The sequence below is a fragment of the Alternaria arbusti genome (assembly GCF_024043155.1).
Source record: "Alternaria arbusti strain BMP 1465 chromosome Unknown scaffold_27, whole genome shotgun sequence".
NCBI lineage: Eukaryota > Fungi > Ascomycota > Dothideomycetes > Pleosporales > Pleosporaceae > Alternaria > Alternaria arbusti.
In genome coordinates, this window is record NW_026249967.1 from 1 (window position 1) to 258,372 (window position 258,372).

The window sequence follows — 258,372 nt, forward strand, 5'->3', positions numbered from 1 at the left end:
ACCAACACCCCCCCCCACCCACCCCCCCCCACACCCCCCCCCCCCCCCCCGAACACCCTACCACGCCTCAGCACACCAGATATGGATAGCCTATAGCCTAGAGCACTTTCGCCGGGTCTTTGCGCAACAGTGCTGATCTTCTTCGTCACCGACGGCATAGCCGGCGTAGTCTCACTAATCGTCGTGTCAGGGAGCTGTTTCCACATATAAGGAAGGAAAGATGTAGTGAGTCTCTTCCCGTCCAACGCTCGACCACGAAAGAACCATTCCTTTCGAACTATCCAACCACCGAAGAGCTGTTCCCGGATATGACGAAAAAGATATATGGCAAAGAAGGCTGGACACTACTGCTGCTATCGCTGGCCGTTCTCCGCTCCTCCGCCATGTCGGATTGCTCGTCTCGTAACTTCTCCAGCGTCTTCACAGGTGGCTGACAAGTGGACTTTGTCCTGTTCCATCGAGTTGTGCAACCTTTTGGTGACATTCAGCCTTGGCTAACCATGCCATATGTACACTGCTCTGGCCCTCGATGTGGGCTGATTGAAGGGGAAGTAGATAGTATCCATTTCTGGGCTACCAGAGTCACCAAATACCAGGCCCCGGGCGTCTGCTGGCTTGGGAAGTGAGTGACTGCGTTGGGTCGGCTGACCAACGAGTGACAGCGAGGCATTGGTTGAAGTTGGGCAAAGATTCACCGCCCGAACATACCCATGGACATATCCCCATTGAGCGGACTTCTTTGGAGTCAGGCTTCAGCTTCGATTCAGTATCAGAGGCTTACGGCGCACCGAATCCTGTCCCATATCGGCAAGTATATGGCCCCGAGTACAAGGCCGTCTTTCAGTTGCTGTGCTCAATTGCTATTGCGTCGACTTGTGTAGCGAGGAGTTCTGTTGCTGGATCGAACTCCTTCCTCACACCACCTATTATCATCGAGCCAATGTGCCATCCTACGCGTGCGGCGCATGCCTTGCCACTTAGCACACAACTCGGCACGACTTACATTCTTATCCCAAACCCCCTAACTGCTACTTCACTATCAAGGGGTCATTGAAGTGACCTCAGTCAACAGCTACAAGTCTTCATCACACTCACCCGACGTGGCTTGCTAATGCGACCCTCTGGCTACCGATATTTGTAACAGCCCAAGAACGCGGCACGCCCCTAATATTCCAGCAATCTCAGCGGTAGAAGAGAAGTTACTGGACTAAGCCTGCGCGGCCGTAGGGAAGCTGTCACGATGTAGCAAGACCGACCCAAAAGAGACGGGGGCGAACGCCCAACTCGTCAAGCTCACCGGATCTTGCACCACTCAGTCCTAAACAAACACCTTTGCTACTAGTATTGCCGCCCGCGCGACAGGTAAGGCATTAAGAGGGAAGGTCGAGACAGTTACTAGAAAGAACAGATAGCGCAACCCGGCCGGCGGCTTCAACCAGAAGGACTGCAAGACCCCCGGCGACTAGCGCATAGCAGTCACGGGTTTCCGCTACCTCTACACTTCACAGGTAGATCTTAATTACTAGACCTAGAACAACGCCAGTAGTCTGTATAAAAACGACAGCCTAAACATCAGCAAGGCTAGCTTTAATAACAAGAGAAATAAGATAGGAAATTTCGATCACGTCCGTCGATGGATGAACGAGATGCTTCTAGGTAGGTTTAACCAAGCGCCTGCTAGGCTACCTGCTGGCTTACTAAAAAAAAATGGTAATTATACAGAGAGGTTTCACATCCACAATATACAACAAGTGATTCCACGAGGGCATAGAACTAAAGAGCGACGGGGCGATAAGATACACAAAGAGCATCGACTCAGGTCCATTACGGTGATCGATCCCGGTTAGTGACATCCACCGCATTTCACTTTGTTAAGCAGTACACAGGATTTAACGAAAGGTGCATTTCTGCAACTTTGATGGTGTTCGTGGCGGCGGTGTGTTAAGCACGAGATGCAAATCTGGCGATAGCTGCAATCTATAGGAGCTTCAATAGTAGTACATGAATCGCTTTACCTTATCTCACGTACCAAAAGCAGTCAAACTGAGTATTTCAAACTCTAAGTTCTGTCGACTAAGCTGTCTTGCCGCATGCGCATGTTTACTGTGAGCGAGAACAATGTGTTCTTCGCACCCACAACAAGAAGCGCAGCGGATCGTACAACAGGGAATTCGATTGCCCACATAAACTAACGTCGTTTCTCTCACCATCTGCCTTTATCGACCCTAGAGGCGGTCTCTCGCGTGCCGGATACACCTCCCATATATATATATATATATCGAAGTACTCATCTTACCTCCAACCTCTACCATCCCATCGAATCACCTTCTCATGCCCGTACTGTCCGTGTCACAACCATCTGGTCTTAATCAACCACACCTTCGGCGAGGACTGCCACCTCTCTATCCCCATAAAGCTTTGTCAACTACTGAGCACATTTTGCTTCCCTTCATAAATCAATTCACACAAGCTTATCTTATTGTAGCGCATATTTCCAGCGGCCATCGCTCACCTCGACTTTGCTTTCGGCAGGTGCGTGACCACGCAAAACGTAAGGACGCATTCACCTCACCCTATCTGGGTGGCTAACGTGTACATTCAGCGTTTGAAATTGCCCAACTTGCCCCATCTCTATCGTCCATACTTGTCGCGGCGTGACAAATCGGGTATAATGGGTGATGATCACATGAAAACATGGAGCGTCCAAGTCGACCATGCGAGTCGGGACGCACGCGGCACACTCTCCCAACTAAAAGTGCAAGATGCGAACCATAGAAGCTGCCGAGGATATGTTGCAAATACTCTTATTTTACGACCTTTTTGATACTGGTAGAGGGCTATACCAGACTTGGACACCTTTTTGACGATACCCACTTGCTTATATATTCATCTTAATGCGAACCATACACGACCTCAGCCATTCGAAAGCATACCCACCAGACGTTATCAGTCAAACGTCTTCTATCGTGACGGGGCGTCAACTGAAGCAACCGCAAGAGCATACGTTGTCGGCTCGTTTGCAAGAAGTGCGCTTCGACCAAGGACAAGCACCAGACGCCCAGCAAATCATCAGCACACTTCACAGAATCGGACCACCGGAAACAAAGCCAGCGTAGGACCCTCAGGCACTGGGCCAGCCATGCAGACTGGTATTATGAGGCAAGGGCCTGGTCAAGGAAACCAAGACTCGAAAAAATACGCCAATCCCGCCACCGCCGCTCGACTCATGGCGACCAGAGTCGAACCAACACCGCTATCCCAAGCCGGTATATCGCCCAAATGTTCCGCGAGAGTAGCATTGATAGCGGAGAAGAGAAGATGAAGAAGAGCTTCGAAGTCATCCACGAATGGCTTGATGGCATGGGCTTGGGGGGCGCAAATGAAGCGCCTTTACATCCCCCCGATAGTCTATTCGATGGTTGGTGATTATACGGAGACGTCTGATATCAGAACTGAGGACCGCCTTAAGGTGAGGTCAACAGGATGCAGACCCGTCCGGCACGGGGTTAGCATGTGTTTAGGCTGGTGAAGATGCCCGAGAATCATCAGACAGGGAAGATTGGGCGAGGACTCGTGCAGTTCTCGATAGACATCGTGGTGTAGCACGTATAGCACAAATGCTCCAAAATTTCTAGACAAATTAGGGTATCTTAGTGCACCAAAAGTAGTTCAACAAATCTTTCCAAAATCCTCCGACTAAGTTATCATGCCTCACATCCACAATGGGCTAACAGCAAGGAGGCCCTTAGCCACTCCGAGTATACGTGCGTCCTAGTCATGGGACACGATAGTGCGGCTGCGGTTTTGTGATGCAATCAGCTCATATCAACAACATGAGATTGCTGAGGTTTCCACGAGCCAGTCCCAGAGCGAAGCCTTCCAGATGTCGACTGCCAGGCACCTTCAAGCATTCATCTCTTGGTAATTCCCAAAGATACAGCACCTCGTCTACATTCGCGCTCCCGTCATGCTGGAGTGAACGCAATTATCAGTAGAGGGCCAGCAGCCAAGAAACACAGACTGCGGAACATGAGAAAGCACCTGATCGATCTGGCCATGCTGGCGGACGTCAACGCTCCAGTCTGCTTGAAGTAGACAGAAAGATCAAGACGAGCACAAAGGTCGGCCAACGTGCAAGTCGACGCCGGTGACAGGAGCCTCGGCCTCGACGTGCTGGTGAATGTGAGTGGAGAGAAGAGACGGTAGGCTAAGATTTGCCTTGACGGCAACTCTAGACCTTCAAAGCCCGGGAACAGTACTTCGAATAGCTCATACTAATCGGCGTACTAAAATCCGGCACCACATCCTGAGCCCCATCTCCAATTCTTATTCCTCTTTCTTCACCAGCTTGCCTGAGCTCTGGTGAACACCGCCAGGAGGTTGTTGCGACCACAAGTCGACATGGCATCACATTTCACAGTCGGTCCACCATGGGTAGCGGGTGCGAAAGACTGCGGCCGTGTCCGCTAGCCGGGGTCGAGATGTCGGATGGTTGTGGGGTAGAGAGGATCTCTTGAGCGGGGGAATTGGCGCAAAAGGGCGCTAACCCGAAGGTTGGGGCGCTGACACCCTTCTTAATTCAACGACAATGTTGCACTCCAACTCGGACGGCCCTTTTGCCCTAGGCCTTTTCTACACGATTGAACTGCGTTGAGACGACATGCTCAGCTGACCTGGACGTCACCCGACCTTCACCCGGAACGCGACAGCCAGCACCACGCCCAACCACCCACCCTTGTGTTCCCACTTCGCTGTCCTTAGGGTGGTTCTCGTCGACACCACAACCGCCTCCTCCATGATGACTTGCCTTCGCCCTTACTTCAGCCAGAGCTCGGGCAATCCTTCTACCATGTACGCCTGCCCACCCGTATGATGTAGCCGCCGAGGCCCCGCGCGCGCCAACCCTGGAGCGCGTCGCGCCTCAAGCAGCCCCCGCCAGCCTTACGATACATTCACACACGCCGAAGAGACAGCCACAGCGCAATCGCTCTACCCTACACGCATTACATCACTATATAATGCGGGCGACATCGCGATATCCCGGACGCACGAATGGGTATGGGCTCATCGCCCTATCCCCAAAGCTACTTCTGTCGCGACTGACACGACACCGTAGGACGTACCGCGGGTCCTTGGCAAGGCAGTGACGACGAGCATTGCCAACATATCGCCGATGCCGCATTCGACCTCAAGACTGCCCGCTAGACGCCCTCGCTACACATCAACGCCCACACCGATACGACACTCCACCGATACCCCGCCCGCCTCAGCGCTGCTCAAGCGACGACAACTTGACGCTCCCACGTTATTGCAGCCAAACTGCTCGCCCTCAGCCGATTCTGCCTGTCCAGTCCCTGGGCACCCTCGCTCCGTACAAGATGGGACCATCAACACGTAGCCAGAGGCGAGATAGACGGAATCACGAGCATGTGTTGAACGTCATTGCCGGACTCTCTCATCGATGAGCTATACGTACGATCGTGCCTGATCTGCAGTCGCTACCTAGCATTCAAACTCCTTATACGGTCATCCTGCGTATTCCTCTTCGAACAAGAACATTTACAACTGGCGCTTGGAGGGTTTCGCTGCTTCTGTTACGGCATATCTCAAACCCCATCGTGAAAGAATAGCGTTGCGACCGCTCTTGGGGACGATAAGCCTCTGCGTCCTCCATTTGTCAAGAAAGCGCCGAGGATAGTACTGATCAGGAATGCCGTCATGGCTAGTGTTGTAATGAGGGTTCAAGAATCAATCATTGTGCGCAGACGTTCTTCCGGGGTTTTGCAACAAATCAGCATAAATATAGCCAGATACAAGTCTATCCGTGAGCGGGACAAGCACATTCGTGCTTCGATCCGATCTATAGCCATGGAGAATGTATCGAAGACAACACCACATCTCGCGGAACGAAGCACACAGGGATTACCCACCACTGGCTTTTACCAGTCCGGGTGCGTATTATTGGCGAGAACTTTATCTCCGCGCACGTGGGTGCGTTGCTTGTTTTGGTCTTGACAGCGTCCCCAAGAACATCAATCACGGGAAGGATCCGGTACTAGGTTTCGCACGAAATGGAAATCGGCGTGGCCAGCCGCGTCTTGTGTAACTTCGTTGTGTCTGTGCCGCATGAGCCCGGGACGGCACAACTCGCGCGAGCACCAATGGTCGCCGCATCGCACTCAGGTCTTTGCGAACAACGAGCGAAGGAATACTAACAATGCAGTCCGGTAGACTAGAGTTTTCATGAGTACAGGCAAGTTCAAAGGTACGAACGATGGTGCAAAGGTCCGGTATTTTGACGCTGTGCTTCTTATGACCGAGACGGGAGCGAATCCTTCATGTCTCGGCTAGCAGATTGGGCCAAAGGTCGATTGAAGAAGTTCCAGAACACGGACAGCACTGAGCGTGGCCATACGTTACCCAAAATATGGGTGTCTCTAAGCACGATCGCTGGTTCGATTTGAATGAGTGCCGAACGTGCAGCGATATCTGGATAAGAAGTCGGCTTCCGTGCTCTCTCTTCGGGCACCACATCAAGAATCTGTTCACGGCTGTTCTCTCCTCAAAATCGAGCATTCACCCTGTTCGCCGATCGCACGCGCCCAGTATCCCAATTCGAAGACATTCTACCAACTCACCGTCATGTCGGGCGTCGGCAACGTCAACAACTCACGCCACGAAGAAGTCTATGAGCTGCAACCTCTCTTCAAGCTTGGTGATCCTGACCGGCTATTCGACAGCCCGATTGCCGAACGTATCAGCACGCTCTTCACGATGCATGCTTCCAGCAATGGTCAGTGACGGTCTTGGTGCCACAGCTGTCATGGCGAAACTGACGTTGGACCAGAGACTGAGGGAGACCCATACGATGACCTACTGCTTGCGGGCAAGGCAAAGCACCCATCGTCGAACCCGCGTGAGAAGGAATGTGAGAACGCGCCTTCTGCGGTCGACGCCCCGAAGATAGCGCCGGTGGAAGGTACGATATATCAGCACTTTCGCATACGTTTGCTTACATCTGAACTCCCAGCCGCCAGTCCGCCCGACCATGCAGAGGTACCAGTCCCTTCTGAGCGGGCCGGATGTCTTGACAAAGAGGTGGACGTGGCTCTAGCGAAAGCTAAAGCCGAGGTCGTCATCAGGATGTTCTGCAGCGTGGTTATCAGTCAGGGTCTCGCTACGATTGTCGCAATGGTCATGGCTGCCGTGGCGATCGGACAGGCCCTGCTTGTCATGTTCTTCTCGCTCATTGTCATGATGTGGTTCATGAGGTGCATCATCAAAGACCTGTAGGTAGTGGATTACGGCTGGCGTTGGAATCGGGATGGTATGCTGCGCTCCGGAGCTTTCTCTTCTCTGCGTACGGTTTGGGGTGATAAATGGGCTAGCATCCAGCTCTTTCTCAAACATTTGATGCCGGAATACGGCTTGACTCTTTTGACTTCGTTCCAGCGCATGAGAACTGGCATCGTTGAGTCCATCGTCTTCCGTGCCGTTTACTTTCCTATCGCCGTGGATGAAGTGTCGACTTTGTCCGGGCAGAATGTGGGCAAAAGATTAATACAACTATACTTCTATCGCCCTTCGAAGTTTGAGACGGAGAGACGACCTTGGTGCAGTATTGTCACCCATCGTTGAGGTGAAGCGCGAAGAGTCTAGCGCAGAAGTCAGCTGCGTTGCCCGCGCCCAACAAGGATGCGATGCCTCTTGTTCGTGGGCGACCGCGCCGCCATTGGTAGATCAGGTGTTCTTCTATGTGCCGACAGAGTACGGCGTATGGAGAGATGCAGAAGCACCTGGCAGATGCGCTGAGCCTCGATTGCGGGGACCCTGCCAAGCTGTCGTCATCACGTGCCGACTAATCAGCTCCCACCCGGGCAAGATCGCAGGCCACCGCGCCCTCGAGTGCGAACACAGCGTATGCCCATATGCGCATCCGGTACGCGTACCGCCAGAATGAACTCGCGCTCTACACTTACATTACTGTGTCTTTCTTGACTCAAACAACGCGTTGCGATGCGCCATTGGTGATGCGACGTCACTAGCCATGTGCGGCGCGTATCGCAACACCAAATCGCGACACCCAGCAGTATCGATGGCGCCATAACCTCTGGCCGTGTTCCCAAATAGCACAGATGGCATTTGAAGTACTGAGGCGCGTATGAAGGCGCATTAGTTCCTATAAGGAGGGCATTGCGATCCGAGAGCTCGTGCTGCGATCCCTATTCATCGCCTAACACCGGTACAAACTGCCCAGGCTCTATCAATCTGGATTGGCTTCATACCGACTCTTGGTATGTAGAAGCGTACCAGGCTGCGACTGCCTTTCATCGTCCGCCAACACACCCTTTACCGCATACGCATACGCACAAGTCTTCGATCCCACCCCGCATCAACACTCCTTCCATGCGCAAGAGATTAGACAATCCGACGGAGTAAGGTAGAGGAAAACACGGCTACTAGCATTGCATAGTCGCGCAAAACCATGCCATCAGGTAAGGTGTAGGCGTTAGCGGCCGAGACTGATGCTCCCGTCCTCTAGCACATCGCCCGTCACGAATCTTCGTCTGAGCCTCCTCGCAGTCGATCCCGGCCAGTCATGCGACTATCTGTAGCATCTGTCTCAGCTCGCAATGCGCCCACGATGACCCTCTTCAAACTCTGTCCCCTCGACGACGTCCGAATAAGCGAAGCCGCTCTTTGCTATGCCGGCGGGTTGCTGATACACGAGGAGGATGACACATACATACACCCGGTTGCATGGTGTTGACCCCGCTGAGGTCATGGGCCTGTAAGCTAGATCGTGGGTTGTGTCAGGTAGCGAGGAGAGGCGGAGAGGAATGCGTACAGCCCGATGATCCCTCGACAAGCTCAGATGTGGCCTGTATTCCGCACCGGTCTCAAGATTGCAGTACCAGTGCCGCGCCTCAGCAGGCAACAATATGAAGGTCAAATAGTGTGGAAAGAAGCCGACGTGGTGCCTCATTGTCAAATCGTATCGATCCGAGCTGCCTGTTGCACCAGCCTCGGCTTCTTCTTCTCGCATTGCTAGCCTAATTTGCATGCCGAATGGCCCAGTGTACTTCTCTTCCCCCGAGCCTTTTCTCGAAGCTGAAGATAGGCGACAGAAGAGAGTTATGTGATAGAAAGGCTAGACTACACGTCTGGGTTGGAAGTGAGGTTCAAGACCATTGGGCTTTCCATCTCCCATGAGGGATGAGGGCTTTGTGTATCACCCTTGGAAAATAAAAGGATGCATCGCAATTGAAACATGGTCCTTGGCTTACTCCCGTTCTTACCGCAGCAAGTTCGGTTGAAGACGAGCCCAGTATGGAGAAAGCAGTACACTGGCTATAGCTGAATCTCATCCATGACAAATCGCAAGACAGGAGCCATTCATCCGTTCGGGGAAGAGAGATGATAAGACGCTGACGGAATCTTTGCTATGCTAGTTAAGTTTCTTCGCAGTAACTAGGAAAGTACTGGACACGAACACATGTATAAAAGGAAATACGACCTCCTTCGTCTCGCTAACAGAGTCCGGGTAGAAGAACATGGTACGTATCCTAGGTGTCTCGTTGCCTGAAGGCCGAACGGATAATGTCCAAGCGAGCAATGTGCATCTCGAACTCGTCGCCACTCTTCCTCCTCAGCTCTTCGATGGTGGTTCTGACCTCGAGCACACTCCTGATGGAAGCCATATCGGGGTCCTTGCGACCATGCATTCTGTCCAGGATCGCCATGATGTCGTTGTTGGCGTCGGCATAGGCTCGGAGTGCGTTCAGGTTTGCCTGCACCGTATCGGTAGTAGCGTCCGATAAGATGAGCTCGAATTCCTCGTCCTCTTCCTCCCTTAGCGACTCTCGACGATGACGCTCGGCGACAGCTAGCTCACGACGGGCTAGCGCCATGCTAGACTTGAGCTTCTCCACGTCTCTGATGACGGCTTGTACCCTCCTCATGATCATGTTGGCAATCAGGATCATGACGAACGCTCCCAGAAGCAACACGCGAGCATCTGTGTCCGAACCCGAGATGTAGTGGGCATCCAAGTAGCCGAGACTGTGAAGGAAGATCTTGGAGGTACAGACAATGACAGTCGTGAGGTTTATGAACAACAGGATATCGAGCCAGATAGGTAGGGGCGAACGACGGTTGTCCATTGCGCCTGATCTTGGAAGTCAGCGGGGAAGCACAGGGAAGAAGGGTACGTGATTCCGTATAATGTACTCACGTAAGGGTCACAGTGCAGGTCCGATTGATGTTTAGCGATTTCGAAATCTTGCCACTGCTCTCGTCCGCTGGGTAGAGATAATGTTCTGGGGATTGCGTAGAATATGCCACGATGAGAACATCCGGGAGGAAACACGCGATATTTATCATGCCGTCTGGGTCGGCCTTGGGTCTGTAATCTGGTCAGAATATTGATGAGGGTTGAGGCAATGATTCAAGGTCTTTGGATTCGCTCGCAGTGCGCTGTGGTTGGCATAAATTGCCTCGGCATGAGTAGACAATGAGAATAATGGTACTGCTCTCGATGCTTGCGGACCATTAGCCAATAGGGGAAGCGATACATCCGGTGCGATGCGAGCACTTGCTTGATCTCACAACTGCGCTGGCGCTGAACCGAAGTGGTGAGAGTAAGGGCGTTGAATCAGTGTTTCACATTTGCCTCGCAGCGACACAAATTCGAAATGACGATAAGAGTTCAGGGAAGTCCAAAGGAAACATAAGCTGGAGCCAATGTCTCTGTTCATGCGACCCTCACACGTTCTCGGCCTCTCGAGCATCTTTGTGGACGACTGACGAGGTGGACAAATTTCATCGACGAACACCCATGCAGATGAGTGTATGGTACCTCCATCATGATATCGAGCTTCTATCACGAAGATTCGGCGGGTCAATATCTCATCTCGATCGACCTGAACATGGTGGCATCGCCGGGCGAAACGGGACGCGTTGGGCGTGAGGCTTGCTGGCAAGCTGCAAAACAGTGCCATGCGACACCACAACCACGACGGGAAGATGTCAGCCTCGTGAAAGCACAAGTACTTCTAGATGATCAATGCGACAAAGAATTCAAGTTATGACGAAGGTTGGATCGCTTTGCGGCTGTGGACAGGTGTGCGCAGCCATAGGACTTTGGGTGGGCGTCCCGCAGCCAGAAACGCCGCAGCTCACCAAGACCTCTGCGCGCAGATAGGGCCCCAGATCCAAACGACGCCAGCCCTTTGCGTTCTGGATGAGGGTGCAGATCCATACAAAAGTCGTCATTCTCTGGCCTGCCGGAATAAAATCAGTGCTGCTTTCGCGTGTCGTCGTTGAAAGAAGGTGCTGCGCATGCCTACCATATGACGCAGGCTGGGCTAGCGCACACAGGCATATTCTCCGGTCCAACCACGATCTCTCTCGGCCACACCAGCGGCGTAGCGCCCACGCTACCCCGCCATCATGACACGCGACGGTATGGCCCTTGCTCTGACTCGCTACCGCCATTCTCCTTGTACCTGATCGTCGTACTGACGTCGTGTAGGTGACAACTCCACCGCGCCCACGCGCCGCTTGTCCCGCTACTCAGCCGCTCGTGGCATGAACTTCTATGAGCCGCGCACTTATCGCACTCGCGCGAAGCTTCCAATTCCGGCGGGTCACACCAAAGAAACCTACGAAGTCGACTACCTCACCCACAAGAGACACCCGGGAAACTCCGATGAACCGGAGTATCGGGTGCGATGGGCGGGGGTGGACGAAAACGGCAAGAAGTGGCCGTCGAGCTGGCAGATTGCGAGCGTGATAGGGGACGTCTCGATCGGGCAGTATGAGGCTAGCCACGCGCAGCCTGGGCATGAGGAGATGGACGTCGATACTGCAGCTGAGGCCTCCCCGAGCCTGGTCGCTCTACCATCAACACCGTCTGCGCACTGGCGCTTCCAGCCACGTTAGCTGTGCAGGCAAAGAAGAAGAAAAATGCAAAGCACAAAGAGAAGCAGAAAGTGATGAAGAGGGCGGTGCAAGACGATAACGGCATGTGGTCGGTTCTGGGAGAGGGTCAAGACAAACAGAAGAAGGGCAAGGGCAAAGAAAAGAAGAAAGCTAAGAGGAGCGCAGGGCCGCGTTACAACGTCTTTGATCATGTTAGGAGGAAGGACAGACTCGGGATCGGAAAGGACAGATTCAAGGTGGGGGGTTACGCAGCGCAGACTCGCCGGCTATCCTGGCATTCCCGACCTTGCCATGCCTGATGTTCTTGGACTTTCCAGTCTCAGGCTCCCTGAGACGCAGGCTCATGGTCGTATCGATATCGAGGCCGCGCCCGGTGCGCAGATTGATCATACTAGAAGACGGACGGAAGACAAAGACACGAATAATGACTACCACGATGACACCCATCCATATCCATGTATATTTAATTAGTTAATGACAACCTTGCTTGACATCATCTGTCAATCATTCATCTTCGCCGTGGTGCATCTGCGATGTGATGACCCGTTTTTGTCCTTGATGACGAGGACGAAACTTCCTGAGTCAGATATAGGCAACAGATAGTAGTAGAAGTACTCATCATAGCATTATCTCAATCCAATACTTCGTGGTCGGTTCGTGTCATGTCTGCCTTTCTACACATGAGTTCTTGGTTCCGGGACGGGATGTATGCGTCAACTTCAAGTATTTTTCCGGCTGGATTCCAAGGGAGGAAGGCTTTTAAAAAATTAGGGATGGCGCTCTGCCCGGGTAAACTCAGTGGTGGCAGTGAAAAGTTCATTGCCCGTCTGGTGTGTTGAAGGTTGGAGGGAAGGAGCGCGGCAGCACGCCACATGTGGTGCAGTCCTGCTACCACCCATCAGGCTGATTCCGTCTTAACACGAACAAATCCAAGCTTTGTGAACATGGTCTTTACACCATCGCGATGTGCCGCACTCCATGCATCGCCGGCACAAGTGCAAAAACTCATACATGCGACGTGGTGCTTCTCCTATCGCCAGACGCCGGACAAGATTCATGCCAAGAGCTCAATCCTGATCAGAGATGTAGGGAGTGCAACATTACTTCGACGAAACAGCTCCTCCTGATCGGAGATCGTTGATTGAGAAGGCATGGCGGCTGAGGGAAAAGTCAGACCCCGTGGTTGATGGATTGTGAAGTTTTCGGGCTGACTCGCGCTCCGCCAATAGCGCTCAAGAGAGCGCCGCGGGAGTGGTCATGTCGCGATAGCTCCGTGTTGGGATCGCCAGCCGCGTCAAAACTCGTAACATTGAACAACACGCGCATCTTCTTCCCTTACGCAAGATCTTGCAGCTCAAAGACAGTTCATCAGTATAGGTGCGACGCGATGACAACATTTACACATCTATATGGGCCCGGCCTCCTCATCTAGAAGAGACCAGCTGGGCATGAAGGCGCGCGCCGCTCGGTGAGGGCAGGAGACGACTGCGCATCAAATCCGCTCAACGTGCGCGCCTTAGCAGCTGAGTATCGCAATGGCTTTTACCCATCTATCCCGCAGAGGGCTCATCGCGATGGCAAGCCCGCGTCTGCCAATATGAACACTTCTCCTCTACCAATGTGACTTGATGCCTGCATGAAGTCACTCTTACAATGCGTGCATCATCAGCAAAACGAAGCATGTGGATGTTGGACTTCCATTCGTTCGTGTATCCTACTGAATATGGCTATCCTTTGGACCAATGCCGACAACGTCACAAGGACAATGTGCAACCCACGCCTTCAAAAGCCATACGTCTCACATCAGGCAATATCTCTTCCAGGGAGATACATCACCAGCTCAAGCGACCAAACTAGCGAGATCACAATTGGCTGGAAGATACACCTACCTTCCCCATGGACCGAGGTAACACCCAAAGCTTGACTGGCGCTGACAAGGCATGCAGCACTGGGACATCTCGCTACACCTACCCAGGACCAACGCACGACGGACAAGATTCGGTGAGCTGTTCATTACTGGTGTCTATCCTTGCATCCCTAAAACCATCGCGCGCATCAAAGTCATCAACTTCTCGCTACCGCTTGAAACCGCCATCACCAACTCGACAACGCTGATCGCAGGAGATACAGCCAGCTGGAAGTGGTGTCGAGTAGTGATGGGTCGTGCGAGAAGAACAAGAAAACATCAAGCCTTTTGGCCACGCCAGACTCCGACATTGCCTCACGACAGAACTCAAGACCAAGCAACACCAGACCCATAAGACTACATCCTCGACACCATAGCCATGCTCCTGATGGAGGTTAGCATGTCTTCTTCGCGCTCCGTGCAACAAAGGCCGGATAGTCCACTCACTACTCGTCCTCCGGTATGTGGATGACTTCGACCGGACCGTCGGACACCCACTTCCACTCGTTGTTCCTGCACTCTTCGAGCGTCTTGCCGAGATAGTAGACACCAACCCTGTCTGGCTTCCAGAGGTCATTTAGATCGTACCACCTCGACGGCGACATTTCGTTCTCTTCTTCGTCGTCCTTCAAGTCCAGCGGAATAGCGTAGATGCCACTAATAAAGCCGTTGTCTTCAACCTGCCCTACGGCGGCGTATGGTGTTTGATAAGTATTGATGCCGCCGTCCTTGTGTTCCTCGGCGTTAATGATTCCGATGTGTACCAACTTCGATTTGAACAGATTTGGGGATTGCGCCTTCCCGGCTGCGTTCGGATTAGCTTCGAACTGCCAGATCTGCGATGGTCTCATAGGTCCAAATGATCCTCCAGACTGTGTTGGTCCGTGGACATTGCGACTGAGGTCTGGCTCTCCGAGATGATGTTTGGCGTGTATGAACGGGGTGGAGACCGCGTTGGAGTAATGATTAGCCTCGCTCATAGCTGGTGGGGCGTAATGAGCGGTGAGCTCAGCTGGAAGAAGCTCTAGATAGAGACGGACGTTCTTGTCGCAGCCCATGCGGTAGGTGTGTAGGCTGGATAGCTGCAGTTCAAACTGCCGCATCTGAGACACTGTCGACTCCTGGCTGAAGTTCAGGCGAAGCACTTTGTCCAGATCGGTCACTTCGCCCAACTGAGGCACCGGTAGTTCCGCGTATGCATCCCGTCTCTTCATGTATTCATCCAAGATGTCGCCAAACTTCTGTTTATCCTCCACCTGAGTTGAGAGCACGTGAAGTCAGTAAGCTTTTCAAAAGCAGCGCACACTCCGTAATTCTTACCTCGATCCCGAAGTACTCGCGAACCTGTTGCTTGAAGGGGAGTGCGCGCTTGTCGTTGCTAACTCGCCACCTCGAGAAAGCCGCATATTCTTGGGCTCCAACGTGATGTGCGTTCTTGTTCATATCAGCCATCCTACCGAAACCTAGCGTAGGCAGGTGTGGACGTGCCTTCTTGTTCGTCGACATTCGATGTTGGTTAAGAAGGCGGGCGGGGAGTGAGAAAGGTACTGCTCGTCGGAGAAGACGGGAGGATGCCATGAGCGCGAAGATTGTTGGGGTGAGTTGAGGCTTAATACCTAGGTAGGTGAGGTATGTGGGCACTAGTGGAGGCAGGCAGGTGCCCAGGGTAAGAGGGGTTTTGACAGGCGGGAGGTGAGACTAGCGAAGGGTCTAGCGCATTGACTGTGATGGCAAAGGTCACGCCCGAATCATCAACGTCGCAATATTATTGTTAAAATGTCGGTAGTGAAGTCGTTCCGCACGGATGTTGATCAATTGGGATGCCATTTTGGACAAACTGATCTGCCTAGGCTTCGGCGGAGGAATTCATTGTGCTATGCACAGCAGTTGCAACACCAAACATAGTTTCGGTGCGACTTCGTCAAAGCAGCGAACAATTGTGGAAGCAAATTCACCAGACTATGGAATCTACAACCCTCAATTTAGATGATTGCGCACTCTCTCGTAGTGGCAAGACGGTGGCAAACGCCGCGACAACCGGCAGATTTCTCTACCACACATGAGCAAAGTCGACACCAGTCTGCATGTGTCCTTCAATAAATACCAAACATGTCTAGAAACTAGGCAAACGAAGCGCCGGAGCAAAAGCAATTTCGCTATAGTAGCCTCACAAATATGTTCAACAAAGCGGTGCCAAACAGACCACGAACAAAGATACCTTTCAACAACGAGAATTTGTCAACATGTCAAACTCAAGCAGATTCAATCGACGCCCAAAGAATGCTTTCAGATCTGACGAGGGCAATCATGCTGAGCGCAGGCGGGTCTAGCACTGGCACAAGGAATGCTTCTAGACAAGACGCGTAGCAAGCATGTCAATTCGACGCAGTTCCAAAGTCGCATATCGACAGCGCAAGTTGCTTCTCGCCAGAGCTCATCAAAGAGCCAGTGGCCGGTGTAGCAAGCGATATCAGGTATTTGGGTGACAACAAAGTACCTGTAGCAGAGAGTTGGGTTGTATACGCATCTGGAACGATTCACGATAACTCTACTACCAATGGCGCTCATGCAAAGATTGAATCCTGTATCACTCCATCGAAGATACTGCGCATCATTCCTGCTTCCCTATCGACCACGTCACTCATTGCCTGCTATCAGATCCAAGTCTACACTTCCAACACCCCCAATCGTTGCTCTATCTCCTGATTGCCCTTTGTCCTCGCTGCATCCTAAACCTATTGTACCTTTCATACACCCTACTGGCAGAGCAGTATGTCCAGTTTGTGAACGTATCGCCTCGGTACATTTGGATCAATCTTTTCCGGGCAATAATACTACAAATGGCCGCATACCATGCAAGTGCAGAGCAAGTATTGGTATTGATGCTGTGCGGGATCTGCCATCATGGACGGCGAAAGTCAAGCTCGATTCGATTCCACACGATCCAGAAGACAATGCCGGAAGATTCGCGCGAGACGCACATACGCTTCTTTCAGTTGGGAGAGCCATCCAGACGCTCGCAAAAGAGAAGGGCCATCTAGATCTATCGCCATCTACCACTCATCTCAACGCCGAATGGGCCAAAAGCGACCCGAATTCCAGCGTTGGAAGACAGTGGTACCCATACATTGACGACGTAGCTAGAGCGCTTCGATGGCAAACGTATGGACTACTCCGTCCGAGGTTTGTGAGTCTCAGGTCCAATGTCAAATTCAAGAAAGATGTGCCAAAGATGAATGCGACGATGCAAGCGCTACGGGGGGTGATCAATTCGCTGCGAAAGCTGTTACCAAGGGAGATCCGCCTTCAAGGTGTGGCTCATTGGCGTGAGGTGCGAGCATCGCCTCCGGAGATTGCCCTCGAACTTGTTGCTCAAACTGTACATGCCGAAACCGTACATGCCGAAACCCGTCCTAATCTAGAGACACCGGAAGGATGCAAGGCATTTCGTGAGTTCACCATAGCACCCTTCGAAGAACACTGGCTAACAACGAATCTAGTTGGGTCGTTGAAGAAGACTGTGCAAGACCTTGGCCTAGAAAAGAGAGTCCTTCCCCGATGTTCTTATGTGGTCTTTCCATCCAAGGTCGCCCAGCCTAAGCGAGAACTGCATTGGGTCACCGTCCGCTCCACGTTCATGGGGTGGAATCATAAAGGCCAACAAACTTTGTTGAAAGAACGCCGAGATGGCCTCGCAAAGTCATTCGCTCACCTACCTGCTATGCAGCGCGCCAAACAAGAGCTCATCAACGACTCCAACGAGCAGGACATTCCGCAGGGTACGAGCTCACCCCGCCGAAAAGGTCTCCCATACCTAAGTCCTGGAATTGCATTCAATAACAATATCAACCCTCGACTGCCTTGCCAGATATGCGGGTACTTCCATGACTTTCATCGCTCGCATAAGGTTGGAGAGACGAAAAGGATGGACGAGGGCCTTTGGAAGAAGGAAAGGGCGATCTTCTCGTGCGCCGAGCTGGGTGTGGCTGCAATCATGCATTGCGTTGACGATTTCGACCGAAGGCGCGAAGGTTCGTAAACATGCTGCAGCCATGGGAGACAGGCTCTGGCTGTACGGAGAGGGGAGGACTTCGGAGTCGGTAGGAGATGGTATGGTTTCTCGCTCATCGTCGGGTTGGGTGCACTGGTGGATGCTTCTTTTGTGGCTTCTTGTTCAACGTCGTTCGTATGTAGTTTTGGTGTCGCTCGCCTCGTCTTTTCTCAAGCTTGGCCCCAATGGGTGTCGCATCTTTTGCAAGTTAATGTACACATTATCTTAGTATTTACCTGCGTATATCCACATGTGTACATGGAGCGAAATGCGACGCAGGTTCTGGCGACACCCATTGCTGTTTTGCATGAATGCCATGTAGCTCATCGCTCATAGGTCATTGTGGTACTGCGTAATAAGCAGGCTGGAGGACAAGGAAGATAGGATGTGACGATTGAAGAGATGAGACGGGGGATGTACTTAGGTATTCATGTGCCGTTCACTGCTACCACCTCACGTCTCATGATGTATAATCTCCAAAGTTCGTTGCGTCCGCCTTAATCTCCATAGCATAGTCGCACTTTTCGTGGTTGATTTCGATGCGGCACATCATGGGCAACTGGCATTGTGGAGATGACAGTATCATGCAAAAACACCGATCATGATACAGCCACTTCGGAGGAAGATCTCGACAGCCAAAGCCTGTGGCGATGGCTATGCGGGCGAAGTCGGGTTTCGCGCTGACGCGGGTCATCGACGACTGATGTCTGGCCGAGAAGGTATGATCGACTTCGGCACATCAAAGCAGTTTCGGTGTCGGTCGGAGGTGCACGACGAGTCGCTGAGGGCGGGGCTTCTTAGCCAGGGAAGTGCTGGAAGTTGCGAAGGAGAAGGCGAGGTGGTGACGCGACGTTTGATGAGGCTTGGGCTCGGGGCTTTCTCGGCTGCGCTAGCACCCGAAAAGGAAGACTTCCGCGGCGAACTCCTGAGGGCTTCATCCTACCACAACACTTGTTCGGTCAATGTCTTCGCTTCAACAAAGTCTTGTCAAAATATATTGTCGTCCGCTCTTGAGACTGAAGGCGTACGGTGTACGAATTCTTACCATAGTTTACGGAGGTTGTCGTCCTATCATCACCAATGCATGCTTGATCGAGTAGTTCATCTGACAATATCTGCATTGATACAGCGCTCGATGGGGGTATTTATCGCTACCGAACCTCCTACAAAACGCCCGACTCCTAGCCAAGAGAGCCGATGTTATGATAGTCCACCAATGCGATCGGTGAAAGCATGATCGCGTCTCTTTTTAAGCCCTACTAAACCGCTGAGTATTCCGCGACCTTTTCTTCGCTTGGTATCCACAAAGCGAGCTCTCTGTCCGAACGACTCAAGGAGTCGTACTCGCCGGTGTGGACTTTATCGTAGTCTTCAAAGTCGACAATGTAACTAAGATGCAAACGTTAGATATCAGGCAATTACCGGCGAAAGAGTTACGTACCACCTGGACTCATCCTTATCCCACATGATGTTGCGCAAAGCACGATCCCTAGGAACGACTCCAAGCTTCACCACGGCGCTACACCGCGAGGTTAGTGAAGTGCCTGAGATATCAAGGAATATGTCACTTACAGCCATGCTGCCCTGAAAGCCTCGCGGATCAAATCGCGCTCATCGCGCGCTGCTTTGCAGAACGAGTCCATGCTCAAAGGTTTTCCGGGCAGCTTGGTCATAAGCAGAAAGACACAATAGCCTCCTGCAATGGCCTTTCGATGCAGACCACGTTGTAATGAATCTGCCGCTACACCGATGAGACAAGGCGCATGTGGACACCCCTTTGCCCCTAAGGCAATGAGGGCTTCCATCTCGTTTGTGGTTGCACAATTCCAGTACGTAGTTGTGGGCTTGGTGGAAAGTTCAAGATGATGCTCCTGAACTTTAAGCATCTTGCGGTCGGCCTTGGGATGAGATTGTAGGTATTCCAGATCATCGTCGACCAGTGCCTGATACTCTTGTATTGCCATTCGATTGGCGCTGATTCTGCGACTATTAATTCGAAATCTAAGCGACGAGTATAGAAGACCTACTGAAACTTGATCTTGACTATGCACTCGCCAATGTCTTTCCATGGCTTATCGAGGCAAACACATGTGTAGAACTGACGCGCTTCACAGGGACTAAAGTCCTCCTGGAACTCGAGTAGCGATAGTGGTTTCAAGATCTTCCATCGCGTCCCATCGGCAAGGCGGAAGATCCTATCGACGAAGGGATTGTTGCGCAACGACAAGGACAGTCTAGACGGCTTTTGGGGCTTTGCGGGAATGTCAACCCAGTCCTCGGAATCTTCAGCAGACGAAACGCTGTCGCGCGAACTCGCATGGCGATCTTCAGCGGACGAGACGCTGTCGCACGAAATAGCATCGCGATCTTCAGCAGACGAACTGCTGTCGCGCGAGCTTGCATCATGATCGGTGGATGTAGGAGACATTGTTGCAGCAAAATCGAGTTGAGTTGAGGCGCACCGCGTGTAGTTATGCGAGGGCGTTGGCGTTGATTGATACCAAACAGTGCCCAGGTGGGGTCGGTCATACGAGCCAGCCATGTGCGGGCTAGCGCACACTAACTCTTAGGCTAGTCCAACCCGTTCACTCCGTTGGACCAGAGTACAACGATGCGGATCGACGCCTCAAAAGACTAACACTTTGAAACCTCAATATCACGTATTCATACAAATGCACACAAGGTCTGCGACAATCCGTCCTTCATTCATATGTGTGTCATGAAGGCTAAACAGCCTTGATCATAACAAAGTTTAAGGACACTCAATGTGATCATCTAGAAGCTACAGAAGTTCAACACCAACTCCGTGTCTTGCCAAAAGTGGCCCGTCACACTCGATGGTATCCAACAGACGTCTTCCACCCCTTCCATTCCATGCATACATGGCCGGCCTTTGCACATACTCTTGTGGTCTTCCCAGTCGTTTTCCTTCTCCGCATCGTTATCCTCACCCCCGTCTTCGCCGCACTCCTCTCACTTTCAACCCATTGAAGACTAGACATAGTTCGGGTTCTGCTTTGCTTTTCTTTCCGACTGCTGGCGGCCACGCAGTGGCAGTGTGCTCAAAGGCGAATTTCCGACAGGAGCGCCCAATTCCTCAAAGTTCTCGTTGGAGCTGACGGCGCTGACAGGCTGAAGGCCTCTTGAGACGCTCATGCTATTAGAAGTGGGTACTGCGGAGATGGCGTTTTGATGAGAATTCTTCGTTGCTTCACCGCTCCGTTCGTCCTTAACACCGGAACCCTTCAATTTCCTGGCTGCCGGTTTTTTCCTTCCGTGTTTCGGTAACAGATCTTGGCGCAGGAATGAAGCCCCAGCCCATGGCGTTGCATTTGAACCCTGTGTTTTCCGGTGTCCAGGGATAAGGGCCTTGGGGGCTTTTTTGCTTGAGCGTCGTTTGGAGAACCATTTATGGGGGTCTGGAATGTCGTCTTGATTCAGTTTCCAGGTTCTCTCGTTCTCCCCAGCAACTAGATGTAGCAAATGGAGTAAACCGAAGGATGTGCCGAAGGTCTGCGTGTCGTTCTTTCCAAGCGCCGATGTGGCCAGGGTGGAATCCGTATCATAAAATATGTCGGAATAGTACAGAGCCATTTGGCTTGAGTCGACGACAGACCAGTCCATCTTGAGAGATACTGTTTGTTTGTATGTGGATATAAACCCGTACTTGACGTTGAATTCTTGCATGTATCTAGATGGCTGCCCTTCAATTGAACATTAGTACAACTTAGATCACTTTGGATTTCCACAGCTTACCTAGGAAGTTCCGTAACCCCTTGGGGCTGTATGACCAAGGCTCGTCGATCATGCTTGCGATATCGCAGGCGGTGCACGATTTGAACTCGCCCACGATGCGAACTCTCTTTCTGCCTTTGAGATCGGCAACCTCGATGACGAGGTCCGGTTCAGAGCCTTTAGGGCGTAAGTCCGCATTGGAACCTTTTGCGCTCGAGTATTGGAAGTTGGTCGGAAGCAATGGCGTGGCCATACCGTGTGCTCGGTTTTGGAGTTCATGTAAAGTTTCATGAACAGGCGAAACAAGATTATCCTTTACTCGTCCGTCCAGATCGATTTGAGCACCCACTTTAAGCGATTCTGGCTGTGCAGAGTGGCGTTTCTTGTTCGGGCCCGCGGAATATGCATCGAACACGGGCGTTATGAGTTTTTCGAATGCTGCCAATTCGGGCTTGATATCCCATTTCTCCAAAAGACCTATGTGGTTATAGCGCATTGCGGTCGTTGTTGTGCCTTCGGAGACATCATCTGCTGTATTGAGGGCTGGAAGACAGGCACTGACAGTTTCCCACAGTGTCAAGTTTGACGTCGAAGAAAGCATATCGGAGGCCATCCTTATAGGTACGGTGAGTTTGGGAAGGATCCAGAAGCTGCAGAGCAGTGATAAGTGTTGAAGTATCGCGACCTGCGACCAAATTGTGCTGGGTGGGAGTGAGCGGCCAGCGATTGCCTCCGAGGGCACACTCAAGACCCACTCGCCCCGTTGTCTGCCTATTCCCACTCTTACGCTCACGAGTTATTGCATTATTGTCCGTGCGTACTTTCTCCCTTCGAATCGAACGTGGCCATCATACGTGAAATAGAAAGCTTGAACGTTGATCTTGGGCTTCGCGACAAACACTATCACTTGCGCGTTAACAGTGTGTTGGACCAGCAAGACTACGTATACCCTCTCAATATGACTTATCGCGATCCCCAGAATTTCAGCTCCATCGGCGTCTAGTTTCATGCTACGAAGATCGGCTGTTTGCGATTAATCGCTGCACGCGAGCGTGCAGTTCATATGTCGGGCGGTATTGACAGTATCACAACTGTGTGGAGTACCAAAAGCCCGTCGCTCTAGGTCATCTAAACACCCCTCTTCACCTTACGCTCTCCCTTTCGCCCTGCGAGTCCGGCCCACGTTCACTTTTCTCTCGGCCTTTCCACCCGGGGCGACAGCAGGGGTATCTCTGCTTGGCGCGTTCACTTCCACAACAAAATGGCGTTCCAGCAATCTCTTTCGTTGTCCTTTCTCTTGCGGTTAGAATCAAGAGTATCGTTGCTTGATATACCCCATCCATCAACATGGCGCTGGTACGTTGACCCCTCGTTCGCCATTAGTCCACTCAATGCTAACGGGTTATGTAGAGCAAGTACGGGTTCAGAATCCGAAAACCGGTATGGAGACAGCTCCATCAGCTTCAAGTATGTTCTGATCGACGACATAGTCCTTGTTGCCGAACGCGAAAGCTGCGGCTGGTTCTGCAAAGGCGAGTAAGGAGAAGAGCACACCCGGTGCGCGATCCGGTCACGGGGCGCCACGCAGTCGAAGAGGCCAGATCAAGAATCGTCCACTGCCCAAGAAAGTGAGTACCATGCGTCAAGGACATGAGCAGTGCCGGTAACATGGAGCTGATGTAAATGTAGTCAGCGCCGTCCGTGGTGTCGAAGGGAAAGAAGACCGCTGGCTTCCGGATTAATGGCCAGCTTCGTATAGAGCCGACCTCTCTGAAATCGCGAGTAACTCTCGATAATCTTGCTAAGGGTACGCAAGCCGCGCCCATCTGCATCGACGACGACGGTGATGATGACATCGGGATCGCCCAACATCAAAAGAGCTCGGTTTCGGTCAACAACGACGCAAAGAGTCAACAGAGTCTCGTAAGAGCGTTCACGCCTCTCTCGATAGACGAACAAGATCGCGAAATCGACATTGCGTCTCCTCCCAAACCTACACCCGCAGGTGTCCAGCTAAACAAAGACGTGCCTTCCGACTCTTCGCGCAGCAGCAGCCCCGTTAAGATCACCAGCGACAATAATAAGCAAGCCTCAGAGACAGAGCCTTCTTCCCCAATCAATAAGTATAAGTCTCCGCGGAAGAGATGCTTAGTCAAACCAGGGCGCTACAGGGCTTTTCGCACGGGTCTGTACACGTTGTTCGCAATAACAAAGCCGAAAGCGCGACAGATACCGTTCGACAAAGTCCTCAGAGTCATCAACAACAACCTTTCAGTCAAGAAGCAGTTCTCTCCTCTGGAAGCAAAGCAGGTCCTCAAATATATGAGGGAGAAATTGTTCGACTCGCTGTGCGCCGATCGGGTAGTGGACGTGAACCTGAAGGAGATCAAGTTATATGCGTAAAGGAGGTGAAAAGATTGTCGTAGCAGGGGCGTTGGCTCTATCTTTGAAGCTTTGTATAAGACAAGTTGAGAGCGGGTTCATTTGGAGTGGATTGGATGGTTGGGGCGACTCAGAAATAGTGTTTAATGTACCATTGCGCGATGGCATAACCACGGCGAAACTTGATGCGAATGCGCCATAGCGATGATTGTTGCGTCCGGGTTATCTTGAAAGAGACTACCGTTCTCTTGCGCTGATGTGGAGCCACGGTCCGACCTGAACAGCTCATCTTGTGAAGACTTTCTCACACCGCGTGAAGTCCAGCCATGTTCTCGTGGTCCAGCACACAGCTTGCCCTCAGTCACACTCCACCCCTTCCCGTATGTATGGCGACGCTGTGTACGTTGGAATATGCGTCGTCTCGTTCGTCGGGTATCCGTTGAGGTGTGGGTGGTTATGACATGGGCGCGGTATCGGTGGCTGATCGAGCTCAGCTGCGTCGCGATCTAAGAAAGCGTAACCCTGTCGTTGTCAGCGTGGCGAAGTGGGAGATTCAGACAGTGACCTGCCTCGTGCCGTCGGAATGGGATATGAATTGACTTCCGATGGCTACTCGAACAGGCGCCATGGGAGGTGATACTGAAAATGCGCGTCCATTATGATGCATATAGACCACGCAAAATCATCCATGTTCAGCCTACGACGGCGTTCCACCAAGGTGCGATGTAGCCCAGCGTTCCAGACTTCTCAGGACTCAGGACCAACTCTGCGGTCCCACATCCCTTGAAAGGTCCAGTAGCTTCTCCTCATCTTCCTCAGCCGACAGATCATGTAGTCGGGCTTGTTCCGGATGCGCGTGCGGACATGCGCTACGGTATGTCGGGCTTGAGGTCAAAGTCGTGAATTCCGGTGGCTGGCGCCGGGTTCGTCTTGGACAATATCGATGCGAAGATATCTAGTAGGAGGGAGGCGAAGATTACATCAATATCCAGATTGCTGCCCTGGTTGTGGTCAGTGATAATGCATTGACGGTATCTTGTACGTTCTTACACTGGTGGTGGTCGTGTCGATGATGCTCACGAGGGTGCCGGCACGGCTGCACAGAACGACGACCGTATCATACCAGTTTCGGCCTGGGCAATGCACCTGTTGGATTAATCGCGACGAGTTGAGGGTTTCGCAAGGCGGCAATGTTGCGAATTGATGAGATAACGACTTTATGATGCATCGGATGGGACTGCACAGGTGCCCAAGTGGTGAGCAAGGAGCAAGTGACGTCGCGCGATTGGCCCCGCTTATCGCTTATCGCGCTGTCACGTGGATCCTGTGCCGACTTCCAGCAACGATCATGGCTGACTTTCAAGCGATCTTATCCGGGCAGAAGCTGTGCCTTCTAGTTTTGAAGTACATCAATGCACGATTTGGCGTACTAACATGAGATCTCCCCACATAATGTCTCCTGAAAGCTGTGCAGTGGTCCCCGCTCATGCGAGATAAAGACGACCGCATCGTGCGTGGTGATATGGATTTAGAGCTGTAGAAATAGGGCAGCTCTAACACACAGAAGTAACAACATGCAGCAAGGTATGAGCATATTAAAATATGTAGATGCATCCTGAACTAAAGTTCTACGCCATCGATGGCATCTTGACCGCTGAGCCATTTGAGGTGTGATCGATGCTGGAAAGAATACAAAAGAGTACAGCGCCCAGAACTGACTTTTGGCAGTATATAATCACAGCATGATGTCTCTAAGAAGTGCTCGTAATGTGTCCACGTAACTTGTCCAATCAAACTCGTCATGCTTTGACGAACAAGACGAAGTATGAGCATACGTTCGATTTAAAGGAAGTAAATACAGCCTAATCACGTCTGGTATAACGCATGAGGTTTACGCATATCTGGCTAGACGATCATTACAGTGAATGAGAGCTTGGTCGATGATAGAGTTGCAGTAATGAGTCGAGAGTTCCGCGGGAGTCGTCAAGCTGCATTGGAGTTTCGGATGGGTGGCTCGTTAATATGAAGTAGACGCCGTAGCAATTGCTAATTGATGTTCGAATGGCGACACTCCCCATAGTGTGATCTTCTTCGGTAGATTCAGACTGAACGTGAACATGGTTGACGGCTATCGCGCAGCAGGCATGCAGCTGTTGAATGATGGAGAACCTGATGTTGCATGCATATTCGGTAAGTTGTCGTTCACGACGAAAGCGCAATACTTGCTGCAAAGCCATAAAGACGACAAAGTAGAGTAAGAAGGCCTGCTCAAACTACCTCGTGCGTGCCGAGTCTCACCACTTCCTGACCTTCCGTCTACGCCTACGTGATGAGCCCGAGGTCGCGTTGTAGATGATTTCCAGGAGCCTGTGGCCGAGCTGAGCGTGGCGCAATGCACCCCTATACCGGAGGGCCTCGTCCACGTTTCGGAAAGCGGTGGCCGGGCTTTGGCGTGATATGCCTAGGAGCGGAAGGGTAATCCAACCTGCATTCGACCTCCGAGCGATGGCCAGCACCATGCGACAGCCCAAGTCGCAGCTACAACCGCAAGTCCTCCAAGATTCCTCTGATGTTTGTCCTTGCACCCGTCACATTCGAGCGTCGCAATCAATATCGCAACCTGTCTAGCTTTGCGTCATCACGAAGACAAGCCTGGTTATTCGCAGAGGGTGGAGACATGGTGGTGTCCGTGGTTCGCGGTCGCATCGCCTTCGATAGCGTTCCATGCGAAAGAGAGAGGATGAGGAGAGCTGAGAGCTGCGCCAAACAGCATGGTCAGTATATGACTTCGGAGAGAGACGGCGGGGTAACTTACCAGCCAAGCAAGGTGCCATCTCCTTGAGTCAGGCCTTTCCCGAGGCGTTGCGCATCCTGTGTCCGCACTCCGGCAAAGTCCGCTTTATGCTGTTAGAATACGACCGTGTCATCTTTCGTGGTATGGTGTGGTATCTTCAGTCGGAATGCCGAGACGTAGTGACAAATGCGACCTGTGCTTTAGGACTGCTCATGCTTTTGTAAACTCGTTCGCGTTTCGGGGAGTAGATGCGGAGCGTGGGCTTGAGGTGGACTGGCCGGTTGACGTCGATGCTCAATGAGAGGCGTGGGTGTCGCAGGAGAGTGGAAATCCAGCGGAGAGCCCCGGGTTACATTTGGAAGTCAGCGCTCCTTCGTATAGCAGCTTCCGTTTGTCGACAAGGCGTTGTGCAGTTGGCGAACGCAGCCTGTGGTGGGCCAAATGCGCTTTTGTCGCTCTGGTTTATCGGGACCGAGTGCTGAACATGTGAAGACCTGGCGATGAGGTCGAAAAGCCAGTTCTCATCACAGGTAGCCTGGAGTAGATTCTACTATAGCCCCGGTCGGAGTCCTCGCTGACGCTGCCATTCTAGTATCTGGGATCATTATGAGTCTAGCTCCGGTGCCGCCGGATCCAGCGCAGCGCGATCTCCTGCGCAAATTGTTGTGCGCGGAATTGTGGATGTATGGTTCGCTCGGTTGCAGCGGGCGCACAGGAGCAGGATGCCCGCTGCCTTGAGCTGATTCAGCGCTGTGGGATCGTGATGCGCGCAAAGAACTGTGCTAAGATGTGCGTTGGTGACAGTGATAATAGAACAATGCGGGAACACAGATCAGAGTCCGATGGGCGCGATTCAAGTGATGTGGTTGGAGAAGTTGTGGTGAGCATCTCCAGGTCGAATCTCCGGGGATGACGTCGGGCCACCGCGGGCTTGGCATCTCCTTATTGGCTGTGCGGATCTTAGCACGAGAACACCACTTCCGTCTCGTCTTCTCCAGCGAGCCTCTCCATCGTGCATCATCTGCACTCATTTCGTAGATGCACTGCAACAGCCAGTGAGAGATCTCATTTTTGGGTATCGAGCGCTGTCGTAATTCAGTCGCTAACGTTCCTGCGCCCCTTCTAGGTATCGCGGACCTACATTCCACATCGGCCAGTCTAATCAGCCTCGGGATTCAGGAGATGAGGGAACGCTCTACGGCGGCGACGATTGATCCTTCTACATCGAACACCAATGCTGCTGGTTGTTAAACTGATAGGTTAGTTCCGGGATAGCTCATCTTCCGCTTGGCTATCAGCCGTCCTCTGGATGAAGATGCTTACCTGTACTGCGCACACTATACACATCCACCCGACGATCGATATGGAGTATCCGCATTGTGATATCGGCACATCATGTACAAGGTCGCTGGCTAGTAAGTCCCATATCACAGGCCTCCACGGATCACAGTCAAGACTACGCTGCAGTGGCTGAATGTATCAGCAGATCTGTTATGCTCGTACAACCCGATGAAGTGACTGGACTTACTCGGACTAGCCGACGAATGTGTTTACAAAATCTATGAATCAACTCATTTCGCGCCCTGGCCGCAATTCACTTCCTCGCGTCTGAAGCCTGGTGCTACGCACGCTGCTGCGGAGCTCTGCGGACTGTTTGCAGCGGATTTGTGGACATGATAATAGCTCCGATGAAGCATTCTATCCTAGTTTCGACCTCGTCGTACGTCAAGACGAATTATAATGGACACTCTTGAACTTCGGTCGCGGGGCTGGCTCACTTCGTCTCATATTCTCCTTCTAATCTTCGTGTTTTTGAGGCGGGGACACGGGCGCATTGACTTCTCTTTATATCCTTGATAACTATTCGCCCAAACTTCCAGTCGACTGCGACATGAGTGATCTATCCGCTGACGGGTTTGGTATACATACTTCACATGTGCTTGAACCGGGGGCTTGATGCATCTGCTAAAGGGTTGATGATAACCTACAGCAGTGAAAGATTGAAACCACGCTTGGTACGGAGGGGCTCGGCAGATATCCGACAACCCCTTTCTTTATTACTCTGTCAACACCAAAGATACTGCTCGAGCGGTCTTTTCCCAGCACGCGCTTATCATACAAGCTACACTGACGTCACTCTGCACATACGCACTGCAGTACGCCGACTACTCTGAGCAATGCCTGTCGTATCGGGAAGTGAAAGATTACTACTGCTGGAGATGCATGAGGTCAGGCGCGGAAGCGTACATAGCAATGAGGCCTTCTACCTAGATCTTGGAAGCCCTAATCGTTCGATCTCCGGCAGTCAAATCAGCAGTCCCGGTCGACGCTACTCATTTGATTGGTCACAAAGCGTGAGCATCGGTATGCTCTTTCCAATGCCATCTTCACACCAGACTAACGCGACAAAAGGGCGACTCATGGATACGGCCTTTCGCGACAAGGAAATCGATCTCGAGAGCTTCAGCCGCCTGGTCGTGGAAGTTAAGCAATCCTCGAAAGTCATGTCATCGAGAGACGACGTCAGTCGTAACGGGCCAGAAGTCCAAGTCCCCTGCACCCCATCATCCTTCGTTCAAGTTCTCTGCACCCCAGACCTGGCAACCACCTGCTCTTCCAAATCTCTGGGCGGAAAGGTGCAAGTACACTGTACACCTTCATTCGTGAACTATTGTATGAGTAGAACTACACGAGGTGTCGCGAAGTCTTCGACATCGGAACAGTATGTATCAACATGTTTTGGTGGAAATATCACAACTCACACGGTCAGTACACCCAATAGTTACTATGAGTGGGACTACGTCGGCACCAATGAAAAGCAATACGCAACATTTTCCCTTGTCGATGGTCCAAGGGGTAAGTCTTTCATCGACACCACTACGAACGTGCCGTTCCTAACAGTTTAATAGTAGTCGACGCCCCGTCCGAAGCCCTGGCAATGGGTGAGCAGCTATTCTCGCTCGATGCAGTCCACTGCGATGGGGTACCAACATCCACCGGTTTCGTATCACCCCTCCCAAAGGAAAACCACGAGGAAGTCGATGAATTCCACGACGACACGCTTTCGGACGAAGACTTACTGGGTCTTTAATACTTCACTGTGTGTCTCGTTCCACATACTACGGGCAGGAAGCATCCCCACTCAATCGCATATCAAGGCAGTTGCTTGAGCTGCCGACTCGCATCCTGATTCGCACTTTCGTCGTTGCACAATGTAGACAGTACTTGCTTTTGCCCACGAATGGGGCAGTTTGTCGATCGCAATGCTGCTGCTGGCGTCCTGGTGTTAGTTGGAAACGAGGCAACATCAATGTAGTGCTTCCACAAAAAGTTCAAGAAATCCGGATAGAATATGTCCCACGGGTATGCAGTCATCAATATTAGTGGTTGTGAAGTACGGGAAGCCAACAGCATATGGGCCACATAACTTCGCTGACTCCACAGCGTTGAACGGAAGATAGTCTGTAGATGTGGTGGCACACGCTTTACATGCGCATGCCCATCCCCATATCGGTTATTACCTGGTGTTCGATCAACTACATAATACATATCATAAAGAGCAATCACCAAATTAGCATGTATACACGAACAAAGGGCACATTTCATCGTTGATTGATGGCGCAACGGCATTCCTATAGATTCTTCACTTCGGAAGAAGAACGATCGCTGGCAAACTCTTCTCGAGTAGCATCAATATCAACACCACGCAACATGGTCAATGCAATCCTTATGGCGAAGATCAAGAAAGAAACATCGGGCAGGAAATTCATATAGGCCCTTCGGGCCTGCTATCTAAGTGATGCGTGGGTGGATACAATTTAGTGTGTGCTAGAGCTCAGAACAGCCATTTCCATGGGTAACACCGGTGTGATGCCCTGAGTTGCGCGTCATGTCTCCTCCGTTGGTGGGATGTGTGCCGTGGTGGTGCTGCTGGACAGCACGACGTGTGTAGAGAGGGTTTTGTTCGATTCGAGTTTGCATGCGGCGCATTTGCATGGAAATCGTGGCATGGGAATTCTCAGCGGGTGACGTTCTGCGGCTGTAGGCTCGCTGAGACGCGATTTGGACAGACTATCATCTCCATTCTCTAAGGCCGCCAGGTCCCGGTATCAATCAGACCTGGGCGCGACAAATTGGTCGATATTGCACGCGTCGCATGGGCATTCAAACTCTGGCAAGGGGTAGTCTTCCGGGGGACTTTTCGGTAGACAAACGTCGTCATCGTCTAAGGATGGTCCGCGGTATGTTGGCATGTTGGCAATTACGCCTTGGATTGAATCGTCCATCCCCCGGAAATCCCAAACCTTTTGAATCCAAATGTTGCGACGTCCTTCGGAAACGTTCATCCTTTTGATAGTATCTTCGTAAGATTTGACGCTTTTCTTTATGCCCTCAACGCTTCTCAAGGAGGTACTGTCATCCCAAGGTGCATCTAGAGCATTCACTCCAGACCCCAAGTCCTGTTTGAGTTTCGATAACAAAGCCTTCTCTGCTGCAATCTCTTCGTGACATTTCCGGATCTTCGAAGCCAAAAAATGGTACTGGTGGTTGCGTCTATCGCGGGCGGCGTAGAGGGAATTAATAAAATCATCTTCGACTGTTAGGTAATCTCTCAATTCATTGTCGTGAGCAGTCTCGAGCCCTTTATATAGTTGTTTGGACACAGTGTCAGATTTGCTGGGTGGAGATTTGGAATGTTTTTTTGGATCCATCAAGTTGTTATTGTTGTTGTATGCGTTGATAGGGAATGTTGACTTGCTAGTTGAAGGAAACGAAAAAGTACTGCTACGCTTTATACCGTTTCTAATACGGGAAGTGCGTTGTGAAGTGGTCGGACGGAATTACACATTGGACGAGATTGTATGATCACATTTGCGATGTACATTAACACTACGTTGTTTCTCAATCGACACTCACTTCCGGCCTCGGGGCAAGACGTTACGTTGTTGCTGTATGTCGGATCCAGTGACTCATCCAGATACCACGTTCCAGATGTCGAGGGTAAGGCGTTGTGGGCGGAGAAGTATGGCATAAACTGCCTTCGACTTAAGCGCTCGCAATGACTCTAGTTCTCTTAGAGTTCTTCGGGGCTGGTCGCTTAAGTGTTATGGAGTCACGCTGCTGACCCTTGCGCTCGTTGTCGGGTCCCAGATATCTTCTCTAGGAAAAGGAAAACTTTAGTTGTCATCCTTCACGTTTACATTGATGTTGTCTTGGTCTGAGTTCATGCAAGTGGTAGAGTATCTAGCAACAGGGTTAAAGCCATATAAAAGTAAGCATTGATTGTTGTGGGCTATCTAGAGAGTGATGTAGCCGACTTCGAGAGCTGTACAATTTCTTGCGTGTTGCTACCCCAACCGCAAGCAAAGGAGAGAGGCGCGTAAGACACAGCGCAAAGCCGTCTATGTACATTTGGCCACCTCCTTAGCGTCATCGTAAGTACAAGAGTTGTTGTCCTTCGTGCACTGTCCAAGAAGAGAGCGATGTTAGTCCATATGTAACTTCAAGTGATACTGTGGGTATGGAGTACTACCTACCCTGTAATTCGCGGCTACATTCGTCGAGCATTTGACCAACCGAGTCTTCCCGCTGACAGTGTATTTGCACTCGTTTGTAGCTTTGGTGCATTTCTAGGAAGAAGCAGAGCAGTTAGTAGTGAGGCAGATGTGAGGTTACTTTGATGCAGGGCGTGAACGTCTACTTACCCCGGGGTGCTCGAAACGAGCCATGAGGTTGTCTCTAGCCTGATAGCTGGCTAGCTGAGACTCAATCGGGGTGGCTACAACGCCCATTGCGACAAAGATGAAAGCGGTAGCTGCAGTGATCTTCATAGTAAAAGTCTTTCGCGAATCAGGTTGCAAAAGAGAGCGGGATGTGGTAGAAGAGATGGTCAAGCTTATGTGGAAGACGGTGCTGTCGATGGAATGGCCTCAGGTCTGTAGGATTGGAGACCTACCTTTTATAGGGAACGGTATGCTCATCAGTGCATAGGGTGTACGCCTTGGAAAGCTTTAGTGATCCTGTCCTTCCAGACGCTCGTATCCCCTATCGGAAGAAGAAACTTTGTCTGGGGACGTTGCAGCGCATCTTGGACCCGTCAGAGTGGTGGCAGGTGAGCCTGTGCCGCATGCATGCAGAGAATGGGGAGAAAACTCTGTCTCTGAGTTTGCATTATCAACTATCTGCCTAGGTAGATACCAATCATCAAGCGCCGCGTGACATCTTCGGCTACTTGGCGGGTCCCGAGGTCGTTCTGGTATGTGGCGTAGCTACTGTCCCTTGGACCTGGCGTTAGCTGTGCCCCATGCGCATGGAAGAGAGACTCGGTGCAGGATGCGATTGAGATCAAGCTTGCAGTATCGTTTTACTTCCAGCTTTTCAATTTCAACTTAGGGATGGCCCCTTACTGCATTAACCATCAAGACCCCTAACCACACTAGTGGGGTACATTCATAGCCTTTGACGAAGTTGGTCGAGGCGAGATGGGCATAGAGACAAAACACACTTTGGGAACATCATGCATTGCATTACGACACAGGCTGGAGAACCAACCCAGTCTGGCGCTATTGTATACTATGGGGTTACGTAACTAAGCACAGTAGATGTGGATCCTGATGTAGATCAGGCCCACCGCTCTGATATGCTCGCAGGATACCGGCGTTGCGTTCTTTGACGTTATTGATCATGCGCTCGATGGCATCAGTAGCGTGCTCTTCCAGGCGCTCCTCATGGGCGGCGTGTGCCTCATCCCGAATCTCATGCAGACGCTTCAGCCAGTACATCCATCGCCACGGCGTAAACCCAATTGGCGAACGCATTCCTAGCTCAGATTCAACAAATTTTTGACCACCCTGACTGAGCGTGCCTGGGCAGTCGTTCCAGAAAGCGTCGGATAACTGGATGAGGCAGTAGTTGGCCTCTTTGATCCATGCGCAAGCAGCTGGCAGCAAATCCGCAACTGTAAGGCTGCGGATGTCACGAGATAGATCTTCCTCGTCTGGCGTCTCCGGGCTGCAAAGGGCTCGTGTTTCCTCAAATGTGGAGCGAAACAAGACGAGAGCGATCTGACAGATCTTGTGGTTGGCCACGCGGGTTGACGCCAGCTTGGCTAAGAAGGAGGCCAAGTTGAGGCGATGAACACCGGACATTGGCGCGCAATTGTTGATCCAGAAATCCGTCATGTCCGTGGCCAGGAAGGGAAGGTCATTCCACAGCGTGCCTTGCACTGTTCGTGCGATATCGATGCCGTAGTTTCCTGACACAGGCCTAGTTAGGGGGCCAAGTCCCTGGATGCGGACGATATCCAGGACCAGGCGGTCTTGGTCAGCGCTTTCATGAGACGCCAGCCGACCAAGCTGATAGTAGATGTGCCAAATAGAATGCAGGTAGCCTTCAAGAGAATCGACTCCGTCGCCAACAGCACAATACCGGTCACTGATGATCCAGGTTCGGTTGGTAAAGGCTCCGAGGCGAAGCTGCTCGATCTCCCCGCGGGCGATGCATTCACGGACGTTCTGCCGGTCGTGAGTGCTGTCGTCTAACTTTGTGATGTCCGATGGGCCCTTGGGAAACGGGCTTAGCAGTGCATCGCGGAAGGATTCCATTCTCAGAGGGCTGTAGCGTGACTGGATACGCCGAATAGATGCAGTAGAGAGTTTGAAAGGATAAGCGAAGAAGAAGGCAGGCAGACATGTAGTCCACGTCGATTTTTGTACTGTCGTCCACTCATGTAGAGCTAGGTCTAGCAGGGTTATAGCCAATCAAAGGGTTGTGATGAAGAAGTGGGTTGTGGCAAAGAAGGCTCCACACGTCTATCGACACAGCCAGCGGCCTCTCACAAACCTTGAAAGAGGCGTGTTAGTGGGTCGTTTCCATGCTCTTGGTAGGCTATACCAGAACAATGAACATCAAGTAGATGTGAGGAAAGTATGCAGAGTACGTGGGCATCTGGTAGCCAGCGGCCTGCATTGAGCACAGGTAGAACAGCTAGCACGAATGTCTACTTAGTAGTGCTGACGTGTTAAGTCGCAAGAGTCATTTGTGAACCCTCTCATGAAGGTAAGGCTACGGCACAGTTGTAGACGCGCAGGGTTCGTGGAGTGAGCTACCCAATGTGACCTTGGAAGTCGCGAGTTGGAGCCGGAATGGCGCCGAAGCTAGCTCAAGCTAGAATGTCCCCTCTTCGTGTGGCAGTGCGCAGCCTCTAAATCGACAATAATTAGTGGGGTAGCTGTAGGAGCGACGATTTTGTTGCAGGGGTTGTGGAATTAAGGTTTCTTGCACAATGAGGCTGGGGCGTGGGCCGCCAACCAAGCGGGGATCGTCCAGCGTGGCGCCTTCCGCAGACGCCGGCACGGCACGGCACGCCAGGGCACAGTCACGCGGCAGGCTCTGTCGCGGTAGCACTGGCACCCTCCCCAAAAGTGCGAGTAACTAGGCTTGTTGGTCAAGCGCCGCTGTTCTGCAGCTCGCTTGCGCGCGGACTACAAATCCTGCCTGGGTGAGGATGCGCAGGTGGTGACGACGCACGCCCGCCAGCCGATTCAGGCGTTGTCCTATAAGAAATTGAGTTTCGCCCGAGAGCCCAAACAAAGCAACCCCATTTTGGTGTGGCGGGAGAGTTTCTGCGGCACAAGGCAATCCAGTGCCCACCGAGCTTCCCTGTTCATACCCCACCTCCACCCATATGCAGCTTGTATTCTCCGTGGCCTTCACGGTTGACTGTGTAGCGCGGGGCTCTTCGACGTCGCCTGCGGGCGGGGTCATGCGGATGATGGATCGTTCGAAGGGTAGCTATCGATGAGCGTGTTCACGGGGGACGATGCACGACCTCGGAGGCGGTACGAGCAAGTGAGAATGGAGTGGATGCTGAGACGATGTTAATGAAGAATGTGCCTAGAGAGAACGAGACGACATACCATGCCATGAAACCGACACAGCGGCATGCAGCGCTCGAGTGTTGTCTGGGCAAGCCATCTGATCCAGAACGCTTTCCACGGCATGCAGAAGACACAGTCTGATCGCTCTCCAACTATCAACCGGGGTCGTCAAGCTCAGCCTGTTCAGCGCAGTGACAAAATGTGTGTATGCCTCTGACCCTGAACATGATCAGGCCGCGTGGTGAGACGCGCCGACTTGCATTGTAAGTCTCATGATACGCGATGCCGTCATTGGGCGCGTTGAACGTCTGCAGTTGCTTTTGGAGGGCTCCTTCAGACTGCGTCAGAGTCCTGCTTGCCGAGGCAGCTCGTGGCCGATGTCGTATTCGCGATACGACGTCGTTCGGCGTGGGGTGACTGTCGGGTGCATGGGTAGTGTCATTATGGCGTCTGAGTCGGTGGCCGGGTCGCAAGCCCGCTCGAAGGCTTGTATATGTCGGCGTTGCTCGGGGATTGATTGAAGCTTTGATCGTTAGCAGATGGTGGGTGAGTTCGCACGTTAGTTGTTGTCACGTATCAGCGGGTCGATGGGCCTCTTCGGAGACGTGCGGGCAAGAAACGATATCATCAGATTTGGCATCAAGAATGGTTGCACGACAAAGAGCAGCATGCTTCAGATGCGACGACATTGCGAATGCAAAAGGCTTATCTGAGGTATTACCGTATTTTACATGATGGCGCGCGGCTACCTTGCGGCGGCAGCGTCGGAGCTTCGGTGAGCCGATACCCGATCCAGTCTCCATGCGGACTAGCACACGGACTCGATCTCGTCAGTCTGTACGCACCAGCCGCGACCTCAGCCACCCTCTACAATCGCATTCTAGTTTGACCCAGGTTCTCTTCTCGGCCGATGACATACCGAATGTCGCTATGCACAACCCAGCCCTTGCCAAACTTGCCCAAGGCTTCGACCTTCTCGTCTGCCCACCATCTCGGTTCTGGGAACATTCTCCCCCACAATTTGATCAGCCAGTAATAATCAGGCAATATCCACCAGGGGTAGTCACATTGCCGGCCCAGCGCGTGCAGAAATTGTAACGGAACACCTGGTGTAGTCTTCTTCATCGCTTTGATGCTTGGAGTCTCGGGATAGTATCGGTCTACGCAGGCAGGCGGGATGCGCGACGGAGCATACGGCTGCAGGTACATTCGCAAGGTCCAGGGGCATGCCTCCTGCAGTGCCGCAAGAGTAGTGTCTTGTGACCCCGCTGTCTTTCCCAAGGCAGCGCTCCAGGCTCTGGAGGCGTCGTTGGTCAACGCCTGCAGCAGAGTCCTCTTTCCGACACAGGTATCCGCCAACAGCGCTCTTGCTTTTTTATATGTCGGGTCTCGCGCAAGGACAGAGTGCAGCGTACCGCCTGCCTGCCCATATTTTTCCCTTCTTGATTTGGGGTCCTCCCAATACGACTCGAAGCGCTCGAAAGCCTCTCGCATGAGCTCCCATACCCGCTGACCTGTCTCTGCGTCTGGCAGTCCGCGTGCCTGCCACATCCGCTCGTTCCACGATCGGTTCGCTTCTCGCCAGTACTTGCGTACCTGCACCAGCGGAGGAACCCATCGGTCGTCAAGAGGCTCCGGCATGCTCAGCAGAGTGTAGGCGTTCTTTGCGATGGGTGCTATCGCGGGCTGTGCAGCAGTCAAGCAAGAGTAAAGACCCCAGCCGATGCAGCCGATGCAGCCGACGACGCCGACCACAGCTGCTGCTGCTGCCACCTTCCGCCCGTGGCGTTTGACCACATTTCTTATCCGCCTTCCCAGCTTATGTCTGCGCCGCTCCTCCGAAGGCCTCGCGCCCGATACACTGCGTGTGGCTTCGTGAATATCTCGAGAGGGTAAGCTTGGCTCGCTTCTCGTGCGGCGGCGGTATTTGGAGGATGGCCGAGCAGCTGGAGCATTTGCGCGGTGTACGATGCTGTCCAAGCAGAAGCGCTCCACTGGAATGGAGAAGTCAGTACTCGTTTGATCCGAGATTAGACGGGGGTATGGAGCCAGACGCACCATTGCTGAGCCTCATGAATCGTCGCGTTTCGCTCATCACCTTGCCAGCCTCATCTCGCGTGACGACTGTCACCCAGGCTCTACTCGACGTTTGATGCGCCATTTCAAAAGATTGCTCGATAGATGTCTTCCGACTCGACAAGTTCAGAAGCTCGCTCCTCACGCCAATGTAACAACGGTCGATGGTTGCCAAAGTTCGCGTGGGGTTGAGAGAGCAAACAAACCTCGGAACGTTACACAAAGAAAAACTGTATGCCGACACCCCAAAACTCAAAGCTCTTTAATCTTCCTCCTTCCCTTTGTTCCATCACGTTTCGACCTTCCTCGATCTCGACTGCCCGAACAAGTGCAGCCGCGCCAATCAAGTACAGCCAACGCGTCGCACGAAACATCGATCATGGACACAGGTCTACGCCCACGCGAGAGTCACACGTAAATAGAGACGACTACGACTCGGGAATGGGGGCTAATAGATACACAGGGCGAGGGGCAAGACGCCAAACTTTTCGCGACGTCGCTCGACCGGATGGTGCAGCAGGGTCCTCGTCTTGCTCATCTGCCTCTTGGGCGTGGTCCTTGCGGTCCTTGCACAGCCCATCTGGTCAATAGGCAAGCCGTCTTGTACTTGCCCTCTCATCGCATGCCCCGACGTATCTCTCCCTAGCGATGAATGCACCGATCCTGCGAGTTTCACAATGCTCAATATACGGAGCAGCCACATCCCGCCTCTGACAGTCCGACTGTCCATTGAGCTGCGCTCAGATGGTCCAGCCTTTGGTGCCAAAGCTATCGACAGGCGTCTTGGGCTTATCAACTCCCGCGCTTTGTCACTACACGACCTGACTCTCCACCACACCGCACAGTTTCATCGCCTCCAGACTACAACCGCTGCTGCTATGTCTGATACTTGCTCCAGGATTTGCCGCCCATACCGCTCATGGAAGATCTGGAAGAACCACAACATGTCCACATTCCTATCACCTGACATGCATAACGCCCACCAAGACCAGGCCGTGTTGGATCATCTCCACAACACCGTCCGCGACGCTGCACGGATCTATCACGATAATGTCGCCTCTAGTCTCGCTTCCGGTATTCGCCCTCTCAACGATTCACTCGGCAACGCAATATTCGACGCGTACGAGGCTTGGACAAAACCACTGCCGTCGGAAGTGTGCCACGAGATCTTTGCAGCATCCTGTGATGCTACCGACTACTACAAGAAGAAACCTCAGATAACTTGGATGAATCAGTTATTTGTAGCTCTGAAGGGAGAGCAAGACGTACTGAGCATGTCGAAGCACGATCTAGATCATTACTTGGCAGCGGTCAACCCCCAGGCATGGACCAACACACTTCCGGCGCACACCAAAGATATGGATGCAGAGGACAAGAAGCAATGGATATGGAAGGTCGGCAAGCAGGTTCGTCAAGGCGTCAGCATTGGGTCTGCCGACATGAAGCCCCATATCGATACTGGCAACGACGTTCTGCCATGAGGCCTGATACACGTGCCCATCCGACCGACTTGAGACCCTTTCAAGTTTCCGGGTCTAGTGTGTTCTCGGTTCTTGCTTGTCGAGGGATGGGTGCATCGCGACATGTCACTTGCCATAGGCAAGGTCTTTTTCATGTCGTCGAGCATTACTGTACGCATCTCAATGTTGACCCACAATGGAAATTGATGTCCGATATATCTCATCGTTGCCGAACACATGTCGCAGTCGTCCAGCACCACGGTCTTCGGCACGATCCTGTTTCCAGCATGTGACAGGCCCTTCGATGTGACGTAAACAAAGGACAGCAAACCCGCTTGAGCAAGCGCAAGCTCGACATATAACCAAGCTCGACATATAACCAAGCTCGATGCCTTCCCCATTACACTTCGGCGTTTCCTGATATTGAACAATCGCCACGTACCCGAAAATGGAAGCGTACATGGCATGGACGTCCGACAACTTACGACGAGAAATCAACAGGCGCAAGCTGAAGCCTACACCAATGCCCTCCAAGAAGGTCGATCGAGCGATTCTTTTGGCCGCCCACGATGAGCGAAAAGCCCAGATGGGGGCGAGTGGGTTGGTTGGAGCGGAAGAGAAGGAAGATGATGCGGACGAAGATGACGATGAATTTGTCGATGCAAATGAAGATGCTGAAACGGATCCTCAAAGCGAGGATGAAGTGGATGCTGCAACACACCCAGCTGAAGGCGGAGAAGTAAGCAATGACGACATAGAGCAAGACGCTGCTTCAACGTCATCCCCGCAGCCAAGTTATGGCGAAAAGCGTAAGCAACCACAGACAGGATTGGAAGACCGCACCACCAAACGTCAGCACTACAACGACCCGCCTGCAAATGTACTACTCAATTCAGCCTCACCGTCTCCACCAACATCATCACCGCCATCACCGTCTCCACCACAATCATCACCACCATCACCGTCTCGCCAGCAGCAAGACGCCGTCGTCGCGCTAGACCAAGAGAACTGGACCGCTCGCGCCGAACGTGCCTTGGGCCCTGTTGACCGCTCTCTCACCAACCTCAATGCCTGGATGAACGATGTCGTTGGCCTAGGCAACCCTGCACCTAAGGACCCGACCCCAGGCCAGATTGTTAGTGAGGTGGCTCAAGATTTTGGACGCTGGGTGGGGCGGTGGGGTCGTGGGATGGATGCGAGAATAAGGCTGGTGGGTAGAGAGGTCGAGGACATGGCTAATCACCAGGATGAGGAAGTTGAAGGAGATGGAGGGGCTGGCAATGGCAATGAGCTATGAGGCTGGGCGGAAGACGGAGGGATACTCTTGGGACAATGGTATGTATGAGAACTATGCTACCATGGTCCATCGCTAATGTTCCGCGGGCGTACGTTTGCATACAAGATTGACATCAAGTCCAGTTTTCGATCTTTCATACCATCTACTGCGCTATCCAATACATATACCCAAGGTCGCCTCCATCCTTCGAGCAATACATCATTTCCCGCCCTATCACAGACGCTCAATTCCACTTCACACCAGCGACCGCATCTTCTCACTCTAACCTCCCCATTCCCGTCTCTTCCACCACCATTGCGACATCAAGTGAAGATGAATTCATCCTCAATGTTCTTCTCTTTACCTTTCTCCTTCTGTATCTGCTCACGCTTCCGATGCTTCGGTTTATCCGCCCCAGCCACCATCTCTAGCGCCTTCTCCAACACCTCAACCCGGAGCAGCAACTTACGTATGTCCTCAGCGTTCTGAAGACCCGATCGACGCACACTTTCCATTTGCGCACCGAGGGTAGGGTCGTTGGGAAGAAGAGGAACTGGTGCTCCATCGAGGACCCGGAGTTCGGGCTGAATGTAGCGCGTACGGGGGGACTTGCGGGTAGGGGTAGCGGCGGGAAGTGGACGGGCTGGGGGCGAGGTGCCGGCTCTTTCGATTGATGGGATCGGATGCGACGAAGATTCTCCCATCTCCGGGCTCCGTACTCGACTAACAGTCTTGGTGGCTGGCTTCTTGGCGGCGGACTGCTTGCCGGGTCTCGTCGTCGGAGTTGGAGGTCGGGAGGATGAAGCAACTACTGGGATATCCTTCTTACCGTCGTTGGAAGGCGGAGGGAAAGATTTCTGGAGTGCGTTGCTGATGGCTTGGTTTGTCGGCTTCTTGCCTTTGGTCGAGGAAGATGCGACGGTGGTGGGCTTCGCAACCTTTGAAGGCGTGGTAGCAAGGGCGTCTCGGATTGCGTTTGGTTTAGCGGCATTAGCAGTGTCATCAACAACAGCTTTGAGTCGGTCGGAGACGGTGCCATATCGGGACGGGGTCGGACTTGGGAACTGGACTCGTTTGCGCGATGGAGGCTGAGGTGTGACCTCGTCTTCATCTCCAGAATCAAGTACAACGGGGCGCTTGGAGGCGAAGCGTCTAGTACTGACAGATTCGTTGGGCTTGACGGTGTCCTTCTCTGGCTTTGGCGTAGAACGCTTCATGATTCCCTTGGGCTTTGGCGTATCGACGGCTTCGAAGGCTAGTTCATCGTCGCTGCTGGTGTTGCTGATGATGGAGATACTTGTTGATGGTTTGCGTTTCTGCTCGGTTGTCGTCTTCTTTTTATTGCCGGGAGAAGACGGCATGAAGCTGGATAAGCTTGATGCTGCGAGGGGCTTCTTGGAACTTGGTGGTGTTGGCTTTCTGGTCGGGGTCTTGTAGTCGTTCTTTTGGTCGACATGCTTTGCGCAACGGTTTGGGGTAGTGTCCATCGCCTTTGACAAGCCGGTATCGTCTATGCCAACAACCCGTGTCGCATGGTTTCCGCATGGTGTTCCGTTCTTGCAAGTTCCACGGCAATGGTAAGTAGCCATGAGGGTCGCTCAGAGGAGGTGAACGTTGCAGTTCAATGAGGAGACGTCGAAATTTATGTGGGCTGGAGCGGGCCTGTTTATATAGTACTTGATAAGCATTACAGTATGCGAACATATGCCTGCGACGCTGCTCATCAGATGTGTGCACGGAGGGACCACGAGGAGATAGGCACGACAGGACTGTGTGCAACACCGACTTCTCATGGATATGTCTCGCTTCATGGTCGCACTCATGCATCTCGGTCTGAACGCATTGAGGGGCAATGATGCACTGAAGTTTGTACCAGGTCTACCAACATTACCCGCAATGCATGAGCTACTCACATGATGTCAAGAACTCGTAGGGGCTGAATGGCGTTCCGTCGTACGGCGAAAAGAATACTTGACATTTTATACACTACTCGTAGCTATGATAAGGACTTGCTACAGCTCTCGCTCAATCTATCACGTGTCAAGAGTGCCCTCAAGGCTCAGCTCCCCCATCAAATTGTCGCTGTTCCACTCCCTCCCCGCTTGCAAATTCTCTATCGCTCTCTTCAACAATACCAGATCACTTCGCCCATGAAGCATGGATAGATACTTCCGCATACCCTCGAGACCTTTGAAAAGACGTGCAGAGTCTTCTTCGTGAACCTTCTCTGCTGCTGTCCGCACAGCGTTCTGAGCTTGCAACGTGAAGAGATCAGTAGCAAGGTCTAGTGCGGAAGGAAGATCTTGCCTAAGGGCGCTTGTACGAAGCGCAGATGGAAGGGTATGCCCTAGCGCATCGATAGGTAGTGCGAGTGAAGTATTGTCCGCAGGGCAAGTAGGGGCATGATTTGTGAGGAGCTGGATATACTCGGCTTGCGACTCGACGAGTTCAAGATCCCACTCGATGGCTATATCGATCCGCTTGGGCATGAATTGCAACCGCGTTTCTCTCAAAGCATTGCGGCGTCTTTCACAGTGAAGCTCATGTGCCAGGTGCCGTCGATCAGATTCGGCAAAGAGAGCGTCAGCTTCCGCCATTACCCCGGAGATTGCTTCCCACGGGCGAAGCCATGAGCCATCATCTTCACAGAAATGCTCCTCTGGCGCTACATCAACTAAGGAGATCCTGTTGCGACCACGTTGGACTGCTGCGTTGACCAGATACTTCGTGTAGACGGCCCGTTCGTGGGCTAGCTGGGCTTCTAGGTCTCCGATGATGTGAAGTTCAATCTGGCTCTCAACACGACGAGCATCTTCGATCTGGACGAGTAGGAAATCGATCTCTTCGGCGCCACTCTGACTAGACTCGGGGCGGGTGAAAGCTACTTGCTGCCCGAGAAGCTCAAACCGCTCGAGCACAGCCATATGATGTTGTTCCATCATTCGGACAACTTCTGGTGAGAGAGACTGAGCACCAGTCGACTGAGCAAGCTGATCTTTTGGCGCATCCAAAGTCATAACATTCGATTCCTCAACAAGGCTGTCGCCCCTGGCCAACTGACTGTGAATCTGCTCCACCATTGTTAAGATCTTGTCGGATACCTCACTTCGAGCCAGTCCTGATGCTTGCTCAGTGGCATCTTCCGAGGTTGGTATCCAATGAGTTTCGAGTCTCTCCACTGTCTTTTCGATCGTGCTAAGGGTCTGGTAGAGGGTGCGTTCATCTGCCGGCGGATCTCCAAGAGCCGAGCCAGGGTTTAGCTGGCCGTAGATACCCTGTATCATGGTCATTATGGTACTTGGATTGACCCCTAGACTAGATACGGTGGGCAGAGATCTGTCGTGGATGTCTTGTAGTTGTTGTGTCGAGGTTTCCTGGCCTTTCTGAACCAGCCTCAGTTCTTGTGCCAACATGGATGAGTTGGACAAAAGGCCGGCTTGAATTTGGCTTCCTTGATGCTGAATGGTTGCCTCGACTCTTTGCAGCTCACCCCGTAGTCCTTTTAGGCGAGATCTTACATCCATGAACTGAACGTTCTGACGCTTTTGGTTCTTTAGTAACCGTGATTGGATATGGCCATTTGCCGCCTTGATGGAAGTGTTGAGTTTTATGGTCTGCGCCATGCGTATGTCTGATTGATTCTGGGACTGGGTCGAGATGTGTGCATGCAGACTGGTGAAGATCTGGTTAGCTGGCACAACTTGATCACGTAACCATGCACAGCTCTCGCGGACCTGCGTGCTGATCTGGGATTGGAAGTCGCGTATCTGGCCATGGATCTCCGTGGTTGCCGTTTCGACTTTAGTCTCCAATTTTGATGCAGCGCGCGTGACTGAGTCGTCTGTCTTTTGGAACAGCCAGCCACCGGTAGACTGAAGCTGCATCTGCAAATTACTAACATGGCTGTGAATGTCTTCGACAGCTTCCAAGCTGGTCATCCGGCGTTTCTTTCTCGGTTCCACCTCTTGAGTGTCATGTCTTGCTCGTCTCAGGCCTATAGGTGATACCGTTGGCTCTCGGGTGATAACGTTGACATCTTCAGCTTCTTGCCGACTGGGTTGGCCAGTAACATTAACGTCGCATGATTGCATAGGGTCAGCTCTGTCGACTGACTGCGCCTTTGTTCGTCGAGTATTGTAGTCGTCAATTCCAATGGGAGGATCAGCATCGGATGTCTGTGAAAGCCTAGACAGCATCGAATCGCAGTGTTCTTCGGTAATCGGATGGTCGGTCGACTTGGCGCTACCTTTCGGTGATCTGACCCGCTCCTCCATGGAAGACCAGGTAGACGAAGAACGGGCGAATTTTGGCTGCTTCGTAACGTGGGAAGGATCTGACGTCGCCTGGATCGGAATTGACTTCTTTTGCGCGTCTCTTCCATGCGGTAAGTCATCGTCTATTGTTGGAAACGCACCAGGAACGGGTAGAGATGCGGTGACCGACGAATGTGGACCCTTTTGGTTGACCATTTCTGGACATTCGGGGCATTTCGATCCGGCCCGCTCTGGGTTGATAGTGACAGTGGCGGACGATGGCTTGGTCATCGAACATCTCGAAGTGCTGGCTTGTGTGGGTGTGTTCCGCCTTTGGGTTATACGAGAGCTCGATTGGCGTTGTTCTTGCTGAGCAATCTTGTACGGATGAACTGTTTCGTTGGACCGCGCGTTGATCTCAGGAGCAGTAGCAATACATGATGTTGGCGTGCGAACAGAGGGGCGAAGTATACTCTTGGGCAGACATGATGATCCAGCCACTACGGTATGAATGTCTTCGAGAGCCGATCGTGTTTGGGGTGATTGACGCTTGGTGTTTTCTTTGTCGTTATCATGCTGCCGAACTTTGATCCCTGATATAATCCGATGAAGTTCGGGCCACGGTCGAAGATCGTCCACAGTGTTCATGAGCTGGCGAATGTAGTTTGAGTCGGATTTATAGATCTGGTCCAGCGTTTGGTTCTTGTAGGGACCGAATGGGATAACGCAGTCCTTAGGACGTAATTGTCGTGTGCTCTCCATCGCTGGTCAGGAGAAGTGAACCTTGTACGCGAATGCGCAAAGCGCGTACATCTAGAAGATTTGTAGGACTTGAAAAGGGCTGTACAAACCCGCGTCATCCTCGCAGGAAACGAATGTATCTGATATGAGTCGAGGCCCAAGCGCGCTCTGTCTCACCACAGCACACAACCTTCACAGATGCACGCATATCGCCACGTGACTCGTCTTTCTTCCGTTGCGTGAACAGATCCATCGCAGCCGATATATGCGCAATGTCTCGGATTTGCTGCGCAGCGACGCAAATTTCCTGATCATCCGCTTCCTGTTGACGGTATGACAAAGATCATGGTTCGCAAGACGGTCCGGCAGACCATGTCCCAGCTTTGATCACGCACCCCATCACAAACCTCGTCCACAAAAGCGTTTCCACGGATTCCAGGCCGCAGCAAAATCGGCTTTATGTCTTGCGCCAGCTGTTCCACGATATGGCTCTTCAGGAGTTGCGTCCATGGAGTGCCTTCCTCCGTCGCCAAAGCCCGTCCAGCTCTTCTTGCATCCGGGGTTGCCCATCTTTGTGAAGCCTTCACCACCGTATCTCAACATCCTCTTTCTGCTTCCATAATCATTGAATCCGCGAATAGTATTGCTGCCTCAATCATCCGGCGCTTTTCACGACTGCGATAGGCTACACACACACGACATCCACGATGACTGAATGCCCCCATGGAATAATGGAAGGAGTGGGAAAGAATTCGACAGGCTGCAACCCGCATACCTCGAACAACTTGGAAGCGGACCCGACTATGGGTCCACCCTTTGACATCATCACTCCAAAGGATAGGGCCGAAATTCACAGCTTTATGAATGAACATGGGGTTCTGGACACCTTCTCGCAACTAGTGGAACTAGCTTCTGGCGGATCATCGTCCACGGGCGACCAGTCCTTCCTTTCCGATCTTGACAGAACTGGATACTCCACGAACGCGGATACAAGCATAGTCGGCTGTGGTGGCCCAATCATACCACCATTCGAACATTGCCAATCAGGAGACGACGTGCAAAACACGCTATCTATCGATCAACAAGTATACCCGAATGACCTCATGGAGCTAAATCTCAGCTCCACGGTCGAAGACTTGAGCATGGCTATTTGCCGAAGAATGCCGTCTGTTAGCCCGGGTGTGGACGACCACGCCACGTCATTTCTACTCGACAATACCCCAAGTGGTGTTAAAATCAGAGTTGAACAATTCTTCGAAATGTTCGCTGTGGATGTAAGTTCGCATCTCTTGCAGTGATTGATACCCGCTGATCCACATAGGACGTACTCAATCTTAAACATCTCAACTCGAACGACGAGTGGGACCCGCACACGGTGCAGATCGTGACAGCCTTGATGCCATTTGTGCTTCCATCGTGCGACCAAGGACCAAAGCGAAAGCGTGGCAGCAATGATGACGTTACGTCCCGACCTTCGAAGAAGAGAGACAAGAAGTCAATTGAATGGTGGAGAAGGTGGTCGAGGCTGACGCGCGAAGACATCGCACTCGACTCCGAGCAAGTGACTGTCGTGAACATGGGTCTAGGCGTCCTGCGAGACACCGGCGCTCTGGGTAAGCGAAACAAAGGTACTACCTTTATGGACGTCTACGCCGCGCATGTGGGCAATATGCTCGCTACAGAGCGTGTTACTGCGCTGACCAGCGTCCAATATGTGGTATACGCCATCTTCTTCCACATAGCCTCTACAATGGATCCTGCCAACTGGGTAGCGAAGGGCAACGCTGGCCAAGTGAGGGGGAAGTTCTGTCCGTCTGCGGTGCGACGCCTGTTCTCACATTGTGGCGGTTATGTGCCCGGTGGTATGACGCCGAATGTTTTCGCAGAGAAGTTACGCGGCTGGCAAGATCATGGGAGAAAGTACGAGTTCATCGGTGTGCACCTTGGCCTTGGAAGCATTGTGCATCTGGGATCGGTATTACACCATACGCAGCTCAAGACGATGACGAAGGGTGGCGAGCAAGCAGTCGATGGTATCAAATCGAGCGAGGTGGCCTTCCGTCATCTGCGGAAACTGGGATTACCGGAACTAGCGAAGCAGTCAGGTGCCGATGCGCTGATGCATGATCTCCTCTGGGAGATCTTTGGGAGCTTCCTCGACTTCCCGAAGCGGGTGGGTGATTCGCAGTTTCCTGCATTCGTCGAACACGCCCCCGCGCAGCTAAGTGCAAGCATCATCAGTGACAGCGGCAGCGATGATGGCCAATGTGATTGAGGGTCGGCGATCAGAGCGCGCGGAGAGAATTCCTGGGTGATGGTATAAGGACATAAGGGATATGTCTACGAGGGAGCGAAAAGACGGAGGGGCGAGACGACCATCGGCAGTATTGGAGTACTCACGATACCAAGTCGTGGCACCTAGATGCGAAGATATCTTTCCTCCCCAAAACCCTGAGACATTGTTTCGGTACTATGGAGATTGTTCTCGATGTCCTCGAAACGTTCACTTGTGTGTCCGAGCAAGCATTGTAAACGCAAGCAAACTTCTCTTTGTTCACGACCCCATATTTATCGCCTGGAAGTCGCATTCTTCAAGCCATACTTCCGATACTTCTTTCAATTCCCCTGGAAAATGACAACTCGTCCATTACAGAAGCCAGCCAATAGGTTTAGCAAATATCTGTCTAGCATGTTGGCATCCGTACTTGAACATGTCGGGACCAAGGCCGCCATAGGCTCGGCCGTAGCTATAGCTGGAGGTTGGTGGGCGTATACGTCATCTGGCCGTCTTCGGGGATTCCTACGGGCCCTCTTACGAACGCGCTACGCCAAACTCGCAGTTATCGTGGTGATTGTTCTGGTCGTGTTATGCTGCTCGGCTGATCCAATCTCGGACCGCACCACGTCGCCGTCTCAGCCAAGCGCTCCATTCGATCTGGATGATTGGTATCCCCGGTACAGACCTTTTTGGATACCAGAGAAGTATTCCGACGAACCCGACAAAACCGACGAAGCCAATGCAATCAACGCAACTGATGCAAACGTCAGCCCCAACGAGACCGACGACACTGAAAGGGCATAAATTGCGTGAACGTAGCTTCCAACAAAAAAGGCAAGGTGCGAGAGAGAAGTTAACATGATGCGCGCATGGTAGGCGGTTGCGCGAACTTACTCAGGCAGTAAGGACATGAAGAGCAGAGAGGGAGCCACTGAAACTCGTACGTAGTATAGCAGGTAGCAAAAATGCAGTTCAAATTCGTTTTTGCTCGGGTAATGTCGTGTACACTGCTCGAAAGAAGTTATATGCGAAACGCAATCGTTGACGAAGACTCATTCCTGCTTCCACGTAAATTCATGGGCTATGAACACAATCAGCGGTAAAGCCTCTGGAATCTCGGCATCTATCGCCATGTCTGTCATCATAGAGACGAGCCTGGGCGCACGTGTCTGTATCGTGGCGTCGTTCGCTGCCACCGTGGTGGCGAATATCGTCACGAACGGACTGCTATTTCTGCCGTACGGAGGAGGGGTGGCGGTATGAATGTTTACTCTGACAGGCGATTCCGTATGCGATCATTGGGTACTTCGGTCGTGATTTGAGGGATGTGTGTCGAGAGCAAAATTGAATTAAGCTGAGCTCGACGCTAAGCTAAAGCTGTCTGGTTCGGGGATAGCGCAGGGGCTGCCCCTCGATATCACGTGTTCCGGCGATTCTCGAGGTCCCCAGGTTTGTCCTCACCAACCTTATTACCACGCCCATCAATCGTTCTCCGACCAGCCCCTTCCTATCGACAACATCGCTGGCTTGAGTTCGCCATCAGCGATGACTCAAGTTCTTATGAAGTCTTCCATGTTTGACGTGGCAAAGGAGAGCGAGGTGGTTGTCTACTCTCGATGAGTGTCGCGTTCATCCAGGTCGGCAACCTCTACGCCGCGTAAGTCCTGCCTCATAGGGGCACCGCGACCCTCGGCATCCAGATTTGCTCGCTGCGCAATGAATGGTTTGAGAACATTACGGATTCGACGAAAATAAACTTTTTCAGTCTTCCGGGATGGCGCGCCCGGACGCCGTTGGTATCGCGATCCGCACGTATGGACCAACAGCTCCGCGGGAGACCTTGATGGTGCTACACCCGCGAATTGCAACGCCGTCTTGTGGTGCAGACCGCGCCAATGACCGATATATCTAGGCACAATGTCAGTTGAACTGAGGCTTATCGCTCCAATCAAACTTCATCGTATTACAATACGAACATCGCGACTTCCGAATACATGCGCCACCATCGAGCCTGTCAAAAACTGACAACTGCCTAAGATGTTTTTTCAGCTGACCTTTCTACTGCTCGAATCTCACTCTCAGTCTCTGCCTGTCCACGTCAAACCGTGTCTTCCACCGTAACCGCTACCATATTCTCCTACTCCAAGTGGCATCGGCGGCAAAGAGCCTCCCATGCCGAGCCAGCCTACCGAACCTTCTTGGAACCACATGAACTGCCTTGCCAACCTTTTTCCATAAGTCCCCTTCTCCTCGTCCGTCATCGCATCCGCAGCGTCATGCAGTCGTCCGAACAACTCTTCGATATACGCTGCGCGAGCAACTTCCGACATACCAGACATCCCTTCGCTACGCTCTCGTACAAAGATGACACCGAATCTTGCCAGCTCACCGCGCAACCTGGTAATCCAAGCCTCACGGTCAGAGGGCTTCATATCCGCTGGTATGGGCACGCCACGGAGGTACCAGTGAGGACAATTGAACGATGCACCATTACGGCCGAAGAAGTAGCCAAGAACAAGGACTAGGCCGAAGAGTAGGGTGTTTTGGATGCCAAGGTAGAGACCGACAGTAGTCGCCAGAAGACTGAACAGGCCAAAGAGAGTGTTGGGGTGCATGAGCCACCACAGGGCATCGATAAGGCAGAGATAATCCATGGCTGAAGTCAAGTCTGAATGGATGACCAAGGACGCGGGACGGTGGCTTCGAGGTATAGGAAGCAAGCTTCTGCAACCGGAGGTGTAAAATTCCGTTCAGAGATCGTTCGCAAGGTAGCAGGGTAAACGCCGTCCTAGTTCAAGAGAAACAACGATGCTTTATGTTCTTGTAGGTTGTGTAGAAAGCGCCCACGATGGAAGTGATCAGGCTCTCGGACGACGCTTACAGCAACGAAAGACTCGCATCCGGCAAAATCGACGAGGCCGCGAGTCTTTCTGTTTCACATTTGCGTCGCAGCGAGGCAAATTTTCTAATGTCACGCGTGCCCCTCAGACGACGCTCGTGTTTTTATTCAGAGTGATAATATGTAATGCGAAACTACACGATACTTGAAGCTTTGTTTGACAGACCAAGCTCCTGCTTTCTATCAGCGTGACTATATATTCCCGGGTCGAGGCACCCACGTCGCACTAATCCCATATTCAATTCGTGATCATCAACTATACCACATCCATCACATTAGTCTGAAACAAGGATACCATCTCTTTCATTGCGCGCATCGCCTCTACCAAAAATATGGCATCATCAGGTTCCAAATCTTTTCAGGACCTCCAAAACAAATTCCTGGAAAGCGAAGCCAGACGTCCCGCGAACGACACCCTTCATTATTACCGACAACAAAACCAAGACATCACCACACGCCTGAGCCAGGCTCTCGATAAGTTGAGCGAGTACGACGAGCGCATTAAGGAGGCCCAAGCCAAAGAGCTCGAGCTTATCGATGCCAACGGACGCATCCAGTTGCTGGAAGAAAACTTCAAAGAGGTCATTCGTCACATCGATCCGATGGTCAAGTGGGAGTCGATGAATAAGGCTGTGCAAGACTTTGTAACTGGAGTTCTTCACGACAACCCGTCAGCCGACGAGGCACACGCAGCAGCGAGTCGTCGTGATCCGGATCTGGGACAATTCGTCCGCGTCATGTTGACCAAGATTTCGGAATACGAGCATCTTCTTGAACAACAAAATGTCGAGATCGCGAACTTGAAGCTCCAACACGGTCGGGTCAGACCCAGGACCACGGAAATCATCGAAACCAGGGACTACAAAGACGCCTTTGATCGGATGCACAACATGGGCTTTGTGATGCAGTCTGTATTTGAGTACGCCTACAAGGGCTTCCACCACCGAGAAAACGTCAGTCCCGAGGAAGAAAACTACATGAAATATCTCTGCACACTGTACGCGCGTATCGCACAGGTCATAGAGTTGGGCTGGAAAGATGACAAAAAGAGGAATCTGGGAGAACGCCCTTTGCGATCCGACTTCCACACCAACCATGTTGAGTTCAACGGGGAGGACGGTATGTATTTGACGACAGTGATCGAGGTAGCGCAGGAGGTGAAGCACGATGAAAGATGCGTGGACACTTGGAAGAACCCGCATGGGATCACGGCAGGTCTGGAGGAATTGATGAAGGTCGCGCAGCTGTAGGGCGACTTGAAGGAGGAGAAGACGAGGTCGTGCATGTGAGATGACCGCGGGATTGAGTCGTTGGGGGAACCGTTCGTAGTTGATCTGGAGGCCGTAGTTGAATGAGAAGAGCACCTGTGCTACTCCCATGCTCCAACCGAAAGTTGCTTCAACGCAAGGTACCAGTTGTCCGCTTGCGTCTTGGACATTGCCGTTATGTAGACCCTGTGAACTGAGTCTTTGGCCGGCGATTTATGTCGTAAGGCCACAACGCAATCCGACTGCCATGAGACGAGCATGTCTTTTAACAATAGCTGTGAGGGTATGGTCTTCCCTCGTCCGCTATCATCTTCCACTCGCAAGACCAGTCGCTGGTGTGATGCATCCAGTGAGGCGAGCACTTGAATCGATAGAGCGCGATCGACGACCGGTGACGTCGAAGCATACAAGCGATGATGAGATGGCAATGCCGATAGTATCGGAAGAAGAGTCTTTGGGTCGGTATGACGTTCCATTAGGTCAACTGGGCGCGGCAACTCTGCGCAGGCCTGCCAGATTATCGATTGACTGCGAGCTATAGGTAGCCAGTCTGGTGGATCGTCTAATATCTGCCTGTGCGAAGAGGGTTTCAATGTGATGGTAGGATCGATTGCTTGAACAGCTAATGGTGGTATGGCTTCCTTCAAGTGCTTTAGAAATCCAGCGGTTGTTTGCGCGGTCATAATCACGACACCATGGCAGCGATAAATGGGTGGTATACAGATTTTATATGAAGTGTGAACTGTGTAGATAGCTCAACAGTGGGCAGATCGCGGAAACAAGCGTAACAGTGTCGCTCTCCAACGTTGGGATGATTGTGAGGCCGAGCACTTGAGGTAGTTGCGCGGTGTGAGGACGCTAAGCCGATAGTGGCTAGACAGAGACCAGCGCCGGCTGTGAGCGTCATCTCAAGCGACGCGTAACAAAGGCACTTTCAATTGAATGCAAGACCGACTACTTACAACGAGGAAACAGCTATTAAATCGCTCTCATTCCTGACCATGATCATAGTATTCCCAAGTGCTTTCCGACATGGCCCTCTCCCGAGCCGACGCATTCAGAGTCGCCAGGAGGGCCACGCAACTAACGTGCGACGCGATTGAAGATGAGCTCTGCCGACGCGACGTACTTGATAAAGATTTGCAAGATCAGCTGGAGGGTCTCGAAAGGCGCAAAAAAGAGTTGGAACGCAGGGTTGAAGAGTGCAATGCACATATTATGTTACTGGAAGAGGACAACCGACAGCTAGGGCATGAGCTCGGCGAACTACCCATCCAACTCGACGCAGCCAGGAAAGACGCCACTAGCGAGATGAATGAGTCGTTGAAGAAAGCCCGTCAGGCACTCTTCCGTCACATCAATCCGGTCCTGCTTTACTGCCGCGTGCGGCCCAAGTTGCCCGCCCAAGGATCTGCCAACAAAGCACCGTCGCGGCCCATCTCGAAATGGAAGTGGAACGATTTCTCTATCATCAACGGAGCGGACGAAGCCTACAATTTCTGGCGTGTCTTTGGTCCCCATTGCCCTACCGCCAACGTCTTCGATGAACTCGAACCGATGATCCAGACCGCTTTACACGGACAGCACATCATGCTCATCACTTATGGCGAAACGCAATCGGGCAAAACCCACACTACCATAGAGCCCAACGCAGCTGATCCCTCACTCCTCGATCGCTTTGCTGCTCTCGCTTTCCCCCAATTCCAGATCCACGTCTCCTTCGTGGAGGTGTGCTGCAACACGCCCCATGATCTACTGAGACGTGAGGAAGGTAAGCTTGTAGTAGGCAACAGCGAGTCTTCGCGGGCCGATGTGTTTCTGTATTCCAACACGGGCCTCTACTTCCGCTACCAAGGAAAAGGCGGCGGATACATGACACCCACGGTGTGCGACTCGGCCGAAGAACTCAAGAAGCTACGAAGTGAATCTATCCGGCGCCGCGCCAAACATCATGACAAACCTACGTCTTCTCGTGGCCCTTCCTGGCTCGAGCTTCGGGTACACCATCGCAACGACGGCACGCTTAGGGGCATCCTTACCATCGTCGACCTCATGGGCGCGGAAGACTCTGCCAACCAGCTGGGTAGACACAAGAAAGAAGCAGAGACAGGTCGAACGGTCAACTACAAGGTGTCGGAGTATCTCAAGAGTCTGCGTGACCAGCACCGAGTTACCCGACCTTCCACACAACCTGACCGTACCCCCACACGCAGAAGCAACGCTCATCGTGAGCATCCCGACAACTTCATGCGCATTCTGATCCCCAGTTTCGAGGGTCAAATACTCGACTCGTCAGACCTGCCGCGCGTTGCTGTCCTGGCGCACATATACGAAGCTGCAGAACATGAGAAGCAAAACCAGACCACCATGGACGTGATGGAGGAATGGCGGACCAACCTGTTGGATGAAAGGAGGAGAAGTGGAACGCAAGAAGCATGCAACGAATGCGAAGCAAAGGATAGAGAGAATACGCTTCTGAAGCAACAGATGTATGAGTCGGAAGTCGAGAGAGAATCTTGCAGCGAGCTAGAGGATGTGCCGCGCGATGTGAAGGAAGAGAAGTCTTTGAGGGAACGCTTCGCCGAGCAGGGGAAATAGATTGGAGTCCATCGCCGCCTTTTCTGCATGTATGACAAAATGAGACCCTATGTCGTGTTCATACTTCTTTGCAGCCTTCTGGTGTTGTAGTACTCTTGAAGTTCTCGACAGGAGGCCATTCCTCGGATCATGTGATTCGATCGATGTCGATGATTCACTCGCTCAATGTGCACCAACAAGTCAAAATGTCCACCACCAAACTTCCTATGCTTGAAGACTTCTTTTGTATGTAAACAGTGATGAGAGCCCGGCAAGCACAGTGGAAAATGGCGGCACCTACAAAAGCTGACGTAATGCTTCCAGCCAGAACTCAAGACAACATCTCTCGAATACACACAACCAACTTGATCGTACCAAGGACCAGGAAAGCACGATGAACCAAACAAACTATACATCCCTAGGGAGCCAGGTGCTCCACGAGGCTCACGAGCAGAGCACGCAGTTCGCACTCATTGACTTGCTTCTTTTGGTCAACATGCTATCTTGTACTTTACACCACACATCACGAACCCTGTCTTACTTCAGGATATCCCTACATGAATATCTCATACAAACTGCTAGAGGCCTGAATGACTGGATCGATAAAAAGACAGGGCTAGACAAACCAGCGGAGGGTTATAAGGACTACTCGGGGATCGAAGGGTTGGCGCTTGACATCTGCAAGGGCATGGAAGTTGTGGCGCACATGAGCCATCTATGTTTTGTTGTTGCCAGTATCGCCTTGGGGTTTGGCATCGACGTCGACCGCGGTACTGTACGCATGTGTATACTGTGTAGCTGCATGGCTATTATGGTCTACGCAATGGTCGAAGCATCCGTGTTGCGTCGTCTTAATCTCCCGGAAGAGATACGCCTTGAAGGAAGTAGGATCGAGCGCTCCATGCTTTTGCCAGCGCTTCGGCTAGACGAGCATCCAACCCGTTCAAAGGATGATACTTCTTCCACCACGATCTCCAAATCACAAGACGAGACGAAAGACAAGACGGAAGCGCAATGGATACCTGTAGAAGCGGAATTCGGCACGGCTTGGGGTGGACGTCCTAGAGGATCGCAATGATTCAGAATCGGGCGTTACGTCAAGGAAAGTGCTGAAGTTTCTCTGATGCTCGTGTAGCTGATCATGGGTCAGAGCGTTGACGGAGAAACCGCGTAGTAGATCTACGCTATCTTACTCATCGGCAGCTCTTCATGATCTGTTACCGAGTTCGTCCGCTGTGGAGGCCATACACGACGATTGTCGTTCCGAATTTCCGGAGGGGCGTTATTACCCGTATCCAACTTTTGTTCAGCATTCTTAATTAGTTTAGCGTCAAATTAAATTACCTACTGCAATAGCTTTCCTTGATCGTAATCGTATGCCACGTGAGTTCTGGTCGTAATTGATCCGTCAGATATTGACGACCTCGGGATGTTGAAGGTTTGTCCAGCTTTCCTGGGTTCAGTCATGTGCACCACACCATGCCCATGGTGGTGATAGGAGTCTCGCAGTCGGCATTAGTAGGTATGCCAGTGAATTTCCAGGCAGCAGTGTGCTGGAACAATGTGGGCCGTGGTCGCTTCCTTTGTCGCAGTACCTAGGTACCTGGCGCGCGCAAGTCGCGTAAAAGTCTTGGCACGATCAGTCAAGCTTGTGCAACCTGAACCCCACCCTTCACTCCCACCACGGTCGCATTGTGCAATCTCTACTGTCACAACTCTTTCGAAAACACTCACGATGCCCCCAAAGAAGAACGCTGGGCTTCAACGGCACACTGCCGACATTGATGTCACCGCCGTCCCGGCGCGAAGGCAGCGCGGGCGACCACGAAAGATCATGGAGGATGCGCCCATGGCTTCGCCCAGCCCTCATCTACCCAAGCGACGTGGGCGTCCGCCCAACGTCAGGTCAGTAGAGCAATCGCCTGCTGCAGTCCCTGCAGTCCCGGAGAAGCGTGATCGACCCCAGGAGAAGGCCCAAGACGACTCGTCAATCATCTTGTTAGGCTACTCCAGGCCACCGCATCCGCAGATGCAACCGACAGAGAGCGCCCCAGAGAAACAAAGTAGAGGTTTACCAGTCATTCCAGCCCCCGCGGTTCCCAAGAAGCGAGGCCGACCGCCGAAAGTTGCGCCAGAATCGGAAGCTCCACCAGCTGATTCGACTCCCCTGATACCGCGAAAACAAGGTCGTCCGCGGAAAGCCATCACCGAGAAGGAAGCCACTGCTCCAGCCATTGCAATCGCGACGATACCAAAGAAGCGCGGCCGCCCTCCGAATGTCGCCCAGGCTGAAGTATCTGGAATTACTGCGGCCGTCCCAGTATCCACGGGCGCAAAAAAGAGAGGCCGGCCTCAGAAGCTCGTCCCGGCAGGTGAGCAACTTCCGCCAGTTGCGCTAGCTCGGAAGCGCGGGCGGCCGCCCAAGGTACCGATGCAAACTGAGCAGCCGGTCGATCCGATACGGGATTTAGATCCGGTAGCAGGGAAGCCTACTGATAGGAGTGCAGTATCTTCCATGATCATTGTCGATCCGTTCTCTATCAGCGAGGATGGGCGACCTGCGAAGCGCAGGAGAATGCATCATGGGCAGAGAGCACGCGCTGTCGAGTCTGTTCCCGAAGACGAGCGGCCAAGCTGGGGTACCAGATTTGTTGATGAACTTGGAGAGCATGCTAAGATGAGCGATCAGCGCGGTTCGCCGTCACGGAAGGAGATCGATACGGGAGGCGATGACGTGCAGGCGGATGTGGAGGTCGATGAAGATCTCGTAATGGGCGAAGATCCAGTCGTGAATATTCCCGGGGGCATTCGTGCGGGGTTTGAGGACAGCGAGGACGAGACGTATCATACTCCAAAGTCGAGTGGAGTGAACACTCGACACTACCATGAAGACTCCGTCGTCAGCTTCTTCGATCCGGACGTTGTAAATGATGGAAGCTCACAGGCCGTGATCTATGAGGATGTTGATATGGGCGCCATCGATGTTGCCGAGCAGGACGTCGATGGGATGCGACTCGCAGAAGAGGCGGGGAAGTTGTCGCAAGAAGAGGTCGTTAACCCGAGAGGCGCCCGTCGCGACGATTGGCCAAACAAAAATGAATGCGAGAAGCGTCCCATTTCCACCCCGCAAAGATCCCGCGAAATTTCAGAGACTCAGGAAGAACAGATATCGCCTAGAAGCATCCACCAGCTTGCGGAGGTCAGCCAAACTGTGCCAGATACAGCGCGAACAGCGCAAACCGCCACGACCAGCGTCCAAGCAAATTCAATGCCCTCACAAACCTTGCTAAACGACATCGACCGCCAGACTGCCTTTTTGTCAGTCCCAACGGCACCACTCCATCCAGTATACTTAAGATCTCCGCAGTACCTCCAGATCGCCGTACCAGACATCGATGCCGCAGCTCATCGGGGGACGCTAATCGGGCCTTTGGTTGTTCAGCACGACGAGTCTCGATATCGCATTACAGTGCATGTAGTGCGAGAGAAGAGACCTGATATCGCGTAGTCGTGGCATGGTAGAAGGGGTGCTTGTGGTTCAGAGAGGGGGACAATGGTGCGAGTGAATATGACGGGCTAGTTGCGGGACTGGCGTTGAGGGTTTCGGGTCGCGGAGGAGGAGTGGATCCTTAGTATCGAAGACGAAGTCGAAAGGGTTGGGGAAAGGTCAATCGGGATATCGTATTCGGCCGCTGGAAGTGGTATATCGTATGTCGTACGCTCTTCGTTTAGAATAGAGAGACCCATAAAACACGAGATAATGGGTGCGTCCAATGTCCTCTCTTATTGCATATGTGAAGGATGAAGTGACAGTGGGTGAAGAGAACTCGTCTTTGGGTACCTTTAGAAAGGAGCGAGATATCCTGAAAACCGGAGGTTTCCACCAAAGAACTCCTGCACTCACTCGCCATTGCACCGAAGTATGAGACAGAAGACTATGGGATCAGAAGAGGAACATCCAGCCAGCGGCGGTATCCCGCGACCAGATACATTCCGGCGTGCCAACTCCTGTCTCCACGTTGCGCCTCGCCGCCATGTGCCTACACACTCCAATCTCGATGGGCCTCAGTATCAGAGCAACTGCATCATGATGCTCGGCGTATCGATCGCGCGTTGTCGGTCGCGTTCGTGGTCCTCGGCCGTGGGCTCGAGCTGCGCTGCATGCAAGTATTGGAAGAGCGTGCTGATAGAACTGTCAGCATGGATCGTCTGATAATGCGCGAGAATTTACTCACGGAATTGGGGGAACCTCGAATATTGCTAGGATCTTTCGAGCCAAAGATTCATGCTGAAGTCTGAACAGCGGGAGGTGCACGCGCCCAAGGATGGTGTATTGTGCGGCTGTCTCCAGTTGTGCCAACACCACCAGATCATGCAATGTTCAGATTCTGCGCGACTGGAGTTGATCGCTCCTATGTCTTCTATCTCGTCGCACCCGTGGTGTGTTACTAGCACATCTCCTTGCTGTATGCACCTCTCTTCATCGGCGCATCTCCCTGTCCAAGTCAACAAGTGTCTTGTGCCATCCAAGAGCTCTTGCGCCCCATCTCATATGACTTCGCTCGCGATTCCAGGCAGTCCGACGACTTCAAACATGCTGGCTGTTGTGTTCCACCACCAGCTACATTCAAAGAAGTATGTCCTAGGGCATTGCGGCCGAAAGCAGATGTTCACGCGGTAACATTGCGCTATAGCTCTGGCCCATACGTGCGTTCATGCGGTAGCCCAATGCGTCTGAGGGGTATGGAACTCTCGCAAGGTGTATCGGTGTGTGGCGCTCGCGCGGGGCTTCGTTACGAAGGGGCCGGAGGGCATGGCGTCGGGTCTTGACAGTGTTATTGCGACAGGCTCGTGGTGGACGGGGATGCTCTCATCGAGTCACAGCATGCGGTATCGCGAGTGGTCTCCGAGTGAGTGAGGATGTTGTATGAGGGGTGCTGAGTTCGACGATGCGAAGGATGCCTCGAATGGGGGCTTGCATGCTGTCATTCCCAACATCGCTTGTGGTGGCTACTGACCCGTCATGCGGATTGCGGACGTCATGTAGACATTAACCGGGCAAGACGTAAGGTGTTTGGAATAAAAGGCCAGTTCTGTTGTGTCAGGGAAGACTCGTTGGCGTGGCTGGAGTAGTTGACGATGACGATGACGATGACGATGATGCCGTCTGAGGGACGCTAGATTTGGGGATCCTTGGCGCGGGAACTGTCATGTCTGGTGACGCCGGTGGTGACAGCGAACGCCATGCAAATATCACCCGGGCGGAATTGGTGTACATGATACACGGGAGAGTTTGAACTGTCTAGAAGCCACTCCAAATGGCGTAATATTCCGTCGCAGATCGCCCTGATGTTCCCCCAATATGGTGTCTTCTGACTGTGAGAGAAGAACAAGGGAATTGCGACGATGTGACGGCGATGTCAGATATCGGATGTGAAAACTTGCATGATGGTATGAACGAGCGCTAAATTTGGGGCGGCCGGAAGCCATCTGATTGTGGTAGTGCGTATGTTCATGCCCTAGTCAGCATGATGGCGCATCTGATGTTCATTCCCAGCTTAGCCCTTCTACACAAAGCAGCCTTCCTCTGCACACGATCTAATGTAGCCACTTGACCCAACCCAATCTCCAGATCCTCCTGTGCTCGTCTGTCCATGCCCACGTTCATGCGAAAGTCCGATTGGGTGGAATGCCCGACGATCGTTTCACACCAGGAGCTGCCGCCCGTGACGGCCCTCTCCCACATCCGGTCGTACCACATCCGCGTTCCGTTGTATATAAGAATGTGTTCTTCGTCGCAGCCTCATCGTTTATATCATTGGGGCTGTTGGCCATATACGTGGACAAAGAGTACGTGTACGGAAGCGTTCGGTGAATATCGCGCGGTATCGACTGCGTTTGAGTGGGGAGGAGAAGACCGCAGGATCTATATGGTCACTTCTATTGCGCATTAGCTCGTGGAATGGTAAGAGGGGATGAAAGGAGTGTACCGGCCACTTGGCCTCACATCTTCGCTTCTCCGCCGTAAATCTCGGCTTGACCATGGCTGGCTTGGGTGAAATCTCGCTGCTGTAGTGTTGGTGGACAGACGTGCTCCTAATTGCCCGATGTGAATGAGATGGTCCAGCGGAGTCGGTTTGCTTTTAAGTGTCTGGCACCAAGACTGCATGTGATTGTGGCGGTTCATCCTCATGATGTGATATCGGATGCAGTTGTCGCGGTGACCAGCGTGGTGCGAGGCCGGCAGGAGGCCTGCTGTGTGTTCGACGACTGAGAGAAGAGGTCGGGCTGGCAAGGTGAGTTGCACAGCGCCTCCTCATTTCCCCTTTCCACTATGCCATCCAGAGGTAGGTCCGCCATCGGCATAACCTGATCAGGTGAAGAAGTCGCGCTTAAGGTGGGTCGCGGCGTTGGCTTGTGTATCTTCAGCCGGTGTCGATGTCGTGGGCGAGGAGGTGATCCGGTCTTGATTTTACACCTGCTCCTAGGCAGGACCGATTGGAAGAAGCGTACTGGAGCAACGAAGGCATCTGAATGGGCGGGACCTTCGTCTTTTCATCGCGGTGGTGATTCTTCGCTGGCCGGATTTGCCAAGGTCAAGAGGATGAGGTCAGCCATAATGAGGGCTACAGAAGATAGCGATCAAAAGCCTGGTGCCCTGCGCGGATGCAATGGCTGCTGGGGAAGGGGAATGGTAGAGATACTATGGTGTATCGGTGGATGGACAGAACACAGGCGGCGTTGTTATCGCCGGGCGTGTGGGCCATCTTAACTCCGGGCGCGCTCACCCATCAGCCAGCGCTGGCTCGGTACGCCATCCACGACCTCGCGCGAATCCAGCTGCGCATCGCTTTTGCGGTGTCGCAATAGCTGAGTTGGCATCGCATTGGAGCTGCCATCACGTGCAGCCACCTCTTGCAAGACGCCGCCCAGAATGCGGCTCCGGGTGTTGAGGCCCGCGATGTGCTGTGCGACCTTCCGTATTGGCCGTATAGTTTCGTTAAGGGTCGCCCTTTGACAGCAGACACGCAGACTCTCAACCACGCCGCTGTGGAGCCCCGACGCTCTCCATGCACGCCACGACTGCCCATTCCTGATATCCAGACTCCTGCACTCTGCGCATATGTGCTGCTTCGGTCGCAAGCGCTCTGCGACCACCAAAGACAGACCACGGTACCAAACATGCGCTTCGTCGGCCTTCTCCCTGACTGACAGCTCCAGGACCGCGTCGTCCACCGCAGACTGCAATGTACGCCTCGATACCCCGAAATCAGGCCAGCCCAATCCCTCCTTCTCGACCGGATCACACCTCACCGACACGCCGGAGCAAATTATAGAACGGGTGGGCGGCCGGCTCGTCATCCCATACCCCGAACAGGACGGCTGGCACGAAGGGCTGAATTGGCGCGACAAACGAGACACTGAGGATCTGGTGACTCCCGACTACCAGAGGGACCTGGGGGCGGACTGGGACAAGGAGTATGAGGCCCTGGCGGGATGCAGAGAGCCGGAACGGCAGCCATCAGGCGGCAAGAAGACGGCGCCGACGGACAGCCTTGCGACGCTCAACTCGCCCAGTCGCGCTAAGGGAGTCAGAGTGTCCGGCTAGAGGCAACAGTGAGATCTCTCGTCCCCTCTTGACCTGGCATCCAAGTTGACCATCTCTTTCCAGCCAGCGCACCAGCTCGCGCCCTCCGCCTTCGGCGCATCGACCGCACACTTTAGTCATGACTCGAGCATGACCACATCAACACCAGCTCAACACAGAACGGGCTGAGGTATGATACGCAGGGGGGGGAGAGGACGTCGCGCGGCATACGCTCGATCAGGGCATTGCTCAATGCGAATTTTTCCCCCGTAGAGTACTGCAGTAGAGGGGCGGCGGATATATAGACGTGGCAGCGATATTGCAAAGTTTAGAGGGATCAGGGCAGTAATGGGCACACGGGTATATCTCGGGGCTATCGAAATCTGTTCTTCACGCGGCGCTTCGTCACCACAACGGGCTACAGTGCAATGCAGAGCATCCTGAATAGGTACGCGGACCGGTCCGAGGTTGCAGGACTCCTCTCGCTCGCGCAGGCTGCAGTAGTGTAACTGGTGGCATCTTGTGTTGCTCGTCGTCCAATCCTCGCTCGTGATGTCAGCATTTTGGGTGGGTGCGGCCACGCTAGATCCACGTGGCTTCCAAGGTTGGATCTTCAAGCCTCACGTCATCACCCAACTACACCTCATCACAGCTTTATTGAGTCTCCTGTCTTCTGCGTATCGTGCCACACTCAATATTACAGCACACTTCGGTAACACGGGTAGCTGGCCTTTTAGATGTTTGTGTCGAGGTGGTGGAATCGGGTGCCATGCCACCAGCCACTGCCTACAAATGGCTACAGAAGTTATCCGAGCAGATTTACCTGGGCAGAAACGTCACGAGTACCAAGCTGAGAGGATATGAGCTCATCACCGGCACGAAGAGGTCTGTTTAGCGAGCTTTGGTACATACTGATCGCCGTCGGCCGGCAGTTTGGCTGGCTGGCTGGCTGAGTAGGTGCATACGTTCCATCGGCCATCGAAACTCTCGAAACTACAGGAATGCTACACACTCCCGACCCTTGAGGCTCGCTCATCCGCTAGATCGTGTGCCTTTTCTCGTCAGCCAGAAGCTTCACAACAACCGTATACCGCGACGACGAGATACACGGGCCTCTCGTTTGGACGTCCGATCCATCTTGCCTCAAGGATCTCAAGACTCCCATATTATTCGCATCTCTCTCACTGCTTGCCATCAGCGGATTGTATAAGATCTAGTCAGTTTCATTCGGAACGCGATCCAATACAGTTGCCCTTTGCATATCAGATCAGACCCTGGTTCCCGAGAAGATACGTTTGAACATTTTAAAACCCGCTAGCTTGCCGTGTGTCTTCTTGTTGATAACATCATGGGCTCTGCTCCGCTTACTGCCGCCCTCTTCCAAGGATGCTTCTCCTTTCCGACCGCATCTTTCAGGGCGATGAGCTGAGTAAGAGCATCGAGCTCGGAACGATGGAGATTTTCCCAAACACCGCGAGAGAGGCCTCGGCAGGCCGTGTCATGCTCAGTCATTCTTCTCAAGGTTCTATCTTCTCGGCCTGGAACTACGTCTGTCGCTACGCCAGACGTTGAGATCCAGGTCTTCGCACTTCTGCTTTGAGCACCTGTCGAACCTGACGTATGTTACCTGAGTATTACTTCACTCAACTCGCTCGATCCGGTTAATCGTTTGCGCCAACACGAGCCACATTACACGCTCGTCTACAAAATCGCTAGATCACCGAACAAAACTCATACTCCGGCGTCGCATCTCCGTTGTTATCAGATTTGCCAGACGATCAGCACTCATAGAAGATAGCACTGCACTTCCCCGACTTAGTTCCCAAACCGCGACATTCTATCCGCCCGTCGCGCCGACCGATATCCTCGTACGCTCATTCAATCTACCCCACACTTCCGACTCATCCACTCACAGTATTACAGACGAACCGATTGCATCAACAGACAACGGTAACCGTCTCCTCGATCTTATCCCTCCTCATTCGCCATTGTCACCATTTTCTTCGCCATGTCAGCCAACGCCACCCCGAAGCGTGCCGCCAAAACCGCTAAACCCCTCCTACCCGCCCCTTCTTCGCCCCTGAGCCTCGCCGCGTCCCCCTCCTCCAGTCCAACCAAGATGACCTGGGACGCCGCCAACGACCGCAAGCTCTTCCTCCTCATCTTCGGCCGTACCGTCACCCCCGCCGAATACCCGCAGCTATCCAAGGTCTTCCCCGGCTCCAGCGTCGGTAGTATCAGGAACCGTATCACCGCTCTTCGGGCTGAGGCGCGCAAGATGCAGGAAGGCTTGGGTTATGAGGTAGGCGCCGGCGCGGCGGCCAAGAAGGTCGCTGCTGCTACCCCCAAGAAGCGAGGTGCTGTGGTCGTCAAAAGGGAGGCGGATGATATGGATATGGATGAGGAAGACGAGGATGAGGATATCGTGCGTGACCCGAGCAAGAGGGTCAAGGCCGCTGTGCGCAAGCCACAGGCTAAGAAGGACGGTAGCTCTCGGAAGAAGGGTCGTGGAGGCGCCGGTTCTAGTATTCTTGACCATGGATCGTCTGACAGTCAGGATGAGCTTGCCTTGATGGGTGAGGACAAAGTCAAGCGCAGGCCTGTGCCCGCTGGCGTCCCGTACAGGGTGGTCGGAGAGTCAGTCATCAGAGATCCCAGGACTGGCGATGTCATCGTTGATGACGACGATGTCGAGGATGAAGTCTAGCTATGTACTGACGCAGACTAAACATGCGCTCGCGGACATTGATGAGAGGGATGAGGTAGGATACGTGACGGGGTAATGGAATAGATGCTTTGACGCAAGTCACCCCATCGTAGCTTACTATAGCACTGCTTTCCAAATACATCACCTGTTTCATGTGGTATCATCTCTTGAACTATCCGTCTGACATCTGTCAATCTTCTGTGCAGCTCTATCACACGTCTTCACACAAAGAGGTTTTGCAGAATACAACTGCGTCCGGGGGTGTTCAAGACGATAGAAACCATGTACGTATGCTCATGGGCTCATGCATCAGAATGAGAGGTCATGGTATTATCGTGGTCATTTCGTTCATTATCTATCGTTCATCGGAGGGCTGCGCCCGGGGTATCAAGTCCATAGAAGAATATGCCAAGGCCGCTTTCATGGCGAGCCAGTCGCGGGGTGTCTATCGTCTTCGATTCTAGATAACAACCCTTGGAGAGGCTGCGCGCGCGTGGGCAACGGTAAAGGCCCATTCCACGTTCGCTTCTCCGTTTTCTTCACCGTTCTCACCCCTGTTGTCTTCTCCGTCCGCTTCCGGAACCGCTTCCATCTCTTCTTCTCCGGCTGATGCGCGCTTCCTTTTCCTACCGCCACGCTTCCTTTTCTCGCCGCCACGCTTCCTCTTCTTACCGACACTGGTATCACTGCGGTCTTCGCTGTCGATGGAAGGCGATCCTTTGTGGATTGGGGAGTATTCAAGTGGCTCGTCGTCCTCGAAATCGGGTCCGTCGTAAACATCTTGTGTTTCGTCTCCCTCTGCGATGACGTTGCACAATTCTCGGTGAGAAATCTCGATGCTGTACCCGAGGAAATTACCGGTGTTGGGCTGGAGAAAATCGGCCAGTTCGAGCCGGAGCTTAGCGCGAGGATTAACGACACCATGCACATTCTGAAAAACAACCGGATCTTTGGTGGTGTGAGGGTACAGCCGGCCTTTCTTGTTGATGCGGCTCCGATATATCTGGTAGGTAGCCCATCTCTTCTGAGTGCGAAGCCTCTCTCGCGATTCAGGAGTACGATATTCCATGTCAAGGCCTATCATGGTTCTGATCCGACCTTGACTGCCGCCGATGTACTTATCAGCTATCGGGTCGAATTTGGTGGCTCCGTTCTGGCTGTGCCCAATCTCGACGACAAGTGAAGGTTTTCGCCGCTGTCCGGAGACAAAAGCAGCGTCGGGGCGACGTTTGTCTTCGCCAGATGCTTTTCCGGGTAGCTCGCCTTTATATTTGATGCTGCTAATGACTGCTCGTACTGCAGATTTCGTAGGGGCTTTTTCTTCCAACGTGAAAAGCTTCCTCTGGATAGTGGTCATGAAATCACTCTTGACAACCTTGTGGATTGGGCTGACCATCTTGACCTCCAAGCACTCTTTCTTAGCGTCGTAGTGACAACTGAACTTGTCGTTGTTCAAAAAGAGTACATCTTGCAGTGCGAGCCAGACTGCAGGTGTTACGGGGAAGAACTTCTGATTACCCTCTTCACCAATCCACTCGGGGCTGTGAAGATCTTGTAGACGTTTGTAGAGCTCTTGAGCCTCTCTCTTGATCGCGGAGTCGATTGGAGATGACTTGAGCGGAGTAGGCAGCTCAAAAACTGGGACAGAGTGTACCTGAGGGCATAGAGGAGGAGGAGATGAGGGAGAAAACTGATAGAGACACGAGCGCTCGCTGTCGCTAGAGTCGCGCATAGTAGAGTGCATGGTGGGGTAGCGCGCGGAGGAAGTGCGAATTTGCGGTATATAGTCGGTGGTGCGATGCGTACTAGCCGTAATAGTGCATATGTAGTGAAAGGCAGCAATGTTCATGGGTGGCGTTTTGTACTTGAGCGGCTAGCGCGAGCGTGCTTGGCGTAAATAGCCCCACCCAGTATTCACTGAGCGTCGCACCCACTTTGTGCGAAAGAAAAGTTAAAAAGTTACCGTGCGGTCTACATTAGGACGAGAACAACGGTTCGACCAGCTTTTGAGACGATGTAGCCTTGCCAGCTCTGCAGGTTGCGTTCGGCTTTTGAAGTTATTTGAATTTGTGTACTGGCAACCATGAAATCAACAGGATGGCGAGCACCAAAAGATATAGATTGAAGCTTAATCTTACCATTCAGTCGCCACACTTCCTATTCGATCTCCTCAAATGCAGCATAATGTATGGAAGCGTCGCACACTACACCATCGCAGAGATGCGGAAGAAACAATGTTTCCATGAAGAATGTGACATACCTGGGTAGCCTAACACACCATCTTTACACCTGTCCCAAAGAATATTTCGGCAGTGATATTGCTGCAAGATCCCACTCCAAATCGCGCGGAAATAGTACAGATCACAATAAGACGGGAAGAGGGCAAGCCTCTTTGAACAGTGGCGTTATGACAGATAGCATATCAGGAGTTGTTCCAGCTTTCAGGACGGACTCTCGTAGTCACGCATTAAGCCAGAGTACAGCGACAATGACTAGTGCTGCGTGAACCCATGATTTCACCCAACAAACCTGATCACATCGTATAGGGCATCGCAGTAAGAGACTGCAGCGCAAGTATTATGGTATTCATCTGTCGTCTTCAAGCCGCGCGCTTCCATATCGAGAACACAAATCTTTTATTGAACCATGACACCAGCCAGGATTAACATCAGTCTTGCCTACAGAGAGAGTCTTGGACTGTTTAATTCTTCCGCGTGGTATTCTCATCGCATCCAAGTGTACCAACACAGAACGAGAACTCACGCGCAAACAGTGAAGTGGCTACCGCACAGCACATTAAACGCTTTGGGCATACACCCCTCCTACATGACCCTCGTCTTTATAAACGTCACCAAAGGCAGAGCAATCAATTACATTATACATCTGTCGGTATAGAAGCAGGCGTATATCTCTGCCATGTGAAGACGCCCAAGAGAGGAAAGCCAGTAAGAACCTAGGATTAACTGCACGATCAAGATGTCTACAGCATGTGAAAATTGGTATAAGACCGGGTGAACCTCTCCGAACGTTCTCGGTGCCATTTGTCGCTTTTTGGGGTTCCGATGATTAATAGTGACAACAATCTACATCAATCTGACTTAACTTTGGTATCTGACAGTAAGCTATACTCCGGCAATGTCCACGGTACGTTGATAAGGGAAAGTTAGTGGATGAAACAGATCTTAGATGCATTGAGTACGGAGAAACTGCGTTCTGAGAGCGGCCGCAGTCACATTCTTCATTGCTAAGCAAGGGGTATAAACATGACGAAATCGAAACAACAGGCTTGACGTCTAACACGAACGCATCATCTACTCTCCTTCCAGTGGCTCCCTGAGAAGATCTTCCAGTACTTCAATGGAGAGTTTAGCGCTTGGTTTGCCCAGCCACAGCTCCGCTATTCGCATCATATCATCCGCTGTCAAGAGGACTTGATTTGCCTTTCGAGAACATTCCTTCGCCTCCTCTACCTCCCTCGTTGCGGCGCCCATCTTCTCAGCCCACGCTCCATATTGTGTGACACGATGCTCTATCTGCCTGATTTCCGCTTCGCACGCATCTTTCATGGCTTCTAGTTTGGTCACGTCCTGGGTCGCCGAGGCTACTCCTAAGCTGGCGAAGTTGGTGATCGCCGTGATGTCTCCTGCGAGATGCTCATTGTAGTCCTGGGTAGCCTTGAGCTTAGCAGAGAATTCCGTTTTGATTTGTTCCAGGCTATCTTCGCTTGGCAGTGTACTCAGCTGCAGTGCTTTCTGCGCTTCCAAAGCATGACTACGAGCGGTCTCTTGCGCCTGAGCAAGATGGACTGTAGCTTGGAGGTTGTCTTCCTTGGCTGCCTGGATTTCTTTCTTCTTCCTGACAATGATGTGCATGACCGCGCGGAAGTCCGGATCCTGTGCGAGCATTTTGAGTGACATGAGGTCTATACTACGAACCGGGGTGAATGGCTGAATGTTATCGTCGTCCCCAAATGATGGGCCGTCCTCTGTGACACGAGAAGTGTCCAGGTCAGTGATGCTGTTACGCCGGAAGGGACTCTCCTGATCGTTGAGTGTGTCCTGAAGGTCTTCTTCTTGGAGTGTGCTGTCCTGGAATGACAGTGAGTCCCGACGGCCTTCGAAGAGGCTAGTGTCGTCGTCTGGTAATTCCGATGGGCCCCGTCTAGGTCGCTCGACTGATTGCGAACGCGAGTGATCCCGAGGATTAGCTGGTGTCCTTGGTGTCACCGCACGCCGTTTGCGATTCTTCTTCTTGTCAGGTGAGTTAGATGGGCGATTCTGGCGTTTCTCAAGGCGGCGCGCCCGCTCAGAAGACACGTCTGCGGCCAGGGTGGCGTTCAATCGCTTGCCCCTCCACGCGATGATGTCCTGGAAATATCGCCACGACTTGCAGTCCAGACGCTGAGCCTGTGAAGGTGAGAACGCGCCGTCAGTTTATGTGACAGGTCCAAGTGCGGCTCAAATACGTACAGTTTGGCCGAAGTGGGTCGGATTCCTAGGATCGTATCTTCGCTGGACACTGATGATATCTTGACGCCTGACCTTGTCGAACGCCTGGAGCTCAGCGACAACGTCCGAGAGCGGTTGCGCAGCTTTCGAGTACTTGTTCAGATAAACGGCAAGGTTGAACGACGGTACTTGCTGGATCCGGATTTGGTGTCGCTGGAGGACGGTCCACCAGTCTGCGCCCCAGTGTTCGGTGACACCCTTGATATTGTGCCAGACGTCTTGGAAGCTCTTGCAGCCACCTGACTCTCCGAGTGAAGTTTGAACGCGCTTCTCGAAAGCCTCAAGGTCCTCGCAGTAGTAGTCCTGGAATCCCAGCACGAGCGCGGCAACGCAGACAGCCTCTTTGGTCCATACAAGGTCGTCGAGGGTCCGTAGATCAGCCAGCGGCGTGGGCGCGGCGGTTCGGTCGTGCGGGCTCAGCGCACTCTGGGCAAGGCGAAGCTCAAACACACGGCGGGCGTTGCTGGGTGTGTTCGGCATGATAACGCATGTTGTTCGTGTCATGAGATGAGGTCGCGTCGCGGCCGATGGCGACCAATGAGAAATACACGCTAACTGAAAACAGACTAACGCCACGATCAAGAAGAACAACGGAAAGAGCAAGTGATTTTGGCTTTTAGAAGCCTGTAGCTGGGCAGAAACTACAGCAGGAGTCTGTAGCGCTCTTACGAAGAATGTTGAATTCATAGTCAAACCAGTCTGGGGTGCGGGGCGATACACGTTAGTCGCACCGTCCATTTCCTCGCCTCTCCCTAAAATCAAGATACTTCCCACAACTACAGCACATGTACCACTCCCCACCTTTCGGTCGGTGATCCCGCACTTACTACCACGCTCTTCGAAGATCGTATGGTCACAGCCACCTATGCCAACTCTCACACAGGCGCGCCCCAGGCCGCCCTCAACCGCCTCGCAAGCTGAATGTCCTTCTGCTGAATCGTGACACGCTTGGCGTGAATAGCGCAAAGGTTGGCATCGTGGAACAGGCCTACCAGGAAGGCTTCGCTCGCTTCTTGCAATGCCACGATAGCTTGACTCGGCCATCGCAACGGGCCATCGATACGCGAGACGGTCAGGGCAACCTCGCGGACTACCCGCTGGAAGGGCAACTTCAGCAGCAGAAGGTCGGTAGATTTCTGGTATTTTTTGATCTCGCGCAGGGCGACGGTACCGGGCTTGTAGCGTCTCTTTGGTCTGGGAGCGGGTGGAATACCGTGATGATTTCGTGGTTCAACGCGGGCTCCTCGGGCAGGCCCCCGCCTTCCCGTCATTCTAGAGATAAGCGTTTGGCGTATTTGATAGCAAGGTATGGGTGGCAAGAGATGAGAACGGCCTGGGGTGTCTGTATCCGTTATGCCGTGCAAGCAAAAGATCAAGTGCATGGGATCATTCTGCGCGTAAAATACACTTGGTTCGGGGTCCAATTGCTGTTGCGTTCTTTGTGTCTGCATGCGTCCATGGCATAGCTCAAGGCCGGATGTATGCCAGGGATGCGCGGATGCGGAGGCCACTGGTCTTCGTGAAACAGGCTATTGTAACAATGGCGACGGTATTGTGTGAACCTGCCATGTTGAGCCCATCCATGATAGAGGTTGTTGAGCCATGGCCTCAAAAGCGCGCATCGCGAATGAAGGTCGTGGAGGCTGGTAGAAGAGACCCTGTCGTAAGATTAGAGCTCGAGAGTGAGCGTGTCGCATCGGTGCAGTATTTGAGGAGATGTTCTGGCAGCACAGCGCTCCGACGGAGAGGCGCTTGTCTTAATCTTGCGGTCGTGCGCGACGACACAAAGCGAAAACGGGATGGATGTCAAGACGTGGCTGGGCCAGCGAAGTGACGCGCTGAGATGGGAGCTGGACCTCGGGAGTTGCTTCGCGCTAGCTCAAATGCGGCGGCTGCTCGGCCGAGTCGAGGCCCCTCCATCACCTCGCGTGCGCGTTTATTCTCCTGCTTCATTGAACCATCTCATCACGGATTTGACCAGATGGAGCATCTACCAACTAGAGCTCAGGAACGACAGAGACACGTCAAGTGCCGCGTGTCGGGTAAATCTGGGGCGGGTTGGAGAGGTTGCCTGGAGGTATCCGCTCATGCCACGCGCGTTGCGGAAGAATGAACAGGTAGCGCTGGAGGTTCCCACCGAGACTTCCAGCGTCTTGGGATACCTCACATATAACCCTGGAAGTATTAAATGATGCTGCGATAGTCACAGAAAAGTCAGTATGAAAGCCTGATGGTATTTACTGCCTGATCGAGTGTGGAATAGGTGCTGTAAACATTGTGGTATTCTTCAAATACTCTTTTCATTCAAACTAAAACATCAAGATCATGTAGGGTATCATCCAGTCCAACGCCATCCTCACCAGGTCTATCCTTGCGCCATCCGATCCTCAGTCTATCTCTGCCCAACCTTCACTGACCAAGATATCTTTTCGGTTTAACTATAGACCTTCCAAAGCTGTTGACTGGTGCTGGCGAAGGCTGAGCCTGGCTTGGCTGGCGCTTCGGCACCTTCTTGGCTGGAGGAGAGTAGTCAGGGCTGCGCGACCTTCTGTCTACGTCCCGCTGCTGGCTGTCGCCGCTATCGAGAATACTGCGAAGCTTCTTCGCGGAGATATTGATGTTAGGAAACTCGAAGCCTTCGGGAAGATCTTTCATCTCGGAATATGGTACGAAGTCGGCCAACGTTAGCTGGAGGCTGGCTTCACTCGCAGGCTTCTTGCTCTTCAGATCGCGAAAGGTGAACATGTCCATCGTCCACTTCAGCTCGGTGGGGGTGGATAGAGGATCGGCGCGATATACGGCAATTGTGCCTTTGGGTGTGCGATAGTCCATGTATCGCTCTTGAGGGCTCTGGTATTTCAGACCGACAGTTATGACTGTCTTCGTCTTGCGCTCTGTGTCCTGCATCCACGACATCGCCAAAGCTTCCAGATCCTCGTTCTTTTGGCCGTTGGCGACTTCGATGACGATAGGTTGGTGAGAGCGACCGAGGAAACGAAAGCAGGCGTCGGGCTGTCGCTTGCTCTTCAGTGCATCGTCGGTGAGGGTGTTGCCTGTCTTCTTGACGCCTTGATTTAGGAGTGGCGATGCAGTAGTATACGGTCCCACGATAGCTTCCAAGAATTTCTTCATGTCTTCGTCTTCTTCCTCCTCTTTCAATGCGTCAAGTTGACGGTCGAGGGCTTTTGCTATCTCTGCGCAGACTACGTCGTGAACAGTGTTTGGCACCATGTTGCGAAGGACAATCTCGCCTGTCAATCCGTTCCAGTCGTAGGTCAGAGATTCCAGCATCCACTTGCGCAGCTTGTCGTCGAAAGATTCGATGAGAGCAACGAAGTCAGATGGAGCAACGATGGCGCGGTACCACTCGATCTGGCGAAGTGTAGGATCTACTATCCAGCCTTCGTAATGACCGCGGATGAGTGTGTCTATCACTGCGATCTTGGACTCGGTTCTGGCGCTGCAGGCCTGGTCGGAAACCTCGTCGGTCGGTCTGGATCGCTTGCGCGACTTGGGCAGCGGGAGAAGAGGAGAGGTAGAAGAGTCAGTCGCCATGAGTGCGAGTTTGGCGGGGTTGGAGACGGGCATGGAGAGAAGATATGCTCGACAAACGCTGCGAGCGGTGGGAGAGCGGCGGTGAGGCCGTCACAAGATTCTGTCCGGGTGAGACCCGCGGGACGAATGTGTTGGGTTCGTAAGCTTGCGATTGCTGAGTATGGGCTGTATGTAGACGTCAAGCGTCAGTTTGCGCTTAGAAATCGGTATAGCGTGCGGCCGATATTCGATGCGATTGCGACGTTGGTAGTCGGTGCCGCAGTCTGGGGTTAGTGTGGGTAGTAAATACACCAGCGGCGGGAAAGGCCCGTTACCGAATGCGGCTAGTGCGCCAGCTCCGTTCGCGGTGGGCAGGATCATGGATACCAGCCCAACCCGCAACCTCACCGTTTTACCTGGGCAGAGATTGAGTTGAGTAGATAAGAAAAATGACAGGTCTGTCGTGAGATAGTTCTGCATTGCGCACGCGCCGGAATGCGCGAGAATGCGCGATGATGACTCTCAAGATCCCCAAGACGTAACCCTGCCATCTCGGAAAGTCCTGCGCGGCTGCTCAAACGCAAGTAACTAATCCCAGAAACCTAGTCACGACCAGACCCAACTTTGTCATCATCTTCATCCTCCCGCCTGCCGAGCAAACATCTTCGCTCATCCCTATTCAAATAATCACCGACTCAACCCACGCTCCAATGCATCGCGTCGTGCGTACTTTGTCTCGCTCGAGAGTGAACTCAACGCTTCATTGCTGTTGAAGGTGATACTGCATCCACCTTCAGACACTGACGTGATCGCGGTAGTGATTCTGGAGGTATATTCAAATCCCTTACACGTTCCACCGCAAGCCCAGACTATCATGTCTACTTCAGAGCCTCCAAGTCTTGTGACAGCAGGATGAAGCAGCCAACGATGTAGCAGAAGCTGTGGACTGCGTGCAACGAAGCGAACCGTCGGTATGAGTTCAGTAAAGATTTCCGCCCGGGTAACATGGTCTGCATCGAAGATTACCCAACCTCCTCATGTATGCTGTCCGTTGATCCTGCTCATGCGTGCTATTGTGTCTTGTAGTACCGTCATCACTGTGATGCTCATCCACCTACGACGCGCTTGGCTCTCCGCCCCGACGCATCCAGTTCCCAAAACTGCCTCTCCGTAGCTCGACTTTCTCTGGCTCGTGAGCGGCGGAGCATCGTGGAAGATGGCTGTATGGAGGATGACGATTGTCTGCGGCGGGATTTGCGAGCAGCTGCGGCGTGCTTGATAGGCGATGCGGAGGCCGAGTCCCCGCGCTGGGGTGACGTCTCAGGCGGAGTCGGAAAGGATGGCGGACTGCGATAGGAGCGTTTGGGCGGTGGTGAGGGCGATGGAGTAGGTGTAAGTTGTGGGGATAGTCGGCCCCAGGCGAGTTCGGGGGTTTTGGCATACGGCGCCCGTTTGGGTGGTGCCTCGGTGGTGCCGGCCGCCTGCAGCTGGTCTTGTAGCTTCCTCAGTGCCGCCAGCAGGGGTTTCGTGATGTACTGTTCCTCGTAGATTCTAAGCACCGCATCGGGTATGGCCGGCGAGCGCGGCGGCGATGCCAGGTCGTGCTGTAGCGACGTCATGCACAAGCGGTCGGTGGCAAGGTGTTGAAGGGGCGTGTGTCGAAGTCGTCCCATCACTCCCGGGCTGGGGGCTGTTTCCAAGCTTGGCAGCTCTAACCGTATGTGGTAACCCCCGCCCGCATCATTCAACTCCATGCATTCCGAGGTCGCCCCTGACCTCTCCCCTCATCACACCAATGTCTTCGCCAGGGGATACTCTGCCAGACGTAACTTCATGGGAGAACGTGCATCATGGAGTGTCAAATGGTGACTTCGCGCGATTGGTGCCGCATTCTCCAGCGGCACGCAGACTCTTTGGCCAAGTCGTCCGCCTGCTCGAGTCCGATAGCAGCAAGCTGCATCATGTGCGCCAGTACATTCACTACGAAGTCACGCTGTCAAGCGAAAGTACTGCTGAAAGCAGTTTTGCTGCTTCTACCCCGTCACCTCAGCGTGAACCCCTCCAAGAATTTTGCGGTTACTACCGCCTCAACATGTTCATTCCTCCTGCGAGTCAAGGCTTAGGCTGGGTTGTGGGAAGCTCAAGACTGAACAAGCCAGATCACTTTGTAGACTTTCTTCTTGCTCCATTCACCACTGAAAATTCTCTTCATTCACGACACTGCAGATTGCGACGTCAGCTTGAAAGTGGCGTCATGGTTGCCGTGTCTGATGGCAGAAAGGTATTGCAGTGTGTCTCTTCAGGGGCGCGTTTTGCTCATGATGTTTGCAGATCACTGTGGACAGCAGAAGCTTTCAACGCGACGACAAGAAGCCGCAGCACGAACGACATTTTCAAGCTACCCTTCAACATGGCACCAGCATCCGGCTGGGTGATCTTACTTACGTACTCGTCTATACCAACTTGAGCCAGGAGCAGAAACAACGAGAACTCGAAGAAGCCCTAGCACAGGCCAACGCTATGCCTCCGAATTCCGTGATGCTGCTTTCGCCAACACCATCCAAGCCAACTATCGACTACCACGGCTACAGCATCTATGATGCTAATCACCATGGCGCCACGAGTTCTGTATCGTTGGGCTTTGACAAGTCTAACGGCAAGCCAGTCGCAGTCAAGATGGTCAAATGCACCGCCTCACAGTTCGGTGACTTAAGAAGAGAGATTGGCATCTTGAGCCGTATCAGTCATGTATGTCATGCGCTGGATCCGATGAAACGAAACTAAATTTTTGTGTAGGAAAACGTATGCAAGCTTCTTGAGGTCGTAAACTGGGACGCGTCAGCCAATCCTCACGAATGGCGACAGAATGAGTGTCTGACTGTGGGTCTCATTATGTCACCACCGGCATCTTCCTCTGCGCTGCAATTACTCCCAACCTGGAAACGTCTTCCCGAGTCTACCACTTTCCTTCGCGAGTCCATACGCCAAATGGGATCCGGTCTTGCACATATCCACAGCCTCAGTATACTTCATCGGGACATCAAACCAGAAAACATAGGCTATCGCTCCGAAAGCCCAGTGCATGTCATCATCCTCGACTTTGGTTGCAGCGATCTGGGCCCGCACAGCACCCGCCACAATCGAGGCACGATAACGTATCTCGCTCCTGAGGTCATGAGAATAAAGGAAGAAGAGTCTTCGGAGCCCTTCTCGTTCCCATCAGACGTCTGGAGTCTCGGTGTCACTCTGGTCGACTTTCTCATGGGCAAACAAACTCATCGAAAACTAGGCCAGGCGCCAGTCTACAAGTCCTTCAAAGATATCTTGGGCGCAACTGCAGCCAGAGTAGACTACCGAGAATTCTGGGATATTGCGGCTGAACTTTTAGCATGGGAGGCAGAGCTCCGACCGACGGCGGAGCAACTAGCTCAACGGTTTCCCCACGAGAAACAAGATGAATCGGAAGTCTCACGTCAACCATCCCAGAGCGAAGAACCGTTGGCCAAGCGTGGGAAGGTATAGAAGTAGAGAGTTGACCCTCTTTCGTTCACATTGGGAAGTACCTCCTGTCTAATGAGCTGTTTCTGACTTGGGCGTGTTTCAGTCTTCCATATAGCTTGGTCAGAATCGGTGCTCTAAACTACTCTGTCACCCTCCTAGCTGGATGTTCCATGTTGCACTACCAGCTCCGTCATAACACATGTCTGATGCATCGTTAGGCGACGACCGGGGACTCATATGATCCTTGCGGCGGTGACGAACAATGATAGCCGGAAGTACCAGATAGGAAACAGAACTAAAGAACCACAGTACGCCGTAACGGGGAGCAGCTTGATATCTAACCTTCATGGGCCGCACTCATCGCCTGTACCGCTCGCTGTAGCATGAAAGATCCTCTCGCCCGTTAATCCACAGCCAATGCCCGTGTCAGATTCGTTCTCATCTTCGCAGACCGTCATGCACGTGTTCGGGTCGATCAAGCAGAATTCCTCCAGCAAATACAGGGTAGCGTTGACAATAATCTTCGTCTTCTTGCTAATGCTGATGGATGCTTCATCCGAGGCGCGCAAGTTCCCGATATGACATTCGAGAGTCTCCGAACTGACACTACCAGGGGCAGTCTTCTCGATTACTGCAGTGAAGCACTGGACAATATGGATGGCGGCTGCGTGGACTACGCTTGTCTTGTCTGCATTCGGAAGCTCCTTCGCACCAAAGACGGCGTTGATGTGACTCTTCGTGCGCATGCGATCGTGAGGACGCTTCATCGGGCATGCAGGGCCATCGAGCGTCCAGAAGCGCTGTAGAAGATGAGCCACGGCTTCACGGACCGCAGCGATCTTATTCCCAATTGAAAGCTTCTTCGCCTCGACCATGGTGTTGATGTAGACGACCGTTGCATCTTCGGGTGGGATCTTACGATCGGAGGGCCAGTCGTAGAAGAGCTCTACAGTGGAAGGGTGGGAATGCGTATCAGAAGATTCGTTGGGCGACTTGCGCTTTCCGGGAGTGGCTGGAAGTATCTCCATTCTCAAGGATGACGATATCAGATGCTCGAAGTCGGTGTTAGAGCAAATCGAATTGAGAGAGATGGAAGAGATGATGGCAACAGTATACGGGAAGTATATTGCAGGAGTCACGAACACGACTGCAAATGGAAGATATGCCACCTTTATCAAATCTGTGGGAAACCCATCTCGTACGATCGCCTGCACGTCCCTTTCCAACCAACGACAGCGTCAAATCCACCTTACCCATGCCACATCGTCTCGTCACCCGTGTGCCGGATGACAGATATTGGTCGGATTGTCGTATCACACATGCAAGTCGCCGTAGCACTTCTGGATCCGCGAATGGGGATCTCCATCACTCGCCACAGCGGGAGATATGAGATCATATTGCTTGGCGTAGCAAAGCGTCCTGAGGTGCTCACTGCTCGCACGCGCCTGTGTCGCTGCGGGTAGCATAGTCTCAGGTACCGCCCCAACGTGTCGCTTCTACCTATGCACCACACACGACGATCATTGTTCTACACAATCGGCATGGTGGTCACGAACTTCACGCCGCATCATCATGTCCATTTCTTCAGGCGTTGCGCTCATCATGTTGTTTCTAGTGTTATTGCGACGAGCAGGCTTCCTTATTCCCCGGGCTATCACCCCATCATGATTGTGGTCGAAGCTTTGCGCAAGTGCGATTCATGTCTCAATCTCATCTCCACGTACCGGCCACGGATGTTCTTGTCGTGCGCGTTTCTCCGCAGCGCGGAACTTGACACTCATTACATTCGCTCACCATCTATACGTTCACAGTACCTTTGTCAAGCGCATTTTACGACTTGGAATCTGGTTGGACGATTTGTGGATGCAGATAGCATAGAGGTAGTGTGCCACTACCTAGGTACTGTATACCACCTGCAACTCCTTTCAATAACAGCTACAGTTTCCGCGTATCCCATATATTTACAACCACCCACATTCTTTCTCTTGAAAGATGCTCATATTTGCCAATGCGCGTTTCCTTGTTCGGATTCGCGATTAGCTCTAGCCAGTCATGCTGCCAAGGTAGTCTGTGACAAGCGTCGTGATCCGGACTGATGAAGGGTATCTACGGCGATTGCAAAGACAGTGTTCTCGCCCACCCAGCGGAGCTCTTCAAGCGGCGACATTCCTGGTTTGAGGAACTTGGCTGTACAGGAGTGGCATGATATGGAAGTTGTGAATTGCTGGTTGGCCAAAGGTTGGTCTCACCCAGCCAAACATCACGTGTCAATTCTTCCTCCTTATCGATACGTTCTGGTCGAATTGATTCAGCCTAGCACCAACCGGAACTCACCCATGGGTCCACCCAAGAGAGATGGTTTATTCAGACGTTGCGCTACCACGGTAGGACTGGATCACAACGACCCTATGCTTCTGCGACGCGCACACAGCAAAAAGAATCGCGGCTCATGACCAAATCAAAGACATCCTATTTTTTAACGATACTGGATGTGTCACTGCACAAGAACCGCAACGCCGACTATCCTCGTCGACCCACACAGACGAGCCACCTCTTCGATCAACAAATCGCACTTAATACTTGGGGTGCGATAGCCACACCCGCGCATCGAAATGGCGTTCCAGGTCTCACCCTTCCTGCAGGGCCGTCAGCAACCACTCCGTCTTATAAACCCAGTCATGGTCGCACAGGAAGCCGTTGGTCATTTGAAAAGATTATTCCAGAAGATGCGCGGCCGGTCAAACCCGTGTGCCCTCGATCTTCCCGTAGAGATCATCTTGATGGTCGTAGCGTATCTCGATGGATGCTCTCTCGCGTCTCTTTCGTTGACCTGCAAGAGTCTCCATGGTCTCTGGGACCCATACAGTATGCCCCTGATACTACCAGACAAGGAGAAGCTCTTGCTGTGGCTTGAAAGAGATATCCCATACATCTACTACTGTCACCATTGTACGAAGCTGCATCGCTGGCATGGGCGCTGGAGTAGATCTATAGCTCCATTCTACTTGGAGCGTCTACTATGCAAGCAAAATTCGGACAACCACTTCTACATCCCGATTACCTGCCAGATTCCTTACCATCATGCGCGCTTGGTCATGAACCGACATCTCTACGGACGCAATCACGGTTTGCCTCTTCACGTGCTTAACGAACGAGCCCGGTCCTCCCATCACCCAGATGGAGTCATAGACTCGAGGTCCCAGCACGCACGCATCTTCAACCAACAACTCCTGATACTATCGACCATATCCATGACTCATCGCCGAGGTGACCCGTTAGCACTCCGAGACCACATCGACCGCGCTGGACACCTAGTGTGCAAACATCTTACTCTTCGGCAAGGATATCCTGATTCATATCCCACACCACTTCCCCAGCTGGCTAAAGGAACCGGTCCAGACGCGTTTCTGGCCTGCAGCCTTGTAAATGGATCATGTAACTCTTGTCTAACAGACTACACCATTGACATAATCTGGCAAGGTGCAAAGAAAGGGTACAGAATCGAGGTGCTTGTTTATCGCGGGTTGGGTGATTGTCGCACACCGTTCAGCTGGCACTGGCGTACCGCTTCGCGGCTCTTTAGAGATGAACAGCCACGGCTGGCATATTCGTCAGAGTATAGGCTTGGGGGAGTTCGAGAGCAATGGAATAAAGCTGGCTATATGGCGTAGATCACTGGTCGCGCATGACAAAGTACCCATGATGGATATTTTCCTCATTTCTGCGGTACTTCTGGCTGGTGAGCACCTTCGCGCACGTTTCTGTATGTGCTGTGGAAAGAACGAGCAGCTCGCTGATCGCTTCCGTGTGACGATATTATTGGGAGTGCAGGAACGCATGGAACACTTCTTCTCATATTGTTTCGAGCGAACTACACAGTACGAAAAGGCCAATTCTATGCCAACCTTCTGTTCTCTCTTACAATTGCCTTAACTGTCATGAATTGTGAGAAATGAAATGGAAAATTACCCCTTCCGCACTTTCCTGTTGTGCAGTTTCCAATCTCGCGATTTCCCTCCCCTGATTCCAATCGAACCTGCCTACTGACAACGCAGACATGCTTGCCTGCCATTAACCAAATCGTACGACGGCAGAATGGGCAATTGCAGTCTACAGCTGCCACCTCAAAAACATCGCCAGTCCCTTCGCTCGCTGATTTCTTCTTTTCTCTCCAGGACTGACACCACTTCGAAAGAATCTTGCCTGCAATGACTTCTTCCCCAACTTCTACTTCTACTTCGACCGTCCCGGACGCGTCCGTCGCTTTTTGGTTACCGATAGGCTGTGCCCTTGTCGCTACCGCTTTCACCATTTTCTCTTTCTGCCTCCAGCTTTACATTACTTTTGTCAGAAGTAATTCTGTTCCCCCGCAACTTAATCAGACCGTGGCTGCCCTTGAGGCGATACGGGACGATATAGGTTACCTCCGGGCAGTACAGAGCGACGTCGCAGTGTTGAGGATGGCATTGACCGCGCCTGGGCAGCCACTTGCCGAGACACTGCGGACACTTCAAGAGTTGAGGACTGACCTTCTGGCGCTGGCCGAAGATGCTCACGAGATTCGCGAAGTTGTCACGGGATTGATAACGGATCGACAGGAGCCAGTCCTTCCTGTCCTTCTCGAGATCTTGGCTGAACTCCGGAAATCGAAAGGCGACCCGCAGATCCAGAGGGGGCTTCAGGCCTTCTCCTTCCAAGTTTTCTTGGATGCTCAAACCAAAGCCCTGGCCAGAGAACGGATACAGGCAACTCCCAATCCATTCCTTGACTTGGATTGATGACACTACGCACAGGTGGTGGGGGCGGGTTTCCTTTGGGGGGCTCGTTCTCCCCAGCGATATGCTCACACCTTACCGCGGTGCTGGGGTTCAGTACCCTCGTGAGAGGGGAAGCTAGGATGAGCATCATGTATATAATCTTTCAATCATTCCGTTTGCATCCTATGATGAACACTACCATTGCACAAGTGATGTCTTCAATGCCTTGATCATGTGCATGCTGCGAAATCATGTTCATCATGCATGCGACATACGATCAAAGATGCTCCATCTCTAATTTCTGGCGCAACACCAAAGCATCGGATCCAGGGGTCGAAGTGGCCTCTGGCTGACTTCGGCCATCGTCCTGAGTGCGTTCGCTCCCCAAAGGTATTGTGAAGACCATCATCAGCCTGGCATTCGTGGCGCATACTACTGCATACGAGTTGCTGAAGCGTAATGTATTAGCACCTGTGAGGCGATTATGCACCGATGTTATCTTCAGTATAGAACAAGGCTGAAGGCCAGGATCATATCCATGCATAAGAGCCTCGAAAATTACCTGCTTTCACCAGATGGCACATGATGTTGCTATCAGATATAGTTTTATTGCTCTTCCTACATGATTGTGCCTCGCCAGACATATATCCCAAACACGATAGCTCCCTCCAAAGTCGGCTGCATGCTTGTCCGCATGCTTTGAGTATGTGCGATACCGTTTGGTATGCTCGATGGATTGGAGTCGTCAAGGTTGTGTCAGTGGTCGTAATCGTTGTGTATGTGTCGGCGAGGGCGTCTCGCTCATAGCTAAAGGTTCGCGAGGGGTTGGTTGCAGTTCGACCTCTTCGAGAGGCTGTCGGCAGTGCGCACACACGTCCGGCTTGTCTGCGCGCTCAAGCCAACTCCGTAAGCAGTTGTGGCAGCTGAGCTTCCCTGGTCCAGTCAGTCAAGGTGTTGGTGAGTAGACGGATGGGATATATACCGCAGCAACGTAGCCTCTGGTAGTGAATACCATCCGCTTCAAAAGTCTCGACGCTATCGAAACATATGAAGCATTGACGGTCCAATTCCGTGTTTGCAGCGTTTCGCGCCGACTCCGCCATTAGCCGATGCAATGATTTAGGCCGTCGTATAGGCGGTGAGCTGGGTGGTCGACTGGATGGGTAGGGCTGATAACGGTAGACAGCGGAGCGCGGCGTAGGTGTGAAGATGGGTGCCGTCGACTGCCTAGCACTGAGCGTATAGGGTTGTTCGGTTGAAGGAAGAGGTCGATCGCAGGAGGGTTGGCGAGTACGACGCAAGGACTCCCAAGGTTGATGTAGAAGGCGCATCGCGCGCTCTTCACGCCGGGGAGTTATTGGTTGATACTCGCGCGCAAGTGTGAATTCGTCGTCATCAGAGGCTTCGAGTGTTGCGGCCGAACGAGCAGCCCCGGCGGCGGGAGCATTGGCAGTGTGGGCGACGCGACCATCTCGGACCTCCAGAGCAGCTTCATCGGCCCAAACGCCTTCCACAATGCGACCGGCCTCGGCGGTGCGCTCGGCTTGAGTTCGACGGGTAGCTCCAGATTGACGGGCAGTACGAGCTACGACAGCATCTCGAGCCCTACGGAGTCTCTTCAGTCTTTTCCAGTCCTTCTTCAACGCGTTGTTTGCTCCGTCGGCCGGGATCCAGCTGGGCTCGTAGCGCAAACCGGTCTTCGGATCGGTGCCAGCCCACTTGACCTCGTACCACAGTACGCCATCTTCCCGACGCTCCTCTTGAAGGACGCACTCGGCAAGGTGCTCTTCGTCTTCGGATCCTGGCGACGGTTCGGCGTAGTCGGGGCGTGCGGATGTGCGTGTGGAGCGGCGTGGCTGGCCCGAAGCTGGTGTATGTTAGTAAACACGACGGCGCTCCAACGATGAAGACAAGAAATGCGGAAGGGCTAGTAGATGACGGGAGGGGTAGCGGGCTACGTGCAAGGGCGGTCATACCAGGCGGGGTCGCCATAATGCGATGGGGCTGGCGCCGGCGCTACTTTGCTGGTGTGGGTTGGTTCGGAGCTTTGCTAGTCAGGGCGCGTGCCGTCATCGCCAGGGGTTAAGCGAGCTTCGATCCGCGGTACACGTGACTACGCGTTTAGCCAATGAACAGCGCCCATGCACGGCACATGCGATCTTCGATCCATCCCTCGCGAACGTCCAACTAGTCCGTGGCGCAATGAAGTGGATGCCAAAGGTATTCGTAGCGCCAGTGTCGTGAATGGAAGTGTTGACAGATGAAGCCTGTTGACAGCGGAGCGTTCGCGAACGTATGTCGAGTGCCCGTAAGTCTGTGAAGTGGCAAGCGACGTGAATTTGACGCCGAGAGAGCTGGTTCGAAGCGAGACTAGCTAGACTCTGAGTTCTTGCCCGGCTCGATCGATGCCTGCATGTCAACTAGCTATCTGGCGCCCGTCGGAAGTCGTGCGGTACATCGGGGCGGCCATGGAGTCGGCGATGCACTTCGCTCACTATCCGCATTCGAGGAATAAATATACACATATACGTTGGTGGTGCGTGTCGCACACTCTTGCCGGGTCATTGTCATAGGTGGTTGTGTACACGTGACGCGCACTAGCTCGTTTGGCTTCCAGGGTTAGCGCGCAGCGCGTCCTTCCCCTCCACCCCACGTCTCCATTCCAGCCACCGCTCTCTCATCTCAAAACACCATCATCCCGTGATCGCTTGCTACGACATAAATCACAGACACACTTGCTCCTTCGTGCATCAACACCAGAAGATTTGGTCAGGCTTGCGAGAACTACGGGGCGCCTTGCGGAAAGCTGCAGACATCGTCCATCATGGGATTAGCGCCATGTATCGCTCATATCTCTCGCGATCGCGCAAACAAATTGCATTTTGCGACCTTGAGCTCAGAATGCTCGACGTGACTGCTAGACAAGCGCCAGCCAGTCATTGATCTTTTCACTCGCCCAATTGATCTATCCGTCTTCGTTCAACATGGCACCCCCAACCACCCCGTCCTCCCAAAGGTTCAGGCACACGATCGACGAGCTAGTCGAACACAACCTGATCGTCGACTGTGCCGACAAGGCGTTCCCACGAGAGCTGAGTGAGCGTGTGGAGCAAATGCTGAACGCGCCGGTCATGCCTGAACAAGCTCATGCTGCACAGGAGATCGTCTATCAACATCGGGAGGCCCGCTCTATGGACAAGAAGAGTGCTGTTAACATGATGGAACCGCTGCTGCTCTTTCAGGGAGAGCGAACCGGCTATGCACGTGGCATACCCAACATCGATATCAGCCACGACTATACCATGACGACAGACTTTGTTCCAATCCCACCAAGTTCCGATTCAGATGCCCTGAGATATAAACCAGATCTCGCCATTGGGTATTTGAATCCCCGCGACAGCGAGACCGGTGTAGACTCAGGGTTGACGGAAGAGGATAACGAGCTCCTGAAGAAGTGAGTTGACGATCACTCCCCAGATTCCCATGCTGACGTTAGATTGCCAGTTTCAAGCTGAACCCCGAACTATCCTTCCCGTTCCTCACTGCCGAGTGGGAAGCAGTAGACGGACATTCCATCCTTAACGCGATGAAGAAGTCTGCTCTCCACGGCGCGACGATCGTAAATTACCATCGGCAATACTTCGAGTCCGCGTACGGCGATATTGTACCTGCGACTTCGGCCTACACCATGCACATGTCCGTTACATGCGATATGATGCTGCTCCAGCTCTGGCTACATTGGAGCGAAGGGGTGGACAATGGAAAATACTTTATGAAAGAACTGTACTCGTGCAGTTTGTCTATGGAAGAGCAGATCGCGAAGGCTCAAGCGATTCTGAAGAGCCACCTGGACTGGGCGCTTGCGGATCGGCTCCAAGCTATGAAGGACGCACTTCCCCTTTGGCAAAAGGCTCGCGCTATAGAGAAGGCGAGTCACGAATTAAAAGAGGCTAGACGCATGTCAGCACTCGCTATTCGCGGATCGGTTTCTGTCCGTTCTCACACCATCCAAGCCACGGCAAATCCAAAGACGCCTCGTAGGAGTGTGGCAACACCCAAGTCGACCTCAAAGTCAAAGGCCACCAACAGCAACCACACATCAATACCACGAACCCGAAAGAGGCAGAGGGATTCCGCTGAGAGTTACGTTCCGCAAGATCAGATTGACGAGCTCTCACAATCCTAGAGGAGGTTAAAGATCACGGGCGCCACAGCTGCCCTGGAAACGCGGGTGCTAGTGGTAGCACGACCGCCATCAGACGCAAGAGGACAACGACCACAAAACCAGTGGTGGAGGTGATGGGGACGAAGGAGGTCGGGCAAGTTGTAGCGGATGTTGCCCTGCTGCTCATCGTGAGAAGCATAAATGCCGCTCGATCTTGGGATCCTCTTCAGCTCATGCCTTGGAATAGGAGATTGAGGTTCCGGCAATGTGTTATATGGCACCGTTTTTGGTTTGGTCTCCAGATTATGTCAACATAGATACCAGCACACAATGCACCGAGCTTCTCTCCGTTTATTCTCGAGATGCCTAGGCGCAGTCATCACCAATGAATGTGTCGTATGCGCCCTTTCTTGACTAGCATACAGTTATCCAAGTACATCCAAAGCCATTGCGCATATCCTTCCTTGTGTTCTCGCTTTCATAAATGTGTTGGGCTGAACATGTGGTGAGCGAGGATGCAGCTGCCAAAAATGTGTGAGGCTCGGGAGACCGGAGACAGCATGCCACCTGCCCCACTCGTCTCTCCCATCGAACCTCCGCGTCTGCAACGGTTTACTCGGGTAAACTCCGAAAGAGATCTGGCAAGATCCAATGCGACAGATATCTGCACGACTCCCCTCAACCTTCGCCCTCACTGGCGGACTTATTGGGATGACTGCCCTGAACTGGGCGGGGCCGCAGTCGCGGTGCGGGCCGTATGTTGATCTTCAAGCTCAACGGCGCGGATCTAGCTCGGGGTGGTTCGCGCTTGGCCATCATGCGGGGCAACGCAGCTGCTGACACTCGCTCGAAAGCTTGTCATGGACTTTTTCGTCGCGGCATCGACTGGAGGAGTCACCCTACACGCACCGAGCAGTGACATAACCTCTCGACTGACCACATGGACTCTCAACATTGCGACACCTCTGACGTAGTCAGTTCCCCTGTTGGAATCCGCGAGCTGGACAACAACAGCCTATAAACTCTCGATCGATAGACAGCCTTTGACTACTTGTTGTACTGCAGACGCACAGACATGCTCGTACGGCAATCTATCCTCACTACCGACACAGCGAAAATCGGGACGTCGCTTACATCTCGACCAGTACTGCTACACGGCCGAGGCGAACGCTGAAGTCGTCACTTTTGTCACATGCTAGAGGCCGAAATAAGCGGACTGTGTGGCTTCGGAACCTCCGCATATCGAACCCCATTTTTCACACCCTAACGACTACAAAGCGACAAAGACAATCATAAGACGTGCTGAAGTGTGTTTTGGAGCAGACAAGCGGTTGAGACGCAAACATTGCTGCTGGGTTGGGTCGACGTCGTCTCCATGGTTGTGGATCGCAAGACTGCACACTCGAACATGGCAAACGGGCGTCAGATCCTTGCACTGTATACTGGGGATCGCATCGTCGACCGCAACGGTATCTCTCCTGGGATTGGAAAAGTATGGGCCTGCATGACATCGGGGGAGGCCTGTATGCACTTGCCACAGAATGTACCTTCGAGATTGAGTATCGGCTCACCCTCGAGAAGATCAAGGCCGACCACCTGCGCGTTCGCTATCCTGATCCGCTAAGCAAGATGGCCAGAGAAGTGGGAACCCTCAAAGTTCAGGACGACGACAAGCACAAGGTCGAGGCCGCTTTACCCCGGGTAAATATCCACTACTACGGAGCCAACGGGCATTCGCGAGAATTTGATATGGAGAGGGAGGCCACGCGTGGCCTCCAAATAAACAGCCTGATACAGCAGAGATCAGGCATCCGCGTGTACAAGGAGGGTTTCACGACGGGCAAAACCTTCGGTATCCTGACGAACATACACTTCAGCATGAAAGGTGCGTAGTATGCACCAGTGAAGCAGGAGGTCAGAGACAACCCCGACGAAAAGCTCAAGATCAAGGATCTCGGAATTTCCTTGGAGATATCATGGCGGCACGACATGCACAAGTGGGCCGGCATCATTAGCTGGTACGCCGAATGCACCCCGTTCGGCGTCTCAGGCGACAGTGGTGCTCTGGTCTGTGCAGTGGAAGATAGTCAAACGGTGCGCTTGGGCATACACATTGGCCGCTTGATTACCCAGGAGAACCGCAGCATGTTCTTGGGTCTCGGAGCCTGGTTCGTGGAGGGGGAATGTCATCAGCTCAAGTTGCACTTCTGACCAGCTTGCTCGTCGTCAACATCAACTATCATTTCCCAAATTGCACGACGCCCATCATTCCCCAAATTGTGCGACACTTATCATTCCCAAATTGCACGACACCCAAATACCCATTCACAGACTTGGATAAATGATGTAATAGCACCGGCTGAGCGGCAGACGAGAATATCACTAATGTTTCCCGCACTGAGTCTCAACTTCGCGTGACCCTCGTTTGGCCGTCACGCCAATATCATACTAATAAGAATCTAACATCGAACAGATATTTGAACAGGGCTTATGCAAGTCCTGATCTTACCATCACGCAGGCATCAAGCCACGTGGCGAGTCAAGTAAGAGGCTTGCCGCGTGTCTGAGCCTCCTAGTTTACACTAGCGATGAGTGATTTAGCATTACAGGTACTAGCATAGTCTTGAATGCTTCTCCTACTTAAGATCAAGGTGAAAGGGAGCTCCGTACGCGCTCAGGTAGGCAATATACTTCACTGGGCTCGATACAAATGAGACTCCTACACTCCACTTCCTACCCCATCAACTCATAACTCTTATTTCACACCCACAAACCATAACCGGCCCTGGCATTATGGCCAACAACAACTCCCTCGAGAAGCTCATCCACAGCTTCTGCGGAGTGCCGCTGCCGCCACGACTTCCGCCCGCACCAACCAAGCGTATCTCCGACATCGCATGGAGAGGTGACGGAGTGGATCCGGTTTCCTCGGAAGGCGGATGGTCAATGGAAGCGCCGGACCAGATGCAGTCCATGATGATTTGTCGTCGTCGCGCAGAGCTCGAATACCTTCGCCATAGGCACCTGGACTACTTGGACCCCGCCGTCGTGATTGGCCCGAAGTCCAACCAGAAGGACTGTTTTGAGCTAAGGGGGGCAATGAGGCAGGATGTGTCCATCATACATGGCAAGTTAGCTGGCAAGCAGTTATTCCTCCTCCAGACTTTGGAGGCGGAAATTATGCTTTGCAACGTCAAGACGAGCGCTCGCGATCATTACCAGAGAGTCCTTGAACTCAAAATCTTCCCGCTTGTCGTGAAGGCGCTCAGGCTGAGGTCAGGTGTATGAGCCACGCTCGCACTTATATCTTCGGTCGTGAACTTCATCAACGAAGACATCAATTTACGTATTGATGCGGACTTTACGTTCAATCATTCCGTGAAGCATGGGGTAAACAACGGATGAACCTGCCACTTCATTAGCACTGGAGTTTGCCAGGGACTGGGCCAAGGGTGCACTGGAACTACTCTTTCCCCTGAAGAGACACGGTTGGAACGACTGTCTGGTCCACATTCAGTTAATTTTGTCATAGATCTAGCATTGCTTTTGTTTACTCAAGTCTAGGATACATAGCTACGTGTTGTTGTATGATATTACAGCCGCAACTGGTCCTCTAAGTGCCTTCCCTTGATACATATCCGATACACACTGCCTGTCCTTCATTAAACCTGCGACCGATAGCGAGCTAAGGAAATTGAACTAGTCTTCGCTTAGCCCAGAACCCCGCGAGGACGGTATGCAGTATATGATGTTGGCTCTGGGCTGACATCGCGGAAATTTGCGGCAGCCGACGAAGGGCGAAGACGGTGCCCTTCCCTGGAGTCGGAATTCGAGGAAGAGTCGCGAGATGTTTCATCCAGGAAAGGATTTGTCGGGCTGACGGCATGATGACCTCCGGCACTCTTCGATACGGGATGCATTTCCTGGTTGTCTTCCAGATCCGAGTCGTCTCCTAGGCGTTGATGATGAGGTCCAGCGTGGCCAAGCTTACCATTGCAGTCGTCGCAACGACGTTTGCCACAGCAGCAGCAAAGATGACGTGACAGCCACGAACGCGGCATCTTGGCGTCCGGGCCACGGATAAAGCGACCGGGATGGACTATGTTCCACACAAAGATGGCCAACCACATTGGAGCTGACTCCAAGACGTACAGGAGAGGCTCGTTGCTCGGCAGAGGGTTGCTTGCGCCAAGACCGGCGGAGAACTCGGCGAGACGGTAGATGATGCGAATAGTGATAGCCAGCAAGCATGCGTACAGTGCGTACAGCAACCATTTCCAGCCACCAATCTTGTCCGCGGGCAAGCGTCCCACCCTCTCCGCCTGGAGCTGGTCGCGGTGAAACTTGACGACCAACCCCAGAAACAGAACAATGAAGCCTTCCTGCATACCGATACCACCCATGTATATGTTCAAGCCCTTCTTTTGTGCTTCCAGACTTGCACCTGGACCTGCCATTCCACCGCCGATGAGCTGAATGACAAAAGAGACGATGTCGAGGGTGACGAAGATGAGTGCGAGGATGGAGGGGGAGAAGATCCAGACCTTGCGAGTGGGTGAGTAGAAGTGAACGATGCGGGCGAAGACCATATAGGCGAAGGCGTTCACCCAGATAGGCGCTACCAACACCAAGATCTGAGCGACCGTTGCAATGCCAGAGGATTGTTGGTCCTTGGAACCAAGAGCGCGAAACGCATATGCGCCAGTTTCCCAAAGAGCGGCCATGATAATAACCCAGCAGAAGCCATTGCGGTACACTATTGCTTGAACCAGATGTGCGATCGTGAGCATGCCAAACAGCACGGAGAAAGCTACTGCCGCGGCGAAGTTGGGAAAGTATACCCATAACGCATTGCATGCCTCCGCAGGCACGTAGCCATCGAGCCCGGGAGTGGCGTATGAGCTGAAACCAGGCGTGCAGGTCTCAGGTGGAAGGTCGAGTGAGAGTGATGGTATGGAAGGTTCTGCGATCGATATTGTGGAGAGGTCTAACGAGAACGGCGCAATGTCTGGTGCGAAGTCGTCATCGCGACGAGAAGGCGGAGCGGTTGCTGATGGCACGGAACTTATGACATCTCTAGCGGCATTGGCTGGGGAGGGTATTGACGTGGGTGTGGGTGAAGCGATGCAGTGGAAGGGCAGTAGGAAGGCGCTGAGAAGCGCAAGTGTATATCTCATGGTATGAGCAGCACGGGAAGCAGATGTAGATATCTGTGATGTTTTGTGCGGGCAATGAACCCACGGGGCATTTCACCGTTATACATATTGACTAAAGGAAGCTGTTGTTGATACATACGTAGGCAATGCTGCTCTAAGGTCGTGGACAGCGAGGCTGAGGATGGAAGACGTACGCACCTCGCAAGCCTGTCTCGATCGGGCGGCTGAGACATGTACTGTAGATGTTGCTTGCGGATGGGGCGTAAATGGCTTGCATAGCGTGGCTGGCGGCTGTAAGCAGCCACCTCCCCATATTTGACGCTGGAGAGTCGCTTAGCCCCTGGTAGGGATCGCGCGTGCGAGAGATTTTGGGTGATAAGATGCAGCTCGTGCTGGAGAATGAATTGCCGTCGACATGGTGGTACAATGGGTCCGGTGGTGAGAGACGTTGACCGTGCAACCACTCCGAACCGATGTGCGTGTTGACCGCGACACCAGGGTTGCACCCCTTGGAGGAATTCTCCCAACTAACCTGGGAACGAGGCGGAGCGCTACGGTTAATGTGTAGGGCGCCTTACCAGTTGGGCGACGTTCGCAACTCCCGCTCAGTCTTCTGTCCCACGTTTGAACGTGTCCCTCCTTCTGGAAATAGAGCGTCGCAGACGTATCAGCGTGGAAGGTAGGATCTAGAAGCCGTTATGCGGACACCGGTTGCGCGGCCGTTGAACTGGGCATGGCAGGGACAGGAATGCGGCGCGGACAGGGGTGAGCGAGACGGACGCCCAGGTGAAAGCCAGCGCAATTCGAATGAAGAGCGCCGCGAGCCGCGGAGACCGAGCATGAGGGAGAGATGAAGATGAGGGTAGGGCCTGAAGGACGAGACGAGGGGCATCGTCCACGCTAGTCCGGTTCTGGCAAAGTCTGTACCGGAAAAAACCAAGGTGACAGTGGTTGCAGCACACTTCCGAATGCCACCCTCCGACCGGATTACCATGAGATACCCTGGAAATATTTACAGACACCGACTTCAGCCGTAGCGTTGACTGCTGTCAATGTCGCAAATGGTGCCATGATGTTTTGGTCGCGCGGTCGAAATGTGGAAAGAGTCATCTGCGCTCACTGAAGCCATTATGCCTCATTCGAACAGAAGTCGCAGTTTTGATCAAAAGGTGAGCGTTTGTCACAATCACGTGAGTCTACTGGCGGTCCCACTCCTTCATCCATGATTGTGGCTGGGGCGGCGGCCTAGACGACATCAATCTCTACACGACCAACGCTTTAATTCGCAACCACCCATAGCTTCCCCACAATGCCCCTCGGCAGCCTCGATACGGATGCGGTATACATGGCAGCGCAGGTTGTTGAAACACAAGGCCGCTGCCTCATCACTCGACCGGCTACACCGGACTGGGCCGGGTCATACGACTTTGACTTCGTCCTGGATCTTGACGAGAGCCTACGTTTGCTCCTTGATCAAATGGAACATAGAAGAGACCACTACGGCCGTGATGCTATCGAGTCGCATCCTGCCCATACACCGGAGGCGATCTTGGCGAAGCATTGCGGCACCGAACATGGGAAGGCGCATCGCGAGGGCAGAATGACCATGGGCGCTTCTACACCGGAGGAAGACTACATGCGGGATCTTTGGGAAGGCGTACCTACCAGGTACAAACAAAAGATTCCCTTGCCACAGCTCTACCCCGACTACACCAGGAGCGTCGGCGTCGCAGCCACGGTACCATCTTCTCACCAAACCAGCGAATCTACTGTCATCCAAAAGCACTCTCGCGGCTCAAACAGCAGCGACACAGATGATCAAGATGCCGTCTCTTCTCGGCCACAGCGAGGTGACTGGACCGTATTGATCAGGCCGTCCGAAACCTCCAGTCAAGGTACCCTTCTGCACGACTCTACCTGCGTCCCGAGATTCCCCGCGCGTAGGGTTAAAGATCCGTCTCCATGGATGACATCTGGATGAAACGAGCAAAATCAGAGTCGGAGTTTCCAGCGCACACGATATCGATACTTGCCGAGCTTCCGACATCTGTGGCCGATTACGTCAAGAATACCGGAGAACGATGCGCCGAACGGTTCACAAGCATTTGGGCAAAGAGTGGTACGCAGCACTTGGTTCCACAATGCTATTATGCTATTACCTCCCTATATCTCCATTTCCAAGACCAGCATGCGGCGGACGTCAAGTGCCAGGCGCGATCTTTCGATACAGTCGAGATAGGGCATGTCGTTGGGTCTGGCTCACATGTGTGCGAAGAAAGTGAAGTTATCCTCTTTCTACGACACTCTCAGCTAGTAGTTGCGCTTCCTACGCGCTGCTATAATGAGCTGCGTCGCTTCGTAGCCTTGTCACTTGGAAATAATTGGCAGTGGAGATGACGCAAAGATCTCGCCAGTACAACGCATAAGATAGTCATATGCCATGAAGAAAAGAGGTCCAACAAGCTCAAATCCACAGAGCTACTCAAACCATGAGCGTGGCCTACATGTGTCTGCTTCGTGAACTACTGGTGCGTTTTTGGACTACCACATACAATACACCTACTGCCACAAAGGGGGTAATTGAATGTTTCCCTGCTACACGCGTTTGCTCCATCTTGATCTCGATTCCATGGCCAAAAGATGGCCTGACGAAGTCCTCCACCGCCGGCAATCCCCTTTTCCAATTCTGAAACATGAGGTATCGGGGTTTCATGAGACCGAGGAAAAGGAGACCAAGGTCTCTGCGTTGGACATACGAGCTTTTGCGCATACCGTGTTGAGGCAAGCGGACCCGGATTGATGCAGGCGGAGCTTGCGGGTCACACTCCACCATAAGGGCGGGGAGTCCCTATTGATCCCAATGCTATGCGTCAAAACGCATGACGCGCGCTGATGCTAATCTCGCCAGCATTGTCTCCCAGGTGTCGCTATAGCAAGCATGAAGACGTGACTGGATGGACAAGAGTCATTCTCGGGCACCAAGCCTTCTTACATGTTTTCATAAGGTTCTCCATGTTCGATGGTGAGAGCGAGGCTGCGTCATTGTGGCCAATGAATATCAATGGAACAGAATAAGCTCACACACCTTATACGAGGAAAAAGCTGAGCAGGTCTGCAGGCTATATTAAGCTAAAACCTTGCAAAGACGGTGACCTAGCGCTAACGTTTGCTCTAGGCTGTTTAGTTTCCTCCTAGTTTGGCGTGCACACAATGTAGAAGGGATCGCGAGGTTAGCTCTATAGTTAAGGCTGCATAATCTGTTCTCATTTTAGGAACATGAGAAAGCGAGATACTTTTAGCATTAGCTGATATGGTATTGTACCCTGAAACTGTCTCCCCATATACGGGTGGTGATTGCTCCGTCAAGATGCGACCAACTCCCATTCTTGATCCTTTTCAGCTTCTCATGCATGTCCGTCCATACTCGCATTCAAGGACCTGTTCACGGCATCTCTGCTAGCCGCCTTAGCACTGCCACTATGCGCCGATGCCCTCACCGGTTTCCCATCCAACTCCCCAGTGCGTCGCCCGGCATCCGCGGTGTCAAGGGCGCCGAGCCTCCGCGCGTACTTGTTGGCTCCCTCTGCTGTCTTCTTCTACCCACTGGGTCAGTGCATGTAAAAGATTGGGTGGGCCAAGTCCTTACGACGATGGACTCCACCCTGCGTCGGATAGGCAAGCGCTGGTTATGTTCCCCCAACGATTGCTTGCAGTCCATGTGGAAAATGAATTCCTCTGCATCTCGCTGAACGGCCCGCAGTTCTTGCCTGATGCGCAGCGCGCGTTCGTCGAACTCGTGTAAGAAGGCGCGATCGCGCAGGGTCGCGGCCTGCAGTGCCGTTTCTTCAGCTTGACACTTGGCTTCCAGCGTCGCAAAATGGTCCTGGAGCTTGCAGTAAGAGACACTGTGGTCGGGAGCTGTCGCCATATTCTCGCGGCGCACTTGCAGTACGCTCGTGTGTGCAGGTCTGGGGTGTTTGAGGAATGATGTGTCCTGAAGAGAGGGAGAAGAATATGGTCGATGCTGATTGCAATGAGAGCTCAAGAGGATAGAACGATGTAGCTCTTTGATCCCACCGTGCAGATTAGATGCGTGTGAGGTGAGTGAGGATGTGGAATGCCCCGTAACGCTTGTCGTTGTGTAGCAGGTGAAGGTGATGAGTGAGCCGTGACGGTACCATCAACTACGGGTCCACCCCGTGGAAAAAGGATAGACTGCATACTCAAGCATCGGGGTCAGAACAGGCTGGAATAGACGCAGTAGCAGTGGTACTAGGAGAGAAGAGGAGAGTATGTATTCTTCGTAGCTACAACTATCAGAGATATGCGAAAAGAGAACGCAAGATCCCAGAATAAGATTGAGAGTACACAGTTGAGGCATGAGATGATGTGGATAAAGATGTCAAGGTCTGGGTCAGTCGATCATGTCGCCGATATGGAGCTAGTCCTCTTACGGTCCCGAGGTCAAGCTTCAATTGTGCACATGAGGACGTACGCGAGCGCGAATCTGGTCCAACGCGACCCCGCAATGACATCTCGCCACAGCACGTCTGGATTCGAGTGTCAGCCCGATTGCACATTTCCCTTCATCCTCCGCATCGCAACGAAGGAAGAATTGCGTCATCGCGGCTCTCTCCATCAGTCTCGTCGCGTCATGACTATTCGAGCTCGAGCTCGCCCCAAGCGAACCGCTCCAGCTGTCGAGCTCCTCCTCAGGAGCCGGGGTGGCTGAATCATGCGCGCACGAATTCACTCATGCACGCAAAGGTGCTGTCTTCAAGTCCGGTTTTCGAGAGCAATTGCGCTGGTACGGCATCTTCCCCTCCCAGAAGTGGAATGGCAGCTGCTGAATTCCTCACCTAGACGACCTCCACGACCGATGCGATGGCCACAGCCCAGCTGCTTTTGCGGGGAACAGCCCGAAGCAAGGACAACGCGCATGCTTGACGTCCGTAAACTCCCTGCGATACCTCCTCCCCCACCACAGAAGCGGCCCCCTTTCACGACATGCAAGACTTCATGCATGCGCCGAAACGAGAGTGGCCGGAGAAATAGAAATATGAGTCGGATTGGAGTAGTCTTTGGCGGCAGTAGAACCTTCCGACCATGGGTTCAGCCGGGCCTCAAATATCGTGGTGCAGGGGCTCAGCGATGGGATGGGTATGAGCTGCCAGCAGCTCCATGTGGCTTTCTCCTCCTGTCCCGATCAACACTCTTTCCTTACTCATGGAGGCTGGATAGCAGCAATCACGTTCTTGACGACGTCGACATCTTCATGTATCCGGTTTCCATGCTCCTGCTTCCGCAGGTAATATTGCCTTCTACCTTGCTAGCATTGTATCACTGATCCCTCTGTCTGACTTGGATGATGATGAAGGTGGTAATCTCACATCGAATCGTCTTCGGTCGCTCCCGCGCGAATACTACTTGTTGCTTCCCTTGAACCTTGTCATAGTGCCGAATCTCATACGATAAGAATCGAAACACTGGTTGACAGTTCGAGTAGTGGCAATGTCGCACTCGCGCAAGGGCTGTGCGTTGCTGCCTTCAGATGACAGCAGCATCTGTTCGAAGAGAATCTTGCATTTCACCGAAGCCGAGTGTAGTAAGCATATCAAATTGCTTGTCAAGATCTTCTCATCATGGAGTTCAACCCGGTAGGCACCAAGAAGATGCACTCACTATCGGAGGTCGACCAGATGACGCTGACCCAAAGCAGCCTAGCTCGGGTTGCCGTCACTGCCATCCATACATGTCATCGTGGCCGTGAGCTCCTTCCCCCTCATCCAAACACGCGGCCCTTCTCTCGCTTTTCACCCCACATCATCCAATTCGCCAACAATGGGCATTCGTGGCCCACCGTCTCGCGTATAGCATGGGTACCTCGTTAGCAAAGGATGCCCGAGCACTACAACGCCAGATCTCTACCTTGCACGCAGACTCGGAAGCCACGCTGATCACATATTCCAAGCTACTGCACAAGTACCCCGAAGACCGTCGCGCCTTGCTCGGACTGCTCGACGCGACCGCACACAGCATCATCGAGGGGTGGAGGCTACGAGCGCTGGATGACCACACGAATGCACGAGGAGCCTTCAATAGCCTGGAGAAGGGACGCTGGGAAGCGTTCGGCTGGCTTGAACTTGATATCGCCTTCGCATCGGTCTGGATCGACAAACCAACCTTTCTAATTCAGCTGCGAGCGCTGCACGACAAGACCAAGCTCAACTGGAAAACAGCCGTTGGCCTCATCGCAACTGCTAAGGGCAACGCTCGCGACGTCAAACCAAAACACATCAAGCACGTACTAGAAGAAGCGCAAGCAACTGAGAGAAGCGTAACAGTCACGCACAGAAAGACGGCTGTTCACGGTGATCAGAGAGAAGTGTACGGGCCTGCAACTGGCGAATGGGAGGAGCAGGAAAGCAGCGTAGAGCAAGACGAAGACGGAGACGTAACGCTCGTAGAACACGACCTCCCGGCGCAGAAGAGCCCCGATCATCCACCCATCACCCAGTCTGATCCCTCAACCTGGGGCGAGGACGACACGTGCTTAGAGGACGGCATTGTCCCGGTACACGAGACCGGAAGGCAGCATCTTCAACGTCAGCATCTCGACGAGCAGCGTATCGACCCGCAACAACTCAACCAAAGGCGCCTTGCCACGATGGCCACAAGCAATGGCCAAAGCGTACAGCCTGAAGATCGGGTCGCGATCGTGAAGCGGTGGAGGCAGGAACTGGAAGACAGTCGCGCGAAGGCAAGACAGTCTCGGGAAGCCAATGTTGCTGCCGGCGTACATCTCGAGGAAACGACCAACACATCGAATCTGAACGCACGCAAACGAGTCGCGCGTGTCGCCTTTGGTATACCAGATGATGAAGGTCAGGTGGGTGGTGAAGCCGCTGGAAAGGTTTTGGCTGATGCGACGGCCGAGCTGGAACGCACAGCAACGGCGTGGAAGGCCGATCGGGAAGAGACTGCACGGAGGGAGGCAGAGTTTGTCGAGATCACGCGTGTGATCCTAGAAGGGGTATGAGGGCTGGAAGTCGATGGCACAACACTACCACTGCGGCGGCTATGAACATGATCAAAGCGAATCGAGGGGGTATGAATTGGTGCGACCCGCATATGTAGCGTACTCACCGTCACGGAATGAACGTGATTCTATATTTGGTGTAATAATGTAACCTCATGTACCCAGCAAGACTCTGCCTTTGGTGTTTCTCCTCGGCGTCACATCTCCACCCAACTCACCACGGGGACATCTGCTCTGGGCCAGACTACGGGTAGCAACAGCTGTATGACTGATCAACGCGTTTCGATCTCGTCAAAGTGACCCCTTCAACCTCCCCGGGTCTCGGGCCCTTACTATGCTGGCAGTGTACTACCTGCACCCGATACAAGAAACGTGCTGAACGGGATTTCTGCTTACAGCCGACTGAGACACGTCTCAGCGCACCCACGATAACCTGGTTGCCCTCATAACCATGCCTATTCATGCCGTGCAGGAGACGACCGTAGCGTAAGACGCCGCTGGCTTCGCTAAACGGAAAGTATCCTTTGAGCACCATCAATGCTGTGAACATATGTTTCCCTGGTGACATCGATCGATATTGAGGGCGGATGGCTGGGTCGGCGCAATGTCGTTACTTCTGATATGTTCGCATCGGTTCGTCCGCTGAATAGCATATCTGCTGAGAGATGTAGTTAGCGTCGGTGTTTGGGGGTGTCTTCATGGACTGGAAATACGCACCGGAATAAGCTCGCTACTTAAACAGCTCTCGGCAGTCTATCGGCGTGGCTCTCGCGCATCCTTAGCGCAACGAGGCGCACATATCTGCGACTGCTTCAATCGGCACAAAGACGTAGGAGTTGGCTACCGCATCCAGGAACGACCCATCGTGGACAAGATTGGGCGACCGGCGATGCGCTCCACGCGATAGGCACTTCCTTAGCCGTGGTCTGTTGTTGGATATGTCGAGTGGTCGGCATTGGTGCTTGGAGACGTCTGCGCACTCGCTAGCTCATGGTTGTCTTCTGTCGGCGCTGTGCCTTTCGCACCCGTGATTGTCGTGGCGCAGTGTTGTAGAATTCGGATTGCAACACCTGCGAGATCGTATCTGTCCATGCGTGAGTGCGCATCATGTCACAAGGTGGAGGTAATCTGGATCTAGGGAGCGGCCGAGGTAGACAGATTAGGCAGGGACCCTCGACATCGTTGGCGCCCACGTGGCGAGAACGTGGTAGCGCCATTAGATCTTGATAAACAGGTGGTGCCAATGTATACTTTCATCCCAATACTTTGTTGTAGAATGCGATGCGGAATGCGATTACCCCTAGTGACGCTTCTGTCGAAGCCGAGTGGTTTGCACTCATCACCGTAGCCATGACCAGATCATCGCCTGGTCTGCGATCCATGGCGATTCGCATGTGGAATGGAACGCAAGAAGTTGCCCTGCGGCATGTGATCGAGGGAGTCATCAGTATCGACTGAAGAATAGTGAAGGCTTGTGAGATCGGCCATGTCCCCCATACTGCTCACCCTCGACCCGATCAAGTGTCCATCTTGGACATTCTACGTCCGCCATGCGCGCGATCATGTCTATGCTCAGGCCCCGGAAGTTGGCTCTTACTTCCATTATCGGTTTCCAATGCCTTCCGGTCGGCCTCACCGCCATCTTTTCCGAGGATATGACATTGGTGCAGGTGCTGGTCATGTTTTCTCTCGGATCCATTGGAAAAGTCTGCTGCCGTTGCGGCGCATGTCAAAAGTTGCCGTCCTTCCGTTGTCGGGCGATTGATCATCGCCGCTGGTTGAGTCGCACAACAGCGTTGCGGATGGCCAGGATAGACTTCGGCAGATTGTGGCTGCCAGCGATGGCTTCAGGTCGCGATGACTTCAGGCGGCGATCTTTATTTTATTCTGGTTGAATATGGCGAGTCTAGGCTGGCAGCGACGCCTATCGCTTGTGATTGAAGATGCTGTGTCGCGATGAGGTTGACGCGCGGTGGGGTGGCTCGCGCGTCATCGGGCACTGCCCGCTCTCATTGGCTGATCAGCAGGTGGGCGATTTTGCCGACCCCGCGAAACTCGAAGCCGCCACACTCCTTCACCTCACATATGCATCCTCGTTCCATTCATCATTCCCGGCCCATTCATCATTCCCGGCATTTCTCGTAGCACACATGATGTCTGTGCTCCAGTTTCCGGGGCAGGAATCCGTCAACCTATTGCGCATACGTGGCCCGCGCGATGCTCATGTGTGACAAGGACCATTCCACCCACGTCCGTTACCCTGTCTAGTTTCTGCATCCGTCCAGCGTTATGTTGATTCTCTCTGTCATTTCCTATCGGTCGACTGTCGCGGATTCCATGTTTCGAGCCAGTCTCCACGGCCTTCTTGGTGTCCCCAGGAACGGAACACGTTCATGGTACTGGTCGTGTCAATGACGGGTTTCGATACATGCGCCTCAAAATGAGTTTTCCTGCGACATTGATATTCTCTGTATCATTTCCTTATGGTATAGAAAACATTTAATTTTGGTGTCGACTCAGCATATTGCCATGTATCACCGTACTTTAGCCTGTTACTACATTTGACCTCACACTTGCGTTAAACGCAACGAGAAGAAGCCACGTATGAAGCCAATCGGTGGAACATCTGCGTCTGTATTCATTGGTAGACGGCCGCCTCTTTGCTATAATGTCGCGGGTGGAGCTTCGTCGGATGCGGGTCGTTGCGGCGCTAGCGCCAAGGATGTTAGGGCATGATGCAGGTACACAAACAGTTCGAACGCGCACTTGAATCAAAGTGAAAAGTACATGCGAGCCACCCGACACTCGCTTCTTCTCGCGCTTCCAACCGTTCACTGTCATCGTAAAAGACACTAGTCAACGACACGACTAGTTCCTTTCCAACGTCATTAACATGGAGCGACCGCGTCCGCGACAATCACGTCCAGTCAACGATATATCGCCCCAATCCGGCAAACGAGCGGTCAAGTGCGCAGAACATGAGAAGCTTGAGAGACGCATCATGGTGAAATCTGAGCAACTAGAAAGTGCGTCAATATTAACCCACTTTCTCTTCCCCAATGCTGACCTTTGGCCAAGTCAAGATCGAAGACTGTCCCTCATCACCGCCCGTATCTTCCCACGCACACATCGACTCCTCGTCTTCAGAAGCTAATATAAGCTCCCCGTTATATTCAAGAGATCTCAGCACTCGTGCGTCTCTACAATCTTCATTTCGGCCAATCATCCCCACCACCTACACAACATCTCTGAACAAGGGCGATGCGTGCATCCACACTGCCCAAAGTCTTCGAGCTGCCGGATTCATTCACCCCTCATGGCCCGAAGTTCGATCGCGGGCACCCTACGTCCTGCCCAGGGGCTGGTACCGAGCATCAGATGAGAACGGCAATACGTACTTCTACAATGGCTTGGGCGTTGCGACCTGGCTGCGACCGACGGAGGTACCAGGTTTGCTTCCGGTCACTCAAGACATGGTAGACCGATACAATAATCCACGAGCCTGGGCAGAGGCTTCACTGCACACCACCAAGCCGACTGAGACACTGAATACCCCTCCGATCACCCAAAGTCTGGTGAATAAGTACAATAGTCGAGCCGAGACAGAAGAGGCAGAGAGGTTACCGCAGACCCCCGAGCAGGCTGACGTGCCGACTGACCAGCCCGAACCTGAGGAAATCCCACACGCGCAGCAGCCCACACCTTCGGGCTCTCAAGGCGCCGTTCCATACAACGCGAGCTCAATGCCATGGGCACCCCGCCGCCCTTCGCTGCTCCGCTATGAAGCCTCTGCCAGATTTTCAGAAAATGGAACCCGTCATGCGCCACCGGAATTACGTCGCTCAAGATCCCCACGCTCCCCACCGCCAGCCCTTCGTAGACCTCGCTCCGTCGAACGTGGTCGCGGGGGAGTTCGTTTCGCCCTCGATGAAGATGAAACCACCACCACGTCCACTACCATTGCTGCAGAGACGAGGCAAAAGTTCTACAGCAAAGAACCATTCAGCCACCAAAAGGGCAAGGAACACATCCAAACCTGTTATTTCTGGAACCATCCGACCATTCCTCGCTGCACTAACGGCAATCGCTGTCGATTTATGAACGAATGTAGTCATTGCCATAGTACGGCTCACGGGCGCGCTCACTGCGACAGTGATCTTGGTGAAGGTTATCGACGTGGTCCACGCCGAGAGGGGAACGCATACTCACGTCGCTGACATACTTCATGCGACCGCGCATCCAACAAGGGAAAGACAGAGCAGGCGAAGAGGCTTTGTCGCCGAGCGCAAAGGAGGGAGTGTACCGACGTGGATGCGGATGATGGCGGTCAGCGAGAGGATATGGTGGCCATCTTGAGAAGATACGGCGTGTGGCTTTGTAGCGGCGAGCCTGCAAAAAAGCCGAGGATTTAGTTAGCAGTTTGCTCGGTGAAATGACGGATGATCTCAAGGCAGAGCTGATACAACGCATGTTGATCGTCGCTCTAATGTGCTGCGCTCTTGCAGGCCTCCCTTCTTCGCGTATTCTCGTCACGAAAGCTCTCCCGTCACTTCGTGTCCTGATCAACACGTCACTGTGTTGTTCCTTTGGTGGCGCGGCTGAGTTTCGATGACAAAAATCCATGGGGATTGTGGGTACCTGAAGGTTGAACTTTGAAGTTTTCAGGCCTGCCTTCTATCAGGGTTCAATGCAGCGACCTCGGCTGATTAGTAAGGCTCCATCTCGCCTATGGTGTTGTCTTGCAACAGCCCCGGGGCACCTTCCCAAGTCATCAGCAACATTTTGCCACAAATGCTACCACACCGAGCGTTGCATTCAATTTACCCGAGCAGAAACGCGACAGAAGTTGAATAAGCTCTGTACGTGACGAGTGGCATGTTGTTAGTAGATAGCACTGGTCAACCTGGGATGTCATCCTCCCCCCGCGACGCGCTTGCGCTCAAAGCGCCATCACGTGATGATGACGCGCCTTATATGGCACGCCCAACTCTTGTCTTAGAGGTACATGCCAGTTGTCATCATATCGCGTGTCGCATCTCTTCGGTTCTATGCTTCAAAGAGGACAAGACAGCTTCGACTTCTGCATTCGAGATCACTGCAGGTTACGTACCGGCTTGATACGACACTGCTGCGGAAATGCGGAGATGGAGCAGAAGCTATGCTGATCAAATACTGCAACGTGTTGAACTGATCCCGAAATCAGCATGCATGCAACCCTCTTGCTAGTCAGGCTCACCCTTAGTTGCGCTCTAGTTGTTTTGCCCGGGTAAACCTCTTGGATGGCGTTCTGTAGACGTTCTCCGTAAGCGGTTAGACTGTTGAAGGTGACTCGGCAATGTCGCAAGACGCGTCCGACTTTCTCATGCGAGCCTGTACTCACCATATTGCGGACACTCCTCCGCACCGCTACGCATTGCGCCATTGCACCTCAAGCTCCCACGTCACATATCATCAACTTCATCATGTTGCGCCGCTCGCGATTCCTTCATGTAGCGCTGTCGCCGTTGTGGCCACGTCTTCTTCACAAGCATGTCTATCGTCCTCCATGCCATTGCGCGCTCTACTGTATGCCTTAGATGGACCGGTTTCACTTTCTCTGATTAGGAAGTGGCTCATAGCAGAGACACAAAAGGGTAATAGGAAGGGCAGTAGCTTGCAGTCAATATCAAGGCGCTTGTGAAGAAGATCATGAATTGATACGTATTAGCAGAAGCCCAAAACGCTTCTCGCGGAAGGATATCGTAAGCGCAAAGTCGTCTCGCTAGCGAAAGTTGTCGTAATCAGACCGGCCTGAGAAGACACACCCGTCTTCTTCGAGCCGCGTCGAATGAGTAAAAACGTCCCATTCGCTTGTTCCCTGCAATCGCGTTTATAAATAACCCCTTCCAGAACCGCAAGATCAATGGCGACCGAGTCACCGTAACATTGGCTATGGTAGAGCCCTTGACACCACACTGATCTCAACTATATCGTCAGCCCAGAGCAAGCTCATGAGGTATCGCATGTACTTACGACCGTTTCGACCGCTTATAGCTCGAATATATCCACACGAACAAGCTCCAGCATGACTTAATAAGCAATGAGCACTAATAATGCGACGATCAGCCAGTGGCGATGAAACGGCTCCGGAGCTTCTGCGAGCGTGTCTTCAGTCCGTTCCGGAAGACGGCGAGTGTGGTGACAAAGCCGGACCACTGGAGCCTTAGCCATTTCCTGAGTTTGACTAAGGGGGACGAGCTTTTTGATTGCGTAGCGTGGGTAGTCTTTTCATTCATGATAGCGGTGTTGCACCTTTGAGAATTCGTTGTCTTGGGAGTGTTCGATGACAGCGGAGGAAGTGGATAAGTAATTCACCAGGCGTCCCTTGAACGCTGAAAGATAAACCGTCAATGGGTGACCTGGTTGAGATAGAGATTGAGTGCGCGGTGAGGATTGTGAGTAAGTTTGGTATGGAAGTGAGCGCCGGTCGAGCAAGGCAAAAGAGCGCAATTTAAAAACCTATACCGTTGCCTTCCACTAAATCGGGCCCTTGCCGGTTGTGTCAGACAAGTCAGCTGTTCAACTGGCTCGATTATGTGTGCACCTGATCGTCCTGCCTCAAGAGATTCAACACAGTGAAAGATGCATGTCATGTGTCAGGACAAGAGTACATTGTGCATCACCAAGGAGCTTCTCGCTCGTGAGGTCTGGTGAAATGGCGCTACAGGGACACAATGACGAGATAAAAGTCACGATTCAACAGTGTCGCCCAATACCAATTTAGGTTTTTTTGAATTATGAGTTGATGCGATGTTACGAGATTTGAGTGATACCTAGGTAATGTCGGTCATGACGCATCGCTGGTGGTTGCGGCCAGCCCTGTGCGACGTCACAGCGCTACCTATGGCCCACTCTCATTCACGTGATAGCGATGCACCTTCTACGAGACCTGCAGGGCTTGGGGAGATATCGACCGTAGATGCGCGTGTCCAGCCTCAATGCTTCGGATACCTCGCCGCAGAAACCTTACGACTAACAAGCCCTCTGCTCTTACACCAAAAACTCAGATCTCTTATACTGTTGGCGGAAGTTGCTGATAACACTCTTTTCCCGCCCAACGATGTCGAGCTCCCGGCATTGTACCGGCGATCGAGTGCAAAAGATCTCATCGAAGTGCGATTACTTTCGTTCGGGACGATCGCTGGCTGTCTATTACGCTGAGAGCGACATCACCAGCGAGTGTCGAAAGTCCAACACTCACCAGCCACTTGCGGCATTGACCGCGCTTTCGGCCATGTACTAAGAGATTACACCTCTGCGCTTCCAAACGTATTTTAAGTACAGGTTATTGAGATCACAGTTAGATGATCAATCTATATCTCGGCAAGACATTGTAATAATGGTACAAAACGTGTTGCATGCGCTTCTGGCTCTTTTCCATCGAAGTAGGAGGGCTCTTCTAATATTTTGCACATTTGACGTCCTTCCATGTTTATCCGGGCAATTATTGTTATGGTAATTATTTATAGTAGACCTCGGGAGCAAGGGAACGATCTTGGGTTGTCTAACTTGGTCGGCGCAAATAGGACATGAAGGCTGACCTCAGCACGCCTCCATTTTGTGGCGGTGGAGTGTTTCTTTACATCGCCCTACCGTCTGCAGCATGATGAGCTATATCCAGACAATGCTATGAAGTAAATGCAGCCTGCTGAAGCTATTTTGAGAGCCAGCGAGGCGTATTCGACGTCGCGGAAGTGTCGCACTTTCCACGCGTTAAGCCCGCTTCTCCAGAATCCTCCACCCCGTTCAGGGTCGGGCGCCTGAAGCAACCAAGATAGCAGCGAAAGAGAAGAGGAGTAGAGTGGACATACTCAGCTGGAGAAAGTCCCACGTATAGTTTAGCAAGAGGGCGCGAGGACAGCGATCAAGCTTGAGCAATCGCGGCAGGCTAGATAGATCCAGTCGTGAAGGCACTCGATGATGGGCAATGTCGTGTAGAGGCTGAGTGCTGCAAGCGCGCGGTATTGCAAGGACGGAGATATATCGGCTTGAATCTTTGCCGAGATGATTCATGCGATAGCCTAGAACTTCGCGTAGTGCTCACGAGAAAGCCTCTTACGCGCGATATCTACTTTCTCGTCATGTACAACGAGACGCGAACGGTATATGCGGCGCAGGGCGCACCCATGGCCGCAGTATCAAATTCCCAGACGCTCACGTCGATATTGCATTCAGAATCCTCACGACTTGTGTTTTGCTACTCATGCAGACGGGAGCGCAACTGTTCAGCCTCTTGATGAAACGATACGGTAGAGGCGTTTATGACTCAATAATTATTCCCCCCTCAGGTACCAAGCAAGCTAGGCACTCCAATGGGGTACTGACCGAGGTCGTTACAGCGCTGGATTGACGACCGGCAGTAGCTCCGACCCCACGCGCATGAGCGGAGGAGAATCTGTGAGGCTGTAGTACGCCCCGAACGGAAAGGGGGCTATAGTTACTCCATGATATGTCCTTGTGGTCAGCACTATCGCTCCATCTCTCTCGGCTGTTGGGTAGTTGATCTACAGCGCCGATTGTTGACATCAAGAGACGCGCGACGAGTGGTGAGTGAGATGCGCCAGTGGAATTGTACGTGCATTGTCGAACCGTCGTTGCTTGGAGCTGTCGCATCATCCCCTCGATGCGGGGTGGGTCGTGGAGAAAGGGTCGTTATTGCCGATGGAAGTAGCCTGCCCATGACCAGATAATGCTCTTGTTGCAGTGACACGCAAATGCGCCGTTCACGCACCCTCCCGCACATGTAGAGGTTGTGTCCATTGTTGTAGGGGGTCGGAGGCGATCGAGGGTGGCTGATGATAGGTTGTACAGCGTTGAGGAGTCTCTGTGGCGTGACTGGAGCACAACAGGGTGGTTTCCTCCGGTACGAGTTGGTCTCGTTCATGTCTGTAATCGCGTAAGCCAGTGCCACCGGCGACATGCCGCCCTCCCTGGAGACGGACGTGCCAAGTGGGCATCTGGTGATCTCGGCCGCGCAGCCATGGCCGAGTGCGATGTGGACGTGCCGGTTCAGTGGGCGTGGATGGGTTGACCAGCCGATGACGTGAAACGCGATACCGCTGTTGAGGTTCCGGAACGAAGGACCGCTGGTGGCAATGGTAGAGGGCAATGCGGTGCAGAGACACCTGGGCAGCCTTCTAGTGCGGCTCTCGGTCGGCCACGTGGGGGATGGTGGAAAGTCTGCTTGGCACGGCGCACAGACCCCCGCGGCCATCGTCATCATCGCCAACCACCTCGCCCTCCCCATCTCAATTACCACAGAAGATTCTCTCCACCTTCACGCCAAACCCATCTGTTCCTGCAAATGTGGTGGAGTGCGACAGATCTTTCATCTCATATGACCAAGAGCTGACCCTTCGCCACCCTTAGGTGCAGTGCTGTCCTCTTCTTCACAATGGCCATGAACCATCCAGTTATCTGGTCTCGACCCGTGCACCCTCTGATACGCCTTACACACTGAACTACATTCGACACCTCCTCAAAGAACATCGCCTAGTCATTCCACTTTTCATGCAATGCCACGAGCACGCGGCTGGGTTGCAGGCCACAACGCAGTTGATGCGATCGATATGTCACCAAATATTCGGATTGAATCTACAAACTCTTACCATGTTCATTGCATCAGAAGGACAGGTATTTTTGCGCCTCGCTTGTGGATAGAGCAGTGCCTTCACCCCGCTATCTGTCGCTTTTTACTTCCCATGTTACACGACTGATGGCAGGCTGCATGTTTCAATCTCAACCACGCAATGGCATCTTGGCACCGGCGCGCTCATCAAGCAAGCAAATCCGTCATCTCCTCGATCGTTTCTTTCTACCTGCGAGCCCGCCATTCGCACGGCCTATATCGTCTCATATACTGTGTCGCTTTCTCCACACTCTCGGATTACTATTCAACAGCGTTTGTTTGGCTTCCAGACGATTCACGCCCTTCTGGTGAGCCTACGAGAGTTTCAAAGTCATGTCTGGTGCTGTAAACGCATCCGTCAGACACATTAAGCATTGCCCGTTACAATGCGACCAGTCAATGAGAAGTACTAACAACAATCAATGTAGCAGTGCCAGCGCCGACCGCTTCCGCCATCGACATCGATGCGTATCATCGCGCAAGCATCAACAAGCCGCAGCCGACCACCGACAATCGAGTATCGTCTCCTCTCCCGCACGCTCGGTGCCTCTGCAAACCCCTCGCCTCTCTAGCTCCACCGTTTCCATCCCTTGGACTACCGCTACATATCGATAGTACTGCATCTCCACCTTCAGAAACATGCCTGCGTATCCGCGATTGTCACTGGGACCTCCGGCAGATACGGTGTCGATACCGGAAGTCACGGCGCATCCGATCGATTCTCAGACACTTAGCTTTCTCAACATATCGGGTGAGGCACGTAACATAGTCTACGAGCTGCTCTTCGAATTTGAGCAGCCGATAGCACTCTCTGTCCCGCCATCTGCGCATGCATCTCAGAATTCTGTCGCTCCAGTAGCGCTACTTTCGACATGCCGGCAAATATATCATGAAGCTGTCGGCATCTTGTACACCCGCAACCGTTTCCTTGCCGCGACCGCATCGGGTTCCACACGGTTATCTGCCTTGAACCACACAACCAGTTGGATTCTGGGACTGGGATCACAAGCAAGGCATCTTCGCCACCTAACCGTACACGTCGTCCACCGCGGTCGCGACCTGAACGAGCTGCAATCGTTTCATCCGGTTACCACATCAAACGCACGGCTTTTCGAGGTCCTACCCCTGCTGCGCGCGCTCTGGGAACTTCGCTTGGACCGGTGTCACATCAAATAAGCTCTTGCCCACCAGGATTATGCCAATGATCTCGATATAGACCGGTCAGACGCGCTTTGTGCAGCAGACGCCACCTTTGCTGCTGTTGCCTATGGACCAGTCGCTCTGACTACACCACGAAAGCTGCTCGCTAGCGTCCAAATTTCTTCATCCGGCACTTGCCTTCTTCGATTCAAGAGCTCAACAGAAGGGCTCGTGAGCTCCGTCGAGTGTCTTACACCAACAGGTGCATGTGCCATGTCGATCGAATGCCTCCCTGCGGAGCTTCGTCCTCTTCCTCGTCTCGTCAGACACCCAGCAAAGAAGAGCCAGGCGAGTTTGGCGGGTCTTCCCTTCAGCGTACAAGGTAGCATCGTCTCGGCGTACATGGCGATTGCGAAAGAGCCGTCTTCGGCAATTGAAGTAGACCTTGGTATGCGCCAGATACGTGGTCTCGAGTACCTGCACGCCTTGCTTGCTCTGAATCGCTCCTTTCGGCTGAAGGCGCTATCCTCCATCACAATGCTGGCCGAACCAGTAACGGTGCGCTTTCCGATGAATACCACCTCTAAGGATGATTCGGGTTTCTGGGACCTCCTTCGCTATGTACGCGAAGATGCCAGAGGTCCTGATCGCTTCGATCGTTTGCACTGGGCATTGTTGCGTAACAGACATCTGAGCATTTCTGTGACCTTGCAGTCCACCCCTACGACCCTGCGCAACGTCGAAATAGACGTGCATGGCTTACTTCAAATCGAGATGCTTACTTCAAATCGAGATGCGTCGCGAGTGGTCGTGGCCTGTGGACTTTCCTCGTCCAGATATCCCCATATGTGTGCAACTTGTGCATGCACCTGGCAAACACTCCGGCCTCCAGAAACTGCATACACGTCAATTTCTCCTTGGGCAGTTGAATCAGAAAATGCTATTGCTTCTGCGCGACGCCATCCAGGCATCGGCAATTCATCACCGCCACGGGATCAAAGTCAGCAGGAATGGCCACGGATCAACTCCGCCAGCCAATCCCGCAATGTCGGAATACTGCAAGAAGTCTGGAGTGACGGCGCTCGACTGGCTTCTCACGAGAGGCGATCTACTATTCTGAATGGACGGGTTCGGCGAGCCTTTGCGTGTAGACTTTGCTACCTCTGCCGGTGATGTCGGGTTCTCGGTGCCTTACTCGTATCCTGGACTAGCCAATAAGGCGCTGCGCAACCAGGTAGACCGCCACTTGGACGAGGAGTGTAGTCACTTTGCCAGAGATTATCAAGAGGGCGTGCACCCAGGTCTCTACAAGTTGTATCACGCACAGGCTGAATGGGTACGTCTTCACTGTCCTCGAATTGGCCGTGATCAACGTCACCAGTAGCTACACCCTATTGCAGTCGACTTGAACGGGTCTCATTCGTATTACCTTTCCTTCTCTTTCGTCTTCTTTTCCCATCTCTACCTTCTTCTTGACTTTCTTTCCAGTTGGAGGTTGGATTAGCTCAAAAGTCGCAACCGATCAGACTGCATGTATCAACCGGTATGTGTACGCATAGTTTACTTACCATAGACCGATGACACGACGACGACCATCAGACTGCCACCATCATGGCCCGCGCGAGATTTGGAGTCAATTTGAATGCGCAGCGCGAGATGAAACCCGACCTCAGCCTGGGTCGAAAACCATGTTCTGCCTGCCCCAGCTCTGGTACATTGTGAACGCATTTGGTCAAAAGTTCTTTGTTTTCATGACGACAGCCATGTCTTTGGCTGACATCGGGACTTCGCTTGCGCGCATGGGGGTCAAGTGTGAACACACACGCTAGTCATGACCGTCTCACGGTCTAGCGCCACGACCAAGGCAATACCGTGCCGCGGACTTCCCTGGCCTTGATCTGGATGCTTGACAAGTATAAGTATCTATATAGACGCACATAGGGACAGAGTTAGCGTAATTCCTCAAGATCCTGAAGGGCCAACTCCCGCCTGCGTTCACCAGCGATTCTATAGAGCAAGCCTCGACATTGCCAGTCCACTCCATCGCTGACACAGGTACGAAAGATCTCATGGATCTGGCTGGCCATGACCCTTTCGCGCCCGCTACGAGCACCCGTTCCATGCAGACAATGGAGCCAACGAAACCTTCCACCAGTCCACAAACCGACACTGAAGACTTCGATGACATCGCAGCAGCGATCAGTCTGATGATGATGCAGACTGCCGACTCGGCCAAAGACAAGTTCTCCTTGGACAACGATCACTCCGGTACCCTTGAAGCTCCCAAAATTCCCTCCATACGGGTGACAGAACCGAACAAGAATGACATATCGTTGGAGACAAAAGACTTTGGAAGTTTTATCGCAGCTACAACAACAAGGAGAGCGCTCCCAATTCGCATCCCTTCCATATTCACCAGTCATCGCGTTGCTGCTGGCTCTCCCACTCTCAGCTTTGCGCAACAATCCACTGTGGTTGATGAACAGCTGCCACTGGCCTGGCTCCAAGACATGTCCAACGGCCCTGAGTTCGGTGGCGGCGATGTGACCAATTGGGATGACCCCACACCGGAATGCTTTTCCGCACCGCCGTCTTTACTGGAGCGGACTCCAATATTGCCAACGCAAGCGGCTATGAACTCAACTCACGACATATGTCTTCCATTGGACAACGCCACTTCCATAAGCCTGTGGCTCGACGATATCAGCAGTGGGTACACACCTGAGTCCTTGAGTTCTTCTCTACCATCACCGGAGGAGCGCGCAGCCCCATGTTCGAGCCGAGAGTACGACTCGTCAGGGCTATCTCAATTATGCGAATTGCCTACGATTCCACCGAAGAAGCGCAAGCGCTCGTCCTCCGTCTTATCAGATGTCCAGTGCGCACGGCGCCCGTCATGGAACCAACCTTGGCCCTCGTCATCCATCTTACCGGACCATGACGTTCCAGTAAGTCACAGTACGGTCAGCTGGCATCTCTTTCTCCCATTATGGGTCATTGCTAACGCAGCTTGCAGCAGTTCGCCTATCCCGATATGGCAAACGATATGCATGCGATAGAGAGCCTATGGGAGGGCCCAACGTGGGTGGAGCAGGCCGACGACGACAACCACCATGTGAACGAAGCCTCCTTGAACCATGCGACAGGTACGGTGCTGTTCGTACCAGAAAGCCAGCTTCAGCTTGGGAGCGACGGCTGCTACACATCGGCTAAGTGGTTGGTCTAGAAGGGGGGCGAATCAATTGTACAATACCTAGGTAGTCTCCTGTGTTTCTATAGGTATCAATGTCGTTTGATCGTATTCGGAATGGTTGCAACAAATTACGTCAAATTGTGAGTTCCGTACTAATTTACTTGCTCCCCCTTCGATTCTTTGCCACATGCGAGACGGTCATCAGTGAAGCGCCGACAATCTGGGCGACGAAGACTCCGACCGTATCCTTGAATCGGGGTACAATCTCATAGAGACAAATTGGCAGAAGCCGAGAAGTTCCAGCCGGCAGTGAACCTAGAAGCTCTCATCAAAGCGTCAATACGATCGGGGACGGATGCGGGCATTGCTGCGGCACTCCACACCCAGCTCTACTGGATGCACCAACACCGTCCTTCTTTGCAGAAGCCTATCCTCGCAGCCATCGTTTTCACGGGTGGATTTCTGGCTGGCTGACGCGATGGAACTACTATCCACCCCGATAGATGCTCGAACCAGTCAGGAACCGGGCCAGACCAGCATCGTCGTTCTTTGCAGGCTGTCGACGTTGCGAACGATTGCAAAGGGCACGTGGCATGCATTATGCTATACCGTAGTCGCTACGTACTAGTATTTTTAGATTATCTGCTCTTAATGTCTCGCATTGTCGTCGCAGCGACGCAAATTCTGAGTCGCTACAGCCACCTGTACAGTCGTCCCCAATGTCCCCTGGTTCTCACTGAATCGACCCTGGGTATGCGCAGTGCTTGTCAAAGTCACTCTCGATGGGTCGGGGAGATCTGATGTCTTTGCGCAGAGCGTACACGATCGCATAGAACCAGGATGCGCAACAGTAAAGCCCCTCACAGGCGGTTCCAAAGTTGTCGGGCTCATGTTCGGGTCAGGTTTCAGCGCGTGCCAACGCCACATCCGCCATCGTCAACAGAAGACCCAAACTCGTCACATGTTCCTCATTGATCAAAATACAGGCAGTCTGCCAGCCGTACTAGTTCGCTTCGATAGACCATTTCGTTGTTGCTACTGCTCAGGCTTGAGCGCGTGAATCTCGGTGATGTGTTGAACTCTATCATGACGCTCAGCCATGACCGGGATAGCAGCGCGCGACCCGCTTAATTGCCGAAGCGAACCCGGGCACCCGTGCTATTCCAGGCACGACTTAGCGTGCGGTCAGCCGCCAGCTGCATCTACAACGTCATCTCACCATCTTCAGTGAAGCTCACGCCATATCCTTTCCAAGATGTCTTGAACACGCTCAACCTGTGATCAATTCCCGGTTCCCAACAGCGATACTCCAACGATGCGACATTCAGCTCATCTGTCTTCTGATCTGACGAAGCACATACAATAACACGCGCGAGTTTGCAGCGAGGAGACGAGGCTCACATCCATACGACTGGGCAGAACTAGTCCGTGAATACATTCATATCTTAGCTGCGTTACCAAGTATATGCCTTGTTAAGGCTTACAAATTGCTCTTCGCTGTTCATTGTAAGCTGCAGGGCTGTCTAGTCTCTGCCTTGTATCAGGTATCTAGATCTTCCACGGATACACTAGCGTCCACACCGGGCGCCTTGAACACGATGGGAATAGAGTATGGCTCAAGAGTGGTACTACGAAGACTTCGATGTGCAGTTCCATCAATATCTCAAAGAGCGCTTCTGGTTCAGCGCGAGAGGGTCAACCAGGCCCGAAACCAGCCCCTTCACCTTTGGTTTTTCATTCTGGGCATTCCAAAGTGACCTGGAAAGATACCAGAAAGAACTGACCATATGCCACATACAAGACTGATCGTGACTACTTAAGCTTCTACTACTCATCTCGTCACCAAAACCTTTGGCAACATCATGAGCACCACCGCTACCATCACAATGCTGGCGTCTGCGCAACATCACCGTGTAACCACCCCAGATTCCACTTCAACCACTATCAATCGCGCAATCTCAAATTCACAACGTTATCTACGAGCACCTCACAGAGAGAGAACACGCAAAACCGACTTCGTCATCAAAGCCGACAACTCCAGGACGAATTTTCAGACACCGCTACCGCAAAACAAGGGTGCACGCGTCCCGCTGCGCGAGAAGACCAACCTCGCGAATGCGGTGATAGCACCTGCATATCGCCGCGCCGCCACTCCTTTCGTATTCAGTGCCGCCGATCCTTTGTGGGAAGATAACGAGAACTACACGAGAGACTACATGGCGGGTCGTCTTACATCACCGCTGCATCGCATATACGCAACACTACCGTCGACCGTCTCGACTCGCTCCAGGTCATCACGACGGGTGAGTAGGTTAGCACCTTTGTATACCCCAGCTTCCACCCCTCATCGCCGCACAACACGACGTCAGATATCTACGCCAAAGGCACCAGTCGTACCGACATCCATACCGATCCGAACTGCGATGCACAGTCAAGTCAATGCTTCCTCGTTTGACTGCACGACCTCGTTCACACAACCATGCATACTGCCGGCGCAACGCGTTCATCATCCCATCAGCCCCCCGAAGACGGTATCCAATGGTACATCATCCTCTCTTGGCTCATAACGCTACTTCGCCATCAACACATGTTTCGATGTACGAGCCTGCTGGCGATCGCGCGTTCCGCCCACCAATTGTCTCTTCGCCGATCGGATCTGTTCACGAAGCGCCGGCGACGTATGCTCGGGGGTACAACTAGCTCAGCGCAAATCAAGCATAGGAGGACGAGTGTATAGCCGCGTTTCTAGTTCGTAAAGCAGCAGTCGCAAAGCGAAGGGCACAGGAACAGTTGGAGGATCAAAGATGTAATCGTTTTCTTATCGACATAGGTCAATTGCGAGCGCGTATCTGATACCTGCCTGGAGTTCCTTTGCAATGAGACCTTTTATGACGATAGTCGTGCTATAGCACGGTCTTGTACTGAGAGTTGCGATGTACGTTTGCCAAAATCTCGTCATTTTGATATGTTGCCAACTTCATTACACCTAGCCTTTCCACCCGTGTCGATGCTAATCATCTCGCAACAAAGACACTGGGAGGAAGAGCTAACCTCCTTGCCTGGAAAACTAATCAAATTCTCTCAAACTCTGCATGTTCACTAGCCATTCGCATCATATCCACCCATTCCTCTTTCGTCTTGCCCTGAAACCAGCGTTCCTGTGGCAAAAACCTCATTCCGCCATCCATATTTCGTTGAATCTCATCATCCATCTCGTTTTGAAAAGCGGCATCATTGAGTCGCCAACCTGATGTAGCCGGCATATCGTCTTGGAACGGCAAGAATTTCTTGATGTGGTTGTACGCTGCGGGCGAGTCTGGCCCCCACTTTTCGTGCCCACTGTTACCAATATATAGTCGGTTGCACGATGACGGCAATTTTTCGGCTACATCGCTCCACTTATACCCCACGGTAGCGAGATAGATGTACTCAAAGCGAGCATATCGCAATCGCGGCTGTCGGGATAGAAAGGTGATGAGAGACGGTGTGTCCAGGACCAAACTTCGTAGCTTCAAAGTTGTCAAGGCCGGAAAGACTAGCGGTGTGATGTCTGCTGAGTCGGTGGCATTGCCGCTACCAAGGAGCCTTGCGATTTTGTGCTCGCCCACATCCGGTAGTTGGGGATGTGATGTGGTCATGTTGCGGAACTCGAGTGTTTGTAACGTTTCCGATGAGAAACGAATCAAGGTAGCGAGGGATTCAGCTTCGTTGCTGGATGAGTCAAGCATGAAGTCGACACTCTCGGCGTTTAACGAAAGTGCAGTGAGAGAGCTGAACATGTGTTCCAAGGCGGCACTTGTCGTGATTGAAGATGGATCAATCTTGGGGAGAACCAGACTCTGGATGCGACTGTTCGACGCTTGAACGGCGGAGCATAGGAGTTCAAGGTGCTTCCAGGTCGTGCCGCATCCAGAGAACTGCTCGTCCACTTCATCGCTGACTGCGTTAGTTTGGTGTCATGCAAATCATGTGGCCATACTCACTCGCCGCCCTCTTCGAATCCATAATCACCCAAGTCACAATGCCACTCTTGGACTTCGATAGCTTTCAGGCACGGCATATGTGCGAAGAGCTTGACCATTGCTGCTAGAACCGCGTCTGCCCTTACGCGCTGCTCCTCCACCTTGGCGGCCCAGATCGCTTCCGCCTGCTCGATCAATTCGCGCTCTCTATCGGGTCTTGCTAGTCGTTCCGCGGCGAGACGACGAATTCCGGCATACTCACCTTCAGAGTCAGTTTCAAAGTCTTCTTCATCATACATTCGATGAAAGTCCTCCTCGTAATCTTGCTCACGCTCTAGCCAATGGCGATACCTCGACCAGAACCCTGGGAGAACAGTCAGTATCCGTCTGGCTATGGATGAATATCCATCGGCTGAACTTACCATCTACGTAGTATTTGGGACTAAACTTGAGCTTCCGAACATGCCGCGCAATGTCGTGCGCAATGAGCTCATCCACGGTACTTTCCAAAGAAACCAACTCCACCGTGCGTGAACGACCCGGGTACATGACACACTCGTTATTCTCCATCCTGCCAAATCTGCTCTGGGGAGAGCCATCTAGATGAATTGTGGCGAACATCAGCGGCCTCACAATGGTCGCAAAAGCGCGACATGTTTGAGATACTGAGCGCAGGTGGTGCTGGGGCAAATGTGAGAAGATCTCGAGGTAAAGTTCGTCGGGCAGTTCCATGGTGATCTGTGGTACTAGAGACTAGGGAAAGACAAACGAGCGCTATATGTACAAAGAGCGTGCGGTCGGCAGCAGCGCGGGCGTGACTGCGCGATGGTTTCGCGATATTAGCCTGTTCGCGCAAGGCACTAAGCAGCAAGGCAGCAATCTCGAAATGGGACACTTATATTGACGACGCGGCCCGATTTCATGAGTGCGTGTGCAGAGACACGATTATTGGTGGGTGGTGCATCCAGTGTTGGTGATGAGGACTTGGTGCCAGGCACCAGCAGCGCCTAAGATTCGGCGAGAAGGTGCGGGGCGTTGGTGGCGCATTGCGATAGTAGCGGCAATTCATGCGGCAAGTCGAACACGTGCCTGCTGCAACAGGCTGTGACAACGATACAACATCTGGGCAGATAACCCTGATGTATGCAGTGCTGAATAAATTCCTGGGGTGTTTTTCTGTGGTCTTGTAAGCTGCAGAGTAGAAGAAATGTGTTCACACCTCTTCAACTTGCTCCTAACACAGGCTGGTGACGAAATCAAGGTTTGCTGTTATTGCAACTCGCGCACGTCGTCCGTCACAGCACAGCTGTCCTTGACAGCTCGATCACACTCCTGCAGTTACGACCATCTGCATGCAGTGAATCACGACAGATCGCGGAACGATTGCGACGTTCGCATCTCGATGGGTGCAGAGAGTCTGCTGTCAGGATGTTGTTCGCGCGCCTGACCCACACCCCCAAATGACCACAGCCCCTCCAGGAAGCACAGGAGAGTCCATGTACACAAGACTCAAGCAGGGCTGGTACTTCCGCTGCGGTGGGAAGCGTGACCTTCGGAAGAACAATGGCCGGGCTTCAGGGACATGAATCTACGCTTCTGATCCACGTTGCACACGACGCCCTCCCGACTCCAATTCGTTGTGAATGCTGACGGTGTTGCGACCATTTCGTTGTCGCCAGACCCATGATCACGGCGCATGCCATCTTCCGTGGAAGCAATGTGATCGCGACATGCTCTCGCCGCGCCGTCCTGATTGTCTGCAGGTTGAAGGAACGTGTCGAACGTTGGGGTGGTATAGTGCGATCGTCGAGCGTGCCGATGTACGTTTAGGCTTAGGGGGTACTTCATTCGCGGTAGCAGTTTGTCGCCTACACCATGTCAGCAATTTTGCAGCGTCGTTGACGCGAGACATGTACTTACGGGGTGGAGCAGCTTCTTTCGCGTTCAGACTATCCAAGCTTTGCGCAGCGTGTTCGTCGCAAGCGGTCTTTTGCGAGCCGGCCACTCACGCCAGTTCCGAGCTCGAGAACGGCGGGCGAAGTAAGTCATTTTGTTGAGACCACTACAGCCATATTGGCGTGATGATGTCGTCACCCAGAGCAGAAGGTTGGGTGCCAAGGGGGCGTTCGAGAGACGAGAAGCAAGAGTGCCGCCTGAGAGAAATGAGGGAAAGGCTCCGTGTACGCCAACTTGTTTTCCAAGAAGGTGTACGATATAGCAACGCCAATTCCATCCCGGTGTTCAAGAGACGAGTGTTGTTGATGTTGAACATGTTGCCGTGGCTATTGTGTCGGACGCTGCATCCTCGCAGTCAGGCGTTGGAGACCGCGAATATCTCAGAGCCATCAATAGGGTATGGGGTATGGCGTCCATACTGCACTGAAGCGTTGAAGAGAAGCGTGGGCCATGGTCATGGAGACAATATGCTGAGGTGAAGTGTCAAGCGGCGCGACTCAATCTGTCCAATCGGAGCTTGTGGAGATCTCTAGCGCGGCTTTTACTGGATCCAGCCCACCACCCTCTGCTCGAACATCACACGGCCCGCAGGCTACGTGAGTGACATGTCTGCATCTCTCCGGTAAAAGTACATCCATGCGCGCCTCATCTGAATTGCCTAGCAGTTAACACATCGCTGCAGATTCCTCGCGTTAGTCATTCATTCACGTTCCAGCTTCTCTTAGCCGGCCTTGCAGACTTGACGCCATCATTAAGGGGCACTGGCTCCATTTTGTCGACGGTACCTAGGTATTGATCCGCACGGAGACATATGACAGACAAGCCACCTGCTGCGACATGGTGAGTAATGCAACGGGATAACACCAGAAACCGACATGCATGTCATGCAAATCTTCTGGCATGTGAGATGGCCAAAGTGAGAAGAGATTGTACCATGTAATAGACTACCGATGACTACCTTCGACGCGGTCTCATTAGATCCACCAATTCACACGAACGTTCAGCATTATACAAAGTTTCCACCGATACGACAGTCTGCCCCAACATACGAAACGTTACTCCTTCTTAGCCTTCTTCATCACCGGTCCTTGGTTGGCATAGCCCACACGAGGACCACTGTCACGAACCGAACCTCCTGATGCTGATGCCGTCTCCTTCGCCGGCGCGGACGATGTAGCTGTTGTGCTTTTCACCTCCTCTGCCAGCTCCTCGCGCCATCCCTGGAGGAAACCCCGAAGGTTCGCCTCGCCGCTGTTGATCTCGTTGACATGAACGCTCGGAAGCAGTACGTCCGGTACGGTCGCTGTAGTGGCTACCCTGCCTGCGACGATACTGGAGCCATTTCCAGCAGCCTCTGGGTAACGACGTGGGTCGAGAAGTGTTCCTGGCCCTTTCAGAGGCGACTTCGCAGCTCCTCCCTCGTCGGCCACTTCCTTTTCCGGTTCTTCCACCATCTCATCTAGCGCCTGGAGTAGTAGGCCATCGACCTCTTTCTGACCCTCTGCATCGTTCTCTACTACCACTTCCTCGGTGCCTTCTTCCATGACATCTCGCCCGGGTTTCTTTTCACCCGTACCGCCCATCTCATCCTTTCCTCCTCCAGTCCCCTCTCCTTTGGCCACTGTCGTGACGTCTTCTTTGCTCGTACCAACAACTTCACCCTTATCATCTGTGTTGTCCCATCCCATGGCCTTTTTGCCTATCGCCTCATCGAAGCTCTGGTCTCCATCCTCGTCGTCATCTTGTCTCTTCCTCTTTACACCTAGATCGCCTCCAGTTTCGACAGTGTCAATTGGGTCGTCTTCGCCAAGATCAATGTTGAGATCATCTTCCGGCAACACAAGGTTCTGGTGGGGTACTGGGGTTTTGACAAGGAAGGTGGTATGGTCCCAGGTTGTTGCCGAGGAGCTCGACGCCTCCGGTATGTTGAATTGGATCAGCGGGTCCGCCATGGGGTAGAGAAGTGACCCAGACAAATCCAAATATCCGCCTTTGGGCATGGAACGATTGAGCGGCAGCAGTTGTGGGCCCGCTGGGAGATCGGAAGACGTCGCGACTGGTGGTATGGGGTGAGATGCGGTAGTAGCAGGCGCAGGTTGCGGGCTCGGACTCGGTGTGAGTGGTTTGTAGCGGTCTGTGGACAGGTCAGCATGAGCAGTATTTCCGAGCATTGCTGATCCCACACTTACTTCCATTGCTACTACCCTGTGTGGGTGTCTCGTCCGCCATAGTCAGGCGTGTGTTGAGGGTTGACTGGGCGGCGTTGGATTCCAAGGTGCGGTCGGCCGGATTGCAAAGAGAGGGGAAGTGTCAAGGTCTTTGCACGCGCAGCTCAGGAGAATTTCCTGTTTATGTGTCGTGCGCAGTGCGCGTCACTTCGTATGCAGGTAGCCATGCAGCAAACGCTCACCGCGACGCGTCGAGAGAGCGCAAGTCGACATGTCATCTTCACTCTCACTTTCTCTTTCACCTTCATTGCGTCCGCATCCACGCTGTATACAGCAAAGCAAATCTTGTGGAGAGCATTACTCGGGAGCATCCACAAATCTGCAGTCGCTTCTTCCTCTGCGTGCTATCAATGCGGTGAGTGGAGAAGCACGAGTGGTGACCAAGTTGGGGTTAGCGTAAGATCGGTACCCGCTAGCGCGCGGGAAGGGGAGAGATTCACGTGGGTGTCTCTGGAACACGAGAAATCGGCTCATGTGCTGCATTGACGACGTGATTGAGGCGAGGTTTCTTTTCGGCTTCGTGATAAAGCTTCCCTGGTTCTGCTGAAATGGACGTAGTCCAGCGTGCGCCAGTGCGCCCCATCAGGTTGCAGAAGCTGTCAAGCCGATCGGGATGCGGGTATGTCTGCAAAACAAATCTCTTAACACAGCGCATCATGATATAGTGGCTCCTTCTGAAAGCTGCAAATGTGATTTCGGGTTGAGGTCGCCTTCCAATGGTTCAACGCATGAGTGGTCTCATGGAGGCGCGTGAGTGGTGCCTGAGAGCATCAGAAAGGACGAAGCAGGCCCGACGTAGGCATAATAAAAACGGCAATTCGCCCGGTAGGGATTGCAGAGATACTGAGTTCCTGCAGTATGCAGTACCTGGTGATAGTCGGTCCGGAATGTGATGCAGCTGAGAGCGACGTCTGGAAGGAAGAAGCGAAGCACATCTGCTACCACCGATGTCGCGACTACTGTGTATAAATCGTGGAGCCACCCCAAGCTTGCGTGGACGTCGCACGATTGCAGGTAACGGGCGAAGACCTCCGTAGAAATATGGCAGTGACGTCACATACTGTCTCCTGCATCTAGCATCTTCGCGATCGGTGTTTGGCAGCCCTTTCGTGGTGACGAGAATAAAGGGACTTTCTCGGAAGGATTGTTATGGACGGTTAGGCAGACGTGGATAAGTTCGCGAACGAAGATGTAAACAGCGGCCACTTGGGTGGTGGTCGCAGCGCTCTACTTGTTGACTAGCTTATGACAGCCAAGGCCGCTCATCTTGCTATTATATGCATGTTTAGGCGTTTCGACTTCTGTCAAACTACCTTATGTCGGCTAGGGCATGAAGGAGTGCAGGGCGTGGCTGCGTGATGAGCGTGAAGAGCATAGAATGGTGTCAGAGGGAGGAAAGAGGAAAGCAAGGGGAGCAAACAGAAGCAGATTAAAACACACGGGGAAGATACGAAAAGGTGGAAATGAAGACAAAGAAAAGCTAGAGGGTATGAAAGGCACGACAGAGAGCAAGGGAAAAGCAAGAAGAGGTTAGATATAGTGTCTGGCGTTCAGTGCACAACGAGAGTGCGCACGCTGGACAGGCCGCTCGAGAAGAGACAGCCGATCTTAAGATGCTGTTTTTCTGGTTTCGTTTGAAGCGATTTACAGCTGCTGTGAGTTCTGGTGCACTATCGCACTATCTGGCGGGTCCGTTCCAAGCACTAACAGCATGGCGAAGTATCTACACGGGACATGTTGTATCACATCAAATTCGTCCAGGAACACCCCTCCTTGCTTACCATTGCAACCTAGATCTTCTCAAACATGGCAAGATACACTGTACCTTTGGCGATGCCGTACTGACAAACGCCTGTACTATTCCGCCACTAGGATTCAGGATTATGCCTATGCATTGCGATATTGCCCGGAGTTATAAAGGCGCGATGCCTGATCATGTATGTGCCAAAGTGACTTTGTCCGGTGGTTGACGGTTTTCCGCTCGGTTCTTTAGAGCCCAGATCTAAATCGCTTTGTGGGTCAGTCCATGATAAGACCTATGTGGTATGGTGGCAGAATATCTTGTCAGACGAGCAGCGGGACGAGTAGCCTATGCCAAGATGGACGAAAACACGTGCTCCCATAAGGATGCCTGCCGTCAAGGCTTGTGTCTGCAACTAGGCCGTCGCTCAAAGTGGTGCCGGCCTGCGCCGCTTTGTTGTTCTTTAACCACGTTGTTTGTATCCCGGTTACGACTCTCTCTTGATTCCTCCACCAGTGCTTCTTAATATGCTCTGGGTATCATTGGACCAGACCCTGTCGAGTCGTATACGTTGTGGATGCGAGTGAATGGTATGTGACGCGTTGTGTAGGGAGGCCGACAGCGGGATAGTTTCGTGGGGGTGAGGCTCTGCACCGTAACTGTAGTTAGCGGAATGTATTCAAATCTTCCATCCTGTTCGTACGAAGTTCACATTGACTTCCATCGTTAGAACCGATGGGCGGCGTCAAAGCTTGTAGGTCGCAGGCCCTGACTGCCGAAGAGTGAACCCTGGGGTGAGCATTTGTGCTAGGCGCGGGGCGAGGCGCGAATGCGCATGCATTGTTACCACGCGCGAAAAATTGCAGTGGTAGCATCGTTAACACATCGTGTTTGTTGTGTGCACGCTGCGTAAGCCCTGCCCGGGTAAGTTGTTCAGCGCGGCCACAAGCTCGACGGGGGACCTGCCCTCGTGATCTTTCGTGGGGTGCATGACGCTATGCCTGTCATGGACTAGACCACGAGCCAGTCAGCGCCCCACTGGGCACCGAAAGTTAGAAGAAAGCGCCTAACTAAGTCAACAATCCGAAGCTCAAAGAAATGGTCAAAGCCAGGCATATTCGCACGACGTTGACCATTTGGTGGAATTGGGTGATGTTGCGACACCCCAGCAGGGATGTTTCCTCCTCAGCCGAGTTGGCCCCGTCGCTTCTTGTGCCAAGCGCAGCATCGTCGTCGAACATATAGCGTTGGCTTTTACTGGTCAGGCTTGGTAGGGCTTCTTTATGGAGTCTTCACCATCTCGACAAGCCTGGTATTGTCGTTGGAAGTTGGCACTCGGACAGCCAGCGGAAGAGAACGTACGACTGTGTGGTGGGCTGCTATATGACGGCTCTGGAGTGATGCGATCTTGTTCAATACGTCACTCTCCCAGTGGACATACCCCAAAGCATACGGCATAGTGAAGGTCAGCTGTCTGACTTCGTCACATCAGAGGCGTGCGCATCATATCGATCGGCTTCGCGTCTAGTCGACCTTGGACGGAAGTCGCGTTAGCATCGCAGCCGTCAAGACAGACGAGGCGTGCGTGGGTTGGCTCATGCAGAGGATTGGTGCCCAGGTGGAGAGCTGCATGAAGTATGAGGGCTCGCGTTGGCTCCACGTCTCGAGTAAAGCATCTTGCCGTCTGCGTGATTTGGCCATGATAACGGCAGAGGCGGTATGGCTCGAAACGCGTCGGTGATGGCCACGGGGCTGAGTTTCCGTATGAAGTCGGAGCTGCGCGGCACAGACACGTCGTTACGTAATCACTCCGCCACCACGTAAGCAGCCGCCTATGGCTGCCAGTGACAACCATCATCTTCGACCATCACACTTAGTGTCGCATCACAAGCACGTCTTTCGTTGGTACTCACTAGCAATGGCTTAGGCCCGATATCTCTCGCGGTCTCCTCTCTTGACAGGATCGCAGATCAGAGCTGGATTTCTCCCAGCCGTTGTCAAGAACGTTCCTTGGAATACCAGTGATCCTTTGATTATCATATGGTTGCAATTAGCACACTATTCACCCATCATTTCAGGGCAAATATTCAGAGTCGTCGAGCCGTTTCAATGGGTCAGCAATCCTATCGAAAGTAACGCGGTCATGTAATCTAGCTGTGCTGCTTAGGACCCAATCCCGTCAAGCTGAAACGAAGCGACATAGTGCACTTAGCGGCTCTGATATCCTCGATGAATGAACAGCCATCGCTGTAGGGTGGTTGTTTCAATACAATGCCCATGGGGTCGTTCCCACTCGCCTTGCTAGCCTCCTCCTTTACCAACAATGATTCACACTATCCGTAAGTTTCGAATTCATTATGCGAGCGTTCTGTGTCGTAAGGTACACAACAATGCATTGGACCAGGTATAGCATCGACGTTTTCTTCCTCTCTCGTTCTCTCGACAACGAGTTGTCGACCACGAGATCCGCACGACATACGCAACATACAATGGACACAGCAAGTTGCCCACTCGAGAACGGCTCCATAGAGATCGAACACCCTACTGGCCGCTTTGCCGCTCTGGAAAAGCTAATCTTAGAGCGTCAGACCACCATTGCGTCTCTGACAACTGAGGTCCAGACACTCCAGGCCGAGAATCGCCGTCAGCACAAGTTGAAACTAGACGCAACAAAATGGTGCTGCCAGACCTACGATCAGTGGATGGAATCTTTGAAGGAGCTTACTGGCGTGGAATCCAAAGCTAAGGAAGACAAGTCTGTGCTCCGAGAGAAGATATTAGAGCTTAAGGCCAAAAATGCTTATCTCACGACTGAGATCCAGACACTTCAGGCCGAGAATCGCCCTCAGACCGAGTTGAAAATAGACGGAGCACAATGGTGTTGCCGGACCTACGATGAGTGGATAGAATCTTTGAAGGATCTTGATGCCGTGGAATCCGAAGCTGAGGAAGACAAGTCGGTGCTCCAAGAGAAGATATCCGAGCTTGAAGCCAAAAATGCTTCTCTCACGAGTGAAATCCAGACACTCCAGGGTAGTCTTCGCGATATTTGCGGACAGAACTCTTTGTGCACACAAGTTGCAAAGGAACTCGACGATCAGGTTATGCAGCTTGCACGCGCAGAAGCCGAAGCTCATCAAGAATTGTCGGCGCTTCGACTCAAAATATCCGAACTCGAGCAAGTCATCGCAAAGCACGATGAAGACAACACTCTATCCACAGAGCAGGAAGAAAGTGTTAAAGAGTAATCGAATGGAACAGAAGCCTGTTATTAAGTCAAGGCAGATCCACAAAATCTGGAACGCATCGACAATCACACTGATGGCAAATTTGGAATGCTTGATTTCGCCTTGATACGATCTATATTCCAGGGTAAGGGTCTCATGATTGGATGCTACTCTCTTTACGTGTTGATCTTCGGCAACTCTGGTGTTTGAACAGATCGGGCATTTGTATGAATGCTCTTTTTACAATAGTCTGGTGAATACATGCAAGACACTACTTATGCCAAGGAAAAAACTGTGATACATATGGAGATCCTCCCACTGACACCCAATCGATAATACCATTGCGCACCTTCGCGCCCTGAACGCTTTTGACAACATGTCTGAGCAGCATGACAACCAAGGATGCTTGGCTGCAACAATACCACCATCATGACCCGCTGCGCCTTCAACGTGTCATGACGACAGCCGCCACAGGTTTCGTAGTGATAGTAGTCTTCTTTCCTTGAACCACGGGTTTCTTCCCCACTTGCACATCATCTTCCTGCTGCGCACCTGATCGCCTTCCCTCTTTACGCCCGGCAGCATCCGCCTGCATCATGTGTTGCCCATGCAATGCGACTGCATCTCGAACTTTCGCATCAAACTCCTCAGACGCGAAATAGCCTTCACACCTTGCTGCAGTTGCGTATTCGCAGGATGGTGGCTGCCAGGAGATGAGCTGCAACCTGAGCATGTCCAGGTCCTGAATGTCACGTCTCTGCATGTCACACACAGTCAATAGCAGTATATTGACGGCGAGGAGGATGGCGATGCTGATGCGAACATATTGCCATGACAAAACCGAGAACATGATCGTGAAGAAGATGCCGAATGTGCGCCATAGGTTGACGTAGGAGTCGAGAAAAGCGTAGATGTTGTCAAGCATGTTGGGAAGCTCGGCGACGAGACACGAGGCATGATCTGATCCAATACTGAGTCGACGAAGAGGAAGACAGAGCAGCACGGTGTATAGGTCGTAGGAGATGTTTGGAACGCTGGAGACGGACTTCCAGACCGCGCGTAATCCGTGTTCAAGGGGAGGTGGATCGAACAGTGCGGCGAGGGCGATGGGTAAGAAGAGCAGGAGGTATTTGAATCGCCGAAAGTACGAAGAGGGCGTAGTTGCATCGTGGTTGATCCCGTCTGAGCTTGCAGCTACGTGGCTGACTTTGTGCAACTCAATGGTGTTCTCTTTGTCCATCGATTCGCGCGGGGACGTCTCGCCGGAACGCACGGGCCTTTCAGTGAGGCCTCCGGTCGTTGCAACCACTTCTTCATCAGATTTGGTCGGCTTAGTCTTGTCATGGTCCGCAGTGTCGAACTTCAGTGGCATGGCAGGGTTGTAGAGGCGTGGCTGCGGCGTACCGGATGTTGGTGAGACAATTCGTATAGTTGAGACTTTTGACACTGGGTAGTATTAATGTGAGTGGAATCCGTGAAACTGTCGAATCCAAGGCACATACCTTGCGCCTGACCATCGATTGGAGTACCATGACCAAGCTTGCGTATACTTGGGCGAGATGGGCTACTAATCTCATCACATGCTATACAGCTTGACTCGATAGTGTTCTGGGAAGAGAGTTAATTAGACAGCATGTGAAGCTGTCGCAAGTATACTGACCTTGGCTGGTCGTGGAGTTTCAAATGATGACATCGTAGAGAGGGTAATGCGACAACGCGAGATGCGTGGGCTTTGACAGGAGACGGAGAAAGAAAAGCGGATGATCAGTTGTAATGCGATGAGGAGAGAACCCAGGATATAATTTTAATGTGGGATGGGAGGAAGCCAGCGCAGTATGGAGGAAGCGGGTGCTTATGTACCGTATTGTTCGGAGGCCGGCCCAGGCCATTTGTTCTGATTGTTTACTCAGGCGATAAGAAATGAACATGAGACAGCTCGGAAGCCGTTCGCCACATGATGTGACGGCCTGGTTTGGCTGAGACGATGAGCGAACTTTGATTTACATGGAAAGCTACAACCGAAAGTCGTAACGATGAACAACATGTGTGATATGCGTGATCCGCCGGCCCTGATGCATTTCACGACATGTAGGCTGAGTGAGACAGCCACATCTCCACCCTTCACGGACCGTTACTGGGACTGACAAACCTTTGCCGACGCCATGATGAAGTGAATCATGACACGAAGTGTACGCCAGTGAAATCCACGTCGTGATTTCTGAGACGGCCAGCTCTGGAGCTATGAGCTATGAGCGTGTCCTTGAGAGACATGGGCGGGCGTCATGGCGTCCTAGGCCGCTATCGCGCATGCTCCAGCACTGTACCGCGCAGGAACCGCTTGTTCGAGTGTGGCTTCTTCCGAATGCCAGAGGACGGTACGTGCGTGTTCGCGCCGGTGGCCATGACGATGCGCCCGGGTGTCTGGAGTTAGGCGACGGACAAGGCGAGGTGAAGGGACGGGTAGTGGTCGGCTTGCGATGTGTCTGGGTAGCCATGCTGGGCGATGATGACACGGCGGTGGACAGGGATGCGCATAAGAAACGGGCCTAGATGCATGCAGAAACCAGGTGAATCTCGCGGCGCAGCAAAAACGGTGCCTCTACATGGCCACGTTGCTGCGAGCAGTGAAGGTGTAGGAGGAAGGCTCGGCACGTCGGCCACAACAGCTCGCGGCAGGATGAGAAGTGGGTCCAGGCTCCGAGTGCACTAGCGCCCCGTTCGCGTCGAGCCCACCCATCGACTCCATCATCATTTTCCCTGGCCCGGACCACGATACACATACCCGCTGCGAGCAGTCTGCTCCGATTTCACTGCTAATTGCGTTCGCGCACTTTCACGCTCGCGTTGACAGATCTTCTACTTTGGCACTCCTAAAAGCCGCGCATCATCTTCAACTCTACCAAGACATGCAGGGTCACACGCCTCAGGAGAGCTTCAGCCCAACGGTCAATACCCCCGTGTTGCGATTGATCTGCTGTGCTACATGTACGTCCTTTGACACCGTCTGGCGCACACGCAGACTGTATCGCTCTTCGCTTGTCGCGCTCCTTCACTAGAATTGTCCTCATGAGGTAACAAGTCAAGGACATGGAAATGACGGCCTCAGTAGCTGGTGATATCGCCGGTGGCTTCCTGACGTTCGGACTGGATTGCGTGCGTCTATGACCGAGAAGCTACAAGAGGTCCTCCTACTTATCCCCAAGCTCGTTGGTGTTGACCCGCTGTTCAAGCCTCTCGTGATTACCGAGGGACGAAGAGCGTCTCTCTCCTCACTTGTAAAAGGCAGTCATACTGGTTGTTTTATTCGGTCAAGTTCTGTTTTCAGGCATAGTGGTAAATCTGATCGATCGTCGCTCACCCAGCGATATGGCCAGCTAATCGGTCCTGCGACAGTCACGTAAACATACGCCCAAGCGAATCTTACAGCATGCTCTCAATTTTGAAAGCGCCAAAGTGCGTACCTGTTTTCTCGAAAGACGTTAGCTGTGCATTGGCGACATTTTTGCCCTCTATGTTGTCTCGCTGGAATTCGATTGCAGGTGATCACTTGGTCCTATGTCATTTTGTGCCTATCGAACTTCCACCTGCATCATGCGTGTATCTCTCGAACTCCGGGCGTACCATCCACAGATCTGGCAAGATCACAGCAACCGCGCCCAACATCCTCCGCTAGTGCACCTGCGCCTGCACGTCACTACCATCACCGCCGTGGCCGGTCCGGCGTTGACAGCCGGGAGAGGTTGTCGATGCCTTCAATCGATCACTTTACGATGAAGCGAAACGAAACAATCACGAGGCCAAAAACCGCCTAGATGTTCGGCAGACAGGGTGCTTGCGCGTTGCGTGCTTGAGAAACCACTTACCTCAAGGTGGGCTAGCTTTCATCGCGAGATAGTATCCAAAGGTCTGGCAATAAGTTCCATTCGCGAAGACTTCAATTATAGCACGCACTATGGTTGCAGGCGCCGCACTTCAGTTTTCTGAAGTACACTTAGCGATGCCAATAACATGTTACTAACAGGCGCAATGATAAAGCGGGAGTCACAGCGCGACAAAGTATAGAAGCTGCAAGGACAGGGAGGAAACAACGTCCAGCCAACATCGACTTTCCCTCGACCACTTCTCATCCAAGCATCAACATTCCAAACTTCAGCATCTTCGTCACCGTCACCCATAACATCTCCGCATAACACTATACTCCACACACAGCTTCCGCAAAGCCCGTATACCTAAAGCTCTCAGTCATGCACCCGATACTAGCCGCGATCCTAAAGTAGTAGACATTTCACTTCCTCTCAAGGCCGATCTCTAAAAACTCTATAGATCAGTTTTGAGGGTCTTGCTCACGAGTATCTTGACCAGGTCACTGCTATACCTCATTCTCACCTATAGTGCTACATTCTATAGCTCCCTTGCAATCTCCGCCATCACAATTCATTCCTACGAGATATATTACAACATCCAGCGCTAGTGCTGCGAGCCCAACATCACAGTCTTCAACGTCCATAACAAGACATTTCACATTAACAAGTCATTGCCCATAGGTGAGGGCTGCAAACAAGACAACCTCGTCCCCTTGTCATGTACAGTATAACGACGACGCAGTGGTTCCAGATCAATAGCACCAACAGGCTGAATGCTCGCATAAAGGATACACAATGGAATGAACCGCCACGGTAAGTTAGGAGTCGTTTGATATAGGCTACATGTGAAGCAAGCCGCGATAGGGTATGTTTGATGCATAGGAACTCACCACCAATAGAAGTATAACCATAGCTGTCGTCGGGACAGCCTCACCTAGGGAATCAAAGGTAGCATTACAACGGATTGAAGATTACCGGAGCATCAATGCATGTCATTTGGGTATCTCAGGCACCTTCCCCCTGACAGTTCCCACCTGTAAAGAGGCGATAGAAAGTCCTGTCTTATTTCTTCTTGTGAGCTACCATTTCGAGTAAAGTCAACCTGCAAACCATTGCGCTTCTGAAGTTCTTCTTCGAGAACTCAGTTCGGAGTTTGTAGGCACATTGAAGAGCTGCCTGGGCATGAGTATAATAAACAATCGTAGCCATGTTCGATACACGAGCTTGATGTGTGCACGGCTTTCTGGAATAAAGAGTTGTATGCCTTCCTTTAGCTATGTATCCGCCAAAACCGAGCTCGGCGATACGGACTATGCCGTCCCTGTCCATGCGCTTTGGTCTTACTTCATGTGGAGGTCTACTTTTGGGGTACTAACAGAACTTGTCGTCGTGCGGTCGTATTCTAAGCGGCTTTACTGCAATCATACATGCATGTTCTCGACGTCACAAACCGGCATTGCTTCGATCTGGACTTTAAGTACATATCGACAAGAACCTCCACAATTCGATCATGCTGCAGAGTACTCAAAGCGAAATTGTCCATGAACTAGTATCAAGCTCGCAGGCCTTCAAGTTGGGTAAATGAACAAAGGCCTTGCTGTCAACGGTAGATAGCGATACGTGGGGCATGTCGACTGATCATGTGGAAGCAATTGAAGTGGGAGTACCATCGATCGACGACAAATACAATCGGCGTCACCTCTGTACACGTTAGAGAGAAGAAGTCGCAGTCGCATCGCAGAGCTGAAAGATGGCCTTTGGTGGAGCAAGACCATCTCGCCACGAACGGCGTTCTCTCGGCCGAGATCTGCATGACCAACCCCGCGGCCCTGTCGTAGCTGCCATTGGTTCATCGCGAGTCAGCCGCGCACAGGCTCAACGATTCCGTCAATGAGCGCATCGCCGCATGGATGTCTTTTCACCGCAATCAATCTTCGACTTCGAGAAACCGCGCCAGACTTTGTAGCGATAATGCGGTGCCTTGGGGTCATATTTACCTTTTCGTCCCCGCGCTGGTACGATCTTCACCTGCCTCTTTGAGCGTCACCACGGCGCCAACACAACTCCTGGTCAACTTACCCGGGCAGAAAGACGAGTCGCGATTGTCGGAAGCGACAATAGCGTGTCAATGTGCTGGCAGCCATCTGGTGGCCATTCGGCTGCGCTACCAAGAACATCGACTGCCGACGTCTTCTGCAAACTGCTCGCAGGAGCGCAGCCGGGCGGCAAGTCACGCACCGCCATGAATCCCTTACCAATGATGCTGGCGGGGTGCAGCGTCTCCTTCTTCCACGACCACCTCGGCACGCGTTCTGCCATCTTTTACTGGGCTCGCCTCCCATGGCCTTCTTGAACGCACGCCAATTCATATGACTCGGGCTGTGAAACCCGCACAGCACCACATATGTCTGGTCGCTCGCTCGATTCCACGTTTCACTTCCGTGTCTGTGTCTACTGTTTACGGGAGTACAATCCTGCCTCTGCGGATGCGTGTGGATGGAGAATGAGAGGACTACAAGTACTATTTCTAGCACACTTGCTGAACCCCACGTTGCGACTCCATGTTGCGACTCCACATTGCCAGATGCGCCTCGGTCGGAGGGCTTCGGTCGGAGCCAAGAAGGGGACCAAGGGAAGACAGCAGACAAAGACAGCGCCCGCCCCCACTAATGTCGCTGAACAGTACTGTATGTACAAGCAGCAGTGTACGACCACCGCCCCATCCCGACTCTCCCCTGCTGACGATTCATAGCCAAGCCTGAGCCTCACCACCAACCGCACACGCTTCCGAACGGCCGCGCGAAAGCCATATGACTTTCGCACCAACGGCTCCCCCCCACCAATACCACCGGCGCCCAGAAGACCTCCGACAGCGCCGATCCAGGGCACAGCCAACATACCCCACACAAAGTCTGTCGCGCGTCGGCCGTCTTACACTCGGGACGACTGGCTGGCACACCGGACATGGAGATGAACGGTGCGATGTGGTGGCTCAAAGCGGGCGAGGATACCCGCGCCGACGTGTGGTCCTGGAGCGCACCCGGTCATACAATCACGAAGAGGCGAAGTCGGCCAGCGTAGACGCATCCCAAGCTTCCCGAGGAAATCAACCACAACATGTCGAAGCAACGCGTACTGAACGAGTAGCCTGCTTTAGTCCAAATTGAAAGCGCAGTCCCCTGTTCGGCGAGGCCAAAAGAGCAAGGCCAGCATGCACGACTACTTCGTCTCGCACCACCCGACGCCGAGTGGAAGGTCGTCTCTGCTTCTGTGAGAATAGCACACCGGCCACATCAACTTTGACGACTCCTACGACAACCGGTGTAGTATCTTCTTCTGCTTGCTAGAGAAGTAGCGGATCAGCTGCATCAACTGGGATACCTTACAAGAGACATACTGGGCTGGTTTGGGAGTCGGCTTCTCGGTTTGGACTCGCGCAACTTCAACGATCATGTGAATGAGCTCTCGTCGTCGAATCCAAGTGAGTCACGGGCGAACGGCCATCACTGGCAGGCCTGTGTCGACAGGGTCCGTTGTTTAGACATGGAAAGACCAGCGTGCCCATCACGCTCGACCGCACCAACAAGGACGACTTTCGGACCCTCCCGCGAGGGCATCTCAGTTTGCTTCGAACCCAACGCGTCCCTCGCTCCTTGAGTGTATGATCGATGGCATTCGCGCATTCGAATGATCGAACGGCTTCAGCACGAGTGTTCTGCGAACCGGTCCACATGGTTGCGGTCGTGGGTAAGGCACAGCCAAGTGCTGGCTAGCTCTCGTGGGCAAATCATGAAGGCTTTCGGAACTCGTGTCCAGCTTCCTTTGGCGGGATGATCTCGCGTCTTTCGCGCGTAGCATCTTTTAGTCGGCTCTCGTAACGGGTCAAAAACCGCGATATTAAATCGACATGATCGACCACAACTTCACTACGCACGAAGGCGACTGAGTTATCAAAGTGAAACGTTGGGGCGGAGAGCACGGCGCGTTACGAGCTGAGATGCTTCTGTCATGTAGGTGCAAGTGGTGTTGACATCTTCGCTCGTGGCTCACATCGTCTCTTGCGACGCGCCTTGCGCGCGTGATAAGGGCGACTTTCCGGGCTTCTGGATCACCAATAAAGACAAGCAAAGAGCAATCTTTCATTACTTACGTATGTATTGCAGTCATGTCGTAAATGCTGTGACATATGCTCTTCAAGGCGATGCAACAGATTGTGGTAGTGTTGCTAGATACGCTGTCTCTTTCCGTCTTCACCTGGGCAGCCCGAAATTTGAATTAACTTTCGTTGCACCGACCCGCACACTCACCGACTGACGTTATCTTCCGATTCTTTCTGGTACGCGCTCACTATTTACGCTAAGCCTTCCTGGTTGCCAATTATCCTCTGTCACCTCACGCGCTGGTCTCTTCTCACCATCATGCGGCCTCGTCTCGCTGTGCCACCTCACGCGACCTAACCATTGTGAACCGCAATGCAACATGAAGCAAGACTCTGGGACCAGCAATCCCGCACACCAAGGGTCCGTCCGCAACAGGCTAAAAGACCTGATGAAGGGCATCAAGTCGACAGCTTGTCGGCAGATCAGCTTATCCAATCGGGGTCCGGCCTTCCTTGCAACGAGCGGAACTGCAGCCAAAGAACCCGAGCGTGACGTTGGGGTGATTATGGATATGAGTTCAGAGCGGCTGTTGATGGAGGCAATCAACAAGGCGACTGGTGGCTACGATCATGGTGAAGTCTACAAGAACATGACATACGGCTTGAGTGGTGAACGGCGCTACCAGCGTGCTCGCGCTAGTTCAGGCCTCTACAAGATCGAGAGTGACCAAAAAAGGGACTACAAAAGCAGCGGTCAGCTCTCGGTCTGCATCACCCCCCAGCGTAATCGCTACGAGGAGCGCGGTCGTTCCTCCCACTACCAGGACACGATTCAGCGCGACCAGCCTATCAACTTCGATGAAGAGACGAGGAACTTCGACCGCTTGCGCGAATGGCTAGATACTGTTCCGCTGGATCATGTCGCCTTGAGCGCGGACACGGAAGAAGATGGAGAGGATGAGAAGCTGAGCGATGACATCAACAGGCATCTGAACGATCACATCAATCGAGTGACGAGAGACTACAGACCTGGTGAGACTATTGCCCGGATCAAGGATGTCATGGATGGAGGCCACCGATACCATCGCGCTCGCCAAAGCGAAGAGAACAATCGCGCCACGGGCAATGATCAGGCTGCGGTCAACTATTCAGTAAACAGCAACCACCAAGGTCCAAGCGACAGTCATTGCGCATTCCAATATGGCCACGAGCCTTGGGTCAACAGCAGCAGCGATCAGCGTGCAGCCTACGAGCATCAACATCATGAGTTGTACTACCATGCTCGGTAAGCGATACGCACGTGAACACATCATGTCTACGGGTTCGACTACGATAAGAATAAGGAGGGGTATGGGGAAGGCCATCTCGAATGGATGTAGGTCAGTTTTCCAGAAACGTTTCGATAATACAAGACTGACTCCAAACTAGCCTGTTCATTGCCTCCGTCTCGTCTACATCTGTTCTTCCAACCTTTCGTCTCCCGGCTAGACCCCAACATATACGGGACGACGGAACTTTGGCTTCATCGAGAACATGGCAGCGCATATTAGAGGAGACGAAATGCGGGACAAAATTAGGAACGCTTTCTGTTATCTGTTAGAGGAGCTCAAGTCGCACAAAGTATGATAGAGACTTGGAGCAGCGATGAAGTCGCGCTCACCTTGGTGGTTGCTGGAAACGTTGTCAACAGAGACGGAGGTGTCGCAACTGTAAAGGACCCGAAACTTGACAAGGCAGCGCATGCACATCTTGGAGGCGAAGAAGCCTATGATCTCAAAGTAAAGAGTCACTTGATTGGCCACACTCGCCATTCCAGAAGGGAAGTTCTGAGTTCACTGTCCGTGATGTCGCTCTCGCAAAGCGCATTCTTGAGCTTCTTCTCCTGGTTGCCATACTAGGCGTGTCACTGGCAGCATGTCTAGGTGGCTCCAATGGCGCGCTCCGGTAGCCAGACAAACGTGCTCGGTGTAATAGTCCCGGTCAAGTTGATCGCAAAGGCCCAAGACGCATGCATCGATGCAAGTTCCCTGTCCGACAACCCGCTCATCTCACGATGACAGACTCATACCAATCCGCTTAAGGTTCGTAGAACCAGTATAGGGCATCGCGGTCATTGGTGTATGCTTGGGCACGGCCGCATTCGAAGTTCCTCTCGCTCTTCCGGGTCGGGTTGGGTCGTGTGTGAACACTCGGTTGTATAACAGCCAGTCGCTCGGCGTTGTTGGAGTCAACGGGGCTCGATGGTAAACGTGACGTCGGGTCGAAAGTGAGTAGCGGCTGTTGGTCCATGTTCGAGAGCAAGTGGAGTGGTGTTTGGCCCTGAGTTGAAAGTACCTGGAGCCTATGGTGAGTCGGATGGTGGAAGCAGTGGTGGCCCAGTAACCGGATTTCGCGACGAGCCATTGCTCATATCCGGCCGGAAGTGTTGTTGCGCGTGGAAGTTTGGTCGAGGTGAGGAGTCGCGGAGTGTTGGGCGGTTGCGCCCGATCGAGTGAGCCGTTCACGCTAACGACTTAGCGTTCTCAGGTATGCGCGCCCAAGCCCAGGTGAGGGGGTGAGGCCGCGCAGGCCTGAGAACATACATCGCTAGTCCTGACTCCGATGCACTCGTGGACGTCGGCCTCGCTGGAACGTGCAGCACCAGCAGAGACGAAGGCACTGCAGGCATATCTCTGCCCGCTTTGCGGCGACGCATGTAGCAATGGCTATGTTCAATGCGGCGCCCAGTTGCAGAGCTGTCTGAACGCCCACCTACCCGAGCGGGGTGCAGCCTCGCAACCCAGAGGATAACCCCACAAGAGACGGCCCGTGGAGGAGCGGAATTTGAATGCTCATGGTGTATGAGTTCTAGCAAAGGAGGCATTGAGCGCTACTATTGGGGTCTTGCACGCAACGGTGGTGTCTGCGGCAGCTACTTCGAAAGACAGGCTGCCATAAGTACGTTGCCACTTCCACGAAACGGGGCGTGAGGGGAGATTATGTGAATGTCTCCTGCAATCGCATGTGCCAATCAAGCTAGATGCACGTAATGATTGCAATGCCATCGCTCGCTAGAGACAGTCAGGGCTCCGCCAATACCAACTCTGCTTCAAGGATCGGTACTAGCGGCGCATTATGGCTTGTGTAGCTGCTCAGTGAACGATATATGTATAGGTAGGGCTTCCAGTCGCATTGCAATGCAAAGCTAGAGTCTCATCCCCAAAGCTCGGGGATACTGGGTGTGTAGCAGGCCATTGGTATGCAAATTGAGTTGTCGAACTACCTATACCACATGCACAGCACCGACGCACAAAGAACCACAAACTGATAGAGAAAGAAGACCATGAGGGCTGCACAAATGGAAGCCGAGTACGACTGCATCCCTGTCACGATAGTTCGCCTCCAATGAGAATGGAGATAGCCGTGGCAGTCGTCTATGGTTGCAGAAGCTTTCTGCAGCTGTTGTCGCCCTGCGTGAGCAAACAAAGCAGACTGAAAGGCGGCTCCAAACGCCCAAGATCGACCCTGAATACGAGTAAAGAAGGATTTTGACGCGCCACATGAACAGCTCCGAGCGTGTGTAGCTCTGGTAGCGGTAAACGCCTCATCCCGCCCAAGGCAAGGCAGACACCACCTCTAGGACTGCAGGCGCGGTTGAAGCTTTCGGTGCTGTTGAAGGTGGTATTGATAGAGCGGGGCTGTCCTCCAGGTGCAAGGTGATGAACGTTGTGCAGCGAGACAAGAAGTACTTTGACAGTTTGACCTCTGCGTCGACTGTGAAGATGAACACCGCCTGCTTCATCGCAGTCAAGCGTGTGAAAGAATGATGGGTTATGTCCTCCGTGTGCTTGTAATTTTAGCTACGTCTGCCCTTGTACCTAGCGTGTGCTTACATGAGAGGCTAGGATGCCGTCCAAAAATGCCTGGTAGGGCGCTACTGTGTGAACGTCGTTCCCGATCACTATGGTGAGGTGATCTGGCGTGCACTGGAGATTTGTGAGGCGAGCAACAAGATCCCGTCCGTGAGCCTCGGATCCAGTGACCGAGAGGCAGGTGGTCAATCTTCCGTTCGACGCGGCCATGGTAGCGAGCCGGTTTGCGAGAATCTTTGCGTACGTCCCAGCATCAGTTCCTGTCTCCGCTCGTACTACTACCACAATTCCGTCATGAAGATCAATGGCGGTCAAGGTGCTATCTTGGATGTTATGTGTGGTACCAGCCCAGATAGGATCTGGTAGCACCTTTTCCTCGTAGAACGGTCGGGGCGGTGGGAGTGGAGACGACCTTGACATCGCAATTGATGTGATGAAGTGTGCTCGGCAAGCTGTTTCGAATCGACTGGATACGATGGAAGACCTGCCCGCTTCAGTATAGCTCCGTAAGACGTCTTTGAAGTCGACAGAACCGCAGACAGAAACGCAGACAAAACTCACTCGCTAATATGTCCAGATCTAACCGTCTGGATAAGAAATTAGATGTGGACGGAATGGTCACAAAATAGCTGATCCAGAGTAGCCTAAGTCGGTATCAGGTAATAACAGGTGCCGCGCTCCAAGATCATGCGTCACTGAATAGAGTGGCAGCTCGCGATATGAGATTATCGAGGGTTCTTTTGGTCGTGAGTGAACGTTACGTGTCTTCATCCCTACCTCTTATAAGAGTGAAGGATACGGTCACATAGCGACAAGTCTGGGCGGGGTGCTGACGGGGCGAGTCCGAGAGACAAACAATACCAGATGAAGCCAAACGGATCTCCTGCCACACAGTCACGGCACCTACTTCCAATCTCTTTGAATTCATCAATCACTATGGCGGATCAAAAGACTCCACCCAGCTTAGATAATCTCCAGGCAAGAAAGCCTCACCAGCGGTAACAACTAATGGCAGCAGGCCCTTGCGCAAACGATGAAACTGATGACAAGATGAGCTCGCACCGTCTTCGCAAGTTCTGTGGGAGGTAAGGCGGAATCCTAGTAACACGTGTCGCTGGAAGACATGTGCCCGTGCAAACACCGTCTTCTACCGTACCATTGGGCCTTTCCTCAGGACTGTCTATTGTCGAAAGGTGGTGTCATGTATGACACTACCGATCGTATGCTTGCGGATACGTCATCCAGTACACGTGCGTTTGCTCTCTTTCGGGAAAGCCGCAAAATACGTCCCGGGCGCTCTTCATCACAGAGAAGACGCGTACATCTCTGACCATACATCCTATAGCGCAATGTTCAAGATTAGTGACTCAAACTAACAGATGCATTCTCGTATTGGAAGCAGCATTCTCACTATAAGAATTGGCTGTCCGCGAAAAGTCCCGGAGAATACCAGAAAAACTGAAAAGTACCGGAAGGTCGCTACCAGATTTGGGAAACACCAAACTCGCACTATTACGTCTAGGGCTACCTTTCACGACACGATTGCGTCCATATGCTTGCTTACTCGAGGAGCCGAACGCCAATCGTGAACGCGTAGCTTGATCTCGGATGTCTGGGCAGTCGCAGCCATAGAGCGCTGATGAACCTCTACGCCATGTGTGTTAGCAGATTGCAGGGGCGATGAGGCCTGCGGCCTAGACAGGCGCGAACGAAGCTTCTTTCAATGACAGTGTGGCAGCCCAAGCGGAAATGCTGCAGACTTCGCTCGAGATAGCAGTATTGAGCCCGACGCCAACCGGCGGGGACGCTCATGCATCTAAGTACCAGGACGACGCTGGAGGTTCAGCTTGCAGTCGGTACAGGGATTCTACAGCACTGGAGTGCAGGAAAAGCTACGTGGTGGATATGCGATCAATGAGGCGTTGGGCAAGCACAGGGTGGTGGACGTTGCCATGGCGTGGGCGACGGTGGGATGGGTGTCGGTGTTGGCGTGATGTGGGGTAGCTTGGGGCGGCAGGGCGGGCCGATCGGCGGCATCCGAGTCGCGCCTGCCATGTCGAGTACGAAGACGCGTTGGCCTGCCCTCCATGTCCACAACGCCCGACCATGGATTGCCCGCGGTTCATTGCCGGTCGAGATTTATCGAATAACCAGGTCGCCGTTGACAATCTCACACCAAAGGGTCGCTGAGCTCTCACAGGCATCTCAGCGTCTGCAGTGATGTCACATCACCTGACCATCATGCGATAGCCGGTACACCTGAGGTACGCGCACAGCGCTGGCGATACTGAGAAGAACGCAAAGCTAACTGATGGCGCAGTACATTCCTATGGATTGCATGCCGGCACCTCCCTTTGTCTCTAGCCACGACGATCCAGAGTACGATGCGGAGGCCGGCAAAGAGAATGCATCGCCCAGACGACCGCCACGAAAGATGGACGCGAGATGCCGCGCACCCCCACCGAGCAGCGCAACGAGAACGCGGGACTGTGCCAAGCGTGCGACAGGCGGAACCCAGCGAAGCTTGTGTCGTACCCGTTCCACGAGCCCCCATCATTGCCAGCGTCGCTTGCGCCATGCGCACCCGAGTTGATGCGACCCCCGCTGGCGTCCCGGGTTCTCCGCTGTTCACGTAGCGACCTCGATGCTGGTTTCCCTCACGACGCACCTATCTACCCCAACACCCTCACATTCACTAGCAACAGGACAGACGAAGAAAGCAGCACAGAGTAAAGATGTGAAATACTCATGACATTTGTAACATACATTGCCTGGAACTCCATCACCACGCGCGCCTCACTAGCACCCGCCCGTCTATCCCAGTGAGCGCATTTCTCTTGTAATCCCCGCCCATTCCATATCGTCAAGGTCGCTCCCGTCTGCAAACACCCCATGGTCGCTCTCGTCTCTAGATTCGTCATGGTTGCCCTTGTCTTCAGAGTGCTCTGATTCCCATCTCTCTTTCTCCTCCAAGACGGAAAGGGTGCTCGGGCCTTGAAAGGTCGACGTACGAGATTCGCATGGGTCTTGTAAGCAATACGTAGAGTCAGGACTTACCATCGGTTGTTCTCTTGGACAGGCCGCCAATCTGCAGGAGGGCGTCCCTGTGTGTGGCCAGCTTTGCCAACAACTGGGCGCAACGACGCTCCGCGTCTTGCTGTGCGTTTTGTGCCACGAGCCTCTCACGCTTCTCGTCCACCACAGCAGCATCGCTTCTGCTAGCCTTGTCGCTCCATCGCTTGCACTCCTTCTTCCAGTGATCGATCTCGGCATTGGCTTCCTTGGCGGCAATCTTCCAGTACTTCGTTGCGGCGTTGGTGTAGTCCAGCGCGCGGTTCATGACATCAATGACGCCTGGTTCAACCGCAGATATGCTCGAACGCGTTGCTTTTTGGACACTGTCGGAGGTCCTCATGCGCTTGGGGTGAGGGGTCTGCGGCGACGCAGATCGTGGAGCAGGTCGCTTCGTTGAAGGCATGCTAACGAAGGGAGGCGTTCTGAATATTTTGCAATCTGATGGGACCCGAGAAAGTACAGTACAGATGGTTGAGCAGTGGACTGAAAGACCGGGGACGAGCACAACTGTAGCAAACGCCTTGAGGTAGGGGAGGCTCTATCTCTTGCGTCTCGTCAGGGCGCCCTTCTTGTAGCATGTATCGGACACCCACTACAATCGCCCATCGTTTTGAAACCTACTGGGGCGCAATATCTCAGAGTTAACGAGCACGTCCTGTGCTGCGACCACATTTTCCACCATCACCCCAATATACGCGCGACCCGTCGCATGTCTCTGGTGTGATACCGATGCCTCAGCCCCAAATTACTCTGCACATTCAGCCGGACTGGCTATACATCATGTTTGGAGAGGCTACACCATGGGTTGCCGTCGCTGTCGTCATGTCTCGGTTCGCTATTGGCCACGCCCCCAGTCCCAGAAACATGTTTGAGATAGCGCTGAATGGTTCGATTGGAAGAAGACGAAGGATCAAGATCCACGAAACAGTTTGCATGGTACCCATTCGTTGCCATGATGCTTCTCGTGTAGCGGTGGCCTGGTGGCGTTGATGGGCGTGCCTACGCCGATTGTTAGCGGACCTTGTGCTACTGTCCATGCCCCATCCCGTGGTGGAGACAACTTTCCTAGTCGGTCGATTTTACGGTTGGGATGAGCGTCGGTGGGTGCGAGATGCGGGAGATCCCCGTCGCTTCCTCACTTTGGTCACGGCTCAGACGCGCTTTCCGTCTGCGTCAAACGTTGCCTCTCCAACCCACTTCGCCCTTTCCCTTCGCTCCCCAATAATGTACTCGGGCAGGATGATCATGACCTCTTCTCTGGACTACCATGACACTAGTGAACTTAACGCAATCCGCACACTTGCTTCACACGTCTCAGTCCGCTGCCGACATTGGCTTCCAGACTTCCAGCCATCTAGACACAACACACACCTGGGCAGTTCGCGACTACGTCGTGAGACTGCATGCGTGTCACATCGGGACTTTAGCTGCAGTCCCGACAGACCAATGGAATGCTTTACCAGAACGCTGGCCCGCCATACCACCCCGACCCCTTCATCACCTTTCTTACGCGAATGGCGTTTCCGCTTTGCCATGTTCACTCAGGGACAACACCCTTAGTAGCTATCTCCGCGCTTGCCCAGGTGGGCGGGCACCGGTGCATGGACGCGGCTATTTGGCTCACTTTGCATAACCCATCACCTCGAACATGTGCCATTCGGACCCCATCAGTCAATCTCCAGTCGCCTGGTCTATGAGTCCCAGCCCCCACCGTTGCTGTTGTTTACCGCATCACGTACCAGCTCCACCGCTGTTTCTGCGAGCACGCGACATATCACTTCACGCCCGCGGCTCAGAACGCTGTGCAACGTTTCCCTGTAAGCCGCACAGACCCATGCATGGGTTCAGTCGACCCTAGAACTGCCGCCCACTGGCTGTCTTCCCGGGTACCCGAGAGCGGGCTCAAGGTTTGGGCGAGTCACACTCGCCATGATCTCTGCTTTCCAGCCACCCCAGCCCATGCCCCGACTGCCGCACCCCCACCTCCGTCCCTGGAATACCAGACACACAGCCACCACCCCAGAAACCAGCGCCTTGCATATTGAACAAACGACAACTTCAAGCCCAGCGCCCTCGTTAAAATAGTAGTGACACCTACATCCTGATGCAGGTGAAGGTGGCGCAAATCGGATCCGGAAGAGACGGCAACGCTGCTTCCATCACAGTCAATCCTTACAATGTATCAGCACCAGCACCCACTGCGCCCACGCCTATCACCGTGAACGTTCACGTGGCTATGCATGGTAGCTGCATGTCACCCGCAGACGGCAAACCCGAGGCGAATCTTCGGCACGACATGGCTGAACGCGCTGTAGGTCAAAGACAAAGTCACTGCGCAGCTGACCATGGTACCGGAAACCCGTAACAAAGACCACCCTGTCCATTGGGAAAGGGAACGAGGCTATATCCAGTAAGATTGCGGCGGAGAAACGCAATGGAGTCGACAACTCCTTAGACGTTTGGAAAACACACGCAAGCATCGTCATAGTAGACCGTTCTTCTTTGCTTATCTGGCCGTGCGGAAAGTCAGTATTGACGGCCAATATCATTTCCGTCGGCACATCCGCAGTTGCAAACGCCGGCGCAGGAAGCTGTCCGCGTGGTATCGGGCGCTCGCGCAGTGGTGATTTCGAAGAGACGGCACTCCTTGTCTTCTAGACTATGTCTGAAGAGTCGATTGTATTGTTCCAATATCATGGCCTCTGCAACGGCGTGGGCTTGTGCTGTCTTGCGAGCCCCTGGCATCTTCGCGGCGAGCTTATCATCGGTCCTAGGTCATGATAAATGTCACCCCATACGCAGGTACCTCTTGTACCATTGCCGAAACATCTCGTCCATCTTTGATCATCATCCAACCAGCCACTGTTTTCATGCCCTTCGACTAGGCACCGAACATGGACCGAGCCAACAAACTCAAGCGCTCGTCTTACGACTACCCTTCCACCACTCAACACACTTTGCCCCGCGAGGATTTCGTGGACAGTGATCAGCGACGGGCGCAAGACCACGTTGAGAGTTTCGTCCTTCGCGCCGGCAATGGTACGTCTTCCACGACCTTTGGCACTTTCATCTCATCTAATAGCACTTCAGGCTCGGCATCGACAACTCCACCCATACAAGTTCTCGATCGCAGGCCGATAGAACTACCAGACCACGTGGTCGTCGCATGCCCCTGGCGCATCCACCCTTCCGCGCGCGCATTTCCCAACGGTTCAAGCGACAAACAAGAGAAGATCAATCGATACCTCGATGAGCTGGAGGCGGCGGTAGCCGGAATCGACCAAGAGCTAAGGGGCTTTTACAAGGTGCGGTCTGACGGGCAGGTAGCTCCGTGGCGTCTGTCGCATAATGGCGGGTCGAGCTTGAGGTGGGGTTTCCGGACAGAGGAGACGCAGCCCCTCGAAGACCTCACGGCCGTTTCTGGTGGGCTTCAGGTGCTTCTCCGCAACGGAACCGAATACTGGGAGCCTGGCTTTGGGGGCACCATCGAGGCTGGCCACACCGTCTGCCCGATGGGCCCCCTCGGATCGTCGGAACCCGTTGATACTAGTCACCGAGAAACGAGTCCGAGGCACATTCCACCGTTCGCTAATCCCCCGTGGGGGGACAACGTCACCGTCCGCCCCGGCTCCAAACCAAAGCGCTCAGTTAGCGCTCCCTATAGATCGCCATATGGTGAGCTGCCTAATCATTGGGTGGAGGAGCTCAGCCACCCGGCTGGGTCGCATTCCCGCGCTGATGGAGACGAGCCTTTCGGCGAGAAGTCATATGCGCCCGAGAGATTAGTCCACCCCCATGAGAATGACTACGAGCTTGCCCAGTTGAGTCTCAACTCATGCAAGCTTGGTCAGACACGCCACGAAGAAGGTGAGCTTGAACAAAAGTACCGTCGGGAACATCTTCTCACTGGCATAGCTGTGGCCACGGTTGCCCTTCCACCTAGTCCCTCTGACGGCTCCGACGACGTTGGGTATGAGGCAGATGATGAGCCCCTAGCTGGCTTGCCCTTTGACGAGGAGTCTTTCTCGGACCCGGTTGTACCTGGGTTAAATTTGGATTGGGTTTTCCCGATAGAATCCTCCACACGGATCTTTGAAGATCCAGTGAAGCACGATCAAGGCCAATTCGTCGCCCACGTCTACGACGATGCTTCGATAAGCCCCTTCACCTCTGCACCCAGTCTGAGGTACGTGGAGAGGGCCACTGTTGAGGCGTCGACTTTCTCGGACTTCAACCCTTGCAAGAAGGTTAAAGCTTCATCCAACACCATCGCCTTGGACCTTCCTGGAGAGATCCAGGCGACATTCGATGTATTCGGCCGTCAGCCTGTTTGGCCTCGGCTTCCGACGCGCCAAGAAGTCAGCAACGACTATGTCGTGGACGTGTGCGAAGGCGCAGAGCAGACGCGCGAGGGAGCCAACTGTCGGCCGAAAGATGTCTTCTCTGTCATCCCCTTTGTCAAGTCCATCGGCAATGGTTTTGTTAAATCTGTTGTCGCGCGTCTTCATCACCACCCTCGGGGTCGTTCTTTTCGATCAAGGAGAGATGATAGTGCCAACATGAGCGGTTGCTGAGGATTATGACATTTTGAAGACTTGGTGAGTGTATTTAGCACGACATGGGTTCGGTATTCGGTTGGTCTCTGGCATATCCACGGGGATGGTGTTCATGTTGGAATCAAAGTCACTTCTTATTCAGGGCATAGACATTGTTATCATGTAGTGTGTGAGTTGACGCGCCATGTCATTCATTTCCTAGCTTGGGTCATCACCTCAAGCCTTTACATTTCTTACTTTCAGCGTGTCGTCAATGTAAAGTATATTGCCCTCGATTTTGAGCTTGAACTTCGGGTGGTATTTTACGGTTGCCCGCTTCAATATATCCTACTCATAGAGGCGTTGATGTATTTACCTTACGAGTTCCCGCTTCCCGCTTCCTACACACAGTAACGACCGTTTATGATTGAGCAATCAGTACACCGTGGTGTTGCCTATCCAGGCGGGCGCGAGGCGAGGGTCCAAATGCGATAGCTCTCAGTCAAATCCACGTCAGAACCACTCCTGCATTGTTGAGTTTTGTTCGTTAGCTACAACGTCACGTCGCGAGACCACCTTCACTACGGGCGTGCGCCCTCCGTGGTGCGTAGGTTGGACGATTTGCCAGTAGCCTGCCGTGACACCTGGCTCAGCACGTCGCGTTCCATTACTGCCGAAGAATATCCATCTTGCAATTTCTCCCCATGTTCAGATGATGCATGATCATCGACTTGCTCGCGCGATCAAATCAGGGAGTGTGCGTCGTCTTCTCCGTCGATGCAGGGTTTGCAGGCGTGTGCGTAACCAGACTGACGGCGCCATCGCGCGCGGAAACCGCGAGCCGCTCTTAAAGACGCGTCTTCTCAAGACGGGCGCGGGGTTGTGGGTGTGGTGGTGCTGAACTTGTTTGCGGGCGTCGTCGCAGGTCGCGTTATCGCTCTTCGCTTCGTGATGTGACGCACGCGCATGCCGGGTCCTTATCGGAATATCGCTGGCACGTTGACTTGACGGTGTGCGTTGTGGGCTGAGAAAGGGTCGACTATCAGCGCCAGCGTCGAAAATGAGGTAGTGCTGAAGGTGACGTCATTGGTGCCATGATGGGCCCTCGACGGGAGTACTGTCGCGTGTATAGAAATTACAGCGAAGCGGTAGTGACTGCGGCAAATTGCTGATATGTGAGACGAGCAACATCGGCTAGGCAATGGATAAGAAGGGAAGGGGTAGATGTTAAAAGAGGAATCAGAATGGATTGGAAGACCAACCAGTGCAAGAGGGCGAGGCGCCATAGCTGCCAGAAGCTCGGTCCTGACTAACTCACTCTGCCCGCGCGCTTGTGGCGCCGCCAAAACTAGATCCCGCTAGCGCTGCCCACTCCACACATCTACAGCGCTCCCCTGTCAGTGTGGGAGCGCTCGAGTCCAAGGTTTCTGCACCCCACCAGACATCGCTGCCGGCCCTGGAATAAACACGTGCAGGGTAGAATTCCTCATCAGTCTGAAACATGGACTCTATTCTTTCTCGGGTCAGGCTTCACTGCAACAAACGCGCGAACCCCTCCACGCAAATTGATCAATTCCTTCTTCGCTTTTTCTCGCAGAGATATCTCCTTGACCATCTGACCATTGGCTTCTGATGCGACCAGCTTCGCAGTCGTCTGATCCAATCGGCTGATCAATTGCCTACAACATCTCGCCCACCTTTTCTTTGATACTTGTAGTTCTGTGTTTGATGCGTCTTTCTTCTCTGTCATTTCGGACTACCCAAAGTATAGGCAACTATCAACCTTCACCACCCAAGCGGTCAAAAGCTCACGAACCGTTTGTTCTCTCTGCACTATGCACTTCCTGACTCCATTCCTCATCGCCCATGTTATGCCTACTAGAGCCAGCACTGAAAGACGGACTCTTCGCGTATAGCTCGAGACGGCGAGTGACGTTGGCAATATTCTTCTCAAGATCAGTGGTATCCTCCCCGATCCTACGCACCACCGAATCGACCCTACGTTTGAGTGATACCAGTTTCGGGCTGGGCGTCCATGATACCGTACCATCAGGAATTGGATGGGGTCTGATGTGCGACGTTGTCAGAAGATCTTCACAGCTGACGCAATGTTGAGGCTCAGGGTTGTCAATGCGACATTCGTTCCTACGACTAAGGTGACAAACACTGGGCGCAGATGCTGCTGGCCTCGTATCACCGTCCACAGAATCGCTATGCGTGTGATCGTCGCTGTTAGGGGTATTGGCGCGATCCGCACCCTCGACTGAAAGATGGATTGATTGGCAGCGACTCTCGCGTGCCGCTCGCATCATGGCCGTTCCGTACTCGCTTAGTTCGGCCTCGGATAGGTCTTTTGCATGGCGGCACGGGCTACGCGTAGTTGATTGAATGTTGCTTGAGTTGGGGCAGTCCGCCATGGCCACCGTTTGACTTGCAGGAGCTCTAAGTTCACGTCTGCGATCTGCCGAGGCAAGCGAGTGTTGGCGGGCAGTATTCAAGCTAGAAGGTCACGGTGATAGATCGTTGGAGACTGATCAGCTAGCATAATAACATGATTGCCTGGGACAATCATGTGTATGATTGTGAAATTGGCAATCGCACGGTACAGCACGCGACATATCGCGTACATGACCGTATGCGAGCGCGTTGGCAAATGGAGATGAGCAAGATAAGCGTAAAAGACCTAGCAAATGATCGACCTCTCAGAAGAGGTACATGGAGCTATTGTAGGAAGGCAAACAGTATCTGGAGAATCTTATGGCGAAAGACCTGAACAGCCCATGATGCACAGCGTCGACGTTTGCGTCGCGGAATTGCTGGACAAAGGGAATGACAATTCAGCTGAATGCCCAAGGTGTGAGCATCTTGCAGAGTTGGATGCGCGCGAGACGGCAAGAGTGCTGATGGTTACATGTGCTGTGGTGAAGGTGTGGGGTTCTACTCGAGCGGGATGCAGCTCCCACGCTACGCTGTAAAACGATCAAGCGCCCCAGAACCTTCAAACCATCACGACGTGCACGACATGCTGCCTACATCTCCTGCCACCGAATCCTGCGCGACTCCTGCGCCCGTTGCGCCCACGGCCGTAACTTCTTCCCAAATCTCGTTGCTGACTTCGATGTTCACATGAATGTGGAATGGTGTCTGGATCTCGAACACGTCGTCTTCGGCAAAGTAGTGTTTGCGTCAGCACTTGCAACACGTACCAAAGTTTATCTACCAACGGCATCAGCACCGAGCCGTATTTTCTCACGCCGTCCAATACTCATTTTCGGGACATCATTTTCCCTTCACCACACGCACACCATGTGTGGCCATCGATTTTCTGGCACGGTCAGGGAGCGCGTCATTACCACAACGGAGATGTACGACAACAACAGCGACCTTCCCCGTGCCTAACTCCGGAGCCGCAGTCGACTTTCTCACATCTCCTGCAACCTTGCTATCGAGCACAGGTTCACGTCACACGTGGGACCTGCGACAGACGGCCTATTGAGGACTCCAGCCTACCGGCGCAGCTACAACTTCGTCCACCGCAACTTGAGGTGATGTCACCTGCAGCGCATATATTCGATGGGCCTCCACCACAAACTTCTCGTCTCCGTGACGACTTCGCCAATCAGCCACGATGCCGATGCGAGCGAACAGCAGCCTAGCTGGCACCAGGAGACCGACGCCCTCACCTTGGTGGTCGACAGCTATGCTATCAGGGCGTCATCCCACGCCAGCACCGACCGAGCCTGTCTTTCTGCTGGCGAGCGCAGCGCCGGCACAGACTTGGCAACCGTCAAGCTTCCCACAACGCTCGAGGCTGGCAAAGACACAAACGATAAGGTCGGCAGCAGACCTATCTCCTCCTTCGCGACAAACGACCCTGTGACGAATGCACACGCGCAGACCACCGATATGGCGATCCATACAGACCAGTCCGCAGAATACGACATACACATACACAGGAATTATTTGCCAACGGGTCATGCAAATGACCAAATTGCTCTTCGTTTATTGATGAGCAAGTTGGCTGGGACAGGCAAAAAGAGCTAGGTTACTCTACTCTCTGTTCTTTCTGTTGAAGGCCCGACCCGCGCCTTGCCCACCGACTATGCGTCCGAAGTCGATGATATTCTGCGCGTGTCCTCCAACACATGGGTGTCTTTTCCGCTTCCAATGTCCGTCCTTGTTCACCATACTTTCTCCGGCACATACTGGGTATCAGGAACCGCGAGGTGATAGCGGGACCTCCCGCGGCAGGGCGCGCTTTCAAGAACATGAGGGCAGGATGCGTTTGCGGGCTGACAACAGCCGCGTGCCTTTCAAGCTTGCGGTACCCGCCGGTTTGTGGGCGACCCAAGTCGCAAGGCCTCCCATTGCATTCGTCCGGAGTCTAACTAACACTCTTCACAGCATCGCCCTTCACCTCGAACATCCAGACCTGAGCGCCTTCCCCGCCCATCTCCGCGTCCTCACCACATTCAGTTACTCCGCCCTGATCAAGCAGACTTCTTCACCAACACCAACCTCGATGCGCCGCCCAGCATGACAACGCCGCGTTGTACCCTGCGACATCACCCTTACAACGTAGATCATACACAACAAAACAATAGAATCGCAGTACAACTTGGTCAAGCATATGCAAAAAGCCCCTCGTTCCTTGATGAGCAGTTAGACTGCGGCAAGGGAAGTGGAGCTGGGGAGGTAGAGCGTGGGTTTGCGACAGGTACTAGTCCATCTCATCGCACGCAGTGCGGACAACTTGCTGGTTAGTTGGCACCCCGACGCTGGAAATGAAGGCTGAGGGCTCTGCATTCCGCTCACGCTTCACATACGGCACAGGGAAAGACCAAAAGCAACATGGAAGCATATAGGACGAAAGTTGACGGATTCGAGGCTTCGGTACATGAGCTAGGCGTTGTCGTCGAGGGAGATGTCTTGCAGATGGTCGAGCCCCCTAAGAAAACTAACACCAGTCATATGGCGAGAGCCGACAGCAATACCAACTGTTGCGGTAGCGAAACAGCGATCTGCGACGGGGAAGAGAGATCAGGCGGATCAGATTATCAAAGCCGCAGCAAGCCACTCGTGAGTCTGACTATCGCGACAGTGCCTTCCACTTTGACTTACACCTACTCGCAGACTGAACCCAGGCCCATTGAAGGGTTTCACCATGCGTACTAGAGCTCTGGCGACCCGATTGCTTACCGCGACGCGCACTTTCCCGGACGCCTGCTATGTCGCTTGCGATGAGGGAGTCTCCCGCGCATACCACGTTCGAGGCCGCAACCATGAATTACGTCTACCCTCGCCATGCTCCTCGGGATATAACAATCTCTTCCGTAGTTACACCCGCGGTGTCGTCATTGCTGGTAGCGCAGTCACGTCTCGAGGGGGAACCACCCGTCTGGCTCAACTGGGATTTCTGCAAAGACTAAGCGCGAAGACTAGTCAACAGCTGACTCAGCTTCAAACCTGACGTTCCCAATCTCTCTGGTTTAAAGTGTATCTTTGCGCAGGGTAGGGTCATGGATTGGGATAATTGTGAGCGGCTCGTTGGACTCGGCATCGAACTCGCGTTGAGGGAAGTGGCCTCCTACACATTGAAGAACAATTCCGGTGAGAAGAGCTTTGCGGTTGTCTCGGTGCAGACAACGTTCACTCGCTCCGCGTATTCAACCTTGTCTGCTCACGACTCTATCGAAAGAGCTTGGGAACTCCGGAACACGGCTTACTGGCGCTGCTCTATTTGAACATTGTTGACCATGTACACATCTGGAATTGATTATACATTAGCGGGCCTTCATGATCTGCCACCCGGCGCTTGACAGCAGCGATGAAGGTGAAGGTGGGAGCGATTTGGGGCTCATCGTCCTTCCTGACGCGTCGTCTGTCCACACTACCTTTTCCTTGATTGCTGCGACCATCGTCTTCGCCCCGCAAAGACTCCACAGAGACGTCTGGTAAGCGTAACACGCGCAAAGATTGGTGCTTCAACACACAGCCTAGTCAACTCACTCTTACGCCATAAAACTTAATTCCACTTCTAGCAAGAGCGCATACCAAAGCGCCTGGCGACATGTGTGTGCAGAGGGAGTGGATGAAGAAGGTCGATCGACGAGTGCCTGTTCTTGGTATGGTCACCGAGACCAGTGACGAGCGCCATACCGACGAGACTGATGAGAACAGTGGTGAGACGCGTGAGGTCGGTGGAGAATGGAAAGAGAATGACTGGAAGAGCATTGCCGGTACAAACGACTGTCCATGGAACGAGCTGGATTCCTAGACGGGCGTCGGGCTGCTCTCGGTCAACGATGCGCAAGTCCTGAAGACAAGGACCAGCAAGAAGTCTTTGCGATGACGCCGCGCAGTACACGTCATGCATTCAGTAGCCCTTCACGACCTCCATACCTGGGTATCGGATGATGTACGCTCCAGGCTCCTACCGAGTAGGCGTACTTGCGACGCTGGTCCGGACAGCATTTATCGCTGAATCAAACCATGTATCACGCGTCGAGACTTATAATGCTGTCGACTTATAGAACTGACCATTCGATCCACGGCCTTCCCACTGGTTGTCTTCATCTACCTCTCAGGCCGTAGGCCTTCGTCACACTTCCAATCGATCCAGATATCTCTCACATACCACCGAGACTTCCATTATCCGACATGCTAGCAGAGGGCGACCTGCTCTCGTTCTCTGCCCCGCGGTGGCCATGAGAAACAGGTCGCCAGGGTCCGCCCTCGGCGTTTGCAGCTCCACCGTGGTGAGCGGGAGCGTGGGACCAGAGGTGACTGAGGAAGCGCGTCTTGGCGTACAACAAGTCTCCCACTTCTTGCAACCAGTTGTTTGCTCATTCTCATTCTACCGTACACCAACGCCTGCAAGCCCGTAATCCTGCGAACAACGAACGACGAGACCGTCGCGATGAGTTCCGGAAGCGAGGCCACCGTGATAAAATCAGAGAACGAGCCCGCTGCGGTGCAACGCGCAACCCCAGCGAAATAATTTTCGTTGACCCTCAGACACCGCGTTCAAAAGGATTCGATGCAGTACGACCATCCCAGAGACCTACCGACGTGGGTAATGGGCCTCATGGCTATTGTCGAGGTCGAAGAGATCGATCCTCCCAGTCGAACCGGATCCGGAGATAAGGCTGACCCCTCTGCCCGAGTTGAGTTGAGTGACGAGGCTTCAATATGTAGCGATACCGACTCCTGGAATGAGCCAGCCTTTTGCTACGACGAGATGGAATGGAAGCACGAAGAGGAAGCCTCCAGCTACGGCGCTGATATCTGTGACGAAGCCGAGACCATCGTATCCACAGGCGACGAAACGGACTTCAAGGACCGCGTTGCAACGGATATCATAGCAAAAGCTGTGTACGAGGAGAGTGATAGCGATACGGTGAATCGCAGGTAAGTACAGCTGCCGACTCACTGTGTCATTGGCCTGGCTAATGACCCCCTCAAAGACTCGATCTAGATCGCGCAGACGATCTACCACAACGTTTAGGAGCCACAGCTTTAAGGTGGATCCAGGCTGAGGTTCTCGCGTGTCTTCTATCCTCCCGCAAACGCACATGTCCAACGCCGCCTGCCTCAACACCAAAGACCCCCGTGTCGATCAATTTAACGTGGTGGATACAATACTGAGAGTTCAGACTGGCTTTTGAGACCACATACGACTAAGACTGCGCGGAGACCACAGGGAGTATAGAGAATGGCGAGGATATACCATCAAGGAGGCGTTGCTGCTCACCATTCCAGACCATGTTGGTTCCCAGGTGGACTACCAAACCTGCGTTTGCCGTTTGCGTGTTCAGCTCCAGGTTATCATGGGACCAAGAAAGACTCGAGCCAGAGATGATAAAACTGGATAATCGAGAAGACCTCGCTTCGTTCTTCACCCTCAAACCATACTCGATACCAATGAAGAGGAGGAAGAGGTATGCAAGCTCAAGGCGTGGGAGCGTGATACTCTTGGGTTGGAGGAGTGCGAAAAAGTGCAAACCCAAGAGCAAGAAGCTGCTCAGGTAGAAGGTATTGACTTTGTCAAGGCTGGAGGTCTCGGAGTGGTCAAAGCCCAGGGAATCAAGGTTGCCAAAGTCAGTCTTAGCCAAGAGTGATTACGCTCCTAGCACGTATATGTTGTTAACTCGCTTATATGATCTACCAGACTTGATCACAGTCCTCTCTCCATGCTTGTCATGGACCTTGCAACTTTAAAAGAGCGATCTCCGACGTTAGCTACCGTTACAGCAGCACCCACCCAGGCTCTTTTCCCTAGATCAGGAAGCTATACGCGGATCCGAGAACCAATGCAAGAAGCAGCAGGTCACGCCGAAGAACCAACGTACCGAGGACCCAATGACTGCCCGAATACGTCGTACCAGCGACATGACAACCTTGATTACGACACAGTCAACGACGTCTCGCAGTAAGTTCTTTCAAGAGTTCTTAGTAATAATCCGAGTTCTTTCCACGGCTTGCACTACCCCATAGATCTGTCGTGGTCCACACGGGTCCATATGCCGCCTTCAGACAACCGAAGGTCCGCGCCATTGTCACGCAGGTTTTCTTAGACCGTCAGAATCTAGAGAACTCGAAGAAAGATCGCGTAAACATACCCATCTTGCCTAAGCCCTCACTCTCCATCGCAAATGAGAAGCCCGTTTATCTGAATTGGGAGTATTGCAAGGAATGATGGGTGTAATCATCTCGAATGACTTCGCAGCAACGGCGCAGCCCCAGTTGTGTGCTGGAATTCAGGACACTACACCCGCTGGATATTCTACATAAAGAGTCTTGAAGAAACTATGAGCTCTTGTTTTGGAAAGATAAAGAGGCATGTTGTACAGTCCGAAGCCGGTATCTTGCGTGGGCTTTCTTGCTGCCGACAGAACGCAGACACCGAGACAGTAGATTAGGGTCCAACATGTCCGCTGAGTGCTAAACCGATCGCAGTATTGTCTAGCTGTTGTAGCGATCTCGTCAATAATGAACAACCATTGCGGTGTCAAGGCGGCCATAACGTATACGATCGTGTCGAGCTAAGCGACCAATGGCCTGCGAAGATCAGCTGAGCAATATAGTAGAGGCAGCGGCGGAAATACTTACGAGGTATGAACATAATTGTCCTCGCAATCATGGCCTTTCGTCTTGATGGTAATGCTCTCACAACCAGTGCTTTCCTCCTCGTCTCCCCCAATAATAGTGCCGAGCTTCTTCAGCTGGCGCTTGAAGTAGCGCGTCTTCCTGTACCACCAACGCTTCATCTTTCGGGAGTTCTCGGATGGCACTTGGGGGCGAGGGCATGTATCTTGATCTGCAGGGTAATGGTGAACTGCCTCGCGGATCCGGTACGTTCCATGCTGACGTCGTGCGATGTCTTCTGAGCTGTATATCTGTGGTAGGGAAGATGGCTTTCCGTGAAACTAGGATAGCAGCGCTTACGCAAAATGAATGAAATTTCCAAGTGTGGAAGACCTCAGTTAGTAGTCGCTTCCGCAATCACTTTCACCATGAGTACGCACCAAGCGCTAAACGCCGGCGGCTGATGGTGTTGGCTCCAATAGGTCTCACTTCCTGGGGTTCGAAGCGGGTGTGATTAGATTCGCGCTGAGATAATATTCCGCTGAGAAATTTGGTCGAGCTCAATCGTGATGCACGTGGGCACTTGAATGTCGAAGGAGGAGAGATACGGGCGTCGTGAGATGGAAGACATGAACTCTCGATATTCCATCTACCTGCAGGCTAGCGTGAACGTAACAGACCGCGGGACATCTTCTAACATTTGTACGGCTAATGCTGCAACTGCTTCAGATTTGATGCAGACCTCCAAGTCGATATAAAACGTGATGGCGATCCGTTTGTCTCGGCCGACCCGATCGCGGGTGCCAGAGAAGCTTCTGGTATTCGATCTTGGATGGCGAGACTAATTTTGGACTTTTCGTTCCTAATCAGCGATACCGAGCGATTCAGGCCGCTGTCAATGAGGCGCTAATTTCCGCCGCCCCCCCAATCTCACAGGTAGAAGTGAAGGTGAGAGGGACGGTGAGCGTGGAGAATTGTCTGTCACAACGATCTTTTGCCAAATCGTACTGGCCAACATATCGCACTACTCCGACTCCTCCGACTTACCACCACTCTCACCAGTTCCGCGCGACGCGTCGCAGTCCCCTCGGCCTGTCATCCTCATCTCTTTGATCGCCCACCAAAGCGCAGCATTTCCGAGACTCAGAAATCGAAGTCTACAAGGCCCCAACCCAAGCGATCGTTCCACTCATTTAGACCAGGAAAAAGGCCAGGTTCGGGGATGAGCATTGGTCCATTCTGTAAAGGTTGTCGAAATCGCAGGCAAACGACAAGGTCAGAGCGCTGCGGAACGTTGTCGCAGGGGATGTTGTCTATCCCATCTACTGCAACACTGACGCTAACTTGCTCTTTTGCGTGGTCCAGTGTGACCGATTGAAAGCATCAGGGTGAGCGTGGGCACACACCGAGTGCGGAGAAGAGACATTCCAGCATTGGGAGTTCGAAAAGCAGAGGAAAGACTTGTGCAAGCGGCGGTCAAAGAACTGGCGAACTGTGGACGGAGGAATAGTGCATTTAGCAAACGCGTCCTAGTGACCTCGATTAGGTGGCTCGGTTGCGCTGAGTTGGAAGATGTCTTGGTTTCGATATTACAATCGACTGGCGAGTGGGCAAGAGTGACCCGGACCTTGGAAGCGTCCCCTCCTCCTCAACCGCGTGTCCTTTAAATAACACCCTCATAATTTTGCTCGTTGCTAGCCGCAGAGACAAAGTCAAGATGACCAGTCTCCGAGTACTTTTGACAAGAGGTCGCGCAGTCGGGTCTGGCTAACGTCGATAGGCTTCTACGCTCGATTTCAATAGTCTTCCCCCAGTTTGATGATGCAAACGCAATGGCGACTCGTGGACAAAAGTCCGAGACGGTGTGCTAGGTGAGAGAGAGAAAGACTGCGTCGCTACAGGTGATTGTAGATTTCGAGACCCATGTGAATGGCGGTCTGCCGAAGGCAGCTGGAGCGAGAGCATTCGGGATGTCAGTGCGTGGACGGGTGATGCAAGGAAATGCACAGTATAACGATTAGGTGCTTTCTGTTTCTGCTCGGGAAAACAGAGGCGTTGGTGGGTGAAGCCGCCAAGTGCGCAGGACAAGAGCTTCCAAGTCACCTCGCCTTCACCAATGACGGAATTGCTCGTTGATGTAGTATGTCCGGCTGGCACGCGTACCGACATGCCAGTCTGGGCGACGTGGTGCGTCCTGTCCTCTATTGCACGTTTTCAAACTAAGTCACCGCGTTGCGCAGCTCAAGTATAACCAACTCGGTAGGCGCCAGGGACGACAGCGGAGATCGCATAGGTTTGCAGCAGATGTCCATCAGGGGATGTAGCGGAGATGGTAGAGAATGTCGGATCGTTTTTGTCAGGGCAGCATACCCAAGGACATACGTCAGCCAAGTGGAGGATTCCGAGTGATTAGAAGAGAGTTACTGGAACGGGAGCACGACGAGCGCGCGAAACTATAGCAATCAGCCAGTGATTGTGGCCGGTAATGGCGGCGTCAGAGCAATGGAAAAGTATGTGTAGCTGGTACAGCCAGCGCCCTTGACGTCCAAAGCAGCCAGTGAGGAATCTTCGAGCTTATATATCAGACAGCGGCCTGGGTCAAAGGCGACGATGGCTAACCCGAAATTTGACCGTAGTTCGAGGGGCGCATTCGTGATGGCAAAGCTGCCAGAATGCGGCTGCAGTTGGGCAGGATGTGACACCGAGGACCGCGTGTTTGAGGCGGTGGGGCGATAGCTTTCAAAAGGGCATACACTACGTCCGAGGCTGACGCTGACGCTCAGTAGAGTTGGCGCATTCGTCAGCCAGGCTCACGCTGTAGATGTCATGCCCAGATCACGACTGACCTTTGTGGGAGTCCGTGCTCTTGGCGCGTCATTGTGGTGCTGCCGGTGGGCATTCAATGGGCCGTGGCTACTGGATTGAGCGAATCTAGGAAATGCGCGTGTTTTGTCGCGGCAGCGGGTAGGAGGAGAGCTGTGTCGGTGCTCGTGGGCATGGCGAGGGCGGGCAAGTTGGCTGCGGCGTCGGCAGTGTTGTGCTTGGAGTCGGCACGGCATAGCCGCGTCTCACGGGCGGGGCTCGGGCGGGGCTCGGGCGACATCAGACGACAGACCATCCCAACCTCACGATGCACTCCATGAACTTGCGAATTGTGGTGCATCGAGCGTATAACGCCGTTGTGACAAAAAGAAACTACTAGCTATACGTCCTCAACGTACCCACAAAGATCTACATGAAGGTAACCCCACCAATCTCCTCAAACGAGCCTGATTCACGACTCCTCAGATTTCGCATCAGGCTAACTACGATGCGCTTTTCCATCATCAGTCACCCTCTCCGCAATAGAGACTCTAGGACTACCCCAGATGTCTGATGCATCTGAAAACAGTTCTAGCAGCTCAGACAAGAGTCGCTTCGCTGTTTCTTCCATAATAGGACGACGCAACATCATCCGGTCGGTAAGAATGGCCATGCAGTCGTCCAGATCTTCCAGAGTGCCCTTGCTAAAGACAATGTATTGGATCGAGAAAAATCCGTTTTGAGCGGTATCTTGAAGTCTGAAAGCGCGGTGAAACGCGGAAAAGATCGTCATGGCTCCCCAAGTGCCGCAAGCATCTACTACAGGGCCTCGGTGAAGAATTAGGAGGTATCAGCATCTTTTCCATAGCTGATCCAGACAAGGCTTCATGGCGTCTTCAGCTGTCGCTATGTTGACAGGCTCGATCATCTTACCGCCGTTCCTCCACCAGACTTTGCCGGAGCGATTCTCCTAGTTACCGATGATCTCTCCTTCCGCCAGCCCAAACGCGTGGCCGGGACCAGAATCGATGACAACGACCGATTTGGTTTCATCGGACTTGCTTGCTATGCGATGTGTTGCGGAATATCTGATGTAAGCGGGATCGATGCGCGCATTCTCGTTTGTTGCGATCGCGAAGGATGTGCATAGTCCGATGCCGCTTGTCCAAAGATGGTGAGGGAGAGGTTCTGTCCATGCTGGCGTGACATCCCCGAACAACATTCCATTCTTTTTGCCTAGCAACTTTCCAGCGAACTCCCATCTAGTGTTTGTATCGACATTCTCTAGCAGTTGAACTACGGCGCGCCTTGTGTGGTGGCTTTGGATTGGTAGGCGGCGGAGCCGTCGAAACGTCGGAACGTGTCGGAGCAGAGTTGTCGAACAGCAGCCCTGGAAATCGGTGCCACGCGCTCACGTGATGCCCTGTGGCACAGACCCGAGGTCCCGAGGTCAGCATATCTGACGACCAAGGCCAGGTATCGCACGAGTGGGCTGGCGTTTGCTCCATCGTAGGAGCCCGCTGGTCTCTGCGTGAGCCTTGCTTGCTCATGTTGTGTTGCTCGCGATATCGTCTCGCCTTACCGCTTCATAAGCGACCGGTGAAGGGCGAGACATGTCTTTGCTCAGCTTGGATGCGACGTTTCGCCTTTGGTTCTGGCCTCCTCAGACCAACCTCATCCCCTCTGATCCCCACTGTGTAATATACTTGGCATCACACTCATCTCCCCACACTGTTGTCCAAATGGCGACGACAGGGAACTCAGAGCAACTTTCCCTCCACCACAGCCTCTACACCGGTGACACGACTTCGCGTCATCGCGCCTTCGCGCCTTCGTGTGCTTCTTTCAACGCTGCAAGTAGAACAAGAGAACCGCTCCGCATGGATCATCGCCTATATCTTTTCCCTCGAGCAGCACTTCCTGGTGGAAGCGCTTGAACTGGCCGAAAAGTACGACGCGCCGAACGAAATACGCGGAGTCATTGCGTCTCGACGTCCCGGTCCAACCGATTCCTCCGTGCGTATACTCCTTGGCCTGCGTTCGACTCGCCATGGGTGGAGGGCTCACTTTTGGTTGCTGCTCCACGACACGGGTGTGTACTTCCCCGTCAGGCTCTCGGTGCACTTTCCAGTCTCGTCGCAACCCTCTCCAAGGAGTACAGTCTACAGCAGGTCGTCGCCGCCCTCTTCGTGCCTCTTCAGACCGAGCCTTACAGTGGTCCGAAGAACGATGACTCGGCGATTCCATACGAAGGCCAACGGTGGGTGCAAGTAAGCGACCTGCTCGCTACCCAAGTCGCACTGAGTGAAGCTACGGCAACATCAGGGCCATCGACGTATGCAAGCGGGCATGTTCATTCTGATTTCGGTAGTTGGGTTGTCGATCTTGGTAGTGCAGATGTGAGATGGTTGTGCGGAGTTGCAATGTTGTATGATTTGGGAGACCTTTATGCGCTGGTACCTAGGTACCGCCCGTGGGACTCGGATAACGTGACAATGCGACGCTTGTTCGCCCGACCTTTGTATTAACCGTTTGCTATGGAGACAGAGGTGATATTGTCAATGGAACAACAGTGCATGTATGCAATTGCTGTTGAAGCTGGGCGGCAATGAAGCTGACGGCTGAGTGTTGGTGGTCTTGGTGAAGATGGCGATGACGTTGATGACAAAGCGTCGCTAGCGACCGTGTAGGCTTAGCGGCATCCGGCCTCGGCCAGCGTTCGCTCTGCCCCGGTGCCAGCTCTCACTGCCACACGCCCGATGCATCCGCCATAGACCACCATGTCTTCGCAACAGCGCATCGCAGTCATGTCATTCCTCGACCCTATATCGCCGACGTGACATATTCCGTTGCCCTTCACGGCACCACTCGCCGTGCGACTCGCCTTCGTTTACCGGCTCATCACCTTCCTGCATGCGACACCGCCCATATTACACACGGAAGCACGTTGGCAGCCGCACCTTGGACACGTCCAGTATCGCGACGGCCCTGCTCTCGAGCAAAGTAGTGCACACATCTCCCCACATACTGCATATCCCCCAAACATCGCCCATGTCAAGTCGCAACCAATGGGCAGCCGCTGCCGTCGTCTTCACAACAAGACACGACTAGTCGGAAACTAGGAGGACGGATGCATAGCAGGACAGTGGATGATGGGCCCGGTAGGATCTGCTGCGTAGAAGCGCGCTCAACGCAGTCGACGACAGCCTACTTGAATCCGACGGCATGATTCCTGGCCACCACCTCTGCTCGACACCCAACATGGACCCCGTGGCCCATCCTTCACGGTACCTGTCGCGCGCAGATTCGGCAGAACCTTGGACTATCTGACTACCGCGCACGCCCGGTTACTGTCTGGAGCAGCGACTTGCAGACATCTCCACTGAGGACGTTACTTGGGCCATGGAATTTGGCGGAGCTGGTGCTGGGCAAGACAACATGTCTCAGCGTCACCTTCACTGATGAGCATTTCACGCTGAAGCACACCACTGCGTCTTGGTCAAGAGGTTGCGAAAAAAAAATAGTCGTTTCATGCCACCTGCGCAGACTACAACCTCACCCATGATCGCCAAATTCACTCCGCAGCCCCCACTGTCGGCGCGAGCCCATCCCAACGGCCGCCGCCTCGCCGAGGACCACCACCCCGTCATCACCTGCCTCGCCCTCACATTGACCGCGCGAAGCTTGTCGTCAGTTACGAACGCGTGCTTATGTACCATGCTGCAGCAGAACGTTGTCATCCTCACGATGGACCGAGTCCGCACGACGCCATGTTGCCAGATCACATATCGCCCGTTAACGGAACGTCAATCGAGGCTCCAGCCGGTTGCCCTTACGCCATCCCTCCGGCCTCTCCACATTGCGAGGACGCGTTCTACACCTGGCCACACGATATCATACGCGTCGCGATAGGTTTCCATCTCCACGACACACATGGCGATCTCGATAGAAGATGGACTGGGCAACAAGGGTGGAGTACAACAAGATGGGTGTCACGGGGAGTGGCGGTCGCTCCCCGACTGTGGGAGTTTAGGAATTCGACTGGATTGGCACGAGTAGGCTGCAGGTCAACGAAGGGTGAAAAGGCTGACGGCTTCTTACTCAAAGACCGAGTACATGTTGTGCATGGGCAGATCTGCTGCAAGAGTTTGGATAACCCGACGCCTGCTGGCGACTACTCTGAGATGGTTAGGTGTTCATATAGCAGTCCATAATGTTCTATTTGCAATAATAATAGTCTGTCAAGGCAACATACCCCTATTTACCACGCAGTCAAGCACCCTGACCGGAATCTAAAGAATCTATCCTGCCTATCTCCTCCGCGTCAACACGACTATTGGTTGTATGCGTGAACTCCGAACGAAAGAATGGTATTGTTGTTGCTACGAAAGACTGTCTAGTTCCCATCAGTAAATGAGACTTGGCCGATGATCGTCCAAACGGAATGCCAACAAGTCAGCGACTGCTGGTGGGGATGGATCAGGTCCGAGAGGAAAGCAACATTCACAGTGGTAGTCCGTTTCGCTGATCCTGGTTCCCCGTCCATTCACTCGGTTGCGTCCAAAAGCTTGAACCCGTCCACGAGCTACCCTCGTCACACATGTGATACATACCGGATGACCACACGGAGTGTCGAGCAACCCATCGTCTCCATTGCACATGCAGCATTCAGTATGGCTGGACCGGAGGGGGTGAAGCTGCTGAGGGCCTAAAGCGAGGTGCTGGGGACAGTAGACTCGTTGGTCGCTGTCGCGACAGGCATTGAAGCATTGCCAGCAGCAGATGCTCTTGCATGTGCTGAGGACGAGTGGGTCCGTCTCTGGGTCTGTGTCATGTTCGTGGACGCACTGCGAGATGTTATTGGTGCTGTCTTGAGGAGTATCGGAAACGCTCCAAAGCTGTCGCCAGCTTTGCTTCGTAATGATTATGCAGCTCCTGAAGAAATTTACAATCCCCAAAGTAGGCCAGCTCTCGATGGTGAAAATGTAGACGGCCACAAAGCAAAAGAAGAGAATGAGAAGAACGGATGTCTCGACGACAGCATCGTGGTCGCAGGCTTTACGAAACGTTACTGGCCAGAAGTAGGTACCGAGCGCGAGATACATGAGCGATTCGACAGACCAAAATTTGGCGGAGTGATATTGCGTGCGGAATAATGCTCGTTCAAGGCAAGCCAACAAGTCCGCGCCTGCTACTAGCGCCCACCAAATACTGAAGATGATAAAAAGTCCTTGACCAACGCTTGAACGACAGTAGCATCCCTGATGTATTGTCTCCCAATCAGAGGCTCTGGGCGTTCTTACAGAATCTCTGGTAACCAGCATGCCTATGTGTACGGCATCAGTAAGGGATTTTCGTAGGGTAGGACCGATGAACGCGACCGCCCCAGAGTGGTCAAGATAGTATCGTTGGCACTTCCAAAGCCCTTCCGCAACCATGCGCCTTGATTCATGCATGATTGATACGATCAGACGCCAGCCCTTGGATAGGATTCCAACAAGAAAATACACTCCTACCATGATGAAGTAGATAATGAAGTAGGTAGCGATTATAATTCCGCACACAGGCAGGAACATGAACAGCATACTGAAGTTTTTTGTAACGGGAACATCGTATAGTAGCATCAGGAACCCCGTGATCGTGAACAGCAAAAGTCCATAGAGGCCATTAAGGAATTTTCCATCAATCTCTTCATAGTCTTTAGATCTATCGTAATCCTCAGAGCTAGGCATTCGGTCGATGGAGCTTTTAATCAAGCTTACAGTGGCAAATGCGATATCGAAAGGCACCCAGGAGGTAATGTAATGTGACAAGAACTTTGTGTGTATACAGAGTGGCGGATTGTTTGTGTAGATATTTGTAGGTATGCTGAGTACGCGTAGATAATTGTAATGTGTTGTAAGTCTTTGTATGTAGTCGATAGCTGTACTAGAAGGTTTACAGACTATATACAGATAAGCGAGCATAACTTCAAGAGAACGGCATACGGTGTTCTCCGACAGAGATTTCTACTCAGGAGTAAAGACAATGCATTGTGTAAGAATAGAGACCAAGCGATGTCTCGAAAGAAGTCGACGACTTTCACTGGAAAGAGTCACCTTAATTGCGCTCTCAACTCGCTTCCAGCGCGAGCAGACGCTGTAAAATTTATTGCCATGTACACAGACAACCTTGGAACTGAATTAGGTTGGAATGTGGCGAAGACCGTGAGCATGTGCTAACTTTGGTAAGGACGAAGTGTAGTCTTAGTCGAGTTGGACATGTCGAGCATTAGCGTGACTGACATCTTAGAAGAAGATGTCGACGTAGCCCTATCGAGGAGGTGATGCTGTTGCTCGATAACCATGTAGCAGTCAACTTCGCTCGTGCTTCGTCGATGGATGGTCAAGCAAGCGTCGACGCTGGTCGCGCGCGAACTACCCACTGCGTCTGTCTTTTTTTTTCGCCTATAGCTACCTCGACGGTATGCTTGCGCATCAGAAGCTATGCCGGTCGCAAGCAAAGAGGAACTCGAACGGCGGCATTGCAGCGATATTGATAAGCAGCACGGTAAAGAAACTCACCATAAACTCACGAACAGTCGACGTGCAATTGAGGTTTGGCTGCATAAACAAATTTGTTCTTGCTTCGCGTCTCTCAAACTCCTTGCAAGATTAAGCCGGACTATCTAGGTAGGATCACGGACAATGGGACGAGTGGTGTAAGGTCGAATGCGCATTTCGAGATACGTCCGTAGATTTCTTTGACAAACTCGTAGATACATCGACGACAGAGCTACACCTAATACTTATTGAGTTCCTGAGAAACGTTCGGACTTGGTAGAAGATTGACGAACTGGTCCCGTCCAACATTACGCTTTGAGATAGCCCTATGCGCACGTTTGCATCTGGTCTTAAAGACAGGGCACATGCGCTGGTGCACGCGACATATCTATGTGCATCTTGTAGCGTGAGCTTATATATCAATTGCTCCTCTTTCTCTGTCCTTGCTATGTAGGCGGACTTATAATTACGTTTAATTACGATAGCCTGTTGATAGAAGTACGATGCAAAAACTATGGGCAAGGGAACGGCGGGGGCAACATGCAGAGCTTGACGTACTGCTTGGAAACCATGCGCGATTGGTAGACGATGCAACAGATCCTGGGGACAGCATGGAAAGAGGCGCGAACATGGCTCCTTCAAGCTATGCCCTCACTGTTTAGTTGTAGCCTCAAAATGCACAGTTGGCAGTTTGTGGGCGGTAGGCATGTAACGAAAGAACAGATACTATTAGCGTTGGACATCGTTCGGGTTAAAAGGGTGGAGGGTAAGTTCTCTAGCTTCCTCAAATCTTCAGGGGTGAACATACTCACCTATAGCGACATTGAGAGGCAGTAGACTCTGGAGATTACAACCCTTGTGGTAGAATATATGAGGCTTGGACCGCTACTAGCGAACGCGCCAGCGTGCGCATGGGACTGGACTTGCTATCTTGGAGGTTGCGCTGGGAGGGATTGGAAGTCGCACGATATCCAAGTCCTTGAAGGTCACTAGAAACCTAGCGCCCTTCCCACAGGCTAGAGGGATCGTCGGATGTAGCGATGACTCCGAGAGCTAATCGTCTGAGGCGTTTTACCTGGAATGAGCGACCTACCTCCAGTCTAGACTGGGAAGCAAAGGTACCCCGCGCTATGTTTCCACGAGTTTGAGATGGTCTATGCACAGCCACGCTTTCTATCTGCGCATGGCTTAGTTAGGGGCTAACAGACGGGTAGCACAGCAAAGTTAGAGAGGCGGCGGCAGCAGGACCTAGGACCACGTCTGGTAGCGTCGGACTAGACCGAGATGGTTCTAGGCGCAGATAAGCGAGGGCAGGCCCCGGAGGGCTGGGAAGTTCCTGGGCTGAGTGCTAAATTCTTCGCCTCTGCGTCAGGTCGACAAACACAGCGTTGCACCGCGCTTGGATTCCTATTACTCTGTTGTCGGAATGGCTAGTGAGCGTCACACTCTACGCCGACCGCATCGAAGCTCGAGCATAACGTGCCCGGCTATTGCGCCCTATCTGCAACGGGACGTACGCGGTAGGAAAGAGCGGGAGGCCTTATTCCGACGCTAGAAAATCGCAGTGAATGAGGTTGTCGTGTAACAATCTCCGCAAAACAGGGAGTGCCAAGCCCGCCATCATCAGGTAGAGAGTTGCATCTACACGTGCATCGCGGAAATAGACCCCCAGACGCCTGTACTCCACGAAGCGGTAAAGGCATTTACGCAGCAAAGTAGACAAACACGGACATAATGCGCCATTAAGAGTCAAAGGTTTCCCCGAAGCCTGTCTTTGGTACCAGTCCCGAAAGGTGCGGTGATTGACGTGTTCAAGTTGAACTTATTCAGGTATTTAGTCCTGTTTCATGCTAAGAGAGATACTCTTTTTGGCTACTCTAGACTTACTCGCATGCTCTGTAACCATTGTCGCTAGGTATTCCCCTAAACTGTACCCAATACGATCGCGATGCGAAGCCCCGATGCATGTCCTGCCACATGCTTTCTCGCCTTCTTTCTAGTCTTTGCTCTGCTTGTTCCAGAGTGCATCACTTGCTATCAGAAGATGCAGGCCAGGCCGCCTACGCACGACGTAGGCCATAGGCTGTATGTGCAACGCTTCTATTCATCCAGAGATGGTGCTTTGTAGTATTACGCACGTCAGATCTATAAAGAATCGATATCGTTCTTACCGCATGTTAACCCCCTTCATACTAAACGGCATGTCACCCAAATTTCTTTCTGAAGCATGCTGAGATAGCAATCAGTGCAGTCTCGTCCTCACAGCGAAGCATCGGACCTACATCAGCTCTTCAGTGCTCCACAATCAAGACTGTATCTCAGAAAAAAAAACATTCAACGTCGTGTCCCCCGCGCTTCACCCTACCGCCTGGATTGTCAGCGATGCGGTCGTGTTACTAGCGCGGTAGAAACGCCTACAGGAAGAGCTCAAGTGCCGTTGTATCGAGCTTGACATCTCCTCATGCTTACACCCTGGTCACAAGTTTGGCGAAGCAGAGCGCTGTACCACGTGGTTCATCCATAGTCCAGATAGCATCACGTCCTCCGAGATCCTCCCCAGCGCCGCTACCCAACCCACCATCCATCTCTCCATCTACGAGGAAAGTCAAACTTCTCAACAAGAGGAAGGTGTTCTTGAAGTCACTACGGCATTGCAAGCAAACGTGAGCTGGGTGCCTCTGCCCCCGTCACCAGCCCACCCCTTGCACACTTTCCACTACTACAGAGGCTAGTCACCTCGCTCTAGCGTGGGACATCAGTCGTCATTCTAGAACCCTTGTGTCTCTCGTACGGACTTTCAATGCACTCATGAACCTACGCATAGCAGATTCGGCACGGTCATCGCGCACATGATCTACGCGGAGACGGCTTCTATCCAGACAAGTCAAGCCCAAAACGCCACTACTAGAATATCTAGTTCAGCACGTGTCTACCTCATTCAGGGTCAAAAGAGATGGTGACGGTTATGGAGTGGTTCCAAACTCGAAGGACTCGCTAGATTCGAGTATTTCAACCTTCTTGTCTTGTATCTCGTCTTTCCCACGTCACTTTCAAGATCGGTAGCCATGTCACGTAAGAGCGAACTCACTGCTAGCAATGGTTTCAAAAACAAAAAGCCTCGTTCACACCTACCGCATTACTACGGCATAAGCAGAGTGAAGACCAGTGACTGCAGACTGCATGTGCACCTGGGGCTCAAAGCTTGGGCAGAAAGTGCCGCGACATTCCACGGGTCCTGAACCTGTCACCGAGGTATGCATGTTTGGAGCACCTAAATCGTATACAGATCTCATATATAAACCCTGGGAGGACACCTGGGAGGGATAGAAACAGGCCTGCTACTTTGCTGTTGCGCCTCCTTCGCCGTGACTACATCACACACTCCAACGCGTACCACGTTCTTGGCCTCCATGACAACCATATGAGAGGCTACACTCTGATGCGAAGCTAATCACCAAGAACGAACGAATCCCGATTCCATGTTGGCCTTTCACGAAAGCTACCAAATCAAAGACGAAAAGCCAAGTTCGAACATGCTCAGTACTCCGCACACGACGTTCATCTTGCCTACTGAAGCCATTGATGGAAGAGGTAATCATCTCGTCGCGTCTGAGTTCACGTTGACAGGGTGCGTATGGGAGGCGTAGGTATCGTCGCGCGAACTTCTCCATGCTGCCCCGAACGAAGGTATGATACTCAGGCGCCGAAGACAAAGAGGGTTGTACCGATAAGGAGTGCATACATTGCGAGACACGGCAGCAAGAGCACACGTCCTTTGCCAAGCTTTGGCGGCTCTTCGGGCGTGGGTTGTCCGGGTGGAGATGCCTTACGCGGTTATGATTGAATCAGCGCACCTGTCTCGGAAGGGACAGAAGAAGCTCTAGATTTTCGGCGAGCTGCTTGATAAGTGGCAGGAGACTGAGGGTCTTGTTTCCAATGGCGGCTAATGATTAACGTCGACCCCGTGAGAATCTATGAACTCTTCTTCAGCATCTACTTCGCACCGTCTTCCACATCATCATTGGGGGGAGCGTCTTGCTGTTGGCTGCCTCTTGCTCGCCGTGGGCCAGCCCACAAAGTTGATTTGGGCCGAAGAAGTACATCGACGCCCCCACGAATACCGATATATCAATGACAATGCTGACCAAGAGCCACCAGTTCAGTGCAGAATAGTACGTTGCCACCATCATGCAAGCTCATGTAAGTTGAACGTTGCTCCCGATAGCGCTGTAGCGTATTACCAGGGGTCTTGAAAGTAGTCTGGCCGACGAGATAATCGCTCCGCCAGCCACTTGGAAGGAGCTAACCATAGGAACAGACGATGCGTTGCGATGAATCTTGCGAGGAGTAGCGCGATGAATGCGATAATGATCTTAATGATGATACTATGCACCTTGGAGAATCGGAGGTACATGAAGATACCTTTTGTCGAGGTTCAGGCCGGAGTCTGCGTTTAGCGCGGTGGGCTGTGCAGGTGAGGACAATGCAAGCACGATCAAGATGAGAGTTGATTTCGGGGTTGTGGATTGCAAGCGCGCAATGAATTGGAATGGGTTGGCGTGATGGAATAGTTGGAAGACGACCCCAGACTTGATCGATATCGTGAAGATGGTCGGACGGCAGAGCTAGAGATGATGGACTGATGCTGCAAGTGCAGTGTTGGCTGCGAAGAGGCCAGCAAGGGTTACGATAAGAGTGTATGTACTGGCCTAGCGAGCGAATGGTGCGAAGATGTATGAAGAGATCAACAGAAGCTGCTCATGTTCGCGGCGACGGAGGAAAAGACTAGTGTGCAGGCAACCAGCTGTGTACGCATCTTACAACGGAGAGAGCGCGACAAAGAGCGGAAGTCATTAGATCGACGCAAAGACAAACGTGGGAAACGGGTGTGAGCAAGCATAGCGGCATTGTATTAATATTGCCGCCAAGTCCCCCGTTGATGTCGGCTCTTTCGACTTCACCTGTTTCATAACCGGCAAGATCGCTAAATACGATGGTATCACAAGGATCATCAATATCGTCTAGAAGTAGCTCCCTATTCTCGCCCATGGCAACAAAGTCGAAGTAGATAAACCGATGCGAACGTGACGAGCTGGGAAGGTTGCGTGGGGTCGTTCTGCATCGGCGGGCTTTAACGCATCAATGTACGACGTTTATGGCAGCCTCGTGAGTCTCGAGCTTAGTGTGTGATAATGCCTGGTGAAATCTACTTCCCTTCCACTTGTCAAGACGCTTTGCTACCGTTGCTCGACCTTTCTCGAGAGTATAAACTTTAATCTGCTTGATCTTGCTTGGACGTATCTCTATTGATCGTCTAACAACACTATCCTCTGGTGGCTTGTGCTCGAAGAGAAGTTGGGATGTGCAGCCGATTACAGAGGTGTTTAAGGTGAACGGGCTACCTGCAGCGTCGCCCGTTATTACCCGCGTCTTGCCTAGACTAGAGAATTTAAAGGCAAGAAGAACAAGGCAGTGGTACTTGCGCTCTGCTAGCTTCGAAGAGAGATGGAGAACCCGTGGCTCCAGCTCAGCGAAGATGTCGCCCGGTGTGGCGTCGTGGGAGGTTAAGCCGTTGAGTTGAAGGGACTTGTCACCTAGCGTGGCCTTGTGCGTACGGACGTCAGGGACAAAGCGCTTGTGCGGCGTAGGGTTCGTCTGGCGCCAGATGCCCTAATGCGCTACAGAACTTTGGGGTTTCTTCAGCCCATCGTAGCGCGCTTGTATCGTCTTGGCTGTCTCTTTCGGGAGATCGGGTTCCTCGCATCTGTCCTCTGCGCCGAGGTTGTGGTCCAGCGTCGGGGCGTTTGATGCATGGGCCTGGGGCTCTGGACGGAAGGCTTGCTGGCCCTCGCCCGGAGACTGTTGTTCGTGGTCCTGTTGGGTTTTGAACCTATCCCGGAGGCTGTAATTCGTGATGTTGGGGGTTCGTAGGAGACCTCGTTGCGATCGGCTGAGTCGGGAGAACGAAGGTTCCTGGACATCTTCCGAAGGCTGCTGTGCGCGGTCATGTTGGGTCGTCGGGAAACTCGGTGCAGGCGGCTGCGGATGTTGTTCGAAGGCTCGATGCGCGGTCAAGCGCTCTTGGGTTCGGAGGAGGTCATCTATACGCGCAATCTCCTCTGCAATCTGGTTTGGTCAACGGTCGGTGATGGCGGTAGTGGCAAGGCGGGCCAGGACGATAGCAGCCAGCCCCTCGACAGAAGGTAGGCCCTGGGGCGCGTTGCTGTCTTGGTCGGTCATCGCTGCGCAGGCCGAGACATGCAGCAGCACGTACGTTGCCTGCGCCGTTGTCGCGGCGGCCTGGGCTGCTGCATCCGGCCTTGGAGGTGACGAGAAGGCATGTCGAGCATGGCATGTGTGGGTTGAGCTCCATGGTCTCGTGCTGCGCCTGGCCTTCACGCGCGTGTCGCGACCCGTCGACGTCGGGCGATGACGCACCAGTGGAGGCGAGACTGCGCCACGCTGATTTGGTACTAGCGTCAAACCTTCATGCATGCTCGATATATCACCCCTACACTCACTCGTGACGAACCAGTCCATGGGCTACGTATAATCAGCCTATGTCGTCGCTTTCACGCTCTTTAACATTTCACGCAGCTTAAGCTCAGCCTAACATAGTCGTAGATGTCCCGTCCTGTCCACGTACTCGTCCCCCATGTCTCACCCAGCCGCCCGTCTGGTCTCGATCGCGTCTTCAAAGTACGTGAAGAGGTCATCTCTCCACTAAAATTCCCTTCTGGTGCGTTCCCCCTCTCCACTCAGTAGTCTTTCAGTAATTCCCAGAGGCGGCATAACGAACCACAGCGCATCCCTAGTCGTGCTGTTGCCCTGCAAGTCAAGCCACAGAGCTTATAATCTGTAATACGTCTCGACAACATCGCATGCTGCCATCGCCATCCTTTCTTTCCACTCTTCCCAATCTTGTGCCGAGTTCAGTAATCTAAGTGTTAGGCTCAGCAACGGCTCCGTCGGCCTACCGAGTGCGTCCACAAGATCGGGCAGTTCTTCTGTAAAATATTATATATCCACAACATCCTTTTTTTATTAGTGCAAGGTCGCGATAGTCGCTAATTATAGCTCTCGACTCCTTCCTCGTCGTCGGCGTCAATATCTTACGTGCGTATCTATGTGCGACTCTGCAGTTGCGGAGCAATTAGGCCCTCCTTTTCCCCCTTTCCCCTATGCTTTCTACCATCCTCCAATGCTGGGCTTGCGTGATGCATTCTTCGATATCGTCAAGATAGTTTTTCATGTCGCGCAAGATTTGAAGCAAAGATTCGTTCGGCTTGCAGGCTTGTCGTAGACTCACTGCAGTGCTGTCTTCTTCCCCGGGCTTGTGGGAATCGCACATTCGTGGTGTAACGCTGCTCGATGGACACGGTTAGAAGAATGCTGTGATTCAGATGGAACGGGTTGGAGTTTACGACCAGAAGTGAGAGAGCCTTAGAAACATGTCGTTTGCCCGCTGGGGCCATTGTCATGCGGGTACGGACGTGATTGCTGTCGTGCCACCCAGCAACACCGCAATCATGTCACACGGCTATGGATTGCTCACCGTCGATCTCTTCACCTTCCCTCCGCCCAGTTTTACTTCAGGTTACTTCTCCCCACCTTCCACAACACGCACTTGGACATCAGTCTTGCGGTCGCGGTAGCTTTTGACGGTTACAGTTGTATTCATCAAGCTTAGATATCCAAGTCATAATCGCCGCCTGCTACTCATCACACTCTGGCAGGATAACTGTTGGTCACTGCTTCTGCTCGACTTGCTTCCAATAGCGGTGTGGCAGTTCGTGACTAACGCGCTCACCTTCAACGTGCCTGTCCAGGCCGACAGCGACAGTGTCGGAGGTCTCCTGGGCTTCACATCGGCGGCATACGTCGAGGAATAACCTGACCAGCGCCAACCATGAACATTATCCCTATCCTGCCTCGAGCTGGGAGAAACAACAAACTAGCAATGTACGGGCTTGACGGTCGAGTGGACTACTGCGACAAGCACAATTGCCGACATCGACAATCCGATCTGCCAGGTTGTTACAGCCCTGGTATTGATTACAGATCTGCACTTGAGTGGAAGGGCATCTTAGATCACCTGGATTTCACACGTAAGGCAATAAGGATTCACCCAACACTTTCCTCAGTCACGTTCAGCGCAGTTGAGCTCAAGTAGTCTGCGTCTTTTGTCACAGATCTCTCGTACAGCATACTACTTAGACTCTCTCGAGATAAATACATTGTTACTACGTAAATTGTAACAAGATCTAGAACGGTGCTGTGCTCTATCAATTCACTGAAAGTACTTCTGTGGAATCGCTTGATTGACCTTAAAAACTGTTATAACTGTGAAATCGTTGACTTAAATAAGGGGGAGCTCGTCGACTGGAAACAGCCAGTCTGCTGCGACAAAGACGATAACGGCTACAACGATGATATAAACCAAATACGTGATGCCAAGTAGGCATATTCGTACAGGGTCGAATTCGGGCTCGAGATTGTCAGGAGGATAATCTAGAGGCCTGTAGGACTCGCTCCGCATGGACTGAGCTCGAGCATCTTGTCTATCGTGCCCAAGCGGCCTGTCCATCCCGCTCTCCATGTATGGATCTGGGTCTCTTTGCGCATCGGGTTGAAGCGGCCGGTCTATGCCGCTCTTCATGGACTGTGCTAGGAACTGTCCTGGATTTTGTTCCGGGTATTGCTCTGGCGGCTCGCGGAACTCGTTGTCGTTAAGGGCAAGAGGACGAGTTACGTTATGGTGAAAGTCGTTATCGTGGATGTCAACAATATTTGGAACCCGATCGAGACGATCTTGGCGTTGTTGATGTAGCGTCTCTTGACTAAACGGAACAGGCGCACTTGCGAGAGATCGAGAAGACAACAGATCCTGTGCTGGGTGTCTAGCTCTCGATCGTTCTGTCGACTCGATCAATAGTTCTAGGCGATCAAGTCTAGTCGTTAACAGGTCTGCGAACCCTTGAAAGGGGCAGTCGGATACGGGTGGAGTCATTCCAGTCGTCGACGGAAGAGGTAGTTGAGTAGCAAGATTAGACTCTTGCCTTCCCAAGTTGCTTTGTGTGCCCGTGTAACGATCGGTGGTAGTTTGCGTGCCGTCTTCAGATCTGGCTCCTCCAGGTAATCCGGGTCTACCAGTAGTACCCACATCACCGGCACTGAAGTTACCCGATTCGTGATGCGATGTCGCATGTGCGGAGGTGCAAGGCAGGCCTTCTATATAGACGCCGCCGTTGTCGTCGAGCTCGCTGACGTCGATGGTCGTGTTTCCCCCAGTCCTGTTGATTGTAATGCGAACCATTGTGTGGAAAAATCTTCAGGTGCGGTAGGCGATTCAATGTCAACAACTTTGCGGAGTTGTAATTGAGATGAATTGTGAGTTTATGGCTACTGCTTAGCGGGCAGTTCTTTATACAGTCTGCTCTCGCCGCCGCAAAATAAATTTTGCTGGTACCTGATTGTCTTCGACGCTGTTCGAAAACTCAAGGTGAATGTCTCCTGTAGTTTCATCATTGTTATCGACATAGTTTGTACTCTCGGCGTGCGCGTTTCCAGCGATGTATTCACTATTCCCGGCGTGATTAGTGTGGTCAATATGAGCCTTTCTGACGACACTGCTATACTGCACAGCATGGGTATTATCTGTATATTCGAACACGGGGTCTCTACGGCGGGGCTGATTGAGATTCGCTCGATCAATGGGCCACGTCCAGAGCTGTCTTACATTCTCTCGACGGTTGAGTTCAGGCAACTTATTGGCGTCAGCTTCTTTCCTGCAAAGATCATGAATCAGGAATTACTGCTCGTCAATTGCTGCGCCTTGAGAGACGGCGTATCCCACACCTGAATGCTGCAACCATGTAGAATCGTGTCAAAGTCCGATGTGTGTTTGTCTTGCCACTCCGTCTGGATAGTGAGAAGCTTGGACTATAGGTTTTGTGCCCTTCCATTATACTTTTGCACACCTGAAGCAGGCTGGCCTTTCGTATCGAGCGAAGTTAGCAATCAGATTGGTCAGGAACAGGTCGTCTACCATGGTGTCTAGGCTTCGGCGGTCCCGCTGAGCGGAGGAAGCTATTTCTACATGCAAGAGACGCTGAGCTCCTCTGCGCCCTTGCATCACCGCGTTCAGACTTGTCTTCTCTCTTGACGAGTTCTGAGGAATCGATACCCTCGCGCAATAAAGATGCACATAGATAACAACTTCTGATACCACCATCTCTGGAACACTGGGCAGAGGGTAGTTGCTTCCCAGCAATGTTATCTCTCGAGGAAGCAGCACGCTGTCTAGCGCAATCTCGCAGAGAATACTAAATTTAAATGTTAGTACGTGAGCGAAAGAAACGCTTTATACTCACAGTCGGGCTTTGTTGAAGAACACAGAAAAGGCGCGATGCATACGCTGCTGGTCCTCGTGTAGGCTTGTTGGGAACGCCAGCGTAAAGGAAGGGTAGTCTGGTGAATACAGATGTTACATGATAGTGTGAAAAAATTGGGAGACTGAAGGATGGAGCAGGCAGCAGTATCGTGAATGCAGCTAAAAGCGTGTGTGCTGATGCTCAAGCTGGCGAAACATGGTGAGAAGGTAAGGTGCACAGCGACCTCTCATGCCTCTGTATGCGGTCCAAGGTACTTTACCAGCGTTGTCGTTCCACGAATCTTGTGATAATGAAGGGTTCCCGTCCATAGGCTTTCCGCCCTTGGTTTTGTTCTTTCCCAACGACACAGCGATGCAACAGCGACTGTCTGGCGGGATGAGACTGTACGAGTATAGGCACCCATAGACTTGCCGGCGATGGGTGGGAATGACCAAGAGACATCTGCATGTGATGGTGAATATCATGTAAGCATCACACCGCTACCTACGTTGTGATGATGGCGCATGCGAGCGACGCTGGACCTGAACCACCCGGGCTGCTGCTCTTACACGGGACGGTGCATGAGAAATTGTAGCGGTCTTCCTGAGTCGCTTTCCTGCTTTCTGTTGCCTCAAGCTAATGGATAGACTGTGTTGGCCAGAGGGTGTGTAATGACAGGGGCGCGCAGCTTTGGTGTGTGTGGCCGTGCACGCGTAGCGGCCCTGAAACTGCGCAGGGCTGGAGGTGGCCGCAGGCGCAACAAAAGACGTGCCACCTCCAGCGTGCAGGTCCCGACCCTCCGCTTGTTTTGGCTAGTGCGGGATTATCGCAGGGGCGAACGTAGCACAATCCGTGCACTACCAGAACGCGTACGTCGTTATGGCATCTGGGCTGCCACAGTACAGCGCCTGCACACAGGACCTGCACCACACACAGCACAGTTCTGCATCGCCCTCGCTACAAAATTATCGACTACATCGCCTAGTTGAAGAAGCTAACGCGTACCAACATGACCGCATAGCAATCTCCGGTGTCTTAGCTACTAACAAGATGCGCCTAATCGACCTTGGAGAAGATGCGACAATGGTACGCGATGCGCAGGCTAGAGCTTCACATAGGCTTAACATGTTAGATAGGCGTTAATATAAGTTTCTTGCTATTACTTCTATTAAAATCTAAAGTAAATATATTAAATAGATTTAGCTACTCTACTTTAAGCTAATACTAAAAGTAGTATTTTAAATTTTTAAAAGTGTAAGACTACGTAGGCCTTAGAGCCTACGCTATTTTACTTTTTTAGCTTACTTATATAAGTACTACTTCTATATAAAGCTTGTAAAGAGTAATAAAATATATATATTACTTTAAAATATTCTTTTAGAGAGATATAGAACGCGTAGATACTTTACTATACTTTTTTCTTTATAGTTTCTAGGTAAAATTCTAGCTTCTTATCTTTTATTAGTAGAAATCTAAATCTTAAGTAGTAAAATTTTAGCTTAAAAAGCTACTAATTCTAAAGAAGTAAGAACTATTACTAGTACTTTAAAAAATGTATAACTAAAAGCTTTTTTTACTTTTAAAAGTAAAGTATTAAGTAAGCTAAGACTTAGAGCTTTAGTGCTACTACTTCTAAAATAGCTAAAGCTTTTAACTTTTTTAAACTAAGAAATTAGCTATTCTAATACTAAATACTTTATAAAAGAATTATAATACTTAATTTTCTATAAAAGAACTTTATAAGAAGGTTATAATCTAATTATATATACTTATTAGCTTATAACTAATAGAGTAATATATTTAAAAGCTTAATAGTTAGAATATATATACTAATAGCTTAGTAAAAGTATACTTTTTCTATTATTTATATTTCTATAACTTTTAGAACTCTAAGTATCTATAAAAAAGCTAATAGTAATTTAAGTCTAAAGCTAGAAGCTACGCTAGTATATAAAATTAATATCTTATAAGTCTTATAGGTAATTATAAGTTAATATAAAACTAATTTTATTACTAGTTATATTATCTTATCTACTTAAGCTTATAAGCTACTTTATTATTAATAAATTTCTTCTATCACTATATTACTATTACTAAAGTCTCTATAGGTTACTCTAATTATATTTAAATAAAAGCTATTATAGTAGCTATTTAAAAGACTATTCTACTAGCTATTATATAGAATATTATTTATTATATAATTCTCTATTTTTTAGATAACGTAGCCGGTAAGCGAAATACCTAGGTAAGCGAAATACGTACTCTACTAACACTAACGCTATTAAATATAGATAACTTAATATTAAGTTAAACTATTAAGACGTATAATAGTAAGAATTAATTCTCTACTTCTACTATATCTTTCTTACATATACGCTTATTATATTCTATCTTACTATAGTTCTTGTAGCGTTAAATACCTTCTATACTACTACCTACGCGTACTCTTCTCTAACGTCTCTCTACCTCTAGCTAGGCTTTAATATTCTTTTACCTAACTATATTCTCTATCTCTATCTAAGATAAAGTTCTTTCTTTCTAGATTTACTTTTTCTTATATTTCTTACATTTAGATACTATCTAGTTTACCTTCTTAAGATTAGCTATTCTAGTCTTAAGTAACGTATGTAAGTACACCTTTAAAGTTAATCTCTTTTTAACCTATAGCACTATCTTAATAATAAAATTAAGTAATAATTTCTTATAATCTATTATTCTCTTAATAATTAGAGTTATTTAAGTCTCTATCTTCTAGACGTTACTTAGTGTTTTAGATTACTAAGAGGTAAGCTCTAGTATAAGTAGTGTTAGTGTATAAAGTAGTACTTTAAGCCTAAATAATACTATATATAGATTATATAGAACTAAGCTAGTTACTTAAAAGCTTAATAAGATGTTATTCTTTAAGAACGCCTTATTAAATATTAGCTTAAAGATAGCTAGAAAGGCTTTCTTATTAATATAGTAGATATAGCTATCTACTAAGCCTCTAAGTTCTATTTTATACGCCTGCTTTAGTAAGGTAAAATAACCTATATTAAGTAGCTAGAGAATATATAATAAGTGTAGAGGTATATAAAGAGAAATAATATTACTTTTCTTATATAGATCTTAGAAGGTAAGTAACTTATAGCTCTTATAGCTATTAAGAATAAGTAGGTAGTACCTATCTACTATTTAAGCTTCTATATACTAGATAAAGTACTATAACTAGGCTAGACTAAGCTTATTTATTATCTAACTATTATTACTAATACTTATTCTCTAGTCTTTTAGGTTATTATAATACTAGGTATAGTTATAGTGCTTTACTTTAAGAATAAGAAATAGTAGAATTAACTACTCTATTGCGTTAATACTAGCAATTAACGTTACTTACTTATAATCGCTAGACTAGACTCTAAGAGACTTAGTACGCCTTTCTAACGCTATTATAACTTTAATAGTCTCTCTAATACCTATCTAAAAGCCTATCTTATTAAAGTTATAAGTATCTTTATCTAAGATACTATACTTAGCTTTAATATTATGTATAAGGTTAAACTAGAAGCTAATTATTATTAGGTTACTATATAAAACTCTCTAATAACTACACTATCTAGTAATTTAAAATTTAATTGCAGGCTTTTAGCGTATAAAGTTCCTAGCCTATTTCTCTCTAATCTAGCTACTACTATAAGTAGCTAGCAGCTAGTTAGCTATTTCTTATATATAGCTAAGCGTAGAGGTAAAGCTTTATACGTTAAGCTTTCTTATATACTATAAACTGCCTTCTCTTTATACCTCTAGAGTTTTAATTAATTAGATTAAGTATCGCGTCTTAAAGCCTTTCTAGCGCGTTAGTTATAGATAGTACTTTTATATACGCTAAAGAGATACGTAGCTTACTATTAGGTAAGTAATAAATTAGATTCTGTAGCTTAAATAGCTAATATAACTCTATCTTTAATAGAAAGTAATTTAAAATAAAGTAGTTAAGATATTATAATAGAAGGTTAAAAGTAGTTTAGGCTTAGTAAGGTGCGTATTTCGCTTATCTGCGTATTTCGCTTACTAGCTACGTTACTCTAAGAGGTATTCTTAAGTATCTAAAAAACTACTTTATCTATACTTCTATTAATATTTTTATTTTAGCTTTTATTAAAACTTTTATTTAAGCTTTAGTTATTACTATCTTATAAATATATTAACCTAAGTTAAGACTTTTTATTATCTTTTCTTCTAGTTTTCCTTTTTTAAGCTAATTAGTAATTTATAAAAGTTTTCTAATAAATATTCTTTTATTAAAAATATAAATTAGATTAATAAATTATTTTATTACTTGTATAACGAAGTTAAATATACTAATTATTTATACTATTTATATTTAAAACTTTTTATATACTCTAAAGTCTAAGATAAAGCTATCTCTAGATATTAAGGCTAATATTTAAAAGTAGTATAGTATTATAGCTAAAATTTATTATATAGATATTAAGAATTAAAATACTAAGAAAATAGCGTTTATAGCTTATACTATAATTTCTAATACTATTACTTAGATAGATACTAGAGAGTAATACTATAGTAGCTTTTAAAATAAGTAGTACTTATATTATTATTAGTAGCTATAGAATTAAGATAAAGTTATTATTAATAGCTAAGAATAAATATAGTAAGTCTAGTTTATAGTGTACTTATTACTATATATTATAAAAATTGTTTCTAGTTATTTCTAGTTATAATAAAACCGAAAAGTTATATAGATAAGTATAGAATAATTTTATACTATACGTATAAATAACTACGCTACTATATTAGTATATACTAAATAAATATTAAAATAGTCTAGTAGTTCTAAAAGAGACTTGCTTAAAGTCTTTTTATATCTTTTAATATCTTATAATATTATTATACTATAGAAAGAACTAAATTATACTTAAGGCACTACGCTTATTATCTTTATATCTTTATATTTCTATATAAAGTTTAATAGTATAGATTTTTATAGCTTAGTCTTAATTTTAAGTACTTTTTAAAGATATATATACTACTATAAACTATAGAATAAAGTATTTAGAAAATAGATTTTTATTATAATTTAATACTATATTACTTAATTAAGTTATATCTATAGTTCTGCACTAGTATATTTAAGAAACTTTTTTTTTTAAATACTTTCTTTCTTATTTATATTATATTTTCTTAATATACTAGATCTAACTTATCTTTTACTTCTATTATTAATAATAAGAATAATAGAAGCTTAGTAAATAATCTTCTTACTATCTTTTCTATAATAATAAAGAGTTTTTAGCCTTATATTAATCTTCTAAGAATTAGAATAATATAAAGATATAATAAGACGTATCTATATATTATAGATAAAAAGTATGTAAATAAATATAAAATAGAATTATTATTAAAAATATTTATATAAAGTAGATAATAAAATTATATTTAGTAATATAGATAATAATAATAAAATAATAATAATAAACTTTCTATAAATTTAAAAGAAGAAAAGAGAAATATACTTTAGTATATCTACTATTAAATCTCTTTATATAAGATCTATTATAGAATAAAAAGTAAATATAAGATTTATAAACTCTATAAGCTTTCTATTTATTAGTTAAGATTCTAGAGTATAGAAATAAAAAAAGTATAATTTTAAAATATTATAAGAACTCTTTACTTAAGAATAGTATAAAGTTAATTATTATTAATATACTTAGTAATAAGTAAAGAACTAAATTTTTTTAAATATATAAGGTATACTCTAAGGTTAATATATTATTAGAGTCTTATTTAAGAAAGTTGTTTTTAGTACTAAGTTATTTATTATTGAGAAATTTTTAGTTAAGCTAGTATCTTTTATAAAGATTACTCTATATAGCACAAACTATATTCTATCTTAAAATCTTTAACCTAGACTCTCTAATTTCTAAAAAGAATCTTAACTTAAATTTTCTATCTACTATAGTAAGAAAGTAAAGTTAAGCTATATAGTGCTCTAAGTACGTACTACTTAAAGTAGTGATTTAGCTACTTCTTCTAAAAAATACTAATCTAAATTAATTTTTATTTATTATATACTTACTTAACGCACTATTATATCTTCTTTATATTAAATAAATACTTATTAAAAACTTATATAGAACTTAGAAATTAATATTTCTACTTACTTATCTATTACATATAGCTTTACTTAGAGCTATTTTACTTTAATACTTTTACTAGTTATACTTTAAATTTATTTCTTTTCTACTAATCTCTTTAGTATAAGTACTTTGTCTAAAGATAGGTAAAGCTACAACTAATTATATTTTTATATTTTAAATTAAAGTATTTTATTAGTTATAATAAGTTCTTCTATATATAGATATAGTAAGGTAAAAGATTAAATATAGTTTTAAATTACTCTAGAAGTAATAAAGTAGCTTTAGTAGCTTTATTATTTAGTACTTATAAGAAGCTACGCTATATTAAGTAGATAGTTCTAGTTATATAACATACGACTTAGCGCTAACTAAAGTAGTAAAGTATAAGGCCTATAAGAGGTAAGTTATACACGTAAGAAGAATCTTTCTTCTCTTATCTTTCTTCTTCTATATATAGAACAAACATATACTTATTAGTAGGCTTCTTTCTACTCTTAATATTAGAAGAATAATTAACTTTACTTTACTCTTTCTTTTTATATATAGCGAGTTAGAATTAAGAGCAGCTACTTATTAAGTATTATAGATTAGTAAGACTCTACTTATATAATAGAAGTATAGATAGATAATAATATAATAAACTAGAAAGAGCTAAGAGAAAGTAGAATAGACTTCTCTCTAGAAAGAAACTATACGCTTAAAGTAGAGAAGCTTTAAGATTACGTATAATAACTATAGAGTAATCTAAACTAAGAAACCTAGAAACAATAGTTATATACTACGCTAAGCTAGTAACTTTAGGCTCTAACTTAAATTATTAAGAATTAGAGGAGGATACTAAGTATGCTAAGTCTAGATAGAACTACTCTACCTACTACGTTAATATTAAGCTAAATTTAAGAGCCTATATATTATAAGAAGCTATATCTACTAGATATAGAGGTCTTTAAGAAGAGTAGTTATAAAAACTATACTTAGTAGAAAACACGCGTATAAGTAAAGCTCTTTATAAACTAATAAGCTTATCTAAGTAAGAGTAATTAAGTTTACTATATAATTACTTATATAAAAGAATAGGCCTTTATAGCTCTAAGAACGTACGTTACTATATTAATAGAGAGAAAATCTAGCCTCTCTCTCTAGAATCTATAGTAATAGCTAGATAGATTCTTTATTAACTCTATAATTAAAGAGAAAGTAATATAGTTTCTTTATATAATAAAGTAAAGTAAAGAGAATCTTATTCTCTATATATAATTCTTTAATCTTAAGTTCTTAGAGGCTAGTCTAGATAGCATAAGTAATGCGTAGAAGATTAATTACTTTAAGAACTTATTAAATAAGAGACTACTACGTTACTAAGTAGATTATTAACCTCTTACTAGAGAGATATATAAGTAGTTTATTTAAAGAATGCGTATTACGTAGAAGAATCTAAAAGCTATAGATTAGTTCTCTCTTAATTATATACTCTATATAATCTTATCTCTATATATCTATTACTATAATAATATAATAGATTAGACTTCTACTATAGTAGTAGTCTAGTTCTATATAAAGAGAGAATTCTAGAGAATATAGGTCTAGGTTTAGAAAAGAAGAGAGTAAGAAGACTATTTAAGATATAGGCACTAGAGCTATAGAGTTACTTAGTGCTAGATTAAGATTAGAAAGTAATCTACTTATATAGTAGAGAAAGAAGCTATAGTTACTATAGTTACTTCTATAAAAATAGATACTAACTCTAAAGAGTTAGAAAAAGAAGAGCTCTAGCTTAAAGACGTAAGCTAAGACTAAGTATAGTAAAGCCTCTTTAGGCTATATAATCTCTCTAGAAGATTCTTTTATAGCTAGTAGTAACTCTCTCTATATTAATAGATATTATAATAAATAGCTTAGAACACGCTACTACTATAGTTAATAATAGTTATTATACTTATAGAATTATAACTAAGAAGCTTATATAATTAAAGAGCTTACTACGTATAGAGATACTCTAAATCTAGATTAATAGAGTAAATAAATAGAAGAGCTCTATTAATACTATTATAGAGTTTAACTTAGATATTAGAGAATTAAAATAACGCGCTGTAGCCTATATTATTTCTATAATATATAATTATAATATAATTCTAAGAAAGTTATAGCTAGAATAAGTTAGTAAAAGTATAAATTCTAGCTAGTATACGTTAAGACTACTCTAATATAGTATTACTATATATAGTATAAAGTTATAGAAAGAGAAGATAGACTTCTCTCTAATCTCTACTATAGCCTTCTAACTATACGTATAATAAAATTAGTAAGAGAAGAATAAAGTATAGATATTTATAGTAAGCTTTTATAATATTAAGAAAGCTCTCTAAATTAAGACTCTGTTAATAGTAGAGTAAATCTACTAGTAACTTCTAGAATACTTATAGTTATACGTACGCCTATTCTAATTAAAGAAAGAAGAGAACCTTCTACTATTATAAGGGCCTAAAGTAGACTACTAACTAGAGCTAGAATAAGAGAATAGCAAGAACTTAAAGATTCTATATAGGCTTCTTTATAGTATATTAAGAGATAAATTATTAGTACTATAGAAGATACTATATAAGCTTCTAGATAAAGAGTTTATATAAGTAAGTAATTCTTCTATAGCGTTACTAGTTCTATTTATATAGAAGCTAGGTAGTAGATTATAATTCTACGTTAACTATAGAGCGTTAAACGCTATTACTAAGAAGAATTAATATCTACTACCTTTTATTAAGAAAACTCTACACTAAATTAAGTAGGCTAAGTAGTATACTAAGCTTAACGTAATAGCTACTTTCTATAAGATAAGAATTATAGAGAAGTAGAAGTAGATAATAGCTTTCTAGATAAGATTTAGCTTATATAAATAGCTAGTAACTCTCTTTAGTCTTATAAATACTCTAAGTATATTCTAGCGCTACGTAAACTAGGTTCTAAAAGACTTCTTAGATAAATTTGCCTTAGCGTACTTTAATAATATTATTATCTTTATAGATAGACTACTATTCTAGCACTATAGCTATATATAGGCAGTGCTAGACTAACTTAAGGTAGCTAGACTATAATTAGAGCTAAAGAAGTATAAATTTAATATCTAGCGTATAAAGTACTTAGAATTTATTATAGAAGTAGAGAAGAGCGTATTTATAAATCTAGAGAAGGTATAAGCTATCTAAGATAAGAATATATCTACTATAGTTAAAGGCGTATAAGAATTTCTAGAATTTGCAAACTTCTATAGAAAGTTTATTCTTTACTTTATATAACTATCTAAACTACTAGTCTAACTTATATTTAAGAACGCTAAGTTTATATAGAGAATAAAGTAAGAGAGAAGCTTCTATATAATTAAGGAAGCCTTTCTATCTAATAAGATTCTTATACTCTTTAACCTAGAGCTGCCTATAGTTCTAGAATATAACTCTTCTAGATACGTACTAGAAGGTACTCTTTCTTAAAGAGGCCTAGATAGCATACTTTATATAGTTACCTATCTATTATATAAGTTTCTTACTTATAAATATAACTACCTAATCTATAATAAGAAACTTCTAGCTATAATCTACTATTTAAAGAAATAGAATACTAAACTCTAAGATATATAAGAATTTAAAGTTATTATAGATTCTAAGAATCTTAAATACTTTACTAAGAAGTAAAAGATAATAGAGTACTATATATAATAGTTAGTTAAGCTATTAAGGTTTAAAAATATAAAGATTAGGTATAGGCTAGAAAAGAAGAACGTATAGGCTAACGCTCTCTCTAGATAGAACTAAGATATACTATAGAATAAGAATAATAATAGAATTATAAGTAGTAAGTTTATAATACTAACTCTAGCTTATTAATAAGATAGCGTATAAGTTACTATAGTATTCTCTCTAGTTATACTAATAGTCTTAGATATACTACTCTAGCTACTAAATAAATAAGAGTTAATATAAAACTACTAGGCTATAGTAGTAGCTAAGAATAATCTTTATTAAGAAGTGTTCTAGTTTATATAGAAGAGATAATTCTTACTATCTATAACTAGAAAGATAGCTATATTCTTAGAAGACTGCGTAATTAACTTAGATAACTACCTTATATAAAGAACACGAACCTAGATATCTAAATTAGAACTACTTTGTATAGATATAATCTAGATAGCCTATCTATTCTTATAAATAGGCTATCTAGGTTAAGAAGAGATATATAGAATTATAGTAAGAGAATAGTACTAGCTAAAGATAAGTAATAATATTAGACGCTTTATATAGAACTACAAGCTTTATAGAAAAAGTACTCTATAGAAAGATAGAAGATATAGTTACCTCTACTCTCTACTAGTTCTAAGTTATATATAGTAGTACTTAATAGTAGACTTTATTATAGAGCTTCCTCTTTTAGATAAGAAGTTAAACCTAATAGTAGTAAAAGACTACTTTAGTAAAGCTATAATCTTAATACCTATATAAAAGATAGAGAGCTAGAATATAGCCTAGACCTTTATATAAGAAGTATACTATTACTATAGCTTTTCTCTTTCTATTATATTTAATAAAAGCTCTTAGTTTATAAGCGCTATATAGAGAGATATCTATAGATTATTAGATATAAGAAGAAACCTATCTATAGCCTACTATCTATAGACTAATAGTATAACTAAGAGAGTAAATAGTAATATTAAGGTAGTTATATAAGTATTTTGCAATAATAACTAAGATAACTAAGCTACGCTATATCTAATTCTTAAGCTAATGCTTAACTTCTATATAAATATATTTATTAGTATCTTTCTCTTCTTTCTATAATATAGTTACTATAATACGCTCTTCTTCTAATAGAGAGAATAGAAACGTATAGATAGTAGTAAGATAGCTAAGAAGCCTATATATAAGAAAGCTAAAGATATTATCTAAATAATTACTTCTACTATAGAGTAGGTAATTATAGCTATATTATACGTATAGTAAGAATAGAAAAGGTAGGTAAATAAGTTTAGAAAACCTACCTCTACTTATAAAGTTAGAGATTAGATTTAGCTTAATCTATAAGATATATATACTATAAGAGCTAGTAAGAAGCTAGACTAGAAGAGTAAAAAGTACTAAGTATTACGCGTATAAGACTCTTACTAGGTAGAGTTAGCTATTCTTTAGAAAACTAAGTTATTCTATATTAATAAGATTAGACTAGCTACTACTAATCTTCTACTTTTATAATAGACTAATAATCTAAATTCTATAGTAGTTATTATATAAGATAAAGATAAATAAGAGAAATATCTTAAATAGTAGGTAGAGAGTATTATAAGTAAGACAATATATTAAGAAACTAAGTAATATCTTATAAAATAGGTTAGATTTTAAGAAGCTATAGAGAAACTAGAATAAAATCTAGCTAATACTACTACTTTATAGTTCTAGCTAACTTATATATAAGCTATATAGTTACTCTCTAGTTCTCTTTAGAGAAGATAGAACTACTAGTAGCAAAAACTTAGTTATTTATATTAATAAACTTCTTCTTAGTAGAGAGAGTATAAATTATCTAACTATCTATATAAGAATAAGAACTAGAAAGAGCTTCTTCTCTACTATTAGGCGCTTCTTAACTAATAAGACTATAGCGCGCACTATACTTAGTCTAGACATAGTTAGAATAGATACTATTCTACTCTCTAGAAATAGAGATATAACTAGTAAAAGTAGTAAAGGCTCTAGCACTATATATAGTATAAGTATAGTTATTAGAGTAGCTAGTAGAGTTAAAAATACTATAAGTATAAATAATAAAAGCCTTAATATATAAGTTATATCTAGTAAGAATTTAGTAAGTATAGATAGTGCTGCAAGTAATAATAGAGAAGTACTTACTATTACTTAGACTCTAATAGGCGTTATATAGTAAGTTCTAGATAAAATAGAGAAAGAACTTAGTAATATAGTAGATAAGAGTCTATTAGATAGTTAGTAAAGTAAAAGAGAAGTTAAGAGAAATATATAGAGGCTATTGTAAGTATATAATAAAGCTTATTAGCAACCTCTCTATTAAGAATATACTAGATAAAGTAGTTATTTATATTAATACTACTTTATACGTTAATAACTATAATTATAGTATTAGAATAGTTACAAGTAAGTAGATAATAAGTAATATTCTAGAGGTTAGTTAAAGCGTTAGCGTATAAGCTATTAGCCTAACTACTAGTAGTAAAAGCAAGATAGTTAAAACTATTAGTAGCTTAGATACTATAAGTAGAAGTAGCTATTATTAGGTTGTTATATAAGAGATCTTAATAAGAAGTAAAAGAGTTAGTATAAGAAAGAAATAAGTTAAGAGAGAGAAGCTAGCCTTATATACCTAAGAGAGGGCGCTAAAACCCTCTCTTACTATAAGAAGTCGTTAAATAATAATAGCTAGATCTATAAAAGAGGCCTTATTTACTATTAGAGTAGTTAAATAATAATTAATATATATATATAGAAGTTAGACTTACTATAGACTCTAACGTTATGTTGCAAATACTCTCTTATAATAACGCGTTATATATAATTCTTAGAAGAGAAGTATTATAAGAGGCTACGCTATATTAAGTAGATAGTTCTAGTTATATAACGTATAACTTAGCGCTAACTAAAGTAGTAAAGTATAAAGCCTATAAGAGGTAAGTTATACGCGTAAGAAGAACCTTTCTTCTCTTATCTTTCTTCTTCTATATATAGAATAAATGCATACTTATTAGTAGGCCTCTTTCTACTCTTAATAGTACTAAGCTTTTATCTCTTACTCTTTATCTTTACCTTTTAAAATATTAGATCTAACTACTTCTATAAGAGCTGTTTTAATAAATTTAGAGTTGTAATATTTATTATATCTTTTATATCTTCTTATAACTTAGTATTTTTTATTTCTTTTTAATCTTAGTAGTTTAGATATCTAGGTATATCTAATTTACTAAACGTAAAAGCGTATATAATATACACCTTTCTACTTATTCTCTATTTATCTATCTAGAATTCTTTTTAAAATTACTTATAATATATATATTATTACTTAAAAAAATCTGCTATTAAAAAACTTCTTATACTTAATAAAGAGAGTTAAGTAGAAATATAAGTCTACTATACTTCTTTAAGTTAACTCTAAGAAATATATTTTATTCTAGCTACAATATCTAGTTATCTTACTAATCTACTCTATAATATAATATAGATCTATCTATACTAAGTATTTATTAATTTAAAAATTATCTAATATCTATAGTAATTATATACTTTCTTCTAGTTCTTACTAAAAGAAAATATAGTATTAACACTCTCTTCTAAGATCTATTTATTTAAATTTTTCATAATAGCTAGTTAAATTAACCTATAGATTATATTTTTTGTTAAATTAAAACTTTAATTATAGATATTATTAACTATAAAATGTATAGTTTAAATTTAGAGAAAGATTATAAAATTAGAATATAACTATTATAACTTAAATATAGATGTATCTACTTATAAAAGCAATTAATAAGTTTTGATAAAAAAACTAAAGAAATTAGTTAATAATCTTATAGAGTAAGATTTAAAAAAGATCTTTTATAAGTTATAATACTAAGAGTAGATAACTAGCTAAATTATTTAAACTTTCTTTAGATAATATAGTTTAAAAGACTTAACTTTTAATAATTTTTATTTATTAACTACTATAGTTAGCTAATACTATAATAAAGATAGTACGTTAATAGATAATTAGAAATTATATTATAGATAGACTTAAAATTTTTTATCTATATAGTAAACTTATGTATATAAAAAGGATTATATAGCTTATATTTATTTACTACAGTATAACTCTATATCTAGATTAGAAGAGATAGAAGTATTTCTTAAAAAAAAATTAGTACTCTAGAATATTCAAAAGTAATATTAATAAGAAAGAAACGTAATTATTAATAATAAATAAGAAAAATCTATTATAGTAAGAGCGTAGCGTAGAAGAGTAGAAGAAAGTAATGTATTTACATTTATATAGTAGAGATCTAAGTATAAATTATAATAGTTTTGTTTAAATAAGATTTCTAGAGTACACTAAATTTATCAAATAACTTAGATTTATGTATTAGTCTCTATACAAGTTCTAGCTACTAGTAGTACTAGAAATTAGAGCTATTATTTATATTAATTCTTTCTATAGAGTTATATACACTTTACGTATTTTAAGAAGAGTAAGGTATATAACTAATAAGTTTAAAAAAGATAAATTATCTTTATTTACTTTGTGTATTGTATATAAAAGCTTTAATTTCTGAAATAATTATTTATTCTTTGAATAATATTATATTTTTAACAATTTAAGATTTACTCTTTTATTTAATAGGCTACTAGCTATAAAATCTAATTTCTTTTTATAGCCTATAAGATTAGTTTCTTAAATCTAGAATAATATAAGGCTATAAAAAATCTATATAGTGTTACTAGTTTAACTTTTATTTTTATTATAAATTATAAAATATAAATATACGTAAGTATAGAAGTTAACTAAAGATACTACTAGCTTCTAGTATCTAAGATAGTTTTAATATATTATATGTATATAGTCTATTATCTTCTAGTAGTAAGAATAACTTTTAAGCTTTTTTAAATTTAGATTCTTGTAAATAAAGTTTACTACTCTAGATTTAAGGTTAAATTACTTATAATAGAAAGAATCTACTAATACTAAGTCTATAAATCTACTATATATTAGAATAATTCTATTAGTAATAAAACTTTAGCTCTTACTTTAATTCTAAGAATAGATCTAAGAACTAATACTTTAGTAATATACTAGTAGTAAAAAAAGAAAGATAAATAGGAAAGTATTCAATAGTTCTTAATCTTAGTACTTACACTTAGAATATATTTTTTAAAGAAAAAGGTATATTATATAGAAGCTAAAAGTTAGAATTAATTATTCTAAGTAGAACTGTATTATTAGCTAATATAATTTAGTATTAGCAAAAAAAGGTTTATTATTCTAAAAGGCTTGCTAAGTTTAAATATTACTCTTTAGAGTATTAGCTATTTACTTTCTAAGATTAGAATATCTAGTTTTTACTAGTATCTTTATTAAAAGTTATATTACTTTTATACTTCTAACAAGTCTTTATTTATAGAACATTACTTATACTATAATATAAAATCTTTAAGAATCTAAAAGGTACTATATAATAATTTCTATAAGATAGTAACTCTATTTTGCTCTTACTATAATAGTATAAGTTAGATTTATAAAAACCTAACTTTACTAGTATCTAGAAACAAGTTATAGAAGATTCTAGACTTTTTATAGTAACTCTATTTTTTAATTCTATATATTTATAATCGAAGTTTAAGTATAGAAATAAGTTTAAGATTAGATAATTAGATCTAAACTATAAAATACTTTACGTACTAAATAATAAATTTTGTTTAAAAGATTATAATATATATTTACTTTTAATTTAATAATAGCATTTCTTTTAAAAGTTCCTAAACTTCCTACTAATTAGCTAGAAGGTTACTACTACTCTTTTAACTTTTTCTTAAACTAAAGACTTATTTATACTATATATATCTTGTCGTTCTAAGTAGTAGTAAAAAGAATTTCTATTAATATATACTAATAGCAGCTCTTAAGTTTTAAATCATAATAAATAAATAGTGTTTATACTAGGTAGATATTTAAAATAAAACTGTTTCTAGATTTTTTAACTCTTGACTTAATTATTATACTTAAAGATAATTTTGTAGAATACAATACTTTAAAGAAAAGTTAGTTATTCTTTAAAAATTTAATACTAATTAAATTTATCGATAAATAAACTCTTTGTTTAATTTATATAGTATAGTAATTATAAATTAATTTTGTTTCAAAAGACTATAGTTGTGTTTATTACTAAAGTAGCTAGCTTTGTCTATAATTAGAAATAATGTTAAAGTCTACTTCTACTTAGTAGAGAAATAAAAGAAAACACTAAAAGTAAACTATTGTTAGAAAACTAATATCTACTACTTAAGATATTATACTAAAGAAGATATTGTTCTATAAGCTATCGTAATTAAAAGCGTATACTTCTAAATTAATCAAAAGAAACGTAGTAGTATATGTACTATTACTTCTAGAATATTTTTCTTATTCTACTCTAAGTTTTCTCTTACTCTAATAAATAAGTTATAAATCTTTTTCTGTTACTTTAAAAATGAAAAGATAATTAAGCCTTCGAATATAATTTAAGTATAAAATCTAGTACTAATTAGTTTTACTTTATACTTATTTCTTTAAGTTCTTTATTTTAAGCTTTTACTCTTTAGAAAGATTACTAAAAGATTTTGTATAGTAATAGTTATAGATGTCTATACTTATTGTAGAGCTACTAATTCTATTATTTAAAGTTTAACTTCTATTAGAAATAATAGCTACAAGAAAGATTAGATAGAAAATTAATATATCTATAAAACGCTATTTTACAAATCTAAGTAGTATTTCTATTTTTTTAATTTCTACTCTATACTACTATAGCAAAACATTCTTATAAGTTCTCTACTATCTACTCTACACTTCTTTCTTTGTTAGCTTAGTATTCTATTTCTATTAATCTATAGTTATAATACGATAATTCTCTACTAGATTTCTTATTAATAATAAATATAATAAGACTTATTATTAGATAACTTAAGCGAAAAAATAGTTTCAAAACAGTAATATAGTATAGAAGTATTTCTTTTAACTTAAGAATATTTATAAATAATATCTTATATTTATTCTTTAATATAAATATAACTAAACTTATATATATTATATTAGAAAGCTGAGCAGTCTTAATTTACTAAGACTTAGACAAAGATACAATTTTCTTAAGTTTAGTAAATATTAAAGAACTTAGAAGAATGTATCTATAATTGATAGCATAGATTATAAGCAGAATTTAGTAAGTAGTTTAATAGTAGTATATAGATAATATTAAGATATTATAATATACTAAATTCTATAGAAATAATAAAAACTATAGCAATATAAAGAATCTATATACTAAAAGAATACTATATTCTAAAGAGAGTAGCTTTATAAATAGATATTAATCTAAAATTTATAATCTTATCTTTGTAAGAGCATAGTTCTTCTCTAATAGATTTATCTACTATATACTATATTATATAGTTATAATCTAAAAGTATAAGTAGTTTCCTATATATAATAAGAAAATACTAATATTTTTAGCTATTTTATAGTAGTTTAGATTGTTTCTAATTCTCTTTTCTTAGTTAAGTAAACTTCTTACTGTTATTATAGAAATTTAAAAGCGCTAGAGTAATATAGATAGAATTAGAATAAAAATAATATAAGGTTAGAGCTTAAGAAGAAGGTTTTCTATTTAAAGCTTTAATAGATTACTTCTATTCTTTTAGTATATACATAATTAATTATATTAAAATAGATTTTAATTCTATTTATATATATAGGTATAGTACTAAGTAAAAATATATTAGAAAGAAAAGAAATAAAACAATTATGTCTAAAGTAGTCTCTATTATAAAGTAGAAATCTTAATCTTAGATAGAAATACTTATAGCTTAAAGAGCTAGTAATTCTAAAGATGTAAAAACTATAACTAGTACTCTAAAAAATATATAACTAAAGGTTTTATTTATCTTTAGAACTATAGTATTAAGTAAGCTAAGACTTAAAGTCTTAGTTCTAATATTACTTAAGTAGTTGAAGTTTTAAAATTTTTCTCAGCTTATAAAGCAACTATACTATTACTAAATACTTTATAAGTTAATTAATATACTAAATATCTTATATAAGAACTTTATAAAAGAAACATAGTTTAATTATATATAAACATTACTAATAAAGTAATATATCTTAAAGCTTTATAGTTAGAATATATATACTAAGAGTTTAGTAGAAGTACGCTTTTTTAATTCTTCTATACATATATTTATACACCAAATTAAGCTAAGAATATAAGTAGCTTAAAGCTAATACTTAAAGCTATACTATTAAATTAGCTTTTAACTATCTTTTTATTCTCTATAGGTTCTTCTTCTAATTATAGGTTAAACTCTAATTTTATGACTAGTTATATTACTCTACTATCTTATAAAAGCTAAAATAAATTATTTTATTAATACTATATTAGTTATCTTTCTTATTACTACGTTACTATTACTAAAGCTTTTATAAGTTACTCTAAGTCTACTAAGAAAAACTAATTAAAGTAGCTATTTTAAAGGCTATTCTCTTAGCTATCTTAAAAAAGGTTCTCTAGAAGATGATATCTTATCTTCTAAGCGCTATTCGAAGTAGTCTAAAATATCTAAAAAGTTACTTTAAAAATACTTTGTTATTTATTATATAGATTAAAGATTATATTTTTAATTTATAATTATTGTAATTTTATAAACGTATTTGTCTAGAGTAAGACTATTAGCTATATTGTCTACTAACCTTACTATTTAGAATCTTCTTATTATTAATATATATATGTTCTTATAGAAATCTAAGTAGATATTTTATATAGATTAGCTTAATTGTGGTACTATAGATACGTCTAAAGCTTATATAAAGAATGAAAAGGTAATTAAAAGTATTCTCTAATAATAGAATATAGCTTTATTTTAATAAAGTAGTTTAATACTAGAATAAAGAGCATGACTAATAAATATTATAATAAGATAATTTTAAATTAGATAGTAGGTAACAAGTAGTAGTATTATTACTAGGTATAGAATAACTATTTCTTCTATAAAAAAAGGCTACTAAAATAACTATGTATATATCTACTTCTTTCTACTAAAAGAAAAGAGTTTATAATAAAACCTACTTAAGTTCTATATTTATATTTTAAGTCTACTAGACTTTTCTTATCTTCTATATTAATAATCTAGACTAGTACTAATTATATTAGTTTATGCGTTATATTGTATAAACAAAGAGTTAGTTTATTACTAAATCTTTTAGTAATTATAACAAGAGAGATAAGAAAGATAAAAGTTCTTATCTTACGTGATAATCTTAATAATAGCTAGACTAAGATAGATAGATGTACTTTAAAATCTTCTAGTGTAGTAGATTAAAACTTTATACATAAAGCTTAAGTACATAAGTAATTAGACTTACTAGAAATTTTTCTAATTTATTTAGATATAATAGTATATATAACTTTAGTAAAGCTTATTATAGAAAAATAATAAGAACTAAGATATTATAATCTTTAAACACTTTCTTAAGCTATAGCTTCTATAACTAAATAATTAAAGTATAAGTAGCTTTTAAAACTAACTTATATATAATAATTTATAAGAAGTTTTAATAACTATTCTAAAACTAAAAATCTATTTCTATTTCTATTTCTATTTCTATTTCTATTTCTATTTCTATTTCTATTTCTATTTCTATTTCTATTTCTATTTCTATTTCTATTTCTATTTCTATTTACTAATATAAATAGTTATATAATAAAAACTTAATAAAAGGCCTAGACTACAATCTCTAAGGTACAAGAACTTAGAGGTTAAAAACCTAAGCTCTATAGTAATAGTACAAGTATTCTATTCTTTTTATTATAAGAAATAATTATAATAGCAAGTTATAAATTATTAATCTAGTTTTACTTACCTGATTCTATTTATAAAACTCTTAAATCTAAAATAACTAATAGGCTTAGTTAGATTATCTACTAGAAGAGTACTAGTATTCTTATAAACTAGATCTCTTTTATTATCTAGTAGATTTTGTCTAACATAGTTATAAGTTATATCTACGTGCTTAGTTCTAGCTTGAAGAACAGAGCTTATAGCTAGTTTTATAGCACTTAGAAAGTTAGTTTTAATAATATTAGTTCTATTAAAGATAGAACTAAATCCTTTACTAGAATTATTATTAATAAGATCTTTTATAAAGTTATTAAGATATAAGCTTTCTTTAGTAGCTTCTTTTAAGGCTATATATTCTGCTTCTACACTCGAAATAGCTATATCTTCTTATAGTTTCAAAACCTAACTAATAGTAATTTTATTATTATAATTACTTTTAAGATTATTTTAATTAAGTATATTGCCTGTACTAGATTTTTTTAAATTTCAATTACCTCTTTAATCTAAATCGCGAATACCTAATAGATTATAGATTTGTACTATTATTTATATTATGAAAAGTATTATTTGTACAATTATTAGATTCTAGAGATTGTAGACTTAAATCTAAGCTATAATTACTAGTTTATAATAGATAACTAAATTTAAAATTTAAGTATTTATAACGTTCTAGACGAGAACTAGATATAAATCTAGCTAGGTAGTTAGCACTATGAATTAGAGTAGGCCTAGTAAATATAGTTAATTAAATTAAACTACCTTTTTCTTTTTTGTTATCTTTTATAATACAACTATTTTCTAAATCTTTAGATAATTTTACTTCTATAGTTAAAGGTGTAGACTTAGGTTTATTTAGTAGCTTATAAAATTTCTAATAATTACTAATTAATAAAGTTTCTTTCTATTATAATTACAGACTTCTTAAATCTATCTCTAGTTATTTCTACGCCTAGAAATTTTTTAATCTCTTCTAAATAAGTTATCTCTATCTTAGAAGATCTAGTTAATTTCTTATACAACTTATTAACTAGCTTTAGATTTTTAGCAAATACTAATGTAAAATCTACGTATATAGCTAATATAGTAGGTTTAGTATTATATATAAATATACTATTATGTATATTTAAAACTACAAAATCTAGTTATTCTAGAATTTTAGTTAAAAATGACTAATACTATCTAAAAGCTTATTTTAAATTGTATAAAGTTTTATCTAATCTATAAACTAGATTATTATAGTCTTTATTAAGAATAGCTTTATTACTAAGGTTTATTAAGGTTTTATCTATTATATCTTTTTAAGCTTTTCTTAAGATATATACTTCTAAGCCTATAGGTAATTGTATCTAAATATTAATACTTTCTATCTCTACATGTAAAAAGCTTATTTAATATTCTAAGTAAATATTTCCTAATCTAGATAGTAGCAAATAGCTAAAAATAGCTAAATAATATTAGGCTTACTAGTAGAAGTAAAGGTTTTCTTATAATTAATATTGTATTTTAATAAAAAGCCTTCAACTACCTATCTAGTTTTCTATTCTTTAATAGTATTATATAAGTTTAGTTTCTTAGAAAGAACGTATCTACCTTTAGTAATACTAATATTATTAGGTTTATTAGTTTTATTCTAATTATTAGTTTTAAAAAGACTTTCTACTTCTATTTTTATAGCAGCTAGATAAAGATCTTTATCTTTTCTACTTAATACTTCTTTATAACTTTTGGGTTGTATTAAACGTTTATTAGTAGTAGTCAAGATGTTCTCTGCAATAGAATTATTACGAAGAGTATTCTAAATATCTTTACTATAATAATCTTCAATTGACTATTAAAGCTATTATCTTTTATAGTAATAGTAGAATTAATAGCTAGTTTATATTTAGAATAATTATCGTCTAGTTCTACTAGTCTATAATTTTTATTAGAAGAAATGACTCTTTTATTAGAGTTATTATTATAATTATTAATACAAAACTAAACTTTAAATCTTTAAATTTAGAGTTATTATTAATAATAATAATACTAGTATAATTAGTGTTATTAAAAAGACATCTTTAAGAATCTTTTAGTATAGCAGATTAAAACTAGCTACTAAAATCTTAATTACGTAAGGAATTACATTTACTAGAAGTCTTTTTATTCTATTAATAGATAATTAGAAGTGTAACCTTAATAAAGCTTAAAAATTAAAAAATAATAATAACTAAGTTATTACAATCTTAATAGCTTACACTATTAATATTTACACCTTTATATAGAGACTAGTACTTACTATAAAACTATATTTTTCTGGACTTATCTATTATACTATTACCTTATAGATTAGAGTAAATAAGTTTTTAAAATAAGTATAAGTAAGTTAGAGAAATTTTTACTTAAGCTAAATTGTTCTCTAGATAATTTAGTATCTTTTAACTTTATGAGAATATCTGTAGCTAGCTTAGTAACAAAGTTAAAGCTTATATTCTTTCTATCTTTATAAGGAGAGCTATCTAGATAACTAGAAAATTAATAATAGATATAAATAAAACTTAATAATATAATAAAAGCTTTTTAGTATAAGATATATAAAAGAGCTTTTAGATTCAAAAGTTAGGATCTAATCTAAGAGAGGTAATAAAGCTTTATTATTATTATAACTTAAAATAACTATAACTTAGTTAGTTTAATAATTGTTTAAAAACAAAATTTATTTAGTAAGCTTAATTTAATAAATTATAGAATAGTATACAATAGTTTAGTAAGCTATATCTAATATATCTTATACTTTTATATCTTGTTTGATTATTCTGTTTATCTTCTAAAATTTTGTTTTATATTTAATAGTAATAAAATATCTCGATGTTAACATTTTTAATAAGAATATAAACGAGATAATAAAAAGGTACGTACTCTTACTTTTATTAGAAACTACTACTATTTAGTTCTTTCTTAGAGCTAAATAGAAGTTAATTTTATTTATTACGTACTTATCAAACTTAACTTATTCTTCTAGATTCTAATATCTTAATAGTAAATACTTACTTCTAATAACCTTTATACTAGAAAGCTATATTATATTAATCTTTTCTTACCTAGTTTTAAAAAGCATTAATATATATAATAATATATTCTATTAAAAGTTTGTAACCTAGAGTCTTCTAATTATATTTTTATTCAGGTATAGAAAGCTTTTAAAATAAAGAAGCTTATAAAGATAATATGTTTATAATAAGTAAATTATTACTATAGATAAACAGGGAATTTTAATAAAAAGAAAACACTATTCTATATTTACTTAATAATCTTTAATCTAGTTTATACTTTAAATATTTTAATAATCTCTTATTCTTTTTAAAGAGTTATAGATGCAAATTATCTCTAGAATTAAGTATTAAGCTTAAGGATATAGAATATATAATCTCTAAGGAAAGGTTTAGAAAGGATCCTATAATTAAACTATATTCTAAGTAGAAAGTATAACAAGCTATAATAGGAGATTTTAAGAGAAGGAATATTTCTATTCTAGAGACTATATTATTCTAAAAAACGTAAATTAATAAAAAGAAGTATATTATCTATAATTTACTATGTTATTAGTACTAGAACTTAGCTCTATAGATAATAGCTACTAATCTCTTTAATATCTCTTAGACACTAGAGTTATAAATATATACTTAGTAGTACTTATAGTACATCTAGTAATGCTTTAAAGCTAGTCTATTACAATCTTAAGAGTACTAGATATAGAGCGTTTATCTGTAAAGTACTTCTAGAATAAAATATATATTTAATACTAGGTATTGTAGTTAACGAAGTAGTTATAATACAATAATAATAAATCTCTTACTACTTATTATTAAAATATATAGTAAGAGCTTTTATTCTTAGTGTCTAGTCTAGTATTAGAACCTAACTTACTTTACTATGCTTTAGTTTATTATGTTCTATAAGCCTTAATAGTTTAAAACATTATAGATTAACTATAAACCTAACCTTAATCTTATATTAATAATTACATAGAAGTAAATACATTTACTTTCTACTTTAACCTTGTTAATACTTTACTCTTTAAGTCTATATATAACTATACTTTTTCTATCTACTTTTTAACCGCGTTTTAAAGTTAATATCTTTATTCTAAGAACTCTTAGTATAATAATATTTAAAGACTTTCTTAGCATAAGTTAAGTAATATAACTATCAGACTACTTAGTTTACTTCTCTAGAAGTATTTTTACTAGTATTTCTAGCTTAGTTTGTTTAAGAAGTGTTATAGTAAGAAGAGTATAAATAAAATTAATAATTTTGCTGTAAAATATACTACTTATTAGGTATTAGTAGTTTAAGCTCTTAAATTACTTCGCTTTAAAGTGTAGAAAGCTATAATATTAAATTAATATTAGAAAGACAAAGTATTAGTACAAGAGATATAGTGCCAAGCTTAGATATAAAGTAGTTCTATTCTAGTATAATATAGAAGGTAAAACTAATACTAGGAAAAGTAGTAAGCGTAATTACATTTACTAGTAATGTAAAAAGAAGGCATAAATATAGAAAGTATAAGTTGATTTACTATAATATAGTAAGAACTTTAGATTAATTAAAGTTATACCTTAAAGTATAGTAGCTTAAGAGCTATAGTTAAAGAGAGAAAAGAAAATATAGTTAGGTTAAAGAAAGATAGTAGTAAAGAAGTATATTTATTTTATAATAGTTTTTAAAGATGATAAGTATACTTATATATTAATTAATATTTTAAAATTTTATAACCTAATAAGTATACTATAAGTAAAATAATATAATGCTTTGTTTTTCTACCTATTCTAGAACTAAAGAGTCTTATTATAGTATTAATTAAAAAAATAAGCCTAAAACGAGAGGTATATAAAGTCTACTAAAATAAAATTAAAAATTAAAAATAATAAGTCTTCTTCTATTAATATTCTAATAGATAGAAAGATAATAAGTTTAGTATAAAGAATGTAAACAACAGTAGTGTATTAACGCTTAAGCTAAAAGTTGCAGTAAACTAGTATAGGTAGCTTTAGATAAATAGAAACCCTTAAGCAGATATATATTTTAAATTAATAGCTAAATAACATAATAAAGTAGAGTATTATAAAATTAAATAGTATAGAAAATAGCTTTATAGTTGAGTAGGAAAATCTACTTATTTATAATTAATAGAGGTAAGTAATTAGAAAAGACTAGATAGTGCCTAAACTAAGTTTAATTATATACTAAAAGACGGAAAAAGTTCTAGAAATAGCTTTTTCCTAATTTACGTAGTAGTTTAAAAGCATACAGTAAAATATATAAAGTTATTACTATATTAGTATTGAATTTTTATATGTATAGTAAAGATTTATAAGAAAAGTATTTTTATACTATTAGAAAATAAGTAGCGTTTTTATAAAGAAAACAAGTTTTATAACTAAATCAAGTATCTTATTATAGATAAGGAAGAATATAATTTATATAGTATATAGAACATTATACCTACAATATAGTATATTAGATACTATATAGAGTAGACATTTAGTAGATAGATAAGAGTTAAAGTTGATTATAAATCTGCTAGCTAGATAGCTACTTAGAGTAGTAGATAATAAATATATTATCTAGTTATATTTAGCTTAGAAGATATATTATATAAGAATATAGTTTATTCTTTCTTTCTAAGAGAGTATAGATACTTAGTCTAAAAATAGTCTTTTCTCTTAATTACTAGAAATAGTCTATAATTTAGTAGATTAAGTTATAGAAGAAATTTTTTTAGAATAATCAAAATCTATATTAGTAGACTATTATTCTCCTATGCTTATAATTAAATATCTATAGAGATAGATAATGAAGAGTATACTATATTAGTTTTCTATTAAAACTTATTAGTTTCTATCTTTTCTTTATAACTAAGCTATATAATATATAGTTTTTACTAAGTATTATCTTTATATCTTGAAAGTAACTAAAGACTCTTAGATATTTAGTAAAGATTAGTTTTATTACTAGTAGATTTTCTTCTTAAAGAATAACTTTTTAGTATTCTAAGAATAAAAAAGTATATTATAAGAACTTGTCTTATTACTTAACTAAATAGCTCTTATACTATGTAAGCCTTCGAGTAATAAGATAATAAACTTTTTACACTATCTTTGAATTAAACAATATTTAGTTTTTTAAGTTCTAGTAGTTTTTAGTATAATTCTTTATCTAAATTCTATATCTATTAGTAAAATTACTAGAATTATCTTTCTTATTCTTCTATAAACTAAATCTTTCTTTGAATAATATAAAGTAATAAGAAGTTAGACTTTTAAGTATAACTCAACTTTAATAGTTATAATAGTAAGTATAGATTGAAGCTAGTATCTTTGTTATAACAACTATTGATATATAGAAGATCTAATCTATCTAGTATAAAAATATAATTAACTTTTTACTTTTAATAACAATTCTTGTTTTAAGTATAATTAGATTAAGACACTAAAACTTTTAAAACAGTCTAAGTACTAAAACTTACTTCTAGTAAAGTATTTATACAAAGTAAAATTATAAAAGGTAACTAGTAGGTTTATATATTAATTAAAATATATAGATAGCTTTTATATCTTCTATTTCTACTCTATACAGCTATAATAATAATAAAAAAGCTTTACTTTTATTTATTATAAAGATAAAGAGCTGAGATTAAACTTATTACGCTACGTAGTACTAGATTTTAATAGCATTTCTATTACAGTTTCTATTCACTTCTATAGCTAACTAATTAGTATTTGTTTACTATTACACTATGCTTTGTTTTTTACTCTTTCTACTCTAATCTTTCTATTATTACTATAAGTATTTATACGCTAGAACGCTTATATCTATATATAACTTTAGAAATAACTAACCTTTCATTTATTTATAGTAAATATCTGTAAAGTCTATCTAATAGTATTTAAAAGTTAACTACTATTTCTTCTTTTAAGTTTAACAACAGAACTTACATAACTATTACATAAGTATAACAGTTTTAGTAAAATTTATAAAATAAGTTAGATTTACTATTATACTTCTAGTTTATTATAAATGTAAGAGTAATATATTTGTAGCAAGTTTTTAATTTTAGTTAAATGTCTTTAGTATCTCTACACTATGTATACTTCTTTATAACTTACGCTAGAGCTATATAGTTTAGAGATAATTAGAAAAATACAATAATAGCGACTTCTAGTGAAGAATTAGTATACAAGTCTAGGTAAGCTACTATACTAGATTATAGATTTAGAAAGATTATAATTAATATCTAATAGATTTTTAACTTCTTAAATATAACATAGATTTTAGATTCTACTTTTATAAGTATATATAGTAGATTTGTCTTAGAATATATAGTATAGAGATTATAAAGCTATTTATATAAGCTACTATTTTTATACTTTAATCTTCTAAAAGAAGAATATAGAAGCTAAGTTCTTTAGTAAATTATAGAAAAGAATTACTTAAAAAAGAAAAGTGTAAATATAATTATTTTTATTTTAACTATAGAATATAGAATTATAGAAGTAAAGATAATAGCTAACTTAATAAAGATATAAACTTATATAAAAACGATATTCATAATTTAAACATAGTACTTATAATACTATATAGATAATAGCTCTACATTAATCTTAATTAAATTTTACTATTAATATCTAAAGAAATAAAGATATATAGAATAGTAATAGGTATATAAATTTAATAGCTTTAGTATATTAGAGCTTTTAACCTAGACTCTCTAGTCTAAGTAATAATAATCTATTTATATACGTCTACTTAATATAGCTCTTAAGCCTACTTAAGCTATATAAGGTCTTAGGCGCCTACTACTTTAGTTATCTATCTAGCTAGCACTTTAAAAATATACTTATACTTATATCTACCTACTATATATCTATCTTACGTATTACTTTATATACTACTTTATATACTATACATTTATTCTATACTATATAGATTATAATATATTACATGTATATATATACTAATATACTAAATATAGCTTTAAATTTAGTTACTCTTATAGAGACACTATTACTAGTAATATTATAATACTATTACTCTAAATATAGATAATTACTCTACTATATAAATATCTATACTAATATAATATCTATGTAATATATAATATATATTTTAGTATTACTTAAGTAAAATTAAGGTAAATTTTAAGACTATTCTATACCTCTAGCTTCTCTACAAACTTAGCTTTAGCGCTTTTTAGCTTTTTAGTTTTATTAGCTTACGCTGTTTAGCTATATATATATATATACTATATATCTACTTTATTCCTTATATTCTTAAAAAGATATATTAATAGTTTAAGTACTACTTATAAATCTAGCTTTAACGCGCTAGTTATAGTCTTATTCTTTTTACTAACTCTAGTAGCTTTTTTATACACTATTATCTTCTTATTAGTAGACTTAAAGTCTACTTTATTTATTATTTTACCTAGATATACTTTTAATACTACTTAATTATAGCTATATATATATATATATATATATATATACTATAAGACTACTTACTAATTATAACTAGGCTAAACATAGAAGAGAGTATTATTCTATTATACTTATAGCTTATTTGATACTTTAAAATATTTAGAGATTTTTATAGATATTTATAAATACTTTTCTTTCTTTAAAGTTCTTATAAATAATATATACTTATTTACTACTACTCTATATTAACTAAACTACTTCTTAAGCTCTTTCTTCTACTTTAGCTCTTTAGCTACTACGCTTTAGATAATAACTTAGATTAAGTTAAAACATCTACTAGATTCTAGCTACTTAACTTATATTTACTATAACTATACTTTCTATGCTATCTATAGCTACTATAGTTACGCTAACTATCTATTCTTCAGTATATAAAGCTTCTAAATATATCAAAGAAACTACTTTTTAATAAGGTAATTATGCTTTATCTAGTTTAATAAAAGAGATAGTTTTGTTAGAAAATTAATGTTTATACTAATAAGAGGTATTACTAATATATTATAATCTTAATTATCTTAACGTTACTATCTTTATAGATTATCTTATCTTAATCTTAGTAATTTCTATTTAAAGTTTATAAGAAAGCGAAAAGTTATAATAACTTAGTATAGTTATAATTCTAATATAGTTATTTGCATGTACTATAGTATATACTTAGATCTAAAAATTTTAGTGTCTTATAAGTAGAATAGCTACCTAGTAATAGATATAATAAGATTAATCTTCTATAGAGTAGAGACTATTATTATAAAAAAAAACATCTTCTCTAGAGACCTACGTCTATCTCTATAGAATAAGAATATAGAGCTCTTTTAGACTTATATAACTTCTACTTAGATTCTTATTATTAAGACTTTAAATATAATATAAGTAGTACGTATTGATCTTGCTAATAAATTTCTCTATACCTTTTCGAGGCTTAGATTATTTATGCTAGATAAGAAATAGCTAAAAAAGGAGCTTAACTATAACTATAAGTAGCTTAGCCTGTTTATTATTATAAATAGAAATCTAATAAGTGTATAGAGTATATTAATATAACTAAATAGATAACTTTTAATACTTCTACTTCAAGATATTTATATACTTTAACTACTATATAGAAAGCTACAAGCTTACTACGCTAAAAGAGTTTTTAAATCTATATTTTTAAATAAGAGAAGTTTATTTAGATAATAGAAATAGAAAAAGAATTAAGTATAAATACTTATAGACGTTCTAAAGTAAAACTAGTAATATAGAACTTTAATCTATATAATAAGATAGATAAAAAGCTAGATACTAGAATTTAAGATTTTACTAGAGTTACTTTAACTACGTAAGCTTCTACTAAGATTATTACGAGTAATAAGTCTACTTTAATAGATATTTTAAAAGCTAGATTCTTAGTGCCTATTTCTATTAGCTAGGCTAGATAGATAATTTTATATAATATTTTATATTAGAATATTAAAATATATATAAAAGTAAACCTAACTATTGTAAAAGTTAAGTAATTAGTATAGATAATTTAAAAGGTAAGAGAGAGTTAAAACTTATATAGAATGCTTAAATCTAGAATAATCTTTTAGTATAGATTGTATTAGTATTAATAAATTTTTTAAATAAGCATCTAATAAAACTTAAGACTTTACTTATTTATATAAGAGAAGACATTATAGTATAAAGAAGAAAACTCTAAGCTTAGAATAGTTAATAGTAATAATTAATCTAAGGTTAAGTATACACTTTTATAAGAAGCTTACTTTTTCTTTAACATAATAAAAGAACTTATTTAAGTATTGTACTATTTTCTAGAAATCTTATATATAAAGTAACAATATATACTTTAGTCTTTATACCTAGTATCTAATATAGTATTCTAAGGATTAAAATTTCTTTCTAAATACTTTTGAAAAATAATACTTTTCTTATAATATTATTATTCTTTTTTCGTAATTAGTAATACACTTAATACTATAAGCTTTTTGTCTTGTTTCTAGAAGATAAAGCTAAAAAGTAGTATTTTTAATAAAAGCTTAAAAGTAAAGCTTAAATAGAAGCGATATTAACTAAAAACCTAAAATATATAGAATAATTATTATACAACTTTATAAGCTTCTTAAACTATAGAAAAAACTAAAATTAAAAGATATAATTATAATAGTATTTAGAAATTGTATTAGTAAAACCTAAATTAACTTAAATTATTTCTTTCTTTCTCTTTAACACTATATTATATAAATACTAAGTAAGTACTAAAAGGTGTTAGAATTTTTACTTTTGCTAACTTAGAAGCTCTAACGTTTATATTTCTACTTTTCGTAGCTACTATATACTAGTAGCTTAAATAGCTTCTATATACCTTAAGAAAACTAAACTAAGCTTTCTATAGGTATTAAGTAGTAATACCTCTTAACTAGAAAGAATAATAATATAGCTTTTGTAGACTAAAGTCTATTATTAAAAGTTTAGTTTTAATATATTTAAGCTTTAGCTTTGGATGTATAATTCTTAATATTAAGAATAGAGTAATTAGAGTTCTAAGATTTAAAATAAAGTTTATAAGCATATAAGTAAATTAGTAGATTTTCTCTATCTTTATTAGTATTAAGAAGTTTTACTTTAGATTACTAATTTAGCTAACCTAGTCTCTAAGCTATATAATAAATAACTAAAATAGATATATAATTCTTAAGTATTTAAGAATAAGACAAATTGTTATATCTATATATATAGTACTTTAGAGCTAGCTAAAAGGTAATTATACTCTTACTTATTTTATAGATACTATTATTTAAATTAATTCTATTAAAACTCTAGATTTTTCTATATTATTTTATTTTTAGTTATAAAATCTAACTAATTCTACTTTTCTAAAGCTAAAAGTTCTTAGTATAGCTCTAATAACTAAAGCTAAGAACTATTGTAAGACTAAGATCTTTCTAGTACACTTTCGTATAATAGTAGTTACTAGAACCTTTAATTCTACTAGCTAGTAGTTCTAGAATTGTTGTAAATGTAAGATTTCTAATTATTTATTATATTTATTAAGTTATAATATAATCTATCGTATATGTCTTAGGTAAGAGATTCTAAAGTTAAACGAAGAAAATAACTAGAAATCTTATATTTACTACTATTTTTATAAACTCTATTATCTAGATTATATATAAAACAAATTAGAAGTTATAATAAAGGCTTCTAGAGTATACTATAGCTGGACTTAAGCTAGTTTTAATAAGAATATTATATACAAGTAGGTATTAGTATAGATACTTAACTTATTAAGCTTATTAAATATTATATAACTATTACTAAATATTAAAATAATTCTAGAATATATTAATATTAAAAGGTAGTAAGTAGTTTCTACTAAAATAGCTATTATTTAGTGTACTGCTAATAGTTGTCGTTTGGTAAGTTTAGTATAACTAGCCTTAAAACTTCTTAATTAATACTCTTTAAATACTTTTATAATATAGTTTAAGCTATTCTTATCAAATAGTTTCGTCTAGCTTTATTTAGTAGCGAAAAGAAACATAAGTACACGCGCACTAAGAATAAGAGAATTTTGTAATATATAATTAAAAATAGTTCTAAAGAAAACAAGTAAAAAATAAAACTACACTATAGCTCTATGTATAGTACTAAGATTCTTAACTTATAGTCTAATGTATCTTATTTTAGCGTAGACTTTATTGTCTTCTTACTAACTAATCTTAACTAAGTATTATTAGCTATATATCTAACTTATATAAGTATAATAGTAGTCTTATTACTATATATAAGATATTCTTTTTACTTTTACTTTTGTACCTCACTTTTATCTTATAGATATTATACTTTTTAGTACGCGTATTAGAGTAGTAATTTAGTATCATATAACATTAGATTTAAATCTTAAGTAGAGCTATATAAGGCTCTAATATTTCTTAATAAGACGTAAACTTACTTAAGTAGTACCTTCATATATACTATAATATTAATCTACTACTAAAAGAGCTTATTGAGTTTTTAATAGCTAGTTTAATTTTATAAGCTTAACTACTTAAATTTTATACTTCTATACTATATTATCTAAATAAAAAGAATTATTTCTTAAAAAATAAGTAAAGAATAGAACAAAGAGAGTTAAGGTGATAATAATAGTAAGTTTTTTCTTTTATTCTTCTTCTATAGCTCTATAGGTATTAGAATAAAAACGTAATTAATAGATAATACTTACTATAAAGTAAAAAGTGATAGGAATCTATTATAAAGCTTGTTTAGCTAGATTTATAGTTTAACAGTTATCTTGATTAATAATCTAATAAAGTCTACTATACTATTAGTTTACTCTTACCTTACTCTATTAAAGCTTTAAAACCTAGATATTATTAGTCTAATTATTCTCTTCTTAAGATAATGCTTAATTTTAATTACTATTAGCTTTTTTATAGAATAGTTATAAGATTATAGCTAAGCTATCTATAATTATATCTATAACTTATAAAGTATATCGTAGTATATAAGAGGTTACTACTGTAAGTGTTTTTTTTATTTTATTTTTTCTAGTGTTAGGCTTTACTTATTAGAGTACATTACTATTTTAATAAAATACTAATTTCTAAGTAGTAATAAATATATTAATCTATACTTATAAACTATAATAAAGTAACTAAAACATTCTTCTACTACTATTAGTTATAAATATAGTAAAATAATTAACTAAGATATAATTTCTAGTAAAACTTAGCGAATTTAGCTCTAACTATAATTTATTAAATATATTCTAGAACGTTTAAAAATATATATTTTACTAGAGTATAAGAACACTTTTACTTCTCTAGAAAGTATACTAAAATTGGTAAGCGATTTTATAAGCTAATTACTAATACGAGTTATACTATAATATAAGTATAAGAAAGATAATTTAATTCTAAATCTTTTGTTTAGTATACTATAATTGTATTATTAGGTATTTTATATTCTCTATGCTGTTTCTAGGTTAGATTTTATAAAATAACATAATACTTAGTAAGATATAGTCTATAATCTTTCTTACTAGTATTATAAATTACCTATATATATTATCTTTAGCTTATTATAGAGATATTTTTTAAAGAACAAATAATCTAATTTTAAGTTCTAACTAACTTTTAATTATAATTTCTTATATTTTTATTATTAAACTAAAAGTAAAAGTTAAGTCTAGTCTTATAATTAATCTATGTTTTTATATCTATCTATGTGTTGTATTATTACTATCTATTCTACTTAATCTTTAGCTTAATATCTTAACTATAATAAATCTAGAATTAAAATATAGTTTATAGTCTTTATTAAACTATAAAAATATTTAAAATTATTATGTTCTACTCTAGTCTTATAGACTCTTAGATATTACATTTTAATAACTAAAGAAACATGTATAAGATTATCTCTTAACTATACTTTTCTTATATATAGTAGGTATTTTTCTAGAATATTTTTTATTATCTAGAAAACTCTATAAAACAAGTAATATTAAGAATAGAATCTAAATTTTGATATAAATACTAAAGTCTATTAAAGCTTAAAGAATATTTTGTTTCTCTAACTTTAAATAAATATATTATTTATCTAAAGAGATTATTAAAAGACTTAAAAATAAAGAATAATAAAGTTTAATAGAAAGAAAATACAAAACCTATACTTATCTAGATCATTAGTCTTATATTAATAGTAGTTCTATTAATATTAATTAATTTCGCTTCTTATACTTTCAAGTATTATCTCTTAATATTAATCTTTTAGTCTACTTACTAGATAGTGTCTATAAGATACTTCTAGATAATATATTATCTTATAAATAAGTGCTTTAGTACTAGATCTTAGATAGGTATTTTTTTAATACATAATAGACTACTCTTTAAAAAGTAGTTTAGGATAAATAAACTATACTATTCTTTGAAATAGAGTAAATCTAATAGGTATTCTCTTTATATAATAAATATTTCTTTATTAAAAAGGTGTTCTTTTACTACTGTTATAGAGAGTATTATAATATTTCTTTTCTCTTAGAGTTTTGAATTGTTATTATATCTAGCTTATACTATTCTTTAAAAATAATATTTTTAATCTCGTATCTAGAGTCTTTGATATAAAAGATTATTAAGCTCGTAAGTCTAATATAAATCTTATTCTACTAAATTTTATTACTAAATTTTAGAAGAACTAATATAAATAGAAAGATAATATATTATAGATTATTATTAGTTTCTACTAGAACTTCAATTACAACTTTATATTGTAAAAAAGAGACTTAAAACTATTTTAAAAAGTATACATCTTTTAAACTAATGCGAAACTAGCTAAACAGAATATATAATTTTTATTCTAGTTACTTATACTATCAAGCTAGATACTAATACTCTTTATATAAATAGAAATAAAATGTTAAGCTATCTTAGATATCTATATTACTTTACTTTTAATCTTATTTTAAAAAAATTAAAAACTTTAAAAATATATTTATATATATATAAAGTATCTGTAATTAGTAGAACGTATTCTTTTTATATAAGAACTTATAACAATTGTAATGTAGATAATATTTGTACTATTAATTACTAGATATAATATTCTAATAATAATTATTAAGTAGCTTCTTTAGAACTCTATAAGATTTTATATTAAAACTTTCTCTATAAATTCTTACTTTAAATCTTTAAGAAGAAGTCAAAGTCTTCTTCTTTTAGAAATAGCTATTACTACTTCTCTCTCTTATTAATAATATAGTATATTTACTAATTAAGTTTATTTATAGATAGAACCTTGTTTAGCTAGTTATAAAAAGTAATATATAGCTTAGTTTTTATTTCTACTAGAGTATATATTAAACTATACTTTCTCTAGTATAAATATTTTATCTTTATCTTATATAGAACACAAAGGTTATAACTATTAACTAATTCTATATTTACTTAGTTTTTTTACTACTATAAGACTACTTGTAAATAACTTACTAGAGTATAGCTACAGATTTGTATAATTGTAGTCTTAATAATACTATTATCTGATTTATTAGCTACTTAATCTTTTAGAAATTTATATAACTTAGTTTTATAGTAGAAGTTTCTTAATATAATAGACTTTAATAATCTAGCTTAAAAGTATTATAATTTATAAAGCTTAGACTTTACGTATTAAGCCTATAGAATATAGATACAACTAATACTAGTATAAATAAAAGTAAAATCTAGTTATAAAAATAAAGCTTCTTAATATACTAAGCTTTAGCTTTTAAGTAGATAAACGTATATAATAATAAAATTAATTATTTTCAAATTAAGTATAACTTTAATACTACGAATTTGTTTAAAAAGTTACGTAGCAAAAGTAGAAAATCTCTATCTAAGTAAGCTTTAGTAGACCTACTTATTTTATCTAGAGTACAGAACATAATTACTAATCTAACTTATAGTCTTTATAGTTTATTTACTAGCTAAAGCTTAGTACTTACTTTTCTATTTCTATAATCTAAGCTTATAATTACTTAAAGCTTATTACTTATTATATAGTAGCTCAGACTTTACTTGAATAAAGTATAAAGAACTAGAATAAACTATTATTAAGTTAAGATTTAAGTTTACTAACTAGAATATAACTTTGTAAATTAGTAGTATAGAATAATTTATAAATATTTTATTTTTAAAAGATATCCTCTTTATATATTAATATAATATAAAATATAAATTTAACTTAATTAAGAATATAATAGGTTTTTAAGAATATATATAATATATTCTTTAAGTATTTCTTAGAGTATAAAGAGTCTATAATAATAAGTCTAATAAACTTTTGTAACGTTGTTTTCCTTGAATATATAATTTAGTACTACTAGTAAGAAAGCTATCTTAAGCTATCTTATATTTTGTCTTATATCAAGATAGTTTAATACTAAACTCTATAAAAATAAGAAATAAAAAATTAGTACTTTATTATTCTTCTATAGTTTAATACACTTTATAGCTTAAAGCTAGTATAGCTATAGATTATTAAGCTGTAATTAAACTTAGTATTTTTAAACCTAAGTAAAATAATACTAAACGTTTTATAAATGTTCTAATAATATTATCTAGCTTGTAACCTTATTACTATTCTAAATTAAGCTTCTAATACTATACGAAGTATAAATTATATATCAAATATAGAATCTAATTATTATAATAATTTTTTTTAAACATTTCTTTAACTTCTCTTTAAATAACGTATAGATAATGCTATAAGCTCTAGTAATATTAAAGACCTATAGCATTTTTAGATAATTTATGAGAAATAGATTTCTTTTTATAGACTTACTCTATTCACAGCTTAAAACTTGTATTTTATTTTATTTTACTTAAATAGTAGATATCTACTAGAAACTAGTTTTTATTACTAATACTTTTATAAAGTCTTAGCTTATTAAAGATAGACTTAATTTAAATAACTAAGAATTTAGAAAATTATCTTAATAATAATAAAGGAATTTTACACTATTAAAAGATTTTATTTAATATTTATTAAAGAATTAGATGTTTCTAATATAAATTAATCTATCTACTATGTAATATTTTATTAGTATTATCTTATCTTATTTATATCAATAGTCTTAAGGCTATGTCTATTAGAGTATATTACTATTATATTATTAGTCTATATTTAACGTAAACTTATTTACTTTACTCTATATATATGTTTATATAATAGAGTAATAATAAGAAATCTATTCTTTAAGTATATAGAAGATAGTGAAGTTTAAACTAATACTTTAAAAAATCTAGACTTTTAATATTAAAGCTCTTTTATCCGAAATACTAATAAAGACTAGACTAGAGCTAAACGCTAACTAAACTCTACTAATATAGTATAAGAGATTAACTAATATTTTGTTTACTAAAGCAAGATACTAACTTAGTAAGTAGAGCTAACTAATAGACTACTATAAAATAGTATCTAAAAAATCTTAAACTTTATTAGCTATATAGAACAAAATCTACATAAAAATCAAGAATAATCTTATAGATCTTATTAATATCTTTATTTCTAGTACTAATAAAATTTATTATATATACGTTAGTTAACTTAGATAGTAAATGTATAAAATCTTAAGTTATAATAGATAGATAAACTATAAAAGTAGACTACTTTCTAAGTTACTACTTTATAATATAGCTATTAATATCTTTTAGTTATAAAAACTATAGTTTTCTTATACATAATATAATCTTTATAGTGTAATATTCAGAAATAGCTATTATAATAGACGTGTATATTAAATATAAGAGAACTAAAGAGTATATAACTTATAATAGTAATCTAATAAGTAGTATTAGTTAGTTAATACTCTAACTTAAAAAGGTCGAATATTATTAAAGTTTTAAGAATGCTTTCTAGCTACACTTAAATTATCTTAAGTTATGCTCTATCTTATAGTATATATTATTATTATAATTAAGTATTATAAGTTTTTTTATTACTTAAAATAAAATATAGCTAAGAATAGTTTCTAATAATAAAAGCTTAAAAACTTATATACTAAAAGGCTATATTATACTAATAGCTATTTTTCAAAGTTTTAGTAGTAGTAGTATATTACTAAGGTTACTACAGTCTACTAAATTACATTACTTATAACTATTTTATTGCCTCTAAACTAAAGTGAAAGCTTTTTTTATATACCTTAGTTAAGCCTTTTTAAGAGAACTATCTTTTCTAAAATTAATTAGTATAGAAAAGTATATTAGTTAGACGTATTAATACAAAAGAGAAAGAGAGAAGCTAGTATTATTTCTATTAATATTAGTATTTATCTAGTTGTATTTATACTATAGTAAGATGGTAAATTATAAACCTAATTACTTAGTAGTAAGTGCGAAGTAATAAGTAAATACTATAGCTTTTTTATTGCTAATTTCTTAGTAATAATACTATAGTATACTATAGAAGTAAGATTTTAAAAAGATATATATTAGTAATAAGTATAATGTATATAAACTATTCTAAGTAGTAAAAGATTAATTTAAGTCTTAAAACTAACTTATTAATACTAAGTTTAATATACTTTAGTAGTCTTAAGCTTAGTTTACTAAAAGAAAACATAGTTATATCTTATTTAGCTAGTCTGTTTTATTTCTAAGATTCTTTTAAAAAACTACTTAGTTTAATTATAAATCTTCTTTAAAGATTTCTAAATAAGGTAGTTAGACTTTTCAAGAGTATATTAGTTCTTAATCTAATATTTTTAAAATCTTACTCTTTTAATTTTAACTTATAGTCTATAAGATAGAAAATATTCATATATTTATTAATCATAGGTGTAGAATAAAAGCTTTATAAAGCTTATCTATCTACATCTATACTTTAATTTTAAAAAACAATTTTTTTTATATCTATTACTATATTTATAGAGCTTCTTACTCTATCTTAAAATATTTATCTATATTATTATCTTATATTAGAGCTTACTTATCTTATTTGTCTACTAATAAGTAATTTACTATTATAGTTATTATTATCTACAATTAAATAGTAACTACTTAACTAACTTTAATAACTACTATTATTTTTTTTAAAGAGCTCTTAATTATATTCTTTAGATAGAAAGTAAGATTTACTATTTAAGGCTTGATTAAAATAGGTAAAGAACAAAAAGTGTCTAATATCTTAAATATTAGTATTTCTATAGTACCTCTAAAGATATATTTTAGAATTCTTAGAAAAGATATATAAAATAATAGTAAATTGTATAATAAGTAATAATCTATTAGTAATTACTAATAGAAATTTCTTTGTACTAAACATAATATTTGTTTTTAGTATTTTATTATACTTGTTTAAGAACAATTTATAGAATTTAGTAACTTTGCTAAAACTCTTTTTTTAGTGGTATAACTATAATATACCTTTTATTCTATCATAGAATAGTTTAATATTATGTTTAAAAATAATAAATAGCTTTAAACTACTATTTCTAGAGCTACTAAAAGAAATTTATTATTAATTTAGTATACTCTACTATTATGTTATTAGTCTATCTTAATCTAAAGCTATTCTATACTAACTTCTATAATCTCCCTTGTATTATAACTAAAAATTGCTTAATATACACTACTATATATTAATAGAGATATATTTTTTAAATCTTATAATATTTATTAGAATAAAGTAATAATAAAGACTAGACTTATTCTATATAGCTAGTAGCTAAAAATTATAATTAAATGTAAGTTTCTTTTCTAACTGCTTATACCTACTATATATTACTAAAATACTTACTTTCTTATATTCTACTAATAATACTCTAACACTATATTAGGTTTCTAGCTACTATAAAATCTATAGTAACTTCTTTATACCTTATAGTTATTTTATAATATATAACTCTTTAGTAAAAAACTTTTAATATACTTTAAATCTACTTATTCTTCTTAGTATTTAATAGAGTATATATAAATACTTTAACTTCTATATTCTTATTATTTCTTTATGTATAACTACTGTTTAAAATTAAAGCTTAATACGTTTTGTTTCTAGCTTTAGCACTAAAGGTAATTACTTCTAAATCTAGCTTTATAGCTTATTCTACTACTTACATAAGTAATTAAGTATATATATCTTTTAAAGTTTAAAATAATGTATATAATTCTCTATAATAGAAGTTAAATAGTAGTTACTAGCTTAGCTAGAACAATTAGATACTAAGTTCTAGTAGAAAACTTACCTTAATTTAAAACTAGATTTCTAAACGTAAAGCTAATAGATAAAAAATAAGACAGTTTTATTTAAATATATAAACAAAACTTATCAAAGCTCTAAATAAAATAATACAATTTATAATAGTAGTTAAAAAGTATATATTTAATATTATATAAATAACTTTTAATCTTATAACTATTAGAATACTTTATAAATCTAATACTTTAAGAATCTTAAAGCTAGTTACAAAAGCTAAGAAAAGTATAAGTAGAGAAACATATTAACAAAGAAATTAATAGATAACTAAATAATACTTATATAATATTATAAAGTAATAAGAAAAGTAAATAATTTTAATTTTATAGACTTATAATAACTAGAAAACTTATAAATTATCTAGACTAAATACTAGTAAAGCGTTATTACTTATAGTTAAGCTACTATTATACGGATATAATCTTAAAGTACTTAAAGCTTTATTAAGAGAGAAGATTTTAAATATATAATTGTATTAAACTTATATTATATATACTTTACTAGAAATCTTAAACGTATATTACTTTATTTATAAGAGGTAAATTTACTCTTCTAATTTATTACTTATTAAATGCGTTAGTTTTATTATAGCTACTTTTTATAACTAGTAAAAAAGATTTATTAAATTAAACTACCTTTAAAGTAGTAGTAATTAAGATTAAATTTATAGTTTACTCTATGCTATAGTTCTTAAAGTGAAAAAAGTCTTTACTATTATAGCTTATAAAGTTTTTATACTAGTTTTTATTTTTAATAATCTATTAATCTTTAGCTATAAGTAATACTACTTTATAGAAGAATTTCTATTTTAGAAATAACTTTAAATTATTAGTATAAAAGATATTTCACTTTTTCTATAGAATATTAAAAAACCTTTTTAGTATAATATAAAGTACTTTACTTTAGTATTTTATAAATTTGCTTGTAAAAGCTTTAATTTGTAAGTATTGTTTCTTAGCTAGTAAAAGAAGGTTCTTAAATAATAATAAATATTATACTTTATAATATAAGCTATAACTTAAAGCTTTTATTATTATTCTAAGTTATAAAGTAAGCTACTATTTATAGATTAGTACTATATTCTTTAGTAATATCTTAACTTTTCTTATTTCTAATATTAATATAGAATTATAATATTATAACTTAAGTGTGTATATTATAATTATTATTCTATCTATTCTCTTAGTTAATTAAGAAAGTTACGTTATAGATAGTTATAATAGATATTAAAGGTTATATAGAATTATAGTAGATCTAGAAAGTAGCGTAAAATATATAACTATACCTTTTTATAGATACTTATTAACTTAGTAAGCTATTATATACTATTACTTTGTATCTTAGCTCTAGCTATTAAATAATATATTATTATAACTCTAAGACTCTAGTATACTAAATTCTTTTTTTTTACCTTCTACTTTTATAAGTATAACACTAATTACACTATTATCTATAGTATTACTCTAATATAATAATAATTACGTAATAGCTTATAATATAATTTATATTACTTAATAAAAGATTTATATATTTTAAAGCTTAAAATAATTACGTATTAACTACGTAAGGTACTTAGAAAAACTTTAAACTAAATAAAATTTACGAAAAGACTCTTCTAGCTCTTTCTATTTAATAATAAGGCCTATAGAATTTTACATTAAGAATATTATTTACTTATAGCTCTTTTAGATTTGCGTAGAGGTTAAAATTACTACTATTTCTATACATAAAAAACCTTATATTTCTTACTATCTATTTATCTATTAAAAGTATATAATAAAGTACTTATTATAGCTATTAGTATATTAAATAAAAATAGAATAGTACTATACTTCTAAGAGTAAAAGCTTAGAACTCTAATAAAAAAAATTTATCATTCTATATAACTTTGATAAAACTTAGTACTTATTAATAAAATCTATTAGACTTTTAATAATTAGAAATATTCTTTTACGCATAATATTCTTTATATTAATAAATTCTTTTATTTTCTAAACTTAGCAATACAAATCTAAGAATTTATATAATAGCGCTCTATTATTATTTTTATATATTAAGATATACGCGCTTATAATAGTCTATATACAAAGCCTTTCTATCTAACTATAGTATTTTTAGATTAGCTTAAGAGTTTACTAATTATTCTTATCTTACTCTTCTCTATTACTTTAACTAAGTAAATTTTAATACTATAAGAGGTACTTAGTAGTATAAAAAAGATTAAAAGAGATAGAGTAGAATAAGACGCTAAGCCTACTAGAAAGGTTTATACTAACTTAATATATATAATTAAAATACTAGCACTTACTACGCGCTAGAAAGATAATAAAAAAAAGTAATTACTGTTTATATAGTACTATATATTACACTAGTAGATATAATAAGTTATAGGTAATAGTCTAGCTCTAAGTAGAGTTTATATATATATTTATATATAAGAAAGCTACTATATATTGATTCTAAGAAGTAGTTACTATTACTATTATCTTTACTATAGAATTCTTCTACTATACTTTATAATTAGATTTTATTAGATCTATCTTAATATAACTTATTAGTAGTAACACTATAGCGCGTAAGAATTTTATAGACTAAGTTAAAGTAATATACTTTATAATAGATAATATAAATAGCTTTATATATAGTTTAGAGTAGAGAGATATTAGTAAATTATAGTCTACTACTCTATGTTTACCTAGTCTTTATCTAATCTATAATCTTCTCTAGCGCTAGCGTTAAGTATCTAAACTATACTTACTAATATTAGCTATAAATATGCTATCTAGAGCTTAGTAATTATTTATATTTATATCTACTATTAATATTTATTATAGTATTAGCTAGTAACGCACTAAATTACAAAAGTAGCTTTATTACTAGTTCTTAATAATATAAGACTAATAAATATTTATAATATAAGTCTAAAGAAGATATTATTATATCTATAGATTTACTTAGAAGTTCTATTTAGTATATTACTTAGTAATAGTTTCTTATCTATAACTTATTAACTATAGTAATTTATTTTAGTATTAGATAGTAACTCTTAAGCTATAGTATTACCTTTTTATCTTTACTAATAAGTACTTAGTAAAAGCACTATAGTTAACTTTATATTTATTCTATACTATACTTTAAAACGTAGAGAGTACTTAATTATTAGCGTATTAACAGAATTCTTTAGAATTTTAGTAATATATAGAGCTCTAGCTACTAAGTAATTTATAATATCTAGATCTAAGTTATAAAAGAAGTGCTATATCTTTTTAATAAGATTTTTAAAAGCAAAGTTCTAGAAAAGAATAATAGTAAAATATACTTATTTTATATACTTTTATCAAACGCTTATAAAATAATAGCTATTAATAGTTCTAGTAGATACTATATTATTAGTAAAGTAGTTCTTAATAGTGTATATAATAGTAGTAGTTATAAGAATAATAAGGAAAGTTATAAGATTTGCTATAACGCTATCTTTTATAATAATCTTAAGAAAACCTATAGAGTAATAGTAATATAATTTAAAGAAAAGTAATTAAAATATTATAATAATAAAGTAACTTAGTAGAGCTTTAGTAAGTAAGGTAATATAACTACTAAGAGATTAGTTTTATTCTTATAATTACTAAAAAGACTTAAAAATTATTTAATATACTAGCGTAGTAATATGTCTTTAGATTTCTAAGAGTAGTAACTTATAGAATAGAAAAAGCGCGCTTTTACTAAGAGAGATTTTTAGTATATATATTCGAACTATAGAGCTTTAGAATATATTACTTTATTAGTTATAAGCTAATAAGCGTATATAATTATATTATAATTTTCTTAGAGATTAGTATTATAATAGCTTTTTAGCTAGCCTAAAAAATTAAGAAGCTTTAACTACTTTAAAAGTAGTAGTACTAAAGCTCTAAGCTTTAGCTTATCTACTTCTAGAGTACTAAAACCTTTAGTTATATATTCTTTAGTATACTAGTAATAGACTTTATCTTTTTAAAACTAGCTTATAGGCTATAGAATTATTAGTTTATTAATAAAAACTATACTTTAATAGTAGTCTATTATTAATATAGTATATTAAACTTAAAATAAAGTCTTACTTTAGATATATACTATAGTAGATATATATTAAAAGCTTGTTTTAATAAAGAAAAAGCTATAATTAACTTATTCTACTATAGGTAATAGTAATAAGTTTAGTGCTAGATAGAGCGCTCTTTCTTAGTAGCTCTAGCTATAGAATCTTTATTCTATTAGTAGTAATACTAATAAAGAATATAGATAAAGACGTTTCTACTATTAATATACTAGAGTCTCTTCTACTACTATATCTTTATATCTCTAATATATACCTTCTAGAATCTATTACTAGTTTAAGAGCTTCTAGTTAGTAACTTATCTAAGTAATGTTTATATAGTCTAATAACTACTATAAGTAACTTATTATAATAACCTTATTATTAGACTTTATACTAGTTCTATAGATAGCTTATATATCTAGTTTACCTTTGTAGAGAGTATAACTACTACACACTGTGTCTATCGCAGCAACTAATTTAGACTGCGCAGTACTCTCTTCGAACTAGATAATAATAGCACTTATAGTTATCTAGAGTCTACAACCTTCTAAAGGTTGTAAGTAGTGCGTAGAGACCGCGTAAATTTTCTATTGCAGTATAGTTAAGAGGACACGTATAGTACACGTCGTAAGCTGATTTCGTTAGCGTTATTCTCTACCCTACTACGTGGACTACCTAGTCGGATTTGATAATCGGGCAATGCAAGCCTTGCGCAATAGTAAGGCTCTCATAGATAAGCGTAGTGCTCTAGGTACGTTCGCAACCTTAGCCTGCATTACGGCGGCCGTCGGACGATAGTAGACCTGGATACAGTAGAAGAGTAGGCAATGCTTGCTATCCGAAGACGTCGAGCCTCTTGAATAGCTTCCCCCACAATGCCTCCTCGCCTTAGGCGCCTTTGCCTTTGTCAACCCGCTGTCTTCATTCGTCTACGATTCATGGAATGCTCTTCGCAGTACTGATCCTGTGACGAACAACGAACTCGCCGCCGCTACTAACGGAGTCATCTGAACAGCTCTTTTTCGAGCTCTCATTCGCTTAGGGGTTGGATCTCCGCGGTGAATGCTCTTCGCGCTCGCCACCAGGGCCGCCACATGAGCTCGATTTTACCAAGGGGTCCTGGTGACGACGATGATGATGTGTACTGAGCGGAGCTGTGACAACGCCGTAGCGTGTTTACATGTACAACATTGATTTCAACAGCAAGAGCACGGAAAGCACCGCTTCCGGTCAATAATAGACCCGGCCATCGGCATACTTGGTCACCACCGCATGATTGGTAGTGCTGGCGCGATCGATACAATCCTTGGTATCCAGTTTGCGCAATGCTTCCTTAAACTCTGTCGCCCTCCTTCATCATCATGTCATCTTCTTGTTTATAATACTGACCAAGTTATCGATCCATCGTCTTAGGCTATTTCGCTCCATATCATCGACGGCAGCATCTTTGTCCACTTTCAACAATCCACCTTTGCGCATGATCTTGTTTTGGACACAAATCCGAGCGCTCAACGACGATTATCTTGGTAATTACTAGAGAAGCGTCTTCCGCGCCTATCAATCCCTGTCCCCAAGTATCTAGGGGTCAACATTGCCAATTCTTCTGCCTATTGCATACGATAATGAAACATCCCACACTATCGATCGATGCCCCAACTGAGAGGAGCGTGATACCGTCTGCCAACAGCCGCGACCCTCCTCGCATATCAGCTGCGAGGTCCCCAACAAAGCGGGTAGCATCTCTGCGAACACCCCAGACATTCCCTCACGATGCCAGTTTCAGCTCTGGTCAGACTCTGTTGAATGTCAATATCGCGTTCACAAACGCTTCGAAGGGTCTAGGACCGCGTGTTGGGGACACTGCTTCACATTGCTGCCGACTCACCTATAGATCCATTTTGCTCTTGGTGTCTGCGACACAGTGCGGACTCCAGCCTTTCAGCGTCGTCGATACGCCTTAATCAGGTCAGTGTACGCAAGATAGGGCATGTGGCAAAGCGTCCCACACGGAAGTTGCAAGCGCGAGCCGCTGGTAGGGGCAGGCGCACGCATGCACTGAAGCGAGAGAGTCCAGCGGAAGTGCCAGCAATCGCTTCTCACGTCCATCGGGCCGTAGTCACTCGTCCATTCGAGCGAGAACGGTCTTGTTCTTGATGCTTTCATGGCCATTACCACACCACACATCACCAACTGCTTAGATGGAAGGCAATGCAAGGAATATGTACTGGGGCTGTATCGCCACACTCTTCCCAGAAAAGTTACGTTCGGCAGATTCGTGAATACATGCTTCGAGTGACGAGAGACTATCTTTATCTCGTCCTAATCCAAGCGCTCACTGAGCTCCCCTTCTTGACCATCGATTCATACATTAGCAGCGCGGGCAATGACATCGTCGGGGAGTCATCTCACGCGGAAGACACGTGATAAATGTACTTCAAGCTATTGTCACCTCTACTCGCGGGCCAACCATGGTTCAACATTGGCGAATATACCGTATCCGACTCTTCTTTGATCAATGCTTGATCGTGCCATCATCTTAGCAAATAGATCGCGAGATACTGGCGCTTGTTCGACCGAGTAATAAAGTCAACACCGTATAAGCAGCGCCAGCTTCTTCAATCTGCATACGCTTATGTCTCTAGCTGTGCAAGTGAAATTTTGTGGCGAGCTGGACTTACCGGTGAAGCAGTATGTTTGTCCGAACGCTTGCATCGCCTCACCGATGACCGCTTCACCGTATACTTAGATGTCTTTTTTGCCCTGATTATTGGAGAAGAGTTAAACGAGAACGGTATTCCGTTTGATAGTTAGCGCGAGCATTTGGGCGTAACATCGAGAGAAGCCCCCATCCCGAGACAATCCACTGATCACCGAGCCGCGGTTCAGACTGTACCAGTGCAGGGAAGCGACGCGTACGCAACACTTCTGGACGTACTCAAGCTTGCGGGAGAAGATAGCCAGCAGTTGAAACATCTTATCGATTATCAGCCCACTTTCAGCGCAAGGTGAGCTTCTTAGCCAGTACCCGACTGACTATTTCCGAGCATATGAACGATCTAGAATGGTGGGAGGCATGAAGGAAGACATCTTACCGGTATGGGGATGATCTGGCTGGTACACAGGCACGTTAGCGGGGCGCGAGATTATCCACGCCCATGTCACCACATCTTTTCAACGTTCGACCCGTGATGTACTGCTACTCTTAGATCTCCTCTAGCGTTTCATTTAAGTGTGTAGTGGCATGACATCTGGCACTGCCTTCTACGAGACATGCGTTGTTTTCTCAGATTTGCCTCGCTGCGACGCAAATTCTGGCCTGCATGTTGGTCGAACAACGGTCAGACTTTGTACAGTCATGCCGCATCGACCCCATAGTTCTGTCAGATATATTTCCGCTGCGATTAAAACTTCTATCTCGTTGATGATGCTTGACCTGGGGTTTTGAGCCCTGGAATTTTGTGCGCGTTTGCTCAGTCCTCTTGTTACTCTGGTACAGGCAAATCTGATACGACGAGAACAATGGCGCATTATTTTGCACAAGCTTTATGTGAGCTCGGAAGATCGTGGAGACAATTATGACCAAAATGATGAAACAGCGACTTCGTACGGCGACAACATCCTTGCTTCCTATTCAGATCAACTGCACAACTGTGCTGGTAATAGATCTTTGCTCGCATGAAACACCCGAAGGCTCTGAGTATTACGAAGGCACGCAGCTAACGGTCTGGCAAGTCTGACTTGTATCTGGCTAGATGTGCTTTGTGCAGAGGTTGGCACGCTGGTCACGTTTCAGCATCTCGAAGTGTGTTTTGAAAGAGACTGAATGTCATAGCCCGCGCTGGAATCGTTGATCTAATCCTCTACAGAATCTTTGGTGGTGAGATCGAACAACACGTACTTCTTTTGGTCATCTTGCGTTTGATCTGGAAGCACTCACCTTTTGCACACGGCAGCACAAGCGGGTGATCTGCTGCGGGAACCTTATCATCACACATATTCGTCACCATGAATCAAGAGCAGCTGAGGAGAATGTATGATTAGAACTACTCAACTTATGGTGAAATTGAGGCAAAGGAGCGCGCTGGCACTAGCAAAGGCGCTTCCGGTACAAGAGCAATACGACAAGATCGTTTGAAATCCTTCGACCTGGGACTGGAAGACGGCATCGTCAAAGCCGTCATCTCGCGCGCATCACCTAGTTCCCTTATCACCAACGTGCCAACTTCTCACAGATGTTCCACACCCCAAACCAGGTACACCTACTTTTCCTCATCCTCTCCGCCCTTGTAAAGCGCCATGAAGCCCTCTCCAAACGGGGTCCTCTTCTTCGGAACCTTCGTCTTGGTCGGATCTTTCCACTTTGGACTCAAGCCCAGCATCGTCCTCAGCTCGGGTGCCGCGAACTGCAGAGCCGGATCCATATCGCGGTTGAAGAGGTGCTTGCGCCATGCATTGTGGAAGTTGAAAATGTGTACAGCGGGATCGCGGGGGATGAGTGAGGAACCCTTCCTGAGGATGGCCGAGCGGTCGGCTTGCTGAGCTCGCAATTGAGACATCGGGATTGTGGTGACCTTGTCGAACGGGATGATTGGCTTGGTGTTCTTCTTCCTGGGACTTTTGGGGGTGGACGATGGCGGAGGTGGAGGAGATGGATGCGACTCGTATTCGTCGTAATGAAATGGCGATAGCGGCCGAGCCGGGGGCAGGCGTACGGGAGATTGAGCGACCGTGGGTTGTTGCGCCTGTTTCGCCGTCTTAGAGGGCTTCTTGACACCGGCTTTGTCGCGTTGCGCCGAAGAGAAGATGGGCATTTCGGTAGCCGTGGGGAGGACGCTCTTCTTGCGCGGCGCCATGATGAGAGCGGTAGCTCCAATGGAGCGCTTGGAAGACTGAAATCTTCTCTTTTTATATCTTGTGAGCGCGGTGAGTAGTTCAATCGGATATGGAGCGTCGAGTTTGTTTTGCACGCGTACTCCCGTTTGCTAGTGTCTTGGCGCTGTGTGAGCGTGTTTGTCCATCGGTGGATGAGACAGTCTGACTACTGACATTCCTCATGCTGTGAGACAAAGCCCTTCCACGGCGTGCGCCCGCTGTGGCATATGAACGTGCATGTGGGCCGTGATGGGTGGCGTCTGCATGAGATGGACTCACTGGGTTCATCCGCAGAGACAGTAGATACTGCGGTCAAGTCTTGAAGTTGACAGGCGGTAAGAAGCACTCGAGAGCGCTGCAGTTCCGCACTCTGCATCATGTAGATCGGTAGTGCGACTCAGCACACTGGAGAGACTGCGATGAGCGTGCATGAGGTAGTCAAGTTCACTTCACCGACATGATCTGTTGACTAATGCGGGGGGTAGAAAAGACAGTGCTACCTCAAAGTTTCGGGCGCGCGCATGATGCAACGGACGCGTCGGTAATCAAGAGATAAGCAGCCGCTTTGTAGGTCAACAGGTGTGTGTAAGGTCGTCGAGAATGCTATCATCGCATGTATATGACTGGACCACGGCTGGATGGCATCCGGCAGCCTGTTGTTCCTGTTGCCCAAGACACATTAACTTGTTGGATGATCAAGATATGAGCTACCGTCCACAGCTACACACACCAGGAGTACCGTGTGACGCGGCTCACGATCTTTGTCTCTCACGGAATTAGCAGTTCCTGTGCGGCCTTCTGCTGTGCTTCTCATTTCGAAAGAAGATTCACTGGATTGGGAATTCATTCTCCTGGTCACGATGCAAATGACCGAGAGGTACCTGATCGCGTAATCGCGTCAAAGCCATATCGCGACGTGACTCCAAAGAGTCCACTGAGGCCTGTCGATCCGCGTGTCTGACTTGGGAACCATGGTCGTGTCCTCAAGCCGATATACTCCTGGGCTGTACGTGCGCTATACGTACAGCCGGTGGTTGCTCGATGTCAACCAAGAGTTTCCGGTCTTCCTTTTGATGTCGTATTCAGAGTAAAGTATTTGGTTGTTGTGTCCCGGCAAAAGATGCCCAGCAAGTATGCACTCTCAGCAGGGATCACAACAAAGATGTTCGGTATCTGACCATGACCATACGGCGTTTCTTGCGAATTGCGTGTTGCGGGTGACTGCGGTATGTGATATGACCCTGCATTGCGGGGTCGGCAGGGAGAAGCGCTATCATTCCCAGATTAGTCCAATAGATCTGAGGTAGCGATGTTCGGAAGAGCAACTGCCAGTTTTACGGAGCGGGTTGAGCTAGCCTGCCGAGAGGGGAGTCGGCAAATGCAGCCGCGGGTCCTAGGTACTTCGGGGGCGGCGAGAATGACATGTGCGGTGGCCAGACAAGCCCGTCGCTCAGTGACGGCATTTCAATCTTCCAATACCCGTTCTCGAGAATGGCATCTTGTCGGATTGGAAGCTGAATTGGAAGGAGATTGATCGTGACGCGTCGTATCATTTGTTTGAGTAGGCTGGGCAGCAGTCACCGGACGGGCGCCACGCCATACACTGTCGAAGAGAAAAGAGAAGATGAAGCTTTGTGTAAGTGCACGCTATTGCGATAAGCGCACTGCGACTATGAGCTGCATAATTAATGCGTGCAGACTAACATACTGAATGCAATAACCACATGGTGGAGGAACCATCCGCTCCCTTGCCCCAACGAGGTTCTTGACGTGATGGCATGAACGGTGCCTCCAGTGGCATTTGCCTTTGACTCCGCATCAACGTAATAATCGTGGCTTGGCATTCTTGGGGGAAATAAAAGGCTTCCTGGGAAAGCTCAGTACTCTCGTGGGTGGACAGCCGTGGTCTCGAAATGGTAGACGGCGGAGGGCAGTGGTGGGGGTGGGGTTGCGTGCGTCACTGGAAGCATGCCGAATGCATGTGTCGCACCGAAGTTTTGCCGGCCCTTCCGTCTTTCAGTGACGTTAGCGACCCTACTACTCTCCGACCGCTACTACTGCAAACATCTAATCCAAGGCCCACAAGTTCAGCAACATCTACAAGCATGTCTACCACCGCCAAATTCCACGGATGGCGAGTACGACTCGTCAGAACATCCCAGCCATAGCCACCACGCAGGACTGGCAGCTCCCCGCTCACGCCACACGGCTCCCAAGTGTGACCCTCTGCCTCGAGCTGGGTAAAGAGACCGCCAACGGCTATTCTCCTAATAAGTCACAGGCGTATAGAGAGATGTGATGAACGAAACATGTCGAAACGCGAGTCTATTCTCATATCGCGATTTCGCATGGTGGCGATTCCGACTGCTCTATGCAAACAGTACCTACCGAGGAGTTCTTTTTGAACCCCTGATATGCAAGGCGAGCAGAGTGCTTTCTCTGACGCCCTAGTGGCGGTTATTGTCGAACTTATAAAAGATGAAGTTGTTGGGCAGAGCCTTCTGGTCTGGGCACCGGGATCGTATCGATCGCTGTTTGCGCTTGGCTCTCTTGTCTGGTAATGGTATTCGGTCCCGTACCCCTCCTCACTCGCCTCATTCGCTGTTTGCTGGCCGACTCGCCTGAGGGATCAAAAGAGATTACGGAGTGGCCCCTCCAGCCTCCGGACAAAGTATCGAGGTGAATGCCAGCGATTCATGACTGTGACTCCACGATGATGGCAAGCCAAGGTTCCATAGCTTCAGCAGTTGATAGAGTTCTTCCCGATCGATACGATTAGGCGCTTGGCCGCTAGGGTCGGTGGGCCCAGCGCTAGCCTAGTCCCATAGGTGAGGCATCGCGACTGTACTGACACCGTCGCCTTAAACGACATCGCGCAATCTCGGCTCCACGGTTCAGTTCTCAGACTACCTATCATAGCACATAAGAGAAAGCGAGACTCCACCTCTGCGTCTGAGTCTTGCAACCCACCTCAGAACGCAAAGGTCCTCTCCAAAACAACCCATCACTTACCCAAGCCAATATGAGACTTCTCCAAGACTCCTCTGGCCTGTCAACAAAGACTGAATTGGTATCATTGTCGTCGACGAGCCAGTCCACCAACGTCGACGCTATCCAACGAGCCTACCGTCGTCGCAGCCTTGAGCTGGACATCCCCGATGATCACCGCCCACCCGAGCTACAAGCGCACCTAAAGAGTCTTGACGAAGTCATACAGTCTCAAAACAAAAAGACTCAACTTATCAGCACCCAGGCCAGGGAACTTGTCAAAGACATGCGCGTCCGTTATGTGTGGACAAACGAGGCCGAGATGCTACGCCGCCGCTTTCGACACCTAAAATCGCCGGAACCTGAGCCTGCCGAGGGCCATAGAACATTAGGGTTCCGATCGGATTTCTACTTAGTACCCTCTTCACCCCGCCCCTGTTGAAGGAGGAATACGAGCACTTGCCGAGCGCTATTCCGCAGGCTGAGCCGCACGCGGCTTGAGGATATTATGTGTCTGCTTATGCCATAGTCAATGAGTTTGTTCTGTGTACCGATTCGGATGGATTTTGAATGAAGAAGAGGCAAGTCCCTCTTCATGCGGACGTTCTACGACGGTGCTAACCCTCATAGGACCAAGAAACACATCAGTCCTAGCGGAAAAAGTCCTTATCTCACGGTACTTACATGCCCAATAAGCTAGCAGAGCGCGCGCTCGACGGCGCCGTCATGGTCAGTTACCTGCGTCAATTGCATAATCGAGCCGCCTTCGCAAACGACGCCGAGTATCTTGTTCACACCAGCCATATCACCATGACAGTCGTGTCAAACCGCTATAATCTGTTCATCGACTGGTTCTCAGAATTGAACAAACGCTACAACGTGAGTTGCTGGGCCTCGGGAATATTGAACACTAAGTTGGTATATGTCGAACATCTGATGAAGATTCGCAACTTGCAGGCTTGGGCTATGGGCGAGCGACTGCAAGGCATTAAGATGAGTTTAGGACCTGAAGGTACTATAGAGTCTGAGCCTTTGGTGGGTCTGCGCGGTAGTCGGCGGTCAGGTTCACAGACTGGCGGGTTACGGCGTCCGGTGACGCGAAGCTAGCAAGGTTAGTAGAAATAATTCTTTGAGCCTTAGACTGTGGAGGAAACTTCTGTACAGAGAAGACTCTGGCTTTGGTCGTGTGAGTTACATGTGGGTGTATGGGAGGTTGGGCAGGCGTTGTGCGTTCAGGAATGTCTGTCGGGAATGTATGCCCGAATTCTATCCCGTAGAACCAGAACAACCTGCACATTGATAAATTGAGGTCAGTATGGGCTGTGTTAGGTATAGTAGCCCCGGGGTAGTAGTCATGTGTTCCATCTCGCTACTTGAGGCTATAGACTGAATCCGCCCATTAAATAATGGAAGGGATGAGAAAGAGGTGAAAGAGGTGGAGGCTATGAAAACCAATTCGAGCGAGGTTCAAAAGCGGAAGGGGTCCTTTGCCAGAGCGCGGAGACCGCTCTAAGACGCTGCTGACTTACTTCTTGCTCCCACTTCGCCCTTTGGCGAAGACAGCTGCGTGCGGAGCTGAAGCGGAGGACTCCCAATGGGGTTAGCGCGTCCACGCTTGCCAGTGATGGCCCAGGTGAGCCCGACCCTGAAAACCAACCATGAGGAGATGTAATGAGAATAGAAACTTGGGAGCCGCGCCTTCGGTATCACTCATTTGGCACGTTCAGCATACTCAATTTACGGCATCGAAGTGTTCAACGTGCGACGGCTTTGTTGTGCTATTCCACCCTCCAGTGCGCAGTGTTACGGCACTACGAAGTTCGCAGCCCATTTGCAGCCGGGGCAGTCTTTACTTTCTGTTGCCCGGTAAGTGATGCGCATGTCACATGGTTCAATGTATGCTGACAGCCCTTCGTGATAATAGACACCCCGATATCATCCGTCCAGCCCGAACCCAAAGACATGCCCACGTGCCACGAGGATGCCCAACCCAGCGAAGCGAAGCGGATGTCTGTAAGTACGGACTTGTGCTCGACCGTGTACCCTTCTCGCGACTGACAAAAGATACCACGTTCATCCAGGGCAGAGCGGCAGTGGCTTCACGCGGACTGGACAAGGCGAGCGCGGACCGCAGCGCCTGAGGCCGTTCTCAAAGAGGGTCGAGCAACCAGACTGAGATTATTTGCACCTAGCATATGGCGTCCCTTGCGCACGATACTTTTGCGGACATCTTTCTTCATCGCGACGACACGAAAGCGGTAGAGACAACAGCAGGCGGATACATGGCCTGGGGTCGTGGGAACTAGAACAGCAGCATCCGGCAGACAGTTTTAGATGAGATAGCTAATGTTTTCTTTGCTAACTTTGCAAGGCATGTATATGGACATATGACGTGGAGCTGGTCGGGCTATTGGAGATAGTGATCGTCGACGGAGGACGGCGTCTGAACAGCTCGATTTGCCTGACTGCAGCAGCCAGAATGTGCTCAGGTCTAGTCAAAGACGCGACGGCTGCATCGCTCGATCATCGGCCTAGATGCTGCGTGCTGGATCTTGCCGCGCTTTCCTGCTTTGGTCGAAATGTGATCATTTTCTCACGATGCAGACGTCAATGGAAGGCGCACGGCAGCTGGCGAAGTGTACCTGCAGCTGCGCCCGCCCACTCATGTCGCGGTCCGTGCCGGGCCGCGTTGGAGGAACGTCACGCCAGGCCCCGCCCTCAGCGAGCCACCCTCAGTAGCCGCCCTCATCATCGCCCATCACGCCTTTCCTACCGATCCACCTCGAAGCACCCAAACAAGCGAAAAGTCCATTGCCACAGCCGTCAATGCGCATTAAATCGCCGCTTGTTGCTAGCCATACGTATCGCTCACAAACATGGCGTCATGGTACCCAGCAAGGCGGTTAGCATGACCTACCATGGCCCACCCGCTCCTCTCACGCGACATGTTCAACCCTCCTTCCCCACACGCGTACGCGCAGCCTCGTCCATCCGGTCGCGTGACCTGAGACGATTGTGACGGCCAGGACCACCCACCCAATATACCGACCGCACACCCATGCGACCTAGAACGTCGCCTACAACGTATGGTATCGCGCTCATTAGATCGACATACATCCCATAGCACTTGGCTACCCTAGCGGACACGCCGTCGCTAGCACCATCGCGATGCCAGACCCATAGCGACAACACGCGCAACCGATACCGCGCCTCTGCGTTGCTCATACGCCAATGTGCGAGTACGCTCACATGCTCTTTTGCATCACCGCAGCCTTCACCCACTCGGTGCTTCTGCCATAGCCAACTCTCGACTGCCGCGCGCGACGAACACCATATCAAGGCTGTTCTTGTCTCCTCGGGTCTCGCATCTCTCTCTGGGCTGGACAAGGTGCGCACTTAGGAGCTGGGTACTGCAACGAATGCAACGGCCACATGGCGGGCATGCCGACCCGCCGACCCATTCCGTCGCCCAACAACGGGCTATGCGCCGGGCCTTGGTACCGGACCGCCGCCTTACCGACGACTCGCAGCCGGTGGAGGTATAACCGAGGGAGCTGCAAGATGGCGCAGTCAAGACACAGTCGCATGCGGTCATTGTGCCGACCCGGCTGTCATCTGCGCATCGTCAGCAAAGGCTGTCCTGCCGCAACTTTCACTACAAGACGTGCGGCTCAGGGTACGCCCTCAGCACGACCTCCCAACGGGCTGACGCAGAGTTGCGGCGTTTGTGAGGGCTGCCAGTGCAGATGCTTGTGGTTGTTTCGACGGCATAGGAACGAATCCAAGGCTTGGGCAATGCAATGTGAAGCAGGCTAAGGACGAAGCACAGTGGGCTGGTTCATGATGACAGGTAAGGATTTTACATGGCATCCAATCCCTGTTTTCGTCGCTAACATCTCATCAGGGAAGAAGTCACGCCGCCGAATCGAACCTCATCGACGAGTCTTTCTTACCGACACACATCTTGCCCAATCCGTCGCATGATCACAATACAATAGCACAATCCTTGCAGACCAGCACGACCACGCCCAGCCCAACTTCCATGCATACAACTCGGAGGCCAACATGATAGGCGCAAATCTTTTTGGGGAAGCAGAGTGTGGATAGCTCATCGGAGATCCGGGGGAGCATACTAGGCCTGGAGAGCGGCCCTTCGGCTTGACAAATCTGGTGTCATCCTCACACAGTGCTCTTGAATGACGCCGAGACAGGCTGCCATGGCGCGCAGTCCTCTCTTCGTCGTCTCGCAACACTGTTCAAAGACAACCGCCACGATCTAGTGCTTTTGGTAGACTGTGATCCTTTCTTGTCACGCTCTGGGTTTACGTACACGGTCTACTACCGGGGACAACGTGTCTGGACAATGCGCACTCACACATACACCAAAGCCCGATGCCGCCACCTCCATGAGGAACTCATGATGGATGCAGTTGCCAAACAAAAGGTAACAAAGAGATATCGGGGCGGAAGGCTTCCAAAGAAACGTCTTAGCATTCGCATTTGGAACCCTTGCCTGATGAACAACGGGGCGTAGCCTGACAACCGTTCAGAAATGCCTATGCAGCTGGGAAGAATGTAGACTTCCCATTGATGATGACCTGTCTCGGAGGCCTTCTAAGGACGGCATCGTCGCGATGAAAGGAGTGTTGGAAGTCTTTGTTGCTCCCGAGTCCGTACTACCCGAGTACGCAGTCTTTTTGTACCAGATCTCCGCCACTCAATCTAGCAGAGAAGTTACTTTGCTTCGATATCGCTCCGTCGTGGTCACGCAAGTTAAATTGATCTTTTCATGACCAACACGATGTTCTGACAGAACCCCAGATCTTGCTACGATTCGCATCAGTCGGAATCTAGCTCATTCTCCCTCTCTCCATGGCGATTCCTCTGTCAGATCTCCACGTCGGTTCGGAGTTCGTGTCTCCACCGATCCAGAACGCAAATTGCAGGCCCAGCACCACAAGCGTATCGAGCATTCACGATGATGGAAACAATACTCTTCAATTTCCCAGGTACAGAAAGGCACTTAGTATCCCGCTCGACGCACACCAGCTGGCCTACCTTGACAGAAACCCTTTGCCAACACTGCCTCTACTAGCAAAAGTTCGTCATTGTTGCACACGGTTCACCGATAAGCTCCCCAATCACATACCACCGCAACTTCCCAGTAGTGTCTGGCACGTCGGAACAGAGAGTCTTCGCATTCCCGGTGTAGTTGTAGCGTTTGTTGGTGGTGTGGCAATGAAGGGAGCTCGATGGCTTATCTGGAGTAAGCTCATCACTCCCCAGATTTCTCGCCCTGAATACCAAGTCCCAGCATTGCTAACTATTTTCTAGACCGACCATTCGTTAAGGCGATTGTATCTTGGACTATTCTATTATTGCTGGGCTCCTTTTCCTCTTCACTCGATGCCGGCAACCTCACTACACCGACTAGAAATGACGCTACTGGCCCTTTGTCCGGCTGGACGTCAGCTTGCCCCCCGACCTTTCTTCATTCTGATCCAGACCTCATACTCGGCGGCTATTCACGCGTCTATCCCGACCTTCAACAGCCCTGGAAAGACGCGTACGAGGGGTGGAACCATTTCAGGAAGTGTTGGGCTGGTCCAAGACCCTACAACCACCCAAACTCGAGCAGTCTGTTAGCCCTAGGTAGCCAGCAGCTAAGTGTAAATTCCTCACCCTGTATGATTCTGCACATGCATTGCTGACTGGATTAGGAATTCCAGATTAGATCCTAGATCTTCGAGCGTGGGCGATATGCGTGGGACATACTCAGTTAATGCCACGACTTTCCCTGCTCTGCCTAGTATGGGAGAACAATTGATTTACGACCACTTGCCTCCGCCTCTTGGGAGCCGCTTCGATATGAACCTCCCGACGACAACCTCGCTATGATCAACAGGAACCGTACATGTCCTCCGTGCCGATTGCGGGACTATCTTTCCAATGTCTTCTTAACTTCTGGCTTCGATCTCGCATCGCTACCTGCTTCATCAGAGGAACTTGAGACCTGGTGCCCCTGTAGCTTTGCTCTGGCGTACAGAACGACGCTTCATTTCCTCGCCAATCTACCGTTCCCGTATATCCACCCGTTCTACTTATCGCACCACTCAACCCTCAACAAGCGCAGTGACATTTTGTCGATTTTGATCCGGTCCTGGAACCGGCTGAACAAGATCTGGAAAGGAGGACGCATGCCAAGCCAACAAGAATTTGTAAAATCTTATGCGGAGGGTTGGTGGAGTTACGAACTGAGCAAGACGCATTGCAGCGGGAAGGAATGTCCCTTTCTTGATATTCACGAGGTGAATGCTGCGAGAGGCTTACGTTCTCGCGGTGAACTCTGTGTTCCGTACTGGGCTCGATCTAATGTGGAAGACCAGGAATGGAATCAGGAGAGTTGGGCGCGAGGTTGGCGGTCTAACGACGGCTCTTCGACAGACTCCCGTCGAATGTCCAGTGAGGCTCGAGAGTGACGACCTAGATGAGTTCCTGGAAGACAGGATACCCAGAATGTAGTCCGCTGTTGCGACCCCGTCCGCGAACAATTCGCGACTGGACCATTCGTGACAGCGCGATAACGCGATTCTCGTGCTCGAAACCCACAGCTTACAGAGTACATGCAAGAAGTTGGAGTATCTCATTATTGTTTAATGGGAAGGTCATGCTATGTCTCATGATGTCGAGTAATTTTTTCGATACGATGACCTTCCTCTACCAAATACCCTCATGCCGGACCATGACTTGCAAGACTTCATGCCACACACGAAGACCATCGAAACCCTTCTCCGCTTCCCGCTCAGCCCCTTATGCGATGATTTTCCACGGGCCTCCAAGACAACAAAATACTTGCCATTGTGCAAGCGAAGGTGTCGCAAGGCGCTAAGAAAGAGCGGCTGCCGTCTTCCTGCCCCTTGACGACCTCATATCACCTTGCTGTCAGCTTCAGTCTCGTCAGTTCCACGCTCGCCAATTGTATGACTGTCCCGACGAGCTGGTGCACATAGCTACAGGGCAGAGCAAACATCAACCCAGGAAGGGGAGAGCCACGCAAGCGCATGCGAGGTCGTATGCCGTGCGCATTGAACGCGTTCACATCGAAGACTACAAACTTAGGCGGCTTGATCAGACTCATTACTTGGAGATTGGGCTTTGAGAGTGTTGTAGAGTTTGCACCTGGATAGACTTCAAGAAGAGCAATTTTGGCACAATCTTCCCTACGGCCACGCTTACTTAAAACTTCGTACAACCGTACAAACACAGATGCCATACGAGAAGTCGCAGAACAGAGTTGTGCCTGTGCGCGGATGCTCGGCAGAATTGCACGCACTACGTCGACGCACAACCCAACATTAGCCGCAACAGTCCCGGATTTCTCGGGTCATTTCGTATTCGGCAATACCGCGGTGGTAAGATGTCAGACCAAGCTTCCCCATCAAGCTCGACAAATGCTATTAATACAGCGATCGTCATTTCAATCCCCAGGAACGACGTCACATGCTCGCAATCGGGTCACCAAGGCAGCTAGTCGCGCCATGTAGCGGTCGACAAGCGTGGCGTGGCCGTTAATGTGAAGAGCTCGAGGTGCCTGCGATATATTCGTTCCTACAAGTCATCCCTTCTGATCCATCGACATTCAACAACATCCGGACTCTTCCACCTCACGTTCGTTCACGAATCTCTCTCCTGCCAACCGTCACCATGAAGCTCTCTGCTATCGCATCAGTCTTTGCTGTCGCCGTAGCCGGTGCCCCAACTGATGTGACACCCCGATACGACGTCACCGATTTCATTGCATACTGTTCTACAGACGGTGGCTCATGCTAGTATGTTCTTTCCCCCCCTCTCTATCATGACCCAGCTAACGCGTGCATAGCTATGACTTCGCCGTCGTTCAACATGCCAACGGCGAGACCATCCCCACCCAGTGCAACACAGCGGCCGACAGCGACGATGGCGCCCTCCCCGGCGTCTCTGACGGCAAATGCAACTCTTCGCGCACTTTTGCCGTCATCAGGAACGAGGACGGCAGCCTCAACTTCTCCGTCACTCAGCAGATTACGCCCATTTCTTACACGACTGGCAACCACACTATCCCCGCTGATCAGATCGAGAAGAAGGATGGCGCGGAGACTTACGTTGGGCCGAAGAGCTTCGGCCTCTACAGCTCTTAGAGATGTCACGAGGGAATATTTTAGCAATGCTTATGTATATCAATAGACTTGTACAGCGTGTTCTCTCTCTGCAAGCTGTGATACTATATGAGTCTAGTTGCTCGAAAGGAAAGATGTCGTGATGTCGCGATAGCCTTGTTCGACCAGATACCGAATTCTGAACCTCGGTGAAGAGGTTCTAGCCGCTCGCTCTTACTGCATGCTCATCTTTTAAACCTCTACGATCACGAGACCGGGTGCATCTGATTCAGCAGTCGCTGTTAGTGGTAAGTTAGTTCATTCGGTTAAGGACAGAGCCAACAAGATTGCTAAAGCAGGTTTCATAGTTAGCGGCGCATTATGCACATATAGATATCAGGTAGCTACAGCAACGTCCGTTATGTAAGAACTGCCGCAAATCCAGTAAAGAGAGGTATCGTGATGCTGGGACCATAGGGACTAACATGTGCGACTAATTGCGCAGCATAGAAATGCATGCCTTGTATCATAGCGCAGAGACAGGCTCGACTGCCAACGACGAGAGGGGGGTAACGCGCGCCGGCGCGCAGAGTCGGTGTAGGTAGACTAGCGTGCTTCATCACCACCTCCATAATGCCTCCAGGAAACAGAGAGCCAAGCCCGGCAATTGCGACGGGTTGTCGGTGTTCACCATGAAACAGTCTAGTTATCTAACGACGCACGAGACGTATAGGTAGAGAAGAGAGAAAGGTATAGATGCGAGATTCGAGACGAGAGCTTTAGTGTAAGCTGTAGTTGTATACCGCGCTTTGGAGAGATAAAGAACTTGCAAGAAGCGCTTCGGAAGATCGGTAGCGTCGTTGAAAAGAAGGACGGGCGCGCTTGGAAAGGAAACGCTTTCGTAATGCGACAATCTGGGTTCGACACGTTTGATAAGACGCGCGTCCATTGTAGTAGACCATAGAGACGCAAACAACCTTGCATATCGAACACTGAAGAGGAGGATTTCCAGGAGGACAATAAAGTAAGCAAATCAAGTACAACCTAAGGTCACACTTGCGCGAAGAACGATGCATCTTTTGCTTTCAACTTCTCCGATGGCGTGGAGTCACCGTGTTGGCCGAGCGATGTGTAGTCCCGGATATTTAGAGCAGCATATGCGGCCACTGGAAGCACGTTAAGAGATAGTGGTGGAAGGAATAAACGCCGCAAACTGTAATAAGTGTCCATGTCAGAAGGCGATGCCGTGTCTAGGCCCGAAAGCATCACTATCTAAACAAGACCTAGCACTAGGCGCTCTCTCCATTTCACCACCCGGAGCCAATTGCGACCTTCGCCACAGTCAGGCCTTCTGAGACGTGGTTCTCAACCTGATCAGATGACAGTCTGAAGTGTTTGCCTGAGCTAGAGCGAGGTTTCGGAGCGCGACATCATGGCCGAAAACAACACCAGGATGCGAAGACTCACCGGGCTGCGCGGCCATGAGAAGCTCCTGATCTTGGTGGGTGCGACATCGTATCCGGGTCATCGCGCATGCCCAGATGTGTGCGACAAGCATTACCTCGGCCGTTCGTTCAATCACCAGTCTAATTTATTGGTAGATGAGGCATTGAGTTCTTCCGCGATGTCGCTTTCCCAGATCTCATATACTCTTTCCAGCTACATCGTAACAGCTGCTGGCGTGATCATGTGTGGTGGTTGGGAGAAGACCTCCTGCTTTGACGCCGGCAGCGGACAGAATGTAGAGCGGGCTTTGGGGCTCGATCCGCTTTTGTGTGCAACGTGCGATAAGGCGGACTATACGATGCGACACAAGTCGTCTAGGTCGGCCACGCAAGCTGGAACGATCTGATGATGTTCGTTGTGGTCTCTTGCTCCAGCCGATGCGGGGGGCTAACCAGATACGTCGCGCCTGCGACAGAGCCAACGTCGCGCTGCTCCTTCGGTCTGAACAGTTGTTTCAACATTCATTCTGCCTTCCGTTTCTGGCGGCATAAACGGCGATGCTGACGGATGTGCCCTGATCGCACGAGTATTCACGCTATCGCAATCATACCGTGTACTAAAGCCTAACGTTGATGACCAGCTCGAGCTAGGACTAGACAGCAGTCCGAGTTGAACGCGCACTCTATCTCATCATCCCTGATCGCACGATTGTTAGAGTATGAAGGCCTCGACATCGTTTCAAGAGCCTGCTAATGTCTGCCATGATGTGGAACCAGTGAAGTCTTTGAGAATATTGGTACGCAAAGCGAGATCTACGATTCCAGCGTTCGGAAATCGGTCCCTGCGAACCTATCAAGTAGCTGGGTAAAAGGGTGAAGTCTGAGTCCGAAGAAAGCTGACGAAGATGCTGTTGATTTGGAGAGCGCGGGGCTGCACAGGAGTCAAAAAGCCCCAGTCACCTGCGACTATGCGACCTTGCCAGGCATGTGTTGTATGGTGAGACAGGAAACAATGTCGGGGGCTGCATAGCACTGACATCACAAGCAACAGATGGCGATCCATCATGTAGTGAACACCTTCATGATGCTTAGTCTTGACTCGTCGACATACGATTGCGGTGGCCTTTCCCATCTCTCAACTTCATGAGTGAAGCAGAGGCTATCTTCACGAACTCCTCAAGCCCGTCGCAAAAGTCGTCGCGAACTTCACCGCTTTTGATGCCCACTTCTTCCACGGCAGTTTCGACAATCTCCTCAGTCTGCTCCTTGAACTTGCACAGCTTGTCGTCAACCACTTCACCAAGCTCTCGTATGCAGTCCTCCTTGATTGTGTCGACATCAAGCTTGTGGTCGGCAACCACGTCTTCAAACTCTCCTTCAGCTTGGTTGCGGAGGCTGTACGCTTGGTCATTGGCATCGGCGAAGATCGAAGTCAAGTGATCCTTGGCCAGAACTTCCAGGCGGTCGGCTATGAGTGTGCCGAGGGAAGGCGAGGATTGGGGCGTACAGCTGGCTCTAGGGGGAGGCGACGAAGACGGTGATCCCCTGGGAGCAAGGGATCTATGGAGGACATCCGGCAATATGCTCCTGAGAATGTTGGGCAACATGCTTTCGACAATGGCTGGCAGCTGAGCCGCGACGGCCTTGTTGACGACGTCTTGGAAGGCGAGCTGGGCACTGGCGTGTAGAGATGGGTGTGCACTCGTAAGTTCTGCTTCCTCCTTCTCGAATGGCGAATGATGGGATGTGCCCGGTGGACAAGGTGAGGATGTCGCGACTTCTGTGGGCGACCCATGATCGTAGTGCAGACGTTTATGAGGCGGCGAAGCGGGCTGCGAGGGTGGTGTAACTATCTTGCGTATGAGTAATTGTCGAGGAGGTGATTGTGGCACGAGGTAACCTACCACGCCTGGGTCGCTTTTGTGATGCACCTGCGTCTACCGCGTTTGTGTACGAAGGTGGTGGTTGATGGTCTTCCTCAACGGTAGAGAAGATTGCCCAATCCGCGTATCTACATGCATCGGCACTCTCAGAGACCCCCGAAAACGCTCCCAATTCTCTGAACAGGCGTTCTAGAGGAAGACGATTGTTGGCGTGCACCCAATTGTAGTCAAAGGTGATATCGATTGCTGTAGCTTTCGCGAGGGCAGCCAGGCGGTGGAAAGGGGCCTCATAACCGCTCTTCGATGTGAAGGTAGCGGTTGAAGGAGGGCACCTGATCTTGCATGGCTTCGCGAGCGTTAGAGCCAATGCTCTTATTTGGGGATTTCCGGCGCGTGCGATGGAGGTCAACTGGTCGTGGGAAAGGGACGTGGTAGCATCGCTGAGCGTAGTTGCGTCGCGCATCAGGTTGTCAGCATCATAGATCAAAGTAAACGTTTGCTCATCATCGAAACCATTAATGAAAGTCGTGCATTGTAAATGGAAGCTAAGCTGCAATGGCTCCTCGTTGTACTTCACGACCAAGACACATGGTGACTGTGCAGCAGGGTCCGATCTCACGCTTGCCAACACGGGCACACCCTTCTTGGAGACAAGCCAGCGGACCATGGTGTAGAAGTATCACTCACAAGTGATATCCCCCTTGCGATGAAGCAAGCGCAAGGGAAACCCACCCGCCCGGGCTTTTGACGCGTTGTGCGCGGAGAGCAGCCCTGACTCGTCGTGTCCAGCTCGGCGAATGGTGCTGGGTGGAACGGAAGCGCGGTGTCGGCTCGTGAACTGCTGTCCCCGTCGTGTCCGCACAGCCTGCGACTGCTTGAGAACCGCCCCTCTGACGCGTGAGTCGCCGACGCGTGGGCTGTAGGCCGACAACGCCGCGCGCACGTCAAAGGTCCCGGGGGATGGCGGACTGAGGCAAGGCGACAGGCAGGCGAAGAGGACCGGGGGCCAGGAGCTGACGAGAGACGGTGGCTGCGGTTGACGACGGCTAGCAGGTGAGGTTGAGATGGTTTGTGACGATGGCGGTGATGGTAGTGGGAGTGGAGGTCGCGCTCCAAGCGTGTCGGTTGCGAGCGGTGCAGCTTCCGGGGTCGGACTTTCTATTTCCCCGTGTGGACGCTAGGCCTGTTCGACTAGCGTGACGACCCCCGCTGTCATTCGATGCTTAGTCACACATCAAGCCGGAGCTTTTCGCTTATGCCCTCCGCTCCCACGCAGGCCTCGCCATCCCTAACCAACATCAACGGCAATGATGCTTTTTACACGCTCAGCGCCCTCTAACATCACTTAGTGACACGACGCGATATGAATCGTACCAATAGGATACACATCAACACATTTGCGGCCACGCGTCGCTTGTAGTGCGCGAGAGGCAGCTCTGATCCCAAGTGCAGTTCCCAGCACGTCGGCGCATATGACAGCACGCTCGCGCGAAGGAGAACGGGCCACCTTTCGTTCCATGACGGCTGGCGCGGTATGGTGGGGAAAGTCACAACATTCTCTGTCTCTCGCGCTCGAGGCCGAGGGGTCTTTTCGCGAGGGAACCTTGGTTGTGTACATTTGGGAAAGTCACAACATTCGGACGCGCAGGAAGGACAAATGAATACTGTCTGTAACCATGATCAGATATGCTTTCTGGATCTACTGGACGAAGAGCTACAGAGCTAGCTTGAAGCTGGTGTTTGGAAGCGTTCCTGTCGCAAAACGGTCATGAGTTATATGTCCACCCACCAGCTCTGTGGTTGCGGAGAGTCGTCATGGATGTGATCTGAATCTTCGGCTCGACATGATGATGCGACGGGAATGAGACTTGCGTCCTTCTAGCGCTTCCGAGACCAAGCATCGGTCTGGCTCCAAGGCACACCCCTTCTCCACTGTATGTGCCTTCGGTTCAAGCACGAACGACAGCAGGAAGAGGACGCACGGCATCATGGGCTGTGATGCAAGACGGCATTCCATTACCGCTGACACCTCGGCACCGTTCTCAGGTCTCCTCAGCGTCGACAATAGTTATATGCTCCTCAAACATTATCATTAAAGAATAATCGGATACGCACATGTATCTGCTGCCACGCGACACCACTTCCAGCTTCGTCCGGAACATAGTGCATCGTCTCCATCGCGTTCAAGCTGTTTAGTTCTTGCCGCGGTATCTCAACGACGCCACCAATACCTTGACATACATGTCCCCGTCCCACAACAAGCGATTAGATTTGGTTTCTAAATGGTACGCTTCTCTAAGTCCACGGCCTTCGTCTTCGAGATTGCACAGGGAGCACCGGGTTATCTCATTTCAACGACGTAAAGTTAGTTGAGAACATCGTTATCGATGAACTGCGGTCTCGTGATGCTGTAGCACCGGTGGGCTCTAATAACTGTAATCTCTCTTATTAGAGTTGAAGAGTACTTTTGCGAATGTGATGGTGATGGTTTCTTGCTGCTCAAGTCTAACTGTCTGCGTTCTTTCAACACGGTCGAGAGCCGTTTCAGCCTGCTTCTACTCAAAGATATTTGAGGTTCATCAGGATGTTGATGATTGATCGTGCCTGTCACAATAGCGTAAGAGTACGAGCCGGTTACACGCCTCGCACCCGTAAGCATGCAGACCTGCGATCGTGATGCGCCGACTGCAGCAGCGCTATATCGGTTGAATGCAGCCTTTGTCGGTGCCTCAGGAAGACGATAGAATGCATCTTTTGAGGCAATCACCCTCAAACACTATCATCTGTTGTTCCGGCATGAGGCTGACTCTTTTGGGTCGAGCCACGAGTGCGATTTGACCAGATTAAGTCCGCAGTTCCAATCGCCTGTAATTAGTCGCTTCAGAACACAAGATAAGAGAAATTGTAGAGATGCATGTGAATATAGTGTGGTTCTCATGCGTGCTCAGTATGTAGGGTGAGTTTGGAGTGAGATACTTCCAACGATGACACGCGGGATGAGGCTGAACAATGGCAGACTGTAGAGACGAGAGCGGAAGTATAGCGCGACTTTACTACCGCGTTTCAAGCTGCCAGATCTAGGGCTGAAAAGCGTCGCGATTTATGACATGATAGAGGAAGCGATACGTTCAGGTTCGGGGGCTACGTGGAAGTCGTCTTCTTGGCGGCTGAAGCCGGTGGATATGACACGTAGGAAACGGTTATTAGTCAAGCATGCTTGGGTGAGTGAATTGAACAAGAGCTGCGCTGCATAAAGTGTAGCATTGGAGCTCGAAGAAGAAGAAGGAGCAGACAGTGAAAAGATCGTACAAAGATTGGCAAAGTGATGGCATGAGAGTCCCAGAGGTGCTTGGCAGAGGAAGATGAGTACAGTGTCTCGTAAATCAGTGACGTGTTCGAGACCCTCTATACCTAGCGGGCAAGGGAAAAGGCATTGTCAAAACGGTTCTAGAGATCCCTGCACGGTTTACTGTCGCCGAATACCGACTAGAGAAGATAAAAAGTAGCGGTCTTCGCCTGTAGCTTACAGTTCTTTGCGGGGCAGAGTTTGTTTGTTAGCTCGTTCATGACAAAGCACAGTGACATTCTCTCCTTTGTAGAACTGCGGTATGATTCTATCTGACGAGGAGACATATCAAGCGGAATATATGCGATATCTTGTATGTCGCGTTGAGCTTTCGCGCTTTTGCATGTCTATCGAATCACGTTGTAATGATTGCACGATAGTAAAGACTGTGACAAGTTTCGTTCGACTTTGATCGAGTTGCTGCTTATAGAATGTTTAGATCGACCTGAACTACTTTAGTCACTTCTGAAAGCTAACTACAACTAGGTATCAGGAACTAGAATCGTCTTGCATTGACATCGAGCTTATGGCGAGAGGTGAAGAGTCGTTGGACGTTGATGTACCCTTTGCACGTCGCAATTAGACAAATTGATCGCCTGCGCTTGCTGGAAGATATCTAGGTATAGTCAAGTTCCAAGGCTTCGCTGAATGATTCCACAGGTTGGTTCATGATGAATCGGCACATCGCATAAGAATTAGTTGAACTTCAAAGCACCTCTTATATTTCAAGTACAAAACGAGCATTGCAGCACAAACACTAGAGCTGGATGCGAGGAAGAGATTCCGTCCCCAAACAGCATTATTTGATGTGGCGAAGCAGCTTATACGGCTTGATGTAGCATGCGGAGTCACATTTTGAGACCAGTACAGGCTGGAATAGGCGCGTTTACTCACAATTTGGGTCCAACGCCGAGCGTGACGGATTGAGGAGCGGAGATGTCGCCAGCAAGACGTGTGATGGTGCGACATGCCGTCGATTCAACCTGTCCGATCGTGGGATGATATCGCGTCCAGAGGAACAGCGACTTGATAGTGTGGACGCGCGAAAGGAGCTTCAGCGATGCTGGCGGCTCGTCGCGACGTGGGGGCTGCGTCGGAGTTAGGCCTTGTCGAGATTAGCACGTCGATCTCCCGCAGAGCCTCAAAGCATGGGCCACCTGCCTTCATATCTGCAGACGGCATGGAGAACATCGCAAGTTGGATTGATCTTACTTGTATCGACTCGGGAGCGTGACGGCGGTCCTGTCGTGCGATGTAGGAGCGCCCTTACTTGCATGCCTGAGATTGGCCAATATCGCGCTGATCGCGCGCGGAGGACGCCGAGTGTGGCAGGCGTGTGGATGGTGCAGCCGAGCCACAGCAGTCATGACTCAGCGCGGGCAGCCAAGCACTCCTTCCGCGAACGTGTCAGCTGCGACTTGCGCCCACTACAACACGTCAACAGTCACGTTCTCACTCTTGCCGGACCTCGAGCTTACCCTTGGTTGACATCATCAGCCCCGGCTACATCTGCGCTCCGACCAAGGGCCACACGCAAAGCGACCCCCACAAGCTGCCCAAGCGGCACCTGCAGCGCTCGCGCATCGCCTCCAGTAACGCCAAAACCCACAGCCGAACCTTCCTGGCAGCTTCAACCGACCCAACGGCTGTGTGCGCCATGTCACGTTTCACTCGCCAATCTGCAACAACCCCCATGATGCCTGCACCGTCATGAGCAGCGGGCTTCACGTGTGCGTTCATCGAGTGCTCGCTCCAGCGCCTGACTGATGCGTTGCAGTTGTCGTCCGCTCACCAACGCAGCCATCACTCCCAAGCAAGTCATCGCCTACTCGTCCACCGCACGCGCGCATCGAACGCCATCCACACACGAAGGAGCGCCGAGAAAATCGCACAACTCAGGCTCATGGGGGACTACTCGCGCGCAACGCCTCGTGCGCACCTCTCACAACCCTATGGCAATGCGACGAGCTGGAAATGTTCACAGCTACACATGAGCGCAATGAACGGCACTACGATGGCGTCTCATACAGTCTCAAGTCCTACACAACCTCCGCTGGTCGCTTGCACCAGCGCGCACCTCGTCAATCTCTCCCAGGACAAGAGCATGACCGCGAGACATCCAGACAATGATGCGGCGTGAGGGAGGCAAGGCGAGCGCATACAAACGGAGGCGGCTTTCCAAAATCGAGTGCGACAAGGGCGGAGAGGTTGGCCTGATCAGCGTCGGCGAGGCACCAGCTATTGCTGCGGAACCACCACTCCTCGCGACCAGTGGCCGCCTCTCGCACCTTCTACCAGAACCGCTCACGCCCCACCCAACAGTCTGCTCCCTCAAACCATCGATACGAAGTCCGCGCCTCCCGAACCTGCCGAGCCGAACACTCTGAGCGTACAAGAGGGCCACACTGGCGCGAAGCTTCCTACTTGGTGTCACGAGGCTGATCGGTATCGCATTCGTCTTTCTCTGCGGAGTGAATGAACGGGCTGGCATCACAAGTTACTGGTAGCCCACTGACCAGTCCACATACCGCTGGGTCAGACGATGCGATGGTTCTTCGGCTACAACGCGACTGCCAGCACCGCAACGAGCCCATGAGGCGCACTCTTCTCGCCCATTTGCCATGGTCGAACACAAGGCAGCCCTGCCTCGACCAGGTTTTCCAGCTCCGCCACCATCTCCAGCGCGATCGTGTTGCTCTTGACCAAGCCTCACTGCTGTTGCATCCCCTGAGCAGGCTGCTAGGGCTTTCATTCCAAATGGAAGGGCATGTCTTCCCTCGATGACTACCTGAAGCACGACATTCGCCATACGTCTGCCCGACGAGCTTTTCGAAGAGCGGCAGTCGTCGTACGCGCTCGTCGCACAGCGATCTTGTCGGGTTGTGAAGGGCCAGCTGCGGTGCTGCGTGAGACGCACAGCATCTCGCATTATTCCCCATTGCTTCGTCGGATCAATACCCTCGGTGAAGCCGAGCAGTAGCGGTGGTGCATTACCGCATCACGAGGCAGGTGAGAAGAACATCCGTCCGATGAAGTAGCAACGATGCGACGAGTTCCCGGCAAGTCATGGAGCTGGTAAGACACCTGACGTTATCTTGCTTTGTTTCCTATAATTATGATGCGCAAAGCCACGGACGTTCGATTGAAGAGGCAGCGACCAAGGTTGACTCGGACCCGGCGTCTCTGAAATTACATCATTTGAAGGATGCGCCATGATGGCGACGACTTCGAGCAGGCGATCCACGTAAATCCATGCATCGATGCAAGATCTGCCTTGTGCTCATACGAAAAACCCCTACTTTGCTGACCGCCATCTGTTCCGGCACAAAATGTCCGTTTCTTCTCCTGAAAAGAAGCCCACCTTCCGCATTCTTTGGAGTCTCATTCGGGGTAGGGTCAACTTGACCGCTCAACGTACAAGACACTGCTCTTCTCAGGCTTTACTGCCGATGGCGCCGTAGTCAATCTACTTGTCCAATTCACGTGCTGGGTGTTCAATGCTGTCGCTGCATTGCACCTGGCCTGATGCTCGATACTAGGTACCCCCTTTATTGATTGGCCTGTTTAGATCTAGACATCGGGGTAAGGATCGGGAGGTCGAACTTATCTTGCGAAAGGCGTAGGTGATAACCTTGCGAATTCATAGGTGATAGTAGACTATACCACCCGAAATGCGCTACCAATCTTCCCGTTCAACCCTTCAAGCTCCGTTGAAAGGTGATGTGACGTCCGTTCATCCGCCGAGCCGCAAGCGCGAGACGACGGGACTTATGGAGACCACGACACAAGCACGACTGCTACCACCACGCTGTGTGGTCCAACATGAATGAAGAGCATCTATTGTCGCACGTTCAGGCCCAGCGATGGCGATATAAGCATCTTGCCAGACACTTCAGCTGTGTCACCGCATCTATCATCACCGTGGGCTTTGCTAGCATGTTTGTTCAATCTTTGATCGGTAGCACAGAGGTTTGTCACTACTTCAAAGTCAGATCGAGGTAATCAGCGTCACTCCTGTCGCGATCCTGCCCCTCGTATCCAGACAACGTCCTTCGAATGTCGCAACTAAACAACGTCTCCAGCAGGCATTACGAATGTTATTGTATGTCCAACGTCATAACAAGTCGTCAATGCCATCAGCATGGATGAAGATTCCGCGGCTGCCGAAGGTCAGGGTCAAGTTTAGAATATGCCCAGCAGCCTCAATCACATACTGTTCTGCGTTCACCTACTCAATGCTCAGCAAGCGTTCTTGGGCATACCAAGACAGTGCCATCCTCGGTGCATATTCCTTTCTCACTGCGCAATGTTGATAACATCTAATCGCCATGCACTCAGGACGATGGCGCATACATCCACAGGATGAGACAAAACGTACGCAGCACCATCAGACCTCATATCGAAACGCAACGCGCCTATCCACGAAGGGATCGATATAGCCTGCACTCCATAAATGCCTCCATGACTCCGGGTGCGGTTTCTCGTTCCCTTTCTCGAGACCACAGACGCCCTACGACAAAGACTTTCTCGGCTTCTTTCCGCAATCAATTGTTGCTTGCTTTTGTACCCGGCCCGCACATTCTGAAGTCATTATTCATCGGTTGGATGTCCACGTTTTTCATGGAACCTCAACCTTACATTGGTCACCGTTCTGATCCGTATACTGCAGCGAAAAAAACCAATGAACAATTTATTGCGTCGGTCGATGCGAACGACAAAGACCTTAGGACGTGCTTACAGCAGAGACAATCATTCGTCTCAGATCAAGTGCAAGGCTGCGGCCTCAAAAGTTGCTATTCGTATGTTGTGGGTGGTTCGTCCAAGCACACATGCACAGCCGCTATGCAATCGCTTGGATTCAACAATGGAGGGTTTGACTCTCGTCCATCTATCCAACCAGCTACAACGAACTTTGGCCTGGTGCCCGCGCTTCGCATTAGCTAGTATGCCCAATACATTCAACTTGCCAAACCATATGGTATCTTCCTTGGATCTTCTTCATCCCTATCCCTTCAATATAGTAACAGAACACTAAACTCTACCGTATACAAAGCGCAGGTGCGTGGCAAGATCGTCTGTATCGGCTTGCTTTTGGCGATTACTCCTCTTCTAAGGCTGCTATCACAAAGCGCGGAACCGGCGTTCTAGGCCTTGCAATTATAGAGAAGAACAGCGTCATTGTTAGACGCCTGCATTCGGGTCTTAATGCACCGCGAATGAGTCATGAACGCGCCCTCGGCATTGACAGTAGCTTTGTGAGAGAAGCCCGGCGTCGGTTGAGAGAGCGCTGCACAGCTAGCCTCAGACAACTATTGTCATTCACTTTGAACAACGAGGCCCCTCGGGCAGGCGCGACCGCTTGCTTGAAGATTTGCGATACTACGATGCCTTTTTGGGACGCGAAGAAAGGCGCGAGAAGGGGGCTGTATCGCGAGCGGTCCCCAACTACCGAAGACTGCTGGCTACCTCGTGCGATCCGACGACGAACTCCAGATATCATATCTCTCAACTTTCAAACTTAAAGTCGTGAGGCCGAGCAGCTATCACACCAAGTTCTACATAAAGCACGGAAACGAAGCAGTGCGTCTTCACGCATAGAGGCGACTATGCTGCGTGGTAGTTAGCCTACGTTCGTATCCTTGCCGAGGCTTACCTTTCCCGCTGAGATGTTGTCTCCATTTTCTTGGTGTAATTTTGGAAGAACAGTACAAGAGATTAGCCTTTACGACGCCCCCGTTCACATGCATGCTTTCAAGTCTAAGACAGAGGTCAACGGGGTAAAGCACAGCACGGTGCTGTCTTCGAGAAAAGTAGGCAAAGAGCAAGGGAGTGTGAACGGAAACGATTACGAGCGAAGTCAGAGTCGAAATCATCAAGAGAACAAGCATCGTCGAGGTCTAGAAGCACACAGCAAGGACGACAAAGAGCGCCAGTCGCAAAGCTGTGCAACTACTCTTGCAAGACTTACATTCTGCTTCACAAGGTTATGCTCGTGCATAGCGTCGCAGAACCGAGTTTAAAGCTCGTAGCGCACTCAACCACGAAGGCGCACGCCAACGAGTCTCTACTTTAATCGATGCCTCCCTTCATGCTCATACTGTAATCATTCCGTCCTGTTAGCAGAATCTTATCGCGTAATCTCGCGATCGAAACAGCAACGCCCGAGCAGACCAAGATGAACGGAGCATGAAAGGGACTCAACGGATCGTAAGAGAGGACATGTCTTCAGAAGTACGCGTATCGCAAGAGCGACAACCTGTTCCGGTAGAAGTCACCCTCGCAACTGGACAACAAGAGCAGCAGATGAAGCCAATTAGGGCGATAATCGTGCAGAAGGCCGTGCCATCCGATTAGGAACAGTTCGAAGGAAGACCTTGCGTTTGACAGGGGACAGTTCCTCGATAGCGCGAGCTTAAAAAGGAAAAAACGTTGGAAGCTGACGTAGCCGGGCACTCAAGGAGGGCATAGTCGAGCGCGCGAGAATTGGACAGCTTGAATGAAGTTGCTGAGTAAGGAAGAGAGAGCGACTAGACAAGACGAGATACGAAATCGCACGCGGGAAAGGCACCAAGTAGTCGCAAGCATTACGTAGTAAAGCAGGACAGTCGAATATTTGCATATCAGTAGACAGCGAGCAAGTGAGCTCGCTGGTGCAATAATGCGTGAGATATCGTGATATTTCACCCTAGTAAAGAGACGTATGGCAGCACGATAATGAATGAACTTGATCTACGTTTCTGGAGACTGTGTTGCATGGTCGTACTCTTGATTCAAGCCGTCACGAATAGAGAAGCGATGTCTCGCTGTTGCGAAAGTATTGCGTCCACCCTGGAAATAACCTACACATAACGGGTAACTCTTGACTCACACGGCATCGACGACCAACACAAAGGTGGGCACATCACATCAGATATCAGGGATATGTGCAGCGAGCGAAGGTGATTACGACGAGGTTTGCGCTGTTACCATGGCCACCCGCATGGCGAAAGACTGAAGAGCAGAGGAGGATTTCTCATTTATTCCCGCCAAAACCATTGCAACATCTTTCAGAATGGGCTCGGGCGCAGATCTCCCAATACCTCTGGTAACTTGTGACCTGACATGACGCTCTTCGGCGGTGTTGCGCCGTTCATCCCTGCGATAGCAACGACACGTTACCTGTGTTCACCAACGAACTTGCGCGTTGGCTGATCCCGATGACACTGGCGATGAAAAAGCGGATGCGACAGTCCAACGGGTCCGTCAAGCCGCAGACTTGATGGCGTTACGTGGAAGTGACAATGGAGGTGCTCCAGCGGCCTACCCCGTGCATCGAGGGTTTGCGGAGTGAATGGAATGTCGCCAGAGAGTCGCCCGCTTGTGGGCTATGGCGAAGACGCGAGGGTGCAGAAAGACCAAGCAGTAATCAAGAGAGAGTGTACGGTGGTATGACCAAGCGATGAGACACTGGCTCATCTAAGTACCCATCTTTGTGTGGCGACAGTTCAACCGTGCATGGAAGACAGATGATCGGCTCTTATAACCGTCAATTCTGACATGCCAGGCGAACTGCAGCAATGCTGGGATAGCTGGAGGCTACTTGCATGTCCAGCGTGTCGACGCCGATTTCGTGTATGCGCCAATAGCAGGTGGTGACGTTCCAGTAACAATGCGCGAGCATTGGATGTGCCAGAGACAACTAGCGAGCAGGCGCGTAGCCATTGTTGGTCCTTCGATTTGGATGAAGTGGTTTATCAAGCGTATAGCTGGTATTCGTGAGTTTTACGACCGACGGCGACAGTCTGCCTGGGGGTGTGGCGCCTGTCGCGAGCGTGAGAACACACGCGCGATGTCATCTAACGTCACCATCAGCTAGGAAGCAGATCTCGCTACACCGGCATCGCCATGTTATGATTTCTGCCTGGGGCGAGCACTCCGAGGAGTCATATGGTCAGAAGCTGGGCCCATTACGCGTTCAGGAATCAAGGCGGGTCCCAAGGGCATCCCAATGTTGGGTTGCTGCCTCCACTTCCTTCTCGGCTCTGGGGCGGTCAGATATTACCTTCGATGGGCGTGCTGCGATGATGCCCAATGATCAAACTGTCATGCTCAGTGCGACATGCTTTGCGTCTTTGTTGGGCGTCGCGGTATGACCCATGCTGCCGTCTGAGAGGAAACATATGGGCCGTTCAGGACGGTGGACCGCGGGGAAGCAGACGATCGCGGAGAGAGACGAGATGTACGAAGGAGGCGAGCAACGAGTGATGGCAGCATCGCAGGGTATGGATTTGTGAGTAGCGCATACTGCCAGAGCCTACCACATCGACATTAGTAAGGTGTGGGAAAACGGTTCGACGGATAGACTTACGGCGACCACGGAAGACCTGAGGTTGTGCTAGGCTTGTCCGTCCTCATAGTCTGGCGTACAACGGTCTCGCGCGCCTGAACAGGCTCATCCATTGCTCTTCATTTGCCCCTTCGCCGGCCGGTCATCTACTGCTCAGGCCGCCGAAGCTGGAAATGGTATCGGTTCGTCGGGATCGTCAGGCCGCAGTGATCTCAGGGAAGGATGCACGCGCAGACACTTGGTGACACTCAGCGGTCGAGGACGGTCGACCAAGGCAGGCAGCCGGGTACCATGCTGCTTCCACCCATACGTATATGAAAGCCAAACGCGAGCGTCTGCAGTCGACAGAATGATGAGAGGACAGACGTATCGAAGCGCTTGTTCGTGTGGCGTAGGCTATCAGGGCTGGTGACTGACGTTGCGTTATCGTTCGTCAGGCGTTGATTGGATGGCCAATACCGATTTTGTCTGCGACAAGGGAGTCGATCTGGAGTGAGGTGGTGGCAAGGCGTAGCTTCTCGTTATGCTCGTGACGACGCGCTGGTGGCAGGACGGTACGGAGGAGGAGGATGAGGCCGCCCCATTCCGTGGTCGCTGCACGTGTGTGTAATGAGGGCTGCAGAACAGTCAAGAGTAGCGTGGGCGTTACCGGAGCACATCTTTGCCCAGAGAAGCTCTAGGCCATTCCTCCCGGAAGAGGACAACATGATGGTATATTTCTCGAGTCCGCCAGAGACGGCAGCCGCGCTGGAGTGCCTGCCATGCATCTGGACGTTGTTGCCGCTGATGACGACCGGAGAGGGCTTTTCCTAGACAGGACTGAATTTCCGTGAGATCGTGACCAATGCGTTGTCCCGCGGTCAGATGTCCGCTCGTAGCTTCGGAAATGAGTGGTGTAGTCTTAGATGTTCGCTCGGTACGTCGAGGTGGAGGTTGAGGACGCGCCAGCGAAACGCGAAGTACAAAGGCTCGAGATGTTCAATATGCTATGGAGTCTGAGTGTCGTGAAGGTATGGTGCGGTCGGGGGGCTCTATCGTAGTCGACCGTACGAAGGTGGGTAAGTGCGATTTGGCAGAGTGCCGCGGATGAAGCTCAACCCAAAATGACGATGATCATGTTGGGTGCCTGGGCATTGGTTAGTGATCCAAATTTGATGGAGCTTGTATCGATATATGCTCACCATGTTCCACAGCAATGATTGCCCGGGTAAGGTGGCTGTGCGCAAGCTCAACCCTCTTCGTACGCCGAAGCGTGTCCTTGGGTGCGCGCGCGCGCGAACTCGCTTTCCGTCATGCTGGGCACGTCGGTATACCGCTGAACCGTACGTATGTGAGTGTGCAATGTTTACGATGGACGAGAGGTGGTGCGCGCAGTGATGCGCGTCGCGTCGTTGTGAAGGCGTCGCTGCGATGGGTGCGCGTGCGTCTTGTTGAGCGGGGTGGCTCGTGGCCAATCGGAGCGCCCGGAAGTCCCTAGCGCGTCGCCCGCCCGCGGGCCCTCGGCGCGCGCGATATGCGCACTTATCCCACACACCAGACAGCCACATTCGATCCTACATACTATTATCGAGACTTCACTATTGTTGACTGCCCATCCTCGGTCAGAATGATTCGAAGCTTCTCGTTCGGGGAGTCTCAAGGGCCTTGCCGATGATATCCGCCTTTGACTCACACTGCGGCCTTGCAAAATTGCGCACATACAACGCCTTCATCTCGGTCCCGGTATTGAGCGTGCCTATTGTGTGCATGACGCCGAATGTGGTGATACTCAGACGAAGGCCTGCGATGCCACGCGCACGGCATGCACTTCCACTACCGACACCTCCGGCTTCTGTTACCATCGACGTGACCAAGGCGACCTTGCGGCTTTCAGCGTCTTGCCGATTGACAACATTGATGGCGGACATACGTTCGGATGGAACTGAACTGGTCTGCGCAGGTGCACATTGAAGAAGTGATACACTGGACAAGCCATGACTGCAACAGCTCAGCATGCAATTTTGAACCATGCGACATCTGAGAAGAATGAGTACGACTATAGCCACATGAAGATTACGGATACTATGGACATATTCGGGCGCGTCGTCTAGCCCTTGCCAGGTCTGGGGTTGGTGACCATCTTTATTGCGCCCGTAGCCCTTCCAATTGTCGCTGAAGACGTTGTACGCCTCGATGCACCTTAAGAGCCTTGCTGAGAGCAGAGAATATCGGCTTGCATGTGCCCACCGATGCACATTCCAGTGGGCTCCGTGATCCATCTATCAAGGCCATCTAAAGCTTTTAACGATTGCGCCGTGTGTACCAAAGAGTTCTTCAGCCTCGTCAGGCTTGTGTGCGCACGGGCGAGCCATTACCTGCGCAGCTTTACATTGAGGGAAGAGCCCGAGCTTAATTGCGACGCCCGAAGTCTCCAACAGCAGCTTGAGCAGCCCTTTATCTGTAGGATCAGGCTGCTAGAATATTTGGTCTTTGGGCCGCGATGCCTCGGCAGCCATGGGTTGGTAGAGCCTTTCTTGTCAAGTTTGCGCAATTCACTACCGAAAACAGGAAGGTTTTGCAGGAAGGTCAAAGTTAACGTCTTAAAAGATGATCGAATGTACCTCGCTGATGAATCATCCCCCGGCATGCCTCGCGAGCCCTGAGGGAACGTGCCAAACACCCGGTATCGCCCTTCTTGTCTCCGCTTACCGCTGTTACTGGTGCCGGATTTGAAGGCGCTGCCGGAAACGAGACATGGACGTTATCGACCAGGTAGAGGCTTTGTTCATCACATTGATCAGCCTGGTCGCACTGTGATAGCGCCGCCTGAATGTTTTCGTGTATGAGCCTTCCAGGATGAGCCAGATATCGGTCAACGATGGTTCCAGTTGGCGAAGCCGGCTCTCAACATTTGCGTCGCAGCGAGGAGAATGTGAGACAATGACTGGTGAGCATCAAACCCGCGACGATCTGCAAAGGTGTCTTCCTTTTCTAGCGACGTCAAGAGGTGCGTCGCGCGCGGCAGCAGGATGAAGGATGCACTCTACACTGTCATGCCGCCTGTCGCGACACTCGCTGTGATGGTAGAAGACGAGCTCGGCCGCGATTGGCAGACAGAAGACTACGACGCGAGGCGCTGTTTCGAAAGCCTGTGATGCAAGGATGAATCGCGCCGGAGCTTGGATTGACGTGTCTAAGGACATCGACAGTCCGACTGTTACACCATTTATGCCATTCAGCTTCTTGGATTGTATCTTGCAGCGACGTGGTCAAGACGCCTAATCAGGTAGTCACAACCACCCTCCCTCTTCCTTGTTGTGAAACCAGCTACAGCTCCTCGATAGAATCTTCGTGGATGCGTCTTACTCGAGACAAGATGTTTTGGAACCTTCGAATGACGAATTGGCGGTGGTGCGGGGCGTGTTGCTGTGATGGGGACGAGTGCGGACATGCTGTGAGCGTATTGGGGGGTGGGACAGGCGTCAACCAATGAGAGTAGCTGGAAGTCCGTCACTCCCTTGGCGCGCGACAACAGCGGCGCAGCAGACACAGTCTCCATACAGCAACACTCGGAATCGTGGCTGTCATACTGCCTCCGTTTTTGTCGAACGAATATCGCTGACCACGGAGAATTCGAAGTCCTCCCACCTGCGCATTCTTGTGGCCCTGCCAGCGAGGGTACTGCGCCTTCGACTGCCTAGGTGGTGAGCCTGCGCATGGGACTCATCGTGGTGACTGAACGAAAGCATCACAAGCCGAATCGACACGACATGATATTACAGTCGCTTTCCGTGCGCCACCGCTACTTTCATCCATTCAAGATCTCCGAGTTCGCAAAGACCGTTGAAAGGATGTTGGGCACTTCAATTGCCAACGACTCTGATAGCAGGCGCTCGACGCCGATGTATCTGCTCCGACCCTCGTGGTCACGACCGCTGCATCGTCGCAAGATTGAACGCCACAGCGACAACAGCTTCTAAGCATTCAATACAAACTCTTGTTGTAGCCTCGGATTAATGCAGCCAAGACGGATATCCGTCTTAGTCCGTCAATCAGCTGTTCGCTGTCGAAGACGCTTTATTCCCCTCCGCATCTTATAATACCCTGTCAATCGGAAGAAGCTCTGACTCCCATGATGCTGTACAACGTGGTGCCGTCCGTTGGCCTTGTCGATGCTGGTGTGTCCGGCATGTTTGTTGAGTATTTCTCGTTCTTCCGGACTTGCCCTTGCGGTAAGCTCGGCGAGGTAAATCTCACGGTAACACTGATCCAGGCCGTCTACTCGTTTGATTAGCCCCAGTGTTTCTTTCAAGGACTCTTCAAATGATGTTAACTTCAAGTAAGAGTCGGCAAGCAGCATCTCGTCCAGATAAGCTTTGCGAAGCTGACTATCTGTTTCCGGAAACGACATTATAGCAGAAGCGCAATCAAGCTTGGATCTCTGGAGGCTGTAATGCCAACCGCCACTGATGGGTGAAACGAGCGGATGGACTTTGTACAGCCATAAATTGGCGTTGGCCCAGCGTTGTTCTGCTCTAAAATCTCCATGGCTAGCCGTTCTTACAACTTTCGGCCAGTAATTACGAGATTCGATGTAGTCTCGCGCAGTGCGATGGAGGTAAATGATCTCATGGTCGAACGCAGGACGATTGGATTCAGGATTGGATGTTTCCAAGAGACCTCGGCATCGAGAGACGAGGCGCCTTCTCATGTGTTCAGACTTACGGCAAGCTTCCTGCTCCTCAAGAACTTCCCAAGATGCCATGATACTGGAAGTCAGGTTTTCGTCACTTGCGAAATGCATCCCTAGCAGGGAAGGCGTGTTGTAATTGCGTTTCTGGCCAGCATTGCTCTCCCGATGGAGTCGTAACATGTAAAAGATTTGGCAAGCTTGTGTGTAGTACCGATCGTCTACACTATGTAGTAGATTTTCGAAGAGTGCCTCCAAATCGGAGGGAAGCGCGTCATGGCGCGCTTGAAGATCACGCAGGTTGTCCGAGTTCGAAAGACCCTCGAGCAGCGACTCCACGACAAGATGAACCCACAGGAACACACCCAAAGCCTTTTCAACGATGCTTTGACATAGGAACTCTGCCTCGGCGGGAGCTTCAAGCTGTAAGCGGATGTAATGCTCGTTTTCGCGAAAGGTCTCGGCCACATATGTAGATATATCATGCTGCGTCAATTCCTGGAGAAGCAAGTTTGGACGGCCTTTGAACGCATCCTCGAAGGGGAGCCATGGTCGACTCGCAACACACATCTTGACGTTCGGGCGTACAGCGCCCAAGACAAGCTTGATAATATCCTTCAGCTCTCCGTCAAACTCGTCCAGACCGTCGATAAGAATGAAAAACGACCGAGACTGATCTGATATAATGTTCTCGAAAGATCGCTTGAGCTCAAACCAATCCCAGGACGTCTCTAGGCCACCGCCAAATGCAGCAAACTGCATCCAACGCTCGGGAAACGCTCTAAGACATAGTTCAGTGTCTCCTGAGAGACAGTGGTGAAGCAAGGTCTGGAGGAGGCCTAGACGCGACATCTGCATGTCGCTTCCCGAATTCCAGCAGTAGAACCCAGTCTTCGTGATCTTGTTTGGGCCACCCCGAGAATCAGCTCAGGCACTTAGTTGTGCATCAAGAGTTTTGTGGTTGTACAGAAACTTCATCAAGGTTGATTTGCCGGAGCCAGGCTTGCCAGTAATCCAGTAGAGACCTTCATCTTTTTCCTGGAGCCATGTAGAGAAGCTGTACCGAGGCTCAAACAACCACTCAAATGTTTGTTTGTGCGCTTCAGATATGCTTTCGGACCGATTGACCATGTGTTGAAAATACAGTCGAGGCAGCAAGAGGTCGCAAAACTGCTCTTTTTGCGATTTAGATGTGTTGGAACGTAAATGTCTCGAAAACTCCTCGACATCCTGCGCGTTGGTATCCGTCCAGTTGTTGGCGTAGACTGCCTCGAGCAGTTTCTTGTCTCTTTGATCCCTCTCAATTTGGAACCCACGCAAGTTACTGGGGAACTTAGCTGATGCTGGCTTCTCTACTACAGCATTCACTCGTTGTCTTGCAAATATTAGTAGAGTACAACTAAATTCAGGAAGTTTTCATATACCGAATTGAGACCAGCACAGTACTATCAACCTGCTTCCGGATGCTTTCAAGCTGACTAGCAAGCTTTGTAATCTCCTGATCGCTGTGTGTACTCTTTAAGGCTTGATAAACACTTTTCCACGCGTTGTTACGGCTGCTTCCGCTTGCTTTGTTTAGAGCGGCGCGAAGCTTGTTCGCGGCAGCTTCGCAGTCTTTCATAAGCTGAACAAGTCGGGCATCGGCAGCAGAGAGCTTGGGAGGTTATTTAGGTGTGGTAACCGCGTACATGAAGTCGAGGGCACCATCAGGCTCGGGTTCGCGTTGCGGATCGAGAAGGCGCAACTCGTCGCACAACCCCAGAAGGTTTTGCGCAGCACTATGCAGCACTGTATGATCGGCAAGCTTGCCATCAGCTGACTGATACAGCTCGTGGCTGCGTGACACGAGGCGAGAGGCGAAGTCCACTATCTGTATGATGGTCCCAGCAATTCCCAGGGCAGCGAGCGGCTCCATCGTGGTTGATGCAAGGAAACACAGGGATGAAAGCGGGGACCAGCGCATTATGTATTAACACGATCAGGCTGAGGCTTCTGTCTACCCAGGCGCTTAGGCTTCATGTATGCAGGCAGTGCAGCATGCACGTTTCAGCTCCAATTGCCCACATCGCATGTGATTGGAGGAGCCCACGGGATGAGCCTGCGATACGCATTCTCTTGGAAATCATGCTGCATCGCATCTTTTCGTATGCCTATATTCTCATGCGCAATGAATATGTACTACAGTCTGTAGGGGGTGCGTCTCGTAAGCTGACCACTTGCAGACTTCGTAGGGGAGGATTGCTCTGCTGGTTGTTAATCCGCACGAAGCCCCACCATGATGGCCCTGTAAGATCGGTGGACCCGACATACGGATCAGACAGGGAAGTCTCCAGGGCTGCTCAGCCCAGTTCCAAGACCGCAGCGCCACGTCGAATTGGGGATTGGAGTACGCCTTTTACTCGGCCTTTGGCCTAGTCTCAGACGGAATACAATGGATTGTGTCGCACAAGGCTGAACCGACTTCTGACCTAGACAGCGACGCAGGCAAATGATAATTCTGCGCAACAATGTGGGGTTGCAGCTTTGATAGGATGGCTCGGGAAAACCGGTGAAGACGATCGGCGGTGCCCCGCGGAGATATTGCCGACTGCAGTCTTGCAAGAAAACGGCTCACATCGATGACCACCCAAACCGGAAAGTCACGAGAAAGAATTGCAGTGACGCGGAAGGGATGTGTAAAGAGTAGCTGATCATATCTGTACAAGAGTATTGTAGGGGTCGGCCGTTTGTAGAGGAGCTGTTAATGTAGCTGGCCCACCCGTCAAAGCTGTTGCGATCATGCTGTATACCAGAGTAACATCTTCATGTTCAGCCCGAATCAAGACCCGGCCACAGTCTGAATCAAAGACACAATCTATCCTCGGAACCGGCATGTCACACGCGATCATCGCACAGCCCAGGTCGTACCAGACAACAGCCTCGAGCGCAGAGCCTTGCGGGTTTCAGCTGTATACAGTGACGTGTGAGCTGCGAGATTGTTCAATATCAGCTCCAACTGCCTCGTCTGATAGTTGATCAGGCCCTTGATCAGGTCGAGGGGTCCAGAGTTACAGGGACGTTGTTCGTACCGTCGGTCGGCTTGGATAGTTGTGCGACCAGTTTTGCGATGTAGCTGCCGCAATGCAGGGTGAGGCTGTGATCTGACACCGTGCATTGTCGGCACCCGACACGCAATGCATCTTGCTCGTGGTGACCCTCGCGGTTCTCATGGTCCAAATCTCGACCGGCAGCAGTAGCCGCTGCGGGCGCATTGACGAGCCCTGGTCTGCCATGCTCGCAGTGTACTTGGATGGAGGATTGGCATGCGTATGGCGCGCTATGTGGGGATGCTGCTACTGTCGCAATGAGCTTGAGCTGTCGCTATGCAACAACACGAAGCGATGAGCGCTCCCACTCAGTACTCAACTGCCGGGTAGCCCCAAGGAAACGACCGTCAGCGGAACAGCTCCTTCAATGATCAGCCAGCGAGTCAGCTTTGTCGCGAACGGTGCCATAACGCCTGGTCGCGGAAGCCCCGCGAAGGCCTTGCACTGCATCATCGCGTATACCGTGTTTCCGTATTGCGCCGTCGCACGTACGATGGCGATGTGATGTGTCCAGCTCCCGCCGGACCGGGGGCGATCTGAAAAACCAGCCTTGCTATCGCCCTACTTTTATTCGTCGAACCAGGCTCATTTGCTTGATTCGTGGATCTGTGGTATCGGGTGGTATCGGTGGAGGCGCGCGGGCGTAGGCATAGGTGGAGGAAGGAGGACGGATACCGGCTTCTGCTCGATCACATTTGTGAGTACAGAGCCGAAATCTGCGCGTGCGCGACGACTCACCATGAGTCGGCAAGCCTCAATATCTACCTACCCATCCGTAAGTATGTGCAAAGCTCTGGTTTCATCCATGGCCGATTGGTCGATGACGGTCCCAAGCTGGGGGAAGCTGAGGAGCGGGAACCGTCAACAATCCACCCACGCTAATAACGCAGTCATTTGAGCCGATTCTCTTATCGCATGAGAAGCAGAGCGCTTTCAGAGCGATGATCTCATGCCAGAGCTGGCACCAGGACTAGTGGTGAAGTCCCCGCTGATGTGCGGTTCGTCCCACCGTCGACGGACTCTCGGAGAGAACCGGCTGCCGCTAATGCTAATAGAAGACATGATCAGATCTTATTCGCAGCGCACAGTGCGCGGAGATGCGGGCTCTCCTATCATTAGCGTGTGATTTGTGTAAATATGCAACGCGCACGAGGGGTCAACGTGACAGAACGGAGACTGCGAACGGTAGTCGCTAGAGAAGGTTTAGAGGTTCACACTAGATACATATTAGCATCGCATTCGAGGACACTCGTAGTAGAACGTACAGTTAGCTCTGTAGAAACTGTGAAGATGCTCTGCGCACCTACTCATCGGCGACCTCTAAGACTACCGTATTGCTGCGGCGCATCGTAACTCTATCGCTTCCTTCCACGGCTTAGGCATAGAGCTCTTAAGTTATCTAGAATACGTCGTGTAATGTTAAAGTAAGTAGTTACTAGGCATGCGTTCGGTGTATGCGGTACAGACTAGTATTTTGTTGCGGGATATTGCAGGCAGGCGAGGCTAATTAACTGCGCTGCTCTAAACTTAATTAGTATATAGATAAGTTTAAAGACTATCTTTACTATAAGTTTTATAAAAAGCCTAACTAATATAAAGTAATAAGAATACATATTCTCGCGCTAAACTAGGCTAAACGTTAGAGCTCGCTAACCTAGAATAGCAGAATCTAAGAGTATTCTTATTTAGTATTCTTATAAGTATTACTATTTAAATTCTATTATTTTTATACTATAGATTAACTTTTTACTATTAGAATATATCTTTTAAGTAATAATACTAATAATTATCTACTATTACGCGTAATATTAAGCTATAGAAAATATAGAGTTCTTATAGATTGCGTAACTACCTAATACGCTAGCTACCTAAAGAATATTAACTACTATAATAACTACGCGCTGCCTATATAATCTATCTATATTACTTAATATAATTAAGAATATAATATACTATCTATATAAGTATAGAACGCTTATCTATAAGTAGCACGTAACTATATATTATAGTTCTAGAGAGAGAAGTAGATAAGCACTAGGTTTTATAGAAGACTAATAGCTATATTAGATATAATAATAACTAACCTGCGAGGATAAAGAGAGCACTAAGAAATACGTAACCTACTCTATAGTTCTACGTATATTATATATATTAGCGTTATTAGCTATAAAGAAATTCTTAGAAATTCTACTTAGCCTTACTACATTCTAGCTTCTAGAACTTACTAAGACTTACTAAGACTTATAAGACTATAGAGTTACCTTAAGTATATAGCTTAGGCACTAAGCTTTTATAGCTTAGTGTATTTAACTTTATACAAGACTCTAGTATTTAATCTAAGAATTATACTTCTTTCTTAGCTCTTTATAATATTATATTATTCTACTAAACGTACTATTATCTCTTATACTATTATATTAATCTTCTAATTATGCTAGTACACTAACTTACCTTACCTTACTTACTTACTCTCTAAGAACTAACTCTTATATTATCTTAGAATAATCTTTATACTTTAAACACTCTTAAGATAAGTAATACTAAGATAGATATCTCTACTACTTTCTATACTATAAAAGTTACTAGTAAGAGTAATAAGCCTTCTATTAGAGTTAACTCCGTTGCGTGCAAGGCGACGTTGCGTGCAACACTAGGACACCCTATTACCCTATTGTAGCTCCCGGAGCCACAGCTTTTCACGTCCTACCGCAAGGTACACAGGTC

General features: G+C 47.4%; 46 protein-coding genes across 46 annotated transcripts; 23 read left to right on the forward strand and 23 right to left on the reverse strand.

Moving 5' to 3' along the window:
- Positions 1-6,642: 6,642 nt before the first annotated feature.
- J4E86_010902 (uncharacterized protein) lies at positions 6,643-7,293 on the forward strand (the record flags this gene model as incomplete). The annotated part of the gene is made up of 2 exons (XM_051451396.1): positions 6,643-6,793; positions 6,848-7,293. The coding sequence occupies 2 exons, from the start codon at positions 6,643-6,645 to the stop codon at positions 7,291-7,293; spliced, it is 597 nt and encodes a 198-aa protein (XP_051297395.1).
- A 2,273-nt stretch (positions 7,294-9,566) lies between these two features.
- J4E86_010903 (uncharacterized protein) lies at positions 9,567-10,163 on the reverse strand (the record flags this gene model as incomplete). Its single annotated transcript, XM_051451397.1, has 1 exon — positions 9,567-10,163. The coding sequence occupies one exon, from the start codon at positions 10,161-10,163 to the stop codon at positions 9,567-9,569; it is 597 nt and encodes a 198-aa protein (XP_051297396.1).
- Positions 10,164-11,451: 1,288 nt separating this feature from the next.
- Positions 11,452-12,368, forward strand: J4E86_010904 (uncharacterized protein; the record flags this gene model as incomplete). The annotated part of the gene is made up of 4 exons (XM_051451398.1): positions 11,452-11,464; positions 11,534-11,892; positions 11,958-12,179; positions 12,339-12,368. The coding sequence occupies 4 exons, from the start codon at positions 11,452-11,454 to the stop codon at positions 12,366-12,368; spliced, it is 624 nt and encodes a 207-aa protein (XP_051297397.1).
- Positions 12,369-14,295: 1,927 nt separating this feature from the next.
- Positions 14,296-15,355, reverse strand: J4E86_010905 (uncharacterized protein; the record flags this gene model as incomplete). The annotated part of the gene is made up of 2 exons (XM_051451399.1): positions 14,296-15,105; positions 15,170-15,355. 2 exons carry the CDS (start codon positions 15,353-15,355, stop codon positions 14,296-14,298), a joined length of 996 nt encoding a protein of 331 aa, XP_051297398.1.
- A 3,804-nt stretch (positions 15,356-19,159) lies between these two features.
- On the reverse strand, positions 19,160-20,328 carry J4E86_010906 (uncharacterized protein; the record flags this gene model as incomplete). Its single annotated transcript, XM_051451400.1, has 4 exons — positions 19,160-19,289; positions 19,342-19,419; positions 19,473-19,874; positions 19,928-20,328. The coding sequence occupies 4 exons, from the start codon at positions 20,326-20,328 to the stop codon at positions 19,160-19,162; spliced, it is 1,011 nt and encodes a 336-aa protein (XP_051297399.1).
- Positions 20,329-20,894: 566 nt separating this feature from the next.
- J4E86_010907 (uncharacterized protein) lies at positions 20,895-22,131 on the reverse strand (the record flags this gene model as incomplete). Its single annotated transcript, XM_051451401.1, has 2 exons — positions 20,895-21,604; positions 21,657-22,131. The coding sequence occupies 2 exons, from the start codon at positions 22,129-22,131 to the stop codon at positions 20,895-20,897; spliced, it is 1,185 nt and encodes a 394-aa protein (XP_051297400.1).
- An 851-nt stretch (positions 22,132-22,982) lies between these two features.
- Positions 22,983-24,038, forward strand: J4E86_010908 (uncharacterized protein; the record flags this gene model as incomplete). Its single annotated transcript, XM_051451402.1, has 3 exons — positions 22,983-22,991; positions 23,126-23,263; positions 23,325-24,038. 3 exons carry the CDS (start codon positions 22,983-22,985, stop codon positions 24,036-24,038), a joined length of 861 nt encoding a protein of 286 aa, XP_051297401.1.
- Positions 24,039-33,392: 9,354 nt separating this feature from the next.
- On the reverse strand, positions 33,393-34,415 carry J4E86_010909 (uncharacterized protein; the record flags this gene model as incomplete). Its single annotated transcript, XM_051451403.1, has 1 exon — positions 33,393-34,415. One exon carries the CDS (start codon positions 34,413-34,415, stop codon positions 33,393-33,395), a length of 1,023 nt encoding a protein of 340 aa, XP_051297402.1.
- Positions 34,416-36,557: 2,142 nt separating this feature from the next.
- J4E86_010910 (uncharacterized protein) lies at positions 36,558-37,851 on the reverse strand (the record flags this gene model as incomplete). Its single annotated transcript, XM_051451404.1, has 2 exons — positions 36,558-37,684; positions 37,749-37,851. The coding sequence occupies 2 exons, from the start codon at positions 37,849-37,851 to the stop codon at positions 36,558-36,560; spliced, it is 1,230 nt and encodes a 409-aa protein (XP_051297403.1).
- An 859-nt stretch (positions 37,852-38,710) lies between these two features.
- J4E86_010911 (uncharacterized protein) lies at positions 38,711-39,247 on the forward strand (the record flags this gene model as incomplete). The annotated part of the gene is made up of 1 exon (XM_051451405.1): positions 38,711-39,247. One exon carries the CDS (start codon positions 38,711-38,713, stop codon positions 39,245-39,247), a length of 537 nt encoding a protein of 178 aa, XP_051297404.1.
- A 427-nt stretch (positions 39,248-39,674) lies between these two features.
- J4E86_010912 (uncharacterized protein) lies at positions 39,675-40,523 on the forward strand (the record flags this gene model as incomplete). Its single annotated transcript, XM_051451406.1, is given in 2 exon segments — positions 39,675-40,035; positions 40,054-40,523. 2 exon segments carry the CDS (start codon positions 39,675-39,677, stop codon positions 40,521-40,523), a joined length of 831 nt encoding a protein of 276 aa, XP_051297405.1.
- Positions 40,524-40,825: 302 nt separating this feature from the next.
- Positions 40,826-42,091, reverse strand: J4E86_010913 (uncharacterized protein; the record flags this gene model as incomplete). The annotated part of the gene is made up of 1 exon (XM_051451407.1): positions 40,826-42,091. The coding sequence occupies one exon, from the start codon at positions 42,089-42,091 to the stop codon at positions 40,826-40,828; it is 1,266 nt and encodes a 421-aa protein (XP_051297406.1).
- A 444-nt stretch (positions 42,092-42,535) lies between these two features.
- On the reverse strand, positions 42,536-45,517 carry J4E86_010914 (uncharacterized protein; the record flags this gene model as incomplete). The annotated part of the gene is made up of 1 exon (XM_051451408.1): positions 42,536-45,517. One exon carries the CDS (start codon positions 45,515-45,517, stop codon positions 42,536-42,538), a length of 2,982 nt encoding a protein of 993 aa, XP_051297407.1.
- A 686-nt stretch (positions 45,518-46,203) lies between these two features.
- J4E86_010915 (uncharacterized protein) lies at positions 46,204-47,771 on the forward strand (the record flags this gene model as incomplete). The annotated part of the gene is made up of 2 exons (XM_051451409.1): positions 46,204-46,770; positions 46,818-47,771. 2 exons carry the CDS (start codon positions 46,204-46,206, stop codon positions 47,769-47,771), a joined length of 1,521 nt encoding a protein of 506 aa, XP_051297408.1.
- Positions 47,772-51,005: 3,234 nt separating this feature from the next.
- J4E86_010916 (uncharacterized protein) lies at positions 51,006-51,923 on the forward strand (the record flags this gene model as incomplete). Its single annotated transcript, XM_051451410.1, is given in 2 exon segments — positions 51,006-51,792; positions 51,811-51,923. 2 exon segments carry the CDS (start codon positions 51,006-51,008, stop codon positions 51,921-51,923), a joined length of 900 nt encoding a protein of 299 aa, XP_051297409.1.
- A 1,050-nt stretch (positions 51,924-52,973) lies between these two features.
- Positions 52,974-54,539, forward strand: J4E86_010917 (uncharacterized protein; the record flags this gene model as incomplete). The annotated part of the gene is given in 2 exon segments (XM_051451411.1): positions 52,974-53,712; positions 53,728-54,539. 2 exon segments carry the CDS (start codon positions 52,974-52,976, stop codon positions 54,537-54,539), a joined length of 1,551 nt encoding a protein of 516 aa, XP_051297410.1.
- A 1,714-nt stretch (positions 54,540-56,253) lies between these two features.
- On the forward strand, positions 56,254-58,026 carry J4E86_010918 (uncharacterized protein; the record flags this gene model as incomplete). Its single annotated transcript, XM_051451412.1, has 1 exon — positions 56,254-58,026. The coding sequence occupies one exon, from the start codon at positions 56,254-56,256 to the stop codon at positions 58,024-58,026; it is 1,773 nt and encodes a 590-aa protein (XP_051297411.1).
- Positions 58,027-61,641: 3,615 nt separating this feature from the next.
- J4E86_010919 (uncharacterized protein) lies at positions 61,642-62,127 on the forward strand (the record flags this gene model as incomplete). The annotated part of the gene is made up of 2 exons (XM_051451413.1): positions 61,642-61,691; positions 61,740-62,127. 2 exons carry the CDS (start codon positions 61,642-61,644, stop codon positions 62,125-62,127), a joined length of 438 nt encoding a protein of 145 aa, XP_051297412.1.
- Positions 62,128-64,114: 1,987 nt separating this feature from the next.
- J4E86_010920 (uncharacterized protein) lies at positions 64,115-64,813 on the forward strand (the record flags this gene model as incomplete). The annotated part of the gene is made up of 1 exon (XM_051451414.1): positions 64,115-64,813. One exon carries the CDS (start codon positions 64,115-64,117, stop codon positions 64,811-64,813), a length of 699 nt encoding a protein of 232 aa, XP_051297413.1.
- Positions 64,814-65,273: 460 nt separating this feature from the next.
- On the reverse strand, positions 65,274-66,557 carry J4E86_010921 (uncharacterized protein; the record flags this gene model as incomplete). Its single annotated transcript, XM_051451415.1, has 1 exon — positions 65,274-66,557. One exon carries the CDS (start codon positions 66,555-66,557, stop codon positions 65,274-65,276), a length of 1,284 nt encoding a protein of 427 aa, XP_051297414.1.
- A 1,567-nt stretch (positions 66,558-68,124) lies between these two features.
- J4E86_010922 (uncharacterized protein) lies at positions 68,125-69,801 on the reverse strand (the record flags this gene model as incomplete). Its single annotated transcript, XM_051451416.1, has 2 exons — positions 68,125-69,219; positions 69,283-69,801. 2 exons carry the CDS (start codon positions 69,799-69,801, stop codon positions 68,125-68,127), a joined length of 1,614 nt encoding a protein of 537 aa, XP_051297415.1.
- Positions 69,802-71,730: 1,929 nt separating this feature from the next.
- Positions 71,731-72,909, reverse strand: J4E86_010923 (uncharacterized protein; the record flags this gene model as incomplete). The annotated part of the gene is made up of 1 exon (XM_051451417.1): positions 71,731-72,909. One exon carries the CDS (start codon positions 72,907-72,909, stop codon positions 71,731-71,733), a length of 1,179 nt encoding a protein of 392 aa, XP_051297416.1.
- Positions 72,910-75,109: 2,200 nt separating this feature from the next.
- On the forward strand, positions 75,110-76,377 carry J4E86_010924 (uncharacterized protein; the record flags this gene model as incomplete). The annotated part of the gene is made up of 3 exons (XM_051451418.1): positions 75,110-75,136; positions 75,187-75,603; positions 75,652-76,377. The coding sequence occupies 3 exons, from the start codon at positions 75,110-75,112 to the stop codon at positions 76,375-76,377; spliced, it is 1,170 nt and encodes a 389-aa protein (XP_051297417.1).
- A 323-nt stretch (positions 76,378-76,700) lies between these two features.
- Positions 76,701-77,384, reverse strand: J4E86_010925 (uncharacterized protein; the record flags this gene model as incomplete). The annotated part of the gene is made up of 1 exon (XM_051451419.1): positions 76,701-77,384. One exon carries the CDS (start codon positions 77,382-77,384, stop codon positions 76,701-76,703), a length of 684 nt encoding a protein of 227 aa, XP_051297418.1.
- Positions 77,385-81,858: 4,474 nt separating this feature from the next.
- J4E86_010926 (uncharacterized protein) lies at positions 81,859-83,105 on the reverse strand (the record flags this gene model as incomplete). Its single annotated transcript, XM_051451420.1, has 3 exons — positions 81,859-82,046; positions 82,105-82,980; positions 83,090-83,105. 3 exons carry the CDS (start codon positions 83,103-83,105, stop codon positions 81,859-81,861), a joined length of 1,080 nt encoding a protein of 359 aa, XP_051297419.1.
- Positions 83,106-84,097: 992 nt separating this feature from the next.
- On the forward strand, positions 84,098-85,299 carry J4E86_010927 (uncharacterized protein; the record flags this gene model as incomplete). The annotated part of the gene is made up of 2 exons (XM_051451421.1): positions 84,098-84,567; positions 84,618-85,299. 2 exons carry the CDS (start codon positions 84,098-84,100, stop codon positions 85,297-85,299), a joined length of 1,152 nt encoding a protein of 383 aa, XP_051297420.1.
- A 1,387-nt stretch (positions 85,300-86,686) lies between these two features.
- On the forward strand, positions 86,687-88,566 carry J4E86_010928 (uncharacterized protein; the record flags this gene model as incomplete). Its single annotated transcript, XM_051451422.1, is given in 5 exon segments — positions 86,687-86,747; positions 86,819-87,163; positions 87,182-87,446; positions 87,764-87,821; positions 87,961-88,566. The coding sequence occupies 5 exon segments, from the start codon at positions 86,687-86,689 to the stop codon at positions 88,564-88,566; spliced, it is 1,335 nt and encodes a 444-aa protein (XP_051297421.1).
- Positions 88,567-88,988: 422 nt separating this feature from the next.
- Positions 88,989-90,455, reverse strand: J4E86_010929 (uncharacterized protein; the record flags this gene model as incomplete). The annotated part of the gene is made up of 1 exon (XM_051451423.1): positions 88,989-90,455. The coding sequence occupies one exon, from the start codon at positions 90,453-90,455 to the stop codon at positions 88,989-88,991; it is 1,467 nt and encodes a 488-aa protein (XP_051297422.1).
- A 1,288-nt stretch (positions 90,456-91,743) lies between these two features.
- On the forward strand, positions 91,744-92,302 carry J4E86_010930 (uncharacterized protein; the record flags this gene model as incomplete). The annotated part of the gene is made up of 2 exons (XM_051451424.1): positions 91,744-92,172; positions 92,249-92,302. The coding sequence occupies 2 exons, from the start codon at positions 91,744-91,746 to the stop codon at positions 92,300-92,302; spliced, it is 483 nt and encodes a 160-aa protein (XP_051297423.1).
- Positions 92,303-96,309: 4,007 nt separating this feature from the next.
- On the forward strand, positions 96,310-97,473 carry J4E86_010931 (uncharacterized protein; the record flags this gene model as incomplete). Its single annotated transcript, XM_051451425.1, has 1 exon — positions 96,310-97,473. The coding sequence occupies one exon, from the start codon at positions 96,310-96,312 to the stop codon at positions 97,471-97,473; it is 1,164 nt and encodes a 387-aa protein (XP_051297424.1).
- Positions 97,474-110,409: 12,936 nt separating this feature from the next.
- J4E86_010932 (uncharacterized protein) lies at positions 110,410-111,506 on the forward strand (the record flags this gene model as incomplete). Its single annotated transcript, XM_051451426.1, has 2 exons — positions 110,410-111,228; positions 111,297-111,506. 2 exons carry the CDS (start codon positions 110,410-110,412, stop codon positions 111,504-111,506), a joined length of 1,029 nt encoding a protein of 342 aa, XP_051297425.1.
- A 3,038-nt stretch (positions 111,507-114,544) lies between these two features.
- J4E86_010933 (uncharacterized protein) lies at positions 114,545-116,167 on the reverse strand (the record flags this gene model as incomplete). Its single annotated transcript, XM_051451427.1, has 3 exons — positions 114,545-115,409; positions 115,457-115,799; positions 115,858-116,167. 3 exons carry the CDS (start codon positions 116,165-116,167, stop codon positions 114,545-114,547), a joined length of 1,518 nt encoding a protein of 505 aa, XP_051297426.1.
- A 2,279-nt stretch (positions 116,168-118,446) lies between these two features.
- J4E86_010934 (uncharacterized protein) lies at positions 118,447-119,620 on the reverse strand (the record flags this gene model as incomplete). The annotated part of the gene is made up of 2 exons (XM_051451428.1): positions 118,447-119,525; positions 119,581-119,620. The coding sequence occupies 2 exons, from the start codon at positions 119,618-119,620 to the stop codon at positions 118,447-118,449; spliced, it is 1,119 nt and encodes a 372-aa protein (XP_051297427.1).
- Positions 119,621-123,849: 4,229 nt separating this feature from the next.
- Positions 123,850-124,608, forward strand: J4E86_010935 (uncharacterized protein; the record flags this gene model as incomplete). Its single annotated transcript, XM_051451429.1, has 1 exon — positions 123,850-124,608. The coding sequence occupies one exon, from the start codon at positions 123,850-123,852 to the stop codon at positions 124,606-124,608; it is 759 nt and encodes a 252-aa protein (XP_051297428.1).
- Positions 124,609-125,032: 424 nt separating this feature from the next.
- Positions 125,033-125,959, reverse strand: J4E86_010936 (uncharacterized protein; the record flags this gene model as incomplete). The annotated part of the gene is made up of 1 exon (XM_051451430.1): positions 125,033-125,959. One exon carries the CDS (start codon positions 125,957-125,959, stop codon positions 125,033-125,035), a length of 927 nt encoding a protein of 308 aa, XP_051297429.1.
- A 6,970-nt stretch (positions 125,960-132,929) lies between these two features.
- On the forward strand, positions 132,930-133,838 carry J4E86_010937 (uncharacterized protein; the record flags this gene model as incomplete). The annotated part of the gene is made up of 1 exon (XM_051451431.1): positions 132,930-133,838. One exon carries the CDS (start codon positions 132,930-132,932, stop codon positions 133,836-133,838), a length of 909 nt encoding a protein of 302 aa, XP_051297430.1.
- Positions 133,839-139,446: 5,608 nt separating this feature from the next.
- On the reverse strand, positions 139,447-139,878 carry J4E86_010938 (uncharacterized protein; the record flags this gene model as incomplete). Its single annotated transcript, XM_051451432.1, has 1 exon — positions 139,447-139,878. The coding sequence occupies one exon, from the start codon at positions 139,876-139,878 to the stop codon at positions 139,447-139,449; it is 432 nt and encodes a 143-aa protein (XP_051297431.1).
- Positions 139,879-142,369: 2,491 nt separating this feature from the next.
- J4E86_010939 (uncharacterized protein) lies at positions 142,370-144,049 on the forward strand (the record flags this gene model as incomplete). Its single annotated transcript, XM_051451433.1, has 2 exons — positions 142,370-142,514; positions 142,566-144,049. 2 exons carry the CDS (start codon positions 142,370-142,372, stop codon positions 144,047-144,049), a joined length of 1,629 nt encoding a protein of 542 aa, XP_051297432.1.
- Positions 144,050-150,080: 6,031 nt separating this feature from the next.
- Positions 150,081-150,287, forward strand: J4E86_010940 (uncharacterized protein; the record flags this gene model as incomplete). Its single annotated transcript, XM_051451434.1, has 1 exon — positions 150,081-150,287. One exon carries the CDS (start codon positions 150,081-150,083, stop codon positions 150,285-150,287), a length of 207 nt encoding a protein of 68 aa, XP_051297433.1.
- An 810-nt stretch (positions 150,288-151,097) lies between these two features.
- J4E86_010941 (uncharacterized protein) lies at positions 151,098-151,693 on the forward strand (the record flags this gene model as incomplete). Its single annotated transcript, XM_051451435.1, has 3 exons — positions 151,098-151,420; positions 151,477-151,533; positions 151,666-151,693. 3 exons carry the CDS (start codon positions 151,098-151,100, stop codon positions 151,691-151,693), a joined length of 408 nt encoding a protein of 135 aa, XP_051297434.1.
- A 16,418-nt stretch (positions 151,694-168,111) lies between these two features.
- On the reverse strand, positions 168,112-168,814 carry J4E86_010942 (uncharacterized protein; the record flags this gene model as incomplete). The annotated part of the gene is made up of 2 exons (XM_051451436.1): positions 168,112-168,567; positions 168,716-168,814. 2 exons carry the CDS (start codon positions 168,812-168,814, stop codon positions 168,112-168,114), a joined length of 555 nt encoding a protein of 184 aa, XP_051297435.1.
- Positions 168,815-170,800: 1,986 nt separating this feature from the next.
- On the reverse strand, positions 170,801-171,757 carry J4E86_010943 (uncharacterized protein; the record flags this gene model as incomplete). The annotated part of the gene is made up of 1 exon (XM_051451437.1): positions 170,801-171,757. The coding sequence occupies one exon, from the start codon at positions 171,755-171,757 to the stop codon at positions 170,801-170,803; it is 957 nt and encodes a 318-aa protein (XP_051297436.1).
- Positions 171,758-221,157: 49,400 nt separating this feature from the next.
- J4E86_010944 (uncharacterized protein) lies at positions 221,158-221,751 on the reverse strand (the record flags this gene model as incomplete). Its single annotated transcript, XM_051451438.1, has 1 exon — positions 221,158-221,751. The coding sequence occupies one exon, from the start codon at positions 221,749-221,751 to the stop codon at positions 221,158-221,160; it is 594 nt and encodes a 197-aa protein (XP_051297437.1).
- Positions 221,752-232,462: 10,711 nt separating this feature from the next.
- Positions 232,463-232,935, forward strand: J4E86_010945 (uncharacterized protein; the record flags this gene model as incomplete). The annotated part of the gene is made up of 2 exons (XM_051451439.1): positions 232,463-232,587; positions 232,638-232,935. The coding sequence occupies 2 exons, from the start codon at positions 232,463-232,465 to the stop codon at positions 232,933-232,935; spliced, it is 423 nt and encodes a 140-aa protein (XP_051297438.1).
- A 2,491-nt stretch (positions 232,936-235,426) lies between these two features.
- On the reverse strand, positions 235,427-236,888 carry J4E86_010946 (uncharacterized protein; the record flags this gene model as incomplete). The annotated part of the gene is made up of 2 exons (XM_051451440.1): positions 235,427-236,118; positions 236,243-236,888. The coding sequence occupies 2 exons, from the start codon at positions 236,886-236,888 to the stop codon at positions 235,427-235,429; spliced, it is 1,338 nt and encodes a 445-aa protein (XP_051297439.1).
- A 15,544-nt stretch (positions 236,889-252,432) lies between these two features.
- J4E86_010947 (uncharacterized protein) lies at positions 252,433-253,420 on the reverse strand (the record flags this gene model as incomplete). The annotated part of the gene is made up of 2 exons (XM_051451441.1): positions 252,433-252,575; positions 252,598-253,420. The coding sequence occupies 2 exons, from the start codon at positions 253,418-253,420 to the stop codon at positions 252,433-252,435; spliced, it is 966 nt and encodes a 321-aa protein (XP_051297440.1).
- Positions 253,421-258,372: the final 4,952 nt, after the last annotated feature.